At 38.6% G+C, this 243,793-nt stretch overlaps 2 protein-coding genes across 11 annotated transcripts; one reads left to right on the top strand and one right to left on the bottom strand.

The window, feature by feature from the left end:
* The first annotated feature begins 5,071 nt into the window (after positions 1-5,071).
* On the top strand, positions 5,072-161,244 carry FER (FER tyrosine kinase). Of its 4 annotated transcripts, XM_064641023.1 has the most exons (20): positions 5,072-5,158; positions 20,579-20,684; positions 23,986-24,244; positions 27,900-28,073; positions 30,363-30,462; positions 43,023-43,206; positions 44,618-44,755; positions 45,623-45,742; positions 51,357-51,479; positions 56,088-56,277; positions 78,280-78,372; positions 84,181-84,384; positions 87,275-87,397; positions 100,556-100,612; positions 103,590-103,705; positions 105,051-105,145; positions 120,856-120,979; positions 146,485-146,639; positions 149,862-149,984; positions 153,168-161,244. In XM_064641023.1, exons 3-20 carry the CDS (start codon positions 24,038-24,040, stop codon positions 153,308-153,310), a joined length of 2,469 nt encoding a protein of 822 aa, XP_064497093.1. In that variant the 5' UTR covers positions 5,072-5,158; positions 20,579-20,684; positions 23,986-24,037; the 3' UTR covers positions 153,311-161,244. The 4 variants fall into 4 exon arrangements, with proteins under 4 accessions (XP_064497093.1, XP_064497094.1, XP_064497096.1 ...); XM_064641024.1 differs by lacking the exons at positions 146,485-146,639; positions 149,862-149,984; positions 153,168-161,244 and adding an exon at positions 137,336-138,115; XM_064641026.1 differs by lacking the exons at positions 120,856-120,979; positions 146,485-146,639; positions 149,862-149,984; positions 153,168-161,244 and adding an exon at positions 117,898-117,950.
* Positions 161,245-195,073: 33,829 nt separating this feature from the next.
* Positions 195,074-234,133, bottom strand: PJA2 (praja ring finger ubiquitin ligase 2). Of its 7 annotated transcripts, XM_064642481.1 has the most exons (12): positions 233,963-234,089; positions 233,377-233,524; positions 230,045-230,111; positions 229,445-229,587; positions 223,485-223,685; positions 212,779-213,802; positions 210,739-210,918; positions 209,162-209,332; positions 207,470-207,575; positions 203,784-203,886; positions 203,369-203,484; positions 195,074-202,236 (listed from the first exon to the last, which is right to left on the bottom strand). In XM_064642481.1, the coding sequence occupies exons 5-12, from the start codon at positions 223,681-223,683 to the stop codon at positions 202,162-202,164; spliced, it is 1,974 nt and encodes a 657-aa protein (XP_064498551.1). In that variant the 5' UTR covers positions 223,684-223,685; positions 229,445-229,587; positions 230,045-230,111; positions 233,377-233,524; positions 233,963-234,089; the 3' UTR covers positions 195,074-202,161. The 7 variants fall into 7 exon arrangements, with proteins under 7 accessions (XP_064498551.1, XP_064498550.1, XP_064498555.1 ...); XM_064642480.1 differs by lacking the exon at positions 233,377-233,524 and having other exon boundaries at positions 233,963-234,069; XM_064642485.1 differs by lacking the exons at positions 229,445-229,587; positions 230,045-230,111.
* Between the last annotated feature and the right edge of the window lie 9,660 nt (positions 234,134-243,793).

The following is a 243,793-nucleotide window of genomic DNA, read 5'->3' as shown; positions in this document are numbered from 1 at the left end:
TTGACTCAATTATAGACTTGTAGTGTGCCAGAAGAGTTGCAGCAAACAGAGGAACAAATGGAAAAGGATTCTTGAAATATAGAGCTTACGTGAATAGGACAAGATTTTTACCATGTAAGAAGGAAATCCCTGATATTTCTAGGTTCATAATGGTGGGTGAATAGATTATGATAGAAAGACTGAAAATTCTCTCGTAACTGGAAAGCCAGAAGAAATTAAAGCATGAGATTACAGAAGATGGGTCATGTGAGAGGTGAAGAAAGATCCAGGATACTTAACTGATTTCTTCATGTATTTTTACTGGACAGTTGCTATTGTTTCAGCTAGTTGGGCCATGAAGTGCTCTGCCTGGTAGCTTCTGAGATGTTACACCACAGAACTTGGCACTTGTCCGGGTGCTTGCTGAGTTTCTTTGGAGGCAGTTTTGGAATAGGGTCTGAAACAATGCTTCAATGCCACCGCTGTCCAAACCAGCAGGTTTAAAGTACTGGTGTCGATCACCTTTGGCTTAGCATGAAGATATAGTATTTAGGATTTGATGTGTATGAGCTGTTCTGGGCAGAATGGCAGCTTTCAACAAGCTTTACCAGGGAAACCCATGAGGGTCAGAAAGGACACTCTTGCTTTCTTACTTCCTACTCAGAGAGAAGCTAAGGTGTGGCTGGATCCAATCCCAGCCTCAGACTTGGTCAACAGTTTATGTCTGAAGGTATAGATGTAATCAAACCTTTACACAGCTTTGTTCTGCAGAGTTAAGGATAGCAAACCAATATAGAAAAATTACATATTTAAACTGATTATAATAATGCTTAGACTAAGGAACCTTAATCAGAATTCATTACTACACACTGTAGATAGTTATAATTACTAGTATAGTGTACAATTTATTGAAGCAATATTGAAGGAACAATATCAAAGCTAGTAAAACAATTATTAAGTAGAGATGGATGTTACTCACCCATACCAACAACCATGGGCTTAGCCTTGAGGAGCAACCCTGAGGGGTGTCCCCATTCAAGAGTGGAATCTTCACACATGCTGCAAGAAAGGGTGTGTTAGAATTCCCTCTCCTTAAAAAGAGAGGTTGGGCTTTTATAGCATAAAATGCTTGACTGTCAGTCAGATGTCTCCAGGCTGGCTGTATCAGCTCAGCAGCTTTAGATAAGTTATCAAAGCATCACTTTTTAGTTCCTTTATCAGGAACTTCATCTGCCACATACCTCCCTGTGCCAGTTTCTGTCAGGAAACCTTGATCTCCACATTCTCAGCACGTTTAACTTTGGGGTTGATGATCTCAAGTTGATCTCATTCAACATCAAAAGCAGCACGAGGCCCCTTCTCCATCCACCACAGATAGCTTTTGTACATAGGGTCAAGTTCAAGCTGTTTTCCCCCTGCTTAGGCAGAGCATCCTGATACAGAAGCAAAGTGAAAAGGCTGGAAGAAAGTACATTCAGGGATTGACACATGTGCTGAAGCAAGAGCACATCCATTTCCCTGATCCTTTTCGTCTCCTCTGGGTACCTGTAGGATGTAACCTCTCTGCTTCTGGTGTTAGGGAGTGGGCCCTGGGTCAGGCCTGGTACGAAGGGGCAGAGGAAGTCATGTATTAGGCTGAGTGAAGGAATGCGTGCAGAAGACTGGGACAGGGAGGAGAGAAAAGGATGAAGATCTGCATCCTTTTAGAAACAAAGTTGCTAATTTGGATTTTAATTGCAATACTTCGATATACTTTTAAAGCTTTGTGTATCCAATTAATAATTGAATGTTTTTATATAAAGTTAACAATTTGATTTTCAGAATATTTTACATATGTCTACACTACACTGCAGTGACTACAGTATAGGCCTATCTCCTTTTCATCTTCAACAAATATATGAAAGATTTGGGAAAAAACCCCTTGCTACAAAAAAAAAAATTGCATAGAATTCTTTCTCAAAAATCAAGTAGGTTCTTCAATAAATTTTAAAAAATTCTAATCAGAAAACTACTGAGGAGAGGTTTTTCTACCCTCATACCATTGTCTACCAGTTTTCACCAAGTTGAAGGGTGTCAAGGTGTAGTGGTTTGAACCAGGTTTTCCCCCTGAAGCTAAGAAAGTGGTAACCCCCAAGGGGTGGTGACACTGGAGATTTGAACCAATCTGCGCTCCTGCGAAATATAAACATACCACAAGCAAACGGAAGAGAAGGTTAGTTGTAGTTGGGTTGTAGAAGTGGTAGCCATGTTCTGAGGCCACGAGGAGCAGAGGGCAGAAGCCCCCTGGGGGGGCTTTGGCCCCCCAGCCCCAGCGGGGGCCTGCAGGGACCTGGAACAGCATAAAGCTGGGCTAGGTGCCTGCAGCTGAGAGCTAAGAAAGTTTTCTCTGCTGTGAGTGAGCAGAGACAGAGCAGCAGCAGAAGCAGCGTCCAGAGACTGTGGCTAAGAGCCAGGACAGATAAGAACCGAACCAAACAGCAAACGGCATGCACCGCAGAGAGGACTCCTGGAAGGAGGGCCGAGAAAGAGAGACAGCAGCAGAGCTACAGAGTTTTGGGGGTAAGAACTGAACCAGACCCCCCAAAACTCCTTTGAGATCTCCGAGAAAGGAGGGACATGGACTCCTATTAAGGAGAAGAGTCTTGGAGTGCTGCAGCACCAGAGAGAGAGAGAGGAGCTGAGAAGCTCAGAGTGTCCTGGGAAGCTGGACCGGGACAGAGAGGAATGCAGAGGGGGGTGACCTTGGCCTTCCCCCCCCTCGCCACTGCTGCCAAGGTGGCAGCCTGAGACAGAGCACAGGAGCTCTGGTAGAACTCTTGAGGCAAAGGCTTTCAACTGAATGCTGCCCAAGATGTTCTGACTCAGGGGTGAACCCCCCCGAGGAAGGGACTTTCATGAAAATGCCCCTGCACTTCGTGATATGCCTGTGGTGAAGCGAGTTTTGTCCCTGCTGGCAGTCCATGGGTGAGACCTTCACTTGGAGTCGAAGGAGAGCCAAGAGGGGTGAAAGGAGACCCCCTTGTGTCTTGAAAGACCCTCGTTTGGAGACGACGGGCCAAGGGGCTTGGAGATCCCCTTGTGTGTATTGAGAAGAGATCCAGCTACAATAATCCAGCTATCAGCTGCTGCACGCATGAGATGAGGAGAACCTGCTGCCTTAGAAGATACTGCTGCTCAGAGACTGGAAAGGATCTGTCCTTCTTCCCTCCTGGACTCTTATTTGGAGGGGAGAAGAGATCTGATCCATTGTAAATACTTATGTCATGGTAGAGATAGTTGTGATCGTGTGTATAATGTATTATAATATTTATTTATTTGTACAGTCACTGTAATATATTCCCTTTCCCCATTTTGAGTCTGGTGTGTTTTGTCTGGAAAACCCATCTAACATTAGGTTGACATGTGGAAGGACCAAACTGTAGAGAAAAATCATTCAATATTTTCATAGGTATATGAGACTGACAAGATATTTGACAAATAAAATAGTTTATGTTTGAATATAGCTGAAGCAAAACCGAATCAGGCTGTTTGCACCTGCATTTGTCATAAAACCTTGTAATTGATGATTTCTTGTACTGAATTCAGTATTTGCATCTAAGATTTTTATCCCAACTCTAACATGGTTGGAAATATCCTAATGTAAATTACATCTTAAACCACCATTTTCAAATAAAGTTACATAGGTTTTTCTTCCTTCATCATGCAAACTTCTTTCTAATGGTATATAGGTCTCAATTTGCCTCAAGATGCATACAGATGAGGTACAAAGGAATGTAATTTTTTCTCATTTGATAAACAGATAAATAAAGGAAATTTTTTCTATAAGCTGTTTTGGAAGACAAAGGCATGAACATCTTAAACAGAGATGGAAAACTGCACACAGCAAAAGTTTCACCAGATCTCTTTAAACACTCTGGTCTAAAAAGAAGCCATGGATAGGAATATGATTGCTCTGTGCACATCTTGTTTTTTAAACTCCTTCCTAAATACCAATGACTGGCAAATTCTCAAGAAAGATATTTATCTGTAACTCTGATCTAACCTGTTAAGGGGCTCTTCTGTATGTATGAAATGGATTGTGTTCCCAGACTTTGTTATTACTACTTCATTACACTGCTTTTCTAAATTGGTTTGAGCATAATCTATTGCAAAAGACAGTATAAAAAAAAATTAACATTCATGGGATTTCCCTAAACCTATCAAGGTAGTGTCACAATAATAGCTTTTCTTTCTTTTCCCCGAGTTCTTTTTTCCTTTTTTTCTTCTTCTTTTTATTTTTTTTTATTTTCCCCCATTTTTTCTTTTTACCTTTTTTCCTTCCCCTCCTACTTTTTTCTTTTTTTTTTCTTTCCCCTTCTCTTACCCCTTTTCTCTTCCCCCTTCTTTTTTTCCCATTTTCCCCTTCTTTTTTGCTTCTTTCCTGCTTCTTCCCCTCCTTTTTATTTTTCTCCCTGCTTTTCTCTTTCTCTTATTTTTTTCTTCCTTTTCTTTTCCTCCTTCTTTTTTCTCTCCTTCCCTTCACCCCTTCTGTTTTTCCGCCTTTTCCTCTTCTTTTTCCTGCTTTTCTTTTTCCTGCTTTTTTTTTTCCTTCCGTCCCTTTCTTTTCCTATTCTTTCTTTTCCTTTCACCCCCTTTTCTTTTTCTACTTCTTTTTCCCCCCCTTCTTTCTTTCACCCCTTCTTTTTTCTCTCCTCTCCACCTCTTCTTTTCGTCTCTTTCTCTCCATTTCTTTTTTTGTGTGTGTGCTTCTCGCTGCCTCTCCCTGATGGGGGGGGGGGAGGGGGACTTCTTGTCCATCTGCCCGTCATGCCCGTTTCCCAGGAGTTCCTTTCTCAGCATTTGCCACTTCTCAGCCTCACGTCGGCACCTGCACCTCCCGGATCACCCACCGGTGTCCCGCGGTGGGCCCGGGGACGCGGGATCGGCGTTGCCTGGATACTTGGGGGGAGCGCGCGCGGCAGGGGCGGTGCCGCTGACGCTCGTGCCCCCTCCGCCCCTCTCCGCGAGCGCGTCACGGCGCGAGGGAGGCGGACCGGGCCGCGATTGGCCGGGCAGGAGAGGGGCCGCGCGCCGCCCGTTGGCCCGCGCGGGTCACGCAGCGCGGGCGGGGCCCGTGACGCGCGCGCGCGGCGGCGGCGGCGGCAGCGGCGGCAGCGGCAGGGGGGGCTTGGCTTGTCAGGTACGGACCGTCCGCACGGGGGGCGCCCGCCGGGTCGGGGCCGCCCCCGCGGGCACCGCGACATCTGGAACAACCCGGGACACTCGGGATACTCTGGGACACCTGGGACACTCGGCCGACTCAGCGGGGCGGGCGGGCCCTGCTCCGGCTCTACCTGCGGGCGGGGCGGGCACCGGCGTCGCTCTCGTTGTGCCCTGGCGGGGCGGCGGCGGCCGCATCCGGTGGCGGCCCCGGCGGCGTCAGGGGCGCCGCTCGGCCGGCGGCGGCTCCGCCCCGGCGAGTCCGGCACAGCCGATCCCGCCCCCCCGGCCCGGCTTATGGGGGGCGCAGGGTGGGATCGGTCCTGGTCCTGCGGTGCCTGCTTTCGTGCCTTTGGTGCGCGGTCCTGTTCTTTTCTGCCCGGTCTGCTTTCTTTGGTGCCCGCCCTGTGTGCTCCCGTCGCGTGCTCCGGTTTGTGCCGGGACTAGCGGTGGCCCGACGCTGTGATGTTGCGCCCTCGCCGCCCCCCCAGTAAATGTAACAGCCCTGCAGGTTTGGTTTGGGCTGGTTTTTTGTTCTTCTTCCTTCCTCCCCCTCCCGTGGCAGCGCTGGCTTTCTTATCTCCTACCCTGGATTTGGAGCCCGCACGGTGGGGCCTTCCCAGTCCTGCTGCCCTGGCTCTTTTCCTGCGCGTTTTAGTGCTTTGTGTGTTTGTGCTTTTGGTGTCTGCAGGGATACTACTCACATCTTCAGTGTTTGAGAATTAAGTACATAGAAAGGCATCAGACATCCCCTGTCGTGTTGTAATATGTTTCTGTTTGGTTTGACTTCGGGTAAGCATACGCCTCTGGAAGTGACACAGACATCTGGGGTTTTGTTAGACTTTTAAACGAGCCAGCTCGTTTTTTGTTCGCAAGATGGCATCTCATTGCCTTTTAAGTAGGTGACTTACTTTGAAAACAGACCTGCTTTGAAAACAGACCTGCTCAAAGTGACTTTGATGCTCTGCTGTGTTCTAATGGTGCTTCCTTTGAGAAGTTGTGATGCGTAAAAAAATCTGGGTGACATGTGAAACTTTTTGACCAAAAAAATTTACAGGGTATTATTTTAAGTTAATTTTACCTGCTAAATAAATAAAGAAATTGGTGATACAGTTTACTATGTGTAAGTGCTAGTCTTTGGAAGACTCCAAGAGATGGGACATTCACACTCACAGTCAAAGCAAATTGTAAACAATCGACGGTTATACAGTAATAATTGGTGGTGGTGACACCAATGTATGTTTTATCGTTTTATAAATTCCTTTTTAGTGTGTTGACAGAAAATGTTAGTACTGTTACAGCTTTAAAATATTCAGATGTGGAATGCTAACCCCAGAAGGGTTGGGAGATATTTCTTTGAAGGAGAATATCAGGTCCTGCATGTGCAAGGTTATTTAACTAAGCAAAAACTCAATTATCCATCACCTTTCCTGATTTTCTACAGTAACTTTATGTCACAGCTGAATGTTTCAGAGAGAGGTCCTTCATCAGTTGGTGTTTTTATTGCCAGTGTATAAAGTGATCATTTAGAAATAATTCGGTACTTGAAAGTAAAGACAGGCCGTAGAATGGGCTGGGGAACTTTAGAGAGCTGCAAAGGAAGGTAAGATGGGTTTATGTTAAGAGAGAAGTAGAGGTGACTTTTCCTTCACTGGATTAAGGAAAATAACGGGAAGCAAGATTTGGCTGTGGGGGGCGAGTCACGCTACAGTTGGATAGGATGTATTTCCATACCTAAAAATGTTCATAGTTCAGTGTCATTCTTCCTGCAGGGTAGAGCAGAGGTGCTTTGTCGACTTGAAGTAGGTTTGTGCCAGACATGATTGTGGGGCAGACGTCTAGTGGTCTGTTCTTTGTCCGTGAGGAGACCCCCTCTCCCTGCCCGGTTTGCCTGTCCTCGATGGGATATTCCCTCAGCTGGGAAGCAGCAGGGTGAAGGAAGGTATGTTGCCGTGTCAGGCTGAAGGCGGAGAAAGCTGGCGGCAAGCCCGGAGTTGCTCCATACAAGGAGATGGGCTAGGAGCATGAGGTCATCACTTCACAGGGAGGAGTTTTTTTGCACTGTGTGGGAAGTGGGTCTAGGAAAAGGAAAAGAGATTCTTTTGCTGGGGGGGGACGAAGGGGGAGAGGAGAAGAGAAGCAGCAAGAGAAGAGAGGAAAGCCTAAATTAATTCCAGCAGGAAGTATACTGCATGTATGCTCTTATCCTAAGATAAAACTTATCCTAAGAGCTATACTAAATCCACTTAGTTCTGTCCTAATCATAGTGTTGATCTGTTTGCCTTATAAAAATGGATTTCAAAAACTTGGTGGAGAGGTTTATGGTACAGTAGAGATAGTCGTAGTATTGTTGAGTATTCACCATTTTATTAGGGATTTAAAGGGTTTAAAATACTCTGCATGAAAACAGGCAGAAAGTTTCTGCCGTGTGACATTTGCGTTAGGTAACTGTAGCATTTCTTTGCAAAGGTTTATTTTGGAAACTTGTTCTTAGTAGTGAACCAATGGAATTCATAGCTTTGTGTTCAGGGTTTGAGAAAAGATAGTTACCTCTCTTTTTAAGAACCGTGTGTGTGGTCGGATGCAGTGCATAGGAAGTTTTGGTAAGAATTCTTAAGAACCAGCAAGGGTGCTTCTGAAATGGCTATTCTGTGTGTGTGTTGTTTGAGGGTTTTTTTTTTCCTCATAGGATGGTTTCATTGGATGGAGGGTTTTGATTGCTGTCATCTTGTAGCATGAAATTGTATTTGAAAGCATGACTGTAATTTTTTTTTATTTCCTCCTGCAAGTTTAAATGCAGTATTAAGTTTGGTTTAGAGTGTAGTCAGTAGTATGTGTTTCCCTGATGATGATAAAAATAAATTTTCAATAAATTAGGACTTAATGCTGTTTTTAATCTGAGTGAATTGTGCTTCATGACATCATTCTACTTTGGATCTTGGATAGCTGTTTGCTCTATCCTAACCAGCCTCCTTTGCATTGCTGCCTTCTACACTAGAGAGAAAGCCAGATAGTTTAACCACATACAATTCTAAACTTTCTTTTTCATATCTTGGTTTCTTACTAACCTGCTCACAATAGAGATGTGTCATAACAGTTTGTAGGGACAACTCTATACTTCTAACTTTGCTGCACTTCACTGACTGATTTCTTGCCAACTGTGCGGGTTTGTCAGAATTACTCAAATTTGAAATGTATTAGTTGGCCTTTTAGAACCTTGTTTATGTTGTGGACTAGCACCTTGAGCAAAAATGGTATTTTATTAGGTTTTTTGATCTGGTTGCTCTTATTTTCTGCTGAGGGGAGAGTTAGTGCTCACACCAAATCTTTCCCTTAAGTTGTTGATTGAGTGAACATGGAGTGACAGCAGTAGTTGCATCCTGTGAGACATTTCTGTGATGCAGGTCTCTATTAAGACAATCATATGAAACTTTTTCTTCATGGGAAAAAACCCCATCATGTGTGTACTATTAATCTGTCCTTTAGGTATGCTGTACAATATTGCTTGCATAATAGTGTAGTCTGTTTGCAGCCCTGTCTTATTAAGGGCTAGTAAGAAAATGCCTAATGAATAACTACTTAATAGTTTGTTATGTCTTGGGCATTTTTCTTTATGGTATTGAAGTCTTGTTCTGAAGACAGCTTGCATTTGTCACCACTTGATCTTAGGAGTCTCACAACCTCTTCATAATATGGTTTTGGAAGTGAGAAGCTGAGACACTAGGAAATTAAACTTAAGCATAAAACTTCCCATCAATAAAAATTCCCATCATTAAGACCTAATGAAAAGTTTGTGAATTGTTGCATATTATGTAAGCAGTCTTTGCCAGAAGCAGAAGTAAAATCCAGAATGGTGGTAAAATGCATTAATCACGACTTCTTTGTTCCCTGAAATTTCCTGTTTAGTAACTGGAAAACATACAGTTACAGCAAGGTGCGTGATGAGGTCGTGAAGGTCGTGACAGAATGCTGACTCATACTCAGGGCACTCCATCCTCTGTAATAAAAGAGTTGGGCATTTATGGAGAAAAGCACTGTGAAAATAATTACACAGTCACATAATGCATATTCCAAAGAGGGTAGCATTTAGGTTTTGATCCCCAATTTGTGAATCTCTTAATTTCAGTACTTGGTTTGTCAGCTTTGCTGCTGTTTGCCAGCTTCTAAACCTTTTGCTTTAGAAAATTTGGAAAAATCTTATTTCATACATTAGCAGCATATTGTAACTTACATGGTTGTATTGGGTCTGGTTGAACTGGAGTTCATTTCCCCACCCTAGCCCTCACAGTGCTGTGCTTTACATTGGCAGCTAGAAGGGTGTTGATGACACACCGGTGTTTTGGCTACTGCTGAGCACAGCACCAACGCTGTAACATTCCTTTCTGAGGTGAGGGCGAGATCCTGGGAGAGGACCCAAGTAGGCCAGCTGACCCAAACTGACCAGAAGGATGTTTCGTACCATGTGATGCAGCTGAGATATAAAAGCTAAGGCAAGGATCAGGAAGGCAGACATTCATTGTCTAATGGCTGCCTGCTGAGGAACTGTTACACGTGCTGAAGTCCTGCTTCTCGGGAGTGGCTGCTGCTGCTGGGAAGTAGAGAATAAACCCTGCTATGTTTCGCTTTGCTTTTGCATGCGCAAGCTCCCGCTTTGCTTTCACTTCAAAGAAAGTGCCTTATCCCAAACCACGAGTTGTTTTTCCACCTTACTCTCTCCCCTGTCCACCTGGGAAGGGGAGTGATAGAGCGGCTGGGTGGGCACCCGGCGTCCAGCCAAGATTAACCCACCACAGTGGTTCATCATCACATTTGTAATGTTTGCTGTTGAATTGAGTGGCAGTTATAAGTTGTATTTCTCAGTACAAAACAGAGTTGAAAAGGGCATAAATGTAATGGTTATTTGATAAGACAGGAATAATTTTATTGAATATTTGGTGCTGTAATGCAAGGGAAAATAGCATATTAATAATGGCTCAGCTGATGGAGGTTGTTAGCTGCTTGGCTAGTAAATAAAAAAAATTCACTCCTGGTGAACCGGAATAAACAGAAAAGAGTAGGATTGTAGAATAAACCGCAGTCTTTGAATAAATAAAGCTTGTTCCATCTGCTGTTAAATTGTATAAATTTGTTAAAATCTCTTCGGTGTAGTGTACTGCCACTGTATTTGTTAAAGTTCAGCTTTTTTGAATTGTGCTAAAGCTTTTTTTAATGTTTCGGGTGTCTTTCAGATAGCATCTGACTTCTTAGTTGTGCCTCCTGCTTTGAAATGTTCATGAGTGTAACATAATACCCCACAGTATTATTCTAAGTAAGTTTCAGGAATTATAGATAAGGGGTACAGTCAAGTGAAGTGGTTAAGTTGTAAAACAATGACAAGCTTAAGCACTGTAAAAATGGTATTTTTCAAACAAGGATTGCTGTCCCTTCAGAAAAATCTGAGAATTGCTTTTGTTGCCAGTGTTAAAGAAAATCATGTGACTTTGCAGCGGCTTTTTACTGATTAAAAGACAGAGAACATGGAATCAGAAAAACACGTGCTTGTTTATCGTTCATATATTTATTGTATATTGCTGCTATGAGTGGTGTGTTTCCTCCTAAGGAGAGTTATCTCTCCTGTAATTTCTATAATATGGTTTTTTACTATTTCAGCAGATGTGCTAACTGGAGCTCACCAGTTGGCCTGATTTGCCAAATACAGAAAAAAATGTTAGCAGTTGAAGTGTGTATCTGAAAAAGCAAGGAATTGCAAAGGGCCTGTAGCAAAGATAGAGGAAGGCCATTTAATACCCAATTTTGCCTTCTGAATTAGGTGAATATTGAAATTGGAGTGGAAAATCATCAGTGAATGTGTTAAATAAATCTGAAGTTACTATTTTAACAAATATAACTGGCATCTAGATTATCTGATTTATCTAAATGATTTTTTTTTTTGTAATGTGAGAAGGTAATTACATGCCATTCTTATTTCAGTTTGATTCAATCCTTGTCTTCCTCCATGGCCTCTTAGTTTTCCATGCTGCCTGCTTTCTAGCTCTGCTTCTCTGGAGCGAGCTGCTACCTCTGAAAGGAAACCTGCCCTCAGCTCATGGGATAGTTTTCTCCAGGCTCTACTTCAGCACACTGCAGCAGATTTATGTCCTTTACAGAGCAGTCTTCCAGAGCTGTCCTATTCCGGTATGCTTTGTGTCCTAAGGCTTCATGTTTCCACGAAGCTTGCGGTGCATACCCTGTGCAAAAAATCAGTAACACAGTAGTTTCTTTTGCTCTGGTATTTCATCACCAAAGTCACCCCAACCAGGCTCGAGGAGCCTAAGTGGAGATGTGGGGATTAGCAATGTGGTTGTGGATAGTCTACTTTCTGGGGGGTGGAAGCTGCCTTTTCCAAAGCAGTGATTAAGCAGATGGTTGTTAACATTTGTCTATTACAGTAGTATGGCTTGTGTCCCTCAACATAATTTTTCTCAAGTGAAGTTCAGATTTTAGCTTTAAAGATGCAGTCCATCAGATTCCCCTCAACTGTCTCTGAGTACAGTATGGCAAGAATTCTGAGGGAGCTAAATAACCCTTACCTTCAATACAAACATTACTGTCATCCCTAACCTTTTTGTTTCTGAAGAATACTCAGGAATGGTGTTATGTTATGAAGGACATTGTCCTTTTAAATGAACTGTTAGCTTCTTGGTATAATTTCTGGAAAGAATAATTTTGAGATACAGAATGAAAGACTGGGGATAAAATAGTAATCTATTTCAATAAAGATCAGGTAGGCTGACTCTTACATATGCAAATAAATTTCCATCTGAAGAGTCCAAGCATGCATTTTTTTGTACACCTGTGCACTTCACTATCACTTGTCCAGACACTTGAAAGATGAAACATCCACAACTTTTAACTGTTTGTTATAACATCTGTTAATTAAAGCTTGATCCATATATTATTTCAAATGAGAATAATATGCTTCAGAAGGAGTGTTCTCTGTAAATGGGAAGGCTGATGATACCCTAAGAAAACTGTTAGGATCTTGTTGCCTAAAAGACCGAGGAGAAAGAAAGACTCCAGGCCCAATTAGGTAGGAGATAAGAAAGCAGAAGTTTTAATGAGCCTCCAGGCTCCAGGAATACAAAACCATAATGCGCCCTTTGGCCCCGTTGCTACAATTTTATAATGATGTCCATCCAATCCCCGCTCGTCCACTCCCCGGTTCTGCCCCATTCCGCCCCTCAGCACACCCCTTCGGAAATTGAGTCTGGGGGAGTTTGGGACCCCTCTTTCATCATTTTCCTCTTCATCGCAGCATGTGCAGTCTTTGGAGTCCCTCCAAAGTTCCAAGCTTGAAGGCCGTTGTGCTAATTTTTACATATTTTGGTGGTGCAGGCGTTAAGGTGCTTTCTGCAATTCTGTGTTGAAAAGAAGACTGAACAGCTAACGGACTTTTGAGGGATTGATATGGGAAGGGGTTTGATATGTGCAACCTTTAGGCTACTGCCGTTACTTCTACTGGAAAATACTGATAGAAGATATAACATCATGAGAAACATACTATAGCTACATTTGAAATCTACGTTCACTACATAACTACTTCTAAAGTCTATAAAAATTAAAAAAATCAAAAACTCTTAAGGCAACAATCTGAAAAAGATAGGGTAGGTTTCTTCATGTGTCTTAAAAAGTCAGCATGGTATATATTGGTAGAATGTATGTATTAAAATTTGTTGCACACTTGAAGTGTTTAAGAAGGTACAAATGCATAGTTCAGTCATCTGCCTTTCTACTGACTCTGCCTTAAAGTGAGAGTAACTCTACTCCACATGACAGAGAGAGTTATCACAGTATTTTCTAGGACATGGAGTTTGGGAAGGTAAAGTTCAGGAACAGCAACAAAGGCTTGGGGCAACACCTCCCACTGAAACACACCATATGTTATATTTCCCGCAGTGTAACAGTCTGGAATATCAGCTGTTGGGAAGGAACAGGATTCTCTCATGGACCTGTGTTCCTCGTGACCAGGTTTTCTGTACAAAATGCTGTATAGTCAAACTACATTATATGTGATATAATGGTGACAAGGAAATAAATGACCTCGAGAAGACTGACTGAACAGTGAGTTAACTAAGCAGAGGGTTTAAGGAACCAGAAGGATGTAATTAGTTTAATGAAGGAGGAAAGAAGAGGAAGCATCGTGATTGCTCTTTGAATTTCTTTTCGAAGAGCAATAAATATTTGGAACTGGATTATGCTACTCCTGAGGAGACCAGTATTGTCATATATTACAGACTAATGGCAGATTTGTTATCTGATTGCTTTGTCTGAAATGAGAAATTCTGGCTGATGTTGGGCCATAAAAAGAAATTAAACTGCCTCTAGACTCTTAAAAGTATTTCACATCCTGTGGATTTATCTTTTTCTGTGGCTGTCCTTAAATCTTGAGAGCTAATACAGTGCTTCTGGAAGAAGCTCCTAATAGTATTCTTGATTGGTAGGTTGAAATGTGCAATGGCAGCAGCTAGATGAGTTTTGGGACCTGAAATCTTTCCAAGGAGGAGTTTTAGGTGTTGCTTTGTCATGATGAGAGACCGTCAGCACTGTGTGAGAATTCTTCCCTCCTCCTCTTTTCCCTGAAAAGATGCTTATGTAGGTGGCCTTGGGATTGAGGTCTGCACATGGTTTTTTTGTGTGTGTTCATTTTGGCTTGCCATGTATTTATCTCAAGACAGATAGATATCAACGTATGAAGCATTTCCTTCAGAGGTTTGGGTTTTTTTTTCAAATAAGGAAAATTGCTTCCCACTTTCAAAGTAGAGAAGTTGGCATCTAGTTGAATGAAAGAATTCAGCAAATAAATAAGTTAACTATTAGTAGTGTAACTCATTAGTCAGCATGATTACTACAAGTACTTTTTAATTTCGTTGTTGACTCTTGCCACCACTTTCCCTAGAATTTGTTTCCACCTTCACTATTAATCTAAGACAATGCAATAATGTCTTGAAAATGCAATACTTTGATTACACCAGGTAATATACACTTTAAGCAAGCTCGAGTCACTGATGTGTTATTTTATTTTCAATTTGTGTCCAACTTTTGGATATTGTAGCATTATTTGTTTCTTTGTAATTCTAGAACAGTCCTGTTCTTTAGCTGTTAGAATTTGTTAACAGCATTGCAGATACTGGTGCACAGTGTCTTCCATATGAGAATAATTTTAATCAGCCTTATTCATGTTTTTGTTAAGATCTAGTATGGACATAAATGTCGCAACCCTGAGGAATTGAGAGTTCAGTGACAATTCATTGGTCAGGAACTCTGTACTGAGGCCATGCTTTTCTTTGGCTTTCGTTGCATCCTGGAACTTAGTTTAAGGAAAGTTCAATTCTTGGAAAAATAAAGGAAGAAAAGCTCTTTTTACTTGTAAGCACATGAAAGGTAATAAGAAATTAGGTGCATTTGCCCTTTAAAAGCAAAGGGCATGTGTGTGACTTACTTTGTATGCACCACCAGCTTTTTCAGAGTTAACAAGGCAACAGCACTGAGTCTCAAGTCGTGGTGGCAAGGTCTGACTTCTGGCAGCTAGCCTGGCTCTTCTATTCCTAAACTGTGTGTCTCAGTTTAAGGAGACTGGAGTGTTTTGCTAAGGAAGATGAGTTATGAGGTAGACCAAACTCCTCTCTCTCAGCCACTGTAAATCCGAAATTAAGAGGCTCCAGTTGAAGAAGTATGGAAGAAGGAAGAAATAACAACCCTTTATTGGCAAAACCAGTAACAGAACACAGAAACAACTAAACAATAATCCTGTACCCAAAAGTCCCTTCAAAATGGAAACAGTTGGATACTTCCCTGTCCTCTGGCGCGATCCTAATCAGGGTGGGCAGGAGCGCTGCTGGATCACGGGAGGAGCAGAGCCTGCAGTGCTCAGTGTCGGTCGGCAGGGGGCGCTGTTGGGCTCTGGTGGTTGCCGTGTGGGGTCCCCGGATCACGGGAGAAGCCGAAATGGAGATCACCCCCCACTGAGGAGAGGAAGGGGAAAAGGGGAAAGAAGGGCAGCTTCTTTCCCACGAAACTCACGATGTCTGTGGCTGGCTGTGTTTGGGACTCCCCCCTTTCCTCTACGAGCACAGAACCTTCAATGAAATCTGAGCTGGTCCGTCTGGCGACAGAGCAGACCGTAGGCAAGACGAGGCCGGAGAACAGCCAGATGACCACGTCGAGAGCAAAACGGCCTCAGAACTTTTCCAGCACACACCGTGCCCCCGTTAAGGCAAAAAGTTAAGTGCCTCTTTCCAAAGAGAGGAGTGGAGAAAAACTCCTTCCCCCCACACCCCAGCCTTAGAGAAAGCTATCAGCCTGGAATGCAGGTTGGCCAGCTAGTTCTTTTGTATAGTCAATTACCCCTTCCCCCTCCCTCCTTCAACACCTTCTTTTACAGCGGGACAGGGGAAAGGAAAATTTCTGCTTGGATTTTTAGAACAAATAAACCTATGACACTGTGTCTGCCTTCATCTTCTTCTTCATCATCTTCATCTTCTATGTCTGGTGAAATTCAGTCTTGCTCCTTACCTATGTCTGTGAGGTAAAAACTTATACAAGGTGGAAGCAAAACTAGTTGAGTAACTGCACCTAAAAAAAACTTGCTGCGTGGTTCACTGCCAATTGTCAGCATTTCCCTTCACACATTTGTTTTACAAGAGGCCTGAGATGATAAAGAGCGTGCTGAGAAACTTACCAGGGGAGAAGCAAAGAGCTGCAGGTGTGGCGCAGAATGAGATTGCTATTTAGAATAATCTTGGCAAATGGGAGATGTCATGTGGAACAAAGCAGGTGTCAGTGAGCATGAAAACTCACTGTCTGTAGGCTGGACTGCATGGATATGAGATGGGGGAGGAAATAGGGAAAGGTGCAGGTCTTTGGAAAAGGACCTGGAATTTTTGTTTACTAAAGAAAGAAGGACACACTGTCATGTTATTGGGTTAAAGCACTTGGGTAAGGAGCTCAAAAGTAATTTGAAGGAATTTCTCTGCTCTTCTCAGAGTTCTACAGTATCCCACTGTTTTAGTTATGAACTCTGAGACTGGGACCAATTGAAAGATAGCAGTGGTCTAGAAAATATTAAAAGATTGAAATAATTAGAATGGCTTAGTAAAAAAATTAGCATATTCAGGTTGCAGAGAAATGGCTCTCTGCAACCTCTCTCTATACCTCAGTTATGAGGAAGGGAAGGTGAGATTTGGTCACGGAGAAAGTTTTTCCTAATGCCAACGGCAGAGGAATACTAAATCAGGTAGTCTGACAAGATATGTGGTTCTTTGGTGGAAGGTGAAAGAATTAGATGTTGTCTTTATATAAGCCTTATACAGGATTCTTAGGGACTTACTTTCATCGTGTCTATTACTACCATTTGCACATGTGGAGAGAATTCCAACAGGTAAATTAAAACTTTATGTATCCCAAAAAGGAAGCATGCCTTGTGATTCTAGTCAGAGGATCTGAGAGCTGTTTTCTGTTGGTTGGTGTTTTTTTTTTTTGGCCCTGCTGACGAGTGTAAATCCTATTCTGTAATGGAACTCACTGCTTCTTATTTGCATGTATTTTTAATAAGATCACGGCTCCCTGAGCTGCTAAGGTAAAGTGTGGTCTTCATACAGCTGCAGGGGTAAGAGAGTGAGAGGTCTTTGTTTGAGGATGTTTGTACCCAACCAAGTGAAATCCACATAGCTCAGTACTTGCTCCTGTCAGATGAGTCTATTGGCACAAATATAGAGTAGTAGTTCCTGTTCTGCTTTTGCAGTTTAGAGACATCTCGAGGTGGAACTTTTGCTGTTCTAAAAGTCTGCTTTTTTAATGAATTTTTATAATAATATTTGTACCTGTTTGTTTCATGGTCTCAGAAATGTCTTTAGGCATTGAATTATGTCATTTAATTATTCACTAGGCAAAGAAGTATCTAAGAGCAGCTTCATAAAATTTCATTTGATGTTCTTAAGTTCTTCTGGGAAACAGGGCATCTGACATACCAAGTCACTTTGTGCTATAATGATTTTTTTTCCCTATGTACTTTGATCTGACACCCATCATACTTGCCTGTTTTGTGAAATAAAAAATTCACTTTACTTTCTTTGTGTGGAAGTTGCTCCATGATCAATATTACCTATATTTTTTGGGTGCTTTATATTTTTCATGAGGTAGGAGAATTTGAAAAACCATGAATGTATCAACAGTGTAAGAATGCATTATGTACTCTCTTCCCTCCATTAAAAAAAGTCTGATATTCTGGATGGTTTCTAACCTGACCACTTCAAAGCGCTGAATGAATGTTTTTGAAGGTCTGTGTTCAGAAACTGCTAGAACTTTTTCTGGTAATGGCATTAAATAACTTGTACCAGTGTATTATGTTACATTTATTGACATGTGACTTCATTTGCTGTCTTCTGTGCTTGTTGCTTAGTGTCCTGAAGTTCTGCAAATTTTTTAATGATCTGTCAGTTTTGATTGATCATAATAATTTTGTATGAAGCACATATGCTCCTGAAATGACAGATAGGCAGGTGACCATCCTAAAGAACAGTCCAAGTCCTGGTACAGATTCTGATGAGGCTTCTGACCTCTTGCCTGTCAATCTTTGTCTCTTAAATCTTACTGTGCAAGTCTTCAGTTCTCCAGCAGCTTCCTATGTGAGACATCAGCAGAAACTTCTTAGAAGTATTTTGTTCACTACCACTTCCAACTACTTTTTCCATAGGATCCTTGATTCCTTCAAAGGACTCTTCAAGTTGTGAAGCATAATTTTCCTCTACAAAAGCTGTGTTGATTTTTTTCACCATTTATTCTAATCTGCAGATTCTTAAATATGATTCCTTGTCCAGTATCAAAATCAGACTGTCTTTGTTGTGCTTCTACCGATTGCCTTGTCAGCTCTGAAAAGATTTGATAAATTTTCCACTCTCCATTTCTCTTTACTTAGGTCACCTTAAGCCTAAGTTTTTCAGAATTGATAGTTTGGCAATTTAATAGTTGGTACTTTAACACTTTCGCTGAATAGCATCTGACTGATGAATTGTTACTATTGGTATTTTTAAATGCTCTGCTGATGCTTCGTTGTGAGAGAATGCCTTATATATCCTCAGTGTGAAGAGGATCTAGTGGGGGATTGGCTTTGACTGTCCTTGTAGTAATTTCAGAAAACAACAGCTCATCTAGATTTTCTCTTTTATCCTTATCTTCATATAATTCTGTCTTTTATGTCTTCATTATCTAGTGGATTATTGCATTGTTGTAGCAAGCTGTCTGAAACTATCAGATTCTACTATGTTCGAGATCAGAAATAGCAATGGGAATTTTGTAACATTTTATTGCTCTCTGACAGATGGCTGTGCAGTTCACTGGAAAGCTTTTATTATGCTTCCGTGTACTAGCTGGTGTATGCCTACCAATTAGACCAGTACTGGACTTGTATTACCAGTTTTAAATTCTACTGATGACCTGTATGCAGATGATAAAGATATATAGATAAAGAGTTAGTAGTAATTGGAATTCTGAAGAAAAGCTGGGTTTGCATTTTTTTTATACTGAAAAATGAAATTCTCCACTCTATCATATGTGATAGAATAGTTCTTTAAAAAAAAAAAATAAAAAAGGATTGCTCCTTGTCTGTCTGCAGAGAGCAGAGGATACAACTTGTCTCTGTTTAAATGGCTCCAGTTTGTTGTTTTATTTAATAAATGTAGTTTTCATAAGGGCTTCATTTTGCCACATGCAATTTTTTAACATCTGCTTGAAACCTGAATGTGCCCAGGTGCTGGTGGTAGTGTGTGTTCTACTTTCATGAGTCCCCTTTGAGCAAGGATTAAGACTTATGTTCCTGTCCAGTGATATTATGCTATTTCCACCTGGTTTGCATTTGTGATGGGAAGGCTGGAGCCAAATTTACTCTAATGTTTTGCTCCTGATTGTAATTTTTTGCCAGTGAAGACTTTCCCTTGGGCTTTGTAACTTTGAAAAAAGTGATTTTATATCTGTTTTTTAAAAAATGTGGTGAATTTTGTAATGCTTATAGCCTTCTGCATTTTCCCCCCTCCTTTTGTATCTGCTTGCATAGCTGCTGTTCCTCTGCAGTGACTGAATGTTAGCATCACTTAGTCTTTTCTATTTTTGGTCATGGAGAATGGAAGTTGTGTATTTATACTAGGCAGTTCTTTGTTTCTAGAATGTCACTAAGTAACCAGAAAGGAATATTAAGTAATGCCTTCTTGAATATGAGCTAAGGTTGTCCCTTCGTAAGATTTTACAAATGTCTGTGATCAGTGCTTTGTTTTAAATAATGAATACTGAAAATAGTTCTCTTTTCTTTACCCTTACACACTGTGTTTGTATTTCAGTTTTGCTTCATGTGTCTTTTCTTACAAGGGCATTTCTAAACTGTTATGGAATGTCTCATCTAAAGCTGGACATTCTAGCATGAGATTATGAGGGAATATTTAACATGGGTCCAGATGTAGATAATATGGTATACCTTGCACTTGTTAGCTGTACGCAAAGCTTGTTTCTTATTTTCATATCATGGCTGGGCTTCGCGAACGAAGATTTGGGAAGGCTCTATCCACATTTGTTACAGGCACGCTGGTGGCTTATGAGGCCAATACGTGACAGACGTATCCGATTGCAAAAGGCACAGCAGAAAGACTCCTTAGATGGTATCTTCTGCAAGACACGGTTCTTTCTGCATTGTTCTTATTTTATTTTATAATTTAAATACTTTTTTCTTAATATAAACCCATCAAAGAACTTCTTTGTCAGTTTGCTTCACCTAGATTGCAGTCCAGAGTTACAGCTTGAAATTTTAGTCCTGTTGTCATCCTTCCTGAGCGCTTACTGTTCTAGATATTGGAGTAATTAGAGCCATATATGAAATCTGTGTGTCTTGATTGGGCCCTTTCTCGTGTTGCCACTTGTTTCTTCCACTCTTGTGAAAATACCACTACTAAATTTGTCTTTCATATAACAAACTTTGACCTTCTATCCTTTCGTTTTCTTGCTAATGAGTATCTGCTTCTGTTTTATCAAGGGCGAGGTTCAGAAATAAATGAAATTATCTAGTTTTTCAGCTACAATACACTGTGTCATAAGAAATTCCAAGAACTTAAAAAAAAAAAACAAACTTCTCTTATGTGTGTAGAGACAAAATTATATCTTCACTCAAAATTGTGTGTATGAAGTGATAGCATACTACTACTTGCAGTCATTTGAGAAGTCTGCTATTCTTTTTCTTGAACTCTGTCTCTTTTTTTAAAGAAATCTGGTGTATGGTAATAATCTGAAAATGCAAAGCAACTTAATCTAAGTTTAAGTTTTGCAATGCCTTTTAAAATGCTGAAATAATAATAAAAACATTTGGTATGTTTTTCTTTCACAGAGTCCCCAGAAAAGAAAAGTATATTTCAGAAAGTGAAAATCGGAGGAATTAGCTGCTGACATAGGAAAACTATACTAAGGAACATTTTTTGAGGAAAATTTTTAAGGTATGTGAGCTTAAGTTATGCTTTGCAGAAAAGCCTTCCTGAAAATGAGCTGCCTGTTTTGTTTTGAGTGGACCAGTATTCCAAAGTCAGTTTTGAAATAAACAGGCTAACTTATGTTACCACTTTGGATGTTTATTGTTGGCAATAGCTCTGTGCAAGCAAGAATTTTGCTAGTTGATGTTGCATACGTTTTATATCAAATGCATACATAGATAATCTTCTGAATGTGTTCTTAGTGTAAACAAATGGTAGGTAGAACATGTGTTTTGTGTTTCGTGGTCTTGCACATTCCAGGAATAGATCCTACCTTAACAAGAATGTCAAATGTTTGAGAGTCTCTAATTTTTATTTAAGGTGTGGATGGAGAGCTAAGAATGATTTATTTCATTATTTTAGTGGAACATAGCTACTCTAAGCCTCACATTCAGAAATTGAGATGGACTGTCTAACAAATTCATAACCTATTATAAGTATGCTTTTGAATCAGTACACAAGCCTTGAATTTGAGAATTTGTGTCCTGAATCCAAATCCTCTTTCTTTTCTGATTTTCAAATATTCTTAATGTTTACAGATAGTGTTTGCAAAATATAAGGCATTCTATACTCTGTATGATTTGGAGGCTATGCAGATTTAGGATCAAGGGAGTTGACAGCATATCAAGAGTGAGTGTGATGCTGTTCTTGTTCCATGTTCCTCCTTATGGTGAAGCCCGGTCTCCATTGTGCATTCCTGTTCTGAATTTAAGTGGGGGCCAGGTGTGCTTTCTAGGTTTGGGGTTTGTTAGTTGCCTGCCTTGTTACTGATACTGTGAAACCACAAGTTCCAACTGATGCATGTGGATCCATCATTATTTTAAGATTAGCATCTTGGATATAGTTGATAGCAATATGTAACAGAAGGCACCAGCTGTTATAAGGGCAGGATAGCATCCTATGAAAATATTGCTTTGTATGTGTTGTGTTTTTCCCTGATTATTTGATTTCAGTGTCAGAGACACAGGACCTTTGATCTGACCCAGAGTGGCCACTCTCATGTGTCACAGACAGATTGCAATCTTTAAATTAAATGTTGATTTGCTATGAAAGCTACTTTCTTCAGAGTTGCTGCTGGATTCCAGGAAGACTATATTAGCACTGGAATATTGGCTTTGTTTGCTGAGGGGAGTGTTGCAATATTGAAAGATTATGTGAATATCATTAAAGTTTCTCACAATGTTAACATTTCTTTGTTTGGAATCTTGACTGCATGCTGTGGTGATGATTGAGACAAGTTGTAAACTATCTTCAGTAACTCTCCTTAAATTTAGAACTGTTTGAAATCTGGTTGCTCATTCACAGTATGTAATTAAATGCATATTGAATATTTGCTTCCTGTGAGTGATTAGTTCGTTTTATTGAGAGTGACTCTATAAAGAAAGTAAGTCTTTCTTGGAATTGACTGTGAGACATATTTTAACTCTTAAGCTTACCAGTTGTTTTTTGACTAATTTACATGCCCAGTAATTTTTTTAGCAATATAAATCTATATATCTCTTACATTTCAAAACAAGAAAAATGAATTCATTTGTCTTGTTTGATGCTACTGGGATTTTATTGCTTTTACAAAACATGCTAGAATTCAGTTTGAGATTTGACTGGCATGTCAGGTCACGTATGGAAAAAGAGATAACCTCAGGGGTGTCTACCAAACGTGGAAGAGGTCTCTTCCCTAGGAAGAGTAAGCAGTTCCTGAAGGTTTTTTTTCTGTATGAATTTAGCATATCATGTTTGTGGTTATGACTTCTCCATCCAGCTTCTTTAAAATGTGATGCCATCTCTGTTATTTCCTCTAAGATGAAAATATTCTCCCATGTTTTTTTGAGAAAGATTTTTTTTCCCCAGAATATATTTCACACTGTATTTTCATCTTTTTGGGATTAGAGTAGAAGGTATGTTTGTGTCTCAAACCAGTTCCACATTAAATCTTTTCTGGGTTCAGATTTTGCTGTACTATTCAATTTTGCCAGTAGTCTGGTTGCAAAATCTCTTTGGGAATCTTTGTCTTTCATGTTCAGTGTGAGCGTTTTAGTGTTGCTCAAGGTTCTGATTTGCAAAATCTCCTGAAATTTTGTGTGATAACTGAAGCCAGTAACATCTTTATTTTTTCTGAATACCTGATATACTCTGAAAATGCTAGGCACTCTGAAAAGTCTGTCTAAGCCTTGTACATACCAGTATTAGCTGCTACAGTGTTGATATTAGTTTACGTGTCTCAGTTTTTGGTGTAAAATAAGAATATTAGTCCTACTTCCTTCAATGAGCTGTTAGGAAGATAAATCTGTTAATGTATGTTAGTGCAAAACACTCTTCTAATTTAAGTAGTACTTCTCTGTTCAAAAGACCCAAGACATTGCTGGAGTGCAGGAATTAGTGAATAAGCAGTACACAGATTGTGGTTGCACTGCAGTCCAGAGGTAGAGTTGCAGTGTGGAAATTACTCATATGTCTGGTTTCAGGTCTTCCATGGTGTGGCTGCATGTTTATCAGCACCAGATGCAGGTGTTCCAGAGCCACCTCTAACAAGTGTCTTTGACCTCCTGTTATGCTACAGTATTTCATAAGGCAGTATATATTATCTGTTTATCAATTTATGTCACTTAGATACAAGAAGACTGGACTGACAGGAGAAAATTGTGTGAACTTAAGAACTCTGACCTAGGGGATCTACAATTGTGTGGGAAACCTGGTTTGGGATATTTTCTGATTTTTGGGAGGTTGAATTTGCAAGTTTAATGGTCTGCTGACACAGGGTTTAGGAGAAAAATAGCTTCTACCTAGTTATCCATTTCCCACAGATGCAATGCCCGAGAGCTGGTGTTTTATTTGGATTTTTCTGTGCTCTTAGGATAGTAAACACGGGAAAAAACTATTTCTGGTCACCAGGAGTGGAAAAGTGCAGTTGGCAGCTCTTGTCTGGAGATACTCTCAGCTATGCTTATTTGATTAAATATGTAGATTAGTCTTTAGTATCTGTCTTAGATGCTGTTGTATTTTCCCTTTTACTGTAGTTTAAATTAGGAAGGTATGTTTTTGCAGAAATGGAAACTGGAGAACAGTTCTAAGCCTGAAATCTCTTCCAGTCATAGATAGGTTGATTTGAAACAGTGCTCTGACCCTCCATTCAGCTTATATTGAGGAGGTATATGTATGTGGTTAATCTCGTGATTAAGTTATTTCAGGGTTTAGACATTAATACTTGCTCTTTGTCTCACTAGATGTTTTTCTTTTGAAAATTGTCTTATCAATCTCCTTCTCCTTTCAGATGTGGTGAAGAGCCTGTATTTTCCCCTGTGTGGTATATTGTGCCTTAAAAAATGGGGTTTGGAGGTGATCTGAAGTATTCTCATGATGCTTTATTAAAACTTCAAGACTGGGAACTGCGACTGCTGGAAACGGTGAAGAAATTTATGGTAATGCGAGTAAAAAGTGACAAGGAATATGCTTCCACTTTACAGAATCTTTGCAATCAAGTAGATAAAGAGAGCACCTGTCAATTGGATTATATCAGCAATGTGTCTAAGGTAAGTCTGAAGTATTTTGAATTTGGAAATATCCTTGGAAATAAAAGTGCTGTTTGTTTGTTTTGGTTTCATTTGGGTTCCTGTTCATTCAGGTTCTTGAGAGCTAGTGTTGCCAAACCATTTTAAATGGGCTACTTTTTGTTCCTCAGTGGAATATGCAGAAATTGAGCTCTAGTCTTGGTTCGAAAATAATAACTGAACCAGAATCAATCCTGATTTTTGAAATTCAGTATTTTACATACCTGCCTTGAGCCTGCTACTTTGTTAAGTGTTTTGAAAATCGAGTATGCTATAGTAAGCTTTTCTTTCAAGACAGTTAAATAGGAACTATTGTTTACGTTATATAGAATTTGTGACAGAAATAGAAAAATACCAGGAAACCAAGTCAAAGCCTAGCATTCCAACTGTTATGCACACTGCAGCATGTGTTGTGAAAACAAAACATTAATTCAGGATGTTTCTCATAATTGTGAAGTTATTTTGTATCCAATTTGAAATAACTGCGTTGACTTTTTATGAAAGTAAGGCTCCTCCAAGTTACTAATTTTCGGATTTAGAGTAAGTCCAGTAAACATACTGATGAAGCACACTTCCTTCCCTCCTGACAAGAGAAAAAACTATTCTGTTTTAATGGTTTACACAATTCTTGGCCCTTGTGCTGTAGCAGTGGTTACACAGTCCCTTCAGCCTGGCGGGAATCCTGATCTTTCTGCAGGAAAACACCCTTTTTGAGTCAAGTTAAATTTTAGACAAAACTGTTTTTATAGTGGGCTTATGGGGCGGCTGCTTGACTACTAGCACTGGCGTAGCATGAGGAACAGGACTGCTCCTTGTGCAGCAGGATGATTTATACTGGATTAAAGTGACAGAGTGTCAACTCAGTGAGTTGAAAGCTGTGCTGATATAGCTGGGCTGCTTCAGCTGCCCCAAAAGTAGCACTGCACAGTGTTTATCTGTAACATTCTGTTGTTGCCTCCCTCTCCCACAATACTTCTTGCCTTGTCAGTTGAAATACTGCGTTTTTTCCCTTGTCTCTGTGTTTTGGTGGTATATCTGAAATGCTTGTTACCCAATTATGTTTCTTACACAGGGTTTGTTATAGATATTGCTATTGAAGTTGTGATGATTTCAGTAAATAAATATTAAAGCATTTTCATTAGCCTAAAATTGGCAGATGTCATGTATTTCCTTCAAGCTTTCTCCTGTTAGATCTCAAAGTTTTATATAGAATTGTTGGTGATATGACTCATCTTGCTATTGCTGCCCCAGTAGAATTGCTCTTAGTGCCCTTAGTGCTGCCCAAACTGTCTTGCAATTCTTTTAGGCAATGAAACATAGCAGATGAGGGCTGGAAGAGTAAAGGAGAATTGTCATCAGAGTATTTAGCATTATAAGGTGTAAACAACCCTTAGCCTTCATGTAGCTAGCTCAGTCTAGGATGATTCATGTTAGTGACACGGACACTTCCTATGAGCAAATAACTTTAGAAAAGCTGAAGGTCTCACTTTAGCCATGTTCTTTTTGGCTTGAAAAGAGGCCTGTGCGCAACATTTTGAAACTTTGTTTTGGACATAGGCACTCAAGTTGTTCAGCATTATTTGTCTTCCTTTTTTCTTTTTTTTTTTTTTTTTGTCTCTTAGGGAGATGCCATTTTCACTTTCTACATCTCTATATAACAGCAAAATTATTCATATACTACTGACAGATCTTCTGTGTGGGCTTGCCTTAAAATTTCACTGACACCTCAAATCTTAAAGTTGTGTAGTGACACATTGTCTTACTGGCTTCGTCAGTTAAAATGTCTGAATTATTGATTAATTTACTCATCCCATTCTAATTTAATTTGTTTTACTAGTTCAGGATACTTTTTCTCTCTTCCTGACATTTTACAGAATAAAAGTATGATACAAACATGATGGGACATAAATCTAGTAGCTTATATCTCCTAAGATGTAAAATACCTGTGTATTAAAGTTTTAGTATTATGTGGCATCAAAACCAAATACCAAGCTGTCCCAACAGCTCTTTTGTGTGTGTATATGTCTAAAAAATACTGTTAAACCAAACAATGTTGTATTTTATTGCATTTGATGGATTGTGGTTATTTTTTGTGGAAGGAAATGCTTTACCTTTTCTGCTGCCCCACTGAGCTGCTTTTCTGTCCCATAAAAATCTCAATTTTTGAAGCATTTTCATTTTTACTTTTCCCAGTTTAAAATAGTAAAATATAATCATACAAAGCACAGAAATCTGGCTTAACTGATATTTTCTCCTGGAAACATTGGTTTCATCTTTTCCTGATGGAAAGAGGGATGTAAAGAACAGGAAAGTTTTTAATGGAAAGGGAAGTTTTTGCTATGTTTCTGACTTACTAAGGCTCATTTGGTGAATTGTAAGCTGAGTACTGTTAAAAAATGCTTTTGCTGTGATTTTTCAGGGTGGATTAAAACAGTACATGTCTCATCAGTAATAAATCAACCTTAAAGAAAATGGAGGACTCTGACTACATTTTCACCTCTGAGAGCACTTTTGTGATCTCTTCTATAACTACAAGGCCCAGTCCTCTCAGACAGGTGTTTAATTATGTGTTTTTCCTCTGCAGCTTTGCAGTGTGGCTCCTCTGTCATTTGGAAAGTGTTCTGTAATGGAGAGGTGAAATGGTTTTCAGCCATCGCTGGGAAGCTTTAGGCTGTGATGTTTTACAACACCACAGTCTAGAGAGCTCTGTGCCAGTCTGTGAGATATTTACAAGCTAAAGGAAATGTTAAAGATGGTTCAATATAAAAGGGAGTTAGTTGTCTTTTGTTTAGTTCTCCGGAATCCAGTTTGCATTGCAGTATTTTCGTATGGAGATGGAAATATTATGTATATATCATTTTATATGGGATGTAAGGAAACAAATTAATTTTCCAAGGTTTTGATCTAAGGTTGATTTCTGTTTCAGCAAGATAAATGCTAGTAAAACTAGTATATTAGGCTTTTGTTTGAACTGAAGTTTAATTTCATGTTTGTGTTATCTGTAGATGTGTATCTGTATTCAGTCACATACAACACATTACTCTGGCCTGAAAACTGACTGACAGAGAGTCCAGTCCAAATAAGGGTACAGAAAGATGTTGGGTCACTGTAACAGATGAGTATTTTGTCTGTTTAGCACCTTGTATGTGGCACTGGCAGCCTGACTGATGCTGTCAGCTTCAAGAAGCAGCTGACATGATGGTATCCTCTTAAACCCTGACCACTCAAACGCATATTACTGTGAGGTATTTGGACAAGGGCAGAGAAGTCAGCTTGGGCAGAGTAACTGTGGCTGAGAAACAGGAGAACAAAGAACATGGGAACATGGTTGTCAGGGGTGTCAGGAATGTATTTAAAGAAAAAGGCTGTAATGCTTTCTTTGGTGTTCAGAAGTACTAGGACTGAAGGGTAAACATACAGTATGGTATTTTTGTCCCTGCTGCTTTTTTATGATTTTATGAGTAAGTTTGAGGCATGATTTTGCAGGAGGATCTCAAATGCATTTGGATAAGTTTAAGATTTTTTTTCCAAATTGTTTTAAAAAATGATATATCTTTTCCCACAGTTCATGTTAATTGTTTGATTAATTGTAAGCTGAAATAAGTAAATGCTTTTCTGTTCTGGCTTTTTTTAATAGTCTTGGCTGCTCGTGGTACAACAAACAGAACAACTGAGCAAAATAATGAAGACGCATGCAGAGGATCTTAATTCTGGGCCTTTGCATAGGCTTACAATGATGATCAAAGATAAGCAGCAAGTTAAGAAGAGTTTCGTGGGTGTTCACCAACAAATTGAAGCAGAGATGTACAAGGTATTTTATTCAGCTGTGCTTTATAAAATGATTTATGTGTGTTTAAAAAGTGATAAATTGAGAGTGGATTTTTTTAGATTTTTTGTTTTTGTTTGTGCTATGGTAAAAGTAGTAATGTGTGATATGTAGAATGCTTGGTTTAAATTTTAATAATTTCCCTACTTTTTTTTTCTCCTGCCTGCTGACGAGGCAGAGATTTCTTCTGTATAAATTTCTGTGGACAGATAGCACTGGAAATGCTCTTGTTCCAGTAGAGAATTATTCTGCATGATGCTTCTCTATTCCATCTCTCCTCTTTTTCTCATTCCACTCTTGACATTCCTGGAACCAGGGCACTGTAAACTTTGGTTAATGAGTGCTCTTTACAGTCCAGACTGTTTTGGGTGGTGACAGGATTCTAGTCCGTATTCTAAACTATAAATCAAGTATAAGCCAAACATCGAGGCTGCTGCTGAAGCTCTTCAGGGCCTTTTCCATGGCTTGTCAGTTGTTCTGCTTATGTTGAAAGCACTGTATCTACTCAGTAAAGCTGACAGAAATCACAGTTTCATTCAGATGCTCTGGGGGAAGTTTAGCTGCAAATGTCAAAAATCAGATTGATAGTGTGAAAGGTCTGCAGAGAGAAGGAAAAGCACTGTTTCTTCTTTCTTCCCAGAGAATTTGGGCTTTGGAGTGGCATAATTAAAATGTAACATGAGTAATGCAGCACAATTGACATGGACTGATGAGTATAAGATTCTTGGGCCATTTATAAGAAATTAAATCTGTGTTTAAACTAAACATATATTAAGTTAAATATATTTTCTGTAATAAGACTACTTCCATAAAATGCTGCAATTCTGACATCTTCCCCAGGTAGTGACTGTGGGGACTACATCTCTTTTGGTGCACGGTCAGTAGGCTGCCATTATCTAATAAAGTTTCCAAGCCAAATAATCCCTTGGTGCTACTTATGGATTGGTGGATCTGAAAATAGTCAGGATGGAAGAGGAGGGAAAAACTGGTAGAACACATTAGAAATAATAGAAGTTATAGAGAATTGCAGAAATAGAAAAAGAAATATAAGAAAGAGAGGCTGAATGGAGTAAGATTGTTGGAAACTCAGGTATACTTTTAAAAAAAACTATGCAAAATGGTTTTTCTTCTGTTAATAGGTTAAATTCTAATAAAGTCTCTAAAAAAACTGTCTTTTAAGTAAGGCTTTTCCAAACAATATAGTGCATATTGAGCACTCACTAAATGTTTATTTACGAACCGTATTGACTCTATTTAATTCTAGGCTGCATAGCCATGAAAATATTTTGGATCCTGATTAATAAGCTTGTGTTGTTTTTTTGGTTTGAGTTTTTTTGGGTTTGGTTTTATTTTTCCTTCCCTGATTTTCCCAAGAAACATTTGAATAGCATTCTGGTTAGATATGATATGTTCTCCCATTGTTAGCTGACATTGTTTATTCAAAGGTTTTGTGTACCTTGAGCACTTACAGAATGATTCCCTGAAATGCAAAATACTTCACATGTTCTGTGGTACTATTTTTACTTTTGTTATGCACAGAGGTATGCCTGTTGTTTCCCAGGACAGTATCCAAACTGTGTAAACATCAGTGTCTGTGTAGTTCCTATGTTTAGGATATGCTGGCAGAAAAAAGTGGTTAGGTGAAATTCGTATGTGTGATCCTTTCTTGTTCTAGACATCTCTACAGTGAGGAATCCTTTTGGGAAAATTCTTAAGGACAGTAAAACACTTGGTTTTCCTTTTTAAGGATTTAAGTTTTACAATTGATAGAGTGGTTCATGTGTAGTTGCTGTTCCTTAGTCTTTTGGTATGAAGTGTAATATCTAAAAATTCTTCTATTTTGCTCTTTTTTTTAGGTACTAAAGGGTATCCTTCCTATGCATAGGACCTGTTAATGTACTATGATTTGTTAAGCATCTTTTTGATGTTTTATTCTCTTGTAATTGAACTGGAATACTGTTTATGATTAGCTGGGTTTCCTAAACATATTTTTAATTACTCTGATGTGGATGGGGATCTCTGTTTCAGGCCTCTTATTTAATTCCATGCATTTAGTGATTTTGATTTTTCACTGTGTAATTTGCAACATGTAACTTGCACCGTGTAATTGCACCATGTGATATCCTATTAGTATTATGTCAAGCCAATGGAAAGTGGTAGCATCCTTATTTTGGATAATGAATCTTGTTAATTCTCCTTCACTAATGTTAAGAGTAATTTTGTATGTTAAGAATAAGTATTTTTAATGCTTTTTATATTTCTGTTTTCTTAAAGGTCACAAAGACAGAACTAGAGAAACTAAAATCTAGCTATAGACAACTAATAAAAGAAGTAAATTCTGCCAAAGAAAAGTATAAAGAAGCTGTGGCTAAAGGTATGACTTGAGTTAATTTTGTCTATTTATTAGTACCTTTTTTGAACCTGCTAAAACTCGTACAATCTAACAGGGTTGTTTTTTTATTTTGAGTAACTTGATTACAGTCAGTTCTTGTGAGTATAACAGATCAGACCTTTGCCAGCCTCATGTAAAAGAGGAAAATAAGTCATTTGCACACTGAGATTTTTTTTTTAGGGAATGATGTGTCCAATCTGCATGGACTTTAGTTCCTGTTGAATTGTGCTTGAATAATTAGATAAAGGAGGGCCTTTGTTCCATTATGTATTGAAATATTATGTATCCTTCTAAGATATTTTTTTCTTTAGTGAACATTAATTAAATGGCATTATATTTCCAAGATCCATCTTTAAGTTTTTGTATGACTGCCTGAATAACAGTTAATGTCCTTGGTTTGTTGTAGTGTAATTATAGTAACTATCACTGTGGAGAGAAAGACTGTTTCTTTCCAAATTTGTCTAAAATTTGGAGTGGTAGCTGATATGTGAATGTAATGACAGAACAGCAGGGGATAAGAGAAGTTATTTTAAGCACTGTTCAACTGCCTTTTCTTTTCTTTTACTGATATTCATATTCACTTAAAGATGTAAATGCATATTCAGCTGTTCATTTCATCCAGTTCCCTGTCTTCTACATGTAACTTTAATTTTGGTGCTTGGTTTATCCCCAGGTAACTAATTAACATGGGGATATATAGTATGTAAAATGGAAAATTTAATAGAGTGCACTGATATTAGTATGTTATTTTTATCCTGTCTTATTTTGTCTTCCTATTAAAAGTCTGGTCATTCTCCATTCCTGAAGCACCAGACTTTCCCACTGAAATAAAAGAGTGTTTTGGCTATCAGCAGCTGTGATGTTTTGATGTGGTTTTGATTAACTGAATTAATGTTTCTTTAGATAGACAGCAAACATAAACTATTTTTAAGACATGTCCTGTGGTTTTCTTTGACCTTGTCTTTCAGGCTTCCATTTAGTGTTTGTCTTATTATAATCCGTACCTAATTTCACTTCCCCTAAAATCTTAAGTGTAAATCTGTTTTGGCAAACACTGACATCCTTAAATATATTGCAGGTTTTTCTCCCAAAAGTTGCAGAATTGCTTCTCTCCTGTTAAATCCCAGGCCGTGTTCCTGTTTACAAATACTTATGTAGTTGATGAGCTACTACAGTTTGTGTATCAGCTGCAGGTTAGCTGAGCTGCTGGAATTTTTTTTTTAAGTTCTGGTGTTTTCATAGCGTTTCTGAGCTCTTATGTTGTCAGACTGTTTTGTGAAGTGAAAAGTTAAGGAAGTCCTAAAATTTAATGCTTCATTATTCCAGGCTATTCTTTATTCAGTAAGGAGTGCTTATTCGAATTATGTGCTATTAAGAAATACTACTTTTGTTAATATACAAACTGGTTCAATTTTTCAGGATTTCAAGAATTACTGGAAACAATGGAAGGAAAAATGCTTACCAGAACAGTGGGAGGGCATAACCAAGTATTGAAAATAAGCTGAAAAACATTTTGTTAAACAAAAAAAAATTAAAGTCTCTGGTCACCAGCTCTTGCAAAAATTGTGTTAAAATAACCAGTCCAGGTCCATTTGTGTAAAATGCTGTTCTCAAGAGAGTATGTTCCTCTGGAAAACCAACTCTCCAAGGCAGTGACTGGCCTTGCCTCTCTGTAGCTGATGGGGACAACTACTCCTTAGGACATATAGCTTTACCTTTACCCCTGGAGTTGTGCATGCTGAATTACCTGCAAATTCGTGCAGCACCTGTACGAGCTGGTGTGCAGGAGAAGAATGGAAGTCACACGAAGTAACGACTGAGAAGTGTCTCTATTTTGCAAGTTTAGTGATTTTGAAATTTAGTGACTTTTTTCCAGTTTGTTTTGGAATAGCGAAGCCATTTTCTAGTGAGAGGATGAGTTTACTAGAGTTGCTAGTGAAAGAGGTACAAGTGGTTTTTCACCTTGTGAAGAGAATTGCTTCCCTGTTTTCTAGCTGAGTTTTTAAAAGTGATGTAGGATTCTGGGCTAAATATACATGGCAGAGGATATTAACTGAAAAGGGTAAAGACTGGCAAAGTTTATTCAGTGGAAAGTAATGTTATGATTTTCTGCAGTCAGAAAATATTCTCAGGTGAACTTGAATTTCTCTGAGTTATACTTTCTACCAGCTGTGTGAACAATCACTTTGAATTAATGTGTTGACACCCTAAAGCAGGGTTACAGGTGTTTTCACTTTTTACTGAAAGCCTTATAAGAGAACCGTTGGAAAGAATAGTAAGTATTAAGGATTGAATAATGATACTGGTTGGTTACAGGTTTTATTTGTGTTAACACAATGGGTGAGGCAGCTGGTGGGAATTTTTGGATAGTTTTTTAGTCAGGAAAAGGGAACTGCTTTCTGAAGGATGCAGGAGCTTCATTATGGAAGACTTTGTGCTCTTGAGATCTGGAGAAAGATCAAAGTGTCTGAGATTCTGGCTCAGAAGATGCTCTAGGGAACCCTCTGCTAGAGCTGCTTCTGCTTGTGCACCAAAGGAAGCAGTGGGACAGTTGTGTTGCAGAGAGTGCACCACTGAGCCTTGGCTGCACTGCACTTTAGGCTGGAATGCACTGCCTTGTTGTGGGCACCAGTGCATGCTGTCTCCATATCAGAAGTGACTGATTTATCTTGTTTATTCTAGCCCTTACCCCATTTAGTCATGCGTAGCTGCTCCTTTCTGGACCAGTGAGTACCGTGGCAATCACAAATGCAGTCTGGTTGGTTTTTCTTGGGCATGGAAACTCCAGGTGTCAGGCAGTCTGGTTGGTGTTACTCATTTGGTTGATAGTGTTTTACTTTTTTTTCCCAGTTGTTCATTCTTCTGGTTTTTTCATGTATGATAAGAGAAAACAGGCTGAGAGGGGATAAAGTCAGCAAGCTGAACTAGTCCAGTGCCTCTTTAATGAGGCATACTTCAGTTTTTGGGACTCTATGGACAAATTGATTACAGTAGCCTCTGGATTAGAAAGCTTTGTTTAAAACTCCCACAAAATATGTATGGGGAATGCACAGAGCATGTTCCTGTACAGAATTGGGGCATTAGGCCATGTTGGAGTCATAGGGCATGCAGGGGTCATTGGAGCGAAATATAAGGTAAAAACTTATATTGTTTTTCTATAATAAAATGGACAGCCTTGTGAAATCTTTTGGGTCTGTGATAATGAGGAAAAAAAATTATGTAAGCATTGTACAATGTTCAATCCAAAATAACACTCTTAGAGTGTATACAAGTCTGAGTTTACGATGCTGTGCTAATCGATGATGCTGAGTAACAAGGTAATTAGAATGTGGCATGTTGATGTTGCTGCTGCAGAAAAACACATCGAGCCAAAATTTGTGCCAAAAGGAAAAGGCATTGTTTGGCTAAAGAAGTCACAAGGCTTCTGGAATAGTTTCATAAGTAAGAATGTTAAGAATACAAAATGGAGACTGTAGGAAAACTGCTAATATCAAGTGTGATATGCCATTACAGTTTGAATCTTTGGATCAGTAACTGCTTCCAGTTAAGTTTGCTGTTTGCAATTATTTTTGTTTCTGCAGAATTGTGTGTCTCTATTAAGTATAGTTCAGTGTGTGTCTATAGGACTTTTAGATGTTTTTGTCCTTGATTTTTTTGATTAAACACTACTTACTGCTATATAAATAAGGAAATGATGATTACATGAAATAATAAACAGTAATTTACTCTTTTCCTTACATCTTTTTAAAAAATTGGGAAGCATTAATTCTTAAAACTTAGCATCTATTTTTGTAGCTGATTTTGGTGTTAGATGTTTAAATGTGAAACAGTTGCTGCTATAGCAGTTAATATTGCAAGTTGGTATAGAGCCAGGGTAGATTTGGGAAGTTCATACTGAATTTTAATACAAAATAATCTTTAGGAAAAATTACAGTTTTCATGTAGATATATTTGTTACAGGTGTTTATTGTATTCTTATTTCTAGTTAATTACTGATTGAATGTAGAAACTATGTTGCAACATTCTTATGTGGCATAATGGATCTGAAGTAAATAGTAAAAGAAAAATGTATTGATTCTAGTGTATTTAATATCATAATTTCATTTTATGCTGCTACAGCAGCATACAAAATATTATACACTATTTCCCTAGGCTTGTGTTCCCTGACAACACTGTGATTTAGAGGAGAGCAGAAATATTAACAGTATACCAAGCACATTATACAGCATTCCATCTGCTGGAAGAATATTTTTCGGTCCCTGCAACTCCTGTGATTTAATACTTCAGAATTGATGTGGCTTCTGTGGTACATACTGAAGTTGCACAACAGCATAAGCTACAGCTATTATAAATAAGGGAGCTGTTAAAAAAGCTTTCATTAAATCAAATTATTGTCCTACTATTCTTTGTAATAGCCGAGTGGCCAGAAAATACTTATTAGGTGGCTGGTGCATTCATTCTGAGATAACTATAAAATTGTTATTATACAGCTACATTTTCAGCACTTGTAGCTGTTTCTACGATGAGGGAAACTCCTTGGGGGATATTTTTGAGCTTAGTTTTGACTGAAACTCTTACATTGTTAAGACAAAATGGTTGAACTGGCTGAACTGGTCTGTCTTATTCAAAGAGGTCAGCAGACTGCATGGATTTCAAATTAATGCTCTACTGTAAATGTTTCAACTCATATGCTACTGATACTTGGAAGGGGTAGGGCGGTTTTTTTCTGTGTAAAATAAAGCTTCTAGAGCAGGAAACCCTGGGGATGCAAAGAGATCTCATGGAGTGTGAGACCAGCTTGGGCACATTGTTTCCACTTAATATAGACATGCAGCCGCAGGATGTGCTCGCCTCAGTTCTCACAGACCAGCATTCATAGTTCTGAGAGAATTTACTAGAGGTGCTTAGTAGCTCAAACATCTGACAACAATTGAAAAGATTGCACATTCATTTTTGCTATTTTTATGCTATGTTTTTTTTTTTTATCCTAACATTAAGCTGATAACTTTGCTGAACTAATTCTTAACTTGGAAGTTTAGATCTGGTATTCTGTAAATGTGAACTCTTTAAGAACACATGAACAGTTTTTTTCCCATTTGGAAAGCATTTGTTATTTGAAGTCATTAATTTGTTAAGTAAGGGAAAATCTACCTGGAGGGCAGTCCTGCAGAAGGACATCTGGGGTGCTGGTGGACAGCAGGCTCTACACCAGTCAGCAGGAGGTCAAACCCCATCCTGGGGTGCATCAACCACAGCAGAGCCAGAGAGTCAACAGAAGGGATAATCCCACTGTATTTCGTGTTGGTGGGGCCTCACCTGGAGCACCAGAGAGCAGTTCTGGGCCCCACTATTTAAGAAGGACATGAGGGTTTTTGAATGTATCCAGAGGAGGGCAACTAAGCTGATAGAGGGGCTGGAAGGCATGTCCTGTGAGGAGAGGCTGAGGCCTCTGATTTGTCTGGCTTGGAGAAAAGGAGGCTGAAGGGTGACCTCATTGCTCTTTGCAGCTTCCTGAGAAGTGGAGAGGGCAGTTCTGATCTCTTCTCCCTGGGATCCAGTGGCAGGACACATGGGAATGGCTCAAAGCTGGGCCAAGAGAAGTTCAGACTTGCCATTAGGAAACATTTCTTTATTGAGAGTATGGTTGAACCCTGGAACAGGCTTTCTGGAACTTGAACAAACTATAAGGAAATGCTTTATAAAAAAATGGAGAAATTAAAGAGTTTCCTCCAAAAGCAGGAAGCAAAATTTTTTTTTCTCAAGAACTCACTGTAAGTTGTGTAACATAATCTTCAGTATTGGAAATCAGTTAATGTGAATATAAATAGTTTTATTGGCTTGATATATTAGGGTAGTCCTTTTTCTGTCATATCGAGGTTTTAAAACTATTTACTGTAATTTAAGTGCTTAGTCCATACTAAAATTCACTTAAGAGAAGGATCATGCTGGCGTCCCACTCGTATTTGCTCTGCTTTCAGCCTGAGGGATCAGTTGAGTCAAGCTTTAGAATTTTTTAATGTAAACATATTTTATTGTTTTAAAAAAATGTGTTGTTAAAAGAAGACCTATTTGAAAGCCATGGCTATCTCATTCATAAGTATAAAGAATGTGTTCAGTAGCATAATGTAAACAAATAATGTAATGCGGTATTCTTTTCCAGGCACAATTAAATAATGCTCTGTGAAAATACGTGTCTCCAAAGTTGAAGTAAATAAGGAAGTGACTGTATCATAAGTTTGTTATTGATAAACAAATTTGTGGAGACAGCAAAATACTGAGAAATTACTTCTGTTATTGGAAGTGCTGAGAAATATGTAGATGGAAAGGTAGATGCTGTTCTGGGAAATTATTTGAAGAACTGCAATCATAAACATTGGAAAATGTGTAGATCACTATATGCATTGACAGTTTTGTAGTTTAATGCTAGTAGTTACAGAAATAAAAGATTGCAAAGCAAACAAAAAAGAAAAGTTTTTTCTGTCTGAAACATTACTATATGCTGAAGATCTGTATACTTTGTCGAGGAGGATTGTCGCTTCCTTTGAAAAAAACAAAAAACAAAGAAGAAAAAACAGGCAAAAGCCCTGATTCTCCTCTCTTTCTTTTTTTCATTTTAAAATTTTCTGAAATCAAATACTGTGGTACACTAATAAGGTTATAATACAGAAAATTAAGAGAACTCTGAAGCCAAGCTTCGTAGCTTTTCATGGAATCTTGTTGTCCTCTCTTTAATCCTAACCCATAAGATTTCTGTCGCCCCTCATCCATCCCCAGGCAGAGCTCCATTCACTCCAGCTCCTCTCTCATGTAAAGGGCAGCTCCCTCTCCTTGTCTTCCTGGCCTGTCTTTCCCCAAGAGTCCGTAAATGTCCATTGCAAAGCTCCAGTCCTGCCTCCATAATCCCAACAATATCCTGGCCCTACAACTGTATACAGATAACTGACCCACCATGTTTATTCACCACACTGTGGTAATGCACAGGCACTTGAGTATCACCCCAGAACACTGAGGAGAGGGTTTGGGGGCTTTTTCTACAGTGGTGCCATGTAGGAACCTTCTTTCCCACCTGTACCTGCTGAAGGTGGCCCCATTCAAGCCCTGTTTCATGTTCTTTGTGATCCCTTCCCATCTTACCACACAATGCCCTTTCCTTAGTAGTCTCCTCCATTGTTCCCTCAGGACTGTGGGTCACCTTCTCCCTCCCGTGTCATTCCTAGCTTAAAGCCCTCCTAACAAGGGCTGTGTTACTGGCAAAATAGTTGTACCCTGCTTAGTAAAGTGCTTCCTATCTATGAAGCAGATGGTGCTCTACAAACAGGGTTCCATGGTTTCAGAACCAAAAACCATGTTGACAACACTGGTTCAGCAGCCCTTTGTGGGCCTCTACTGTCAGTACCCTCCATGCACTCTCTCCCTTCACTGTCAGGATTGAGGAGGACACAACCTGGGCTCCCATGCTCTTCATGGCTACCCCCAGAGCTCTGTAGTCACTTTTGGTACTGTATCATTGGTGCCCACATTTATTATGTCATTGCCTCTACTATTTTTCCCTATACTTACCCATACCTGGAAATTTGTGTGGATTTGCTTTTTGCACCTCCAGAACTACAGAATGAGTTAGTGAATTCTTGTCATATGTTCTAGTCCTCAGAGTTTCTCTGGAATTGTTAGTCATAGTTTTATTTATGTATAAAGATTTTCTTCCTTCCTGTTACTCATGTGTAGGTCTTCAGCTTGTCCTTCTAATTTTTATATTGTTTGTCTGTTTCACAGTTCTAGCTTATTTAAGGTTTCTTACTGTGTTTCCTTTGGAGGGATATAGCACTCTATTGTCATGTCAGGTGTGTTTTTGGTTCCTTTTGAAAGTAAATTAAATTAATCGTCAAAAAATGGACTTGTGTAGTAAAATGATATTCTTTGTTAGATGGATGTTATTGGACAGCATTCATTGTGCACTGAAGCCAAAAGGTCATGTTTCAATGCCAGGAGCTATAAATCTAGAAATTTAGTTCATCTGTTGTGAGCTAAGCTTTTGTGATGATCTCTATTGAATGTTTTATGAACACTTGGTCATTGCTTCTGAATTGCTGAAGGTCTAACCAGAAAAAATTGTAAGGGGGTAAAAACTCTTCAGTGTAATTATTTCTTTTAAATCCAAAATATGTATGAAAACTTTCTGTATTCGCAATATTTATTTTCTGTAGGACAGTTTCTTTGAGGCATTTGCACTGTGTATTGATGCTTATTTAAAAAAAGATGAAGTGAACATTATGAACTGAAGTTTTTCTCAGTTCATCTTAGTTGGTTGTCCCATCCAGATTTTGTTCTTCCATTCTAGGTGATTATTAGGCCACAAGAATCTAATAGAAATTGAAATACTAGAGTCTAGAATGATTTAAAAAGCATACTAGCCTTTTCTTTGTAAATGTAAAGCTTTCATAACTGAATTTTGCAAGCCTCCCAGTACTGTTTATGGCATGACATATTGTATACAGTTTCTTTTAACATAAAAGAGTTTTGTCAACAGCTGATGGCAGTAGAATTATAATTAGATCTATTTATGAAATTCATTATACAGATAAAGGAAACTGGATGTTTTCCTCAGTGCTAATTGACATGTAGAACAACTGTGTACTCTGCCTCAGAGTACACATATTGTAGCATATTGCTACTTTAAAAAATAAATTACGATATGGAAGTAATACTGTAACTATGTTCCCTCTATTAAATATAGGTCCAAGGCTCTGTTTTAAAGTTGAATGAATATGATAATTTGATGTATTTTGCAATTAGTTGAGGTGTTCTGCTGAGGAATAATGTACAGCAAAGTAATTTAGACCTTGAAACAGATGGTAAAATGGGATCATTTAGCTGTTAATGAGGTTTCTGAAAGGTACACAGTATTTTTAAGTCTTTAGTTATGTACTTGTGATAACTTCAGTGTAAATTTTCAGTTTAGTTTAACTGTTGAACGTGGTTTGTTGGAGTTCATGGGTCAGAAGCCTGTACTGACGGTACATTACATAATTTCACAAGTGCCGACTTTTGGTAAGCTGAAAGCAGATATGGGATGTATTTTAAACACATGCCACATACAAGTTGCAGGTTTAAGCTCTTGAACTATAACGTATGGAGGTAATTTTGGATTATTTAACCTAGGGCATGCTTGAGCAGGAATGGCCAAACACAGAATAAACCCAAGAAATAATGCAGCACTTTTCCCTCTGCTGCCACCTTGCCCCTCTCTCCTGATTCCCCTGGACAACGTGTCTCCCAGTGGAACGGCATGCAAAACTTGATGCTTTGACGTCCAATTGCTTTTCCTTTCCTCTTTCATCCAGTCCCAATACTGTAACTGCTACATGACCTTTTCCCCTCCAAACCCTCTTCAGTCACCTTCCGTTATTTCCCCATGTTCGATGTGCCTCTCCCTCTCCAGAAAGACCTTATAGTGTGTATGTTTTACTCTGAAGATGACCAGGGTGGCACTGTAGCCTACTGTATTTAGAAACGAGTGTGTATGATACTTCTGCATGATATTCTGAAATTCATTGGGGGGTTCTGCTCAGGAATAATGTATGTAGAGGAGGAATTTAGTCCTCAAGGCGGATGCAAAAATGGGATTGTGTGCCATCCCCTCACATTGCTGTGCAGGTGCCAGACGTGCATTTGGGGATATCTGACTTCTGGGATGTTATTCTGTTTGATAGATTATTTTTTTCCCTCTTCAAATGATCTAAATTTAATGTAGAAATAAATAGTGTGATTTTTAGTTTTGTTTTGAGGAAATAAAATTAATCTCCTCATGAAACATGACTTTTGATTGTTTGCTGAAGACAAAACCTGTTATGTCTTTCTAAAGTTTTAAGAGAGACTTGAGAATGTTATCTCTCCAAAACAGTTCTGCAGAAATTTTGAAAGTGAATTGTTTCATTCATACCAAAATGAAAAATACTTCTCTGGTGACAGCTCTGGAGATGTGTTTTGTCTCTGTTGTGCAGAGTAACTTAGATAAACTGTAGTGTAAGAAAACTGTTCCTTCCACATACAAAAATTAGGTCAGCTGTCAGATTGTTTTCAATTAAATGACAGATATAATATCCTTTTAAAGTGATTTTTGTTAATCCATGTTTGAAGTGTAGCTGACAGCAGTGAGGTAGCAAGTGTCTCGAGAGCCATACAAGGGTACAAACAGACAGAAATCTGCCTCAGCTTCATGGTAATTTGTTACCTAGGGAGTTCCTGAGTCAGAAGTGCTGCTGTAGTTCTTAGTACCTTTTCAGGATTTTTCTTTTTTTTTTTTTTTTGCATACATTTGTCCATTCACTATTAAACCGCAGTAAGTTTTTTGTGCTTATGATCACTTTTACCAAGATTGCATAGGTTAGCTACATCTACATGCTAGTTGAAGAAGAATGTTTTTAGCAAACTGCATTTTATTTCCATATAATGCCATATGGTTTTTCCATGGAAAGAGGTTGTGTAGGCCTCTTAACTGTGTGTCTCCTCTCACACATTGCTTCTCAGACTCCTAGTGCTTCAGGAGTCCTCATTTTAGTCATTCTTTCTGGATTCCTTGTTTCTTGCGTTTCTTGTGCTTGATGGCCTTCTCTAAACCCTTTGCGTGTCACATATCCTTGAGATCAACAAACTGCATACTTTTAGATAGATTTAATCAGTGGTATAATGATACTCCTTTGCTAAATAACATTGTATCCAACAGCAGCTGAACACTTAGTTAACATTTCCATCACTCTTTCTGTACTCGCCCCAAGATCTCATTTCTGTGCGCATTCAGTAATCTTACAACAGATTACTAAGCTTGAATAGGTTTTTTCCCCACATGCAACTCCCTAAATATTCACACTATAATTTACCATTTCGAGTTTTAATCAGTAGCTCTCAAGGTTTCTTCTTGAGTTTTTCACATTTGGTTCCCATATTTGCTGCCTTCAGACAGCATTTTCATCATAATCTTTATCTATCAGAGCTCAACTGATATTTTCGAGGCACTCCATTGAGTGTCTGTTTCATCCTCTGAAAACTATTTGTAATATTTTGAAGTTCCAAAGCTAAGAACAATCCAGTCCTCATAGTGTCTTACTATTTCATTTATTCTCTAACCTCTCCTTTTGATGCCTCAGAACAAGGAGATTCATTGACTCTTTCATAAAGTAATGTTTCAGCCTGGAAACCTGTGAAGGTCTTCGTAGTGACCAAAGAAGAAAAAAAAAGATATTTTCGTCCTATCAACTTCTTTTACATAGTGACTGTAGTTTACTTTTTCTAACAAGCTGCTGACTCCAATGTATATGAAAGAGCATTTATTACTGTTTTACAAGTTTTTCACTCAACTTTTTTTTAGTATGCCTTCTGTGTGTGTCTGTATTTTGATTTATTGGAGTTCATAGTCCTTTGTGTATTCCTCATACACAGCTCTTCAAGGTCTGGTTTCAAACCACTGTTTGGTCACTTAGCTTCCATTTTCTTTTTTTCTAAACTGCTTTGTGATAAGAAGTAGATGTGGTTTTTATTACATAAATTATTTTAAGTTTATAAGAAATGTAGTGGTCTTAATGAGATTGGTTTAGTTAGTATATGTTTATCTGTGCAGGTAGTTGTGACTCTGCACTTGATATTTTCAGATACAGGATTCATTTAAAATTATTTTAGTTCCTGAAAAAGTAATGAGTTACTTCATAAATAATATCAAGAAGACAGCAAGAATGTCAGTAAAAGCTTATGTGTCTGTTCTGGTTACAGGTGGGATAGAGTTACTTTTGTTCGCAGTAGCTAACATGGGGCTGTGTTTTGCATTTGTACTGGAAACAGTGCTGATATTATGTCCCACATAGCTTTGCAGTTACTGTGGCAAAGAGTGGAGTAGGTGACCTCTTGAAGTATCTGCAGTTCAACACTAAACTGGTCTCATCAGCATGAACTTGATAACTGCTGATCTCTAATAGTGTAGAGCTGAGACTAGAGCCAATTTCCTGGTCAGGATATCGATGTGATAAGGAAATGTTAAAGTTGTAGGAGAAAAGCTGCTCATTGCATATGTTAGATCATACGTAGGAATAAGAATGTTTGCTCACAATAAACAATAGATTTTAAATGAATCATGAATCTGACATAGTAGGAGATCTCTTTCTTTATTAAAAATATTTATTTGCTCTGAGGCAAATAAAAGAACAGCTTGGAGATAGTCATGTGTATGAGAGTCTTTCTTTATTCTTCATAGTTTTATTATTTTTATATTTGTATCGAGAGTGGTTTTCATATACTATTATATAAAGAATTCTCACATTTCTGTTCAAGGAAAATAACTTTTTTTCTAACTTGGTTTATTAATTAGGAAATTTAGACATTTGATCTTACTAATTATCTAAAAACGGTCAGATTTTGCCTTCTTAAGAGAAGTACCTTAAAAAAATTACTGTAGAAAGAGCTGCAAGTGTGTCATAAATTTACTAGATTGATGTCATCTAAAGGTCTGTATACTTTTAAATCACCACATGTATTCTTGTTTTGTTTTCTCTTAGGAAAGGAGACTGAGAAAGCCAAAGATCGGTGTGAAAAAGCCACTATGAAGCTTCATATGTTGCATAATCAGTATGTGTTGGCACTGAAAGGAGCACAATTACATCAGCACCAGTATTATGATACTACGCTTCCTCTGTTACTTGATTCACTACAGAAGATGCAAGAAGAAATGATTAAAGCCCTGTAAGATGTATTCTTATATATTTTTAACTTGTACAATTTTATATGTGTAGTATTCTAATTAATTTGTAGGATTACTTGAAAATAAGAAGCTGTGATTGTAGTTTACCCTGGAGTAAAAACATGTGAAAAATATTTTTCTCACTACATCGACATTTACATGTACAAAAGAGTTGCTGATTTCAGGTGTAGAGCTTGGTGTGGCCTTCTGTGTGAAACATACTTGCTTAATAATCCTAATTTTGCAGGTGAATTAGTTTGTTAAACTTGAAAAAGTATAGATTAATATTGCTAATTATTTTTTCCCCTTTTTTTTATTGTCATTGTAATTCATAAAGATTCCCTTTCTCTTCAGTATGGCACCACTTTAGCTGATATTTGATTATCTTTTTATCACACTCCATGAACTATTTTCTGTAACATTTTCACACATGATGTTCACAGGCAAGGTGAGATTTAATGCCTTCCCTTGTCTGTTTTCTCCTCAAAAAAAAGTATTGTAAAAAACCTATCAGAATTTTTTTAGCAGAGAAAACATAACTTGAGATCTTGTTCAGGAAAAATGTATTGATACTTTTTTCTCTACATGTTCCTCTGGGCTAGCCAGAATTCATCAGTGTTTCTTGAGAGCTCACCATGCTCCAGATCCTGGCAAGCTATCAAATTTGTCAGAGATAAAAATGAAATAGGGAATAATTATGAAGGTACATTATGAAGGAAAGCTAAAAGGAGAATAGGAGGGTGTTTGGAGGATGCTGTTAAGACTAGTGGCACAATGTCACCTCTCTGTTTAGTACTTGGTTGTTCCCACTCTTGGAAGCAGGTAAAGACAAGATTGGTGGCTTGTACTTCCTTACAGAAACTTCTCGGTTGATTTTCTGTTTTCTTGTAAATATATATTAACTTGGGATTTATGCCTTTTTTTGTCTGAATGACAAATCATAATATAAATATATTAAGAAAAGATAGTTAAAACAATGAAGTAAAACCATTTTTTAAAGGAAGTGCACACTATTCTGTTACCCATTTTGCCTTATGGCAGAATATAGTTATTTTGTCAGTCGGAACGTGAAAATCATTACTTAGGTTATAACAAGCATGGTAAGTTCTTTGTGAAGAAGGCTGTCATCAGTGAGCTCTATATATTCCTTTTCCTTTTAATTTCTACAGTTTCTGGTTTAGCTATGCACCGAAATCAGTACAAGAAGCATGGTCTTAGAGCCAGCCTAAGCCTGTAAAGAAAAGGCCTCAGTTGATATGTTATTTCTTTGAATAATATATTGTCTTATTTTTCCCTTTTGAGCCAGTTGCAACAAGAATTTGTAGAAACAGCAAATTGAAAGTTTGAAGCATCTTTAATGCCATCTGTGCCTTCAGTGCCATGTTATACACTAGAATTTCTTTTCTTCTCCAGAAAAGGGATCTTGGATGAGTATAGCGAGATTACCAGTCTTGTAACAGAAGAGATCGTGAATGTCCATAGAGAGATCCAGACCTCGGTTGAACAGATAGACCCTAACTCTGAGTATAATGACTTCATAGATACTCACAGGTATAATTTTCATATCATGTTTCTTCCTTAGAAAATCCTGCATTAAACTTCAACTCTGCTTAAGTGGTCAGAGTTGAATTTGCTTCTGTTTGGTTCCTTTTATATTGTTACTAGTAAAACTTTATCCTAATTTGAAAATTGTTCTATTTGCGTGTATGGAAAGGTGGCTGAACCATTTATATTCCTGGTTCTAGAAAAACAAATTTCCAGTTACATGAGAAGATCCCTAACTTTGGTACTGACAGCATACTATAAATGACAGTCTAGACTCCACATGAGCTAATTTACTCATAATTGTTTATTTGCATGCATTTTGCATTCTGGGCTAAACTTGTTCTAGTATAAAGTCAGCTCTAGGTGTCTCTGTGTACTCTGCAGTTATTGCAGGTTGAGCCTGAGACCACAGAGCATGCAGATAATGCAAGGAGGTTTTTACTTTAAAACCAAAGTGTATTTCCCATTTATTGGACTATTACTCTGTATAAGTATATGCAGAATATTCCTAAGACTTCTTGCATAATCTTTTTTTGTTGTTACGTGTGAATTGATAATTGTCATGTGTGGGTTTATGACAGAAGCAGCTAAGAGTGGACCTGTTGACATTAGTAGCCCTTGAGAACCTCAATTGTGTTGTGATCTGGATTCAAATAATTTTATTACATTTTATTATCTCATAAGATTTTAGGACAATTTCCTAACATTCAAGGAAAAAGGATATGTGTCCAGTTGCTAGCTATCCTTTTATTTTGTATGCAATTTTAACTATATTCTAGTTATTAAAATATTTCAAAACCCAGCAATTTGCATTATGATCTACTCAAAGATCCATGCTAATTTTGACAAGATAACAATTATTTACTGAATTAGGTCATCAGAAGTTGCTGAACAAGAAATAGAGTTTGATACATCATTACTAGAAGAAAATGAAAACCTTCAAGCTAATGAGATCATGTGGAATAATTTAACAGCAGAAAGTTTACAAGTCATGTAAGTCTTTCTTTACAAATCTTTATCCTCTGGAAATGCTTTTATGTGTTATATGTAGGCTCACTCAGATCAATGCACAACTGCGTCCCCATTTTTAAAGTCCAGTTTCTAAAAATAGTACATTCAGGCTATGGGCTCTTTCCCATGCCAGTTTTATTGTTCCTTTGCACAAAATACTTCTCCCCAGTTCCCCCTAAAAGCATTTTTAATGTATGTTCCTCTCCTTGCCAGATAATATATACAGTGCCCCAAATCTAGCATGAGTCCTCCTTGGGAACGTCCTGGTTCATCTTCCCAAAAGTTTTTCCACATTCACTATTCTGGGAAAAATACTGAAGTATTTTGATGAAACCATTGAGTAGAGTGATGTAGTCAGTGATTGAAATTGCCATGTAGAAAATTTTCATGAATATATTTATTTCACTTGTTTTGTAAGTTTTGCTTTTGTTTTCCAAAGGAGATTCTTATTCATTTGTATAACCTTTAAAATACATTAGCATAGTAATGCAGATATAACCGTTGTATTGCATTTCACAGAGCTTTTAGCTATTTGGGGTGATGAACTACCTCTCTATATGTTTTGTTAATATATCGCCTAGTTAAATATTTTCTTTACTTTTACCAACTTCACCTTTTAATCATTTGTTATGGGGAAAAAATCTCCTGCTGAGATGATTATGTTCTTATATTACCAGCCTCAACTTTTGACATAAAATGGTCCTATGTGGTCACTTGTGAGATTGCAACTATCAATCATGCACTAAAAATGGGAAGTTATGAATTTCATTAGTTGATGATTTTTTGTTGCCTCTACTGTGTTTCAGTCCATGTTTGACTTGTTTGAAGTATTTTGTCCCTTTGGAAAGTGTAACTGATGCAAATAAGATAACAGTGATATATCGTGGGGCTTTTTATTTTTTTTTTAAATCTGATTGCTTAATCAAACTATAATCCCTATTTCTTTGAGGTTTTTCTGAAATCCAAAATCAGATTGGATCTCAATAACAGTGAGGCATTTCAAATGTGAGCATATTACTCTAATCACTGTGTTTTCTCAACATAACAGAAACTCTGTATTTTATTAATTCCTTTTCAAGGTTGGTAAACATTCTCTCTTTTTTCTGTGTAATCTGATTATTTTTCTAAATTTATTCCTTTGATAAGTATTGAAATAACTTTTTTAATATGGAGCATCTGCCTCCTTAGTCACGAAGCAGCTTCATCTTTCTTATGAAAGGATCTCTTGATAATTAAACCCCCCCAGTCCCTTTAAATACGTTTCTCTTTTTAATATATTCTGCATCATTACTAAATTGAGATTATTCCTACTTAAAGTATGTAAATGTTGTACATCTTGATGTACCTCTGCAAAGTGACAGGAAAAATATATGTACTCAATCTCCCTTTTCAATAAAATATTAAATTTTTTAAAAGATTCTGTCTTCCATAGCTCAAAAAGAGAAATAACATCTTGTTCGACTTGCCTTTTGCATCCCATTGTTTAAAAATAAGACATCAGCATATCTAAATAAAAGAGATAAAACGTTGCTTTTCTAATAAATGGTTCTGATGAAATTCATATTAGTGTTTATAAATGTATGTCTGTACATACTTTATAAATGTATGCCTGTACATACATTTGCCTACATATATATATATTCATTTTCAATATAATTTCCAGTGTGTTCTGTTGCAAATCTTATATTTATCCACATGAAATTGTCCTGTGAATTTGAGAATCAAATAGCTCTTTTAAGTGTTGCTGTCTTTAAGGCATTCACTTTCTGGTATAGGTTTAGGACTCTGAGTTTAACTGTATTAGGTCAGACCAAAGATTTACCTAACCAAACTTCTTCCTTATGTTAGCCAACAGGGAAAAGTCTTGAGCGGAGAACAGAAACAGAATGACCGTGCAATTAAATTTCCTCAACATCTCATAATTTTCATCTCAGGAATATTTTGAGACAGAAGCAGTATTTATCTTTAATGGCCACAGAGATAGTTTCTATTAGCCTTAGAGGTATTTTTCCTTTATGAACTTGCCCAGTCAGCTTCAGTATATACAAGTACCTGTTGTCCATAAAATTTCTGGTCCAGGTATTCCAGCTATTAAGTTCGTATTTTATGAACCTGCTACTTCTTAGTTTGATTTTATGGTTCTTAAGTGCTTGTTTTGGGAGAGAATAGGAACAGTCTATTCCTCTCTGTCTATGATATTGTACATTTTTGTCCAACTTCTACGCTGTGCCCTCTTTTTCACAGCCATCCTTAGCTTTATTCTGTCCTTTCACGAAACTTACTCATGCTTTATCAAGCTTGTCATCTTGATTTACATATTTTCAGGGTTACTGTATTGATTTTGAGATAAATGACCAGAATTGTGGAGGGAATCCAGATACACAGTTTAGAGGGAGGCATTCTGAAGTTCCCTATATTCTTACTCTGTTTTGTTTTTAACAGATCCTAGAGAATCATTCTGTTTGATTTTCTGACCCTAGCAGTGTATCAATAATCCTTTTGTATTCTTCACATTCAGACCCTTCCTCCTACCTCAAATAACATTATAAGATCTGCATTCTTTTTTTGCTTTTTAACTGTCCTTTTATTTGAATTATCATGAACATATTAAGCAGTGCAGATTGTTTATGAAGCTCCACTGGCCCCTGGCACTGTAAAAACTGTTTATTCTTATCCTCTTTGTCCTTCTTCTTTTAAATGCAGGCGGGAACCCTTCCTTTTCTGAAGTGCTTAGTTCTCAATAGCTGTCTTTACTCATATAACTTGTTAGCTGTGTTTTAGATATATATTTTTATAGTCTTGCCTTTAAAGCCACTGCAGCCAAAATAACCCCACAGGTATTTGCATCAACTCTGTATGACTAGAAGTTTGCAAGTAAGAGAAATGTTGATGACTTTTAAAAAATCAACTCTGTATGTGATGAAGCAATAGAAATTTGACTGTTCTTTCATATTGAGATCATGGCCTTGGATCTTCAAAATACTACCTCACTATGTTTCTGCAGATGAGAACTACCTTCAGTATCTACCAAATATAATAAGTACACATAGTGGATTTATTTCACAAACATATAAAAGATTCAAAGATATATTGATTTGTAATCAGTAATATTTGGTTTCATCTCTTGGTTTATTGGGTGTGTAATGGAAAAATGACAGCTTTGCATACTGCTTAGAGGTTTTAATACAACATATTTTAAGGAAACATGATGAGAAAACTAGCTTTTACATTTTTAGGTAAGGTTACATTTATGAATAAAATTTTGACAGAAGGAGGCAGTTGAAAGACCAGCTAACCTTTCTAAGGAATGGGAGAATTATAGTGTCTCCTGATAAATATTCATGACTGTCACTGAATAATATTGAGAAATACTGCAAAGTGTAACAGAATAAAAGTTTATGCTTTGAAGATGCATGCATTAAAAACTGAGACGAGGCAACCAGAATGAGGTAAATGTCAATCAGTGAGCATATTAATATCCAAATTAGTTTAAAAATCTTTCGAAATACAAGTTCTGTAAACTCAAACATTTATTTTTATAGATATTTGAGGCAGAATGGTGCTAATAACTAGAGAAATATGAAAGGAGGGTTTCCTGGTAGAGGGATTGTGTGGTTGTTAAAACTTAAAAGGATCATAGTGATTAACTGGTTAGTAATGGAAACCCTTTTGTAAACTGATTGTATCCAGAAGGCAAGTACAAGGCCACAAGAAAATTCCTTTGGCAAACCACAACCAAAATGATACAAGACAGATGCAGTGTTGTCTGTTCTAGCCAGTTTGAATGAAAGTTATTGTTTAAACTAAGCAATAGATGTTGAATACAAGGAGGCAATTTAGTTTAGTGTTTATATGGTTGCTTTGTTTTGTTTTCTGTACGATAAATACAAATGTCCTAAAATATCTCAGAAGTTTTGGTAAAAATTACATCAACCTTCTGTTTCAATCTGATACTCCAATATAAAATCTGATATTTTTGAAATTGTGAAAATTTAAGATGTTGTTTCTGAATGTATGTACTCATACCTTCCAGTGATGAACAGTCTTATTAATTTGGTTTTAATTTCTTGACTGTTGGTGCTTGATCATGAGATATAACATCTGCTTCTCGTAAATCAATTTTTAGGCCAATGCAATGTTGATTAAAATTTTGATTCAAAAGCTGATTAAAAACCAGGTACAGAATTGGTAATTACTTTTTTTAGCAAGGTATTAAAATCAAAAAGTTAGTTGGTATTAAGGTGGAGACCCAATGTAAGAAGACAGTAATTTCTGAGAAGTTCAGCATACGAATTTTGGTAGCTTGAAACCAATAATGTCTTTGAAAAGGGGAGCTTTGAGGATGTTACTTGGAGGGAAATGCTTTAAGTATTTATCTTATCTCAAAATAAACACATATAGAAGCTTGGTCATTTGGGAAATAAACTTTTTTTGTTCACACTATGGCTTTTTTTAGTTATTTAAGTCTTCCAAGATAAGATATGGGACTGTCTGAGTACAGACCATATGCAATCAAGATTGTATAAAATATATAGTGTGGAGAGAACTAATTCAATGTTTAGAATCAAATAGTTGAGTTTGGTATATATGGACATGAGGGAGATGGGCCTCTTAGCTATTTAGAGAGTTGACCTCCTGTTCTACTCCCTAGCCTGGAGTGGTTTTGGGCCGTAGATACGTGCAGTGGAATTACTCTATGTATTTTGCTTTTGTTCCACTCTTTACTTCAGTAATTCTATTGAAGTTGGGCTTCAAAATACAGGGGAAGCAGAGTAAGATAGTCAAAGAGGGATAGATGAATGCTGAGAAGGAAACAAGGTGTACATATTAATTTGTTCTTAAAAAATTGTTCTGACAACAGTTTCTTGAAGTCAACATATAAATATTGATATGCATTTTAGAAGTCATCATTATGTTAACTATTTACCTGCATTGTTCAGAATGCAAATATTTCTCTATATTCATTGAATTTTTTTGTTATTGAAATATTACCAGCATGATTACTAAGTGTCAGTGATGGTTTTAAAATGTAATAATCCCTTCTCTGTTAGTATGGAGTGTTCATGTACAGTTTTGTCTTTCCTTTGAATTAACCATTACCAGAGATTGTAACCTCAGAAGGGTAATTGTGGAGAAAAATATAATCACTCTTAAACCAGGAAGTGTTAATTTGTATTATTTTTTATTTCTAGAGGTAAATACAGCTCAAGTACTGATTCTATGTATTTATTTAACATGTGCTTCAGAAGTTGGAAGGCTTTCGTCTTTCATAAAGCATCTTGTAAATTAGTAATATGTTAGGAAGGCATTAATTCACAGAACCCATCATCACACATTCTGGAAAAAAGATTTCTTGATAGGAAAATTTGCAGGCAGCAGATCACTATGTAACCTTGTATATATACAGAGGAACTGTAATAATATGTATTAACAATATAAAGGTATATCCATGAAAAAACCTCAAAACTGTCAAGCACCGAGTAAGATAATCTAAAAAATAATGCTCCTTTACATCTTCAGGAAAAAAAAATACAATGTTCGCAAATGTATACAGTTTGTGTATTCACAGCATGGGTTTTTGACTTCTATCTTGCAGGTTGAAAACAGTAATAGAAGAACTGATGCAAACACAGCAAACCCTTTTGAGCAAAGAGGAACTTGTATTGGAACTAGAGAAAAAAATAGAGGAGTCTTCTAAAACTTGTGAAAAGAAGTCTGAGTAAGTTGAAATGAACTTTGAAATATAATAATTTGAGGGAAAAAATGGCTATAATGACATTCTAAGACTTAAATAAGAAATAACCACCACTAATCTTGTTCTGTTTCTGTGAGTAGCAATTACTGTGAGAAACAATAATAAGTTAATTTCTCATCTCTACAGTAACCCTTACCTACTCCAGAACTTAAATCATTGAAGAATTGAGCAGCTCCATGAGTTAATATATAATTGTCATGGTTTTGGGATGGCTCAAGAGCTGGACCTTTGGTTAGTATTGTAACTTCAACTTGACGGAAGAAGTTGGCTAAGTTCACATTGCCTCTCTGTTTGACCGAATTCCTTGTGTAGTTGTAATTTTGTGAAAGACGTTCAGAATCATGTGCAAGACTCTTTCTTATGCAGTAATGTGTTTGGAACTTTTCAGGTTAAGTTCATTCTTCATTCCATTTTCTTTTTACAAAACTGTAAATGTAAAGAATGTAATATGATACCCTGTAGTACTGCATAACAAATAGCAAACATGAGTGATTAGTGAATGTTTTATGGCACCACAAATAAAACATTATTATTAAGAACCATTCTTGGGCAACATCTTTAGCTTTTTTTCCTATCTCTGATTAGAAAAAGTATTCACATCCTCATTTAAACTGAGCTTAATACAACAGATAAAGAAATTTTGTCTGTAATTATATTTTTCTGATTCTTGTTGCAATCAGTCATAACCTTACTAACTTGCTTATAAATATTAGCTTACAGTACCAGTAGTGAATTGGAGAGCAAGTCCTTTGGGTAACCCTTCATTCACTGAAGGTCTTAAGCTCTGCCAGGGAAGGTTTAGGTTGGATATCAGGAAGAAATTTTTTACAGAGAGTAATCAGACATTGGGATGGGCTGCCCAGGGAAGTGGTGGATTCTCCGTCCCTGGAGGTTTTTAAGATGAGACTGGATGTGGCACTTAGTGCCATGGTCTAGTAACCACAGTGGTAGTGGATCAAGTGTTGGAGTTGATGATCTCAGGGGTCCCTTCCAACCCACTTGCTTCTATGATTCTATGGTTCTATGATTCTATGCAGTCTTGAAGCTTTTTGTGGAAGGAATATTGTCATACTATACTATTGTATAGTATTTAATTAATATCTAAAATTTTATGTATATGATATGAGGGTTTTAATTAGATACTTTCCTGTTCTTTCTTTGGTGAAGTTCACATGTAATCACAGTGTATTTTCCAGTTTTTGGTTCTTGACCTGCCTTCTTTGCTGCACATTACTTAAAGGGTAAACTGTATTTGACCTCATCAAGTTTGCTGGGGTATTTGGCTTTTTCCCCTCAGTATTGTTTTGTTATCAGTTATCACTCTCTGAAAATAGTTCAGACCATCCCTGTATTTCTTGCTGTGGGCAGGCTTCTCTGACTGATCCTTTAGCAGGTGTTTGCAGTGTTGAGGAGATGATTTTGGTTCAAATTGCACCAATAACTCTGTGTCTTATTAAAAGGCATGAAATCTTTCTTAGATGCCTAGTTGTAAGGTCAGAGTTTCCTCGAAATCATCCTTGTTGTGACTTGTCATTGATCATGTCTTCCTCCAAAAGAACCCATTTTCACCTTTTAAGTGCAGTGCAGAGCGATCAGGATGTTTTTATGTGTATTTACTGTCCCCAGAAGATCTCATCCAACTGTTGCATTGGGTTTCATTATGACTGCTGTCATACTATATGGCACTGTCTTGGTACTGTTATCCTGGCACTAATATCCTTTTGCATAGTCAAATGATGATATTACCTTCAACACAGAGAATGTTTTAATTATATTTTATTTATATATGTATATGTCTGGAATATCATCTGCCCTCCTGACAAGATGGCATGTTGAAAATTTAGTTTTTGATTCAGTTTATCTTTTTAACACTTTCTGATGTGTTGCTCTGACTTGCAGGGCTTCTTCACACAAGATCTCACTCTGTGAGGTTGCTAGTAGCTTTTTGCTAGCAACAAGGACTATAAAGTTTGCACTCATGCAAGCCATGGACAAATAATTTTATAGATTCCAATTCCTCTTGCATGTCTGGAGTGTGGAGCATTCAGAGCTGGATTTGGGAAAACTAATTAGATTGTAATTCATCTTGCCACCATTCAGGAAAGAGACTAGTTTGTGACTTTTCTCTTGTTACCCCTGCATCATGATATGTTGAAAGCATTTTGTGTTTGAGGATGTCAATCTACACAATGTGTGTTCACCAAGGCCTTGCTGATGATGGAAGACTATTATTTTCACAGGGTGATGTCCTTTTTCTCTCATAATGAGGCCCAGATGAAAGAACATTATCTTGAGGATAATGTCAAGATAATTGTTCATTTTCTTGTGTGCTGCTCTTTAAATGTATGTGGTTTCATGCCAAGTCTCAGTTTCAGATCCTGTAATCATCTCTTCATACATCACACTTATCCTTTTTGCATGAATGATCGTTCTGCTGATAGTGTGGAGTTTGGTTCATTAGTGACTTAGTATAATGCTCATCTATAGGAATATTATTTTTGTCTTTTCCTGCCAATGAGAATTTTTATGACGGGTTGTTCCCTTATCACTTGGAAACCTATTTGAATAGTCATTTGGCTCAGCACCACTTTGGGAAAGAAAAATCTCAATATGAATGACTTTTGCCTTTCTTTTTTTCTTCAAGGGTAGGCTTGCAAGAGGGTCTTACCTTCCAGGGATTATCCTGAAGATACAGAGTGAAAGGAAACTGTGATTTTCTTCATATTGTCCTCATTCTACATAGTTCTGGTCCCTTTACGTCGTCAATCTGTTCTTGTAGACTGTGAGAACTCTGCATGTCTTACAGACCACATGTCACTGGGTTCCAGTTGAATGCTTTTAAGGGTGTCTATATTATACCATGGACGATTCTGTCTTTTAGGCAGCTTCTGTCAAGCTTTGGTTTTGACAGTTCTTTGGGATAATAGAGTCATCTGGGTAGCTGCAGATGTTCTAAGTGCTTGTCCTTTAGTAATGATTTAATCATGTTTGTCTCGAGGATTCAGGGCTATGAGGGGTATTCAGAGGAGATCCATAAAAACAAGCAGAAGACAAAAAGTTCTTATAGAGATCAAATTATTTAGCTTCATTAGAAGACGGTTATAATGCAGTCCAGAAACACTTACAAAGTAGAGGAAACAACAGATATCTCTAACTTGATGCCAGATGAATTTATACTGGATGTGAGGTGAGTTTAGTAGTGCAAATTATCATTACAACAACTATCCAGAATGCAGTGAATTTCTCATTGCTGGAAATCATTATCTAAAATTTTATTCTCTAAAGGACAGGGAACCCTAGTGTTTTTATATTCAGTCAAAAGTGAATGAAAACAGTAGTTTCGTGTATATTTATTACAATGTGATTTTTGTGATAATGAAAAGAGAATGAGTGTTTGCTTGCATTGTGTTGTAGCTTTGAAAATTTTCTAGAATTGCTCTATGTGTTTATACCTTCGAATAAAGAATTATGTTGAGGAATTGTCATGCTTCTTTCCCCCAGCTTTTATGAAACAAAATATGTGTCTGTCATAGGTTTACTTGTTCTGAAAAAAACCAAGGGGGAATTTTTTTCTTTCCCCTGCATTGCTGTATAAGAAAGATGTTGAACGAGGAAGGGGGAAGGTGTTTGCCTAGGATGATTGATCCACAGGAAAGAAGTAACCAGCAGATCCACATTCTAAGCTGATGACCCTCTGAAGACTCTGGGGAGGGGTGATGAATTTTTTTTTTCCTCTCCTTGGAAACTGGAGGCACTTCACTTTTACCTTAACTCAGGCAAAGGTGTGCATTGGAGGGGTCCGAGGTTCACTTTGTTTTTTGGCCTGGTCATCTGGCTGTTTTCTGGCCCCGTTTACCTCCGTTTTTCCTGCGCCCTGTTCTGCCTCCAGCCCAGATCTTCTCGAATTTCATCGGAGAGGCTTAACCCATCTGCAGAGGAACCTTTTTTTGGAGGAGGTGGCCCTTTCCCTCTTCCACTCCCGTGTTTGGCAGTGGCTTGTGCCCATTGACAAATGGGGGGGGGAGATCCCAGCCACAGCCAGCCGCGGACAACATGAGTTTCGTGGGAAGAGCCCGCTTTTCCCCCCTTTCCCCTTCCCTTTCTTGGTGTGGGGGGGAAATCTTAATTTTTGGCTTCTCCTGCACTGGGGCCCCGTGCGGTGACCACCAGGGCCCAACAGCACCCCCTGCTGACTGCCACAGAGCAACTGCAGGCTCTGCTCCTCTAGCGATCCAACAGCCCCCCTGCCGATTGTGGTTAGAATTGCGCCAAATGGCAGAAAGTAGTGAACTATTTCCTTTTTGAAGGGGATTTTGGGGTACAGGATTATTGTTGGTTGATGCTGTGTTCTTTTGTTTTCTGTTAATACACATATATCCTTTAATAAAGGGCTGTTATTTTTTCTTTCTCCATACTTCCTCAGTTGGAGCCTTGTAATTTCGGATTTAGAATTGTTTAGAGGGGGGAGTTTGGTCTTTCTCATAACTCCTCCTTAGCAAAACACTTCAGTCTCATTAAACTCAGCAGTATCTTTAATCATGTATATTTTTAAATTGTTATTTTTCTTTGCAGCATTGTACTCTTGCTGAGCCAAAAGCAAGCACTTGAAGAACTTAAGCAAACAGTTCAGCAATTAAGATGCTCTGAGGCAAAATTTGCAGCCCAGAAAGAACTACTGGAACAAAAGGTTCAAGAGAATGATGGGAAAGAGCCGCCACCTGTAGTGAATTATGAAGAAGATGCAAGATCAGTGACTTCTATGGTAAGTTTTACATCTGTTTTACTGAACTGTGTAGCTTTGCTGTCCTGGGATCAGATTATCCAGATACTCACTGGGGTGACTAAAGTGAATGAACTTCACTTTGCATTTGTGGAAACTTGTTTGGACAAACGGTTCAGTTGTGTGGGTTTTCTTATTTTTTAAGTTGCAATAACTTGTAACAATCCATGTCTGTGGTCTTGGATTGGTCTTCTGTATACTTGATGCTTAGATTCTCACTAGACTATTTTATTATCGAAAGTGTTAACCCTTAAATAGATTTAGTAAATGTGACTGAGCAGCTATTGGTAGTTTCCTTGGGTGTGTTGAAGAAATATATTCACAGTTGTAGATATAAAATGAACAGTAAAAGCTCACTGCAGAATCACTGCACACATTATGTAATAGAGAAATTAATTTTATGTACTGTAGTTACTCTTTGCCTGGAGAGAAATAAACACTGGTTTCTTTGCAACTTATTTTCAAATGTTTACATGCTCTCAATAATCAAAAGGAACTTTTTGTGCTCTGAGGAGACCCCATATATGTTTTTTTCCTCTGTCAATTTGTGGAACCTAGTTTGATTCACATTCTACAGTTATCCTTAGTTGTCAGCATTCTCTTGCTTCCACTGCTTTTGAATATTTACAAGGCGCTATGGGATGGTTGTTGTTTACGCTGGTACAAAACATTATTTTTCAAAGCTTTTATGCTTGTCATGACGTAGAAGGGGTTGACAAAATGAAAAAAGATGATGAAGGAGAAAAGAAGAATAAAATAATGGTTGCAAAAGATTAGGAGATTTGGAATCTTTTTTGGGTAGGCTATTTTGTTAATAATATTTAATATATTATCCTGTAGTAGTGCTAGTGAATATTGTCTGTATGGGTTAGTTGAGGTGATGAGTCTAATCATGAAAATGGTACTCTTCTGCTTCAGTTCAAGATTGCTAAAGTCTGCTTTCTGGTGTCCAAATCTCTGTTTCAATGGGTGGGAGAAAATAATCCCATGTGCTGAGTACAGGCCTGCACATGGCCAGCAGCACAAAGGCATGGAAACTTCATCACTGGTAGCAGCACAGTGAGCTGCCAGGAGCAAGGGCTCCTCACCTGTTCGTCAACTCTGTTTTAGTCCCCTGTTCTTTACCATGGCCATCTGTGTCTGCTGTTACACTGCTAATCCATATAGTAAATCTTTTTCTTTTAGTTTTCTTTTTTCCCTTTCTTGGCTAGGCTACTGCAGAATTACTAGAGATTACCTTTTATTTGGAATTAGGAATTTCTAGAGTACTTGTCGTCATTTCCTTTTTTGTTTTCTTTTTTCCCCCAGAAAATTGATTTATATGGCAAAGAAGTTATTTGAAACTTCTCAAAAGCTGGTTGCAGCTGCCAGCATGGCACCCGCAGTGCCCTTGGCCAAAGGCTGATGTCACAGAGTGGCTGGTTCTGTGTCCAGGGCAATGTGGCCTCTGGTGGAGGGCAGGGGAACCTGACAGTGGAGTCATAGAACCATAGAATGGTTTGGATTGGAAGGGACCTTAAAGTTTGTCTATTTCCAGCCCCCCTGCCATGGGCAGTGACACCTTCCACTAAAGCAGGATGCTCAAAATCCCATCCAGCCTGGCCTTTCCTGGAAGGAAATGGTCATGGTTCACTGCAACCTGCACTGGATCCTGTACATCCTACTGCTTACACGGTTTTTTCCCTTTAGGACTTGCAGGAGCTCCTGCACTCCCGTACCAGCTTTTAGAGTGGAAGTAGGCAGGAGCTTAACCTACTTGATCATGTTGGTATTGGCCTTGCCTTCTAGGGGGGATTGAGTTGGTCATAAAATGACTCCATGCCTGTGATGTTGGAGAAGCCCTTACCTCTGGGTGCTGGACCATCTCAGTAGAAATGCTGAGAGGAGGTGTAGACTGGGGCGTTCTGCCCTTTTACAGCCTTTTTCCCAACTGGTCCCTCCACTAAGCCAGAAGTAGTCACACTCTTGTCTCTGCACACAAGGAGACCATTGCTGTTACCCTGCAGCACAGGAGGGAGTATTAAGGTGGTGTTTGGTGACCACTCTCAGTACCAGGGCTGTCTCCTCTCTCACAGCCCCTGCCAAATGTTGTATTCGCAGCAGAGCAAGACTCTGCTCAGGTGCTGAAACATCTCCTCTTTCAGTTTACTAGTGTTCTCCCTTGTCATATCACTACCTACCACTTCCAAAAATCACTCTCCATTGCTTTTAGAAGCTCCTTTTAAGTGCTGAAGGGCTGCAGTGGAATCTTCCTGAAGCCTTCTCTTTTCTAGGCTGAACAACTCCAATTCTCACAGCCTGTTGTTGTAGGAGAGGTGCTCAAGCCCTGTGATCAACTTAGTGGCTCTCCTCTAGACTTGTTGCAGCAGGTCCATGCCTTTCTTCTGCTGAGGATCTCAGGCCTGGGCACGATACTCCAGGTGGGGTCTCACGAGGGCAGAGTAGAGGGGGAGAATCACCTCCCTCGATCTGCTGCCCACACTGCTTTGGATGTAGCCCAGGATATGATTGTCCCTTTGGGCTGCAAGCCCATGCTGTTGGCTCACGTTCAGCTTTTTGTCTACCGCACCCCCAAATCCTTCTCAGCAGAGCTGCTCTCAGTGTGTTCTCAGTCTTTACTCCTGTCTAGGATTGTGCTGACCCCACTGCAGCACCCCATGCTTGGACTTGCTGAACTTCATGAGGTTCTCATGGGCCCACTTCTCAAGTTTGTCCGGGTCCCCCTGGATGGCATCCTGTCCTTCTGTTGTGTCACCTGTGCCCCTCAGCTTTGTGTCATCTGCAAACTTGCTGAGGGCACATTGGATCTCACTGTCTGTGTCATTGATGAAGATATTAAAGAGCATTGGTTCCAAGGCAGAGTCCTGAGGTGACACCACTCACCACCAGCCCCACCTGGACATAGAGCCATTGACCAGAGCTCTCTGGCTGTGTCCATTCAGCCAATTCCCTATTCCATTTGAAGAGTGGCCCACCCTTCAGATCCACATCTCTCCAACTTGGAGATAAGGATGTCACGTGGGATCATGCTGGAGGCCTTACAAAAGTCTGGGTGGATGACATGAGTTGGGACTCACTCTTGCCTTGTTTGCTGCTGCAGTCAGTCCATCATGGGAGGCCACCAGATTGGCCAGGCATGATTTGCCCTTATTATGAGTGAAGTATGGGAATATGACTGACTTAAATGCTGCGTGATTCCCCTTGAGTAAGTTTTCTTTAACTGTTGAGCTGATATTCTGTGTGAGTAAAAGTGACTAAAAAGAAAGAGATACAACTGCAGTGTAAATTAAATTTTTTTTCAAGTTGTTATGCCTTGAGAGGGCAGTCTTGACTATATCTCAAGATGAAAACGTAATACACTGATGGGCTGTTTGTATAAATAAATATCCTGGTGATTTTTATGATAGGATTTTTTTTTATTTTTACTAAAACTCTTTAAAATTATAGAGCTGCTAAATGCTTGGAAATGAAATATTCTTGCTGCTAATAGCTCATCCTCGTGTCATTCCAGAGAATCATTGTCTCTTTAGCTATAAATTTGTTTAGGTTTCTCCTCTTTATGTGCAGTTCATCTAAATGTTGCTCTGATACTATACTTGATTGTGGTTATTTATTCCTCTTCAGAAATTAATTGTAAATACTTTCTTAAGAATTACAAAATCATAATTGACTTGTGTTGTCGTCATCCATATGAAGTAAATTTGCATGTCCTCAGTCACAAGTGAGGTTTTTTTGTAATTTAAAATTAAAAATAGGATATGCAAAACAATTTTGTACAATTTCATATTTCTAAGTATTTATATGGCATCATATAAATACAGCCAATTTCATGGTGTAAGAATTCTCAAATTGTTTTGTTTTCCATATCTTACATTACATAGCTGTATAATAGAATGTCAGTCATGGCTGGGCTTCGCGAATGAAGATTTGGGAAGGCTCTGTCCACGTTTGTTACAGGCACGCTGGTGGCTTATGGGGCCAATACGAGACAGACATATCCGATTGCAAAAGGCACAGCAGAAAGACTCCTTAGATGGTGTATTCTGCAAGACACAATTCTTTCTGTGTTGTCTTTTCTTCTCAAGGGTGATCCTGCGTGCATTCTCAAAGGAGACAGCTGCGTTATAGGTGGTGTGTCTCCAGACCTCCCGATTGGAGGCCAGAGTAGACCAGTCATGTTGATCAATATGGCCAAGGCTGAGATGTTGTTTCAGGGAGTCCTTGTATCTTCTCTTCGGGGCTCCTCTGTTGCAGCAGCCAGTGGCGAGTTCACCATAAAGCAAGATCTTAGGGAGGCGGTGGTCCTTCATCCTGGAGACGTGCCCTGCCCAACGCAGCTGTGTTCTCAGCAACATGGCTTCAATACTTGTGACTGCTGCTTGTTCTAGAACAGATGTATTGGTCACATAATCTGACTAGTGGATGTTTAGGATTGTACGGAGGCAGTGTTGATGGAAGTGTTCTAGGAGTTGCAGGTGGTGGCGGTAGATGACCCATGATTCGGAGCCATATAAGAGAGTAGACAACACTATGACTCTGTAAACACTGATCTTGGTACTTTTCTTCAAGTGTTTATTTCGCCAAACTCTTCTATGAAGCTTTCTGAAAGCACTACATGCTTTTGCTAACCTTTTGTCTGTCTCTCCGTCAATCTTACCGTCCGAGGAGATGAGGCTACCTAGGTAATTAAACTGCTGGACTGATTTGAGCTCTGATTTGCCAATGGTGATATGGGGATGATGGAAGGCTTCCTGATGTGCAGGTTGATAGAGAACTTTTGTCTTCTTTAGGCTGACTGCCAGCCCAAAAAGCTCGGCAGCGTCTGCAAAGCAGGATGTTAAACGCTGCAGAGCTGCTTCTGTGTGGGCAACAAGGGCGGCGTCATCAGCATAAAGCAGCTCCCGGACAAGATGGTTTAAGGTCTTGGTGTGGGCCTTCAGTCGCCTTAGGTTGAATAGGCTTCCATCAGTATAATATCGAATGTAGATACCGTCCTGATCATTGAGGTCTGCCGTGGCCTTTTGGAAGCATCATGCTGAAAAAGACTGTGAATAGGGTTGGTGCGAGAATGCAGCCTTGTTTCACACCATTAGTTACTAGAAAGGGCTCAGAAAGTGCATTGCCATATCTGACTTGGCTGTGCTGATCCTCACGGAGTGAAATGATCATTTTAAGGAATTTAGGGAGACAACCTAAACGTTCCAAAATCTGCCACAGACCTTTTCTGCTCACAGTATTGAAAGCCTTGGTGAGGTCGACAAAGGTTACATAAAGACCTTTGTTCTGTTCCCTACACTTCTCTTGCAGTTGTCTGAGGACAAATACCATGTCTGTGGTACTCCTGTTGGCTCTGAAACCACATTGGCTTTCAGGTAGAATTCCTTCTGCTATAGCAGGTATTAGTATTCTTGCCGGGATTTTGCCAGCAATGGAGAGCAGAGTAATAGAATACTAACAATGAAATTCTGAAATGCTGTTAGATGTGTCATTATAGGCCATGTAATGTTACATGTGTGTTATAACTTAGTTTTCTTTTTCGTTTTTTGCCTCTATAGGATGTTTCACGTTCTGCTTATGTCTTCAGTATGTTTTGGTGTTGTTAATATATTTTGTTTTTTGTAGAATGTTAGCTGTGTGTTGTAGGGAAAAAGGAAATTGCTGAATGATTCTATTTTGTTCAATCATGGTATCATAGCCAGGAGTTTAAAAAAAAATCTATTTATGCTTATTCCTGAACATTATATTAAACAATTTTGTTGTTGTATGTGGAAAAATGAAAACGTAAATATGTTTCTAGCAGTTATACCTTTCTACTGAGCTATACATGAAAGACAGAGATAATTATAATGCTGAAGGTTCTAGAAGTTTAAAATCATGTCTTTGAGCCCCTTACAGTTATGCAGTTATACTACACTCTGTGTTAATGGGAGAATCATAGTTTACATTTTCTTCTGTACTTATATTAAAGTACTGGAGATAGATACTTAGAAAAAGCTGGCTATTCCTTGTAAGCAGATATATTTTGCCAAAAATTTAGTAGTATCCAAACTGTTACATATCTTTAACCAGTAACTGGAAGCTACTTGAGCTAATTTTTAAATGTTTAGATGTTCGGTCAGTGGATGTATGGCTTGTCATTTGTCCTAAGAGACATGTGGTATTTTTGTTGTCAATATGATCAACAAAGCATGGCAGTAGTCCATGGCAATTAAAGTGAAGAAAACAACAGCAACAAAATGTTGTATGTCTAATGATCAGATTTAGAAATAAAAATATAATTAATTTTTTGAATATTGCAGTGCCAGCCAAACATTTACTCAGGTAATTAAGTACAATTATGATGATTTGCATTTCATGGTAGGGCTTTAAAATTACAGCATCAGTATTGCCTTGGAAATTGTTACAGAATAGGAAATCTTCAGGGAGTGCTTAAACCAGGCAATGGATTTAGTTAATTTAAAATAGTAATTAATCTTGTTTAGCAATAATATAATGAAATCTGTGTGCTACTCTTATTCTCCTTTTTCCTTAAATGGTAAAACCAAATTTTATAAAGACACATTATTTTTAAGAATATGTATTTAAAATTATATGTGTTCTCACTATAGTAATGTTTCATACAGATTTATTTTGTGCACTGCAGCACATACTGGAACATTTGATAAAACTGAGACTTGGTATGTGAGCTCTGCAATACTTGAAAGACTTGTCAGCAGGTGGAGCTCAGTGCCAGAAGACTAGTAACTACTGAATAATCCAAATCTTGTAGCATAATTACTCGAATATAAATATTCACTTCACATCTGATGGCTTCTACTGTTTGTCATTCCTTTTTAAAAGGCTTCAGAGATCTTATTCTTAGTGATTGCTGTAAAAGTAAGATAAGCCCGCTTTTGGTGAAGATTGTGGTAATTAAAAAATTAGTTCTCAGTCGTTATAGAAGAAAAATATTAAATGCATGAAGCAGAGCTGAAGTGCTACTTTTGTTGTTTGTAAATCATTCTACCTAATGTGAACGTTTTATCTTTCCATTTCACTTTCTAGAATCCATGACTCCTAATAATGTGATCAACAAACCAATAGTCAGTCTTCCGTTGCAGGTTTGGGTTTGAGGTGAATGTTTTCAGGACTGTCACTAAAATTGTAATTGACAAATTTAATCCATTGGTATGTTTTGAATTTTTATTTCCAGGAGTTGGCCGTGTGATTGAAGATGCTTCATTACATACATTTTAGATGATGGATCATAAGGTCCTGAAACATAGTCAGCTGAGAGATTACCTACACTTTTGGGCGTCTCCTTTTCCCATGCTGTCTGAGGTTATATAGGAACTTTATTTTCAAACAGTTGCAGGAAAATGATTACCTTCTATGCCAGCCCATTGCAGCAATAGCAGAAAGCTTAACAGTAGAGATAAGTTTATCATTTTTCTTTCTGATTCAGAAGATTGGAGGCATTCTTATGCTTTGTAATGCATTGCCAAACATCTTCCTTTTCTATCCATGTAAGTAATTCTCTACTGACTTGGGGCTCATCACATTTATATAAAACTAGATTGTATTAGGGCATGGTAGGAAAGGCCTTCATGGTTATTTGAGTTATATATTTATAAACCTTGTACACTTCCACTATGCTATTCCAAGATTTTAACTGTCTTGTCAATAGGAACAGGGCCAAAGTTAGTCTGTGCAGCACTGGTATCCTTACCCTTTTTTTTATTTTAGTCTCAGCAGAGTAAAGGCTGCCAGTGCAGTCATGTTGTAGAAATTTTGCCTATTAATTCATAGAGGACTTGGAAATAAACAGTTTTATTTGTTGGATGCCTGGACAGTGATCTTTGTTTTGGGCCACTTTCCAAGCTTGCTGTCTGGGACCTGCGTTTCTGACTTGCAAATCAGAATTTGACATGGAACAAAAATGCCCCAAATGTCAGATGCTTTTGGGAAGTGTGAAGGATGAATTCTATTCTCCTTTCTCTCGTAGTGAGTATGTTCTAGCTTCTATTTCTTCTTTTTGTAAATCTCACTTGCCAGATGGACATACGTCAGAGGATGAATAATACAAAAGGAGACACTAATGTAGCAGACAGATAAAACCGGTCATACCTTGTCCCCTGTGGGTATTACTGGCTGGTCCAGATTTTACAAGATGAGAAGTCAGTGGGGCTGTCAAGCCTCTTTCCAGTGAGCATGCCTAGAAACTTCTGAAAGAAAATATTAGACTAAGGTCACACACCAAGGCTCAGAAATTAAGTATTTCTTAAGGTTAGCAAAAAGTGTTGAACCTAGTCTCAGGGAAAGGCAAAATTAGAAGCGTGAACAAACTTTGTGAGGAATTCACGGAAACAAAACTCTTAGAATATTTGAAGTGCAGAATTAGTTTACCCTCTCAGTATGAAGACGAGTAATAAGTGCTTAAGATAAGTACATATACCTCTTTTGAACTGCCAAAAGTATTGCAAGAGCTTTCATTTTTATCTTGAGGAAGAAAGTTTCACCGTAGTAGTGTTGCAGCGCTGCATGCCCACTGGGGATTTGTTATTTCAGTGAAAATCTTCCCTGTGGATTAGGAAAGCTTCACTCAGAAGTTTCCCTTTGAGCAGAAATCACATACTGGTGTCCAGTGTATGTTTCAGTATGTGTGGGAATGTTTCTCTGTATGCTGGCAGGAAAGTAGTAACTCTCTTCCAGAATTATCACTATTGGCTTCTTGCATCTTTTTCATAGTGATGGGACTGAATTAGTGGAATTATTAACTTCTCATAGCCTCTAGGCAACACACAGGAAGTAATGTGATAGAATTTGGCTGCTTTAAATCACCTCTCTGCTTTTCTCTCTTTCTTTTTAAGTGGCTGATTAAAAATACCATTGTTCTTAACGACAGTTATTATGCTTCTAAAAGTCCTAAAATCTACTATAAAATAATTCTTGGAATTACGATTTATGGTTTTAATCTACTGCCACTGGTAGTTTATTGCTGGATTTGAAGTATATGATTTTATGGTTTGCTGTGTGGCTTCTGCTTCTTTTCAGCTATGTAGGGAAGTTCTTGTCAGCTGCAATCCAAGAAACCAGAATGCTTAATTAGTACTATGAACTTTGAGAAGAGACTGCTTGTTGGACAGATCTTTTTGATAAGTAATGACTGAAACATATGAAAGACTCCATCTGTTGACTGAGCATAATAACTCAAAGTCTTTTTGTATTTCTGCAGAAGTGTTGCCTAATTATTTTGGCTCATTGTGCTAGATAAAATTTATGAACTTCAACTTGTGTAGGATTGAAATCTCTTACTCATTGGTCACTGAGTCTTTCCTCCTTGGTGTCTGTATTTTCAGAATAGTCTTATTTGTGTTTATGATTTATAGCTGTGATCTGTACATGAATTCAGTGGACCACAGGCTTTACTCAGAGTAGAATTTTAACACTGCTTATTTCTAGGATTTGCATTTTTATTGTTCTGTTGTTTAAATTATAGGCCATTCACTTAAAAGTTGGACTCAGTGATCCCTGTGGGTCCCTTCCAACTCAGAATATTCTGTGAAATCTGTGAAACTGGCAAATATTTGTGGTTTTGGCACCTTACAAAGATTACCCATTAAGCCTACCTCAGATAAGCTGCTCGGGTTGTGTGTTGCAGCTGTCACAAAGTTGCTCTATCATTTTATCTATTAACATGTAAGGTGATTCTGTGGATAAATAGGTATCTGTGAAAACCAAAAGCAAACATTGTTTGCAAACGTGACTGGGCTAGCTGTCAAGCAGAAATACCTGATCAAATTTGAATCTTGGTGTACTACAAACTCCTTCTGGTTGAGTTTTATTCTTTAATACATATAACATAAATGTGGATCTGGCTAAGAACCAGTTCTGTCCTATCAGACTGAAGCTATTTGGTATTAACTCCATGAAACTTTGTTTTATTGTGACAAAACAAATGCATCCACTCAAAATCTAATTTTCCAAACAGGATACAATTGCCAGTCCGTACTTAATAACACTGTTTATTGAGAGAAGAACTATCCTGCCAGATCACACAACATGAGATGTTATTTCTTCTCGCTTGATATAGCATTTGCCAGGTGGCTTTAGTAAAGCCAGTCAGTGAGTCAACTGGAGCCAGTCAATGAATTATTAGAGGGATCCTCATTGGTAAGTGCCAGTGTGTAGAGAGCAGAATCCAAGAAACATTACCTTAAACCAGTCAGAACAGTATAATAACAAATTTAAAGACAATACACCTCTGGTGTGATCATGTGATGATTGGCTGGAGAGAGGATTCTTCCCAGGCCTCTAAGAATTTCCTTTGACATCAGGGGAAAACTTAGGGGTTTCCCAACCCCATCCCCCAAGAGTATACTGTTTTCTGTAGGTTGGCATGGACCTCTGCTGAAGCTGGGTTGCAAGTCCCTGCCTACGGCCTGGGAGTAGACAGCTCTCAAATGTTTCGTTCTTGGCGTCTTGTGAACCATAGAAGGATTTATGGTTTCTTGTCGATTTCAAGGTCATGCAATATGCATGGCGCTGTTCTTGGTCTCCGTTTCTCCCTTACCTGTTGCCTTTTGTCTACTGTTTCCTTAACCCTGGCACTTCAGGATATAGCTGCTTCAATTCCTCTAATCCCTTCCAGACTTCCTTGGACTTAAATGCCTAAGATCTGAACTCCATCACCAGATTTGTCAGGCACTTATCTTTAGCAGGCATTACTATCTGTATCTGTGACTAAAAAGCAACCAAATCCAACAGCTTTTGAATATATTTAATGAGATCTGGAAAAACTATGTCATTCTACTTGTTACTGAGTTGTGCATTCTAATTGAAGTAATTGACCTGTATAGTAAATGCTATCTCTAACAGATGCTATATTCAGTTGATGTTATGTTTATAAATACTGCATTTAGGTACTTTTTGGGCTACATAACCTCTAGTTAGCACAGTGCTGTGCTGCACTGGCTGATGCACAGAGTATTTTCTCCTGTAGCTTTAGTTTTTGCTTTATGCAGCTGATACATCATCCAGTTACTTGCTTTGGTTGTCTTTCCATCTCTTCTTCTTTGGATACAAAAAATGCTGAACTCTAAAGAGAGGCAGTCCTCCTTAGAAAATCTTGTTTTGGATGGAAGCTTTGCTTAAATTGAGGTCAGGCAAAATTTTGTTTTTAGCATCTCTAGGAAGAAAACCCCAAACTATCCTTCTCACTGACCCCTTACCTTAACTCTGTATTCCCTGTACTTCCTTGGAACGTCTTTCGACTAACAGCTGTGGCAGCAATAACTCACCTGCTTGTAGCTCATATCTGTAATTTTACTCTTTGTTGCCTTCTAATCTCCCACCTACAAACTCACATACAGATTTGCTTTATGAGGTCATATTTTGTCAAGGTACTTATGCCACTGTACTCAGTGGGACCAGAGGAGCTTTGCCTGTGCAGATCAGGTTTAAAGGATTGAAAAGTTTTTTGGTTTGTGCTTTGCTGAAGTGTGGCTTGGCTTCCTGTCTGGGAGTTTTGGAGGTTTAAAATAACCAGCACAGATTTTTCTAGTGATGAGAAAAGGATAATGGCTTGTGTTTCTCAGTCTGCAGGGTGTGTAAGTATACATGAATTTCTTGCAAGCCTATTACTGTTATTTTAAGATCGTGGTTAGTAAAGTTAATTTTCAGTTCCATATGTTGTTTGACGTGTACACTGCTCTTCAGGAATTCACCAACATGCTTGTGGTAGCTGTGGGTGGTCTTCATAACTTCCTTATTTCATCTACTGACTGTTGCAGAGAACATTAGAAATTGACGTCTTTTGGCCATTTTTTGCAAAACTTTTACATTCGCCAGTCTGGATCCTCATGTAAAAGTGTCCTGGAAGTTGTGTTTGTATTTGTTTAATCTGCTGAATTCATTGTGTGGAGTACTGTATGTGTAGCTTGGTTCTTTAGACATCTGCACTGGAAAATTGTTCATGCTTCATATGAAATGTAGCTTAGAGGTTCTGCATCTGTGGTTTTGTATTAGGCCAGTGGTTGTAATGAAGTTCCGTAAATCCTTAAGTAATATTTATGTGTTTGAAAAGTTTGCTGTAAACTTCTAAAAGTTAAGCTAACTACTGGCCACCTAAAACTTCACCAATCAATTGAGGAAGTGCCACTACCAGTTACTATCATTTGTTAACAAGTGCCAAAACCACTCTATGGTTATACTTTTTTTTTTTTTTTGTGGAAAAGGAAGTGTATGAAAACTTCAGGACATATAGTTTATTTTATACACCGATGTCCATCATTAGTGAAGGAAAACGTGTTTTCAGTTGATTTTTTTTCACAATCTGGCCAATAGAGATATAGTTTTTTTAATATGAGTAGCGCAGCATAACGTGTGTATGTAGAAAAAATCCATTTCTTCCATTGCCTTATCGAGAACTTTCTTTCTAGCTCAGGTTTTGGATTTTTTCTTTTTCCTTTTTTTCTTGAAAGGGGGATGACAAGATTAGTCTGTATGTGTATGCATGTATATAACCAATTTTAAAACATATTTCACATTAATGACTTCATCACTTCAAGTGGCAGCTGTAGTGTTGATCCTGATTACAGCTCCAGGGCAGCAGTTCTAGTGTTACTGCATTTTTCTGTTTTTCTGAGAATTTGGATCATACACACCCGAAACTGTTTCTACTGGATGAATACACTATTAAAGTACACAATAAAACTATACAGTATGAAAGTACACAATAAATCTAGCCTCTTTGACTCCAGAATGCTCCTAAGAATTGTTAAATTGAAATGATTCGTGAATGCACGTTATATCTAGATAATAAAACATGTTTTTTTGTAGCCACCTGACAAACTGTAAAGTTTAGAAAGGTGGAAGTATATAATTTCCTTATAGGTGGTTTGCTTTGCATGTTTTATGATCTCTTAACCTTTTTTTCTCTAGCATATTTTGAGCTTTATATTGTTTTTAAATCTATGGTTATATTCTCGAAATTTCAGGTCACATTCATGAAATCTCACTGATTCAGAGATTGCTTATTCTGATGTTGTTAGTATGTGTAACTGCCAAACCATAAATGCTGATTTTTGGGCTAAGAACTATATCTGGCTTAGGAAGATGAAAAAGTTTGGAAACAGGAAAGTATTTGAAGAAATGTTATACATTCCCATTCAATTTGTACACTCTTACTTGACATCTGTTTTTGAGTTTGGTTCAGGTTCTTTGATTGCTTCTTGCCTGCATCAGAGGCAATATAGTTCGTTCCCTGCTTTTTGACTTCTTGTGATTCTTGGTTTTCTTGAGCAGCAGCACAGCCTACATGTTCAACAAGATGTCCTGGCAGATGCGGACCTTGACCAGCAATTAATTCACCCTTGCATTGTTTTTTAATGGTGAGCTGCCAGACGATGTGAGATGAAGACTCTCTTGCTTTTGTGAACATTACGTACTCAGTACCACTGGGAGCACTCAGTGTTATCTGTTTTATGTTCTCCTGTTGCACCTTCGTGAGCTTACATAGAATTATAGCAAGAGAGAACTTGTGTTTGTATATCTGTTATTGTCATGTGGCAGTGGCAACCAAAGAGAAGGATCATGCCATGGAAAGGTACTTCCCCTTCATATATAGCAAGTGCTGTACAGACTGAAATTTGTTCATTTTTTATTACTTGACACTAGTAAAGTGATATTGTAAGAATTAATAAAAGTTTTTTACACTCAGTTAATAATGGCATTATTGATTAATAACAGTGCTTTTGAAATCAGTGAAACAATTAATATCTAAGCATGTACATACCAGCCTGAGGTTTTTGTAGGACAGAAATCTTCATTTTCCCTGTCACATATTTCCACAGTTACATAAGGTAATGGCATTTAAACTTAATTTTTCAAAAGTATATATTCTTTCTAAATTTGTCTTTGAGCTTTCAGAAGTCTGACTTGGTTTGTTAAATTGCCTTTATTGAAATCAAATGTCTTTTTGTTTGGCATCATTATGTGATCAGTGAATGGAAGTGCCCTAGGATTTAGTGGTGTAGAGATACGTTTATTGAGCAAAGAGATACATTTATTAGCAAAGAATTTACTGAGTTTCAGGGGCCTATCTGCATTGGAAAAGCCTTTGTCCGGCTACTTTTTCATTCCACAAAAACAGCTGTTGTACAAGATCTCAGTGCCTCAGCGTAGGGGCTGTACATTTAGTCATGTTTTTCTCTAGAGAACTGTTGACATTCTTGATGATAATTCAGTTAAATCAGAATATTATATTTTTAAAAATAAAAAAGCTGTTAGGTATATAGGAATTAAAATGTACCCTCTTTCAGGAAACATTTTTGCTAGCCCCTATAAAGAGGTGCTCTACTTCCTTGAAGACCTTTAATATGTGTTTTTGTGTTTGCAATATTTACTAGTTATTTCAAAGATAAAGGTGACATTTCCCTGACATTTCATATGTAGCTTGGAAAATTAGTCCTCTGAAACTAATTGAAACAGAAAACCTAGAGCAGACAACTTAACTGTATTTTCTGTTACGATAGATAGTGTTTCAAAAAAGAAATCAAAGGGTCAATCATATTATGGTATTCATAATTCTTTTTTGAAAATTAAGTTATTTACACAGAGTATTTGCTGACATCTGAGCCTTTCCTAAGTAAAATCTATCAAAGGCTTTTGGTTTTTGTCTGCAAATAGTTCACCAATCACTTGTTTAATACTTTTTCTTATTCCTGTTTTCCTGACAAAAACCCAACATAAAACAAACAAAAAACCAAAAAAAATCCCAAACCAAAAGAAATCAAAACAAAACAGCTTTGTATCCTGTGTCGCGACTACAAGATTCTGGTATGTAAGAAATCATAGGCATATGAGTAATCATAAGAGCAGAAAATTTTATGTGGAAAGCAAGCAAATATTTTTTGATAGTAAGTTGGGTAAATTTCTTGACTTGTTAAAAATTACATGTATTATTTTTAACAGCCTTTTAAAAATTTTAATATTAGCATCATATTTTGTAATTACGTTCCTGCTGACCAGACTGTAGTAACAGTGCTTGATTTCACATATACCTGTAATGATTTCTCAGGTACCACTCCAAATAAGGTCTAAATGTTCCAGAAGGTATCAGGTCACTATTTACTTAGTGATCACAACCAAAAAAATGTGCTAGAAATTTTCAGGAAAGGAAGAGAGAAGAGAGCAGAAAACATTACATTACTGTATAAATTAATATGCACCTGCTTCCCAAATGCTAATTTAAATAATTTAAACTGGAAGAGATCTCGGGGGGTCCATCTGGTCCCACTTCTTACTCAGAGCAGGGCCGTCTTTCATGTTATATCAGACTGCAAAGTGCCTGGTTTCAGTTGAGGCTCTAGTAGCTCCAGTGATGGAAGTCCCTCTGGGAAAGTTATTTCAGTATTTGATCACTGTCCTCACTGTGATTTTTTTTTTTTTTTTCAGTATCTAGCTGGAATTTTTCTCAATGCAAATTGTCCTTTCACTGTGTACCACCTAGAAGAATTTGGCTTAATGTAACTAACGTTTTCGGCTCCCTAAATTGGAAAATTGACATAGGAGAATTCAGAAAGGCAAGAAAATACTCAAATCTACCCAAGTAGATTGGGCTTTACAGACTTGAAAAAGCAAACTGAAGGGGAATGTAATAAGGATGCGTTCTTTGTGTAAGGTGTGGGGTTACAAGTGAGTAGGGAATAATGACGGTTCACTGCATCTGCCGAAGCAAGGAGTAGGGACCATCAAATAAGCACAGTAGGCAGATGATTCAAAGCAAGCACACAGAAATGTTCTTCAAAAACATGTAATTAGGTTGTGCAACTGGTTGCTACAGTAGTGGGTTTTAACAGTTTATATAGAGTCAGAAAACAGCTGAAAAATATGGAAGGAGAATCCTCCCATGACTGTTACATGTAGAAACCTCACATCTGACACTAGTAAGGCAGATCTTATACCACGGATCGTCAGAGGACAAAGACATGCTCTGAAGAATTTGTCATTCTCTTCTTGTTGCAGGTTATTAGGCCACTGGCATGGTCTGGCCTTTGGTCTGAGAAAATATACTGTTCTTAAATTTCACAGAAGTAAGTCTTGTTTTTCAGGCTACCCTCTGCAACTCAGAATGTGGAACATTAATTTGCATCCAATGCAGTGTTTTACAATATGTGTGCATCAATTATGCATAATTTCTGCTGCTTTGGAAAGTATTACTTGTGTTAAAACCAGAAAATGTTGCGTTATCAAAAAGTGATTTTTGAATAGGTTTGTTGTTTAATTGGCTTCTCTGTGTATTTGAGATATTTTTAATTAGCTTTGAATGCTTTAATTTTTAATAACTCTGTTATGTCTACATAGCTCTGCACAGTGCTGCTCCCTATTCTAGGTATCTACAACAGCAAACTAAGAAAATGCATATTATAATTACTGGAAAGGTGCTTCAAAGATATAGATGATCTGCTCAACTAAAATAATCAGCTAGTATTCAGCCAGAAAGTCATTCCATGTGTGAGTGCCATGTTTAAAATATCCTGGAGTTTTTTTGGTAAACACAATAGATTCTTTATCTGGTTTTCTACATATGATCTTTCTGAGATGCTCAGTTCTGTCATGGATGGAAAACCAAAAAAAAACTACTCAGCAACAACAACACAAAAAGCCATTTGAGGCGCGAGATGAATCTTATTTATGAAATCAAAATCATACAGGGACATTGGCCACACTGTACAGTTTGCTCACATTTTAGTGTGTCAGCATTTACATCTCTTTTAGAATGTGCTAATATCTATAGAACACAGAGATTTTGTAGTTACTATATCCACTCATCGATAGCCTGGCCAGAGTTAATGTCATAGTCTTAAGTTTATTGCGTGCTTTTAGGGCCTTCCCTAAGTAACTTTTAATCTCCATGACTGAAGTTACTAATGCAGAGGATCATTTTCAGAAAATTATTTTCTCTGTTTTGAAGAATTCTTACTTGTAAATCACAAAACTTAATTCTCACATCTTACATCTATAGCTCCCTAAAACCCAAAAATGTTCCTTCTTCTCCCCATTGTCTAAATTTGAAGCCTTAAGGTGTATGTTATTCAGGCTCCTTTTTCATCAGGGAAAGTGTATCTTCAAACACAAAGCTAGCATTCACTTTATGAAAACTATCTTAATTGCACTGGCACATACTGTCTGATATGCCTTTTTTATCTGCATGTTCATTGAACTTATCGTTTGCAGTAGCTACTGGAATTCCCCACTTCTGTTTTTATCTTAGAGCCCTTGTACTGTGCTGAAATCGTTCTCATCAGAATCTCTGAGGACCAGTTCCCCAGCCACATCACAGAAACAGTACTAGCACACTCGTCTTTTAGATATCATTGATTATGTTCTTCTAATTGAAATCTTTTCTTCTGAGAGCATTTTCTCTTTCAGTTGGAGAGTCCTCATCTTATTTCCTCTAAATTTCCTGTGAAGGTTCTCCAATTTAGTTTGCAAGCCCACATTCAACTTCTGTATCCGTGCAGATGGTTTGCATCTGACTCATGATGCATTTTTTTATTTTAATGGAATAATATTAAAGTATAAGCTTAGTTATATCACTATACTACGTCTGACTAGTGTTTTAAGAATATTCAATATATGCTGCATTGTCCTTTGTCCCTCTTACTGATAGTCTTCCACCTTCTGATCAATAAAGATAGTGTTACTATTTGCCTGTCCCTCAGAAGCATTAATTCTGTTTTAGATTTATCTTAGATCTCTCTCCAGTCTCTTACTTAATTGCTTTTCTAAAAAGAGTATATACTATTTTTCTTGTATAATAATATCTAGGATATAGAATTATTTCTGGATTTATACAGCTAAAAAGCTCTTCTGGGTTTTTACATTATACAGTTCAGTTTAAGCAAAGTCTTTTGCCCTGTTGCTTTGTCTTCCTCATGTTCATTCAAGATATTGTTCTGAATATGACTCGTATGGCTTGTCACTTTCATTGTGTCACACTCTGGGTATATTATTTTATTTCTTGTGCAGTTTAAGATTTGCGGTGATTTTACACAGTGACAGAACTGTATGCTTGGCAAATGAGGGATGGTTGTCCAGAAGACGGTAACAGTTGTAGCACATCACCATAGAGCATAAATTGTAGTGAAAAATCCATTGAAATGCACAGGACCTCACGGTGCACAAGATCCCCCAAACTGAATGTAGAAAACACAGAAGCCGAGCTTCTGCATGTCATGTATAAAAATGCGGTTGAGGAAATCCTCAAGGAAATCCTTGAGCAAGTGCTTCAGCTGCGTTTTTCAGTGCAGAATCCTGTGCTTCTTTTTGGGTCTTTGTGCTTTATTTTTCCTCTCTGCCTCTTGTCAGAAGAGAAAAATGGACAGTAAAATTAAGAGTGCCAGAGGGGTTGTCTTTTGCTGTGACATCGCCTGAAAAGAGCTGAAGTGATTGTTTCCCCTCTTAAGAAGGAAAAAGGGAACTGGAACAAAAAGGCTGGATGAGGTGTATACAACTGGGAAGAGGGTTTGAGCATCCCTTGTTTTGTGTCAGAAAACTTAAAGTACTGCTGTGTCCAAAACTGGTTGCTTGTAAAATGTGTCAGAGAACACTTCTAATCTGATTGTTACAAGTTATCCTTGGAGAGACCAAATTCTGCTCTCCTGAAGTCCATGGCTTTCTTCTTTCCTTCCTTGTTGCCCCAAGCATAGAGGCATTTGACTGGGCCCCCAGGAGAGCTGACTTTCTGTCTGGAGTGGTTGGAATTCCTTGGTGTTCTTTCAGGTGTTCCATGTTTACCATTATTACTATGTTTTACTTTATTTTTGATTATTAAACTGTTCTTATCTCAACATACAAGTTTTACTTTGATTCTCCTCCCTGTTCCATGTCGTGGTGGGAAGAGGAGGGTTTGAGTAAGTAGTTGAGTGGTGCTTAGTTTCCATCTAGGCTTAAAATCATGGCACCTAGCTTCTTAATGGTAAAGTACAATTTATTCTGTAGTAATTCGGTCATTGCATAAAACATTATGGCCCACAGATTAGTTTGCTTTTATAATGAAATTGATGTAGTGTAAAATAAAGGAAGCGAGAAATCATGCTACAATTGTGTTAATATCTCTGGAAGTAATTAATTTAAGCCAAAGTGAAACTGAATCAGCTAATACATTTTAGTAGCTGCATTGTATATGCTACCAAGCTTACTGCTCCATAATGTTCTCTCCAGCATCCTGATGCAGAACTCATAATTCCTTTCCAATGTCTATCTCAAATTTGTTAGGCTGATAGTAACACATCTTGTGATTTTGAAGCTTGTGTCGTGACTACACAACCATCATGGTTGTGCTGGTTGGTGACATCTTATGTCTGCTGGAATGAGCACTGTGTGAAATTATAATGAACTTTCTTCCTGAGGACACAGAAAGTCTCTGCTCTCTGTTAGATTCCTTTAGAAATTTTAAATAACCTAATACCCTGAGATAATTCTTTCATCTACTAAATCCTTTGCTAAAGTGGAAGGCCTTGACTGAGAGGTTCAGAATTTAATGTAGCTAGGTTGGAGATCATTGAAAGACAGCTCTGATGTGTATTTGCTTTTATTTTGTTCATCGGACTTAATATAACACCCTGATTTAACTAGTAAGGTTGTACACACACAACATATATATATATATATATATATATATATATATATATATATATGAAAAGAGGTAGATGGGGTATTCTGAGTTGTAGTCTTATACTTGTTTAGGAAAAAAAATTATACCTAATGTGCATTAAAAAAAAATCTCTTCATACTGGTGAATATACAGTTCTGAGAGAAAACTGGTTTCCTGCACGATTTAATGGGTCCTTCAGAGGGAACCTCCATCTGGGCAAAAAAAATTCAGTGGAAGACCACTGTTGCTGCTCTTCAGTTTTGTCCTGGTTGCCCTAAAAATTCTAAAATAGAGTAAATAAACTCAGTACAGGCTACAGTTGTGTTTGTCGTGTCTTTGATAATGCCTGCTGTGCAGACAAATTCTAAGTCTTCACTGTTTTTAAAATACGGAGTAGTTTCAGTATGTCAGAGGGGAAGTGCTAGGAAATACTAAATAGCATTTATAAATGTATTGCAGTTTGAACAGGACATTTGCTACATTTTGAACAAAACCCAAGTGTATCCCCTAAATCCTCATTTCAACACTCATGCTATTTAATGCAACTGTTTGCCTCCGTATATTGTTCAATGGTACTTATCGAAGTCCTCAGTTGGCCCAGTCCATGAGTCTGGGACTTTGAGTCAAAAAACCTCCCTCTTGTTAAAATTACTTTTTGTTAAGGAGAAACTGATGAAAATTGTAGTTTGGTGTTGTCATTAGATAAGCAAACTGTTAGTGTCCAATAGAAAGAAAACTCCTGAGTTTGGTAAGGGAAGTGTAGTAGAATTCATGCATCTTTTGGTAACTTATTTTCTGCTGTCATATAAGGATACATTTGATTGCTGCTAAATTTCTTGGCTCACTTCTGAAGAGATGTGTGAAACTTAATGGATCATTCCGTAACCAGCATGCAAGCAAAAATAGACTCTGTCTTTGATTGTTAATGGGATTTTTTCTTTTCTTTTGGTGAAGCCAGTTTAATTCCAGCAGTATTATAAGAATAAAAATCAGGATTCAGCACAAAGTTGTTTTATTAATATAAGATTAGTTGTCATATCATACTTGAGTCTGATAGAAGTAATAAAAATTTTACAGATGGGTAAGTGGGCACATGGTTAATGAGTATTTCCGTAACTGAGACGCTCCCTATTACTGTTTTGACAATTTGACTGGTTTTTGCACTCTTTTTTTTAACAGCATTAAAGCAAACTGCAGAATTTTGCTACAACAATGTTTAACCTATGTCCTGTTGAACTATGACACCTGTAAACTAAATTGTATTAGGGAATCATTTGCAAACATTGGTAGTGTACAGAATGAATAGATTTTGTTAGTTATGTGGAAGTCCTGGAATAAGCTGAAGCTGCATTTATTACATTATCGTATTTTCATTTTTTTCTGTCAAAGGTGTACATCTGAAACTTGGAAGGATGCAAATTTTCTTTTTAACACCAGCAAACAGTTGTAGTCTGTCTCTATGATCAGTTTCTTACAGTTTAGGTAACCTATAGCTAATTAGAATGAGGTTGATAATGTGTGGTTTCTCTACTTCCGGCTTATTTACTTTGCAATTCATTAAAATATCTTTGCTGTTTCTGGGGGGAATTTACAAGCAATAAAGTCAGTTTGTCAGTGTTAAAAGTACATTCTTTTTCTTAAGAGTGTTATTAATTTTGAGAACTGATAGTAAGAGATTAAGAAATATACAATCTTTGGACTAAGTCAAGTTATGAGACCTTGGAATTTACATTGACTTATGCTGAACTAGAGGTCCTTGAAGGCTGTTTCGCAGAGCCCTCTGTTTTCAAAGCCCTGTTCTTTCAGAGTTTTAAATCCAGACAGAGGCTGCTCTTACGGTTTGCGGCAGTGCCAGAAAAGAAATGTATCCTAGAGCCTGCACTGATGGGTACTGATATTTACAAGTAGTCTATTGTTAGAGAAGAACATGTTAATAAAAGCAAAAAAAACCCTAAACATATATTAATATACATATGCAGGGTTTTTTACTATGTGGGAGGTTTTTATTTTATGTTTTCAAATCACTGTCCTTTTAAAATGACAGGTATTTCAGGAGAACTGAGAATTATGTCCCATGCATTTCAGGTGTAAAAGAATTTTGGTTTTCTTTATACTTAAAATAATTGCACAAAATATTTAAGGAAATAGAGAATTTCTCAGCAGAGAAGTCAATCTGAGTTAACTTAATCCAGTTGATGTTGACACTTACAGGTTTGTATCAGTAGAGGCTTAGCCCTTGTCTTTTATTTAAATTAAATTCAGAAGTCTACATGGCACATTCTCCAATAAATCAATTATCATACAGGTTTGCTTGTTTTCACTGGAGATTCTTCTTTTTCTCCTAGGATAAGAAGGACAAAGTCTCAAGATTTGACACCATACGTCATTCCATAGCAGGAATTATAAGGTCTCCAAAATCCATGTTGGGCTCATCATCGGTAAGTAGTATGAATAATATAGTGTTGGGATATAATCTTATTTTTACATCTTAAGTAGAATTTTTTTTGTAAACATGCATTTCTATCCAAATGGACAAAAATTACATTAAAATAATGTTATAAAAACACTGTTCTGATTGATCAGCATACATGATAACATCATGGCATGATGATGTGTCAGAACAACTTGCTGCACTTCAGGTAAAAAGTATGCTCTTGGCAGCTCTCAGACTAGTGTTATAATTTTAAGGGTACTCTTCCCACTGAGGCTGATTTTCTTGAAATGCACTGTCTTATGATAGATGGTCATGCATATTTTACAAATGGTTGCATTAATTATATTCCCCATATTTGTTATTATTGCTACTGCTACTACTACTACTGGTGCTATTTAAGTAACTAAGTATTACACAGATCTTGCTTCAATCCCCACAAAAAATAATTTTTGAATATGTCTTAGTTATAGTTGGCTTTTGTTCAGATTCTGTAATGATTGGAGAAACTTCCTGGGTGTTTTTGCTTCTGTGTTTCCACTGTTTGTTTCATATGGAGAATGCAAGACTAGTGAGAATATTTGAGCACCTACTTAGGGACGTGTCAGATTTTACTTGAAAACCTTCTTCTTCTTCTTTCTCCAAGTGGAACATGTGATCATTCCAATCCTCCTAACATAAAAACCAAAACTAAAAAAAAAAAACCAAAAACCAAACAAAAGAAAAAAAAAAAACTCAACAAAAAAGTTGGGCAGAGTTTTAAAAACTGTTTAAAACTGCCTTTTAATTGTGATCTTGTCACCTGAAATATTAGCTCAAAATAGCATTCTTGAGAAAACTTTATAAACAATGGATCTTCTATTTTATGCTCAGGATTGCAGCCAAGGACCCATGAGAAGATGCAGTAAACTGTGTTTAAGCTAAACAATATTCAGAATGTGTGGAAGAGATTACAATTGCATATCTACATACATATAAATATACATGTGTACAGAACAAAATAGTACGTAGGAATGAAGGAATGGAAAAATAAATCTGATGGGATAAAATTAGGACAGGAAGGCTTTTCCTATGAAACATGTGAAAGCTGCTTGACATATTTGAAAAGTAACAGGAAAAAACTTGCTAAAATATTGAAATCCTTGGAGTTAAACAAAATCTCCACATTATCAAGATCTTAATTTTATAAAACTTCTAACTGATATAAAGTTTCAGCATTTCATAATAAAAACCTACTAAAATGTGTATTCCTGTGACCTCGTTCTTTATGTAGGTGAGACACAGCATTCAACTTTGGCTATTTCTGTGTGTTATAAAACTTAAAATTTAAAAAAAAAAAGCCAAAACTCCCACAAACCACGAAACAAAAGCAATTCCTCTGACTAAAACTGCTTCAGAGAAAAATTGGAAGACAAAAATTGTCAAAAGGAGGATCAAAATAAAACATTTTTATTAAATCAGGAGAAGTCAATGTCAAAATTTCAATTGACCTAAAGTGTCATTTTAAATAAGCTATGTGCCAACATTTTGGTTTTCATTCTAATCTATATCTCTGCTAATTCCATGGAACTTAGTGTAAACCTGGCTGTAGATAGATGGTAGGTAGCGTTGGTGAAACCTTGGAATACATTTGGGAGAAGTAAGATGAGCTTTGAGTCATTTGAGTCAGAAAGTAAAATCTGAGTAACAACTGTAATCTTGATTATCTTTTGGTTAAATGACACCTACATGACTTCAGAGTCAGAATATATAAACCACGCAATTTTCAGTTTTGCTTTGTGTTTAGATTTAGCTATTTCTTGTGTGTTAGAAAAGCTAACCATGCATATATAGCTCAAATTTGCTTTACAAATCAGTACTTAGCTATTAATGTTTCAGCTGCTCATCTGTTTCCCGCTGACAATTACATAACCATGCTTAATTACTAAATATATAAACTGGTACTTAAAGCTTATTATCCATCAACAAAGTATGCAAAGTAATTATTGAAGGTGTATTATGAAGTAATATTAACATACATGAAAGAATTTGTTATTTTTTATATAAATTTTTAAAAATATTTTTACTTAAGAATAATAAAAAAGGGATCTCAAAGCAGATTTGGGCTGGTGCTGATCCTCTGATAGAGCATAGTCTAAAATGTGATGTTAACTGCCTGTTGTCAAATCATGTGTTTTAAGTATATCGAAACTTTAGAAGTGGAGCTATATCTAATTTAAATGTAATGGTATTCTAAAAGTAACATCTCGTATTTAATTGGTAGGATATGTTGAATTTTGTCTGTTTGAATTAAGGAAAACTAGTTTTTTGTGTGTTATCTGAAAAAAGTCATAGAGAAACTGTGTAATTCCAAAAGCAGAGAGGAGTTTAACTATTACTTACGTGTTGGCACTGAAATGATTTACATGTTCTCAGAATGAGAAGATATGGGGTAATACAGGAAAAAAGTATAGTTTGAAGAGAAAACAAGAAAGCTAGGGATGCAGGGGTTTTCTCTTGGACAAAATGCAAGCTGGTTTTCTATAATAGCAGGATATGTAAGTTTAATCAAATGAGGAGAGAAAACACAGCTTACTTGTACTGAAAATGAAGTGCTACACATAAACTGAAAGAGGAGTCAGTGTCTGCCCTTCTGCATATTTTTTTTTGGTACTGAGGTGTTTGAGCTTGACACAAACATCTGTTACTTTTTATAGGATAATTTTTTTATTGTTTATAGGATAATACGTGGAATTAATGTTTGTTTCATGTGGTATATTGGCATGTGGGAATGAGCCAGGTACATGGAATCTGAAGGCAGGATGTTACACAGGGAATTGTCTCAAATTATCAACCTAAATTTACTGCTTTGCCTTCTCATTTTTATCTCTCCCACTCTTTTACGCTGTGAGAAAAAATGTCTTGACAAAATATTTTGTTTGCTTAAAGATGTAAAGTAACAAAGTATGGAAGATTTGCATTCAGAATATATGTAAAAATACAATACTGAGCATGCTATTAGTTTAATAACATCTCATCCCCATTATAGTTTTTATTTCATTGGCAGTATAAGAACAGGAATAATATGTAAATTTTTTTGAGTTAGAAATAATACACTGCATTTTGCTCAATTTTTCTCTTGAAATAAGGGCAGCAGCTGGGGACTGCTTCATTTCACTGTTGGAGAAAAACTGCTGTTTCAATGATTTGTTAAATAGGGAAAGAGAAATGGGCTCAGTGTAAGTAAAGAGGACAGTACTAGATACATAAGAAACATGATGAAGTGTATGAGGCCATTTTACTCCTCTTAGAAGAAAAAGTGTGAATATGTATATAAGGAACACACCCACCAGCCCCAGTAACCTGGGAGTGAAATCTGGAAATAAATGGAAATCTCGAAAGAAAAAAAAGGAAAAAAAAAAAGAGAGATTGGGAGGGAGAGTAGAAATTTGACAGTCTGAGTTCTTTTCCTTCTGTATGATTTTGTTAATTTTTTATCTTTAGCTTTCTTACAAATTAACAACAAAAATCCTAGAAAAAAATTTCTTCATTTAGGCTGTTAGTGCACAAAGTGCTTCCGTAAGTGTACATACAAATGTGCAAGAGATCCCATCCCCCAAATGAAATTGTAAAATATTGTTTTTTCAGGTGTCTAATTAGTGATATTAAGTTGCTTGATGATATTTAAAATCATTAGAGTTTAAAGAAGAGAGGTGGGAATTTAATTTTGTGCAGACAGCTTTTTTCCCCCGTACTTTCCTTAAAAATTAACCTTTCCTTTAATGCTAACTATAAAATGCAATAGAAATATTGCCACTTATAGTGATATAAACTGAGTTGAAATCAATATTAAAAGGTTATGTATCTTGCATTTGTACTGTTCTTTCTGAGCTTTCAGCCATATTTGATTCCATAGCCAGTCGGGGTGAATATTGTATCATGTAGAAAATACGTTAGAGTCAGAAGACTTGTTCATAAAAGTAATGCAATTTTAATAACACTGCAAACACAAATAATTACTGCTTACATCGTCAGAAAAACCACCTTGATTTTGATTGTCCCATAGTTTATGACAAGAAGCAAAGGTAATATAAGGTAGAGAACAATCAACAAAGGAAACTGTGGAATTTTCTTTTTCTTCTAAAGTAATAAAATATTAATTTAATCAAATTTCAAAGAGGGGGAAGATTGATGATAGTGGCATAGACAACATGATAGTTAACAATGTCTTCCGTAAGGTCTTTCTCTGTTACAAAGGCTTTTAAGATGTTTTATTCTGGAGTGTGACCCTGATTGTCTGAACAATGCCTCAGCCTGCACCCAGTTTGTACATAAGTAGGTGTTCCTATCTGGTGGCTTCCTTTTTAGGAAGCAATAAATGAATTGCATGTCAGATTTATTTTTTGTTTTAGCCTTACTTTAGGAAGACATGAAGTAGTTTAGTGACCCTGAACTATCCTTTTATCCTTAAAAACATTTCCTCTCTAGTAGAAATATGTTTCTGTGGTAAAGGGTTTGCTGCTCTGAACCCCTGAACGTAACAGAGGTCTGGGTTTTCTTTTAAGTCAGACTGGGTGTCTTTGAACAATAAATGTTCAAGTAAATACTGTTCTCTAACATTTTGAAAGCTTATTTTTTTCTTTTAGCAATTTCTGAAAGAAAATGTTAATGGTGGCAGACAGCTCTCATGTGAGATGCATTTAACTGTTTATGGCATTGAAATATCTGACTACCTTCTTGGCCAATCAATATCTCCGCTTTTAGCAGTTCACTGTGCTTATGAACACAGAGCCTGGGAGTACAGCTTTTGCTCATAAAAGCTCTGACTGTGCACTCTATGTTCAAGCTGTTGTGATTTCTTACATAGTCCTTGCTATATGTTGATTGTCCTTCACTAAGATGTGGATCTTCATGCTGTTACCTAGATGTGAGTTAGGAGGCGTGCCTGGGACACATGCAACATACCTGTTCAACTCATAGCACAATTACATTGTTCAGAGCTTTACCACCCTGGCTGTGAGAATTTCTATGAGCTCTGGCAATGGTCTTGAATGACATATAGGTTAAGCAAGGGCTTGTCTTCCTACCCATAACAAATAAATCTGAAGTAGTCATTTACAAAATACAAAGTTTTCCTCTGTGTTTTCTTAAGCGATGTAAGCATGTTAAAATTAATGTGTGAAATCATAGTTTAAAACTCACTAACTTCCACATATAACCATTAGCTTCAACTTATAGCCATTTCCATATAGTGAAAATAATTTCTTAAAATTTTTGTCTTCAGAAACTCTATATCATAGTGTTCATAAGGACAGTACATCCAGGTGTATATTCTGCACTAGAGTGTACCTGCTAGGAAAAATGTCTCATACTTATTAATTGATTTGGGATAGAAGTGATAAATTCTGTGAAAACACTTTATTCATTTCACATGATTTGTATAAATAAGTTTATTATGATTTTCTGTTTGATAAGTTTCTGTCTGAATAAAGAAATTATTCATTTTCAATTGTTATTAATGGCATGTCAGAATGAGTGAGAAAGAGTTGGTCATCATGGCTTATGAGAAACAGCAGGCCAAGTGAAAAATATTACATGGTTTTATGGTTGTTTCCATGAACTTCTGCTTTTGATGCATTAATTTTTCAGGTAATTGAAAAGAAAGTGATCAGTATGACTGTTTTATAAATTTAAGAGCCTTGATTGTGTTTGTTAATAGAAATACATAATTTAGGTACAGAAATAGAATTTATTGTTGTTTATGATACTTTTCATATAAAAGAAAACTCTGAAAATTTACTAATATAGTAACATTTTTCTTCCATTTTTTCCCAAGTTCTTTGATGTAATCTCAACCACAGAGAAACCACTGTCTGAGCAAGACTGGTATCATGGTGCAATTCCAAGAATAGAAGCCCAGGAGCTATTAAAACAGCAAGGAGACTTCTTGGTGCGAGAGAGCCACGGGAAACCTGGTGAATATGTCCTTTCTGTGTTTTCAGATGGACAACGGAGACACTTTATCATACAATATGCTGATGTACGTCTCTGATATAGTACTGAATATTCAATTTAGGACCTACGTAGTTTACTATAACAAATGGATTTAGCCTTTATATGAAAATATGAAAGCTGTGGGAAATATTTCCATCAGTGCTGAAATCAGGGGAAAAGGTCATTTTGAGAAACAAAGGAAAAATATGAGGTATCAGGTTATTCAATTTCCTTTATCCTATTGATTTATTTATTATTGAAAAGCCAAGATATTTCTGTATATGTTTTGAAATCTAGAACTTGTTATTATTAATTTATGCATGTACCTTTATGTATTTTTAAACCCATTTACATAGTCGGTGCCAATTAGACTACTTTTAATTCGAACAATAAAGGTTCAGCTGAATCTTCCTGAAGAATGGAAACAGTCATGGAGAAGAAAGTAATCAGTGTTGGTTTTATACAGTTGGGAATTGAAGTCCCTGCTGCACTAGAGGTGCTTATGTTCTTTTTAACGCTATGGTTACTGTTTTTTTCAGTATAACACAAACGCTTATGGATGTTGCACAGTGTATATGCTTCTAAGGACCAAAATTGACCCCCCTTATTGCTCTAACTTAAGAAGAATTGGTGACTGAATTAGCAGTATGTTATATTGTTATATGCCTTTATCCAGTGTACTTCTTTTTATTCTTAATGCATTACTTGTTTTTTTAACCTTTCAGAATTTTAAACTTACTAAAAATGTGACATTTCACATAACATTACTAGAAATTTTTCTTGAAGTGTGACATTGCAGCAAATTATTCTCAGTTATGATTCAGTAATGCTGTCTCTACAGTGTCTTGTAATAAAAGTCTCCCACATACAGAAAAATACATTCAATCACATAATGATATTTACACTGAAGGAATTTCCTTGTCTAAATCCCCAGCAGATGCAGCATGCCTGGGGAACTCAATTTTGTGTACCTGCTTTATTTCCTTTTAATGAGAGGCAGTAATATTTTTCAAACTTCAGAGAGGTTGGAAGGCTTCTGTAGGATCAATGATTATGGACACTTGTCATGGCTGGAGTGTTCATTAGTTCTGACCTACTGTTTTCTTTGTGGAAGTGAACATTTGCACATAGTGTTTATTTTATTTTGATTTTATGACCTTAAAGTATTTTGATGTGTCAGACTGCTGAATGAGAAAATAAGGGATAAAATTACCTCTACATAGATATACAGAATCTTACAAGATGCTTGGTGCTCTCTGATCTGACCCAGCAGAAATAAATGCACATTGTATTCTTGATGTGACTGAAGTAATTTTGTGTAAATCATTTTGGTGGGGATGTTGGAGGAGAGTGTAGTGCAAGGGATTTGTTCGTTTGCACAGATATGAAAAATGTGGAATCGAGTCTCTGTGACTGGTGAAACCACACTCTTGGATCACTGACAGACCTCCATATTTTCTTTTGAATCAAGCACTGAAGATCAGAGTGGGACATTTGTTTTAACAGTGATCCTTTAATTGCATAAGTGTTCTTTCTCTAGTTTTACCATTATTTTAAAGTCTAACCTTAATATAACTATGTTTGATAAATCAGTTTATCATTCAGCTTTTAAGCTGAATTAATTCACTGCTGTCCATTCAAGGCAACTGTTGTCTTCGCTTCCGCTTACTTGAGGCTGTGGCACTGTAAAATTGTTGTTTGTTAGTGATTTTAATAATGGTCAGGATGTAGTGTAAACACACAGAATCAAAGGCCACTGTCTGCCCTGAGGGTTTTACATAAATGACAGCAGATGGGCGTATGGCTGGGTCTGAGATGAGGAAGTAACGGGCAGTAGTGGCTGTTGTGCTAAGGAGACTCTTAGGACATCAGGTTTTTTGGATCATCAGCACAGAAGTATGAAGGAACTTATTTGAAAGGAATGGGAACTAGTGTTAGTGGTCAATCGAAGTATAGTCATTATTTAATAAACAACAAAATACCAACACAAAGTATTCAGTCCGTGGAAACATTTTATGATGGAGATCTGTGAATGTTAAAAGCAGGTGATGTGACCAAGCTGTCTTTACTAAAAGCAACAACATGTTTCAGAAAGTTTATGTTTTAACCCTCAAGAAACACAATAAACTTAAAATGCACTGTGAAAGGAATTTAACCCTGGGGGTTAGAAAGAAAACTGTCTGCATGCCAGTGGTAGAGGTTTTCATTGCCCAGTTGTGTAAATGAACTTGAATCACCATCTGTGCTTTTGAGTTTTTTTAATTGCAGTACTTGTTCATTGTCAGGCTGGCTTATGGCAGCTACTTGTGGGAAGAACTCTCTAACTGTAGATGCTGAGTCTTGTGAAAGCACAAGGCTTTCTTATATTTCACCATACTTCTCTTTGAATCACATGCCTGACTTGCCTTTAGCTGCTTTAGACTCTTCTGGTTTATACTCCTTATTAAAGACCAATCATGTACTGTGTACTCTGTGCCAGGGATTTATTAAATCAAATATTATAAATGCAGTAAGATCAGATTAAGACAGTATTACCTATCTCCTGTTTATTTTATTGTCAGATTTTTAGTTTGCTGTCATAGTTCTTAGAACTTGAAGTAATTCGGAAGTTGGTGTTTTTTCTGGTTTAGAATATTTTTATTTCAATGTCATAGTTTTAACTGTCCTATCTGTTTAAATTAAGAGTTTAAATAGTCATTTTATCATGCTGCCTTACAAGAGTGATGCAGTAATTTTGCATTTATTAATTTGTCATCTTCCTGTCATTCCATTTAAGTCAGTCGAAATACTATTTAAAGATCAGAAAATGAATTCAATTCTGTAAAAGTGAGCATTGCTTTCTTACAAGTGGGGAAAATTTGATGATGCACTTTTGTAGTTTCTTTCTAGAAATATTGCTTGTAGAGAAATAATTATTCCCTTTTATGTCTTTACAGAATCAATATCGTTTTGAAGGAACTGGTTTTCCAACTATTCCTCAGCTCATAGAACATCATTACACAACAAAACAAGTCATTACAAAGAAATCAGGTGTTGTTCTGCTGAATCCTGTTGTTAAGGTAATGCATACATTCCAAGAACTTTATTTAACTGAAAATAATTTGGGGGTGTTTCTGTTGTTATTTCAAATATGGTCCTGTGCAACTTCTCAGAAGATTTTTCATTTTTGCTCATTTTGTGACTCCGTTTCTGAGCTTTTTGAACCTTTTCTGCTCTGTGCAATATATTAATTTAAAAGTACTCTCCATTCTGATCCTTGTAATAAATTTTTGCTATCTTGAAAGAATGGCATTCAACATCTTAAAAAAATTTTTTTTTGTTTCCCATTTGGATTTCAATACTAAGTAATTCAAAGTAGTAGTTCATTTCCCTTCCCTCCATAAAGGAAGAAATTTCTTTTATATAGTGCTGTTCTGTAAGTGGCGACAGTCTCATGAAATTTGGAAGACTTATGACAACTCCATTTTGTCTCTGTTTTATATCTCAAAAATAAGTTATATGGACACAGAAAAAGGTACTGACACTCCAGCATAATTGAAAATTAAAATAAAAATTCCCTTTTTAATCAGGAAACTACTGCAGAAAGTCTTTCAAGAGGAAAATGAAAAGGGATAAGTATTAAACTATATCAGTGTTTTAAGAGCCTCCTTGACTTCTTCCAGTATTTTTGCAATTAGTATCTACTTAGTTGATATTTCATTCATATGCCAACTCCACTTATATCTTTGGATCTTAACTATAGGTAAGCCTTCTTGATTTATTGTTTTTTCAAGATTGGTCGCAAGCCTGTCTTCAACAAAATTTTGATATTGCCTACATGATTTGAATTTCTTTAGAGCAGCTGTTCTCAAAAATATTTAAATTGTTTTGGTTTGTAATGGCTTTTGCTCTGAGCTATGATTTTATGGTGATTTTAGTTCTCCCATCTGACAAAAACTAGATGTTGTATTCTGAAGAAGTATTTCAGAATGAAGAAAAAGAGTGTTATGAGCTTTCCTTTCTAATTTTCTTGGAGCTCTGACTTTCATACAGGAAAGTAAAGACATTTTAAGTTGTTTTCAAAAATAGCATATGCACTCTGACACCTAGTGTTGGGGGTAATTTATGCATCATGTACTATTGCCAAAATGTCTTTGATCATTTCCTTAAAATTCATTTGACATCTGCAATGACTGGTTTTTCTTTGTTCGATTTATAACTGCAGAGCAGTCTTTGTCATTTCGTGCAATCTTTAATCTTTTTATGCAAATTGCTGTCCCTGTAATAACCTATTTAGGAATTGAAAGTTAAATATGGCTGAGAACTTCACAGAAAAAAAAGTTATGCTTTTTAGTTTGTTTTTCTTTCCTTCCTTCCCACAGTCATTCATCCTCCTTTACCATATTAGTAAAATTAGTGTTCACCTTCTGAGACATTGCCCTTGAAAGAACAGTCTTAATTGTGTCACAAAAGGCCTGTCCCATGTCCCATTTCATGTAGACCAAATCTACCTGCTTGGAATTTTAATGATACTGTTATAATAGAATTTAAATTAGAAAAACTGAGGGCATAAAAAAAGATATCTGCTAGTGACTTCTTTAATGGAAAAATCTCTCATATTTATTTATAATCTTTTAGAAAAAATGTGCATAATGTTCTTCAGTTTGTTATTGATGAATTGACTGGTATGTAAAGCCCCTGGGTAACCTCAGTGCATACCCAAAGTCTTTATTAGCAGAAATGCTATTTTAACTGTATTAGGTGTATTTTAACTTTTTAACATCTTTGACCTCATGTTGTGGAGGTTTTTAATTTTTTTGAAATAATTTTTTTTATCCTGAAGAAATCTGTGTGAAGTTGTAAATATACTTCAGTTTGACTACTAAAAAAGAAAATAATCAAGAAAATAAGACATGCCATTTTTATTTAGGTGTATCTGCATTAATGTTTTCATTTGGATCAGAAATACGTCTTTGAAGCAGGTCTGCCCAGTGCCATTAGGATGCTGTGCCTCCACCACTGAGCAGTCTCTGAGGATCCACTTTACTCCTTTCAGCTGAAACGAAATGGGAACATGCACAGCTCTTATGGGAGGGCTCTCAGTTTTCAGAACCATTATTTCTAGCCTGAAATAATGCTTTCCCCCCAGGTATATTCTTCAGATCCTGAGCACCAACTGATTCACTCTGGAGATAAACCACTATTTCACTAGTGCTAATATAGTCCTAGTATTTGGATCCTCTGTGATGTGGCTTTATACATTTCGTGTACATGGGAGGAATGATGGACCATAAATGTTGAGATGAATGAAAAGTGTTAAAAGAAAAAAAATAGATATTTCTTAGTCGTGCTTCTAATGTAGATAAATAAGTTTGCAAATGATGTGATAAATTTAGGGAGATCTGATGCTGACTTGCAAGATATGTGTATGTTAATGAGTTAGACATGGAAAGAAATGGTGAAGAATTACAAATTTAAGTTAGAGAGGTTCTTTTCATGAAAATGCACTCAGAAAAATCTGATGTGACCCTAATTTTTCAGTCACTGAACCAATTTGAAGATGGGAAACATAAACAATCTATATGCTTCATGTTTCAGCTTCTTAGTAGTATCACAGAACTGACAATGACTCCCTTAATAATTAGTTAACATACACTTATCCATGCGAAGGTAACCGAAAGTTGTTTTCTTGGCTTTTGGCTCCCCTTAGTGTTGGTTGATTTTTCTGGTGTTTCGTTTGGCTTTGCTTTATTTTGCCAAAGCAAGCTGAAGTTCACTTTTGCAACTCTACCCTGGCTAGATTTGTAGCTTCAAAGAGGATATCTGAGTTACCTGCATGATACTCAAAGGCTTTGGCCACGTATTCTGTAGGAATGCTGACAAGCACCTGGCGGTCATGGTCTCTGTGTGTTGATTTTTGGCCCAAAGCTACAATTCTTGTGATTTTAATTAAAGTCTAATTACATGCATTTTGAAATGATGAAATAAATCTGTATTTTCTTTAAGAAAATTGAACTCACAGTTTGGAAGTGAGTGTTTATAATATGTAAAAGATGTACTTACACAAAATGGATTTATTTATTGTATATGAAATAAATGATTCAATAGCCTGCAGCTATTGGCATTTGTACAGAATTTCATATCTTAATACTAGCAGTGCATTTCAGAATTTAGAGAAACATTACAGAATTTGCTTTTCAGGTTTTGTAGCAGAAATGATTACAATATTTCTGTCATGTAACAAAATGAATGCATTGTTCTTAATGGAGGCCTATTCTTGTCAAGGCATGTCATCCTGTTGAGAAGAGGGAAAAAGGAGAATAATTTGCTCTTTGTGTAGCAAAGTCCTAAATCAAATTCATGTATAATTTCAGGTATATTGACTACTTTCAAAATGAAAAGGATTTATTTTCTCAAAAATTCTCATTAAAATGCATTGTAATAATGGAGGCTCAAAGAGTAACAAAGATTGTTTGATAGTCTTGATAGTGATCAAAGTGTTTTGTAGCTTTTTTTTCTGAAGACCATGGCTTTAAACATCTGGTCTAATCAGTGTTTCTGGTTCAGTCTTGTCTTTCTGGTATTTCTTTCCGTGATCAGGTTTAGATTAAAATTGGAAGATAAGACTCTTAAAGGGGGTAAACATTATGCTCAAAACTAGAAAAAAAAATGTTTTATCAAGTAGATGAATTCCATTTTAGCAAACACAATGTATTTTTTGACCAATCTCTTAAAGAAAAGTCTCTGTTCTAGAAATATTAAATGGGCACCTTGGCTACACGTGAATTCCTGGTTTCTGTACTGCTTTCTTATAAAAAAATTATAGAATGCCATAGTGCTATGTGGGGTGCAAATTGAACAAAAGGAGTTATCTCAAACGCAACTGGAACAGTAGGAAACAAGAAAAATAACTAAAATTTAAGCCATTCATTCTTACTAAAAAAGAAAAGTAGGTATGTTGTTAGGAAGAGGAAAAAATTATTAAATTAAAGATTTCAGAGGAGTCTGGTAACTAGGAGAATAAACTCATTTGATTAAAGCATACTTCGTCAAAGATTATTTAGATTTACTAGATTTTATTGCTGACATTTTGTATATACACTTGAAAATCAAAGGATTGTCTATATTGTGTAACATTCTGGCTGTAAGTCCTTGTGGAACACTTGTAAAAACTGGGGCTTTGCACTGTGGCTTTTCAGTGTTTTTGTCAGAAACTTTATAACCAGATGTTAATATAGCACAATAATAAAATTGTATTAGAATTGTGTATGATTGCAACACCTTTTCTGCTGAAGTAACATCCTGGGTTTTTTTGGATTCTGGCTGCTTCCTCAGATTTGGAATTAAAATATTCTATAATAATTATTTTTTGTAAAATTGTTAGTTATAAACTTCTTGTAGGTCTCTAATGATATTCTTCTTCCTGTTTCTACTTGTGCAGTCAGTTTGCAATATTTTCATAGGATGTGGCTGCAAGTATGTAACCTACATTGAACATAAGCTCTCACAGGTCAAAAAACACAGTGTAGATTAAGAGCAAAAATGAGTGTCTGAGCTCTTAAATTCCCTTGTAGAATTATAGTTATGCGCAGTCGGGTACTGTGAAGTAGCTTATGATTGCTTCAAAGTATTTTAGTGTCTATCAGTTTAAGTGGAACAAGATGTTAAAAAGGAGTGAAATGACATTTCAGCTGTGCAGTAGCAAAGGTTACACACAAAAGCAGCTACAGGCTAAGAAGGGTATGGCTTTCTTGAATCAGGTGCATACATCAAATGTGTGTAATTGTGTCTGAATTCTCAAGAAGATCTGTTTGTGAGAGCATGAATAGTAGATTTGTTTGCTTAATTGTGGGCCAGTTTATTCAGAAAGAGTTGTGACACACTGAGGAGGATGCTGTGTAGTTAATTCTCAGATTTTTGAGTTTTAAGAAAGGATACAAAAGATACAGAAAAGGTGCAACTGTTGTGGTTTAACCCCAGCTGGCAACTGAACACAGAGGATCATTCACTTCCCCCACAGTGGGATTGTGGAGACAATCATAAGGGTAAAAGTGAGAAAACTCATGGGTTGAGGAAAAGACAGTTGAATAGGAAAAGCATAAGCCTCACATGTAAGCAAAGCAAAACAAGGAATTCATTCACTGCTTCCCATGAGCAGGCAGGTGTTCAGCTATCTCCAGGAAAGCAGGGCTCCATAACGTGTAACCATGACTTGGGAAGAAAAATGCCGTCACTCTGCGTGTCTTCTTCCTTCTTTTTTCCCAGCTTTATATGCTGAGCATGATGCCATATGTTACAGGGTGTTGACACATCCCTTTGGTCCATTGGGGTCAGCTGTCCTGGCTGTGTCCCCTCCTAATGTCTTGTACAGCCTGCTAGAATTCCTGGGAAAAGCTTAAAAAAATTCACCTTCACTGGAATCTTTTAATTCTAGAGGAGATTGTGTACGCATGCATGCCATAAAGATCGCTTCATGTGTTAATCATCTTTGTCAAGGGACTAATTTAACATGTAAACCCAAAATATAACCCCATACTAGCTGCTGTGAACAAAATTACCCCAGCCAAAACGACTGCAGCAGCAAAGAGTTGATTGCCATAGACCACAGAGGAAAATTTTGTCTAGCTAAAGTCGTTAATACAGAAGAAAAAAAAATATGCTGAATACAGCATTCAGAAGATTACAGAAATAGTAATAGAATCTGCTAATATTTAGCAGAGCCATTTCTGTACCACTTCCCTTTGTGTGTTCTTCATTGAATGGCTTTTTTTTTGCCACCAAGAGATTTTTCCAGCGATTTTGCTGTTCTGAATAATGAGTTAGTGGTATGTGAGAAGCTAACAATATCTCGTTGAAGAACTATGTGCATCTGATATAAAATCTTAATGCAGCATGCTTCTTTTGAACTGTTGACATCTATGTAATGTTGTATGATTTCTGACTCAATGCCATCATCTGTCTTGCTTGGAGTGGAGGCAGAGCTTACTGGAACTCACACTGAAATCTCATCAATTAAGGCTACAGATTTCTTTCTGTGTGGCTTTGCCTTTTCCCTGCTCTTTCCCAATCAAAAATTAGCTAATATAGAAGTTTATTTGAAATTTTGACAGATTACTTCCATTCCAGTGGTTTTAACATGTTTTCTGAAGATTATGAAACCTAGTGCAAGATGAGCAGGTGTGGCTAGGAAAGGATAGGACAAAGGATCTTTGGGTTTTGTTTTGCACAAATAATAATTTGGTGGAAGCTCTAAAGTGGAACTGCAGCAGTTTGGAAGGTATTGTATGCCTACCACTCTAACTTAGAAATTATTTTTGAAGGACTGTTGGGTATATCAAGGAACAGTCTGGCAGAGAGTTTACCTTAGTGTGTGGATGTTGCCAAAAGGATGAGTTAAATATTTTTCCTCCCGGGGAAAAGAAACCATCTAACTGGAAACAATGGATGTTTTAAAGTTAAGTCAGGATGGAACTAAGTATGTGGCTAAGTATCTTACATAGCTCAAGGAGACTGTCTTGGACATTTTTGCATACATCTGTAGTCTCCCTACCCCATCTGACATACCTCTTCATATGTGGGTGGAAGTAAAAATGTGTTTGTGCCTGTGTGAAAATATTTTAGCCTATTTTAATCATTTGAGTGTATTTTTTTTTGTGTACACATGATATGACTCTGCTTTTCCATTCTTGTCTATTTTAATCACAAGAAATGTTTAAATGAAAAACTATGTTATCACACAGCTTTGTTTTCCTTTGAGTGTACAGAAGATTGTCACTAGTTTTGGAAGGCATATCTGATCCAGGGCAGATAATTTTTCTGTTTGCGTATATTTGGTTTGCGGAGTACTTAGGTTTTGGAGCTGACTTTATAGTCCAGAGGAATTCTGTGTGTTTTAAAATGTTTGAAATATCATGGTTTTGACATAAACTTGACTTTCTCTTTCCCGTGCTCTAAGATTTCACATTCTATGTCATGTTCTTCCTCAGGTTTCTTCTTTCTTCTCTATTTTTCTCTATTTCCTTTATTTTTCGTCAAATATCCTCAGCATCTTTCTAGCCCTTTCTTGAATAAGAGAAATACTGCACATCATTCCAAAAAAAAGTGAGGAAAACTGGTACTGTATATTGACTTCTACAGTCATTTTGTCTACTGATCTTTAAGTAAGATTGCTCGAAGAACAGCTGTGCAGTTAATCTGAGGTCACTTCTGCAGTTTACACCTTGCATAATAGCTTTTTTGAATCTCAGTTCTACCCTCTTGGTTTATAGCCATTTACAATTTGATTTAGCAGAAAGGTTGAACTTCACAGTGTTTTTTTTTACCTAACAGTAAGAAGTCAGATAAAATAGTACTTTTTCCAAGGAGCTAAACCTGTCTGCACTATTATTCTGTTTTACAGCTCACATTGAGTTTCATCAGTGTGGCTTAATATGCAAAGCAACTTCTATAACAATTTTTACAGCTCATGAATCTTTATTCTGAAACAGTTTTAAAGAAGTTGCCAGTGAGGTTTTTCAAAACCCCTCTTGTAAAACTTACTTGTTCTTTTGAAAAATCTTTTCTACCAGCTACCTTTATTTCCGTACTTAATCTGAAGGACTTGAAACACATAGTTTATGACTCATGAAATTGATATGAACATTAGGTCTACTGGCACAGGTGATGTCAAAAATATTACTTCTCTAAAAAGATCATTTCTCATTCCCCCATTGATAGGCCTATCTACATGTACACAGCTATTATTCACTTCTTTTTTTCCTCTGGTTCATCAAGTTCTGATAAGTGATATTTGAATACCTATGTGATAAAAATTGTCTGTGACTCTGGTTTTCATAGCCGTAAAAAGAATTTTACTGTAATTCTCCTTAATACCGAAAATGAAAGATTAGCTTTCCATTTTAGTTGTTGTGGGAAAATAGTTCTTAGCTGCAGTAATTCATACTACTGATATTTTCTATTTAACTTGGAAGAAGGAGAGCAAATGCAACTTCCCAAAGTAGTTTTCTGATGCATTTTTTTCTGCTTACAAGAAGAAACATCATGCCTGTTTATGCACTAGATTCATGAGATGTTGATAAAATCCCTCTATTTTTGGGGTTATTTTAGGGAAATGTTAAGGGTTAATGTCCTCTCCTCAGAGAAAGGGTAGGGATGTTTAGCTTTTTGGTTAATGCCCCATGCTGTGTCCAAGTAGATTCTGAGGCTGCAAAGTCTTATGTTTTCATTTCTCTTAAAGCAACATGTTTGGTTTTCATCAATTCATTTTGGGGCTCCCTAAACCAACTGAGGGGTTTTTTTAGCCTTTTTTGCTTTTGTTACATCTACTATTAAGATGAAAAACAGTGACAGAATTTGCTAGAGATACTGCCTTCTGAACTAGGAAGAGTAAATAATGTGACAGAGCATGAGATAAGTAAATAACAGTGATGATAACATAGAAATCGTATTTATTCATACTGTCTTGGAACCTCATTGAGATTTTCTCCCTCTTCCTCTTTTACAAATCTTGCTTTGGAGTTTGGGTAAGAATCTTGGTTTTGTTTGGTGGTTCTCTGAAACTGAATACAGCACAGGTGGCATTTTTCTTTTTATCCTCTTTTCTCTCTTCCGTTAGAAATGGTGAGATTTTTAGAACAAAGTGTTTAAGCTGAGGCTCTTAAATTCATATCTAATTCCCAAAATGTCTGTTTTAAAAAGTTCAGTATTTAATTGCATTACTGCTCATTGTTAATTTGAAAAAGTACAATTTTAGAATTCTTAATGATTGAAGTTGTTACTGAAAATTATAGAAAAATAATGCTGAGGGAATTTGAACACTTGGTTATGTTTTCCACTTTATTGAAAGCTGTTATAATTTAGCTGCAACTAATTTATAAGCTGCCTTCTTAGTTTAATAATTTGTGATTTCTTTGATGTGGTTTCTCCTAATGAAGGGAGATAGGCAGGAGAAAAACTGCACTAAGGACTTGAGCTTGTATTTTGAAGACATTTACGGTAATAGTGATAACATTTCAGTCTCATAGCTCAGAAAAAAAAAATGCGGTTGCATCTTCTACAGCAACCATCTGCTGTTCATACTGGTACTCAGTGGCTTGCACACAACACAACTGGACCTGCATTCTCATTGAAGACAATATTGATGAACAATTGATTCCCTGCTGATTGCTCAGGGTTTGAAACTTACCATGGTCCGGGGAACCATGAAACTTAATACCATTCTAAGATTAATAGTACATATCCAGAAAAAGAATATTACATGTCCAGAATACTTTATTGTGCAAATAAAAGGCAAAATTTCAGATTAAGTATTCTTTTTGACAGTAAAGGTTTTTATGGCTTATTAATATGATATAATAAGACACGACCCAGCGGTTAGGATGTCCAACAGCCAAATCCTTTATTAAAAGGAAAAACCCCCTTTATATACCCTCAGGGGGCATGTGATTCGCCTGGACCCAATCACTGTAGGGTACACACTGCCCATGTGTGTCAGTGTTTTACCTGGAGACTCAGAATACATCACCCTGCATCCCTGGGATATGCCTCCTACAGGTTTTATTTCTTTAATTACTGTTTTGTCTTTTTGTGAGTTACAGTTAACTTTTGAAATAACTCTCCTCTTTGAAAATTTATATCTTTGTTGAAATCAAACAGGTTATACCGGATAGTCTGAGAAAGTCTGGAAAGGTAGTCAATAGCAAACTGTTTGCTTAAATAAACCTTCAGTATGATGACTGTTGGGGAAAGGGCTGGTGTCCTGGCTGGTATCCTGCTGACCAGGGAGTCCCCTGTGGCTGCTCAAGCCCAGGGAGCAGCCAGCCCTAACTACACACTTGCCCTGCTACTTAGTAGTTAATGAGGAATAATAATCAGGGAACTGTAACACCATTGAACAAAGTAGGTGGGAGGATATGGCTTCAGAAGGCAGTAATGCCTTTCCCAGCCAGGGAAGAAGGAACTCCTTTGCCTGCAGTGGAAACAACTATGTACTAATAAGAGCGGTCTCAGTAAGGTTCTTGCTCATCTTTCTTTTCCCACCCAAGAATTGTCTGCCTTGAATAAATTCCTTTCTATCCTTTAGGTATCTTATCATTTCCCAGGTGTTATTCCATAGAGAAGCTCAAAGCCATGCTTTTGCCAGTAGTTCCTCATGTCTGATAAAGGGTTATCTACCAAGCTGCGCTGAAGCTTAGTCAGAGCTGAGCCAAGTCAGTTCCTGTGCTATGGCATTCCTGTAATTCAGTTTCTCCTGGGGGAAGCCACAGGACAGAAATAAAGTAGAATGTGGTAAAGTTTGTGGATTTCTTAAGTAATTCCATTTGGAAATAAGGTATATCATTAAGATTACAATCAAGTATGCTCAAGTGCTAATTTTTTTAAGTGAATTTGTTTAAAGTGCTTTTATATTCTGTGGTCCAAAATTAACAGTAGAAAAATCTGAACAGTCACAAAGTAAAGAGAGATTTATAGTAGTGTCACAAGAAGAGAGCTGCATCATAAACAGGCTCCTTCTGGGTGGAATTGTAATGGGCATCAATAGTCTCAGGAGTTCTGTCTGCTGTCATTCAGATTGGTTTGATTAGGTATGAAAATGTGGCGGATTTGCTCTATTTGATTTAGAAGCAACTCTTTTGAAATGAAAATATCTGTGACTTGTACTGATGTGTGTTAAAGTGTTTGTTGATCTATACCTACATTCAAGAATATTATGTCCCATTTTACTGTCACATTTCTTCTGTAATTTTCAGTGTCTTTCACACACGTGATTAATCTGTAGATGAATTAAGCACTTACAGGAGATCAAGAACTTTATGATCAGACATGACATTAACTTTTTTATGATATGCTAATATGTATCCATTTCTTTGTGTGCCTTATTGATTTATTATTAAGTATTGACAGCTATCTAAAATTATTGAATGATTCCATATTCAACTCAGTGCAATTCAAATAGATTTAGTGAGACAACATACTTGAAGTAGAAAGTCTTATCCTTGTTACTGTCCACCTTACTGTGCTGTTCATATTATAGTTTATTAATGAAAGGCAATTATCTGAACCACTTACATTTTTTTGAACTAGTATTTAAATGAATATCTAACACATTGCAAATTAGAAAATTTTGTTTCTTTTTTGTTTCTTTTTTAATGCCAGAATTGTACACTGGTATGATCTAGATGACAGTGTCTCTTCTCTTAGATTTTTTTCTTACTATCTGCTGAAGAAACTGATTGGGTGCAGTTTAACAGGGGTTATATCAAACACAGCTGATCAAACTTTGAATAATTCTTTGATTGTGAAAAATCTGGCAGAACTATGATAATGTAATGCATGGGTTAAAATGGTAAAATGAATGGCTGAAGGTTTTCCTAAAAACTACAGATAGTGATTAATGTACTGATACACTGATAACAAATCCTTCAACAGATCATTTGATTCCAGTTTATGGTGCCATTTTCATTGATTAGTCCTCTGAAGGATCATCATTGGATTTTTTTCTTCATAAACAAGCTTTTGAAATGCCACATTGTCAATATATTCAAAAAATTGTTCACAGAACTACTGAATCCTTGAAAGTTAAACAGTAAAAAAATCCATCAAATTTTAATTCTATAACTTTTTGCCTTTTAATGTACTTATTTCAATGCTAAAAGACATTATGTTAATACCTCCAAGTAGTAATTTTTGTGATTTGGGGGTTTTTTACAGCTTTCTTTGCAAATTGTTTTCTTCAGTTTGAGTTTCATTGTTAAAGGAAAATGTGCAGTTTGATGGCACTTCCTATCTGTTTGTAGGATAACAGCTTCTGAATGAGACATCCAGTCAGCAAAAAATATCTATTACAAGGAGGAGATGAAGAAAATATGTTTCATATGATGTTTGATCAGTGAGGCAGTAGTTTTAATTGATAATCTTGTTTATAGGAGAAAAATAAATTGGTGGATATTGAGAAATTCCTCTCAAGTATTCCCACACAAGGATAAGGAATGGTAAAGGTTGGATCCCATCATACAGCATGGTGAAGTGGTACAGGAATTCACGTGATGAGGCTAAGAGGTTTTCTGTGCTGGAAGTTTGGGTGAATAGAGGCATTTAGGGAGTTGCTAGAATGTAGACTGTGAACAGCGTACAAGAGCAATGGTCTGTGTGATTTTGTGACATTGTGCTTAAGAAAAAAAGCATTGAAATTGCAATAGCGATGATCCTCACCCATCTTTTAATTTGCTGAATTCATGTTCATCAAAAAATGTGGAGTACTGTAATTCCCTACAAGGTGCACTGTGCAGCATAATTCTTCTATGCTCCTTTCCTTTTTTTAGTTACCCAGAAAATCTCTGAGTTACTTGCTGAATGTTTTATTTGATGGAAAAAGAGTGAGACATAAATTAATACAAGCCTCCACCTTCCTGAGGAGTTGACAGCAGACTTCACTGGTTGTGTAGACCAGAGGAAGTAATGCTGATTCACAGTGCTGCCCTTGAGGAGTGTTTGTTAAAAGGTACCAATCCCCTCTCAAAGGGAGGTAGAATTTTCACAGTTAAAAAAAAGAAAACAAACAAAACACCTTCCTTTAAGGTGATCTCAAGCTTTATGTTATAGAATCACAGAATCAACTCAAGGAGACCTTCAAAATCATCTTAGATCCAACCATGAACCCAGCACCACCATTATCACTAAACCATATCCCCAAGGGCCACATCCAGACAATACTTTAACTGGCATTTGTTGTCTTTTCAAGTAGTTGCCTGTAATGTTTCAAACCAGCAGCAAAGATACAAGAGATGCAAATATATGTCTTGCTTATAAGTGGAAAAATTACTTCATTTTCATATACACTGAGGAGGGAAATGCGGGAATTATTTTGATTTAATATTGTTTCGTATACCAAAATGAAGTTTTCTTATCTTATTTTCACTTGGGGAGTTGTTAAAAACTGGATACTAGATGCCAATTTCCAGAGCTAGTGTGAAAATTTGCTGAGTGCTTATCTGCATACATACTGTCATGTTATAGGCTTAATTTCTAATAAAAATTTGCTATATGGTATAGCTCACTATTTTATAGCAAGTTTTCTGAACTCTTGAATTATAAAGGCTTAGCTTTAAAACTTCTTGGCATGCTTGTGATTGAGCGGTCTGAATATAATAACTTCTTCAACTCCATTTCTGAGAGAAGTAGAAGAAAATGTATCTTACATATTTGCACGGATTAAAAATTCTTTCCTCTTCTTTTCATAGGATAAGAAATGGGTTCTCAATCATGAAGATGTCACACTGGGGGAATTACTGGGCAAAGTAAGTAATAAAGTGAGCTAAATAACATTTGAATAAGTGTACAGTAATCATTAGGCTATTCCTGTATACCTTATCTTTTAAATTACTGTAGTATGTGATTTTTATATCAATTCTTTACCTTAATACACAAGACAGCCTTGTGATTTAAACAAATGTAAATCACACTTCCTAGTAAATGTTACAATGTGTGTGCGGAAAGTATTTAACTACCATACATATTTTTCCTTTCTGGAAGGGTTTTAAGCTAACTAGATTTCTGTAAAGCATGATGTGGCTGTTTTACTTTCTATAGTCTTACAAAAATGTTATTGCAAAATATAAATAAAACCATTTTAAGAAACAGGTAAATGTGTATTTATGTATAAGATTTCATACAATGAGATGGCTAAATCATTATTTCTTAAAACAAATGGTTGTTTCTTATGTATGATTGCTTTCATTCCTTCACTGATGAATGTTAGGTAACTTCACAATCTTATTGAAATTAATTCTTATATAGTGTAGTTTATAAATTTGTACTTTAGAAATTCTGCTTAGGAGCTCTAAGTCTTTAAAATTAGTTAAGGTCTTCACCTACATTTTTGGCACCTTTGCATCTGTGAAGACCATTGTGAGTGCCACTCTGGACACAATGTTCCAAAAGATTTCCCAAAGACTGAAAACTAAGATTAAATGAGAAGGAGACAAATAAAAGCCGTAGTTCCCTTCTTACTGTGATGCACACTAAGAGAATTGATGAGAAGTTCAAGAAATGGGGGAATTAAATACTCTCATAAAATTCTGTTATCCAGGATAGAATCTCTGGCAGAGTAAGATGACAAAAAGTATTATCTACTGAAAGAGAGAGCTGTGTCTGCATAAAATGCAGGTACTTTGACAGCTTCACATTCTTAAACAGAATAGTATCAGGGGAGAAAAATAAAGATGTTTCAGGTATAAAAAAAGCTTTTACTTGCTACAAAAATAAATTTGAATTAGCGTAGATGAGTAAAGACAATTATTTTACTAAATGAATTTACATATATATATTGCATGTTTTTGGCACAAAGCATTTTTAACATTCAATAAAGACAACTCAATACTTGGAAGTGATTATGGAAGGATATGTTCTTTAAAAACTTTCTTGGAACATGGTATAAATCTGTTATGCATCCATCTCTAAAAAGATGTAGTCAAACTGAAAAAGATAAGAGTGACAGGATCATCAGCATCCATATGACAAAATGTTAAGTAAACTACAGCCATTCACCATGGCAGTGGTGAGTGGAGTCTATAAAATCTTGAGTGGTCTGGAAAAGATGAGGAAGAAATCATGAAAGTTTAGTGTGTAAGAGATATGAACTTTAGAAAAGACAAAGATTTTCCTTTACCTCATGAGTGAATGGCCAGTTTATTTACTCAGTAATTTTTCTACAATACCTCACAAAATGAAAGTTGCATAACAGGAACATGAAAATCATATCTATATATAAAATAAGAATTTGATATATTAAATAAAGAAATGAGTATTTTCAAGACTTACGTAGTGCTTTGGGTGGATTCAGAAGGACCAGAAGGATAGAGGAAAAGTGTGTTGGGAGCGACTCAGCTTCTTACCTTTGGGGACCTCATGCCATTTCAGATGTGAGGTAGTGTACTGGCCTTTGGCAATGCTGTTTTAGAAGGGCTGTCATACATCCCATGCCTTGCTTGCCAGCTACATCCTCTTTGTTCTAGGGTATAGAAAGTAATACTGGAAATGTGTTTAGCCCTACGTTTCTTCCTTTGTTACTAGAACCACATTACTGTTTTCCATCTGAGTTTGTTTTTCCCTTTTCTGTCATCTTTGACAATGCTGTATTCAGCTGCGTGATGTACGAAATCTTCATCACTCAGGAAAGAAAGGAAAACAATTCTAGCAGTTTTGCTTTTTTTTTTAAAGTGACATGCAGCCCCAGATACTAGGACACTGATGTGTAATTCATGCGGAAATTAATCAGACATAGGTTGTGCTTATTCTTTGGGAAATGTAAAACTTAACTAGAAGTATGAGATCTTCAGTTTTCTTTTTGTTTTTTTCACTTGGTTTTTTTCATCCATACTATTGATTTGTTTTATACCCCACAATTTCCCTCTTCCTTCAATTTGTGTTGTAACTAATTTTCCTTTTATTTTTATTTAAGTAAAAAATACATCTGATGGAGTTCATGGTCTTTATTATTTCAGTTTTCTTCTGTGAGAGCTAAAAAAATAAACGACATGCCCTGGGGGTATGTTGTTGACTACATAAAAAGCCTGATTATAAGAGGAGCTGCTTTCTGAAGTCTTGTCCAAATAGTATGTAAGGAGTATGTAAGCCTTACATACATGCCTTTATAGAGCAGTGCTGACCTTAGGTTTAAAGAAATTGTGGATCACCAAACTTTTTGGAGGAAGAAAAGACAATACATTTTGCAGTGGGCTTAATTTATGGTCAAGATTGACCATAAATTCAGTGTTTTCATTCTTCTTATTTTGTGGGGTTTTTTTCTTATGTATGTGAGAATGTTAATGTTATTTTCATGTGTTTTGTCCTAGTGTTCTGGATAATTTTCGGTCTTGTACAGACTGCAAGTTAAAAACTATTCACAAAATACAATAGTGAGAAAACAAAGGTGTGCAGGAGTAAGAATAAGATAAAAAAGTACAACTATCACTGTCAGTAGAGTTTAAAAGTTACTAAGATATTTTATGAAAAAAATTGTAATTACTTAATGGGTTTTTTTCCCCTCTTTCGAGCAAAGTCAAACTACAACTCATACGCTGTGTCCGTATAACAGATGTACTATATCATGTGAACTGCTGTTGTTAGGGGCAGATACTGGAAGAAAACTTGATTTGACTCCATAAGCACTTTTCAAAGTTCTATACTAGTTACATTATATGTCTGCATTATTTTTTTCTAGAGATTTTTGAAGATTTTGTTTACTTAGAATGATTTTTCCCCTCTTGATTTCAGGGTAATTTTGGTGAAGTGTATAAAGGAACATTAAAGGATAAAACTCCTGTTGCTGTGAAAACTTGCAAAGAAGATCTTCCTCAGGAACTGAAAATAAAATTTCTGTCAGAAGCCAGGTAAATTCTCTAAATTTACTTAAAATATGTACTTGTGATGGGTTTTTTTTCAAGATTTATTACTAAATGGACTTACAAAATGTGACTGTCAAGAAAATTCAAAGCAGTAGTCAAACTTTTTTCTTCATTTCTCTCCCTCAGTACATTCCACAACTGTCACCCTGGTAACTAAACATAGGCATTTTTATTGTGTAAATGCTGTAGCATCTGCATGTGCTGAACCCGTATCTTTGGCAAAGCAAGCTGTGCCTATAAAGCACAATTTTGCTGTTGTAAGTGCTTTCATTTAGAATGTGCCATGAGGATTGGGATAAGACTGGAAGATGCTGTTAATCATCATCAAGGTAGAGGGGTGTCTTGAGATAATTTCATCATTTTTAAATTAGCTTTCTTCCTCTTGCTATGAAGCTTCAAATGTTTTAATTTTTACTCACAGGCTAGTATGATCAATATGGGAAAGTAAAAGACACTAACTACATTTATAAAATTAAGATCAGCCACCCTATCTGTTGAATCATTTTAAAAAGCTTGTAACTTGGCAACTGCAGAGACGTTTCATTTGTTAAGCAGCTTGATGCTACTGGAAAAAATGGTCTGAAAGGAAAAAAAGGTGTTATTTTTCACTAAATATGTATGTACCAGGTATGTTAGTATTTTACTCTTGATCCTAGTGAAAAAGGGAAAAAGAGTAGATGCTTTGAGTCAGCAAATATCAGAAGGAACATTTATGTTACAAGATCTCTGTAGAATTCTTTCTTGCTCTTCATTTCACTTATAAATCATAGCATGCTGTTTTAGGCTGCAAATGTTCTTATTAAAACATTGTCTAAGAAGATGTACACGTTTTCATTTAGTTCTCAAAATTAAAATTACAGACTTTATAGTCTTTTAAAACTTACTGTATTAATTAATCTCCCAAAGTAAAATTGGAATGAGTGTGCTTTTGAAAAGTGCAGCAGGGAAGTATAGAGACATGCTGTGCATATCTTTTTGATGTAGCTCTACGCCTGCTCCACCACAGAAATGCTATTTAATTACAAGGATTCTTGAGAAGCTGTATACCTGTCAGGTTGTTTTTCAGTTATATAGATAAACATTATGTAGACAAATGTAAAATTACAATAAGAATAATATAGTGCTCAGTTTTGATGTATTAGTGAATCAGTATGCCCTCCATTTCAAACAGTGATGATTAATCTATTACATTGATTTTTTTCCTTTATGATAACAATAATGACATATTCCATTAAAATAACATTAAGGGTTTAAAATATTTTCCCGTAATATTTAATTAGTTTGTACGATAAAGTTTATTAATATAATTAACTTACTCTATGTTTTGCAGAATACTCAAACAATATGATCATCCTAATATTGTAAAACTTATAGGAGTTTGCACACAACGACAACCTATTTATATCGTTATGGAGCTTGTTCCAGGTAATTTTTTTCTCCTTTTTTTGCAGCATATTTTCATAAGTATTGTTTCTATAATGCAAAATGTATTTTTTTCTGTCTTTTTTCTGCATTCTTGTGACTGACCTTGAAAGTCGCCTGTGTTGCAAAATCTTTGGAAACACTGGGTTCTATTAGATTGGAGAGGAGTGAGCTCCACAAATCTATTGTTTTACTGTAGCCTTTCAAGACAACAGAAGCTTCATTTTTCCTGTGACAAGATATTAAATGCTATTTCCTTTAACAGTATAATTAGGTAGTGAAAGTTAAGATGTGTTTAAAGAAACTTCATGTCTGTCTTGAGTGTATCAGGTTTGTTTTTTTTTTCTTTACCAGAATGTACTGTTTAGTTTATGAGTTCCTCTTGATTTATTTTTGGCATCTGGAGTTCATTTTATTTGTCAATGACTGGAGAGAATTTTAGATTGTTGGGATGATAACAGATTTCAGGCAATTGTACCTCTTTGTTGATTTTCTTAGCAGCTGGAAAATGTGTTTGTTTGCTAGCCGCTAGTACTGCTTAATATGCAACACTGTATTTGCTTTATATATCATTGGATTTGTCTTCAAAACTATACAGTAAGAAGGCTTTAAGAACCATTTTATTCATAATGCTTAAATTGTTTATAATTCTTGAATGCTGACCTTAGTACAAGAGCACTGATGAAATATTTGACCTCGTGGAGTTTTCTGCCTTTATTCAATTAGATTATATTAGATTATTATATTTGTATGAGTGAATAACTTTATTAAAATGAAGACTAAAAGCAGTGTCCTCAGTTTTGAGGAGTACTTTGGTAATCAGCTTCTCGAAATATCTCTGAAGGTAAAAGTAAATCCTGATCTTTTAATACCTTTATCATTCTGGTTCAGGTTTCTCAGAACAAGGAGTTGAAACAATGCAATTGAGGAGGAATTAGTGAGAACTTCTCTCTGAGTCTTATGCCTGTTTTGCAGTCCAAGTCTGTCCAAACATTCTTGAGTTGTCTGACTCTGAATTAGCGAGAAAATTCTTGCAAAGAAGATTTTTGCCTTGTTTTGAAGGTCTGTTAATCCTCTGTCTTCTCTGCCTGTATGCCCCCATAAAGACTGTACAACATCCAAGCCATCACACTTTCCCATGGGCTCTTGGGAGCACACTGTGAGAGGGACCAAATCAGCAGGAATCCATAGGGATGCCAACCCTAAAGAAATTGATAGAGGAAAGACAAATTACTTAGATCAGTTCAGAGAAGCAGTGATTCTGATGTTACTGTTTTTCTGTTTTCTAATGGCAGGTTTGGATGAGATTACAAAAAATGACAGTTTATAGTGCCCTGACTTGGTATTTAAATCTGCCCCTTAAAGAACAGAATAGTGGTAAACTTGCCTTGCACTCAACACTTACCTTTCTCAGTATCTTCATTGTCTATGTTTAAATTTGTTTATGCTTGAAGGTGTTTAGGCAGTTTAACTCTACATTCTGTTTAATAACTGAAAATGTCATGTTTTAGCTTAGAATTGTATTCTGTGAGTGTATGGCTCAGAAGGCAGGTAATTAATAAATGTCTAACAGTTTTTTCCCTGAGGAAAAAATTAGAAGCATCTCCATAAAACTAGGGATTTCTCCTGGTTTTTTTCTGAGTTCTGTTTAATGTTTTCAAATTTTTTGCTGTTTTTATATCCCAAATAAATGTAGGCTGTATACTTGCTGTGTCTTTTGAGACTGCAGTGATGTGGTTCCATAGCAGCTAATTCTGCTTTACATTCCAGATTCTGATTTCAATTCAGAATCTTAATTTATTCAGATATTAAAAATATTTTTGAAACTTACACTGTGTGTAGAGAGGTGCTACTTTGTTAGTGATTCTGCCATAAACTGTCTCTGCAGAGAAGTCGTTTTTCTTTGTTGCAAGTGTAAATGGGATTAAAAACTACACACGTGGATAAAGTCATTCAATGAAAACAAGAGAGAAAAGTTGGAGATGCATTTTAAGCATGTATCCGTCCATTGAGATGTGCAAAAATAGTCCAGACGTTGCCAACAAATAACACAGAAATAAAGAAAGTTGACAAAGACAGTGACAAAGACAATTATCCTTTGGAGGTAGACCCCTTTTCTTGTGCGGGGAGGGGAGATGGGTGTTAACATACGTGATGTGTGTCCTAGAGTAAGAATCACATTGATAAAGAAATGTCAAGATGGGTGATGTAGCAAGGTTTAACTGAAATAATAAATAATGTAGCAGAGCATATTGTGGAATCATAGCCAAAGTGAAAGCATAGCTGAAAAATTATATATGTTAGTGAAAAAGAACCATCATTTACTTCCTATTCACTTACTGTTAGTCATGTTGATCTCACTATCTGTGTCCACCCAGTGTCAATCCACCATAGATTACTCCAGTACAGAAAGACAGACTTGGTTATCCTTTTCACAGTCCACAACCTGCCAAGAAATGAGAAAAATATCTTAATATACTATATGTATTTGAGAAATTCTCTTTCAAGGGATGACATGTAGAAAAATACATCCCATCTCCCTGGCATTGGCTAGGTTGTTGGGGACCAGGTCTCTTCTCTCTTTGGTCTTGTCCTACACGTCTTTCTGCAGGTTCCTCTACAAGTGGGAAGGAACGTCCTGTAAGCAGAATGTGGCATCTTTTTCTAGGGTTGGACAACTCTAGGCCTCCTCATTTCTCAGTCAACATCTATTAAAAAAAGCCGATCCTTCAAACTGAGAAAGGAGAAGCCCTGAAAAGACAGAACTTGGGCATTTTTTGTATTTGTAACCATATTTTTATGATGGTACCATTGATGATGACATGAACTTAGGATGCTTTTTCCACTAGATTGAAAACACAGGAATAAGAGAAGCTGCAGAAGTCTTATATCAAGTTAAGAGAGTCCAGTAAACTGGTAAAAGACAATTTGTTCTGAGGACTCAAAGTTCATAACAACTGTTTAAACAAAGATGTATTTTACAGTTGTCTAATAAAATATGTCCCATGAGCATCACAAGATAGGACTCTTTCTTACATTTTAAAGAATGTGTATTGGGAAACGTGCATTTTGATATGGGAAAAAGCTATTGGAATATTTTTTAAAGGGCTGAGTTCTCCTGTTTCTGGGTTAAGCAGTTGGTACTGTTGCCCAAGTAAAGATGTGTAATAAATAGTTTTTTGAATACAGAAAAGCATTTTCTGTCAACTGTTTTTTATTCTTTGTGACACACATACCACAAATAATAATCTCAGTAAGTTGTGATGACTACCTACTAATAAGTAACCCTCAATCAGTATTCCAAAGAGCATTTTTTGGAAGGTATGTGCTTCTGTTTCGTGTAGTGCCCAGTTTAATTATTATACAATTTAGATTTATTATTGCTTTCTAAAAGCTATTCTTCTAATTGATTAAAAAAATAAACTAAAATATTAATTGTCATATATGAACAGAAGCTAAAATGCACGTAGGATCAATTTCCTTCATGTGTGTGGGGAAAGTTACATATATACAAGAAATGTGAGGTTAAAACAGCAATCCAGGAATTTGCAATGAGAATTACTGAAAAATAATTTTTTAAAAATCCTAAACAAATTGTCTTCCCTTTCCTCCCCTTTCCTTCCCAAAATGGCCAAGATAGTAATTGAGATCGAGTCAACAAACCCTTACTATTTTTCTTATAAAAGTGTTATATATTTTTAAATTGATATCTATACAAATCTGATTTGCAGGCTTAAGCTATGATAGCTACCTGCTGTGAAAAAGCAATTTAGCCAAGCAGATGGTTTTAAAATGTTGATTTGTGATTGTGTAATGGATAAATTTGCAATAACCTTTAAAACACTCTTGTAAATAATAAATTTTATTCTTTTTACCCTAATGACATTGAAATATTAACTAAAATTAACTAAATATTAACTGCCCAGATCCTTAAAAGAGCCTCTCACCTACCATGTAACAAAAAATAACCTGAATTTTACAGTGCTGTAATTTTTTCCCCCATTAAATTTTTAGTGGAATAAGAACAGAGAAAACAATTCTGAAATTATCTTTGTATTAAAGCATTTTGTTAAGAGAGAACTTTAACATATTAGAGTTTTCCTCTTCTTGTATGTTACTTACTTTCTCTATGAACTTTGACGTGCGTCTTTCCCGTGGACTGCAATTCTTGACAGACTGCTCCAGCATGGATCTGTTCCACAAGGTGCAGTCCTTCAGGGACTGATTGTCCCAGTGTGGGTCCCCCATGGGGCCAAAGGTCCTGTCAGGAGCCTGCTCCAGTGCAGGCTTCCCACAGGGCCACACAACGTCCTTTAGACATCCAGCTGCTTCACCGTGGGCTGCTCCACAGGCTGCAGGGGAATCTCTGCTCTGGCTTTTGGAGCACCTCCTCCTTCTCCTCTGACCTTTGTTTCTGCAGGGCTGTTCATCTCACATATTCTCACTCATCTCTTCTCTGGCTGTGTCATGATTTGAGAAAATTTTCCCTTCTGGAGCTGGAAGATGGGTAGCTGCAGGGGTGGTGTTTTTGGTGCTGAGCCAATTATAGCTTGGTATGCCCCTGTGGAAATGACATATTCACATACACACCAGAAAAGAAGCAGTTGGAATTAGGGAAGCCATGAGGTGAGAGAGATAGCAGAGGGGCCATTGGGCCTCCTCGTGGGGGCCAGACCCCTCTTCCCCCCCAGGCCAGGCTGCAGGGGGCCCAGTGTGGTGTTAAAACTGGACTGGGTGCTGTGGCCAAGGGCTGGGGGGTTTTCACCCCCCACTGCCAGCAAGAGGCAGCAGCGTGGGGCTTGAGTGGCCAGCCAGTGGCTGGAACCAGGCCCCCGGCGGGCAGGCACAGCACTGGAGCCAAGCCAGCGCAGGCCAAGGGGTGGCCTGCAGTGGGTCAGGCCGATAGCCATGACCCTGGAGAAGCGGCGGCAACACACAGCCATGGAGTAGCCCGGGATGGGCTAGGGCACACAGCCATGATGCTGAAGTGACGGCAGCACGCAAAATGCAGAGCGGACCTGGAATGGCCCAGACGGTACCAGCGTCCAGCTGAGACACAGCAGACGGAGAGAGGTCTGCTGGAGCGTTCTTGAGGTAGGGACTTGAGCCAAAACCCCCAGAACCCTTTGACCCGGGAAAGGTGGGGTGGCCTCAGACTTAGAGGACCTCCTGAAACTCCTGTGGAAGGAAATCTTCATGGAGCAGGAGATAAAGACTTTGAGCTTTAACTCTCTGTACTTCGTGGTGAAGACCATGGTGATAATGAGCTGTTTCCCTCAAAGCCCATGGGTGAGCCCTTGATAGCATAACTGAGTAGCCAGAAGTGGGGGCAGATCCCCACACCCTACAGAGGAGAGAAGAAGAGTTTTCCAACTACTATGAATTAGAGCTGTGGCCCTGAAAGTGAAAGGACTACTTTTTCTCCTCCTGGACTTTATGAGGGGAGGGAGGGGTAGTCTGTGTAAATACATTGTTTTATCATAGGAAGATTAGTTAAGATTGTTGTATATATATTACTATACAGTTTTTATTCTGTTAACAATAAATGCTGATGTAATTCCCCCATGCTGAGTTTGTGCCTGTGTGAAACTTCCCTCACATTTGGGTGAATTTGTGGGGAGTTTGAAAACTGGCTTTTGGGTCAAACCACCTCAGGCTGCAATTGCTTCTGCACAATAACTTTTTTCCTTCTTAAGTACGTTCTCACAGAGGAGTTACTACTGTTGCTGATGGGCTTGGCCTTGGCCAGCGGTGGGTCCACCCTGGAGCTACCTGGCATCTGCTCTGTCAGATGTCTGGCAGCTTTGCATAGAAGCCACCCATGTAGTGCCCCCAACACCAAAACCTTACCATGCAAACCCAATACAGATTCTCAAATTTTTGTATCTCACCCAAGATTTTCATAACTTTTGAAACTTCTGCTTAGAAAAATTAGTCTGTTGTAACGTTTTAGTATTATGAAGAACTCTAATAATCATATAGGTTGCTGTAAGTTATTTTCTTTGTAATACTCTTGCTTTCTTTTTACTACTTCATAATGGAATGTCACCCAAGATGGTTTCATAAGGTTTGTTGCAAAGATGATATCAGATGGAGGTTTTTTTCTGATATCTTTGGATATAAAAGTATGGATAGTGCATTATTTCATAACTTAGTACAGTAACTTTTCAATAATCTTTTGTAATACACTTTAAGTATGCAGTTTATCCCAAGAAAGACAGCAGAAGTTAAAATGAGAATTGCTAATGAATTTTGGGAAGAGAAATCCCAAGATTTGCAAAATGCTTGGTCTTAGTATGGCACCATGAGTTTGTATTGTCTTACGGACTTGACTAATCTGACTGAAAAGTAATGTGGTATTCCAGTCTTAAGGTTGTTCAGTGAATTGCTGCCACTGGAATTTACTAGTGTAGATAAGCCTTTGTAAGAGATGGCTTCCAAAATGAGGAACAGCAGAACTTTGTGTAAGGTATGGTTTATAGTATTGTGTGAGAAACCAGGTAACTTTTCTGTAATGCCAACTCAGTCTGAAAAACTGAGCATTTTACTCATATTTTCTGTGTTAATTCATTAACTTTTCTTTGTTCTGTGTCTGTTTTCCCAGGGGGGTTTTTGTACTTTATCTTGCATTGTTGACCTTAAAACTGAAGAAAGAGAAATAATGATGAGGAGCTGCTTTGGTATTCAGAACAGCAAAAGAACTATTTGCCATTGTCTCTTAAGGCCATGCAGGGCATAAGGAGATTTCATAACAGCTCATTTTTAGCAAATTTAGTTGGTGATCAGAAAGACTGCCTGGAATACTGCCAGAGTCCAGACTGACAACCTGAGACAAATGGATGCTGAATTTTTTGGGGGAGGTGTGAAGGTTACCAGGAAAATGCTGAAGGGCTTGACATAGCCTGCTTCCTGTTCTTTTTAAAGTGAACTCAGCATCTTTTCATGGAAAAAGACAGAAAAAGAAAAAACCTTTCTCCTTTACCTGTTCTCACTATTATCTTCGTGGTCCCAGCTTCTCTCTTAGTGATCATGGATCACAAACTGGGTTTTAATTCACTGAGGTACTCATGGTCACTTAAATGCATTTTCACTTGCTCATAATTTATCCTGCAGTCTCCCATGTAATCAAAAAGAAACTACAGGAATCCCTTTAAAATTTTGAATGGTTTTTTATCTTCCTTTGGGGGAAAGTCAAAAAAGTCAAAATCAAATGTAATCTGTAAAATGCAAAAAACAATCCTAAGCCACAAAATTCTTTCGTCTCCTTCTTTATATTCATTTAAATATACTTGAATTTTAACTTGTCCTGAGAGGATAATTTAATTTAGAGGTAGGAGCTTGGCATGTTCCTGAAATGCGTGCTCTGGAATAGGGCATTTTGAAGATAGATGTGGAATACTGTGTGTGCTGGTTTAAAAGTTAACCAGCAGGGGAAATGAACTCAACTCAAAAGAGAGATTATAAGTCAGAATAACAATTTAATAAAATAAAGTAAGTACGATTATACAGACAAACAATTGGTCTTAACCCACAAAAACCCAAATGTATAACCCAGCAACCTGGGGCATGAACAAAGTGGTGTTGAGTCCAAAGTAAAGGGAGAGGGGAAAAAAACCTGCTGGTGGGAGAGCTGTTGCAGTCTGGTCAAAAGTGGTGATTGCAGTCCAGCTGAGGGTGGTGGTCTCAGTCTGGTTGAGAGCAGTGAGCTGCAGTCTTCCTCTGGATCCCACGAGTGGTAAAAAGGTTCCAAAACTCCAAGTTTATATATTCTCCAGTTCAGGCAGGAATGCTCAGTCCTTCCCTCAGAGCAGGGAATTCCATAGAAGGGTGTGAGGACAGGAACATCTTCCTATCTCACAGGCCTCTTAACGCCTAGTTTATAGCCTGAGGAGTCAAGCTGCTCTGGGCAGAGGGTGTAAATGCTCTACTGATAACAGTTTCTGGGAAATGGCATGGAAGGCTATAGAATACACAGTTTTGGGTTACACCCATCCAGTGATGAATCTGTCCCAGCTGTTCTAACTAGGACACTGTGGTGCAGTTACTACTTCATGCAACTGTTTCAACAGTTTATCTTGTAGAATCTTCCTTGATGCCTCTGTCCCTCTAGCAAAGAGTCTGCACGGGCAGTCAAGATAAGCACCATCGTTATGCCTGCACCAACTCTCTTTGGAAGGATTTATTTAATTGAGAGTCAATGCAAACATCTTTATATATACCATTGCTTGATTCAAGGTAGTAGAAGGAAGCTTGAAGTCACACATTTTGTGACTTGCTCCTTTTAGCTGTTGGCCTGTTTAATCATAAGTTGATAGCCTATTTTCTGTTTCAGGTTTCTATATATACAAACATTTATTAACCATTAATAGTTAAAATTATAACCCCAGAAATATTTTGAATGCATTTTTGTTTTGTTATGTAAGGCATTCTAAAATTAAGCAATTCAAGAATCCGTATTGTCTGTTGAGTTTTAATTTAGCTTCGTCTAGCATATACATTATGCTAATATAATATGTTGTGAGTCTGTTATGTATTTTTATATTATGAAAACTAGATCTTATTTCTGTACCAGGTCCTTACCTCACTCATACAGTTCTAAGCAGTTTTCCAGGAGTTGTTTCTTGTCTCCCAATCCATTCTGGGCCTGTAGACTGTATTTAGTCTGTTCTGTCAGTGAAATGCTCTGGGTGTGATTCCCTGCCCTCAGTGGGCAGTTATGGAAATTTTTCATTCTAATACTAAATGCATTGTAGATGTTTTCCTGGAGTACTAATGTGCATTCCTGATGCCACCACAGAATTCCTACTTGATGGTTGCAAAAAAGGCAGCTCTCTATTTAACTGGGCAGTTAATATGTGTTCCTTTTATTTAGACTCATGCTGACATGCATAGATGTTTTGAACTCTGGCAGCTGGAGACAGGTAAAGCTGTGCTTGTACATATAAACAGCTGTGGAAATATCCAGTAGTCTAATACTACATGAGGGTTGCTGGAATTAGATTTCAACTATATTCAGCTTATATGTAGACATATGTATCTGGCTTCCAAGGTGGAGTTCAGCAAGGTCATAACTTCCTACTTTGCTTCCATATAAGGTAACCTGTTCAGATTTGTTCTGAATCATTTGGGATGCAAATTGCCTGTGCTGTTGATGCAGAAACAAATCAGAGGTGACAGGTTTTATTAGCTCAGGTGCAGCACTGCTTGATGTCAACTGCACTGACTCACAGGCACGTTCAGAAAGAGCATAGCCATTTCTGTAGTGCCTGTAACCATTTTTGTGGAGTCACCATCCCTGGAAGTGTTCATAAAATGAGTAAACCTGTCACTTTGCAATGTGGCTTAGTGGGTGTGGTGGTATTCAGTCAAAGGTCTTTCCCAACCATAGGAATGATGTATGATTCTTAACCAAGCTCTGGGGTTACTTCTCTAGCCTGTTCATGCTGTCCTACCTGCAGCTGACTTGGATCTGGCCTGGGTTACTCACTCTGTGTCTTCTGAAAAGTGACTCCATTGCTACTTTCTGTATGGTACAGCAGTTTTTACTTCCACAGGGCATGCTAGGTCAGAAGCATTTGCAAGTAAAGCCCGGTGTTCTGCCTGACCTATCAGGCTCTCCTTTTGGCCTTCGCTGGAAAAGAGGGCTACATGGCGTAAATTGTAGAAATACCTACAGATCCATTGTAGCTGGCGCTGAGGTAGAGCTGGTACAACTTACTAAATCTTAACTGCTTTTTATAGAATTGCTATTTTCTGTATGTAGTGATACTTTAGAATATAGCACCAAGTCACAGCTGACTTTTTGTATTTCTTCTGTGATATGCACTGAAGCCAGCAAGGCCACTTAGAAATGAAGTCTCAGTTGAGACTGAAATATGTAGAATTTATTTATTGATATGATTTACTATATGCATATTATCTGAGCTTTTCTGCTAAATGAATTATCATCTTGAGTAAAGAAGAGCAGATGCCAGGAGCAGCTGAAATACATGTATATTGGCTTACCTGAACCTAAGATTAACCCTCCTGACTCGGAAGTGTTGCTGATTTCATACACAGGCTTGGAATGCTGATTGATGCTGAAAAAAATCTGAACTTACAGTTTCACATTGTGTGATTCAGCTGCTGCATTTTCTACTTTGGTGTGGTTTTTTTCTATTTCCTCTGTTTCTGGAGGCAGTGAGATCTGATAGAGATAATGCAGGTTTTTTTTCCTGATTGTTTCTTTTTTGCCCTTAAAATTTTACTGAAGTTTTGCATAGCTATATCATGCATCCTTAGTAGCTGTCTTTTCTCAGCAGATTTCAGATCACTGTCCTATCTTGTAGTCAGATCCTGAATCTTTATTGCATGCTGCCAAAAATCAATATAGAAAAAAAAATTCAGTCAAAATCTGGTCAAATTCCGCTTAGAGATAACATGTGGTGATCGCAACTGTCTGGCTTTGTTTTCCATTCATTTCTTCTTTTTTCCTCTGGTCAAATAAGTTATTTTCTCATTATTGCCTGTTGGTAAAGCCACCTTCTGTCTACTGTACAGTTTCTCTTCACACACACTCCTGTCTGCTTCTCTAGTTTTTTTCTCTCTCTTACTTTATCCTCTTGAACTCAGCTAAGCATCCAGCTTCCATTTTTCTGTGTGTCTCTGCAAGTTGCTGTGCTTCTGCCTCCCTCTACCACCTTCTCTCTTGTTGGGCACATCAGGAACCAAACATCCTCGTATGGCTTCTCTCCATGTGTCCAACCTCACCCTCTTCTCACTGGCCCTCTTGCAGTACACGCACATATGAATACATACAGACCCCATTTCTTCCTCCTTTCCCTTGTTCTTAGTCCCGTATATTCACATGGTTCTCTGCCTCCCTATTCACTGCATGGATTCCAGCTGCAAGAATATTAAGAGGAGGAACAGTCAGATTCCTTTATTGGGGTGTAGGTGGTGGTAATTAAAAGTTCCTTTCAGCTCAGAGCTTCTCTGATGAAACAAAACCAAAGGTCTGCTCTACAGTCTTCTTTTATTGTAACATTTCAGTCTAGAGTTTGATTTTTATATCTTCAAATGTTTCAGGCATTGATATTATTATTTTCTATCAATATTGTACCAAAAAAATCAGCAAGTGGATGAAACTTAACAACCAAACAAAAAATTAGTGAAGTGTTTCAGTAGCTGCAAAAACCTCTATGTGCATCTTATTTCTTTTTATTTGTTGGTATTCACATTATTATTTAAGTAATTGTAGCTATTTAGTGTCTTAGAATTTAAAAAAATGCTCATTGTTTTTCTTTACATTAAAAAACCTCTGTTCTTTACATCTATTCTTTTTCACATCAGCTATCGTGACTCTCTAATCTGGAATCCTTTTCAAGGCTTTTGATTATTGATTTTTAAGCATAGTACAGTTATAGGAATTAATTGTTGAAGAATTGGAAGACCATCTGGGGAAAGATGATTTTCCTTTTAGTTAGTTTCTGAAGTAGGTTTCATGTACCCACTCATAGTCCTGTATCCTTAGAGGCACAGAAGAGTTCAGGTAGTCTGGGTAGCATTATTTTGGCAGCACAGAAGATAAGGCATGCAAGTTATTGATGTCTCGCTATGATTTCTGGCTTCTTTTTGAGACGTGATGAGAGACTCAGTTTTGGACAATTATTTATGGCACTTGGGACATTGGCTTCACTCTACAGCTTTTTTTGATCCACCTGAAATCTAAAGCAATACTGCTGACAATTGTCAATATTTTCCTTCTTTTGATTATAGGTCTATAGCCTGTCATCCTGTAAAAAGGAAGTGAAATAGCACATATAACGTGTTGTAACCTTCTTTTCATCTTCATTTTATTATAGTGCAGTTATTTTGTGCTAGAGTCCTCTCCACTGTGGTCTCATCACAGATTGTCTGCTAAAAAGTCATCCACAACAGTTCTGGTGCAAGCTGCATTTTCTCTGCATGTGCTTGTTGTTGCTGCTGCTCATGTCCTTGTATCTCAATGCACACCATTCTTTTAACTCTTTTTTTTTTCTTACTTCATCTTTTGTTTTCACATACATGCATTTCAACTCAGACTTGATTACTACCATTGTTAATATTACAATGGCACAGTTTACATTATTGTAACATCTTTTTTTTGCTTTGCTTAACAGGAAAAATGAAGTTTTAAATGATTTCATAACAGTACTCTGTAGGCAGTTGAAAAACCTTGGGTTTATTTATAGTTTCTGCTATTACATATGTAAAATAAACGAATTAAAAAAAAAAAAAAAGTGGAAGAATTGCATTGCTCACAAATGATCCATTAACTGAAAAGGGAAGGCACGGTATTTTAAAGAAAATGAGTGCTTCAGCATTTCTAAACCCTTGCAATTATTTGTCAAATAGCTGCTTACTTTCTTAAAAAACTGTCTTCTAGAATTTGTTTGTTTACATGCATGTTTACTATTTTAAATTTTTAGTTTTAAGTAGCTATGTACAACATGAAGTTTATGCTGTAAAATACAGCCATCGCTAGGAGTTGGTGATATGTGTTATTTTCACACACTCAGAATTTCTGTGTATGTTGGGAAATAGTCCCCATTCACAGCAAAATGCATGAAGGTCTCTTTTCAGAAATCCATTTATAACAGGCTGCTCTTACGGAGTTCATGCTTATGAACTACATTTTGTCATCTCCTTAGTAAAATAATTCTGCTGTATTAGAACAGGCAGTCAGTTTCTGCTTGGTGATAATATTTAGAATGGTCTAACTTTTTTTTTTGTAGTTTGTAGAGTTGTTGGAGCACACCTCATTTCCTGGTAGTCTTGTGGGCCATTAACTGGATTAACAGGTAGCTGTGCAGAATGCAATGGAAATTCCACATACAGAAGAAAACATTGCATACTCTTTTTGTATCATTTCTTTCATAGTCTAATTGGTCTATTTATTTCATTGTTATCAATAGCTGTTATACTGGAAATAATGCTCTGATACTATGTGCTGCAAATAGTGAATTAGGGCTTTTTATATTTAAACTTATTTTAAGAAGCACATAAAGATATTACGTAGCCACAGTTCTACACTGAAGAGTTTGTAGTGATATCCTCTTAATTCAGCTTTGATAGTATTCATGTGTATGCTTTGCTGTGAAGATGAATAGCTGGAACATTGACCACAGTAAAATTCAGAATTTACTTAACAGTAATTCTGTTATGTAAAGAACAGATGCTTGAGGATAATCAGATTTAGCCTAACATGATGTATCTCGTACAGAATGAGATGAATATCACTTGACTCTTTTATTTTGTTTGCAACTAACAGCACTTTCGAATTAATATTGAACAGAATATTTAAAAGAAATTTTTCTAATCTCTATGCAAGGACAGATACAAGAAAATAAAACAGCTACTGAAAACTCTGATACAGATTAAAATACTTTTATTAAAACTAGTTTTTGGTGATAGGCATCAAGTACACTGTATACAGCTCAAAGTATACTCTGCACGTTTTGCGTAAAACTCTAGAATTTGATGCAGTGCATTGCCACACAGGAAAATTAGTAAGTCTAAATGACTTCCTGATTGTATTGGATTGCTTTGGAAAGGTACAGGCTTGAGCTCTGTGAGTTTGACATATTCTGATGTAAGGATCTGAGAAGCTTTTAATCCTCCTCAGAAGTGAATTGATGACAATTAGGATCTTAATCTGATTGCCTGAGCATATTGGAAACAAATTTATATATTATTCTGAAATTTTTTAATGGATATGGTTAGATTTTCTTTTGATACCTTGTTGTCTTTAGTAGCTTGTAACTTGAGAACAGATTGCTTTACTGTTGGTTGAGGAGAGAAATAACTTATTTGTACAAAAGATTTGTACAAATTGTGAGGAATATGAATTTAGACTTAACACTGTTGTTGTTATAGCAGTTGAGAAGGGTTTGTTGTTAGTTTGGTTTTGGTTTTTTTCCCAGACTGTCAAACTGATCTAATCTGTCTTCTCAGTTCTTCCTGCAGTAAATTGTTAGAAACTCTCAGTCTTCAATAAGGAAACATTAGTTGATTTAGAGTAGGGTTTTTTTAAGATGGTCTTATATTTTTTTTTAAGCTTCCTTGATTTACTGCTCTCATGCAAGTAACACCACAGTTTTTCAAGGTTGGAAGACTTCACATTCGTAAAGACATATAGTCATACTTACTAATTAGAAGATGATTCCTATGTACAGAAGAGTGAATTCTCAGTCTATAAATAAATTTTCATCAGCTTGTTGTATGTGTTGAAGGGGGGAATTGCTTAAAAATGATTTTTAATTGACTGCTGTAACCAGAATAATTCTGTTCACATATGTTAGAAATGACATGTATTTAATTAGTGTTTATCTTACTTCTCTCTGGCAATACCTACATTTTGCCAGTTATCAGACTATTTCAGTAACCTCTCAGATTAAAGAAAAGGTGATTATTACCCAGTCCAGTTTGCAGTAGTGATTTGTAATTTCAAGATTTCATTAGAGTTTAAAAGTCAGTATCCCAAGATTAACTCTAGCCAGACTTTGGAAGACAAGACTACCAGGAAATCAGGTGTGCTCCAACAACTCTACAAACTACAAAAAAAAAAAAAATTAGACCATTCTAAATGTGTGTAACCATATTTTGCAAAACAGAGGGTATTTCAAATTGGCTTTAGGGTCAAGGATTTCCTGTCTGTGTGTTACCCAGTCTGGGAGTAAAGAGCAGCTCCAACTCCATGTTTGAAGGGCATTACAATTACTCTTCATAACATCAGAGTTTTTTCTTCAATATTCTCTTATTTTATTTCTTACAATATGAAATACAAATAGAAATGGCCTCCTAAAAAGAAAAACCCATATGAAACTTCTAATATATATTGTCATTTCACATTGCAAAGAAAGGCAGTACATAAAATTGTGTAACAGTGCATGATTGCAAGATATAATCACTGTAGTCAATTCAGTCCTCAGTGAAAAGAAACAAATACTGGACCAATAACTGGCTACACACTGGAATAATGAAATATATTTTATTTTCTGGATCAATAAAATATATTTTAGAAAAATCTTTAATACAGTTATGTCAATCCAAACATGTCTTTGCAGTGTTTGTTTAATATCTCGCCAGCTTATTTGCTAATACAGTTTTCTTTTGGAAATCCTCAGTGCTGACCCCTCTTATTCTTTAGACAAGAGGACAACAACTTTTGTTCCTCCAAGGCAGAAGACTGTGAAGTTACAGTAATAGCTGTTCACCTTCCATTGCCCATGTCAAATGTTCAGTTAACATTGCACAATTCTACATCAGTGTAGAATTTGAGAAACATCACTGGAAATGATCAATTAAAAATTAATTACTCTCATGTAACTAATAGGACCTCTTTAATAGGATCTCTTTATTCACAGTTGTTATAAACAACAGTCATTCTATGATTAGTGAATAAGATGTATCACAAATTATCAATTGTTTTTGTCAACAATTTTTATGTGAGTCTGTATTTACTGTACACTGGTGAAGACTTTGGGTATTCTGTGCAGTTTTTGCTTTTAAGCATCTAATGTTTAAGGGAAAATGCATTTTGAAAGGTGGGTTCCTTCCTTTTTCTTGGGTCAACCTCAAATGGATGGAATGAGGAGAACAGCTAATGACTACAGTTTGTTTGGTGTTGAGAGAGAGAGAAATGTGGGTATCCCATCAGTTGTATCTCACTGTCCATCTTTCTGTTTTTCTAGGAGGTGATTTCCTGTCATTTTTAAGAAAAAAGAAGGATGAGCTAAAAACCAAACAGTTGGTGAAATTTTCATTAGATGCTGCCTCTGGTATGGCTTATCTCGAATCTAAGAATTGTATACATAGGTAAGGAAGATTTTTTTTTTCTCACTATTGTACCTTTGCTCATTGGAAGTGCAAGCTGTTTAACTGTGTGTGGTGCTTATTATCACAGGAGTGAGCCCTACAATTTGAAAAAAAACCCACTTTTTCTGAAAGTAGATCATTACTTACTGCTTGTCTAATTCAAAACTATTTTGTTCATTTGGGTAAAAATAAGTACTACATTATTTTATCTCTATAGTTTGTTGCTATTGATATAAGTTCAAAATTATTTTTCACCATAATGATTTGCATTATAAGGAGCATAATTCATAGAGTGACAGTGCATTATGGCAAGAAACAATCTGTGAGGTTTATGTCCTGTCTGAAATCTGCAGATACTTGCCTGACCAACAAACAAGTTGTTACATTTGAAGTATGTTTCAGAAAAATCCACTGGTTTCTTAGATAATAGAGAACAACTGAAGTTCTGTTTATTAAAAAATTAATTGCCTGAACTGCTTTCTCTGCAATACAGATGAATATCAGGCATTATGCTCTTGGAGTATATTATTTTTGTTCCTACCATTCCTTTTTCTTGTTTCTTCTCCAGTTTGACTCTGTCATTACTCTACTTATACTCTGCTTGTATCAAAGGGAATGTGGTTAGTTTCCACCTATTTTTCCTCTCAGAACAGCACAGTATATACCCTGCTTAATTCTGTGGCTGAAATATGAGATGTAAACATGATGATAATCCACTTTACAGAAAAATTAAGAAGAACAAATTTTCACCTGTAATATTTAAGAGTTCCACTTTGTAGAACATTTTTAGGTGAACTGTGTGCCACCTCACTTACATAATCAGTCCATTTCATAATTAGCACCCTTCCGGGGACAGCTGTTATTGGAGATCTGAGCGGCATTTCTCATGGATTTTTGTCAACAGTGAATTGGTCAGTTGCATTTATGCAAGCCAAGTTAATTGAAACAGCTCATGGTGTAAAATTGAAACAAGATCATGCTATGTAAGAGATACTGAGAGAACAGAACTAACTCATAATCTAAAACTATGGAATACTCCCTTAGGGAAATTCCAGAAAAGTGTTGTAAGCATTCTGTCATGGTAGAATGTCTTCAGCCTGGCTCTGTTTGTCAAGAAAACAATGACATAAAAATCAGAGCAAGTAACAGCATTAGTGATTTACACTAGTCTCATAAATGCTCCAGTGCTTAATAATTTCTGTAACTGTCAGATCAGTCTGAAGTACCTGTTTAGAGCTCCTGTTTTCTTAGAAAAGGAAAGCAAAGGTAAAAATAGTAGCTGGATAACTACAGTTTGTCACTGCAGTTACTGGGGGAAAAAAATCGGTATTTATTCATTAAATGATAGTGTGCTGCCTGCAAAATATTAATAGATTTAGAACAAATTAGTTGGCTTTATTTTTTTAGCTCTGGAAAAAGGGTATCCTTGCCACATCTATGTGGAATAGTACTGTTCTAATTGTTGTAGATGTCTGTGGCTTCAGTGTATCTCTGAAATATCCACTGTCAGTTGGTGAGCATTGAATAGGAACAGCTAGTTCTTTCCCCCTGCTTACTTTTGAGCTTTCAAAATATTCACTTAATTTGTTTATTATCACAAATTGTAACAGGAGATTCTCAGAGAGAGCTAGCACTTTTCCTTAAAGGTAGAACCAAAATTTTTAGTAAACCTATCCTGAATAAAACTAGGAGTTTTAAAGTGCAACCAAGCAAATAGTATGTTCAAGAAAACTGCTTACTTTGGTAAAACACACAGTTTAGTAAATCAAAATATACATTTTCAGAGTTTGTTTGCCAGTCTTATTTTCTGCAATATTCAAGATTCTTTTTGGGTTTATGTTGTTAGGCATGGCATGTGCTTATTTTATTTATAAGCTAATTCTTCTGAATTTGATAGAGAGCAAACGGGCTAAGCAGTAGTTAAAAAACCCTAAGTTCTTTTGTTTGTTTGAAGGTCCATAGGCTTTGATTACTATTCCGTAAAGATCAGTAATGTATAATTAGAAATAGTTTCTGTTATGTAAATTGCAGTAAAATGAAATTTTTTTGCTTCACGCTGTTGTCTTTCTGGAGTATTCAATTTGTTGATTTAAGGATTTGTTCAGAATGCCCCCATATATTTTTAGTAGTTTAGTTGACTATAATTTAATACCATGCACATTTGACTATCTGCTAATGTGAAACTAAAGACTACTTATCAGTTTATTACATTTATTTTTAGTGCCACTTTTTAATTGTAACTGCGCTAGCTATACTTAGATTTTATATTTTAAAATTCTACCCAAATTTGTACTGGATTTCTGAAGTTGCTGTTTGAGTTATACTTTGACTTAGCCTTTCAGTAGTTGGGAGAGTGCAACAACTAATGTGATGTTTGTTTTTTCTATTTTTTTGTTTGTTGTGCTGTTTCTGTAGCTGCAAATACAAAGTTAAAATCTGTCAGACTTAAGATGCTTAATGCATCTAAGTGATTATTAAGTGATTATTTGATCTACATTTTCATCTCCTCCAGTGTCCAGATACCACTTTTTCTTTGCTCTCTCTGTTTCTGTTTAAAGAACAGAAATGACTTGGCTTAAAAGAAAAAAAAAAGCTGCATGAAAAGATGTTATTAAAAAAATAAAAAGAGTGGTTGAACATGCAGAGAAGAATGTAGTCATTTCACCTCCATTTAATTAACATGAGGTTGAAGAATTGTTTTTTGTTTTTCATTTTTACCATATGCTATTGTTTAGGTAGTTCCATTTTTCTGTTAATTAGAAACAGAAGATAAGGATGGAGATGTGATAATTTCAGTTGGTTTAATAAGCATTTGTGAGTAGCCTTCTTTTCCAGTTTTTGATTTGCATGTGACAAATTAATTTGTCCATAATTTGTTTATTTTTCAAACCAATCTCATGGGAGTACAGGAGAGAAGCTGCAACTATCCTGACTCAGGAGTATGTGCAGGGTCATCTTTCACAAGATGAGAGTGACTTATTTGTAGTATATGCACTATGTGTGTGCGAAGACAGGGACTAACTGCATTCAAGGTCAAGTTTTCCTTCAGTCAATGAATTTATGTTCTGGAAATCTCCCCTATTCTGAATTAAAGATGTGTTAGTTGGTAGAATGATGATATTCTGTGATTCAATCCTTCTTTTTTTAGTCATATTACTACTGCTTCTTCTTTTTCCCTTTCTTTTGTAACTGTTAAAAACCCTGCACTGGATTAAAAGTGGCTGGTTTACCTTCATGTTATGAAATCCTGACTCTGTAGATATTAGTTCAGGATTTCTACAGTTTTCATTAGCTATGTATAATTTCATTTAATTACGTATGAATTGCTAGGAAAAGGCTTCCTTCCCTGTTACTAATCTAGTTTACCTGATCTGTTGTACTTCTGGATCATTTTTTCCTCTCAAGCCTGGTAACTGCTAATGTATAGAATTTTGGAAAAAAGTATCATGACTCTTTCATACCATGAACTTAAGAACTCTTAAACTGAGCAGGTCTCCTTCCTAAGAAGAGGGAACAACCTTTCTGCTTGATTTCTCTACCTAAATCCAGTGGCAGACAGTAGCTAAATACTTCTTTGTGCCTGCTTCTGGCTGCCTCTAAGCAGTCCAGTGCTCAGGGGAATGGCTGCTTTGGTTCAGTTCTGAAGTAGATGAGTCTCTGTGGGCACAAGATGTTTTTCTGAATACTGCATTTCCTTCTGGCCAATTGCAATACCTCAGACCTTTATTGTAGTTTCTGTAGTTTTCTCTGGTAGTGATGACTTATGGAGAAAGACTACATTTTGGTGGAATGGATTTGCCTTTCTGTAAACTACATGAGGGCAGCCATCTGCTCTCGGCTGAAGAGCCGGCAAAATCTCGTCCTCCGGTCGACTGGTTCTCCCAGCAAAGGTAGAAAGTGGGAAGATCTTCAAGGTTTAGTGCAAGGATTAATTTGCCATTATTAATTATCTTTTTAGGATTCATTCAGAACTGCATGTATAAAGAGATTCCATTTCTATAGCTTTCTTTCATAGAAAATATTTATTACTGAATCAAAAAATCTGTACTAATATCTGTTGATTGTACTTCAATTAATAAGTCTTTCAGAGAATTATGGTCAGTAGCACAGTTGAAATGCCCCATAAATGTAATGAATAATAATAGTTTCAATCCTTATTTATAAGATGATCTCTACTTTGTATAAAATGATGTTTCAAAGATTTTTTTTTTCAATATGAATATTAGAAATATTTACATTCCGTTTAAAGTTAAAACCCCAAATGGGAGCTTTGATGAAGAACTGTTGCTTTCCATAGGCCACTTTATGTTGATATGTAGTTAGTGTTAAGGAAAAAGCCACCAAAATTTACTCTGCCATATCTAGGAAATAATTTTTAGTCAGACTTGGAATTTGATTGGCACATTACAGTACCATGTGCTGAGCTTTTATTAACTAATACAGTGCACTTCAACTGCTGTCATCTAGGAGAGGTGGGTGAACACTGCTACATTTCAGTCAGCTTACCATATGGATTAGAGTGTTATATACCAGGTTTCAGCTTTTAAGAATAGATTTTCAAGGGATTTACCTCTCCTTTCTTTTTCCTGCTGTCACATTGGTAAATGTGGTTTGATGCTAGAGAAATGCATTTACAGTTAAAGCTGAATCAGTTCTGAATCAGTACTTTTGGTTGTCAGAAATCTTATTTGAGCAAAGTGATTATTTTTTTTCTTTAGTGAGCTCATATGATTCTGATTTGAAAGTATTAAGAAAAAAAAAGTGAAACGTAAGTATCCAAACCCATGAAATTAAATGTGATGAATATTGTATACTTTAAGCTTATTATAATACATTAGAGCAATTATTGAATTCTAAGTATGCTATAATGTGTGTGGAGGTGAACGTTGGTGAAGGGTTGCTTCTGAATAAAAATTGAGCTTCCTTCTTATCTATTATCTGTTGCCCTAAGTTAATTGAATTCTGATGTGGCTGATAACAAAAGAGTATAACAGGAAGAGAAATACAGTTTTTTCATTGTGAACTCTGTTCATCTGTTGTACTGGTTGATACTGCTTCCCCTTGTGTGCTTTATTTGAAATTCACCCCAAGCACTATTGAAAGAAAATTAGCCATCACAAATTTAGCTTTGCCACAGCTGCAGAAGGCTGGTAATTAGAGTAACAGATGCATGGATTTGGATGGTCTGAGTGTGGTATAAGAAAGGTCTGAATACATTTTTGTTCACTGTAACTCTCAGCATGTCATGCTATCTCAATACAACCATGCTATCTTTCATATATTCCTGAATTATGCTTGAGGCAGTCCTGTTACCAGAGGAGTGAGTGGTCACAGTGTGTAGGAAATACATATTGGAATTGTGGCTTTTTCGTGTTATTGTATTAGATAAACAAGCAGTGGACTATGCAAATTATTATATTAACCTAATGATTGGTATATTAATGATAGAACTGGAAGTTCTGGTGCCTTTTTTTTTTTCTTTAGGAATAACAAGGTGCTTTATTTATCTGCTGTTAGGACAGATTTTGTTTGCCACTGGGAATTTCCAGCACCAATTATCTGTACCACTTACTACTCTTCTTTTAAAATATTAAATTATAAGGCATCTATTCATGCAAGCAGAAAAGAAAGTTGTTGTTTAACTGTGATCCTTTCGAGGTTAATATTAATAATTAATGTTCCCAGAGGCCGTTTTAGTATAGGATATTAGAGTATGCTGTTCCTCGGTTTAGAATGCCAAATTGAAGTTTCATTGTATAAAATAAATAAAGGGAAATTATCTTTTTCTTTCCATGTTTTTATTTTCTTTAGAAAAAGCAGTTATAACATTTCATCTTTATTTTTGCCTAATTGACATTTCCTTTAGGTTCCATTTTATGTCTAAACAGTACACAGCCCATATATCGGCTGAATGGCATCAGGGTAATCCAGTATGATCAGCCAAAGGTAGTTCTTTATATTAACATTTTGAAGTAGCTGTTAAAAGCTTCAATAAGGTTGATATTATGTTAAACTTTCCCTAGTACTTCCTATTCAGCATGTGCTTAAATATCATCTTCTATGTGTTCCTCATAAAATGGGGAAAATATCCAATTTCAGATCTCTGAGATTCCAGTATGTCAGTTTTAGCATGGTGATTTAAAATGTCGTGTAGAGTTAAACTAAAGATAATAATATTTAAATTGTTTGTCATGCTGCTGCTGAAATATTTTGTAGACCTAGGTATTTTTTTAAAAATGCAAAGTCAATATTATCAATAAACTATTTTAATAAAAATAAATGTGGTAATAGAGTTCACCAATAACTGCTAATATGAGAGAAGCTGAAAATCTGGCTTTTTTTGACAATAGTTAGAAAGTTATAGCAGGTTCCATTTTTGCTTTCTGTTTTGGTACATCTAATCTTTCAGTTAGCAATTAGAGGTTGGATTTACCATTAGAAGGTAACTTCTTCATTCTGATCAGCTGACTCTTTGTACTGTATTTTTAGGGAACCTCAAGTGTTGTGTTTATGTATAACTTATATGTGACCTGAGATCTTAATTTAACTCTTGCAGATTTTGTGCTTCTGAAGTAAACTAATACAGCAGCACTTGTGAATGAAATCCTTGGACTGGGGATGAGAACAGAACAAGGTTTTCATTCAGATTGTCCCTGCTAGCCCACCCCAACTGATGTCTTATCCTATCCTGACAAAAATTTCCTTAGATTTCAGGGCTGCTGTGTCCACTAACGTTACTTGGCCTCTTTACTCTGTCTTTTCATTAAAGAAAGCCTAATACATTGTTTGCCATGGGGAAAGTGAGAGTGATGCTCACTGGATTCATACTGGATGGAAGTTTCGCAATATTTTTGTAGTAGTAAAGGAACTTTGAAGTATTGCACTGATATAATCCACATCGTTGTTCTAAGGAAATGGTCAGCTTTCATCATTCAAGGACCACAATGCCTGAATGATAACGACTGAAAATTACTGAGATATAAGCTCTATAATCAGCGTACTGGGGGCAGTGAGCTCAAGGAGTAGTTTACAGATGGGAAGTGATGATAATTCTACAGGCATTTGCCCAGTCATTTATGAGAAGGAGTGAGGCTGAGCATGGAACTGGGTTCCTCTACACAGCAGACTGGGTAGATGATTTGGCATCATGAAGAAAGGACATGAAAAATCCTGCTAAGGAGCATAAGTTGTATACAAATATAAAGGAAATTTGCCATTCTAAGGATAATATTTTACAAGAAAATGACCCTAAACCCACTTTTTAAAGTTGCTTTACTTTCTGATAGTCTGGGCCTTCTCATTATATAATTTCATACCCTTCCTTTGCATTGTCCTTACCCTTCTAGATTTTTACTGTATAACTGGCTAAGATGTGAATGAGGAAAAAACTATGCAAAAGGAAAATTTGTTAGGAAGGATATATTTTGGTTTTTGTTACTGCCTAGGTAAAGCACAGCTGTTTTACTAGCTAGCTGGTATTTCAGCTCTTACACATGTACATGAATAACAGTGAATCTGTTCCCTGAAATTTCAAATAATGCTCTGGTCTTTCTGCCATGCTGAAGTCATGTTTGGATTCCAGGGATCATCAGAGTCTAAAGGGACACCACAACATTTTTTTTTGCCTTTGTGGAGTTGAATTAGTCTGTCTTTTTCTCATGATGTATCCCTGCTACAGAAAATTCACTCCTAAAAAATGAGTAAGCTTTGCTAGGAATAAAGCAAATGGGACTGAAAGAACTGTATACAAATTTTCTTAGACTCCTCATTCTATTTAACATACCTGTAGCATTTTAAGTGTTATGTTATTGTGTTACATTTGTTTGTATTTACTGCAATACCACTTTCTTGCTGATAAATATTAGGAATTTAAAAGTATTATTCAGTAAAATAATTTGAATAATATGTTTTTAGAATAATAAATCTACTCACTTCATGAGTGACAGGCTCTCTCTAATTAAGAAACAAAAAGTAAAAAATGAGAGTACAGCATATTGAAACAAAGAAAAAAATAGCATGCAGTTAAGTGTTTGTGAAAGCTGTTGTGCTGACCATAAAGTCATATAACTCTTCCAGATAGTATAAATAATATTCTCTTTACTCTCACAGTCCTGTTACAGTGGAGAATAGTGGGTGAAATGTAATTATTTTCTAAGAAGGGTAGACTGCAGGATTTCATTTTTGCAGTTGGTAAAGGAGGTATTATGGTAGATGATGAACAATGAATTAGATGATAGGATAAGAAAAAAGCAGAAGAAGAAGGACTGGGGAGGAGCATGAGAATGCAGTCAACTATACCAGTTGCTTCAGAAGTGAGGTATAGGGTGGTTCTTTGGGCACAGATTGTTGACGGGAGGGTAAGCACCTGTGTCAATGTTGTTTAGTAAAGCTAAAATATTCTTTCATGTACACTGTTTTCTTTTCTTTAGGTTGTAGAACTGTTCCTGTTTTATGTCTTACAGCAGAAAATTCTAACCAGTGTTCCTGAAAATATTGGACTGATATAATAAGTTGGTTCAATATTTTATTGGCTTCCTTATACTAGTTCTTCATTCCAATGAGGAATGTACCACAATTATCTCAGACAGGAAACTACTTTCATCTTAATAAAAAAGTCTTAGCCTGTTTGTGATAATGAATAATAAATTCCCATATTTCTTTCCTGAGGAAAATACCCTATTTCCCTTTTTTAAGTTTTATAAACACACACACACACACACACACACACACACAACCCCATACAGCGCTACAGGCTGGGCACAGAGTGGCTGGAGAGCAGCCAGACAGAAAGGGACCTGGGAGTTTGGATTGATAGGAAACTGAACATGAGCCAGCAGTGTGCCCAGATGGCCAAGAAGGCCAAGGGCATCCTGGCCTGGATCAGGAACAGTGTGGCCAACAGCTCCAAGGAAGTGATTCTTCCCCTGTACTCAGCGCTGGTGAGGCCACACCTGGAGTGCTGTGTCCAGTTCTGGGCCCCTCAGTTCAGGAAGGATATTGAGGTGCTGGAGCAGGTCCAGAGAAGAGCAACAAGGCTGGTGAAGGGACTCAAGCACAAGTCCTATGAGGAAAGGCTGATGGAGCTGGAGCTGTTCAACCTGGAGAAGAGGAGGCTCAGGGGAGACCTCCTCACTCTCCACAACTCCCTGAAAGGAGGTTGTAGCCAGGTGGAGGTTGGTCTCTTTTCCCAGGCAACTATCAGCAAGACAAGAGGGCATGGTCTTAAGCTGTGCCAGGGGAGGTTTAGGTTGGATATTAGAAAGAATTTCTTTACAGAGAGGGTGATCAGGCTTGGAATGGGCTGCCCAGGGAAGTGGTGGATTGTCCGTCCCTGGAGGTTTTTAAGATGAGACTGGATGTGGCACTTAGTGCCATGGTCTAGCAGCCACAGCGGTAGTGGATCAAGGGTTGGACTTGATGATCTCTGAGGTCCCTTCCAACCCAGCTGATTCTATGATCCTATGATTCTATATATATGCATACTACGTTACACCTGTTTTGTGGATTTGACAAAATGTTTATCAACTATTTTTTCAGATAGAACTAGTAATGGTATACCTTACTCTAATGTAATTTTTACCAATGCCTCAGGAGGTTTTTCAGAAGTGCCTCTGAGCTTTACATTAGTTTTATCATTGATATGTCATATTCAGCATTGGTATGTCGCTGTGGGCATAGTGAAAAACAGATGAGAGAAGGATGTGTAATGGGTTTTAGTGTGCATTCATGAAATAAGTTAGTTTTAAACTTTATGCAACTGAAAAGAGTATTTTACTTCTTTGTGATCATAGGTGGCATATAGTTCTACATATCAAGTAGTAAAGGAAAAGCCATTTTCCAGCTCATTGGTCTTTTTTGAAAATCAGAACGTTTTTCTCATAAAGCTAAGAGAAACTTATGAGAAGTTACGGATGTTCCATTCAGTTTGAAGGTAAATTCAGTTCCAATAGGTACTGCTCACAAAAAATATTCGGATCAAATTTAATCTCTCTTAAAGGAATCACAGTTGAGTAAAATAAAACGCACAGAAAGCTGAGTGCATGTTATGTTCTCTTTTTGTCATTGCTCTGTTGTTCTCAGCCTCTTTCTACTTAATTCAGCTGAATTATAGCGCATGGATATGCTTTTATGAAACATTTTCATATCACTGTGAGTATTGATTGAAATAAGGACTTACTCTTTGTCAAATGCTATTTCAAAATCTCTGATGCAAGGCAGTAAACAGCAAAGAGGGCTGTATTGACATGTTAACTGGTTTGCAAGACAGATGGAGATCATCAAGGTACATGGAGCTGTAAGAACTGTTGAATCAATGTTACAATATTTTGTTGTTCACAGATTTAAGCTGAGTCATTCAAGCCTGACAGAAAAAGCTCCTGGCAATGCTGGATGTCAGATACTTGGTCAAGTGTCATGGCTTCTGGGAAATAAAAATAGATGGGTGAAATAGGGGCCAAGCCCCAATTTAAAAAAAACCTATATATAGGAGTTAGGATAACAGAATAAGTAAAAATACTTGATCTGAAAGGCTTCTGCTTTGGAAGCAATTTGGATTTTGGAGACCAGTATGTATGATCAATAAGCATACAAAAAAGGTTTTAAACTTTCCTGTTAGGAGTATTGCTTCTTAGTAGTTACCTGGTTATCAAAATCTCCATTCCTATTCGCTAACAGTTGACTGTCCTTCCTGATTGGTATCATAGACCTTACTGACTTCTTATTCACTTCCAGAAAGCCACTCTTTCTTCCCTTTGTTGCTTGTGCAGACCAACCTCTCTTGCAGAAGGATTGTCTGGACTAGTTTCTTAACCTCCTTGCAGGGTCATGCATGGAATCATGAAGTCCCACTCCCTCCTCATTTTCTTTTACTTAGACCACCCTTGCCTCCCTTTCATATTTCAAATAGCCTTTATGGAAGCTAATGTAACTGCTTTGATAAAAACTAGTCATACATCTGTGTTTGATATTTCTCTAACTTGATAATGGCCAGGGATTGTCATGTTCCTGAATGAAAATTCCGAGTATGATAAACAGATAGCAAAATTGAGATGACAGAATATTTCATACTGCTATTCTCTTTTTTTAGCAAAACTGAGGTGTAAAATAATATTGTTACAGTTGTTTAACTTCTATATATATCATTAATCTTCTATAACACAGCTGGACTTCAGCTGTAAATTGAAACTAGTTGTTTATATCATGGCTAGGCTTCGCAAATGAAGATTTGGGAAGGCTCTATCCACATTTGTTACAGGCACGCTGGTGGCTAATGAGGCTGATATGAGATAGACATATCCAGTTACAAAAAGGCACAGCAGAAAGACTCCTTAGATGGTATATTCTGCAAGACATGATTCTTTCTGCGTTGTCTTTTCTCCTCGAGTGTGATCCTGCGTGCTTTCCCAAAGGAAACAGCTGCGTTATAGATGGTGTGTCTCCAGGCCTCCCGATTGGAGGCCAGAGTAGACCAGTTATATTGATCAATATGGCCAAGGCTGAGATGTTGTTTCAGGGGGTCCTTGTATCTTTTCTTCAGGGCTCCTCTCTTGCGGCAGCCAGTGGCAAGTTCACCATAAAGCAGGATCTTAGGGAGTCGGTGGTCCTTCATCCTGGAGACGTGCCCTGCCCATCGCAGCTGTGTTCTCAGCGACGTGGCCTCAATACTTGTGACTGCTGCTTGTTCTAGAACAGATGTATTGGTCACATAATCTGACCAGTGGATGTTTAGGATTGTACGGAGACAGCGTTGATGGAAGCATTCTAAGAGACACAGGTGGTGGTGGTAGATGACCCATGATTGGGATCCATATAAGAGAGTAGACAGCACTATGGCTCTGTAAACACTGATCTTTGTACTTTTCTTCAAGTGTTTATTACGCCAAACTCTTTTATGAAGCTTTCCGAAAGCACTGTATGCCTTTGCTAACCTTTTGTCTGTCTCTCCGTCAATCTTACCGTCCGAGGAGATGAGGCTACCTAGGTAATTAAACTGATGGACTGATTTGAGCTCTGATTTGCCAATGGTGATATGGGAATGATGGAAGACTTCCTGATGTGCAGGGTGATAGAGAACTTCTGTCTTCTTTAAGCTGACTTCCAGCCCAAAGAGCTCAGCAGCGTCTGCAAAGCAGGATGTTAAACGCTGCAGAGCTGCTTCTGTGTGGGCAACAAGGGCGGCGTCATCAGCATAAAGCAGCTCCCAGACAAGATGGTTTAAGGTCTTAGTGTGGGCCTTCAGATACCTTAGATTGAATAGGCTTCCATCAGTATAATATCGAATGTAGATACCGTCCTGATCATTGAGGTCTGCCGTGGCCTTTTGGAAGCATCATGCTGAAAAAGACTGTGAATAGGGTTGGTGCGAGAACACAGCCTTGTTTCACACCATTAGTTATTAGAAAGGGCTCAGAAAGTGCATTGCCATATCTGACTTGGCTGTGCTGATCCTCATGGAGTGAGATGATCATTTTAAGGAACTTGGGAGGACATCCTAAATGTTCCAAAATCTGCCATAGACCTTTTCTGCTCACAGTATCGAAAGCCTTGGTGAGGTCGACAAAGGTTACATAAAGACCTCTGTTCTGTTCCCTACACTTCTCTTGCAGTTGTCTGGGAACAAACACCATGTCCGTGGTACTCCTGTTGGCTCTGAAACCACATTGGCTTTCAGGTAGAATTCCTTCTGCTATATTGGGTATTAGTCTGTTCAAGAGTATTCTTGCCAGGATTTTGCCAGCAATGGAGAGCAGAGTAATGCCACAGTAATTTGAGCAGTCTGATTTATCTCCTTTCTTCTTATACAAAGTGATGATGACTGCATCACAAAGGTCTGATGGTAGTTTGTCAAGTTCCCAACAGCGCACCACAAACTCATGAAATTTAGCATGGAGTGCAAGGCCCCCATGTTTCCAGACTTCACATGGAATTCCATCAACCCCAGCTGCCTTGCTGATTTTCACCTGCTGTATGGCCTTGAGGGTTTCTCCTAAAGTGGGGGCAGTATCCAATTCATACTTTACTGGTTGTTGTGTGATGGACTGAATTGCTGAGTCTTGGACTACACGGTTGGTACTGAAAAGGGTCTGAGAGTGTTCAGACCAACAATTCAGAATGGAGGTTTTATCTGTGAGAAACGTTTGACCATCAGTGCTGAGCAGAGGGCTTTGTACCCGGTATGTAGGCCCGTATGCTGTTTTCAAGGCCTCATAGAAACCTTTGTGATCACCCATATCTGCGCATAATTGAGTTTTTATAGCTAGATCAATCCACCACTTATTCTGGATGTCACGGAGTTTCTGTTGGAGCTTGCTGCATGCAAGACAAAAGGCTGTTTTTCTTGCGTGACAGGATGGCAGTGCAAGGTGTGCTTGGTGGGCAGTTCTCTTCTTCCTCAACAATTCCTGGATCTCTTGATTGTTTTCATCAAACCAATCCTTGTTCTTCTTGAAGGAGAACCCTAAGGATTCTTCAGAGGACTGCAGGATGCTGTTTCTAATATGGTGCCAAATTGTTTCAGGAGAGGAATCTGCAGAATCTGTGGAATGGTTTTCGAGCCTAGTTTGAAGGTTTGCCTGGAATTTGTTTCTCACTGTGGCTGATTGGAGATTGTTAACTTGGAGTCTCCTCCTTGGGATACTGCCCCTCTTAGGTTTGAATTTAAGATTGAAGTTGAGTTTACAGCGCACAAGCCGATGGTCTGTTTGGCATTCTGCACTGGCCATCACGTGGGTATGGTGGACATCGCAGACATCTCTCTGTCACACCAAGACATAATCGTGAGGTGCCAATGCTTAGATCTGGGGTGCATCCTGGTTGTCTTCAGATTATCTTTCTGCTGAAAGATAGTATTAGTGATGGTGAGCTGTTGCTCCACACAGAATTCTAGCAGAAGGCGACCATTATCATTGCAGTTTCCAACACCATGCTTGCCTAATATTCCCTTCCAGGCTTCAAAATTCTTACCTACTCTGGCGTTGAAATCACCAAGGATAATGATCTTATCATCTGCAGGCACCTTTTGGGTAAGGCAGCGCAGGTCGGTGTAAAATTTATCTTTTTCAGCAGGGTCAGCTTGGAGAGTTGGGGAGATAATTCGGTCAGAGTGACCTGTGAGCAGATTTTCGAGTTTAGGAACAATGGAGTTTTTGATCATGAGGCCAACTCCTGAGAGATGCTTTTCTGTTCTGGGCTTACCTGACCAAAAGAGTGTGTAACCAGCACCATGTTCTCTGAGGCTGCCTTCTTTGTGAAGGCGAACTTCACTGAGAGCAGCAAGGTCTGGGGACCCTGACAGCCCCCACGCCGCAAGCAATGGAGTTGTTTATAAGTTTGTAAGTAAATAACTCTCTCTCAAACCACAAGAGAGCATTATAACCTACAGAGAGAGTCAAGCAGACAAAACTCTTAGAAGACTGTAGAAGTTATGGAAGACCTTTTCTATGTCAAATATAAAGACATATTTTTTCCTTGAGCAGGCAGTGTTTTCTTCTTTTAACTATCAAGGAGCTACTTGAAGTGTTTCAATTCCTTTTTGAGAAGTATTTTATAGCAACTTGCACAGTGCTTGGTAATCTTTTAGACTTGACAGCAAGCCAATGTTTCTCTCTGGTGGTTTTAACCTGTTCTTTAAAACTGCACAGTTCACCTCTACTGATGTTCTGAGCCCCTTGAGGTACATGTTTTGTAAACCTGGAGCTGGACTCTGATGTGCCACTGATGTGCTGCTGACATGAGCATGGGGTAGGAACGAGGACAAAATGGTGCTCTCTAAGGAAGCCTGCAGCTGAGAAAGCCAAAATTTGTATGATAGTTTTGCTGCAGACAGTGTGGGACCATGTTTGACATGTGAAACCAGCCTACATCTAAGCACAAGTAAATCTCTGTAACTTGCATGTAATGGAAATCTGAGGAGACTCAGTACCAGCTATTTCAGTCTGACATTGTGGGAGCCAACCTTCACCCAGATGGCAACATCTGCAGCACTTTTCTATGCTGAAATGAGCAGTTTGTGTCATGAATTGCATTTGAAATTTTGTTGTTTCCCTAATTTTTAAATATTTTTAAGAATATTTTTTAAATTATGCTCTTCAGTTATAACTTAATTAGCAGCTAGTCAGTAGTTACCTGATTTATTTTATTGCATGAAATAAAAATGTCATCCCTAATTTGCCTATATCTAATTCTATGCATTCTACTTAAAACTGAAATACATGTACAGCAAAAACAAATTTGTAAAGCTATTTTGCTTTAAGCTACTTGGAATTCATGTTATAAGTGGAAAGAAAAGTACATATTGCAAACTTTTTTTAAGAGATAGAGTTTGCATGTATGTGACTGGTTGAAAAAGTCATCTTTTCATATATGATAAAATGAACAAATGCACTAATTTCCTACTTTGACCACTACCTTTTTGTTCTTGTACTATATGCCTGATAGTATCCAAGGCATCTGACAATTCTAATGTTTATTTTAAGTAAATAAAAAATTGCATTAGCTTACTTAATCCATCTCTTTGAAGCAGACATTGGTCTGTACATCTCTTTGACTGGTAACTTCATTAATAAAATATAATTTCTTAATTTTCCTAGACAGCTTTCTTACAGTCTCTAGTAGATAATGAGCTTTTATTTTCCTATGCTCAATTTAATTCCATTACTTGTGTTTAATACCTGCTTTGGTTCTTATTTTTTTCTACATGATTGCCTGGTAGTATTTGTATTTTACTGAATGTCTGTATGTAGGCTTAATTCTTCAAAATATCGTAATTCCTGTTTTACAGGTTAAGTCTAACCTTGTGTTTTCCAACAGACATTTCTCCTCCCTCCCTCTCACTCTTTCTCCTTCTCTTTTCTCCTCTGTCCCCCCCTTCCTCTCCTTCCTTCTCTTTTCCTGTCTTCCTCCTTCTCTCCTTTTCTCCTTCTCTCCTCTCCTTCTTTCTTTCTATTTATTTGCCCTTGCAGCTGCTCCTAATTCGCTATGATCTGGAAATCTAATTAAATTCTTGTTTGACTTTTCCTTCAGATCATTAACAAAGCTGCTAAATGAAAACAGGAAACTTCGGTTTGTTGCCATGTATTATAACACCTCCTCTTTTAAAACTGTTTACCCATAATCTCTTTAAATAGGAAGATTTAGAAGTTTAGCAGATGACTAGCTGAACTTTGGTTATTTTATGACCTTTGCCCACAGCAAATGCTAAAGTGAATGTAATACGTTAAAAGGCAAAGAGGATCCTGTGTATCCACAGTGTAATGGCAGAATGGTTTTGTGTGTGGAAATATTTCAGAATAATAGCCAGGTAGTAAATCCATGGCTTTGCAATAGTTTTCTAGTAGTTCATTCTATTCCTGTCTTTAGATTAAGCACAGAAAAGTGTTTCCTTCACCTCCAACAAACTTCGAATCCCTGTAGGAAGTGGAGCCCTCCAGATCCAATGGCAATCAACACTGTTGTTTGCGTGAGTGAACATGATTCAACAGACAGCAACTGGAGACAGAGTGGCTACTGCTAAATATAGAAGTCTGGATTTTATATTGTAACAGATGACTTCATGAGATGACATGAAATTTTAGTAGAACAAAAAGGATAGAGTTCAGTAGGTGCTGCACTCTGAGCCCCTGGACTTATTAATATCTATGCCTTGACTCGTCCCAGCTGTGAAATCTTACCATGAAAAATGTGCACATACACGTGAGTTCATCCAGTTTCCAGAAGCTATGGCAGTCCTGTCCCATCTCCTGTTATCAATGTGAGACGTAATCATGATCCTTAATCAGCACACTGTCAGCTTTTGTTTCTTCCACATTTTCTACTTTGGGTACTCACTAAAATTGCATCAACATTCCATCACTTTCTTCTTTCTCTTTTGAAGAAAAAAATGCCATGTTTTTTTCTTCCACATTTATGTTCTATTTTTAGGTAAGAAATGCATTGTGGATTTTAAATAATAGCAACAAAAAGCAAGACAGTGGTTCAATTTATTTCCTAGCTTGTTAATTTACAGAAAATTAATGTAATTTTATTCCTTCCAGTTTCTGTAGGTAATTCTCTACAATGTGTTAGCCACATGAAATTTCTTACATATTTCTGCAAATCTTACACAGCTGTGTAGGAAAATTAGTAAATTATTATTCAGCTTCATTTTCATCCATCTTTGTGTTAGGTTATGACAGTTACAAAACTGACTATTTTAAAATACTAAAATATCTTAATGTGCCATTAAACATTTGTTGGTAATCTTTGATTATAAGTAGAAAAGATATTGTAAGGTGCAAATTACATTTTTTCTCTGATTAGAAAATTATAAATTAGTGAACTATTACTGTAAATCTTTGTCAATGGTGTCCATTGCTAAGAATGCTTAGCTGGCATATACTACCTGTGCTATCCATTTAAATTTTTGCCTCTAAGTAAGAAACATTTTAGTGGAATAATTGCTTTAAACTGTGGTTGATTGATCTCTCTTCAATATTGCTTTCCATATGACTGTCTCTTAAAAAAATCAAGAAGTTTATTTTTTTTCATATTCTAGCCCCAAATTTCATGACTGCACCATAAAATAACCTTTTGTGTAGCACTACTTGGTTCTGCTGCTTCTCTGCTCTGTTTTTTCCTTTTGAGTTGTAATCGGACCTAATTTATATGCTTTCTTTCTTATTCCTTGTGTATTATTTTCATAAATATGTAGTCTGTTATACCTGAATTATGCTCGATATCTCATTTCTTTGTGGCCTGATTATTGGCTTTACACATTTTACCTTCATCAATAAAGTGTCTTGGGGTCTAGTCCATATAAAATACTTTTATCTACTAAAAAATCATGAACTTTAGTCCTTGCTTATCTATTACTTTTGAAATATTAATCTATGCCTGTGCTGGTAGGAGCAGAAGTAAATATAAGTGATAGAAATGTGTGTAGAGATAACTTAAATTATTCCAGAATAAAACATTGCTGGTCCTAGCTCTTGAAACAGCAGTAGTGGGTAAAGTTGCTGCCTGCATGAACTTTGATATATACCAGTGGTGTAAAACTAACCTGAGAAGACAGACTTTAAAATACTTCCTTTTTCACTAGGACCTGCAAAACCCTGCAATATTATTATGTCAGCTTATTTTATTCTAGTGAAAAACTAACCCGTTTTCTAATTATGCTTTTGAATTTCTTGGTTTCTTGGACACTTGCCGAGTTTTTCAATTCTTCGTGCTCAGCTTTACATTATTAGTCTTCAACTGTTTTTTAAACTTACTACCTTATAATATTAACATTAGAAAATCACTTTGTTTAATAGAATGACAAATTTATTTTCTAAAAAACATAATCATCAGAAAGTTAGCAATAGAAGCTACTCCAGACATTTTCTTTAAATCCAGCCTGCAAGCTTTCCTGTTACTGATGTATAATGGACAAGTGAATATGATCTCCGACCATATCTAGTCTACCTCTTCAGATGTTGCCAAGCTTTGTAAACAAGGTAAACAGATATGTAATACCACTGAACAGAGAAATCAGTGATATTTTGACATTATACTATAGAATAGAATAAGAAACAGATTAATTCAGAACTAAATTCAGAATTAGGAACTAAATTGAGTCATTCTCCTTGTATAAAAGGACAAGGAGAATCGTAACGAGTTTTGTGTTATCGCACAGTTTGAATAAACCCATGATAATATCACAAAAAATACACGTTTTATCACAATTATGTACTCTACTGTTGCTTCTGTGATTGATAAAGTGGAAAGTTTTGCTTGAAAATGGTATTTGTCTTACTATGAGTAGTACATTCAAGTTGTATGACTGATTATGGAAATGGACAACATTGTGATTGTGATGTAAATCCACTGTAAATTTCTCAAGCACAAAGTGTAAACTTATGTTCTGGTACATCTTTGTTCATTATCCATTTTGTATAAATACTTTTTGGACACTTTATTTCCCCTATAATTCAATTAATATTAAATAGATTTTTAAGGACTATTAGAAATCTTATGTGTTTCATAAATGTATCCGTATTTGTCCTTACTATGTTCTGTAACAATTCTATCAAAAACCAAGAGCATAGGAGTGGTTGCATGGAACCCAGCAGTGGTGTTATTCCTCTGACTGTCCTATCATAAGGATTTCCAGAAGGTGGTTTTCATTTTCCAGTGTTCCTAATACTGTAGGATTTCCATAAAGTTACCAGTTTTCCAGTCTGATGACTATCCAGACCATTAGTTTTCATTAAGACCATCGCTAGGATTGCTTTTTGTAAATTTTTTTTTGCTAAAGGTCACTCTTGTGGTCTAAACCTTTATTTTATGAGGAGGCAGGATAGGTTACTGAGCAGTTGTACAAACTTCACTTGTGAAGGGCCTTCTCATGGCTATATTATGTATGTATGTAAGTCTTTGATTCCTGTAACTTTAGAGAGGAAATAGACACCTACATACAGAATGTTGAATAATAATACTATAAAATCACAGGGAGTAATAATGTCTTCTGTTAAGTTATTCACGTTGGACAAACATAAGGTAAGTTTTCCTGCCAAACAAAAGAAATAAATAACCACACAAAAAAAATTTAATTGCAAACTTTTATTTCAAGATATAGCACAAGGGGCGGAAAATTAGCCATTTTGTTCAGCACATTACATGTAATCAACAGTGCACAGGAAAAATCGGTTATAAAAATCTACAGGGATATCAATGCAAAGACTAGTATAGGCTGAAATGAGTATGATGCTGTTTTCATCAGAATAATTGTTCTGAAGAATACAGGCAATAACTGTTTGGTTCTAAAACAGCTGAGAAACAATGCAGATAAAAAACATTTAGATGCTGCTGATAGGAATGTTTCTGTTCCAGGAAGACAACCTCAGAAATAGGAAAAAGAGAGGAGGAATAGATGATGTAGCAATTTATTGCTTCATTTCCATCTTCACAGTCTATTGCTTTGATTCTCCTCAGAAACTTCTCATTGTGTACTATGCCCATCTTTATCACTTTTAAAATAGCGGGTACAGAAACCTTACCCTACTAGGAAAATGGAGGACACATAGTAGCTTACCAGAATAAAACTTAAAAGTTTTCTAATGTGTCAGTAGATTTGCATAGTCCCTTGAGCCATTTGTGGGTGGCAGACAATAAGTTTACAATTGAGTTCAGCTCCTGAATACAGTTTTGAGAGGGTTGTTTTGTTACTTTTTTTTCTTTTGAGTCCTTTTTGCAAGATTTTTCAAGTCCTTCATCTGAAAACTGCCAAGTGCTTTAGAAGTAGTAATTGCATGTCACTAATGCTGTGAGGTGGGAAAAGTTACTCATTTTATGTTTGAGAAGAACTGAGCGATATCCAAAACTCTGAATAGCAAGCAGAGCACCTGACATTATTGAGAAATCACTACTGCATCTAACTGGGACTTTCTCTGTTTTCCTAGCACTGTTCATCTATGAAGATAAAAATGGACTTGAATTATATGAGGAACTGAGAGAAATTATTAACATTGTAGTTAATATTGCTCCATTGGTATTCATAATGTGATAGCTAAAATAATGTGAAGAAATAATTAAAACAGAGTATAAAGGGGGAAGACAATATAGGATGCTTGGAAGGATGTGCTTCTGAAGCTCTAATATTTTCCCAGCCTGTTACTAGGCACTTGCTATTTGCTATGCTCTCAACATATAGCAAAAGTAGCAGCATGTACATATTAAGGAAGTTCTGAAATAGGTGTGTTTTGACTTAGACACCAGTGGAAATTACCTCAGGTGTTAGAAGGTGAGGTAGTGTCTTACAGTCCACAAAAAACCCAGTGAGTTCACTTCTAGTTTCATTTCCCTCCCCCTTTTTTGTTGTTTAGGTAATAGACATTTTCATTGAATTTAATGTGCAGAGGAGATAAACTGATCCTGTTTACTAATTACTTGCTTTTATCACCTAGGAGTATTTTAGTGGCATGATCCACGAATGGGATATAAAATAGCTAATTAGTTTAGTGAGGCAGTCTGTGCTGCTGGTTTAGTAATGAGGAGTTTACTCTCTTGTTTTGATTTTCTTTAACTGATGGAATTCCATTGAAATACTGCATACTACTTGCTCTGTAGTTCTTTTGGGGTGGTGGAAGGAGAATGGGGAAAGGGTATAAATGTGTTCTTAAAGTTTAGTAGGTTTACATCTTTACTGACAGACATAAATCCAGGTGGCAACAACTCCCAGCATAGAGAAATTTCCTCTAATTCCTCTTTAAGTGACTATTGAATTTTTAGCAAAAATTCAATAGCAAATAGCAGAGTTCTATGAGCTACCTCTTGCAGTTTGAGCATATTCAACCCATATTAATGATTCTAGTAGATGTTCTGTTTGTGTTGACAGGGACTGCACTGCAGTGCTTAAAAAGAGAATTTCCAAATTACACACTAATTTTTATTTGTTAGTAGTTGAGAGGAAGGCACTTATTTTCTAATAGCACTAGGAACTTACATAATCTTAGTATTAAATAGTGAGAGTCAGCTTTTCTTTTACTAAGGAACTTATTCTACAGAACCTCGGTGTAATTTGTGCCCAATTTGTAGAGCTTTAACATTGTAAATAGAGAATATTTGCCTGCGTTCTGTGTTAAAGAGAAATACTGATGTTTTGGAATTACTGCAGTAAGTAGCAAATGCTGTACAAGAAAAAAAAATGCTCCAGAGACACCTAATTTCATGCAATTATATCTGTACTTCAGGATGTTGACCTTAGGGAGAAGGAAGACACTTATTTTTCAGGGGAAAGAATACAAATAGAACATAGTTGATTTTGGTGGGGGTTTTTATTGTTTTGGTTTGGTTTTTAATGTCCATGTAGAAAGAGTCCTAATTTACTATAAGTATTTAATATTGATGTTATCTTTAATATTGATTTAATATTGGTTTTGGTCATCAGCCCTGTTATTTACATTTTCTTGTTTTCCCTCATTCCTGTTGCTTATCACACATATGGAATGAAACTCTTGTTGTGTGTATTTCATATGAAAGGTTAAGAAGTAAAGGGTTTTTATATGCCCCTTAACAATATTATACTAGAACTACTTCCTTTTATTTGTAGCCAATAGAAATTAATTAGAATCATGGAAACTGGAAGAAAATTAAAGCTGTAATTTATTATTTTAAATCAATGGATGTCATAATTGCTGATACAATTTTTTTTTCATATTCTGACTATAAATTCTGTAATAATGACTAAAAGCATCTTTTATATTTTTCTCTTGTTTCTAGACTGAAAAATATGAACATCCTTTTAAAGGAAGCTGTCAAACAAGATGAGAAACAGTCAAGAATTTGATTGAAAAATACCAAAATCTTAACCAAACCTTCAGAATAATACTAAAAAAAGCCCCAAAACTTGATGTAGCTGTAGTTCTCAGTGTAATAATGCTTTTAAAAATGCTTTTAAGCATGCAAATAGATATATATCTATAAAATTTAGCAACAAATCCTGAGGATGTCAAACAGATGTAAAATGACAGCAGAAATGCTAACAAGACACTCTTTCAGGACATTTGTATACCTGAGGAATGAAAGTGTAACATCTAAAGTATTTTCTAAATAAGTGACAGAAAGAGCCTACTGTACTCACGAAGATGGGAAAAAGGCAAATTTGCTTATGTCAGAAGTGAACATATTAAGGGCTTAAAAGACTTTATTTACAAATGATGTATTAAAAGTAATACATAGTATTATAGCTTCAAAAATGTAACAGTTTTAGCTAAAAGCAGAAAAAGTTATTAATACTGTGAGACTCATAATGAGCACTACTACATTTCATTTGCTATTTGTAGCTTTATTACTAAGTTAAGTTTAGTAATGTATCCTTTTTTATCTTATTTTTAATAGCTTGGAACTCACTATTTTGTAAGATTTTGCTTATATTCAAGGAAGGTGGCAATGAAAATGCTTCTCTATCTGATACGATTCATGATGGAGGTGATAGTTATGTCCATCAGCACAAGTTGTGGACCATTAGCTGACCACTGGCTCATGATTCCTCCCTTGGCACTTGTGTGCAGCGTGGCAGCTTGAATAGTATAATTGTGCAACCCACTGCCAGCTAATAGACAACTTGAAAAACACTGTTTCATGAAGCAAAAACTTAATGTGTCCGTGGTCTTTTGAAAGATCTAGTGTTAATTTATGTACATCCTGAATGTAGTGTCACGTACTTTACTAACTCCCACAGACACCAGTTGATATTCATGCAAGTGTTTTTGTAAATTTTCAGTAAGGATGAAAAACTTTTTCTCTAGATGATTCTGAATATAAAAGAAAACTCACATACGAAACAGATGAAAATTATGCAAACTGAGCATAATCTTTATTTAGAAGCATCATACTGTGCACTATTTATGATACATTTCCCTAATAATCAGACTTATGCATGAGGCATAAACCTAAGGCAGCTCTGTATATAGATTTTCCTTAATCTGACTCAGAACATGTTTAAATACTAGGTCAGACTCCAGGTAGGAAGATGTAGTAGTGGTTTCAATTAACTGTAAATTTTCTCTAAGATACGACCTCATTACTTTTTCCATTGCTTATGTGCATCAGTTGCAAAATCTAGACTATATTGAGTAAAACGATAAAAAAACTAATTACTGAACTATGATTGGAACCTAAACCATAAATTCTTGAAGTTTCATGGTGATACTTTTTACACACTTGAGTATAAGCAATAACAATTTGAGTTTGTTTTGCAGCTCTCTTACTTTAATCAATATAGCTATATATAACAATACCACATGCTAACTCTGTAGCATACCATATATCAAACTATGTAACATTGTGCATATTTATGCACTATGGTTTTGAGTGGTCCATATTCTCAAACTGCAAGAATAACTTCATTTATATCACTGTAACATCAAGCTCAAGTGCCATAAATGTCCTTAGTGGCAGAAAAGCTGTGTGAGTCAAATATGCTAAAATTCTTAAATCAAGTTATAGTATTAGGCTCATACACAGGCTCTGTCTTCCTATCTCTTAATGTAGTCCAGTATGGATGAGCTGATCAAAAGAGATGTATGAAGTTTAGCATCCTTACATATGGCTCAAGGCTATTACTTTAGACTAAAGATAGTTCAGTCCTTTGTCGTTAATGTCCCCACTGTGGATAGTGTTTGAAGCTGTCTGTCATTGGTTCAGACCTTTCCTTCTGCATTAGCTATAGAAGCAAATTCTGTACACATAATGGCCAGAATTCTAAGTTAGTTTCTTCCAAGAACAATCAAGTTTGCATGCACCAAAGTCATTCTTCAAAAACCAGGGGATGTGCATTAACTGCTCAGGGGATTCACTTCAAAACTCTGCTACAGCTACAGTCCAAAACATTAAACTTAATGTAGTTTTTCTGGAATATTCACATAAGATAAGCCATTTGTGAGCATATTAGCTATTTAAGCTGAAAACAAACACAGAAAATTTAGTTTAAAAATATTTTGCATTTCGTATGTTTATAATGCATATGGAAAAGCCACAGTAGGTCTTTTATCAGGTATTATGACATTCTGTCTCTTAAACTAAAAAACCAAGTTTGAGACGAACAGACAGAAAGGAAGGCTTTTGATTTTCAAAGCTTCTCATGCATCACTGAACCAAAATTCCTTTTCCTATGCTGAGTAGCTTTTTATTTTTGATGGAAACTCTAATGCTAAGATAAGATGGGCAGAGAGAAGATGGAGCCATTTCCTTGTTTTCTCACTGTCTTTTGTAAGTATTGGAACACATTTAAGGATGCTTCTTCAACTCTTGTTTCATTTTGCATAAGATCTGATTTGTTAATCAGCGAGTTTATTTCTGTGACCACAGAGAGCAGTTATGGTGAGTTGACTTTGACTGGCTTCCAGACACACATCCAGCTGTTTTCTCACTCCCCCTCCTCAACAGGATAGTGGAGTAAATAAGACAAAAAAGCTCTAGGTCAAGATAAAGACAGGGAAATCACCTACTAATTACCATCACAGCAAAACAGACTGAATTTGGGTAACATAAATTTAATATATTACAAATTGTGATAGAGTTGGATAGTGAGAAATAAAGACAAAACCTGAAATACTTCCCCACACCCTTCTGTTCTTCTGAGGCACTCCTTCATTCTGGAATCCTCCACCTCCTCCCCTGAGGGGTGGATGGGGAATGGAGATTATGGTCAGTCCATAAGTGCACTTCTATCCTTCTTCCCACTCACACTCTTCCCCTGCTCCATTCTGGGTCCTCTCTATGGACTGCAGAGGAATCTCTGCTGAGGCACCAGGAGTGTCTGCCCCCACTTCTTCAGTGACCTTGGTGTTCACAGATTATTTCTCACTTTTTTCCCTCTCCATCACTCCTCAGCAGTTTTCCACAACTACTGTGAAGTGGTTTTTACCCCGTTGTAAATGAGTTTTTGGAGAAGTGCCACCATCCTGGCTGAGGGGCTCAGCCATTTTAAATTACTTCAAGTACTTTCAAACATGTAAAAATGTGGGTGTTTATTTCTTTTTCTAACTCAGAGACCTGGCTGCAAGGAACTGCTTGGTAGGTGAAAGCAACATCTTGAAAATAAGTGATTTTGGAATGTCCCGGCAGGAGGATGATGGTGTGTACTCATCATCAGGCCTAAAGCAGATTCCTATCAAGTGGACTGCTCCAGAAGCTCTGAACTATGGTAAGGATATACCTGTATCTTCTCGCAAAAGAAAAATAAAATCCAATGTAGAGTAAGGAGCACCAGGACCACACCATGGGCAATATTTTGAGTATATATGTATATATTCCTAGTCCCCAGTTCAAAATTAATGATGTTTAAAATAATTTTAATTTTTCAGTCTTATTTATGTAAGAAACAGTGGTTTGCCTTCAAGAAAAATAAGGCAACAACATCGGAATTGCTGTTATGCAGCAATAGCATAGTGCTTTGGTTATGTTGCTGACTCATTCTATAGACAGACTCATCAGTCATCTAAATCATGATCATTAGCAAAACGAATGGGAAGTTCTGCATATTTATGGCGGTGAGTGTTCTAGCACCTCACTGAAAATGGTAGAAAGTGTTAATGTACTAAAACACTGTGTTAGATAATTCATTGCATTGGTGAAAAGGACAGTCACTGATTTATATTTTTTTTTAACTGCAGCTTTTCTTTACCTGCATTTTTGTGTATTGCTGGGCTGTTATCTTGAGTGTAAAAATCCATTATTTCTTACTAAGTGAAATGTCCATACTACATGGGTAATAGTTCCCAAACAGAAAGAGAAACTACTGTATTTAGCTTTTTATCTTGCATGAATCTAGAAGAACAAGTTCTTGTAGGTAAAGTGGGCTGTGAAGAAGCAACACATTAAAATAAATGATGGCATGTTCTGAATGTACTTCTCTCAACCAATTCTTTAGTTGAGTACTTAGAAAAAAATATTTTTAAATTTTTCATTTGAAGTGTCTATAAATATTTCTGCCATCTCTTAAAGCCCTTTTTCAGAAATCATGTGTTGGAAATAAATTTGTGAATTATGATTGATAGCAAAATGCTTCCTCTCATTAACACTTTTGCAGGAGTTAATGACATAACACAATAAAGCAGATCATCCCTTTGAAAGGCTAATAATAAACTTAGTTACAGTATAATAATAAACTTAGTTACAGTAATTGATCCTATATTACCAATTATTCTGAGAGGTCTTAGTGTCGCTAACATTCACTGGTGAAACACTTTTTTGGATGTTTGATCAACTATGAAAGGTGATTTGGATTTTTATTTTTGTTGTTTCAGAAATGCATACAGTATATTTCACATGTTATGGAAACCTATCTTTCATACTTATTTCATGTTTCCTAAAAGGCATACATATTCAAGCAGCTATAAGTAATTTTCTCTAGTGTTTGAAAAATAAACCTTCTCAAACATCTGTTATTGTGTTCAGTAGTGTAATATTCAACTTTCAAAATGTCATAAAAGGTTTCTGGGAAAGATGTGAATAAAACTAATGGAATTGTGTTTTACTGTTTTCCAGCCTAATAATATGGTTGTAAGAATTGCATTGATTTGTGTAGGTAAGATTGAAAGTATTTAAGATATCAGAATAAAACTGAATCTGCAGTATTTCAAAACCAGTTGGCAACCACTGGACATGTCTGTCCTTAATGTCAGGATTTAAGAGGTGGAAGAAAATAAGGAATAGGGCCATATAACCATTACTCGAATGCTAAAGTGCTCAAGACTGCAAAAAAGTTATTTTTTTTTTAAGTCACTGATGAATTCAATGTATATTACAAATTAAAAGCAGTCACTAAAAGGTTTTAAATTAAGAAAAAACACAAGTTGTGAAGTCTAGAAACCAGATTAGGGCAAATGGAGTGGTTAGGGCATTGTGTCAGATGTCATAAGCAAAGTTCCAATGCTGTTGGAGTTTTTGAGAGATGGAACCTTTGGTTCAGTGGGTGCTGTTCAGTGCCATTCCATACCATTATTTTTGCTTGGAGCTATATTATTTCCATTACTTGCAGCTGTTGTGATGTTAATATTAATGTGTGATGGGTTTGTTTGTTTGTTTTTTCTGAACAGGCCTTTCTTTTTTTTTCCCAGATAATGTAATAGTGGAAACTGTAATTAACTGTGCAGAACTTGTATGTTCTTTTAAAAAACACCCTAATCACCTATCTTGTATCTGCTGAATGCTATCAATGAAAATTGTTAGATTACTGAATGCCAAACTGTGGGGAGTTGATACATAGACAAGAAAACTAATCTTAGTACAAAGAGCATAGTGAATGTCTATAATTGGCATCTATTAGGCACACAGGCCAACGTGGCACAGCTGGAAGTGATATTTAGTCTTAATAGTAAACTGAATTTTCTGACTCAGAACAGTTATCACTGTCATCAACAGTCACTGTAATTTACATGTATTTTCCCTTTTTTTTTAGTCAGAAGTAGTTTAGTTGGATTGTTGGACGATTAGAGATAAACAAACAATACACTCACAAGCAGGTATTTTTAAAGAATAAAGGCACATATATACAAAGTAATAGTATGGAACAAAGAATAGTCATGAAAAGTGTTGAAAGTAATGTTGAAAATGGATTTTTAAGGTAACATTTTCCCTGATCCTGCTGCAAAAGGCTAGGAGCCTTAACTTTCTGATGTGAATCCATCCTTCTTAATGTGAATCCATCAGGGACAACAGAAAGATCTGCTTTCAAGATCTCTCCTTTTGCTGTCATTCCATAAGGAGGCTTGGAATTCAGTTATCTATCAATTATCTGTTTTGTTATCTCAGAGGCATAGTTGAAGGTAATGGAACCAGCAGGCCACTTTTTTTTTCCCTTTAAGTGATTGGGTGCATCAGTTCTTCAGGATCCAGCCATATTTTCATTTTCAGAGATCAGTTTCTCAGAGCATGAGAACCAGGCCTTCCTTGTGCTTACAAACTGTGTTGGTGGTAGCTCCTCTGAGAATACTCATTGCTATGTGAAATTAAAGAACTGGGAAAGATAATTTTTTTAAATCATTTTTTTAATTAAAAGTGATCATAAACAAGGGGAGAAAACCTAACATTTTTCTATCCTTTTGTATTAAAAGAAATTTTTGTAGATTAAGGAGGAAACAAACTCTTAACTTGCATGAAAATAACTGACATGCTAAGGTCTATTAAATAGTAAAACTTTAAGTTAGCTTATATTATTCCTAGGTATTGTCTTTAAGATAATTTGTTTGATAATGTGATACTGAAGACTGTGTTGTCTGCAGAATGTATATTACTAGTTACAGCTTTGTTATGCTCAAAGCTTGCCAATGTAACACTTTACCTCTACAGAAAATTTTGGGCCATAATTATCTGAAATGTTAATTTCTCTGTATGTTAAGCTGAGAGTTTGCTTTCCTTTTCTTAGGGAGATACACATCTGAGAGTGATGTATGGAGCTTTGGAATCCTTTTGTGGGAGACATTCAGTTTAGGAGTATGTCCATACCCTGGAATGACCAATCAACAAGCACGAGAACAAGTTGAGAAAGGTAAATATTCATAGGGAGTGAAAGAAATGCTGTATAGATCCATAAGGATTTAGTGCATACAGTATAAAACAGCAAAGAAATAACATACAAGTTGTGTAACAACTTCATAAAAAATAATATGAGGGTTTCTAAATTGCTGAATGTAGCTCTTTGGGAGGAGTCGAGTGCTATATTGGCCTTTTGATAAAAGGAATATACTGACCAGTAACTTAAAGGATGGCAGACTTACAGCATGCTGACTTTCATTGTTGCACAACCAACAGGTAAGATGGAGAAGAAGGATTTACTGCTGTGCAAAGCAGAGGCTTGACCAGAATGAATTAAGATTATGCTCATGCATGTATAAATATTCTAAACTGCCAGAAAAAAACTGTATCATTCCATCTTCTGTATTAAAGCAGTTCATAGAAAGATTGAGCAATTATGGTGGAGAATGGTAAGCTATTTGAGTGTTGGAAGCCACATTTGTCTTTTATAAAATAGTCAAAAGGCTTTACTTAAAACAGCAAATAACTATAAGCAGGATTTCAGAACTTCGATTTATTTTCATCATCTTTATTGACATTTCAGAACTCTTCCTGCTCTACATAGTACTACTGTGTAATTTTTAAATAGGCTCTAAGCTACTAACACTGTTAAATGATTTAAAACAAAGAGTTAAAAACCGTGTCCAGATGGCTTCTGCATATCTCCAGGGATGGAGATGCTGCCACCTCCCTGAGCAACCTGTGCCAGTGGTCAATCACCCTCACAAAAGTGTTTCCTGATGTTCAGGAGGAATTCCCTGTGTTTCAGTGTGTGTCTATCACCTCTGGTCCCATTACAGGAAAGAGCATGGCTCTGTCCTCTTTGCACTCTCTCTGCAGGTGTTTATATACATTGGTGAGATCTCCCTGAGCCTGCTCTTCTCCAGGATGAACAGTTTGAGTTCACTCAGCATTTCCTCATAGGAAAGATGCTCCAGTGTCTCCATCATCTTGTTGACCCTTCAGGGGACTCTCCCCAGTATGTCCATGTCTGTCCTGTTCTGGGAAGCCCAGCCCCGGACCAGCACTCCAGGTGTGGCCCCACCAGTGCTGAACAGAGGGGACAGATGATCTCCCTCAGCCTGCTGCCACATTCCTTCTAATGTAGCCCGGTATGCCATTGGCATTCTTTGCTGGAGGAGCACATTGCTGGTGCATGTTCATCCCTTGATGTCCACCAGGGTCTGCAGGTCCCTTTCTGTCAGGTTTCTTTCCAGCTGGACAGCCCCCAGCATTTATTGGTGCTAGGATTTCTTCTTCTCCAGGTGCAAGGCTTTGCACTTCCCGTTGTTGAACTTCCTGTCAGCCCCTTTCTCCAGCCTGTCCAGGTCCCTCTGAATGGCAGAACAACCCTCTGATGTATCAGCCCCACCTCCCAGTTTGGTGGGTACAAACCTGCCTCATCATTCAGATCATTAATGAAGATGTGACACAGGATTGGACCCAGTCCTGACTCTGGGGGTACACCTCTAGTTACTGGCCTCCAACCAGTCTTTATACCACTCATCACCTGCTTTCAGGACTCACTGTTCAGCCAGTTTTCACTCCACCTCCTGGTCATCCAGCCCATAATTCAACAGTGTCTTGGTGAGGATTTTATGGGAGACAGTTTTGAAAGCCTTAGTGAATTCCCTTCATATACCAGGCCACTTATTTCATTGTAGAAGTTTTTCAAACTGATCAAGTATGACTTGCTCTTGGTGAATCGAACCTGACTACTCCGATGACTTTCTTGTCCTTCAGATTCCTGGCAATTGTTTCAAGCATTTAGCTACTCCATCACCTTCCCAGGGAACAAGGTGATGCTGACAAGCCTGCAGTTCCCAAGGTTCTCCTTCTTGAAGATAGGAGTGACATTTGCTTTATTCCCCTCTTCAGGTACTTCTCCCAGTAGTCACCATGATGGATGAAAGATTATTGGGAGTGGCCTTGCAGTGACATCAGCCAGCTACCTCAGCACTCATGGGTGCATCCCATCAGGGCCAGTTTATGTAACTATTCCCTGACCAAGTCCTCTTCCACCACATCTTCCTTACTCCAGCCTTTAACCCTGGTCTCTGGGGCTTGAGATTCCTGAAGGCAGGTCTTGCTAGCAAGGACTGAGGTGAGGAAAGCATTCAGTGTCTCAGCCTTCTCCATGTCCTGTGTTGCTGAATGCTGTACCTCATTCAGCAGTAGGCACACATTTTTTTCTAGCCTTCCTTTTGTCACCTACATACTTACAGAAACCCTGCTTGTTGTCTTTGATACCCCTGGCCAGATTCAATGCCATGTGGGCTTTGTCCTTCTTAGCTTCATCCTTGGGTCCTAAGACAGTGTTTCTCTGTTCCTCCCATTACCTGATTTTGTATTTGAATTTGTCCAGGAACTCCTTGTTCATCCATGCAGTCCTCCTGGCATTTTTTCCCAACTTCCTACTCATTGGGAAGTTGTCTTCCTTGCTGTGAGTACACCTCTTTGGTCCAGGGGATTGATGATATGCTTAAATGACCACTTGCCTGTGACTTTTCAATGATTAGCTGCTGATTTGCTTAAGTGATTGTCCATTTTCCTGCTCATCACCAAGTCAGAGAATTCCCTCAGCTGATGGCAGCAGAGAGGTGTGGAAGGCCACTATCTATCTAAGCAAATGAGAAGAGAAAGTGTCTTAAATGCTGGGAAGATAAAAAAGTGAAGAAAACAGGAGAAAGGAAACAAACGACAAGAGTGCAAATGGGGAGGGAACTTCTTAGAAAAGGGAAGAGGCATGAGAATAAAAGTTTATCCATTTTCAAATAGAGCTAAGAAATTTACTCCCATCAATAATAAACACTTTATTATTGATTTCCTCACTAAGAGGAGAAAAAGGGAACCAGAGGGAAGCTACTTCCTAAGGTACAGGAAACAAATCTGTGCAGGTTGCTGACTAAGGGATGAGAAGTACACTGACAACTTACTATGAACAACCGAAATGTCCTTGGTACCTGAGCTTTAATTAGTTTCATAATTATCTATCACATATAGGTTATATATTGAAGACTTTCCTCATATTGCCCTGATGATTTTTTTTAAGGCAATGATCTTGAACTTTGCTTCTTTCTTATTAGATTTGTCAATATGCAAAAACGCAATATCGCTTTTCAGTGCTTAATATTTTCCCCATTTTCTTGTGTACTAGGCTACCGAATGTCTGCACCACAAAAATGTCCTGAAGAAATATACAAAATAATGCAGAGGTGCTGGGACTACAAACCAGAAAACCGGCCAAAATTCAGTGAGATTCAGAAAGAGCTATCTTCAATCAAAAAGAAAGTGACATAGTGACAAACAAGTGCCAAACTCAATGTGTGGGACTTTATTTTCCAGTGAAGTAATTTTTCCCTTCAAACACTATGCATTTATCCAACATTATTTGCAATATTCTTCTAAGATTACTTTGAAATTAACTGGTTTTTTTATATACATGTGTACCATCTTGAGTGATGCGTTAAAGATACATACTGCAAAATGCTATATATCCAGTTACAGTAATACTGTAATTTAGGTTACATGTACATAGGAAAGCAGATACTATAAATTTAAGGGACTGTGGCTTCTATCTGTTTTACAGCAAGTAACTGCTAGTGACATTTTTTAGAGTTTTTCTACCTTACAGTGTGTTCTCACTCTGCTGTCCCTGTCCTGTATGTCATCACTCTAATATAGTGACTGCCATACATGTTGGCCTTACAACTGAAGACAGTTTTGACAAGTGTTTCAACCAGAAACTTTTATATTTTTTAAAACTCTTTCTGCAGCTGATATTTTGAAGTGATACTTGGTTTTAAGGATGAAGGTCAGTCAGATTCTGGATGCAGATGTGCTTACTGAACAGTAAAATCCAGAATTTTCTCTGTACAGATTGAATTACTTGTGCATTTATCACCATACTGTAGAAATACTTCTAACTTTTAATGTGATTTACTTAAGCCATGCCTTTTTTTTTCTTCCTACGATGCCATCAGAATTCATTAATATGTCTCTTACACAGTGAGACATATTTGTTTCCTTAAGAAACAAAAGACCAATATTAAGTCTTAATTACATATGTTAAGAAATACTGCAAATCATCTGCCTTCCAAAGAATATGTAAAGCAGTAGGCCAAGAAAAAGAGGTTTACCAATGATAACAGCAGATAAAAAGTGTCATTGATCTTAGAGTTAAAGAATTTTCCTAGATTTCCTTTTCAATCCTGATTTTTTCCCTTAAATTGGTAAAAATTCTCAGAATGCAGCTGGAGCCTGCAAAAGATTATGTTAAACAAAAGTACATTCCATCACAGTGTCCAAAGCAAAATACTACTTCTGTATGGCATGAGGAAGTTGTTCAAGCAACCAAAAGTAAAGAAGCGTGTTTAAAGCCTCTGATAGGCTGGGAACAGCAGAGTAGAAATACTAACTTTCTATTTTTCTTACATAATTGCAATCATATTTCAAAAGATTGGGGATAAACAAGGTTTAAATTCACCAGGAATTAAAACCTTGTGTTTTTGTGTGTGTGTGTATATATATATATATATATATATATATGTATTAAAAAAAAAAGGCCAGAAAGAATAAAAGCTTACTAGAAAGGGGAGGGAGGAAATGCACAGTTTGTTACTCTGACTCTGGGTCCTCTTTACAGCTGGAGTTATTTTCTAGGGCTCTACATAGAGATAGAAACAGGTTTACAGACACTATCCTGGTCTGAATTCCAGCATTAAGGTGCTTGAAATTTTTCTAAGAATTTACTAAATTTTTTTCAGATTAAGGGATATCAATTGTTGCTACTGCAAGTAGAAACAGGGATTATGGGTAACATAGCATCTGGAATGTTAATTAGCCCTATGTTTTAGGGCAGTGTTACAGTGGGATTGAGGTGGAGTGAAGTCAGTGGCTACATTACATTTTTATTTCTGCTAAGGTGGCTTTTCTGTTGTCCAAATCATTTTTGCTCTCTAAGGTGTATTTACAGTAGTACTGAGTGGTGGTTTAGGACTATGTGTGACCAAAATATGTGTAGTCTAGAAGAGTTTGTCTGTTACATAGGAGTTAGTGTCTAAATACAACAGTGAATGGTTGTGTGGGAGCACATCACCTGTATTTGAGGTGATACTGTCAGGAATGGTGAGTGCTTCTTGCATTTCTTAAGTGATTTTTTTCTTGGAGCTAAGGAAACATATATATAGATACACCCATGAAGGTAGTGCTTGGAAAATATGGTGGCATAAATTAAAACTTCGTTATAAGTGTACTGGATATATTTACTTAGTTCTGTACTTCAAGTAGCCCAGAGATACTTTCAAGAGCAATAGGAAACATTCTTGTTAGTTTGTATGCTTCTAAGTAATACACAGAGTTTGTGCCTTAATTTGCTAGTGTGCTAATGCAAGTGCAAGTGTACTAAGGTTTAAGGAATGTTTCACAATCATTTGGAAAAATCCAAGATTCACCCTACTGCGTGTCCTTATGTATGCATCACTAAAGTCTGCAAGTAAGAATAACAGTGTCTTCTCTATCAGCATTCATAGCTTTTCTGGAAAGTTAATGTTCTTCTTCTGTTAAAGAGAGGGACTGTTGCTCTGCCGTATGACCTCTTGGCAGCACAGAAATAGTGCTTTATTTTTATAAAATTAAATACTCTTTTCTTTATCTTAAATTAACCAGTCACTATCCTGACTCTCACAGAAGGATAAAAATTGGACTAATATTTTATTCTGAAGTAGTTTAACCTCTGTAGTTTGTATCGCACTTCTGTTTAAATTTAAAGCCTTTTTGAAGCCTGGGATTTCTATAGCATTAAGAAAATTTATTACTGTTCCTCAAGTAGGCATCAGTTCAGTTCAAAACTACTAACACTGGGACATTACCAGAATGAGTTTATGGGTATAGAATAAATTTCAGCACAGGTACTTGTCTCTTCAATTATTGAAACTGTTTTCGTATCATTAATTTGGCAGTTTGTGGCAGAGCTTTTTCATCACATTTCACTTGTAAATGTTGAAACTACACAATTTAGGAAGTGAAATCCATACCTATGTGTCATACTGGTTTTATGTTTTTGTGGACTTCCCACAGGCAAATTCACAAGCAAGCCTGCCATGCCTTGAAATTTAAAAGAAAGACTTGGTATTCAAGGAGCAAAGCTGCCATATCTGCTATCCATGATCTTCTGATGACTTAGTCTTGCATTAGGTAGCCAGATGCTGGTCACTTGGCTCATGAACTGTGTTTATTATAGAGAACTTACAAAGAAGTTCAGATACAGTCTCTTTTGCAAGTATGCATTTCAGGATAAGTTCTTATACTGGCACTATCCCAACCAGGGGGACCCTGAGGGAATTGTGAACTTTTGTACATTGTTAAACTGGAGAAACTGAATACTGTTAACCCCAGCTTGTTACATGAGAGGGGATTCAACAGGTTATATTTTGATTTCATGTTTTTCCTAGGAGTTGTATTCATCTGTTTAAGAACATTTCTTGAAGGGCAAAAAGCGCATCCTTAGTTTGTTTTCACTAGAAAATAAGCACATACTCACTTTGAAGTCCAGTCATCAGTGAAATCATAAGGATTCCTAAGTCTTTTATTTTATGGAAAGTAAATTAGTGAAAAGTGTCTTGCTGAAAACAAACCTTGTTTCAGCAAAGGGTGATCTTGTAGATTTAGCATCCTACCAAGGCATTATCTTAGAAATGTACATTTCCATTAGTTTTTATGAAAACCAATCAGTGAACTTTTTCATTTATCAACTACAGTTATATTGCATTTCTTCTTAACAAAAATATACCTTTTTGCAAAGTTGCCTAAAATTTTTTTGGAAGTTGTTATTGGGACGGGCATCACCACGAGGCTGTTCAGTAAGAACTGCAGTTTGCAAAGCCTGTTCTTACTGATGAGAAACAGAAAACTGGTTAAGGAAATGTTAGGTTATTCATACTTTTTTCATCCATGTCTTTGACCACCTGTTATGCTTACTTAAATCCTATAAGCACATCATTAAAACCGAATATGAAGTTACCTATTTGTTATCTCTTATAACTATTTTGTTATCCCTTTTGAATCCATTGTAGAGGAAAAAAGGAGAAAACCACCATAGTTTTCTGAGGTTACAGAGTAACAAACTGTCAGAAGCATTTAAAAAAGGCCCCCTACCTCCCAAATTTCCCCAGATATGCTGCTGCACAAATATTAACAGTAGTAATTAAATACTAACCCTATTTCCAGTATTCTTGCTGTCATATCCTGTAAATGTCAGTGCTACTGACAGACTTGAGAGAGTGCAATATTTGAAGACCTAAGTTAGTGTGTAAATAGTGTCATCAAACATGATATTCAAGAGCAGCAGTTCTGAAAATGGCTGATTGTCACAAGTGATAACTCATAAAGATGAAATAAAAAGAAAGAGGCTAACTGAGATAATCCACTTTCTGTAACAACTATCCTGTTTGAAGTTAGTAGAAATGTTTGTTATGCCAGTGCACTTGTATTCGTAACATTTTTATGGCCAAGCATAGAATAGTTTGCTATTAAAAGAACAGGGGTTTTTTCCCTAAAGCACAAAAGGACTTGGGATAATGTTGAAACCATTCTTGCTAGGCAAGTGAGGAAAGAATACCCCTGCTACCCACCAAGTTACATGTTTTTTTCCTCTTAAAATCATTTTCATACAATCCTTCACTTTCAGTTATACACGACTTCAGTTAGTAATTAGATAGCACAGGACAAATCCAGTGTTGCTGAAGGTCCAAACAACCATCAGTTTTTAAGAGAGATGTAGTAAATTTGAAACATCAGCCCTATTAAAAATGTTATCTTCCAGTTTCCTTCTGCAGATTTACTGAAAAAAAACCAAAAAAACCCCCAAAAACAAAACTGCAAAAAAACAGTCTTTAAAAAATCATCAGTAAGAACGTACTAGGAAAATGCATCAACCTCAGAAATCTATCAAGTTTATGAGTAGCTATCCCCTGAGATAGTTTCCCATCCTAATTAAATAAATAAGGTTCAAAAGTGGAAAGCTCCAGCTTGAAACAGAAGAATCCTTTCACTAGTCACATTATGAACAGTCTTTCAAGTATTGCTACCATTTCTTTCCTCAAAGTGATAATTTACCTGTGATCTCCAGCTCTTACACACTTTTCAGAATTGCATATTAGTGCATTTTTAATACCCAGCTTTACTTTTAGACCAAAGAAGGGAAGACTGTCCTTGAAAATCCAGCGAGATCTGCTTGGTAGCTCCATGTTTTTGGTAGTGTCCATGTTCAGTTATCAGAGTAATTGTGTTCATTATAATAAGCACCACATAGAACAAGAGCTAGAAGCCAGATGTTGTCTTTAAATCAGCAGCTAATACCCCTGAATTTCACAGCTTTGACTCCAAAGTCCAATTTAATTTGGATTCTCTGTCAGATACGCAAAAGCAATCCCTGTGTCTCAGCCTTACTACTGATCTATAAAACAGAAAGGTTCAGAGATGTATTTACTGTTCTCTCCAAGGAAATACTATCTTCACCACCAACCCTAAGTTACGATTATGTCCCTGTTATGTCCCTCTGTCTCTTTGATATAAAATTTCAACTGGAATATATGTCCAGGTGTGGAACTTGGGTGTTAACTCTGAGTTGTTTAATTTTCAGGCAGTTCTATGTTACTGCCTGGTTTAGAACACCATTTTCTCAGGCATCATCTAGGCAAGACTTAAATTAGAATTTTCAGATGTTTTGGTTGGGGGTTTTTTGTGAGGTAAAAGACTAATTAGGTCACCAGCTACAAGCATTGTTATTTTGCAGCTGTTTCAGATCATAGCTATGAAAGAGTAGTTCTTTTATAGATCTTGGATATGTGTGCCTTCTCTAAATCAAAAACTGTTAGCCGTACTTACAAAAAATGGATAAATAAAGCCCTCAAATATAGTTGACTGGGGTCATAAATTGAAAACATAGAAGAGCCGTGAACTACAATCTTTCTTCACAGGATGGAATGCTCTGTAAATAAAACTTGTGATAGCTGGTTTGTGTTTATATAGATAAGTATGGCCTGTGAGCCAGTATGCTAGCCTAGGATTCACACTGAGCAAAGAAGGCTTGGAAAAAATCCTAAATTTCTGCTATTTGGAAGCATCATCTGGTTTTAGAAATACAAGTATTTATAGATAAGTACATAACTTAAGCTCTGTGAGTACAGTAAGTGAGCCAGGCATTGAAACTCTTCATCAATGTAAAGGAATTAGGCTTTTTAAAAGAAAAGTCAGATAGATCAGTGATTCCTTCTAGATTACAGATGTTGGAAGTATAAGACAGAAGTTTCCATTGCTAAAACAAAAAGATCCACAGTCCTGTCTTTATATGTAGTTAGGTCAGTTTTTCTCAATATATGAAGAATTCCATAATTGTTAAATGCAGTAGTAATACAAAATTCTTGGATTACTGATATGTAAACTGCTTCACTCTGAGATATTGTTTCAATTCTTAAAGAATCTTTCTATACTTGAAATTGAGAGGGCTGCAGTAATCCTACACTTCTAGCTGAGCTCTGCTGTAATAATCTGTACTGTTGCATCTCCCAAACATTTCCTAATTCTGATGGCTCCATGTACCACAGATGGCACCCTTTCACTTACCAAGAAAGTTATGCTTGTGACAGAAAAGTCCAAATATAGTCCTGCTTTTGACTCAGAAATAATCTGGGGATGTTACACATTGATCCCTATGGCAATGTGTTTGTATGAAAATTGAAGTAAGCTTGAAACCAGGTGAAACTTATTGTTCAAATCATGTTTTTAATCAAGTTGCAAACCCTAACTATATTGTAAATTGTCCACATCATAAAAGACATCAGTAGATTCTTGACTGCCTAGTTTACAATACAGAACATCCTGCTCCACCAAGGGAACAATATAAAGCTAAATATGCTCCTTGAGACAGGAATCATTTTGCTGTCAGACCAGGTCTGAACAGTACCTTTAAAGTTAACAGCAGTGACTTAATTCCATCTAAGCTTTGTTGGGAACTTCCTTCTTCTTAACAGACCTTTCCAGATAGTGTTAATTTTCATTATTGTCATCCATTTTGCTTTCAGAAATTTGAAATATTTACTTATACTGGTGATTATACACAACCACCCCCCACACACACTATGAAGTGCTGAGACCTGCAACTGAAGGACATAAAGCATTATTGTTATGTCAGTACAGGGAACTGATCTTTCAGTAGGTCTCAACCGACATGGCTTGACATGTCTGTGTTTGTTTCAACTGTTAATTGTACCATTACCTGTAAGTGACAAGTTAACTTGCTTTTCCACCAAGCTTCCCATCTAATTTTCACTAAAGTGCTAAAAACATGTAATAGGGAAAAAATTAATGGTATAGGCTCATCACTCAGGACACAAAAGGCAGGCAGACTTCTACAGAGAAATTCTGAGGAGTGAAAGCCAACAGTAAACACCTGCCTTGTCCCTTCTTTAAAGGACTGTGTAGTTGCATGCGTGTTCAGATGACTTCCAGAGAAAAAACTTGGACTAGGATTGGTAGGACTGCTGTTTTTGAAGTTGCATGTGTTACTTTTCCTTTGTGTAGCTGGAGGCACCTGAAGACAGAGGAGGGGTGTTGGGGAAGGAGAAAAATTTGGTTCACTGACCTGCCATCACAAGCAAAACTTTTGACACCAGTAGCCTTTAGTGGGCACAGATACATGTGCAAATGTGTTCAGATATCTGTTGAATTTTGTGCCAAAGTATGCACCAGCAAGTTTAATGTCAGGTAAAGCACCTTTTATGCTCTTTGTTGTTTAAAAATAATATATTTGTGAAACAGAACGATAATACATAACACTGGAAATGGGTGCTTCTTCCCTAAAGTACACATGTTAAAAAAAGGGAGAAAAAAAAAAGGAAACAACATTTGTGAGTTTATCTGGCTTTTAATCAAGTCTGAAAATGATAACTGTGTAATACTTATGTTGCCAGTTGTCTGTCCTTTATAATTTTAAATAGATCTGCATTTTAATTTTATTTATTTGCCAATTTTTTATATACTTTAAAGTTACATTTAGAACTCAAGCCAACTTTTCATTTTCCTAGGCTGTTATATAACAGATTTTCAGTATTCTTGTAAACTGCAGACCTTTTTTGAATGGTCCTTTGTCTTCTCCTTTGGACCAGTTACCACTAATGAGTCTGCAGTTCCCTTTTTACTGTACTCTTCCAATAAATGTAAAATATTTGTATCAAGCTGTCTCATTTTATTTGATATTTATAGGTTGTGTCTATTTATTTGCTTCTGTAGTCAAGTGGAAGGTCTAGTAACATTGCTTTTGGGAATAGCTACAGTTCAAAATAGTCTATTTCACACAGGGGAAAACTCAATTTTATTTGATTTTTTGGGCAATTTCTAGATTTAATATCTGTGTGAACCTCACAGTTTGGCATTAATCTTTTTTTACCTTATGCATATCAGAAGGTATTGAAAGAAGTAGTAGCCTAGTGGACAGAAGGGAAAGGACACGTTGAAACAGGCTGAGAACTTTGGGGCTGGAGCTCTGCAGTTTTGAGGATGGTGCACCATGCATTTCTCTTTGAACCAGAATCGTGTTAAGAAGCTACGTGCTGAATAGCAAAATTGTATTCTACACCCCAACAGCAGAGCAAAATGTGCAAGTGTTTCCAGGAAAAAGCAGTGCAGCAATCGAAAGGCTTTATACTGGATTTTTTACATGATCTAGTCCTCTGTTCTCTTTATATTAAAAAAAAATAAATTACATTCAAAAAACAAGTTGCATTTTGAAGCAGATTGCTTTAAAGCTGCTTTGTGTTTTACTTGGAATGAAAGCAGTCTCTGTAATAATTTCTACTGTCACTATACTTCAGTGCAATTTGATTTTCGTAATCCCTTTTTAATATAAAGACTGTGATACCAAAATTATGACTGAGGTAAAAGAATCAGAATTACTATGCCTTAAAAAATTAATCTTTTGAGATCTTGTGGCTAACACAAAGTACGAACACTCCATTGAAAGAACTTCTTCCACTACCTGATTCTCCCTGTGGATGCACCTTATTTGAATACCCAAAACCAGGTAGAAGGACAGGTTTTTGTGTACTTGCACCCTTACACAGTGTTACTAAGCACACTGCATGCTGGAACTGCACTGTGATTTACAAGAAAGAGTTGACAAAGAAGCAAATTTACAGCACTGGTTCATAAGTGGGACTAAGGTACCTGGAGTTGGGTTTTAATAGAATACTACTGTTCCCTCTTACAAACTCTTTGAGGTAGTTTCTCCCAGTAATCATGAATGGATGAGGTGTAAGTCCAGAGGTCATCCCCTGAATTTACTGGTGCGTGTTGATACAGAAGACAGCACAGCATGTGATTGCACATAGGTCTGGTACAGTTCTGCTGAGAGACTAATTTATTAGCAGGATAATTTTGGAAAAGGTTACTGCGACTAAATCTGTTCTGCTCAGTGATGCCTGGCCTCCAAATAATAGAAACATGTTTGAAAACCTGCTACTGCCAAACACTGAGCAGCACAGGGTCATCAAATTTCCTCATTTGAAGTGTCACAGCAGTTAATTAGGAGTGAGGCTAAAGAAAGGAGCCTTGAAGGAGATCAGGGCCTTTGTACAGTCCTCCATTTTTTTACAGTTTAGAAGTACATTTAAAAGACTTGCAGTTGAAAAGATTTAGTTGATTAAGACTTCTCAGAAGATCCCAAAGGACATTAAGCACCTAAGGACCACTTCAAATGGCAGATCACAGCATTTTCATATTCTTGAAATGTCCAATTTAACCATGCAGGCACATCTCCCCCTAACAAACCTAACAGCCTGTAGTAACAAAATGCTCCCAGGTAAGAGAACATATGCCCCAATTCCAAGATGACCATAACACCTAATTTCTTATTTCAGCTCAAATTCACTTGGGACTTTTCATGCCTAGCTGAGTTGTGAGCCCTAACCTTGCAGATACTGTACAACTGGCAAAACTCCACACAGAAGACATTTGGGCACAGAAGTGTTGATCCTGGATAGCAGTGCTTGCATCCATACAGGGTTTTTTTAGACACCCAACATTTACATGTCAAAGCCAGATCAGTTCTTTTTCTCTGGAAGTGGCAGGCATACCTCCCTCCCTTTGAGATCCAAATACTATGCATGCAAAGATGTTTTGATACTTGGGTACAAATCCTGCCTTGATGATTGACAGAAATGCTAAATGAGGGAGAAACATTAATCTTGCTTAGAGACACAGAAGAGGCTCACAGCCCAGGACTCCAAGCAGAAGTATGTGCCTGTCTTCAGCCTTATGTAAGTAAGGGATCTGGGAAATTAGTGGAAGAGCAGGGAGGGGCAGTGTTGTTCTGGGGAGTGGGTCTTTTCCTTTCCAGCGTACTCAATATAGTGGCACACTGGGTCTCCTGAGTCCTGGGATGTTCTCCTGGGTACCTACATCTCCACCATCTCCACACTCTGCAAGCTTAACTTGGGCCAAGGACTATAGAGGGTTCCAAGGAAATCTGCTATAAAGTGTACTTGCTCAGTGTGGACTAAAAGGACCATTATAGATCACCGAGTAGGTATTTTCACCAGTGCCAGAATTTTCTCATAAGAAGTTTCTCATGTGAAAATGGTTGGAAGGACTGTGTGATCTTCATCACACTCTGCAGCTAGAACCTAGTCCTCCTTAAGGTCATGTTCAAGTAATAGTAAATGCTAAAATACAATAACATGACTGATACAGTCTGAATTATAGCAGTACACTTGTCACCTCAAAAGACATGACACAGACAACCACAGAAGACATGCAAGTCAATGACACATGAACACACTACCAACACTGCGACACACAGAGATCTCCTTTGATGCAGTTTCGTCAATATTCATCTCCTCCATCCCCCTCAGTTCCTTGCAGATCTGCTACACTAAAAGCACTGCTGCTAAACAGTCTGCAGAAATGCATCAGGACTAAAGAAATAGCTCTGTGTTGAGAATATAAAATAATGAGAGATAGTGCTCTATTTTTCTAATAACTAAGCTCCTGTAGCTTTCAATGAACTAATATGCTGCAAACAGAAGTCAAGGAAGAGTAAAATCAAACTACTAGCTATCTTAGAATCTTCAAAAGAATCCTCAAAGGAACAGACTGGCATTTGACCATGCTGTAAGGGAAAGAAGCATGCATCTTCAATGGAATTTTTTTGACTCATGATGGATTAGTTCTCTGACAGCTGAAATAAAATGAGATTGCATTAGCAACACCTGGAGTATACTGAGATATTTTTCCACTTCCTGTCCTAAGAGCTTGCACTGCCAAGTGCAAGTCACTGAAGAGAAAGCACAGAGAAGGGTTAGTAGGATAATCCAATTGCTAAAATTTAATCTCTGCAATCAGCAACTATGAAACCCCAACCTGGTAATACTAAGATATAGAAGTCACAGCCACTTTAGGGCCCACCCAAGGGTCCTAAAGACCCTGGCTCAACTAGACCTATAGTCCTGCGTGTTCAAAAAATCCTTTCCACTACTCTATTAACCTGAGCCTGAATTGAAAAAATGCAGTAGCCTAGATCTAGCTAGATATAATTAGCTTCAAATATGATGGAGCTAGACAGCTCATTTCCATTTCACTCACAGTTACAGATCCAGAGGGTCAGGTCTCTAGTGTCTGGGCCTGAACAGGCTAATGTTTTTGCTATGCATCTGATGTAGAAATTTGTACCTTGATTTTCAGTCTTTCCCCAGACTTCAGATGAACCTGTTTCAAGGGGTGTTTGTCAGTCTCTGTCAAGCTTAGGATGCTTTTTTTTTTTCCTAAATATCAACAACATTTAAGCAAGAAAACTAACTGCTATTATAAACAATTATCCGGTTTCCCTTCCCAACATCTTGTCCATCTCCAGCCCACTCAGTGATGGGGTAGGGTAAGAAGCAGAAAAGGCCTTGGCTCTGTGCAAGCCCTGCTCATCAAGAGCTAAAACATCCCTGTGTTATCAACACTGTTTTCAGCACAAATCAAAACACAGCCCCATGCCAGATACTGTGAAGAAAATTAACTCCATCCCAGTCAAAACCAGCACAACAGAGCACACAGAGAAACTTTAGGTATGAGGCAGTGGACATGCAATTCCTTAGGGTGCACATCAGCAGTCACAATTCCCCACTCTGACCCCATGAGTCTGAAATTGTTGTGAAAGACCTTCCAGATGTGTTGGTTGAAAGAAGCAGATGCTCAGAGTTGTTCCTTGTGTGGGAGTGGAGGGATAAAGTAAGCAGTGTAAGCATCCCAGAGGTGTTCATATCAGACTGTCACTAGAGTAAAACACACAAATGCTAAACATTCTTGGGACACTCACCAGTTCCCAGTGTTAACCAGCCCTCTCACAAACACCAACATTCTTCTTTGGAGACCCAGATACAAGAACTTCCCCCCTGTGGCCCCCTGAAGCTTATATTTTCACAACAGCAAGAAGTCGTGAGAAAAGTTTTTGCCCAGCAGCTGTGACCTTGGCGTTCTTGGCCTCCAGGGCTGCAGGGGAAGCTTTACCAAGGCCTTATAGACAAAGTAAGTTGCCACTCCCTGCAGATCCAATTCCAAATGTGGCTACTGAACTGTGAAAAGACCCATTTTGAAATTTCCAGATGCGGTTTATCCAGAAATGTGTGGGAAACACTTGGCTAGCATGGATGTAGCACTACTTCTTCCCATAGAAGGGCTCAACCTGCCCCTTCAAAAACATGTCTACAGCCATCAGCAGCCTATACTCTGCTGTTTGGGACCTTGGCAGGTCCTGTCCAGCATCCTGCATCCTTCCACAGGCCTGTCCTGCTCTCCTCTGAGCTGAAAACACCACCTGAAATCAGTTCCTGAAAGCAAGAAACTATAGATAACTTGACAGGCATAAACAACAGTCTGTCACTCAGGGATTATTAGGTTTATTGCTATAAGTCCTCTAATACAAGTTCACTGTGAAATACAAGATTTAAATGAATTTAAAGCTAGGAAATGGGAAAACCATGCAGCCTTTTAATTTTTCTGCAGTTTCCTCATGATCCACTTGTAAGCACTATCTGCTTTACATTCTGATGTTCACCTACACTGGTATGCAGTAGCTTTTATCGAGGGGAGGGTGAGCAGTTCATTAAGGATAAATTTCAGGAAATAAAATTGTGCCAGACAATTGCAGAAAAGTTGAAGTTCAGGCAGTTTTATTCCCAGATATTTGTATATAGAGTGAACACCAGACTGCTAGGCCTTTCATACAGTGTTATCACCACCAATTAATGAGGCATTTAAAGCACTTATGGTTATCCTCTCTTAAAGCCCAACTTCAACATACAGTCCTAATGTTGACTGGAAGTGGGTTTGGGAGCCTGGTCTAACTCAGAGGTCCTCACAGCACTGTCCAGTGGGCAGAAGTCCTCTCCTTCCATCTTGCTTCATCAGAGAAAAACAGTGTACACACCCAGCTCAAAAGCTGCAGTCACAGCTGGGTAGGGGAGGATGTCCCTGTGCCCAGTACATGCCCCTGGTACCCTGAAACAGGCAGCTCAGTACTTCCAGCTCAGCTCAGGGTTTGTGCTGCCTTGCCTGCAACATCTGCCCCCCCATCCAGGACTTCACACCTAAAAGGAAGTGCCTTCCACAGGCAAGGTGAGTATTCCTTCCTCTCTGTCTTCCTTTTACTCTTCAGGGAGCTGATGGCGAAGTCAGACTGACACAACAGAATCGAAGAGTCAAGATATTACTTGAACCAACCACCTGATTATTATGGGGAAAAGAATTTAAAGCAGCATAATTTGTACCCTCTTTTACCACAAAAGTAGCCTTCACTCTCCAAGACACTTTGGGGTGCACCTGCTGTGAGGTTAAGGAGAGTCTATGTGCCAGATACACATTTTCCTGAAACTTTCTGAGGCAGGCAAAATTTGACAAACATCAAAAATCAGAATATAGCCTGTCTTCCTTTTATTCTTGGTTATTATTAATATTCTTCAGTCATAGGGATATCAAAGACTTTGGCAGCAATGAATGCAATTTAGCTGCTCCCTAGAGATGGCTTTAGAGAATGCATAATCAATTTTATAAATGAGCAGCTGGCCTGCACAGCAAGGTGCACTCTGCATTTCACCAAAATGAATAATGAATTGCATATACTCTGCATTAAGATTAAGATTGGCTTTTTTCTTAGAAACTGATGTGACTGTCTGATTTCTTTCCCATGTTGAAAGACAAACTAATCCTGGTTGTTGCTCAGTGTACCCAACTTTTACATGCAGTACCCATGGCCAAGGACCTTCAGAGACTGCACGCCTGGAAGGAGACTCCCAGGTATGGGCCATGGTCAGACACTCAAGTCAGAGGCAGATTATGAATGTCAGTCTGCCCCAGACACTGTGGATCCTTCAGTGGAGACAGCCATGAGTAAATCTGAGGCTCCAGCCTTGGAGATTGTCTTCTGCTGGCCCAACAATTTGATAATCTTAGCAAAATGGCAAGTATTTATTTTTATATTGAACAAAAACATTTCATTGCAGAAGCAGAAAAACAATTTCCAATACCACATCTATTTCTCTCAAACTTCATAATCTCTCTGATCCAGGACAAAAGTTTGTTCAGGCCCAAGGGCATTTTGTTGACTTTCCACTGGCCTTTAAGTCTATAATGTGATTTCTCAGGTCTCTGTGTGGAAATGATTTGTGACTCTCATATTCCCATTGAGAATAACCCATCCATTATATAGCCTCCAGCAAAAGCTGCACCGTGACAGGTCTTTTGAGGTCAGATAGGCAACTGCAATGCTTCAAATGGGCAGGCATGTCATGCCTGCACTGCTTGCTGTTCTTCACGAAGCAGAGAAAGCGAGCAGAAAGTAATGGATTAAAATTTGGAAACTGTGAGACTCAGCACCCACCATCTTTACAGGGGCACATTCACACTTAGATATACATTTTCATGTGACAACACAGTCTTTGAATAAATCTGATTTCAGCTGCTCCATCCCCCAGGAAACGTTATCCTTTTGCCAACAAATGCCAGGAAGCCTTTCCTGAGATTCCTTGGTGTGCCTGATGAGATTGCACTGGCATTTACATTTTGATGTCTTGTTACCAGACGTGCTTGTAAGACAGCAAGAAGGGAACAAGGCTTTCATTATTGCTAAGAGCTGGCTCAAAGATGTCTGTGGGTTGTCTTTTTTTCTGATGGGGGGGGGGGGGTACAAGAAAGTTGAGCAAGAGTGATGGAGTCTGTGTAGACTATATTCAGCAATAACATAAGCTAGGAGAGGAAGTACACCTGTGAGAGCTTATAGAAATAGTGCTAGGCTTCATGCTCCATGTGGGAATTGCACAATACCAGAGAAAATGCCTTGTGACATTGCTGTAGGCCTACTGTGTCCCTGCACTTTCTAGTGAGTTCAGCAAAATACCAATAATATCTATGCACAGGTTTTAACACACAACCACTTTTTTGGGCACTTCAAGCTTCTGATGCTAGAGAGATGCAAAATTAAATGCAGCACCCAACGGTCCTATTATATCAATATTCATATTGTGACTTCCCTCCTTTCACTACAGAGGGTACAATAAACTCAGTGAAAATCTGAAGCACCACATCTGTATATAAACCAAAGAAGACCATGCAGAGATCTTGGCAGCTAAGCTCTGTTTACAACACTAAGACCATAGATGTAAACACTGCATGGAATAACACACCACTGTGTGGTCTCCCCAGCACTTGGGCAACCATTCAGTATTGTAGTTAAGGTTCCCAGCTGGTGCCAAAAGCTGGCAAGACTCCGCTGGGAAACAGAGCTTTATGATACTGACATACTTATGTCTTGGTGTGACAGAGAGATGTTCACAATGTTCATCATACCCGTGTGATGCCTAGTGCAGAATGCCAAACAGACCATCGACTTGTGTGTTGTAAACTTACTTCTACCTTTAGTTCAACCTAAAAGGGGCGGTATTGCAAGGAGGAGACTCCAAGTTAACAATCTTCAAACAGCTACAATGAGAAACAGTTTCCAGGCAAATCTTCAAACTAGGCTCAAAGATCATTCCTTAGATCCCTCTCCTGAAACAGTTTGGCAACATATTAAAAATAGCGTCCTGCAGTCCTCTGAAGAATCCTTAGGGTTCTCCTTCAAGAAGAACAAGGACTGGTTTGATGAAAACAATCAAAAGATCCAGGAATTGTTGAGGAAAAGAGAACTGCTCACCAAGCACACCTTGCACTGCCATCTTGTCATGTAAGAAAAGCAGCCTTTTGTCTTGCATGCAGCAAGCTCCAACAGAAACTCCGTGACATCCAGAATAAGTGGTGGATCAATCTAACTGAAAAGATTCAATTATGCGCACACACAGGTGATCACAGAGGATTCTATGAGGTCTTGAAAACAGTGTATGGAGCTACACACCAGGTCCAAAGCCCTCTACTCGATGCAGATGGTCAAACGTTTCTCACAGATAAAACCTCCATTCTGAATTGTCAGTCTGAACACTTCTGGACTCTTTTCAGTACCAACTGTGTAGTTCAAGACTCAGCAATTCAGTCCATCACACAACAACCGGTGAAGTATGAATGGGATATTGCCCCTACTATGGGAGAAACCCTCAAGGCCATACAGCAGGTGAAAACTGGCAAGGCAGCTGGGGTTGATGGAATTCCATCTGAAGTCTGGAAACATGGGGGCCAAGCATTCCATGCTAAATTTCACGAGTTTGTGGTGCGCTGTTGGGAACTTGACAAACTACCATCAGACCTTCGAGATGCAGTCATCATCACCTTGTATAAGAAGAAAGGAGATAAATCAGACTGTTCAAATTACCGTGGCATTACTCTGCTCTCCATTGCTGGCAAAATCCTGGCAAGAATACTTTTGAACAGATTAATACCTGCTATAGCAGAAGAACTTCTTCCTGAAAGCCAATGTGGTTTCAGAGCCAACAGGAGCACCACAGACATGGTGTTTGTTCCCAGACAACTGCAAGAGAAGCGTAGGGAACAGAACAAAGGTCTCTATGTAACCTTTGTTGATCTCACCAAGGCTTTCGATACTGTGAGCAGAAAAGGTCTACGGCAGATTTTGGAACGTTTAGGTTGTCCTCCCAAGTTCCTTAAAATGATCATCTCACTCCATGAGGATCAGCACAGCCAAGTCAGATATGGCAATGCACTTTCTGAGCCCTTTCTAATAAAGAATGGTGTGAAACAAGGCTGTGTTCTCGCACCAACCCTATTCACAGTCTTTTTCAGCATGATGCTCCAAAGGGCCACGGCAGACCTCGAGGATCAGGACGGTATCTACATTCGATACTGTACTGATGGAAGTCTATTCAACCTAAGGCGACTGAAGGCCCACACCAAGACCTTAAACCATCTTGTCCGGGAGCTGCTTTATGATGATGATGATGCCCTCATCACCCACACAGTAGTTCTGCAGTGTTTAACATCCTGCTTTGCAGAGGCTGCTGAGCTTTTTGGGCTGGAAGTCAGCTTGAGAAGACAGAAGTTTTCTATCAGCTTGCACCTCAGGAGGTCTTCCATCATCCCCATATCACCACTGGCGAATTATCTCCTCGGACGGTAAGATTGACGGAGAGATAGACAACAGGTTAGCAAAGGCATATAGAGCTTTTGGAAAACTCCATAAAAGAGTTTGGTGAAATACACTTTTGAAGAAAAGTACAAAGATCAGTGTTTACAAAGCCATTGTGCTGTCTACGCTTTTATATGGGTCCGAATCATGGGTCATCTACCGCCACCACCTGCATCTCCTAGAACACTTCCATCAGCGCTGTCTCCATACAATCCTAAACATCCACTGGTCAGATTATGTGACTAATGCGTCTGTTCTTGAACAGGCAGTGGTTACGAGCATTGAGGCCATGTTGCTGAGAACACAGCTGTGATGGGCAGGGCACGTCTCAAGGATGAAGGACCACCACCTCCCTAAGATCTTGCTTTATGGTGAACTTGCCACTGGTTGCCGCATGAGAGGAGCCCTGAAGAGGAGATACAAGGACTCCCTGAAACAACATCTCAGCCTTGGCCATATTGATCACCATAACTGGTCTACTCTGGCCTCCAATCAGGAGGTCTGGAGACACACCATCTATAACGCTGCTGCTTCTTTTGAGAATGCACGCAGGATCAATCTCGAGGAGAAAAGACAACGTAGAAAGAACTGTGTCCTGTTGATACCACCTAAGGAGTCTTTCTGCTGTGCCTTTTGCAACCTGACTTATCTCACACTGGCCTTTTTAGCCACCAGCGCACTTGTAACAAGTGTGGGTAGAGTCCTTCCCAAATCTCTGTTCGCAAAGCCTAGCCGTGATTATGACTTACAGCTGCAATCCCAAGCAAGTAATGATTGGCCAAACTTGCAATTCTCCCAACACTGCCCTCTGTTTGGCTGCCATCCCAGGTGGTAAGACCAAACAGGGGTAAAAAGGCCTGGTTTTTACCTCTGAGAACCCCCTCTCTTCCTTTGCTGCTCTAGGTATGAAGACAGGGACCATGGAATTCAAACATGGGGTTTGGCGGTTGCTCCTCTCAGAGCACCAGTTCTCCACATCCAAGGCAATGCTTGGATCTCATTTGCCTTGTTGCACCGAGAGCAACACAGGTGCTCATCGCACTGGGTATCCCCTTCACTTCTGCATTCTGCTTTTTGATTACTCAGCTGTGCTTATCTTCTGTTCTCAGATCACCTACCGATTTTTTAACATCAAGAATTCACAAAAATGTCACTAAGTACTTTCTTTCTACATTTCTAAACAAGCTCATTCCATGTTTTAAAATATATTTATATTTATACATATATACACACATATATAATGGAATATATATATTCCATTAGTCTTAAAATATATTTTTAAAGGGAACTGAAGACAAGAAAGAATCTGTTGCTAAAGCTTAAAAATTTTTCTTCATGTGGAAAGCTTGCTTTCCCTCAGAAGTACTACCACAGCCTCATTAGCAATAAGCCTGTTCTTTCTGTGTGTTCTTCTGAGCCTCTGAAGAAATGCTCCATAATCTAGGGTTGAGGAGGTCATTATGGTACTTATGTGGCACTGATGTTCTAGATGCAGCAAGCAGACAGTTATCAGCATTCTCTCCTTTGACAGCAAGGTTGTTTTCCCAAGGGAGACCAATTTGTATGTTGGAAAACACATTTCCAAGTCTTCTTCTTTGTTTCTGAGAATAAACATTACACTGCAGCATACCAAGTGGAAAAATGACAGGAGACTGACATGCTGTGCCACTCGGATCAGGTCATGTCACAGCCACTTGGCTGTGGCAGCACTGCCAGAGGGAATGACTCTCCCACAAAGCCAGGGCCTCACTGAGCTGGAGAGAGGAGATCAAGTCCTGAGAAGAAAGGATAGAATTATTAAACACCCAGGAACAAGTGCCTGGCTAGTCCTTCTGAATAATACTCTTTCTTGCATGGTTTTTACTCCTCTCACTAACAAGAAGTCTGGATAGCTGGCACTAGTCCTTAATACTTATTTAAGGGAGCAAACTAGTGCAAGCTAGTAAGAAACAGTACCAGAAAAGTAACACCAGTTTTACCTTCCCAGTAAAATCTTAAAAAGCTGCTCTTTTTATCATTCTCCCTGACAGCAGTTGGTGTCATGAACAAAAGAGCTCGTAGCCACCCATATTCTTCTCCAACTGTGTAAATGCAATTACTCACATAGCAAAAAAAAGCTAAGATGTTAAATTTTCAGACATTTGAGATCTCTAGGGCTTTTGTTTGTGTTGAGCAAGAGCTCATTACATGCCTATGGCTGTTTATTTGCCCATCTATGCAAATTCTGCAGATCAAAAAGAGTCACCAGCTTTCAAACTTTTGGATAGTTTTAAAATACAGTTTTATTTTTATAAGTAAATGAAACTATCTATAGACAGGCAGCTCAGGCAACAATATAGCTTTAAAGAAAAAGGAGCAGCAAAATGAAAGTGAAACCCTGTATTGAGTTGTAGTCTTCACTAGCAGGTTTTCTTTTACTTTTCCTAATAAAAATGTAAATATTTCTCAATGAGAAATAGGACCAACTCTCAAGTAAGTCAGCATGTATTACTTATGCATTAGCTAAGATTATATCCTCACAGTCAGGCTTCAACTGGAGGGTGAATAGAAGGCAATGTAAGTTTTTGCTGGATGAAAAACACATCAGCAGAGCTCTTGTTAGAACCACAATCACAGGAGACGCACTTGACAAACTGCATCCTAACTGTGTTGCCCAGGGGATTTACAATTGTTTTCTGTGCAAACATTATTCAATCAGGCATTTTTCTTCTGCGGGCATCCTGTAGGCAAGCACAACCACGGGGATAGGAGGCCAGGGGTGTTACAGCTGTTACCTTTCCTTCCCTTCCCATAACTATTACTTTGCCCCTTGTCACTGCATGTACATTGAATTTTCTTGCTATTGATTACACGGTAGGCAATATATCAAAGGCATTTCATTGTGATGTGTGAGCCCTGTGACTACTGCAGCAGAAAACGAAGGGAATTAAATTTCATGAGGGTAGATGGGGGTTGGGTTATCAGCACCAGAGCACTGTCCCCTGAAGATCATCCCCCCTCAAAGTCTGCAACGAACAAGCCTGGAAGCACCCATGCAACATTGCAGTGATGTCCTACCTGCTTCAATAAATCCTCCCCATCTCAACTGCCTCCTTGCTTGTCATAGTGTCACAAAAATACATGAAAGTTCACAGAAAAGATTATCAGACCTCCAAGTGCAAAAATTTCTGTCTATTTTTCTGTACCAAAACACAGGCTCTGTTCATCTCAGAAAGATTTCATTTCAATCTCTGCATTTGTTTATTTTATATGCATTTTCCTCCTGAAACTGCTCTTTCAGACTCTGCTACAGTGCTTGAGCCATGTGACAGCTGATTATTTCTGTTTAAAAGAAATCCATTCGCATAAAGCTTTGTCATGACTGTCATCTTACTACATATCCAGTTAAAAAAAAAAAAAGGCATAGAGCAAATTACTAATAGAGGTGAACAAAAGAGGAGACAGAGCTTCCCTAACACTGTTAGTAGGCAGTGTCAAAGCAAATGGTGATGCTACTGGACAAGCAGCATATTCCAAATCAAGGCAGCTGATGGCAGAGTCTTTATCTGGGATAGTCGTGGTGAGGGGTCTCACCTTTCACTAGCCAGACCCCTGTCTGGGGGCTACCCAGTGCCCTTGGAGGAGAGACCAGCCCTCACGGCAGGTGGGCACAGTGGGCAGGCAGCTTTTGCCCATCAAGGCCATCCTGGCTCAGAGCAGTGAGGTGGCAGCCTGCTCTCCAGATGGTCTCATGGCTTCATCCATCACTCTTCATCACATACCCCTCACTCAGGCGTAAATCTGCAAGGACAGATTTTACAGAAATCTAACTTCAGCAGCAGTAAAATGGTGCTTCAAAGAATAGCAGAAAACTTGCAGGACAGCAGACATAACTAGGAAGAAGTTTAATAGTGTCTTGTCTTTTTTTAATTTCTTGTTCATAAAGATCAAAGTTTTATCTGAGGGAAGCACTTCATTTTTGTTTCTTAGTAAACTTCGCTTCAGAAAAGCATTAAAAAAAGAGTTGGGGGGAGGGAAGGGAAGGTGTGATTCTGTTATTGCTTCTGTGATACCATTAAATCCACATCAACTAGTTCAAATAGGGACTACTTCCCTCCCTCCCCAAAACAACATCCATTATCTGATGCTGCAAGCTAAAGACACCACTCTTCCACTAAAGAGGCTCTTATCATTCAATTGCTTCTGAATTTAGGAGACAGTAAATTCTGCAACACCTTCAGATATGGTACTAAGGAGGTTTTAAGTGGGTCCCCCAAGGATGCTGTCACCCAGCTGGTTCAGGTGGAAGCTCCCCTAGCCGGGAGTCCCAGCCAGGCTGCCCCAGTCAGTCTCTCACTGCTGCTGGTGCCAATGAAGCACCTGAGGTCTGGAGGATTCTGGAAGGCTCATTTACACTGGAAATCTGCTTTGTATCAGACAGAGCTTTCAAACACACTGTATCTGGTAACAGAGTGGTCTTCCTTCTCCAGGTTCCTTTGACTATCCTTTGCTGCAACTGGAATTGGCCTGGCTGTTGATGGCAAGTTATTTCAAGGCTTCTGTAGCCTTCAGGCTCAGGTTTCAAGACTGTCAGGTACATTATGGGTTCTTCTTAGAGCTCAGTCAAGCCAGGGCTTTGATTTGGCAAAGGACACTTCAAGGTAGTTGATTTGTCACTATCCTTGTATCTCCCCACAGGACACATCAATATGTCCTTTGGTCTACCAGTGGTACCAGAAACCATTTTCCTTGCAAACCCCTTCCTTCCCATATCTGTGCTCACTTAGATAGGTGGTCAAAAGACACAGAAGTTTTAATTATTTTTTTAATGGATATTAGCACCATCAGCAAGCACCAACTTTTACAACTGTCCCTTGTTTCAGCACTATTCAAGAGTTCTCAGATCCCATACAACCAAATCAATAAAGCAGATTTACTCTTCTCAGACTAGATGGTCTACTGAGAAAACTGTGTTAAAATGAAAAACAGCACCCCACTGTAAGTATGTCCTCTCTTTCATCCCTTCTCTTATGACACTGCTGCCATGGATAAGGTACTAAAATTCTTTTTGAGTATTTGTTTAAAAACTTCTTGTAGTGTTTTGTGTATTTATTATGAAAATTGTCATGTCCTTATGTTCACGGTTTTGTGTCCTCCACAATTAGGACACATGCATCACCATTGTAAAACATACACCTGCACTATCATCAAGTCCAATATAAACTGTAACAATCACCTCCAACAAAATACTATGTGCACAGTTCAGAAATTTTAAAAGGACACCTTAGTCTTAAAACCTTTGCACTAAAAGCACAAAGATGGAAAAAAAATCAGGGCCCTTCTGACTCTAACTTTCTGCTCTCACATACATGAAACATCAGTTTGGGTCATAAACTGATCAAGATGTGTCTTAAAAAAATAAATGCTCTAAAACACCTCACTATCCATCTTGGAAACTTGTTTCTGAACCTGCTGCGCTGATCAGAAGGTGCTTTCTAGTCTCCAATTCATCCTCTCATTTTTTGTGCTGGTATTGTCTGCCATCTCATAAAGTTCCTCTCCTCCCACCCTGGCCAGTTTCCCTCATCAGGGATTGATCCAGCATCATTAAACCACCAATCAAGAGCAGTAGAGAGCAGCAGCTAAATCTCCCATGTAGGTAATACATGTCTGCAATATACACATTGTGCAGGCTGTGGGAATAAATGGCTTCAGACACCTTGAACATCTGCTTCCTGAAAGCTCTGCCAAGTCTGTGGAGCTACAGTGGTGGGCAGGATAGAGGGCAGGCCCTTCTCTGCTGCCCTTCACAGGGAGCCCAAGGTGTCTCCTCCCTGGAGCCCAGATGAGCAGCCATCCAACCACTCCCCCTTCTACAGGTTAAATGGACACAGAAGAGCAAGCTGGTGTGCCAGCAGTCTTGCTTAATTCTTCTGTGTTTCGTAAACTAGCCTATTTCCTTTTCCTTTACATATTTTTTTGAAAACAGTATTACTGCAGCCACCTCATGTAACAACAAATTAACACAGATCTTATACATGAAAAGCCTTTTCAGACACTTTGAAATGGAATTCTTGAAGGACCCTTTATTTTCAAGGGTAAATATTGCCCAGTGAGAAGACTGGAGCAACAAAGAGAGAAAAACGGGTTTTCTCTGTCATGTTTCTTCCTTAGTGACTAGTCTTTTTCCTCCTCATTACACACAACTTACAGCAAGATGGAATGGTATTTTAGGGTGCTGCAATATGCACACTTGGTAACATCTACTGTCCAGTTTTTGAAAGAGCATCTAGGTTTTGAAAGAAGAAAATAACAAAATATGCAAAAGCCTTGAGAAGGTTTGTTATCATTGTATGCCACAGTTCAAAAGTCTGCACAATCATCTTTCCCTAGGTCCTAGGGACCTAAAGGTCCTTGTGCAACACTGTCTGTAACAGCAACATCTACAGACCTGTCTAGCTAACAAATGTGGAGCAGTGGTTTTACCATGATTTTTGCTGTAGCATGCAAGGGGCAATACAGCAGTCAAAAAAAAGCAAGAAAGAGAGGGGAAAGAACACGGAAAATACAAATAGTCCAGAATGTATTAAATTATTTTGTTCACCCAACTTCTGCTCAGTCTATGGCCACAACTGAGAAGCGATTTAGAAAAACCAAAAAAGTATTCAAATGTTCTATATAAAATACCACTTTCACGGTGCAAAGTATCATAAGTCACTGTTCTGAAAGGTCAGTATTCAAAATTGCAGAAGTACATGTACTTTAGAATGGCTGTCAGCTTCTCCAAAACTCAAAGCAGGATTGTTTTTTTCCTATGAAAATCATATAATCCCAATTTCTGCCAGGTTAGTTTTGTTCCCTGTAGAAACTCACTGTAAGTCAAGAGAATAGTTAGATTCACATTTTTTGATTGCTTTTTCCTCATTGGGATTAAAAAGGCTAGAATTTCTGCATTTCTGTCAGGAGAAAAAAAAAGCAGAAACCAAATAAAAGCCTACCCTAAGAGATCTGTCAGTTCCCTCTCCAGACCATACCACATTCCTGCTCTTACAGTCTTTTCTGGGCACAGTGAAGAAAGTGTTTCCATCTGAATTGGGAGTTGCAGGAGACAGATCCCCATATCAGTCACCATGCCCACACAGTGGTGGGGAGAGGAGCTGCCACGGCTCTCGATTTGCTCACCCCTGTTGGGAAGAGGAGAATGCTCTATGTGCAGCACCAGGCAGTGGATGCAAACCAATGTATGACCTCTTTCCTACAGTACCAAATCCTCTTGCCTTGTTTCCCAGGGAAGAAAAGCGAACCTTATAATAGAGATTAGATCTAATCAAAGAGAAAGCAAGGATAAAGTCAAAGGCAGGGCAAGTAAAACAGGGAGAACACAAGAAAAAGGAAAGGTCAAAGAGTGAGGAAAAGAAAAGGAGGAGGAAACAACCAGACAAATTCAGGTGAAAAAAAGGGACAAAAACTTCACTGTAGGCACTGTTATGCAGGTGTATTGCAGGTAAAATTTGCTGTCCAGCTACAGTAGCTCAGCGCAAATTTAGCCAATTCTGAACTAAACATCCCCAAAAGTCAAAGGTATTCAGTGCTTGGCACAGAGGCTCAAAGACTCCATCAGAAACCATGGAATTAGACTGCTTTATTGCTACAGATTTCCAGGAAAGACTGGGAGACACTTTTAGGCAGGGAGAGAGCAAAGAACATTTCAAGCCAATAGGTCTTTGAGAAAGGTTTGACCAACCACGTTGAGGGACCAACAAACCCTGCAGCTTAGCAAATGAAATTCAAAAGGAAAAAAATCAAAACAACACACTTGAACTGTTAAAGTTTATTTTTAAATATCAAATAAGATGGCTCTCAGATGTTTTCTGCCCCTTGTTAATATCAATGAAGCACTTAAAAATGAATGGTAGGGTTGTCCTTGTTACAGAAAACACATTGCATGGAATAAAAAGTTGTCAGATTCGTAACATAAGTAGGCTGAAATAAATTTCATGGCATCTTGGTTAGTTCTTTGGGGTGATCCTTGTAAGAACATAAGACGATATTTCAGGGAAGTAAAAGCTGGAAATCGATGTTAAAAAGTACAGTCTAACTGACCTACAAAATGTCTGTTTTATGTGAAGTAGGAATAAAGCAGCTGATTTTTTTATTTCTGTATTTGAAAAAAAGGAAAAACACCCTTTTTGTTGACTCATTCTCAGCTGCTTTCCATATCCCACTGCAAGGTTTTCAAAGCATGCTTCACCTCTCCCTGCTCCTGCAGCACCCTTAGGACAGGGCAACTCTCCTAACCCAGAACATTTCAGTTCTCATCTCCTCACCTTTGCAAATTAGCAATAATAATACTTTTTTTGCAGCAAGTTATTTGCATGCTAGTTGACAAAGCTATTTGCCAGTTATCCTCAACTTTCTCTTTTCTGCCCATGTATTTCCAAATTTCCACCTTCCACCAGGGACAGAATAGATCAGTAAAGAAAAAAGTATCTCTTAAGTAGAATGCTGCTTGCTTGAAAACAGAACAAAACCAAACAAAACAACCAAAATTGCAATCCCTGGTAACCAACACAGTGCTCCAAAAACAACCTTCATCCCTTCCTGAAATCCACAGCATCCCTCAATCTGGACATAGATGCTCTACACTGGAGACAAATGTAGCAGTTCTTCCTCAGAAATATACAGAAGCACCCTGGGCAAACCCATGTCTGCCTTACAAAATTAATCAAGGAGCACTTGTCCTCCCAAATGCAGCACAGGTTCTGACTAAAATCAAATTTCTCTGCTGATTGTTTTTTACGTGAGAAGAAGCATTCCAACTATACTTACAGTCAACTTAAATTTTAGCTCTGCAGAAAAATGAGCAATCCTATGGAGGATTAAGGAACAAGATTTTAAAGTGCAAGATAAGAAGGAAGACCAAAAAGCATAGTATACCACTAGCTTACCTGGAAAAAGAAGTTCCTGTTTTGAGTATGGCAAAGCAGTAAACCAAGAGGACACAAGGGGAGTTAGCAGGCTTGAAAAGGTAAAGTGCATGTCCAGAAGCACAGCCTCTTAAATTTATCAAATAATAAATATTATCTGTGTTTAATACAGTGACCAACCTTTTACATCATCCAACCTTTTACATCATCCAACCTTTTCAATGTCCACAGTACCTCTCTGAAACAGAGCAAGGTACAATCTTGCAAGGACATGTAGCACTGGCTGTCTCTATGAACCTTTTTAGTCCTATGTCTTTGCTGTCCCTTGCTCCAGCCACATCAGCACTACTACTGTTACAGCAGGGTAAAAGGATTAAGGAAAGGCAGCATGTTTTACCCACTGCTGGAGGTCAATATCCTGTTTTAAAAGGCATAGTTGCATATTTAGGAGGCATGGTTAAGATAGGAGATATATAAGTAACCATTTTCCTGAGCATAAGATCAAGTTAGTGAATACGGATGTTCTTCTGTGTTGTCTCTTTATAAAATTTTTTGATCCAGATATGGAACAAATGTGCTGCATAGGGTGTTTACAAGAGTATTAATGCACAATTTTTCCACCTCCACAGAAGGTAGTATTGATTTCTCTGACTGTGATGGATGTCCTCTGTTTTTGTTTTCCATTGATCCTAGACTGTAAAGGAATAGTAAAACAGCCTCTTTGCTGCATTTACATCACTCAATAACACATCTGAAGTGTTGAATTAGGACTTCAAGTACTATTTGTAGCCTAGGTTTTACTATATCAGTTGCTCATTTTTTCGGCTCCTAAAAATTGCTTTTGTTGACTTATCCTGAAATGAAGGCTAATCCACCAATAGTCAGAGCAAACAGGTGGCCTGCTGGAGATCACTGCCCAGGGAGTCTGTACAGAAGGATTTCTGTGCTAAACATCACCCCTAGGGAGTCTGCAATGCTTGAGCATCACAGCTGCCAGGGTGTAGCTTAACTTCAATAAATGAACTTTTTGATAAAATTTTGATGCTGAGTGGAAAGCTGGGTAAAATAAAAATTCTGCTGTATGAAGAGATAAGTGCTGCTTTGCTACTTAAAACAACTTCTGTATGCATACTCCAGGACTTAAAGCCATGTAGTGAGAGGGCCAGTGAGCAGATGAAAAGAAAAGCTTCTGAGGGTGTGGTCATCTGTACAGAGTAGAGGACTGTATTTTTTGTCACCAAGGCCTAGGTTTGGGTCATGTTGCTGAAAGCTTTGTTTTGATTTGGGGTGGAGAGGAATAAATTAGACAAAGACAGCAGAATTGTTCATTGCATGGTAGGATTCAATCATGCTTGTTATATATGCAAGGACCACCTTCTGTTTCTATTCCTCATACAAAACGAAATAATTAAGAAAACCCACAAATTCCCTTGTTCAGTACCAGCACCGATCTCATCATGACTACCCAAAACAAAAAGGGATGTTGTTACTGGGGCAGATGGCTTATGCCACAGGTTGTTCGACATAGGGATATTAATGTGCTTAGAAAAGAAGATCCATATCCTCAAAAAAAGGTCAAATCCACTTTACAAAACAAAGGGCAAGACAAATTCACTGTTTCACTTCTCATAAAATAAGCCCTTCTTCCTGAAATGAGTATGTTGTTCTTAGGCTGAAGGAGAGCACTAGACAGAAACTCAGACACGTAACACTTCTATACACTATATCTCATCCCAAAACTATATCTAGCCAGTTGCCCAACAGCTCATCTGAAAATTACCATTTAGAGCCATCATTTAGTTTAGAGATTATACGAAGTCTCACTAGTCAAGTCTGGCTACTTTTTCCAAAGCAACAATCAATAACCCGAATTTCAAATCACTAGTTTTATATCTAGAAAACATACAGACACATTTCACTGATTTGGCTGAACCTGTGAGAAACCATATGTTTAGTTAGTTTTAGGTCACATTATTATCCACTTTTGACCAAAATGTGTACTAGCAAGCACTATGAGGTATAGCTTCAGCACTCAGCACTCACTGCCATCCCACTAGAGTCATTTAGAGCGAGGAGTGATTTTAGACAAGAACATTAGTGGAACAAGACATACAGAGGCTGTTCAGTCACACGCACGTTCTGAACACAAGACACATTGCATTAGCTCTCAATATTTCAACAATTTCACTGCTCTGAATTTAAAAGTCCTTAGGTAATGTGCTTCTGAGACAGCAGTTTTATTCTGTGCCACCTAGGACTGCCATTACCAGAAAACTTTTAGGGAGAGTGTGGTGTATATTATCAGTGTAAAAGGCAGCTTTTTGCCTTACAAGCTTTTCAATACCTGGTCAAGAGATCCAAACTACCTTTTAAATGCTATCACTGGCTTTTTGCTTTTTAAAAATAATTTAAAAGAAAAAAAAAACAAAACAAAGCAGTCAAAAAACATTTGACTAAGAGCACATCCAGCTCGTATAAGAAAATGTAGAAAAAAATCGTAACATCATAGAATATCCTAACTTGGAGGGGACCCACAAGGATCACTGAAGTCTAAATTCTGGCCCTGCAGAGGATAGACCCAGGAATCATACCATGTGAGTGAGAGTATTGTCCAAACACTTCTTGAAGCCAGACAGGCTTGGTGCTGTGACCACTGCCCTAGCAAAGCCTGTTCCAGTGTCCAACCACCCTCTGAGGGAAGAACCTTTTTCTAATATCCAGACTAAACCTCCCCCAACTCAGCTTCATGCCATTCCCTCAAGTTCTGTCACTGGTCAACACAGAAAAGAGATCAGTACCTGCCTCTCCTCTTCCCCTCATGAGGAAGTTGTAGACTGTGATGAGGTCTCCCCTCAGTCTCCTCCAGGCTGAACAGACCAAGTGCCCTCAGCCGCTCCTCACATGATTTCCCCTCAAGGCCCTTCACCATCTTCGCTGCCCTCCTTTGGACACTCTCTAGTAGCTTAATATCTTACATTGTGGTGACCAACACTGCCCCCATATTTGAGGTGAGGCCGCATCAGTGCAGAGCTGAGCGGGACAATCCCCTCCCCCGTCTGGCTGGCGATGCTTTGCCTGATGCCCCCCAGGACATGGTTGGCCGTTCTGGCTGCCAGGGCACTGCTGACTCATATTCAACTTGCCTTCAACCAGGACCCCCAGGTCCCTTTCCACGGAATTGCTGTCAAGCCTCTCGTTCCCCTGTCTGTCCATACATCCAGGGTTGCCCCATTCAAGGTGCAGAATCCAACACTTGCCCTTGTTGAACTTCATATGGTTGGTGATTGCCCAACCCTCTGATTTGTCAAGGTCCCTGTGCAGGGCCTCCCTGCCTTTGAGGGAGTCAACAGCTCCTCCCAGTTTTGTGTCATCTGAAAACTTACTTAGTAAGGAAAAACTCTGTGCTATGTGTACAACAGGTCCAGCACAGCATGGGAAATATTACATTTCATACTCTGAACTTGAAAACTACAGACAATAACATACTTACTTACCAATTGCCAACTCTGATAGAAAAGTAAGGTGCTTCTATGTGCACGAACCCCGTTCCTTACTCCATCGAGTGCAAGAGCAGAATTAAACTTTATTAGAAAAGGCAGAAGTTTAAGTACAGCGCTCAAAACGTGTCACATGATCTCTCAACCAATGACATTAAAGTATTTTATTGAGCATGCGTGAGAGCCCAGAAAACTACAAATCCCAAGATCCTTTGCTAGATTCTTCCAGAAACATGAGCCACTACAGAAAAGCTCACATGCTTTTGTTTTATCAGTGGTTGACACGTGAAAAGGCTGGTGGGATACAGTGACCCGTTAGCTGAGTGCACTTCTGAGAAACTGAATCACACAATCACAGAACTCAGTCATCAGTCAGTCATGGCTGGGCTTCGCGAACGAAGATTTGGGAAGTCTCTATCCACATTTGTTACAGGCACGTTGGTGACTTAAGAGGCCAATACAAGACAGACATATCCGATTGCAAAAGGCACAGCAGAAAGACTCCTTAGATGGTATATTCTGCAGAACACGGTTCTTTCTGCGTTGCCTTTTCTCCTCAAGAGTGATCCTGCGTCTGTTCTCAAAGGAGACAGCTGCGTTATAGATGGTGTGTCTCCAGGCCTCCCGATTGGAGGCCAGAGTAGACCAGTTATGGTGATCAATATGGCCAAGGCTGAGATGTTGTTTCAGGGAGTCCTTGTATCTTCTCTTCGGGGCTCCTCTCTTGCAGCAGCCAGTGGCAAGTTCACCATAGAGCAAGATCTTAGGGAGGCGGTGGTCCTTCATCCTTGAGACGTGCCCTGCCCAACACAGCTGTGTTCTTATCAACATGGCCTCAATACTTGTGACTGCTGCGTGTTCTAGAACAGATGTATTGGTCACATAATCTGACCAGTGGATGTTTAGGATTGTACGGAGACAGCGTTGATGGAAGTGTTCTAGGAGACACAGGTGGTGGCAGTAGATGACCCATGATTCGGAACCATACAAGAGAGCAGACAGCACTATGGCTCTGTAAACACTGATCTTTGTACTTTTCTTCAAGTGTTTATTACACCATACTCTTTTGTGGAGTTTTCCAAAAGCACTATATGCCTTTGCTAACCTGTTGTCTATCTCCCCGTCAATCTTACCGTCCGAGGAGATGAGGCTGCCTAGTTAATTAAACTGATGGACTGATTTGAGCTCTGATTGGCCAATGGTGATGTGGGGATGATGGGGGACTTCCTGAGGTGCAGGTTGATGGAGAACCTCTGTCTTCTTTAAGCTGACTTCCAGCCCAAAGAGCTCAGCAGCGTCTGTAAAGCAGGATGTTAAACGCTGCAGAGCTGCTTCTGTGTGGGCAACAAGGGCAATCACAGAATTAGCCAGGTAGAAAAAGCCCTCTGAGATCATCGAGTCCAGCCTCTGACTGAACATGACCTTGTCAACTAGACCATGGCACTAAGTGCCATATCCAGTCTTTTCTTAAACACCTCCAGGGATGATGACTCTACCACCTACCTGGGCAGCCCATTCCAATGCCTGATCGCCCTTTCTGAATAAATTCTTCCTAATGTCTAACCTAAACCTCCCCTGGCACAGCTTAAGACTGTGCCCTCTTGTCCTATGGTTGGTTGCCTGGGAGAAGAGACCAACCCCCACCTGGCTACAACCTCCTTTCAGGGAGCTGTTGAGAGCGATGAGGTCTCCCCTGAACCTCGTCTTGCCCAGGCTAAACAGCCCCAGCTCCCTCAGCCTCTCCTCATAGGACTTGTGCTCCAGACTCTTCACCAGCTTCATTGCCCTTCTCTGGACTCAATCCAGCACCACAACATCCTGCACAAATTAAGAGGCCCAGAACTGAACATAGTGCTTAAAGTGCAGCCTCACCTGTGCCAAGCACAGGGGAAGAATCACTTCCCTGGTCCTGCTGGCCACACTGTTCCTGATACAGGAATGTCCTGGAAGGCCAGGATGCCCTTAGCCTTCTTGGCCACCTGGGCATTGCTGGCTCATGTTCAGCCACTGTCAATTAGTACCCCCACATCCCTCTCTGCCTGGCTGCTCTCCAGCCACCCTGTGCCCAGCCTGTAAAGCTCCACAGGGTTGTTGTAGCCAAAGTGCAGGACCCAGCATTTGGCTTTGTTGAACCTCATACTGTTGGATTCAGCCCAACTCTCCAGCCTGTCCAGGTCCCTCTGCAGAGCCCTCCTACCCTCCAGCAGATTGACACTCCCTCCCAACTTGGTGTCATCTGCAAATTTGATCCTCCCATCCAGATCATCAGTAAAGACATTAAATAGAACTGGGCCCAACACTGATCCCTGGGGGACACCACTAGTGACCGGCCGCCAACTGGATGCAGCACCGTTCACCACCACTCTCCGGGCCCAGCCATCAGCCAGTTCTTAACCCAGGAGAGAGTGCCCATGGGCTGCAGCTTTTCCAGGAGAATGCTGTGGGACATGGTGTCAAAGGCTTTGCTGAAGTCCAGGTAGACACATCCACAGCCTTCCTCTCATCCACCAGGCGGGTCACCTGGTCATAAAAGGAGATCAGGTTGGTCAGTCAGGACCTGTCCCTCCTAAATCCATACTGTCATTCCAGTTTCAAACAGAGGAGAACTGAGTCCTGGGAGAAATCATTTTCCCAAACCCATAAACTGAATTGTGACAGAATCAGAACATCCTGCTTTTCATCTTCTCAGGTGTTGCTGCTGCCTTTCATCTGTGTCTTTCCTACTTTCTGTGCTGTTGCAGATTTTCTTGACTTTGTGTTTCTTTAACCCAAAAGTGCAAAACTGTGCTTCATCCCTTCACTTATTATCTCTTCTTCCATGTCCCTCATCTCCCATCTTCAACTAATTGACTCATTCTGGTCCGCTCTCCAGTGCAAGAGGAGAAGGCTGCACCGGCAGCCAGGCAGGACCGAGCTCATGTGGTCTGATAGAAGAGTGTGGTTCTGAGCTTCACAGCCCAAACACTTTGCAGGGGGCTCTTTGCTCCCCGTGGTAGGTCCCTGCCAAGCCTGACAGGCCCTCCGCCAAGCCTGGCAGGCTCACCACCAACTCACCAAGCCTGACAGATTCCACACCAAGCCTGGCAGGCTCACCACCCCCAATTTGGGGGCTCCCTAATTTGCAGACCGTTTCCCTTTCTTCCGGCCCTCCTTTCATAGCACTCCTTTCTACATTAATGCAATATCTCTATTCCCCCCTGTTACGACCCATCCCACAAGGCAGAAGTAACTTAAATCCCTTGGGGGGAATTTACTAAACTTGAGGGGATATACTAGACTAGTATAGAGTAGATGTTTATATTATAGTACAGATACTAGAGCAGTATAGATAGAACAGATGTTTATATTATAGTACATACACTAGGCTAGTATAGATACCCTAAATGTTTAGGTTATACTAGATAGAATACAAGCTTCTCAAGCCCCCCCACCCAGCAGCCCCCTGTCAGGTGCTCAGAGGGGAGCTATGCTTGGTCGATCAGTGCTCTAATGACCAAGACACAAATAAATAAGTAAATAAAGAGCCCTGGTGATAAATAAAGCTGTCTGGATTTTTATCTTAGACATTTCCCTGCATTTTTTTTCCCTGAAGTGTTTGTGTGGTTTTTTTTTCTTTTCTCTCCTTGATTTCCTCCATTTCAGAGCCAAGAGATTTCAGAGCCTGACTGGCAGACACCCACACACCCAACAGCTGGATGCTGCTCTCTGGGAGGCAGCGGGGCTTTTGTTTTCCACCCAGTGGGAAACCCAGCATCCTAGAGGGTAGTGCGAAAAACAAGGACCCACCGAGAAGCTGATTAATGGCAGGCATAAGCTGGGCCACATGCTGCAGCTCATGCATCCACAAGGTCCTCTGGCAAGGATTAAGATGCTGCTTGCGGCATAAAGAACTTCATACTTTTATTAGCTTTGAAGGTGAGTTTTTGTTGGCGTCACTCAGTCCTCGCTGGCTCTTTGGGCTGCGGGAGGCAGGGAGTTGCTTGTCACCACACCTGGCCATTGCTCCTGCAGCCCCACAGAAGCCCTTTTCCAAGCCAAAGGGGTCTGGTTTCCACACCCACATCCAGGCTGGGAGTTTTCCAGGGTGATATGGTTTGAAGCTGGCTCCCTGCCAAGTCTCCAAACCTTACCACCAGAAGTTCCCCCCCCCCTCCCAAACCTCAGGGAGAAGAGGGAGAAAAAACTAAGAAAACCCAAAACGAGAGAGAGACAACCAAAGTGAGATATATAAATATATTTACACTTATATACAATTAAAATATACAATTTCAAAAGGGAAAGGGAAGGGGAAGGAAAAGGGAACAAAACTAAAATAGTATATATATATATATATATATGTATCCTGATTAGTGACACGATATCTAACAACTAAAAGAGTTAGCAAAGAAATATCTCACTACTCTCCTTGGGACAACCGAGAGTCGCTCCGGAACGATCGCCGGCAACCTCCGTCTCCCAAGGCCGACAAGGCCTTACCAGGCCTCGCTCCCCAACACGACAGACTCAACAGCAGGGAACCTGCACCTCCAAGCCGCTGGAAGGAAAGAGAGCGAAGGCCTCTCCTCCTTTCTTCTTATAGCCTGGCTTACGTAAAAATCGTAGGGAATACTGGGTACATCTGGGCCCTTCCTTGGTTACAAACTGGTCACCAAGGAAGGCCTAGCCCAAACCACCACACAGGGAAGCACTATCTTAACAGTGTTTTCTCCTAAAAACACTGCTGACAAAAATGCATCTACCACTCAGTGGATTGAGCCATTTGATTTGACATTTAAATGGAGAAATCTCTTACTGCAAAGTAATTAAACATTAAACACCACTGTTTCAACATTATTTTACGAGTCAGAAAAATTTAAAGAGTCACCTGTCCAACCAACCCATTCCCAGAAACTTAACAAGCTCTGCAAGCATCTCTTTTTGGGTAAAAACCCTGGAGCTGCTGCTGGTAACATTGCCTGTGCTTCTCTCTTCTGCTTCACATCAGCCTGGGAGCAGGCAGGAGTAGAGGTGAGGGGAACAGATGGGCAGGGGGGGCTGCAAGCACACCCTGGGCAGCTGCACTCAACCCCTTGCTCTCTCCCTTCCCCCAGGAACCAGCTAAAGGGGCAGCTCTTTTGAGAGCCAGTAGGAGAGAAATGTGTCGACATGGGAAAAGCAGCTGTTTGGGAAGGAAAAAAGGTATTGGAAGAGATAGAGAGGAGGTAAATAGTGGAGATAGAGAAAAGGAAAAGTTGAGAAAACATGAAGCCCAGGAAAATCTCATGACTGGACCCAACACAGGAATAACAGAGGGAGAAATCAGTTCTTGATTGGAGAAAAATCCAAAATAATAAACAGTGCAATAGATGGAAAAAATTCAAAATAATAGTGCCAAACCAACAGATTGAAGCAATGAATTCTTCTCTGCCTTTACGGTAGCACTGGATCAATGGCTGCTCATTTATCCAACAACTGAGGATAATATAAGGATTAATTAGAAGATTATATTTTGCTCCTCCTTAGTATTTCTGAAAATAACATACTATATCTATCCAAAGCTGATACCACCTACTTTTCAAATCCAGAATGCATTTTTGGGGACCTTTTCAGAAAATCCAATATTGACAATTGATGTGCTGTACAGTGTAGGTTGGAGGACATTGAAAGACAAATAATATACCTTTGTTCTCACTCTCTTACGTATTTAATTTTTCCCACTCTCAAAAAAGAAAGACTTTCACCGCATACATGTCTGAGTGCTCAGAAACATGATACTAACCAAAGGCTTATTAGAAAGCATATAACTTGCTGCCACTTTTTCAAGAGATGTAATAGGTATGTGCTGTCTATTTTTCATTTTCATTGCTTGCAGTAAAACCAGCACAATGACTTCCTTTTCCTGATGATGCTTAACCACAGGACTGTTTCTGATAAGGGCAGTATGATCTCTCTCCTACACCTCCAGCGACCTACTTGTCTAGTGGATAAAAACACAGCACATTGCCTGGACTTAATATGCCAAAAAAACCTATGAAAAAGCAAACTGAAATAAATATAGTTAATGGATGCATGGATGTGGTTCAGTTTTTTTTTAAAAATTTCATTAATAATACAAGAAAACTCTATCTGAATTTGTTTTGAGACCAATCAGACCAATGGCAACAACAAAGTTCCAGTAAAAAAAGAGTAAAAAATTTTATGTTCACTTGTATTGTATTTAAAAAAAATTATTTCATTTTATGTGGGAAAGTGCTTCCAAATATGCAGCAAAAATGGGGATAGGTGCTATGAACAGATCATCACAGTCACATACGAAATAATAATACATACCAATGCATATGATACATTTGTATACAATCATATTTTTAGTTCCATGAACTATTTCTAAATTGCCTCATGCTAAGGAGAAAGTGTATTGCAGTTTATTATGAGATTTCTTTTTCCCCTAACACTTCTTGGTATTTCCTTCTAGCAATCACTGTCACAGCATTTTACTTTTCCCTGGGATGTTAGGAGAACGTGAATGGTGGTTGTAAAAACCCATGGATACAGAAAGGACAACCAACTTTTAAGCAAACTATTGAATTTTGGCATTGAATAATAAATAAAAGGACATCATCATGATCCTGAGCTGAAGATACCTGTAACTATGTTAGCTCTGGTCAAGGTTGCATCACCACTTTTAACCTCAAATTTTGTTTTCTGAAAATAAAATGTGTGAATACAGACTTACAGTAAAAGAAGGCCCAAAGAGAAAAATATTTTGGTTCTAAGCTAATACTTTGGTTCTAAAGTTAGAAAAATATTTTGTTCTAACTGATGTTACATTACCTCCATATAATGCTAACAGGCACCAGCAATACCACATATCAGAACACCTTCTCAAAGGCAAACAAAGTAGAGACTGCCCAAAATGTGCACACTCCTGGCAGACCTGAGAGATGCGGAGCTGGAGGACAGCACTTTCCCTATCTCACCAAAAAGTATATATTTAAGTGAATGGATCATCTCCTTCCACTCTCTCATCTTAATGCCAACAGTTTACTGTTCTCTCTTGTGCACACACATGCACGGATGCACATGGGAGATCAGGAATAGTGCAAGGAAAGGCTATGACTTGCTCGTACTTGTAAAAAAGTACTAGATTGCATTTAGTTGTTCTGAAATTACATTGTCCACACAGCCACCACAGATTTGTACTCATTTTTAAATACGTGATCTAAACACAAATCCATCTATTTAACAATTTTCAAAACAATATGGTTTTTGCATCCTTCCAGCTATTACAACATAGCACTGAGACAAGAGCTACTTTTTTTGACTTCTAATACTCTTGGAAGGGCACAGATTTTCTTGACTGGAAGTTCCACAACTGTTTGTTGGCTCAAATTCCTTTCTAAGCATCAGGGAGCAAAGCCTTGCCCTTCCTTCTATCCATTTGGGAATAATGCAAAGCCCTATTGCTCCACAGGAGCCACCTCCAACTGAACCTGCACAGACAGCACTTGGCAGAGTGATAGCACAGACAGAAGGGCTGCAAAGGCCTTGGTGAATGTCCTGTTCGTGGATCATGATCCTATGGCCACACCATGAGCATACAGTCTCCCACGCTGTGCTCTATAAATACTTCCTTGTTTCCACCAAGAAATGTTAGTTCAGTGATTCTCAAACACACTCAGGGCATGGTTTGGACAGTATAGAAGCAGCATGTTGTGATTACCTGTATTATCCCATAATGGTGCACGCTAAGTTCCCGTGGCTATATGCAGCAATATGCTATATGCACCTTTGAGGACAACCTGGCACAAGCCATCTGCTTCCAGATACCAAAGAAAAGAGGTAAGCTACGAGGATTGAGCTAGGAGTCACAACTCAGGCAGCTCGCCTTAAAAATGTATGCCTTTAATCAGGCTAAAAATAGAACCACAGAATCATAGAACACGCTCAATTGGAAGGGACACATCAGGATCATCAAGTCCAACTCCTGGCCCTGCACAGGACACCACAAGAATCACACCATGTGCCTTAAGACTGTCGTCCAAACGCTTCTTGAACTCGCTGACTTGGGGCCATGACTACTGCCCTAAGGAGCCTGTTCCAGTGCCCAACCACGCTCTGGGTGAAAAACCTTTTCCTGATATCCAGCCTAAACCTTCCTTGATTCATCTTCATGTCATACCCTTAGGTCCTGTCACTGGTCACCAGAGAGTAGAGATCAGTGCCTGCCCCTCCACTTCACCTCATAAGGATTTTGAAGACCAAAATGAAGTTTTCCCTCAGTCTCCTCTTCTCCAGGCTGAACAGACCAAGTGCCCACAGCTGCTCCTCACACAGCTTCCCCTCAAGGCCCTTCACCATCTTTGTTGCCCTCCTTTGGACACTCTCTAATAGCCTTTCTTAGATTGTAGTGCCCAAAATTTCCCCAGTATTTGAGGTGAGGTTGCCCCAGTTCAGAGCAGAGTGGGACAATCACCTGCCTCGACCGGCTGGCAATGCTTTGCCTGATGCCCCCCAGGACATGGTTGGCCCTCCTGGCTGCCAGGGCACTGCTGACTCATATTCAACTTGGCATCGGCCAGGGTCCCCAGGTCCTTTTCCCATCAGTGCTTTACAGTCTCTCATTCCCCAGTCTGTACACTCAAACAGAGTTGCTTCCTCCCAGATGCAGAATCTGGCACTTGCTCCTGTTGAACTTCATACAGTTGGTGATTCTCCATCTCTCTAATTTGTCAAGGTCTCTCTCAGTACTTAACACACTTAAGAACACAGTTTAGACTACAGTATGACTTCTGAAATCCAGTGTTTTGTCAGACAAAATGCAGCAGCAAATACATGTACAGTGCCAGAGAGACTCCTGTCCCCAGAACCAAGATGCCTTCTTGTATAACAGTGTCACTGCAATGTTAGCTGTCAAACTCCATAAAGCCTCTGCCTCATCCTCCTTCACAACCCTCATGAAAGCTCTACCACTCTATGATCTGATCATGCTGAGACAATTGGCAAGCAAAGGCTGCCCATTTTTGCATAAAACAGGTTTATTTTGCAGACATTTTAGTCTCCCATAGACCATCCACTCCTGCTGCACAGTTCTTACCTAATGCCTTGTGTAATCCTACACTAGTTTATACAATCATTTAGGAGATGTAATGTTTTTATTTTCCTTCTTTTCTTTCGTTCATTGCTTACAACGATTCCCTAATGCTTTATCAAGTGCACTAGAATGTATCATGTCAACATTGTAAAATCCACAAACTAAAATTTTGTGAATAGCTAAAGAAAACAAATGGTATATGCCTTGAGGTAGTAGCAAATAAATGCTTTTAGAAGAACTGGTACGATTCTGCATTACATAATACAGTTGTGAAGAAAAATTTAAAGATACTTAATATTACTTTAGTTCACTGATTTCAGCGGCGATATTGCTTGAAAAAGACCCCCAAAACTGGTGGTGAAGCTCTTATTAAAATTTCTGGAAAACAACCAAGCTTTTCATTTTTCCTTGCACACTGTAGTCTGTATTTAGTTACTGAGGGACAGCCTTCAACCATCTCCTTCCCCACTTTGAACTATAAATCACTGCCCAGTTACATTACATAGATTCTCAAAAAAAAGCTAATAACAGTAGTGGTCATGCTTAAGAAAACATAATTAGCTCATGATGAAGACATTTAAAGGCTGAAGGGGTAACACTTGAGAATCCAGTACTATCCATCCTCCATTAGTTTTTTAAGTAGCGGAGAAGGGAATGCAAATGCTTGCAGGCATGTAAGCATCTTTGCAATGAATATGCATTTTAGAATTTCAAACTGAAATTTCACAACATCTTTCAGCAAATTTTGCCATTCTGAGTCATACTCTGATGTTTTGCAAAATTAGTTATGCCCTTATATGTCAATTTGTCATACACACAGATGACAGGAGACTCACTGATTTAAGGAAACAGACAAAGGCTCAAATACTTTTTGCTCCCTCACTGCTTTCATTTTTTCCCTCAGAAAAAAAAGTAATTTGCCTCTGAATGAGGTTGTGTGTCATATAACAGCAATGGCATTTTGCATTTGGGAACTGCAAATGTATTTGAATTTTATGCAAGGAAAGAGCAGCAAGAATTTTGAAGAATTAAACCTCCATCAAAGCTTAAATTATGTGATACAGGAAGACATAAATAGAATTTTTTAATAAGAATGATAGCTAAAAGCTTAATGAGATCAGTTCTAACTGTAGTCAATATAAATACATACATTTATTTTTAGAGTGGGGGTATTTTTATTAACATGATGTAATAACAGATCACAATGTTTCAAAAAGATCATCAATATTTTATGTATTTTCTACTTGGATAATGAAAAGCCTGAAAGGATTTCTAACTCATCTCCTGAGTTTTAAAGTGAACTAGAAAATCCACTGTATGTTGTACATCTCAGTTTTGAAGGCAGGTAATTATGTAAAAAAAACCCAAATATTTTATTCAGATACTGTACTTCAGTCTAGCCCTGTGGTATCATCTCTTAGTATTCAGATGATTAGATAGTCAGTGTCAAAATTATGCAGAAAAAACTGTGGAAACCTGGAAATGATCAGCACTGACACACTCCCATTTTTTTTTTTTTAGGAAATAATGTCTAAAGTCTTTCTGACAAGCTGCTACCCTGCATTGCAGTACATTTCCTGAGTGCATCTGTTCTTCTGGTCCTCTTGAGGAGTTGGGACTACCTCACACTCTCCACTGTGCTCCAAGCCACAGCATAACAAGGCAACCAGAATGTTAATGCAAGTTAACTCATTAACACTGCTATGCTGATGTCTTCAAAATGCAGCAGGTGGATGGGAAAGAATACAGTCATCTGCCTCAGATGCATGATATCATACTTAATGAAGGATAGAAGATGAACACTTGCTAAAGATACTAGCATCCCAAGTACAAACCCTACAAGGTAGGCAAAATTATCTATTTGTTCAGAAATTTGAGTTACAATTTAAATATTCATTCTGAAAATGAAACATTCAGAGGTTGCTCTTGATGCTCTGTGCTTGAATTACACACACACATACAGAGACATATTTCCTCTGTAATGTATGGAAGGAGAAAATGTTACCTTCAGATGCTTTCCCACACACACACTGACTACACAAGCAATAATATGCCTCTCTTTACTGTCATTCATCAAACCACTTTCAGTAACAGAGAAGAAATTAATTTTTCAACAAATTAAATTATGCTTCTTTCAATTAAATATGATAACTGATTCACAGTAGAAGAGTATACAGTGAAACAGTCTGAGTGACCTGTGATAATTTAAGACAGAGACCCATCTGCAGGTCACATGTGCCTCATGAACACAACTTTAATAACCCCCAGGGCACACAGGCATCATTTCTGTGTCCCTGACACCAAATAAATGCAAATTACGCCTCCAAATCAGAAAGAAACTGTCTCATAGGTGATGTAAGATTTAGACCAAGAGATTTTGCACGTGTTGCAGTGATCGGGCTTCACATTGCCTGATGAGCTAGGGGAGTGCAGTGGGCAAGACAGCAGTGCCTGGGGAGCTTCCATGCTTTGTGCTGTGGCACAGGGCTGCCAAAAGCATGACTGTGCCACACATGCCTTTTTTGGCTTCTTTCTCCCTCCTCACAACTGGATTTGATCTTGGTTGATGCAGTATGTTGCTTAGATTCACTGGAAAGGCCACACTTTCTCTGCTCCCATGTCTTCTCTTCCTGTTGGCCACTTCAAAAAGAAACTGCATGAACTGAAAGGACCCGAACGGCATTTTTTCACCAAAACTTAAAAAAACCAGTGAATTTGAAATTTGCTTAAAAAGCTCCAAGAAATATACTTGCTGTCTCACAGGGAGAAAGAGACCAGGAGGACAGTGGCCATCTGCTGCTCACAAACACCGCTGAAGCTCACCCGCTCTCTTGTGTTGCTTCTGTTTAAATGATGATATGGATTCATGTCCCAAAAGCTCACTGTTCACTCATGCTCTGCTATTTTTGTTTGTGATTTTATAGTTGCATTGCATTGGCCCATTTTGTTACCTTTCATACTGTCAGAAAAAAAGTCTTATGGTCTCATGGAACAACATAACTTTAATGTACAGAATGAGGACTAAACCCCCTTCTTAATCTTTAAAGCAAAATATTCTTCTTTCTTACATGACTTTTGATTCAGGTATGTAAAACAATAGAGAAGATAAAGGCATATATATGTACAGAACAGGTTCTATACAGGCTCCAATTAATTTCACTAAAATAGCTTAAGAGGAACTTATTTACAGTATTGCTGACAAGAACATCTTCCTTGAATACCAAATAGAAATTTACCACCTTAAAATATGATTCAGCTACTACCAAACTGTCTGGAATACACAAAAAACGTTTTTACGTCTGTATGAGTGTTTCTGCAGCTGACACATCCCTATTGCAGCATTGAAGCAGTGCTAGAAAAGCATTTTTCATAGTTCTGTTTTTAGTAAAAGGAGGTAATTCCACTCATAGGCAGGAAACTCTTCTACCCATTGACAGAGATGATCTTCCAAATTAGCAGGTCATGGTCCTCAATACAGAGTAAAGAAAAACTTTGACAAATAGTTTTTTCAGCAGGTTTTCCTAACAGAGAGTTACGAAAGAACCATCAGGTCCTAACTATTACTAATCAGTACAGCTTACAACATTAAAATTGTAGCCCTTGCTTCTTCTTGATTAGAAAATCTGACATAAAATACCTAACCTGTCTTGGAAAATATAACTCTTACCATCATATTCACTTTCACTGACTTCCCTGACATATTTTCAAAGGCTGCTGTCTGGTAAGCTGAAGACAATTCTGCTTCACAGCTGAAAAAAGGACTTGTTTTTACTGTGATTTAAAGGTAGTTAGAGAAACATTGGACTATAATCCTGCTTCCTATTTCTTACCTTATTCTCCTTTATGTCTTCTTGAAAGCCTTTTCTTTTGCCTCAGGAGGGCAAATTGACTGTGGTATAAATGAAAATCATGCCCTTTACATTTTGGCCCCAAGACATCATTAAGTCCTCATACTTATTCATTAATAACCATCATTAGATGTTTTGTCTATAATTATTTATGATATATGACTCAAAGCAAGGTAATTGTCTATCTACAGAGAGGCTTAAGACTGAAAAAAAATTACAATTATAATGGAATTTTAAAACAATAAAGATCTGTATACATACATGTTTTGCTTATTAGCCTAGCTAAAGGCTTACTCTCCACATAGTGATATTCCTTTTCTTGTCTAAATAATTATGCATCTTATCTGTGTGTGTGTACCACACTGATCAAAGAACTGCACATAACTAACATATTTTCATGTTTTCCATTGTGAATATCCTAAAGCATTCAGCAATGCAAAAAACAGGGGAAAGAGGACAGATTCCAAAAACATGCAAACAAAATGAAAACCAAATTACCGAGACAGGGTTGTTTTTCCTTTCCAGTCTTTGGCATTTTTCAGAACAGGATACCTATAGCATTCACGGTATCAGTTCAGATGTGCTCACACGTTACTCCATCACTATGGAGAGACTGTTCTGTTAAAGGGAGAATGTGGAACAGGATTGCTACAGCTACACATATTTGTTTTATGAAATAAACAACTCTGATGCTGCTGCTTTAAAATGTGTCCGTTATGGCAATAGTCTTAAATTTACTAAAACACAATGGGCCTTTTCAGGAATGATGCTATTGCAAGTTCAAAGCAAAAGATAATGCATCTGGAAACATGTTTTGGGAGTGCACACTGAAATTACATCCATGCCAAACATATCATATTCTCAGCAAAATATCCTCCACTTTCTCCACGTAAAATAATCTGACAGATTTTGCTTCAAACTCAGGGAACTCTTATTTTAAATTATTTTATTACACTGTATGTGAGGAATGTGACATCAGTGTACAATGAAGTCTTGAATGGCCTTGGCTCTGTCTAGTACCAGAGTTTGTTTTGGTTAGTTTGCATTGGATTTCAGTGACGAGGTTGCAAGAGTCTGTGGCTCTGAATGCTGGTTTACACCTTTGATATCAGGTCTGTACAAAGGCTACACAGAGATGATTGCCAGCCCATTTGTCTCCTTATAACACAAGATGAGGAGCCTTATCCACTAGTACTTGCCAGCTGTTCAACAATTCACTGATTGAACCCCACTCCATAATCAACCAAGCCTCAGTGTAAAGAGGACGCTCTTTGTATACCCTTAGTGTTTCACAAAACCTCATTACATCTGCCTCAAAAAAAAGGAGCTGGGAAAAAAATAACACATTTTCAAGGTAAAAGAGCAGATGGGCTATCAAAGAGGAAACTTGATTTTCTTTCTTTTAGTCTTTACCTTGGCTTTCTGAGCAAGAACAAGTCTTCCAACAATAGCAGTATATTTTACTCACTGGTGATAATCTTATTGGTTACAGTATAAATAAATTTTCTTGATCTTTAACAACTAAAAACCTACAAAAACCATCCATCAGTTGCTGAACTGTTGACTGTGCCTAATATGAATTGAATGTAATATTTGAATTCTCTTTTTACTTAAATGGTGATATACTTATTTCCACAAAATCTAATGAATTTTCTATTAGCAAGCAAGCCATTAGTTGTTATACAACACTGAAAATCTGAAATGTAGTCTTTCTTAGAACTGGTTTTGTGATTACCCTGCTACCTCACATATAGGTAAAAAGAGGCAGCTCACCTGCCCTGCTTATTTTGATGTCAGACAGAGTAATGTTGGAACAACCTCCCCACCATCCCTCTATGGAAGAGCATGGCTGGAGAAGGTATGAAGGCAAACCACCCTTCTGAAAGCCCTTGCTGTTCCCACCTCCAACAACACAGGAAAAGTCTGGAGTTCTTCCCTGGCCATTCACCTCCACCTGCCTCCCAGATTTATAACTAAAGCCCACAGCCTTTGCCTCTCTTCTTCCAGTTTCTAGGAGCTGACTATCAAAAGGAAGGAAAGCAGTCAGTGCTGAGGGAAATGAATGGAAAAGACTGTGCCCCCTGCAATGCCATTGTAACAGCAAAGGAAAGGCCTCACGCTGGTCTCAGAGCAAAACTGGAAGCTGGTGAAAGAGGTTTGTAGAAGGGGGTAGGAGGACACCTGTAAAAGACACCTCTCCAAGAAAAAAGGGAAGTGATGGTGGACAGACAAGTTAGGGGCTGTATTTCAGAGGTAAACTGCAGAAAACCTGTATAGATTTTAAAAAGAAAGGGGTGGTTTTCAACTGGATTCTTGAAAGCCTGATGAGTTACTTCAAGGTGATCTGTTTCTATCCTTAGTCTAAGCAGTGAGACGGGTTGCAGGGTTCTGCAGGTCAGATTACAGAGTTACAAGGACAACAAAAGGGAATTAAAGGGAATGTAAAGACAAAGAGGCCAGAAGACTTCAACTCTGTTGGACAGTGCACTCAAACAGAAATGTGCTGGCAGTGGGAATAGAAGCATCCAGAGGGACCTTGACAGGCCTGAGAAGGGGACTCTGTGAACCTTATGAATTTCAACAAGTGCAAGGTCTTGCACCTGGGTTGGGGCAATCCCAAGCACAAATACAGGTTGGGAGGTGAATGGATTGAGAGCAGCCCTGAGAAGGACTTTTGGGTGTGTGATAGACTGAAGTGTTGGTAATGTCTTAAACATGGTCAACATCACAGAAAGACTTTTTGTCAAACTACAAGTAAGCAACTGCCTGCTGCAACCACCAAAGCACCACCCTCCCCCAATGCCTCCTGGTTGGAATTTGGACTGTGACTGGGGGCTTGAGATAAGACTGTTGTCTAACCATCTCAAGTCCGAGGAGAAGTAAAACAAGGCTCAGGACAGAAGAATGTATCTGTGTTAAGAATCAGCCCTAGCTGGGCTCAGGGGTTGGTAGAGGAGAACGGTTTTGGGTGTGTCATGGTGACTCTCCAAACCAAGAGTAAACCTCCTTGCTCTGGGAATACCATGTACAGACGTTGTGTGAGATTTGTGTGAGAGGCAGGTGAGAAGGGTCATAAAACGTCAAAGACTCCCACAGTGCCCCCCCCCCCAGCTCACTCCTGAGGTCTTCTACCACCAAAGGATTGCACACGATACAAGTGAGGCAAGAAATTCAGAGCCTGTTGCAAGAGACTGAAAAGCTTCACCCCCCACCTGCAGGGGAGGTGCCTGGCATCTCCTAAACATATATTATCCACTGGACTCCGTGTTTTGTGGGACCCTCCTCACCAAGAAAACCAGAAGAACTGGATCAATGGGATGCTGCCGCATTACACAGTGTGGTGACACATTTCCTATTGTAATCTCTGTCTCTTTCTTTCTTCCCTCGCTCCTTTTCCTATATCTTTCTCTCTCTCTTTCGCTGCCTCACATTTACCATTAAATAAAACCCATACTACTGACTTTGGCATCTGGTCTCATTTGCACCTGTATTTGGGCAGAGGCATTTCTAATAATTTTAATAACCGGATCATAACCGGGTGTTGGATGATGAAAAGCTTGATGTGACCCAGCAATGTGTGGGGATTCTGCCTCTGTGCTCCACTCTGATGGTGCACTCCCACCCCACCTGGAGTGCTGTGCACAGCTCTGGAGCCCTCAGCATAACAAAGTCATGGACATGCTCAAGCAGGCCCTGAGGAGGGCCACAAAATGATCAGGGGGGTTGAAGAACCTTCCCTACAAGGACAGGCTGAGAGAGCTGGGGTTGTTCAGCCTGGAGAAGGCTCCAGGTAGCTCTTAGAGCAGCTTTCCAATATCTAATGAGTGGCTACAGGATGGATGAGGAGAAACTTTTTAGGGGGGACTTGAGTGATAACGGGAGGCATAATGGTTTCAAACCAAGAGTAGGTTTAGATTAGATATTAGGAAGACATACTTTACTGTGAGGGTGATGAGGCACGAACAAGCTGTCCAGAGATGCTGCAGCTGCCTTAAGTGTTCAAGGCCAGGCTGGATGGGGCTTTGAAGAACATGGGCTCAAGGAAAGTGATCTCCAGGTGATTTATAAGGTCCCTTTAAACCCAAACACTCCAACTCACACTCTTTTCACAGTTTATATAAACAGCTTATATGGTTTGTAGAGAATTATTGCTTTAGAGATAAAGAATAATTGCATTTTGCAGCTTTACACTATTAAAAAAGAAAGTTTCTTTTTCTCAGGTGTTCAATTAAGCACTGAATAAGGAAGCAAGGAGGAAAACCAGAAGTTTTCTGCATTGTATAACAAGGATGGTGTCTGCAAAGCTGTAGAGGGACTGTGATGAGACAGCTTATCCAAAACCCTTTGACTCGTAGAGGAGGGAGTCCTTTTCACACTACATCAACTGCTTTTGCTATTGCTATTTAGGAAAAAACCGTTACCTCTCTGTCTAATAGCCAAAACAAGTAATTTATCCTTTCAAAACCTGCAGGAATTTGAATGCTTCCAATGTACTAGTGCATGTATAGACAACAAAAACCTTGTACAGAAACAAGCTTATTTTTCACATTTGCTTATTCCTTCATTCAGTGATCAATGGCTCAATGTTCCGATGGAGACAGGTGTCAAGAGGTGTCCCTAAGGGATCCATACCAGGACAAGTGGCATTTCATATCTTCATTAATGACACAGATGAAGGGATCAAGTACCCCCTCAGCAAATTTACAGATGACACCAAGCTGAGTGGTACAGTGGGGCCTGCCAGAGGGACCTGGGCAAGATCAGGAAATGAGCCTCTGGAAATCTCCTGAGGTTTAACATGACCACATGCAAGGTGCTGCACCTGGGTCTAGGCAACCCCCAGTATCAACACAGGCTGGGTGATGAACAGACCAAGAGCAGCCCTGCTGAGAAGGACTCGGCGGAGCTGGTGAGTGAGAGGCTGGACACGAGCCATCAATGTGTACTCACAGCCCAGAAGGCCAAACATATCCTGGGCTGCATCCAAAGCAGTGTGGGTAGCAGGTGAGGGAGGGTTTCTGCCCCTCTGTTCTGCTCTGGTGAGACCCACCTGCAGTGCTGCATCCAGCTCTGGGGTCCCAGCACAGGACAGATGGGGACCTGTTGGAGCAAGTGCTGAGTAGGACCATGAAGATGATTAGACAGATGAAGCACCTCTCTTCTGAGGAAAGGCTGAGAGAATTGGGATTGTTCAGCCTGGAGAAGAAAAGGCTGAACATTTGGGGTGACTCGATTTGGCCTTCCAGTACCTGAAGGGAGCCCACAAGAAAGATGGAGAGAGACTATTTACAACAGCACGTAGTGACAGGACAGAAACTGAAAGAGATCAGGTTTAGGTTAGATGTTAGGAGGAAGTTCTTTGCTGTGAGGGTGGTGAGGCACTGGAAGAGTAACGGATCTTGACTGTGGACTCTCCGCTAGAGGTTTCCTGGAGAAGAACTCAGTCGCGCAGCCCCCCTTCGGCAGGAGGAGAGAGCAACCAAGTTTCCACTCGGTGGCCCAAGGCGAAAAGACCTTTATTTCCAAACTCCCACGGTTTATATGGGTTCGGGGGGAGGGCAAGAAGAAGGGATGTGATTGGGTCAAGGTCCAGGGGGAAGGGAGTGACTTGAGGGCTCTACTGACCAATAGGGGATATGGGAGGATCATGTTCCAGTAACAGAACCAGGGACTTGGGAGAGGCAGGTGAGACAGCCTATCCTGTTTGTGCAGAGGTGGAGTCTGCGATCGGGGAGGGGAGCAAACATGGTTCCGAATGGGGGGGGCCGCGTGGTCGGGGAAATTACACAGCTCAGGGAGAACCCGTACAATAGAAAACGCAAGTAGTTGTTGTTTTTCTGCTTTGCTCGACCATGGGAAGCTGCCGCTGTAATGGACCCGTTTCTGAAGCTGTTCTTTCCAGGCTTCGTAATCCTGGTGTTCGCCTACAGAAGAGGTTGCCCACAGAAGCTGTGGACACCCCATCCCTGAATGCCAAACTGAATGGAGCTCAGAGCAACCTGGTCAAGTGAAAGGTGTCCCTGTCCATGGCAAGGGGGTTGGAACAGGATGATCTTTGAGGTGCCTTCCTACTCAAGCTGTTCTATGATTCTATGTTAATATTTTATACAGAATTGTTTTCACATTGTAATTAAACAGGCAAAATTTGCACTTGGTGTCAGATTTTATTTCAGACCCTAGATTGAAAGTCCTGTGAGCAGAAGATACTGAATCATCAATCAGTTAACGATAAGTGTCATCCGCTGCTTCAGGAAGCACAGGAGCAAGCACATGACGACAAACTGGGCATGTTCCCGACTATAAAAAGAGAAAAAAATACCAGGTCATTTGCACAGTTTACATTCAAATTCACTGAAAAGCTAAAGTTATTATTTATAAAGTATTTACTGTCTTAAACTCAAATTTGACTGGATAGCTACCTGAGCCAAGAGAGAGAAACTCAGAAGAAAGACTTGTTTTGCTTTTACACCAGTTACACAGAAAATGCATTGGAATTTCTCCAAGTTCTCCTGCAAGGCATTGATTTTACATGTGGTATTTTTTTCTTCTGAGGCAAGGACTAAAAATAAGTCTTAGTTTTCAGGAAGAGCAGTTTACTATGACAGCAGAAAAAAGGCAAGACATGTAAAACAAGCAAAATCAAGGTGGTAATCAAACCAACATTATCAAGAAAAAAAAATATAAACACACCAACTAAACCTACCAACCCTCCACACTAGAGGTGTTTTGATAGGACCTCCCTAGTGCAATCAATTAACCTTTCTCTTATGCTCTTGAGAAACTGATGTGGTATGCTGTAGACTGAGAACTAGCAAGTCCAGACTCATGCTGCACATAAAGGAGAGTGCAAGTCCAAGGAATAAAACATACCAATTCATTAATTACAGTTCTAGCTTCAATATGACACAAGCCTTTTTAAAACATTTGGAAGGAAACTGATCACAGGTTATGAAAATGAAATGATACAACATGGAATTACTAAACATAATTTTAAAAAATTAATCTATAAGCATTTCAAGTATTTCTCCTGTCAGCCCTACATCATAAACGGGCCTGACATTGTGGCAAAACAGAGAATTGCTCTTCTCAGAGAATACCAAACCATCATCTTTACTTCGAGGTAGGAATACAGTAAAGAAAGGTTTTCTTGTACCAAAACAACTCAACCACGTCTTTCATTCTTACTAAAAGCAAAACATTTTTCTCACAAAAATATCCCCTCTATTCAAGAAATTGCCCTTCAGGTAAGTACAGATATAAATTTCTCTCCTCACTTGCACTAGAATTTGCTTCCATAATGCATAAATGTAACATTGGTATTGGTATTTCATCCCAATCCCACCATCCTTTTTGAAAAGTTAAAAGTTGCTCCTCCCCAGAAGAAAACACAAAACCCCTACAACCCCCCCACCAATCCTTTAGTACTTACTCTCTGCAACCAAGGAGTTACACAAGATTTGTGAAACAAATGATGACAGGGTAGCTCTGCCACGTATTCACCTCTCACATATTCACTGCAACAGATCGTACAACTCTCATCTTGACCTAAACCCATGATGAAGAAAAAGCATTATTATCTTGTTTTGTATCTAAGATGAGCTCAGATTAAAATTCATTTATTATCAACAGTATCACTAATGGGTACAAAATAAAGTCATACTATCACTAGTAAAGATTAGTTTTCCATCTGCTTAAAATTATACTCAGTTTGATTCAAGGTTCAAAAGCTTTTAAAACAGCATTGGCAGTAAGCATATTTAAGTATTGTGATAGTACAGAAAGTTGTTCTTACAAACTTTGTGGAAACTACTTTTTCCATGATTTTTCCAAACCATTGTAGTCACCTGTGATGAGAACCACTGGCAGACAATCTATAGTTTCCTTAGTAGCTGGTGGACGAGTCTGTTCAACATCAAAGGCAAGAGACTCCAACTGTGCCAGAGCAGCCTGAAAGGAGTGAGCAGAGACCAAGTTCTTTTACTCACAAATGTAACATTTCATATAAAACCAAACAAGCAGGAAAAGGAATCCAATTCTAATAGTATTACTTTCTTAAATGGAAGTTATGTCTGTCAAACTAGCCACTATATCATTTCTATTTTTGTAAAGAATGAGATGAAACTGAAGGTCAAAACAGTAATGCCTCGTTTTTAAGCCCTTTTAGAGTATGAGGACATTCACAACCTTATCTCTAATAAACATTTGTTAATTTTATAAAGTTACAGAAACAGCAGTAAGTCGAAAATGTAATACATTTTGCCAACATAAAACTGCCAGTGCATTTTGCTTTCTGAAAATAAATGCCTCATTAATGTGTTTCCTGGTTTTAACTGTTGAATTACTCAGGCACAAACAAAAATATTAAGTACTTTGGCTACACTACCAATTTAAGCTTCCAGAAATGAAAACCCAGCATCCATATAGATGTTTCTCATCCTAAGACAGACAATGCTCTGAAGTAACTTTGGTTTGAATTTAAGTTTTTCACCATACAAAATCTTTAAGACTCCAAGGCAAGTATATTTGATGTTTACATCATACATTCAACCCTGTAAGACACTGAAAGGATATCCAGTAGGAAAAAAAAGATAAAACCAGAGAACTCAGAACATTTGGTTTTATTTTCTGAGAAATGTACTAGATATACCTGTCTGAAGAGCAAACATACTGAAACTGAAGAGCCAAGAACACAGAAGTACTGGGTTCCTATGCTGAATGAAGTAGTCATACCCCTCAGGTACAACTACTTACTGCTCTAATCAGCCTGAAAATTATTCATTCTAATGGCCACAAAACTCTCTTAGTAAGAAGTATAAGATCTAGAAATCTGACAATATAAAGGAAATCCTGGGACAGTTATCCCTACTGCAGTATGCAAGTCCCTCTGCAGAACAGGTACACTGCTCCAATATAACAGCTTAAAAACATTCAATTCTGCTACAGCAGACAACACTATGTTAGTAACGTTAAGATGATTTTAGTTTTTGTAATTTTTTTTGCTATAACTGCAATTATCTGAGAATAAGCTGTAGGTAAAAATACTATGCTTAGTTAGATTAACCAACACAGGTGGAAAAATTAGATAGGATCCCAGGCAGACAGAGAGATGCATTATTACTGATGTGTCAAACCTCTCTGTATACATCCAGTATTAGTATTCTCTGACAGAAAACACTGTATTGCTTGCTTTTGAAACCTATACAAAAGAAACATCATAGACACAAAGCCTCACTATGACTCTGATGCTTAAAACCACATCTTCAAAAACAAAGCACAGCAAAGCAGGTTTTTTTACAACTTTTATAAGATAACTTTGTACCTTCAAAACACATTTATGTCCTTCCTCTTATTGTTTGTGTGACCACTTACTTCTCCATGTACCATTAACAAAATACTGGACATTGTTCTGTTAAAAACAAAGAGTGCTACAGTGTACAGGGGTTTGAGCTTCTCAAATCTGTGAACTGGCACAGGAAATACTCATAAAGTCACTGATGCTGCAGAGACAACCAATCTGTTCTATACTGCTAATGAAGTAAATCAGACACTCCCAGCTACACAATTTCTTTAAAAGAAATGGAATAAAATACCCCACACATATTTTATTAAATTTTAGGAACCTAAAGTCTTACAGAAGAAATATCTAATGTGTTCATTACTTCTCCTCTCCAAATGTCACAACTAATTGAGGCAGATCTGCCCCGCTCTTTCCCCTCCAGTGAGGATACACTTAAATTTTGGATGCTTTGTGTCATATCCCTTTCAAGTGTTTCATAGCTACAGTAAATTACATTGCTCATGTTTTCTGAACAATTTTTAGTAACCATCTTCATACTGCTCTATATTCTGCTTGAGATTTGAAGGGAATAGTCAGGATTCTTACTCAAAATCTGTGTTGTCCATTTGGTCACAATCAATACAGCTGTTCCTTTTACTACTCAGTTACCACTTCTTTTTGCTAATTCCAAATATGCCAGACTTCTATGCCCACCATAAAGTTTTAGACCCTTAAATGCTAATTTCAAGCACAAATCATCATCTTTCCCCTCTTGTCCAATAATCACAGTGACCTGTACCACAGGTACCACAAAATAACTATCTTTGTAGTCATATGTCAGTGTTCAGTGACAACCTGTTCCCAGTGACACAAGCAAAATGACAGCAGGTTCTCAGCCAGCCATGCACAGACTTACCGGTCAGTCTGACAAGACTGCACAGTTTTATTCTGACAGAGTAATGAGGGTGATGTTACACAAGAATGAGAAAAAAAACCTCAGTCACAATAAACTCAGTCTCCTCTTCAAGTGTTAACATATAGATTAAAAAAATTAAGAAAGATGGGATTAGGTTTCCCCTGTCTACACAGAATGTCTTGCTTTGGTGCAAAGGAGATCAACTGTTTCTGTAGTTCTGGGGTTTTTTGATGTAGTGAGAACTAGCAGCTATGAAGGAGACAAGAATTTTCTCTGTACAACTTCAAATAAGGATATCAACATACCTTCTCCCCATTAACAAGCTGTTCTGAAGTGTCCCCAGGTGAGTAATGCTAACAAGATCCTGCACAGCTGGAGAAGAACCTATGGTGCTGGATCATAAATGATGATGACCTCCCATACACCCTGGGGGGGTGCACAATACCTGGAAACTGCATGCCAGCCAGCTTCAGGGAACAGCCCTTCCACCCCCATGGAAAGTACCATGAAGTTTATTCACAAAATAGCTGATTTTGAACATATCCATGGAAAAAGCAAAAAACCATTACTTGTGATTTTTCCACTGTCTGCCAGCTTCAGAAAGCATTTCAAAGTGCCCTTGGTATTTTGTCTGCAGGCACACACTGACATACAGCCTGCCCTGTTCAAACCTTTACAATAGGTGCTAGTAGTCAAACTGCCCCTTGCTGCCCTAAACTTATCTCAACCACAAAACATTCAATTCACCACTTAACTCTTATTTTGACAAATACCCTGCAGGGGAGATTTCTGGCAGTTGCACTGCACCAAACTGGATTTCAGGTAGCTCTATATTCACTCTCACATTGACCAACATCAGGTAACACAGAAAAGACAAAGATCATAACTATGCTGGCTCTTGATAATAAATGCTCTAGTCTGTCCAAAATTAGACAGATCAAATGGAATTAAAACAAGGTAAAAGGCTTTTTTTTTTTTTGGGGGTGGTTTGTTTTTCTGATTGGGGTTTTTTGTTTGTTTGTTACTGTGGGGTTTTCTTTATTTAAAACACATGGAGTCAAGATGGTCAAACACAGAAAAGTCTTTTACTGATATATATATAATATATATATTCTAAAAGGAGTGGGCACTGATCAATGACTTCTTGTAGTACATAATTTAAAAGAACTTCCAACATTTATTTGCAGATTTGTAGACCTGAAAGCTCAAGCTAACAGAGGAAAGCAATTGTTTCCCCCTGATTCTTCTGGATTTCAGATTATGTAGAAACAGGATTCAATAATAAACATTTATAACACAACATCACTAGTATAAAACCATAGAAAATATTTTAATACCTCCACAGCTTCTAAGCGTCCCTCTAGTGCCACAAATGTGAGAAGTTGAGGGTCCATGTAAGGAATGTTTAGAGCAAGTCCCAGGACTTCAAACTCATCAAGGGTTCTGAAAAACATGGGTTAGGAAACATGGTCTTAATTTCAAAGTAAACAGTAGCAACATGAGGGCCAGGTACATCAATTTACTGCACATAACCTGTTAATTACCTGCCAGATACCCAGTCAGCTGATCTCTCACTCCCCTACCTCAACTGGACATGCATGTAAATAAGATTAAAAGCTCATGGGTCAAGATAAACACAGGCTGATCAGTCATAAAACACCACCACAAGCAAAACAGACTTATCTTAGGAAAAACCTTAATTTAATTGAAAGGTTGAACCAGATGATCTTTTTATGTTCATTTCAACTTAGGCCACTCTACAATTCTATGAATTTATTGCCAAAAGAAATGGACTTTGATGGTGAGAAGCAAAGACAAAAACTAGAACACCTTCCCCTTAGCACTCTTTTTATTTCCAAGCTCAACTTGGCTCCTTCATTCTTGATTCCTCTATGTTCCCCTACCCTGAAGCAGGGCAGAGAGACAGGGAACGGGGGTCAGTGCATGGTGGTTGCTCTCTCTAATTACTTCCCCCTCACACTGTTTTCCCTGCTCCAGTGTTGGGTGTGTGGCAGCTCCTTTGAGTTCTGTTTTCAACAATCAGAAATCAAACCTTGAAACAAGCAAAATCACGTGCAGATCTGCATATGTTCAACCAAAAAACCTTAACAGACCATTAACATCTTCCTTCCTATTTTTAGTAATTAGGAAGCTTACCAAGGCTAACCTCCAACATTTAAAAGTCAGTTTCTCCCCCTATCATAGTATTCCTTTGCTGGCTTACTGCCTGACATTGCAAGAACATATGCCTTACTTCTAATTTGGACTCTCATGCATTAGTTAGTCCCCACTGTGCCTTTCCACAATGTAACTTCTCAAGGAGAAAATACCAGTGTTTTTGGTATGTCTGGACTGTAGTTTATATTTTAATAAGCAGAAGAGAGCAAGTGTTAATTTTCTTACTGGAAAGCACTCTGTCTAGCTCACTCTTACTTTAAAACAAACACTTTCTAGGATGAGACTGTGAACGTGCCTCAAATCACTTTACTCCCGGTATTTGCAGCATTTTGTAATAAATATTCAGCAATATTCTTCAGCAATCTAATGACAAAATTGATTGAAGCATTCAGAATTATGATAATATTAGGTAATTGCATGGCATTTCAAAGAAATAAAATAGGCTTATAATGTCTAACCTACATCAGTTTCAAAGGAGGAAAAGACCAATTATAAAACAGGGCTGATTGAATGCTGATTACATTTATGTTGCTCTACTTTTGTTATACTTCCACTTGAAAATTAATTATACTTACTATCTTGAAAATTAATTGAAAAGGTACAACCATCCCCTGAATATTTAGGGCACCAGAATTTTCTCAAATCACAGACTGACTTAGCAAATCTACATCCTTTTTCTCTCATTAGAAGACACCTAGCACTTGAAGTACTTTAAACCTTAAAACTGAGATTATAAGCCTTTGAAGCAACTGCATACTGATAGCCATGAGTACTTTTGACATCTTACATAAAAAGCCAAATAGCAAGTACAAAACCTCTGAAATTATGGCAGACAACTATCAAATGCATACCTCCACTCCACATCCAGGTCTTCACTCACACTGGAGTCATCTTCAAAGCTGTTATTTCCATTGAATGGGAAGAATGCAGGATGCATGAAATCATTAACTGGATCATTTTCCTCATCACTGCTACTTTCTACTTCTTCTCGGTACGGTAACCAAAGAATCTCACCTTCCTCCCTTCAAATAAATAAATGAAAAAGTAAAACTAAAAAGCTAAGAGAATTTACAAACATATGTGAACAACAATAGCTAAACATACTACAAAGACTAAAGAGTCTGTTTCCCAGACAGCAGAGTCCCAGATTAAAATTCACGGTTTGCCATAAAAATTCAAGAAACTCCCAGTGGTATCAGCTCCAGAGTCAGAATCTAGTAACACCCATGGTTCTACAGCAAAGCTATTTGTCTAATGCTCAAGACCAGCAGTACAGCCCTGCCAGGGCTAGTAAATTTGGTACTAAATATTTTCTTATTTATCAAAGACTGTCTTGACACCTTGGAACAGTCTTCATGGCAAAGCTTGGCCTGAATACAATGCAAAGAGGTACTACTTGCAAGAGAAATAGTACCTGCATAAGGTACTACATAAGGTATTTCCTATCTGCATAAGGAGAAAGTATCATCTCATTCCTTGATATTCTAGAGGAGCACTAGTCACCTGGATGTTTATTTACAGCCACAGGGCTGTGAGTCCCATTTTCCTAGTAAATGGGCAAATAAACAGGAATCACATTAAAACTGTGTACATTTCCAGGCTGTTCACATCAAAGAAAGCTAAAGATTACACAGCTGCATTGTTGTTATTCTGAAAGAGATGGTATCTGTAAAGTTTTCATAAAGTCACACTAATTCTCCAAACCTCAAGGGATACCAATACTAAAAAAGAATTAACAGCAAAGTGAACTGCTTGGCAACAGGTGCTGTCAAGAGTGGAAGAAGCTGAAACATCACTTAGGTGTGGTCTTTTTGCTTTGTAAAGACACAAGCTAAAGTCAATATTAGATGCTTAAGTTAAAAAAACAAAACCAAACACTTTCCTTGGCTCCATATAGCTACAAATTTTGACTTGCAGCTACAATTTATAAAGCACTGAATGACCGGAAAACATAAATAAGTTGTATGAACTACAGCAAGCAAGCAATTCAAGTTTGCTTGAATCATTGATAGAGCTGCAGAAAACAGGGAGCAGCAGTGGAATAGGAGACGTAATAAAGCAAAGAGTTAAACAAGTGCTTTTCAAGGAGTACTAAGCAGTGTCAGAAGATTTTTATGTAACATTTAACAATTAATTTTCCTAATCTGGCTTTCTAAAGTCACTACATCAAATTTATGAAAACATATAGACACTACATGCCAATGCCCTCATTATTTCTCTATCTTTCATTAAACAGAATTGTTTCCATGAAATGCCATTTTTCCCCTAATTTGAAATACACACAACTACTCCAATTGTTATAATGATTGCTGCTAGTACAGTAACTGCTTTTAGAATAGATGTCACTTGGTGTAGTGTCATGGGGATGACCCTGATGGTGCTGAACTTAGAAGCTACAGGAAGTCAGCTATATGAAATAAAGCCATACCCTTCTTGTAAACCGCAGTTTGTGTTCTCTTCTTTTACATCACAGCTGATGCTCTGCACTTCACATTCCTCCCTGTCTGGGAGAGTATCCCAGCTCTCTTCACTTGAGGACTGCTCTTGTTCCGCAGCAGTCAAACAGCTAGGCACAGCCGTAGCCCATTCTCCATCGCTGCATTCTGAGCTGCCATTTAAACAAGGCAACAGGGCATGAATTTAAACACTGCTTTAGGGGAAACAAAATGAATGTTCTGCGATTTTCTACCTTTCTGTCAACATTGCATTCAATATAGATGATTTTTTTTCTAGGAGAAATGAATTTTGTGCTATTTATAGATGTATTAAAAGTCGGGTATACATAAAGAATGGATTAAATAAACAACTAGTCTGTAAGGAAAAAAAAATAAAAATCAAGAATTCTGCTGATCCTACTTTGCAAAAATGTTTTGTTCTTCCCTCTCCACATTTGCAGAGTACATGATACAAGAACAGAAACCCAGACCCACTATACAAATCTTTCTCCCAGAACACAGAAACAGCAGCAGTGACACTGAGAACACCAGTGCTTGATTAACAAATGATAAGCAAAGTCAACCTTGCCTCTTAGCCAAACTTAAAGTAAAAGCTCTCACAACATATAAGCCATATAGAATGATCCTTTCCTTTCAACCATAAAAAGATACAACAGATGACTCTCTAGAAATGATATAATTCACTAGCCCAAACAGATGAACGGCAGGGAGTTTTTTCCAAGACAATTTGCTCAGCCACCACATGGAAAAGGGTAGTAAATAACAAGTTGTGGGCAGCTAAAATCATAATGGTAGCAGAACCTCCAGAAAGATGGAACTACTGCTACCATTGGTAATACATACCACTTAGAAGGTTCACTCAATACAGTGACAGTTGACACCTGCTGAAATTCAAAATATAGTCAACTAACCACGCCACTTCAAAAAGTTAGAGAAAAATACGTGAATAGCAAACATGCTTAACAGAGCACATTTTATACGGCAATCCACAATATCCACAGCTCAGTTTTCAATCTGCTAAACCCAGCATGTTTAGGTGTATTAATGTTACTTCACAAACTCACTTTAAATTAACCCTCCTTATATCTCATATTACAAATACATGCCAATAAAAGTTCTATCTAAGAACTTCCATAGTATCTAAGTACTTCCAAAAAACTGCACATTATGCTCTGTAAGTATTACAAGAATAAAGAAGTTCCACAGATTATATTTAAGAATTTTAATTTGAGGCAGGAATATGTTTTTCTATTACAATTTTGATGACTAAGAAAAGTGATGGAAATAAGAATATTCATTAACTTTGGGCTACTTTAATGGATTACTTTACAACAGAAATCACATCTATTAAGAAATTCTGATAGGTAGTCTAATGCATCTGAAATTGCACCAACTAAAGCTGAATACTAACATCTTAGAACCATTTGTTTATTTGGTTCTTTGTCTGGTTTTGGGTTGAAAGTTTTATTGTTTGTTTTGGATTTATTTTGTTTGGTCAAGTTTTTTAATATATATTTAAAAAGATTATCTAAGCATACTGTAAGACCAAGCGAATTTCTGTACTTTGGAAACTCCTATTAGTCTGAAGAATTTCCATTAAAAAGGGGATATAAGCAACCCCATCAAGTTATTCTTCAGATATTACAAGGAAGAACAATTTCTTTCAAAGGGCTGGAGACAAGAACATATATAGGCTGCCATGCAGAATACTGAGATTACATGGCAAAAAAAACCAAATTCTGAAAAGACTAACTCTTGAAGAGAACTTTCAAAGACCCATAAACAAGTAATATTCCTTAGTGGTAAGATGGTCTAATGCTAGATATAAGGAAAGGCTTTTTACATGACCAGAAGAGTAAAGAAGAACTGAAAGGAAATGATGGCATCTTGTTATCTGATCATATTCTGAAATGTCTCAAGTTTTCAGGTCCCATTTGGTAACATATTATTCAGTTTTGCACATGATTTACACAAAAGATTCAACACTAAAACAGATAAAATTGAAATTCTACCTGTCTTCATCTTCATGGGACATTAAGAAGTATCTGTTGCAGTTTTCAAATTCATCCCAAAAACTGCTATCATCTGGAACATTTTGGTTTTGAGCTGCTGCATTTTTTCCTGTGTTCTTTTGATCACTGTACACTCTTGAGAGAAAGAACACACCAGAACTTATCTCTTCGCTGTCTCTCAAGGGACACTCAGGATGGCATTGCTGGCAATCAGCAACTCCAATTCTCTTCCAGGAAGAGGAAAGTGGTTTTTCCTCTTCATCATTAGGGAGTTGCTTTTCTCTCTCAAGCTGGTTTGCAGTATTTCGTGTTCTAATTTTAGGTCTCACTACTGGCTCAGATGACTTTTCTTGGTCAGCCTTTCCATCACTGACATTTAGTACATCAGCAACAGGGGTTCCGATTCCAACATCCAGTATATGATTTATCTGCTGTGCTTCACAACTGGTACCACTCAGATTACTTTTTGGTATAGCTTGATCTTCAGTGGATATAAGTGTCCTATTGTTTGGACATGCCAAAGGCATTGGTCCTGCTCCTTCACAATTTTCTCTAGAAACACCGTGGTTGAAAGAAGACAGTTGTGACTGTAAGTCCATAAGACGCTCCACGTCTTTTTCGCACTGAGAAAGTATGTTATCTAATTGTCCCTGAATGAGACATGCTGCTTCTTTTACCAAAGAACATTTGTCTTGAGCATCATCTTCCTCTCCGTCACTGCTATCTGGCTCATAAGAGTCAATGTTTACAAAAGCAATTCCATTCTTACCATTCAAATCATTATGTCTTCCAGATGTGTTTTCTGCAAAGTCCTCAGAATTTTCATCAGGATTCATAAAGTTCTGTGAGATTTGATTGCCTTCTGGACCAGTACAGACTACAGAAAATAGTGGTGTGTTCGCTTCAGAAGTTTGGCTTGATACATTTTGGCAAATGAGTTCTCTAGTTCCACCATTTTCTGACAAAGGCTTATCTAATAGAGCAGGAGGAACTTGAACCAGTGGTCTGGAACCTTCAGAGAAAGCTGTAAGAAAAAAATGCATTGGAATAATCAAAACCAACAGAAATATTCTCATCTACAACAACTGCTCAATAAAAAGAAGGGAAAATTTACTAGGACCGCAGCGCAAAATGATAGACAGAAACATTTATCAGAGATGCAGTCATTCTTCACTAATATACATTTCCTTTCTCTTTTATACAAACTAAGTCTACAGAAATAGACCTAAATTATACAGTACCAGCTCAGGATGTGATAGGAAAAAATAGTATTAAAGGAACATGTTCATAAGCAGAATTTTTGCACTGTTTATAAAGAAGGGAATTATAAGATAACAGGAAAACTCAAAAAAACATTGATCTCCATATTAGACTATTAATTCATTAACTGGTGTTATGGTTTGAGATCCCCAAAATTCTAATTCCCTAGTCCTAGCCCCCTGTCACATCTCAATCCAATGTGAGATGGGTTTTCCAGACAAACACACAAGACTCAAAATAGGGGGAAAGGGAATATATTACAATGACTATACAAATAAATATTATAATACACTATACACACAATCTCAACTATTTCTACCATGACATAAGTATTTACAATGGATCAGATCTCTTCTCCCCCCAAATAAAAGTCCAGGAGGGAAGAAGGACAGATCCCTTCTTCAGTCTCAAAGCAGCAGTATCTTCTAAGGCAGCAGCAATCTGTCTTCTTCACACGCAGCAGCTGATAGCTGGATTTCTGACAGCACTCACAAGGGGGGTATCCCCCTCAGCCCCGTCGTCTCCAAGCGAGGGGTCTTCCGTGGGCTACGTTCACCCCAGACAAAGGTCGTTCCACCACGGTCATATCACGAGCACAGTGGGTGTCTTTGTGACAGTCTGGTATCTTCAGGAGACTCAAGCCCCTTGCAGAGCGTCTGTGCTCTGCCTCAAGATGGCTGCGAGCTTCTTTGTAGCTTGCAGCAAGGGAGGGCTCCAAGGTCAACCTCCTACACACTGTCCTGGCTGAGCTCTCAGGACAACCGAGCTTCTTAGCTCCTTTACTCCATTTAGGACCTCTAATCACTAAGAGTCCACCCCCTCCATTTTGGAGGGATCTCAAAGAAAGTTTAGGGGAGTTTTGCAGTTCTTACCCCCAAACTTCCTCTCTGTAGAACTCAGTTCTCTCTTTTGGCTGCTGCTAGCTTCTTTTTTGGACAACACTGTGTCTCTCCTGCTTGGCTGTAATGCCTCTGCCGCTTCTTATCTTCTTGGCTCTCTGCCATCGCTTCTGGACGCTGCTTCTGCCGCTGCTGTCTCTGCTCACTCACGGTGGAGAAAACTTTCTTAGCTCTCAACTGCAGGCACCTAGCCCAGCTTTATGCTGTTCCAGGTCCCCACAGGCCCTGCTGGGGGCTGGGGGCCAAAGCCCCCCCCAGGGGCTCTTGCCCTCTGCTCCTCGTGGCCTCAGAACATGGCTACCACTTCTACAACCCAACTACAACTAACCTTCTCTTCCGTTTGCTTGTGGTATGTTTACATTTCGCAGAAGTGCCCATTGGACAAAACTTCCAGGGGTCACCACCCCCTGGGGTTTTACCATTTTCTTAGCTTCAGGGGGAAAACCTGGTTCAAACCACTACACTGGCTAAACTGTGCCTTCTACCACACTCAGATAAAGTCACTTATTGGTACTATAAATTACATACTAAGAGGACTGTATTTTGCATGTGCAGTTTTGAGTGTAACTCCACATAAGAAAATAATAGCAGGGTTGAATGTTGTATTGCAGCTAGTAGTTGCCTCATCACAAATGCAGTTTAGTTATATGACACTGCAACATCTCTTGCATAAAGGGACAATAAACATCAAATTTAGCAGCAAGAGTTAAAACATGTATACTGCTGCTACTACAAAATCAATCCTCTGTTCAAGTAATTTGTAAACTCCTATCCAAGGCAATTGCCCAATCTATTTTTGAACACAAAATGGTTTGCATAACTTGAAAGTACTTTAAGTCAATATTTAGGGGTTTAGAAACATAACTACAAGACCTTAAAAAAATTAGGAAAAAAAAAAGTCTCATCTCTCATCTAAATAGTTATCCATGACTAGGTTGGTGAATTTGTGGCACTGGAATCTTATGAGAGCTATGCCTCTCAGCACTAGGAGTCTGGCTTCCAGGAAGTAATACTGTATCATTACATTTTATCTAATTAAAATCTTGAAGCTCCTTTACTAAACCACTAACAGCCAAGGCCCCTCTGGAGATCATCCAGTCCACTCCGCTTGCTCAGATTCACATACAGTAGGTTACCAAGGACCAAATCCAGTCATATTTTTAATATTTCCAAGGATATCTCCTTCTACCTATCTTCCAGTTTCCTAGATTCTTTAAACACCTGGATGATAAGTTCATGGTACAGGGCTGACTAGGACTGACTGGGCTGACTAGGAAAGGTGCCCTCCTTGAGCTGCTGCTTGTTAACAGAGAGGGTCTCATGCGTGGGAACTGGCAGCCGTCTTGGCCACAGCAAACACAACGTGATCCAATGTAAAATCTCAGGTGACAGAAAGAAAAGTGCCAGCAAAACTTCAACCCTGGACAGGAGGGAAGTAGACTCCAGGCTGCTCAGAAAAAAGTTAGTGAGGTCCCGCAGGAAAATGCCTCTGAAGGTGCTAGAGTCCAGCAGTGCCGGTCACTCTTTAAGCACCACCTCCTAAGGGTACAGAAACAGGCAATTCCAAGATGTCTGAAGTCAAGCAGGGAAAGCAGAAGGCCGGTTTGGCTGAGCAAGGATCTTCTTCTGAAGCTAAAGCAAAAAAAAAAAAAAAAAAAAGGTGTATGCCCCGTGGAAGAAAGGTGGGGTAACGTGGAAGGAATACAGAGAGGCTGCTCATCACTGTAGGGAGAAAATTCAAGTGGCCAGAGCTCAGCTGGAGTTGAAGCTGGGAAGAAATGCAAGGGACAATAAAAACAGCTCTTTTAAATACAGCAGGAGCAAAACGCAGTGCAGAAATAACACTGGCATGTTGCAGGATGAGGATGGTCACCTCACAGACAGGGACATAAACAAGGCAGAGGTGTTTAAATCTCTCTTTGCCTCTATCTTCAATAGAGATGATGGGCTAAGGGGGTCCAGTGCCCCAAGCTGGAGGACCATGACTGTGAGAGCAATAAACTCCCGGTTGACACTGAACCTGTGTGGGATCTGCTGCTTGCTCCAGCTGGATCTCTGTAAATCTGTGGGGGGCTGATAGGATTCATCCAACAATAATCAAAGAGCTGGCTGATGTCATCACAAGGCCTCTCTCAACAATTTTTTAATGGTTTTGGGAATCACAGGGATATTCCAGTCAACTGGAAACTGGCAAACAATTTCCCAATTTTCAAGAAGGGCAGGAAGGATGACCCTGGAAACTACAGGCCTGTCAGTCTCACTCTGACTGGTAAAATTATGGAGAATATGATTCCAGGATGTACTGATAAACATTTGAAGGACAATGCAGCCATTGGTTACAGCCAGCACGGCTTCATGAGGGGAATGTCCTGCTGGACAAACCTACTTTCCTTTTGTCACAAGACAACCCACCTACTGGATCAAGAGAAGCCAGTTGATGCAGTTGTTTGATTGCAAGCAATAAAGCTTTCAATACTGTCTCTCAGAGGATTCTTCTGGACAAAATTCCCAGCTCACAGCTAGACATACACATTGTGTGGTGGGTAAGCAACTGGCTGATGGGTGAGGCACAAAGGGTTATAGTGAATGGGGTGACATCAGACTGGTGACCTGTCACTAGTGGGGCTCCATTCCAGGGTCAGTGCTCTTCCACATCTTCATAAACAACTTGGAATCACAACTCAAAGGTACATCAAGTAAGTTTGCGGATGATACTAAAAGCGAGATTTAATGAGATGCTGGAAAGCAGCCCAATGGAAAGGGACTTAGAGGTCCTGGTCAATGGCAGGTTGAATATGAGTCAGCAGTGCCCTGGCAGCCAGGAGGGCCAACTGTATCCTGGGGGGCATCAGGCAAAGCATCACCAGCCAGGCGAGGGAGGGGACTGTCCTGCTCTGCTCTGACATGGGGCAGCCTCACCTGGAATATTGTGGCAGTTTTGGGCACTACAATAAAGAGTGTCCAAAGGAGGGCCATAAAGATGGTGGGTGTCTAGAGGTACCATCATATGAGGAGCAGCTGAGGGCACTTGGTCTGTTCAGCCTGAAGAAGAGGAGACTGAAGGAAGACCTCACTGCAGTCTGCACCTTCCTCCCAAGGTGAAGAGGAGGGGCAGGCACTGATCTCTTCTCTGTGGTGACCAGTGACAGGACTCGAGGGAACAGCCTGACGTTGTGTCAGGGGAGCTTTAGGCTGGATATTAGGAAACGTTGCTTTACCCAGAGGGTGGCTGGGCACTGGAACAGGCTCCCTGGGGAAGTGGTCACAGCACCAAGCCTTACAGTTCAAGAAGCATTTGGACAATACTCTATTATGTGATTTTTGGAATGACCTGTGAAGGGCCAGGAGTTGAACTCTGATGATCCTTGTGGGTCCCCTTCCAACTCAGGATATTCAACGATACTACAATTCTATATAAAATGTCATGCCAATTAGGAAGGAAATATGCAGCATTTTAGGTAATACCTACCCATACAAAAATAAGTTATCAACTGGAGAAAAATGTAACCCAGTTCAGGTAAAGAAAGTAAATCAATCCAAAATGTTTCTCAAAGATAAATCTGAAGAGTTGTAACACACACAAGGAAATTTGGCATTTTGTAGTTAGTCTAGTTTACATATAGAGCAACTATATTAAGAATAAGGAGATAATACACCCTTAAACTGCATATTTCTAGTGGCCCCTAAAATAACTGTATGCTCGGGTCTGTGTAGCTGAAACAAGAAATGTGGTAGCATTATACAGAGACAGAAGGAAGGTTCCATAAATGTCAACACTTCCTTACAGGAGATAAACCTTTAACTCAATGAAAGTGTAGAAAATGTAAGGAGCATAGACAACAGTAAAAATATACAAATTACAAAAAATTAAAACCACCCCAAGACAATCTACATCACACAAGACTACAAGAACAGGAGTATATGACAAAGCTAAACTAGCGCTATGCTATTATAAAAAAAAATTAGAACAGTTCAAAATAGTCTTATAAAGGAAGGAGGAAAAAATGCTACTCTGTAGAATCCCAAAATTAGTCAGGTTGGAAAAGACCTCTAAGATCATTGAGTCCAACCATAAATCTACCACTGCCAAGTCCACCACCAGACTGTGTTCCTAAGCACCATGTATGCACACCTTTTAAATACCTCCAGCATTCCTCACCAGGAATTGCTGACTCCATCACTTTTCTGGGCAGCCTGTTCCAATTCTTTACAAACTCTCTGGTGATGAAATTTTCCCTAATATTCGACCTATACTTTCCCTGGTACAACCTGAGGCCACTTCATCTTGTCCTATTCCTTGTTATTTGGCAGAAGAGACCCACACCCACCTTACTACAACCTCCTCTGAAGCAGTTGTAGACAGTGAGACGGTCGCTCCTGACTCTCCTTTTCTCCAGACTAAACACCCTCAGCTCCCTCAGCTGCTCCTCAGACTTGTGCTCCAGACCCTACCCAGCTCTGCTGCCCTTCTCTGGACATGCTCCAGCACCTCAGTGTCCTTTTTATAGTGAGGGGCCTATATCTGGACACAGCACTCAAGGTGCCTCACCAGTGTCCAGCACAGGGGAGCAGTCACTTCCCTGTTCCTGCTCCCACACTATTACTGATGCAGGTCAGGATTCCATGGCCACATGGGCCTTGCTGGCTCATGTTTAGCTGGTGTCAACCAGCACTCCCAAGTCCTTTTTCCCCAGGCACTTTGGAAGATCTGAGGTTATATCAAATGTGGGGGGTTTTTTTGCTGAAAACTCCAGCCAGAGAAATGGGACTGTATTTCTAATCCAAGAAGCCATTCTGTATTCCTCTATTAAGTTATTATTCAGAAGATATTTTGAAGTCAAAGAAGATATTTTTGGAAATAGAATCATAGAATCATAGAATAGGTTGGGTTGGAAAAGACCTCCAAGATCATCAAGTCCAACCCCTGATCCAACTCCCATTACTATATCATGGCACTAAGGGCCACGTCCAATCTCTTTTTAAAAACCTCCAGGGATGGTGAATCCACCACCTCTCTGGGTAGGCCATTCCAATGTCTGATAACCCTCTCTGTAAAGAATTTCTTCCTAACATCTAACCTAAACCTCCCCTGGCAGAGCTTGAGCCCATGTCCCCTTGTCCTATTGTTGGTTGCCTGGGAGAAGAGACCAACCCCTGCCTGGCTATAACCTCCCTTCAGGTAGTTGAAGAGAGTGATGAGGTCGCCTCTAAGCCTTCTCTTCTCCAGACTAAACAACCCCAGCTCCCTCAGCCTCTCCTCATAGGACTTGTGCTCAAGTCCCTTCACCAGCCTCGTTGCTCTTCTCTGGACCTGCTCCAGTACCTCAATATCCTTCCTGAACTGAGGGGCCCAGAGCTGAACACAATACTCAAGGTGTGGCCTCACCAATGTAGAGTACAGGGAAAGGATCACTTCCCTGCTCCTGCTGGCCACACTGTTCCTGATGCAGGCCAGGATGCCATTGGCCTTCTTGGCCACCTGGGCACACTGTTGGCTCATGTTGAGCTTCCTGTCAATTAGTACCCCCAGGTCCCTTTCCGCCTGGCTGCTCTCCAGCCACTCTGTCCCCAGCCTGTAGCGCTGCAGGGGGTTGTTGTGGCCAAAGTGCAGGACCCAGCACTTGGCCTTGTTGAACTTCATCCCATTGGAGTCAGCCCATCTCTCCAGTCTATCCAGATCCCTCTGCAGAGCCCTCCTGCCTTCCGGCAGGTCGACACTCCCTCCCAACTTGGTGTCATCTGCAAATTTGCTGATGATGGACTCAATGCCCTCATCTAAATCATCGATAAAGATGTTAAAAAGGACTGGGCCCAGCACTGACCCCTGGGGAACACCACTGGTGACCGGTCGCCAACTGGATGCAGCTCCGTTCACCAGCACTCTCTGGGCCTGGCCCTCGAGCCAGTTCCTGACACAGCACAGAGTGCCCCTGTCCAAGCCGTGGGCTGCAGCTTTTTCAGTGCTATGGGAGATGGTGTCAAAGGCTTTGCTGAAGTCCAGATAGACCACATCCACAGCCTTCCCCTCATCCACCAGGTGGGTCACCTGATCGTAAAAGGAGATCAGGTTGGTCAAACAGGATCTGCCCCTTCTAAACCCATGTTGGCTGGGTCTGATCCCTTGTCCATCCTGTAGCTGCTGTGTGATTTCACACAGGATAATCTGCTCCATAACTCTGCCAGGCACCGAGGTCAGGCTGACAGGCCTCTAGTTACCCGGGTCAGCCTTGCAGCCTTTTTTATGGATTGGGGTGATATTTGCCAACTTCCAGTCATATGGGACCTCCCCAGTGAGCCAGGATTGTTGGAAGATGATGGAGAGCGGTTTGGCAAGCTCTTCTGCCAGCTCCCTCATTACCCTAGAATGGATCCCGTCTGGTCCCATAGACTTGTGAGGATCCAGATGACTCAGTAAGTCACTATTTCCTCCTGGAATACAAGGGGACTATTTGGTTTCCTATCTCTGTCTACCAGCTCCAGAGGCCAGTTGCCTTGAGGGCCACCTGTCCTACTGGTAAAAACTGAGGCAAAGTAGGTGTTAAGTACCTCAGCCTTCTCCTCATCTCTATTAACTATGTTTCCCTCCAAGTCCCTCAAAGAATGGAGGTTTTCTTTGCCCCTGCTTTTGTTATTAATGTATTTATAGAAGGACTTTTTGTTATCCCTAACAGAAGTGGCTAATTTAACTTCAAATTGCGCTTTTGTAACCCTGATTTTTTTTCTGCATGATCTAGCTGTCTTCCTGAGTTCTTCGTAAGTAGCCAGCCCTTTCTTCCACAGTCTGTAAACTCTCTTTTTATCCCTGATTTCCTGCAGAATCTCCCTGTTTAACCAAGCTGGTTGTCTTCCCTGCTGGCTTGCCTTTCGGCACACCGGTACGGCCTGTTCCTGTGCACTCAAAACTTCCTGCTTGAAGCACATCCATCCCTCCTGGACCCCCTTGTTTTCAAGGGTTGTTTCCCAGGGTATGCTCTGGACTAGACTTCTGAATAGGTCAAAATCTGCCCTCCGGAAGTCCAGCGTAGAGGTTTTATTGTTGTTTCTCCTTGAATCTCTGAGTATTGAAAATTCTATTATTTCATGGTCACTATTTCCCAGGCGGCCTTCAACCACTACATCTCCCATCAGCCCTTCTCTGTTTGTAAACAGCAGGTCTAGCGGGGCCTTACCCCGGTAGGTTCATTTACCAGTTGATGAAGGAAATTATCCTCTATACACTCCAGGAAATTCCTAGACTGCCTCTTCTCTGCAGTATTGAGCTCCCAGCAGATATCCGGCAGGTTAAAGTCACCCACGAGGACAAGGGCTGATGATTTCGAGACATCCGCCAGCTGCTTGTAGAATATTTCATCCCCTTCATCATCCTGGTTGGGCGGTCTGTAACAGACACCTATGATGATGTCGGCCTTGTTAGTCTTCCCCCTGATTCTGGTCCACAGGCACTCAACCTTATCGTTGCTGATCTCAAGTTCAACAGAGTCAAGAGACTCTCTAACATATAAAGCCACTCCTCCACCTCTCCTACCCTGCCTGCCCTTTCTGAAGAGCTTGTAGCCCCCCATGGCAACACTCCAGTCATGCGAGTCATCCCACCACGTTTCTGTGATGGCGACTACATCATAGCCTTCCTGCTGCACAATGGCTTCCAGCTCCTCTTGCTTGTTGCCCATACTGCATGCATTAGTGTACATGCACTTCAGGTGGGCTGTTGATTTAATTCTTAACTCAGGCTTTCCATCCTTAGGCTGATCACTGGAGAGCCTGGTTCCAACCCCTTCCCCCTTCAAACCTAGTTTAAAGCCCTCCTGATCAACCTCGCTAACTTACGGGCTACAGTCCTCTTCTTCTTCCTAGAAAGATGAATCCCATCTGATTTTAAGAAACTAAGTACCATGGAGTCTGCCCCATGGTCAAAGAAACCAAAATTTTGATGGTGGCACCAATCCTTTAGCCATCTATTGAGGAGTTGGGCTTTTCAACTCCACTCTTTATTTAACTCCTCATCTATCCCAGATAGTACAGGAACTGAGGCAAATATCACCTGTGCTATTAGCATCCAATATTCATTAAACAAGAAAGACAAGTGGTGTAACTGGTACAAACAAACAAAAAACAACTTTTAAAGATTTTTTTATAGGCTTAAACTAATTCCCAATGTATTTACAGTAGGTCTGACAAAGACAGAACAACCTGGTCTATGACACAGCAAATATTTTGTAGCCTAGTTCCAAAAAGGTTAGAATAGGCATTCTCTTCCAAATGTGATTTTTAATTTGATATGAAGACAAAATAATTTGAATTATACACTATTATCTAGTTTGTTAGAATGCATTAACTCATTCAGGCAAAATCACACAGCCTAGATTAGACTACACTTTGTAAAATGAAATTCAGTATGAAGACAAAATAAAGACATATGCAATGTACTTTACACATTATTTAAGTGGCTGTTCTCTTCCCCCCACATTTCTCTATGTGCCTTCCTCCTCCACCCACAAGCATCCCAGTTTGCAACTAAAAAGCACATACACAAAGATAGGTACATACATAAAGAACTCTCTTCCTGAACATCCTCCAAGTCTAATTGCTTGCAGTCTTCATTGGGTTTATGTGCATCTCCATCTTGACTATTTGAAAGTGGTGTAAAGCCAACACAGGCATGTCTTCTTCCACATCTTCTACCCGTAATAGCCTGATATATTCCTGCAGGTTTTGGGCCTGCAGGTTTGGCAGCTGCCTGGCCCATTGCTACGTGAGATTATAAAGGAAAGGAAAAGACAGGTACTCATTAGACAACAATATGGCTTTGTAATTTTCCTCTTCTCTAAAACTCTGCTGTACTTTTTTAGGAAGGAATTTTCCATTTCTCTAAAGTCTTGAGCTTTACCAACAATACAATTATTAAGAAGTGCTCTGGGCCTGCATGTTATACAAGAATGTAACAGTCTTCATTGACAGGAAATAATATTGGCAAATACTGATCTTACCTCTACCTTAACATATTTGTAGTAAATACCAGACACTTTACAAAAAAAATTTAAAGATCAAGTCCAGATGTCAAACTTTTTTTTTTTTGCACTTCTACACATAAATCTGACACAAAATGTATCAGCTTTCAGAAAAGATTTGCAAGCACTTTAATGGAAAATCCTTCAGATTATTCAGAACAATTCAGGCAGCCCTAGATAGCTTAACTTTGTGACCAGAAAAGTAGAATTAATCACATCACACCTCCTAAAGCAAAAGGCCCAACTCCCAGGGAGAAAGCTTTATTCTTAATACTAGGTAGCGTGTTCAGGAATAGCCACAGAAAGCATTGCCATATAACAGCTTCTTCTTACAGCAGCTTTTTATATTATTGGAACTTACTCCTTTTACCAAGAAAATATGGGTTAAGTAGCACAAAGGAACAGGAAAAACAGTGGAGAAAAGCTGCCAACATTGTAATAAAGACAGATTTTCATACAGCAGTAGTATCAGCTGTTAATAATCTAACAAAAGGGTTCACATCCAAAGGCTATTGCTTGTACAAATGCAATTAGAAGTTCGGTATTTCAAATGTACAGTGGCTTTTTTGTGTCCCCTTAAGTCACTTTTAATCTTTACTATATATGGAATTAACAAAGTAGTAAGTTTCTGTTCTTGAAACTCACCAAATTAAAAAGTTGACATTAAAGACTAGGAAGATAAATTTTGCCACCATTAATATAGAGTATTACAAACTTCACAAAAATATGAAAGCTTTTTTATTTCCTGGCTGTGAAATTAATCTCTTCATTGCCCTTAAAAAGAGAATATCTATTAGCAGGTATCTTAGTCTTTTTTCCTCATTTATCTATGAAGCTTTATGTAGTCTGATTACATATAATCTTCCCTGAAAATATTTTCAGGTATTTGTCCAAACGTGCCCATCCCATATTAAACTACAGAAGCTAAAATGGCAATTTTGCTTTTAACTATAGCACTCCTTAGAAAGGTGAAAACCCAATCAATCTTCACAAAAAACAAACAAACAAACAAAAAACCCCACTTTGCAACTAATGCAGGAAAAATAGCACTGGCAATTTTTTTAACAAGTCAGCCAGTAGTTAATATCTCTTCTAAGTCAACCAGCAAGGTAATTTTATTCAAGCAAGCTCTAACAATTCTTAAATTTCAACTGATTACAATGTGGCTGGTCAGCAGACTGCCAGAGGGAGCTGACAAAAAGCAGCAACGTCCAAACTTGAAGAGCAGAACACAGCAGTTAGATTAGTAAATCACAACAGCAATGCAGAAATCTGTCCTCAAGTGGTTGAAAGAAACAAGGTAAAAATACAACACAATTGTCTAATTCTTAATTTTGTTCTCTAAAACACCAGTATTGTTCAAAAGCACATGTCCGCTCAAGAGAGTCAAAATCTCTGAATGTAAATGTTTTATTTTTAAAAAATTGATGCTCACAGCATGCAAAACCTGTGCAATGCACTACATTTTTTTGTTCCAAATAACACATTCAGAGTATCTCATCTTGTATTCAGCTGTTCTTAAAAGATACAGCATGCAGTTATTATTCCTCTGCCCTGGGGAAGATTTATTGGATCAACACAGTGAAAGCTTTCATCACTGGATGTCACATGAAAGTATGGATGTCACATTTGGTTTTCATAAGAGGTTAACTTTTACCTAGATATAAAATATCTCAAATTAAGAGAAGGATGTATGCATTTAGTTATTTGCCTGCCTGCTTAAAATGAGCTACAATTATGCATCTGAATCCAGACACCAAATTTACCAGAAACCCTTCAGGCAACCAAGCTCGTGAGACACAATATCCTCTCTCAGGTACTTCCAGGCTAGCTCAGCCTTAAAAGTGGGTTTTGCTCTATCCTCCTTCAGAAGCTTAGTTTAGTGGTCCTGTTCAAAAACACTCAATATCCGCTGACAATATGCAGTTCTGCAAAACTGACCATCTTAGAGATGCAATGCACTTGTGATTAAATAACTAAGGTAGGGCACACAACCCAGTAACTCACTTCTACACACACCTCCAATTACCTGAACTCCTCAGAGGGATCATTAGCAGGAAAGTATTTTAGATTACCAGAGCTGGATTAAAAAGAACAAAAACAGGAGAGACCATCTCCTAAGATGCACAGTATGCAAACAGGTAGGTCCGGCCTTTCCCAGGCACTGCCTTAATAATAGATGCAGAGTAGAATGCTTCTTCTTCTACAAATACTGCACTAAGAACACCACTCCCTAGAAACAGCAAATTACAGGCTGTAGCACAGGAAGCCTCAGAACCTAGACCCAATCCATATGACTTGTCTAACCAACTTGTCCTCTTTCAAAGGAAAAAAAAACCCAAACTGTTTTTCCAGAAGTAAGACAATGTTCAAGATTAGAGCAGATGCATGCATACAGGTGTTCACAACTTAGTACTGTAATTTGCACATTCAGAAATGATCCACTTTCTTGACCACAATCCTACATACAAATCTCAAACCATTCCACTTTACAGAGTCAGATGTAGGACAATCGGAGTTTCCTGCTCGCTCACATGGTGACAGGATCCAATTCTCACCCATCGAAACCCAATCACCTCCCTTTACTTTCCTCTCCATTACTTTTTGTTCTTACCCATCTTCTCAACTACCTCACATCCTGCACACTACAGATAAAAAGAAGCAGCTTTCTTGGGACAAAGGTATATGACTGGGATCTTACAAAACTGCTCAAAGAAATCACCAACCCAAAGCATTCTCTGATTCTGTGACTTGTGGCATGAACCTTATTCCTGAACAGGGTGATGCTGAGTGCCAAAGAAGCAGGCAGACTGGTCTTATTTGTGACTCCCAGAGCTGCTGTGATCTACCTGGATGGCACAACTTTGTTGCAGCAGTCTAGTTCATAAAAGCAATGGTAAAAAAATCATATAAATTAGAATCAGTTTATCCAAAGCAGTTCTGAACATCTGAACAAAATCCTACCTTTCTTCCAAGAGTTGATATAATGGACACCCTTACACACCCCAGCAATTTTTGTAGTTAAAGGAACACACAACTGCATTTTGTAACTTCCGCTGAAACCTCCCAAGGTTTCATCAAATTTATGTGGATCTTATTTTCACCCTATTATGTAGAATTTTATTTCGTTAGTATCATTCCTTCACACAGAGTTATCTCCTAGGCCTATTATACATCTCACAGGAGAAAAAAAAACTTGGGAGAATGTGGCATGGGAAGCAGGAATGCGAGTAGGGCAAGAGTTGGGGGGGTGGGGGAAGCAGTCTCAGGTGATTTTCTGCTGCAGAAGGTATTTAACTAGGTTGTTGGTTTTTTTTAAGAAATGTGAAGTTAGCCCCAAATATTTAAGAATTTCTTTTTTCAATCTTCTAATAACTCATATCTTTTTATGTTCTTCCTCAGACTTTTCCTAGCATTCTTAAAAAACTTATATGCCTATTCTGGTCCCAATCTCAACAACACTTGACATGGAAGGAAAAATAAATCCTTTATCCTACTCAGTTGCTCTTTTTTCTTTCACCTCTATGAATTACAGAAAACATTTTCTTCTACAAGGCAACAACAGGATCTTGCACTCAAGGTTTGAAAAGAGAAAGCATGTAATATTGACACAATTACTGTTTTCTAGGTTACCATCTTAAAAAAAAATAAATCTGCATTTGTTCCCAGAAGTATGACTTCATTTGGTTGTCAAATGGGCAAAACTTAAAACCAGCTCACATTCTTGGCACCTTTTCCCTTACCTGAGTAATTCTAAATCATAATGAAAGCACCTCCCTGATCAACTTAAAGTTGCAAGTAAAAATATTCATATTGTCTTTTCAACTGTATCATCCAACATTCCTTACCTTTAACCAATATTCTAAATCTCTTTCTTTCCTGTAGGTATTGAAAGCTTCCAAGAGCAGATGAATTAAAAGGAAATTTGAATTAGAATGGAGAATTTTCAGTTTTCTAAGCACCACTGCTCAGGACTGAGAAGAAATTGCTTCTTTTCAGTTAACAGAGGAAAGGCATGTAATAATTCCCAAAAGGGAGAGGAGTATATCCAATTTAAATTATTGAAACAACATATTACTATCACAATTTACCTCTCACCACTATGGGTAAATTAACACAAAATTCTTTAATTTTTTTTTTTTTTAATTATGCTCAAGAGCTTCAAACTACATACAGTATCAATTTACTATTCCAAACAATGAATATTTAGTTAGAATTTAGTTTTACTGTCCAGGATTTATCTGAACCTCAGAAAACCATATGTCATGGTCTAAATCTGGTAGGCAGCTAAGCACGACATCGGTGCTCTCCCACTCTCTCACCCAGTAGGAAAGATGAGACTCAGAAGGGTAAACCCATGGGCAGTGATAAAGACAGATTAATTTCTTTTCAAAAGAAAAAAAATAAGGAGGCAAAGAAATAAAAACAAGTGAGGAGAATGATGCAAAAAAACACCCTAATTGCTCACCAGCACCCCACTGATGCCCAGTCCCTAAATAACAGCAGCCTGGCCAACCTCCTTTGCCCCACATCAGCTTCACATGCTGAGCATGACACAATATGGTCTGAGGTATTCCTGTGGTCAGATGGAATCAGCTGTCCTGGCTATGCCCCCTCCCAGCTCCTTGTGCACCCCCAGCCTGCTCACAGGTGGGGTGAGAGGCAGAAAAGGCCTTGGCTCAATGAGAGCCTTGCTCAGCAATTACAGAAACATCCCTGTTGTGTTATCAACAGCTCCCAGCAGAAAATATAGAACATAGTCCCACACAGACTCCTAGGAAGAAATTTAGCTGTAAGTCAGACTGCATGAACCTACTCAGCTCTACTAAATCTCCTTCTCTGAGGATCTAAATCTGTCTTCACTCTTAAAAAGCTCAGCAGTTACATTAGCACAACTGGAGTGAGGGAACTGAGCCATTCCATGATCCAGCTGCTGCAACACTACACAACTTTGCATTATTTCCAGTTTATTTGTATTGACTTGCTCTGACTTTAGCCCTGTTCTCTTTACTGTCTTACACAAAACTGTAAATAGTTAAAATGCAACATTTTCACCTTCCTTGACTTTGTCTCAATCCTGTGTTTGATCTGATCAATTGACAGCTCTGCTCTACTATTGTTAAAATCTATCAGCTTTTCAGTTTTCTTTTTCAGTTTTTATCCTGACTAATAGCTTCAGCAGAAACTACACATTAAACCTCAACTTGACAGGGAAGATTAAGTAACTGAAGTATTAAAAGCTTTTAAAGATGAGGACAGTGTTATGCACTAACCAAGTAAGAGCAAGTCCATCCTCCCTTAGAAAGCATTATAACTTAGGGAATAAAAAGCTTTACTTTGCCACTAGTCCCTGTAGCAATCTTTTCTGTTAATACAGAATACTATCATGGGCTGCTAATCATCAGGGAAGCTTTCTATCTCTCTCCTTCCTCAATATCACAAGTTTTTGTATACTAAACAGGTGTACTAAACTAAAGGCAGGGAAGTAGCAATTCTTACCTACAGATTGTCAGAAGATTTCCAAAAATTCAGTCACTACCTCCCCCCCGGATAATATCCTCTCTTTTTATGACTTCCACATTTTGCATTTCTGTTTCAGTTCCAATTACAAACTTTCCAGAGGATGAAGCATCTCTCTAGAGCTGAAAGACAAACACTCAATACTCAAATGCCAAAACTTTTCTATTCTTTAAGCAGACAAGGTGCACTTCTACTTTTGCCAGTGCAGATGACCCCAACTTATGCTAGAAATTAGAACAATCGCTTCCTTTCTGTCTGATAAACACAGAAAATAAGAAATGACCAAAGAATCCCAAGGTGGAAGTTCAGGTCCTGGAAACTCTTACATGATGAAGAGGTACAATTTATCAGACTAATAACTGCCTTTGTTAAAGCAAAGTTAACCCAAAACATGTAACAAAACATTATTCACAACCAGAAATGGCGAGAGTAATTTTTTTGAAAGGTGTTTTTACCCCTGAAGAATAGTGAAATCTCACCACTTAAAATCCATTCTTTTCCTTTCATAAACATAATTCTGTACCTTGGATACAAGAGTAACAAAAGCCTCTGAACCAACAGACAGACAGGATAGCTCACCTGAAGTCAGATGGGCCTTCAATATGTACAAATTTCAGCAACAGAATCTGAAGCAATTCTAATATATCTGTGAAGAAGCAAGATCATCCTCAAAAAGAGAAGCATGGGCTATTATTGTCAGGTAGGAATAAACAACTGAGCAAATTACTAATGGGGAAATAATTAGCAATGTCCACCTAAGTAGAAGAGCAGTAGAGGATTACAGACGACAAGTTTACACACAAGTCAACACTTCCCTCTGTTTTGGCAAATAGCAACATACAGAGCTGCACTGGAGTGAAGGCCATAAGACAGGATATTTATTCTGCTCCCAGGGCTGGAATCACAGTCACACATCTATGTTTGAGGTGAGGGGAAAATCTGTGTGGGGTATTTTCTCCACACTGGTGTGCAGAATAAGATACAACCTGTAGCATTACTCCTTTTCACTATTTCCTCATTCTCACATAAATCACAATTTATCTACTGATCAACTTCTTTATTACTTTTACACACATTTTTATTTTTTAAATTTCTGAAAGATCACACAATCAAAAAGCTGTCTGAAATTGCACTCATTTTACTGGGTGGGTACAAATACTTGATTTCCTTTTTTTTGTCATCTCCTTTTAAAAACTATTACTTTTCCCTTAAAGCAACTTATTACAATCATGGAAACATATTACAGATCCATTACCTAGGAGACAATTTTTAGGCCTCAAAAATACTGTTGCAGATTCCTGACAGAACTGCTCAAAATCTTACTCCACAATTTTTTTTAACCTATCACCAAACTGCAAATGTCTGGTTCACCAAACACTTAATGAACAGACACTTATCTAATATATACAGTTGACTACAGAGCCACTAGAACAGAAGGCAGATCTTGCTATTGTTTAAACTCATCTGGGTTATGGAAACTTCTCTTGAATGCTTTGGAACATTCTGACACTAAGATGACGTGATAGGACATTTCGGTATAACAGATTATCCTAATCTCCTGAGCAATCATCCACAATCCACCCTCAGGATCAGAACTGTTTCTCTGCATTATACTTTTCTATAGTATCAACTAGTGGCATCATTTAAATCTCAAATCTGTTATCACCTTGGATTTCCCTCCCCCCCACTTAGCATCTAATAGAGAGATATTGAGATGCCACAGCAATTCAGAAAAACCACAGGGGATTTTGGAATCTGAACCACCACAACCTTTTCAAATTATGTTTTAATAAGCATTACAGACACACACATATGTGCGTGTCAGCTGGAATTCTCTCTGCTTCCACAGTCACATTTTTAGCTACCTGAAATGCTGTGTAAGGGTTTAGTATAAAAACATCAGACTTGAAATAATCAAATTTGAAAAGCTGTTTTAAAACTACTCAGAATGATTAATGCCATTGGCAGCAGAATTGCTAAATATTTTTCCCCACGACACATGAGCATTTAGCAATTTACATGGCCATCCACTCTGTCATCCTTGCAGAGTATTCCACTCATTACTAAGAGCTCATCAATAATTACCCCAATTTCCCATGTAAATAAGTTATAGCCGTGCTCCACACAGAGAGCCAGGTGTGGCCTGCATGACAACCAAGGTTCTTGTAAGACCTACTATATTTTGCACTTTGACAACCCAAACAACTGTCCCTGCGTTATGTATGTACAACACTACTAAAAGTGCTTTAGGATACTCCCGTTAAACTGCATGGTGTGTTTTGTTTGAGTTCAGGCTATCAAAAGCACAGAAGCTGAAGTTCCAGACACTGATGGAAAGTACTGTGCGCAGTTCAGGTTAGTGTCTCCTTTAGGGACAGTCAGAGCACCCCCTGCTCATGGATGTTCTGAACAGAACAACTCTTCCAGAGGTTCAAGTTTACCTCGGCTTATTCCACATTCAAAGTTGTTTCTGTAGCTCCAGCATTGTTTCAAGGTATTAACTGAAGTTTTTAAATACATTTCCCAAATGAAAAATAAATGCAAAGCAGCCCTTAGGGACCTGTTGAAACACATGACTAAACATACAGACAAAAGATTGCTGAAGCACCATTACAACTGAGGTGAACTTTATCAAACTACCCACTAAAACAGAGGGGAGGGTCACTACTGTATCAGTGAATAAATGAATTATAACACATTTATTCCCCACACTTTGTTCAACATATTATGCAGAAATACTAGGATAAATCTTGAAGGAACTATAAATTTTATGGTGACAGTTTCAATGACACCCACACCCCCGATTACCTCAGATGCCAAACGAATGTAACTCATACTGTAAACACACAAGTACCAAAAATGTCCCCAGTACAACAGGATTCTAGCCTCTACTGCTGTACAGTACAATAATACTTCTGGTTTCATTCAAGCCTTCCTAAGAGGCCAAGAATCAAAATGAACACACTTCTACAAGTTACTCTGGACCACCAGGGAGCTGTAAAAACAGTAGCAACACCAGCTTAACTTTTTGCAACATATACCATAATATTTTTTGTTGAATTAATCCAGTATGTCATATCGGTATTTTTCATTTGCTATGCCAAAGTGCTTTTGCAAAAGTAAACATCTTTGTGGAAACAGTTAGTTTAACAAAGTGATAATTCACAAGTATGTCTTATTTTGATGAGCCTTTGATCTGTCACAAACTCTTGCACATTACCTACACCACACTGCAATTCACTGCATTGCAAAGAAAATTAAAAAAACCAGTCCTATTTCACAGAATTTTCCTGATCCTGCATTTTAATGCAACTTCAAAATAAGATTTTCATGAATAACTTTTTTCCCCAGACTTTTTCCTTGCTTTGATGGGTAAGAAAGATGAGGAAATCAATTCTGTGCAAGTCTGACTCAGCTGCAAACAAACTTATTTTATTACATAAATTTGCTTACACAACCATAAAAAAGCATACTTTTCCTAAATGAAATTTCAATCTATAAAGTAGGTGTTCTTCATTTTTGCATTAAAAGAGAACACTTAACACTCTGACAGCACTGTCCATTGCTACAATAATGATTTTTTCTAGACTAAATTTGTGCAACTCTATCAAAAATCATTTTTCGCAGCTGTGCACAGTTGCGCAGACAAGTACAAATCAAAAACTATACTGAAAAAATGAAGTGCTGAACATGTCAGAGCATGGGAAAATGACCTAAATGCAGTCTCCAAGCTTTCAAACACATCCTATAAAGTACTCAGCCTTCAAGTTATAATAAACTTTAAAAAAACTTTTTACATCTTTGTGCATCATGGAGACACACACTATGTAGCCAAAATATATGTTTCAAAGTGTTAATTCACCAGCAGTATCCAGCCACAAATATCAGCAGTGCAGAGTATCTTGACAGACCTCAGTTCCACCGCAGCCAGCACAGCTGAGGACAAGCAGCTCAAGTGAACTTTTAAATGTGCAATAGGAGGTGCAACTTTCCTCCAGGTGCAAAACCCACCCTGCTGTGTGTTAACCTGTTACCGCAGGTTAATTCAATTTCGCTCGTCTGGAAAAAAAAAAGTGCCATCAGCTAAAAGCACCCATTAACAAACATCCTTTGAATTCTGGGCCCAAGGCACGTTCTTGCTGACCCTCATTTTGGGGGTGGCTCAGCCCATCTCTCCTCCAGTGAAGTGTGGGTGCTTCACCAGGCGATGTCAAGCAGCACCTCAGTAGCGAGCCCGGGGTCACCTGGGCAGCGACAGGGCCCCCCTTCCTCGCGGGGGCAGTGAGGCACTGCCACGGTGTTGTGAGGGGCAAGATCAAACACACCAAAACAAGACAACCAACCAAACAAGAAACTCACCCTCCAAAAAAGAAAGGGAATAAATTCAAACCCCTCTGCCATACAGTCCCGCCCGTGCCCACCGTGTCCCTGCGTACCCCGCCGGCCCCCCCCCGTATCCCGCAACGGCCTCACGGGCGCAGCGTCCACTCGACCCACCGGCTGCTCCCACAGAACCACACAGGCCGCTTCCGCAGCTTTCTTCCCCGAAGAAAGTGAGAGAGAAGAGGAACTCGGCACCCAGGACAGCCCGAGGGCCTGCGGGCGCCCCTTTATGGCGGCCCAGCGCGCCGGGCTGGGCCCGCTCCGCGCTCGTCCCGCCGCCGCCGCCGTCGCTCGGCCAATCGCGCTGCGCGCGGCGCCCGCGTCGGCCAATGGCGGCCCGGGAGGGAGAGAGGCTGCCAATCGCGGCTGGGGGGCGGGACCCTGCCGAGCACTGAGGGGACCAGGGCGCGGGCGGCCCCTAAGCGTGGCTGGGGCAGTGGAAGCGTAGCGCGCTTCACCTGCTCTTAAACACTGTTTTTATGAGCTTTTGTGGTAGTTTAACAAAGACAAGAGGACACAGTCTTAAGCTGCGCCAGGGGAGGTTTAGGTTAGACATTAAAATGTAGTTCTTCCACGGTAAGGATGATGGGGCATTGGCACGGGCTGCCCAGGGAGGTGATGGAGTCACTGTCCTTGGAGGTGTTTAAGAAGAGACCGAATGTGGCTTAATGCCATGGTCTAGTTGACAAGGTCATGTTCAGTCAGAGATTGGACTCGATGATCTCGGAGGTCTTTTCCAACCCAGTTGGTTCTGTGATTCTGTGATTAACCCCAGCCAGCACGGAGGCAGCAGGCAGCTGCTTGCTTGCTCACTCCATCAACAGTAGAGTCAGGGAGAGAATCAGAAGGGTACAAGCTGGAAAACTCATGGGTTTAGATTAAAATGGTTTAATAAGGAAAGCAAAAGCTGCACACACAAGCAAAGTAAAAAAAGGAATTAATTCACTGTGCCCCGTGGGCAGGCAGGTGTTCAGCCATGTCCAGGAGAGCAGGGCCCAATCGCATGTAGTGGTTACTTGGGAAGACAAACACCATCACTCCAAACGTCCCCCCTTCCTCCTTCTTCCCCCCATATGATGCCATATAGTCTGGGCCCCCTTTGGTCAACTGGGGGCACCTGTCCTGGCTGTGTTTTCCCCCAGTGCACCCCCATTCTCCTCGACAGGTGGCCTTGTGAAAAACAGAAAAACCCTTGGCTCTGTGTAAGCCCTGCTCACCAATAACAAAAACATCCCTGTATTATCAACCCTGTGTTCAGCACAAATCCAAAACACAGCTCTCATAACAGCCACTGGTAAGAAAACTAACTTAACACCAGCCAAAACAAGATGAGGTTTGCATATTGTTTTTTGTTTATATGACTAGTCGTTCCTCAGAGAAATCTCTTGCTATCAACTTCGTGTGGAATATGTCAACAAGCAAAAGGGAAGGCTACAGTCCTCTTGTCAGCATAAGGATTCTTACAGTCTGTCCCAATAATAAACATAGTCACTTCTTGGAAAAGCAAACCAAAACAAACCAACCAACCAACCAAAAACAAAACACAAAACAACAACTTATTAGATGATGGTACCCTAACCTGCTTCCATCTACAGCAAAAGTTTTTTAGTTGTTCAGTATTACCATGTTGGGTACACTCTAAACATAACAGTTAGGAAATAATCATTTATGAACACCAATATCTACATTGGTAGATGTTGAATCATGACAACCATGAAAGAGAATAAACTTCATCCCCAAAGAAGAAAATAAGTGAATACAGGACCTAATGAAATGTGATTTCTATGAATGTATCCCATATTCCTGATATCCTTCAGCAACAAGAATCCCCAGTCATCCATTTACTTAGATCTCTGAGTAACAGGGATGAAGAAAAAGCAGAGGCAATTTTTTGGGTTTTTTTTGCTTCAATCTTTCATAAACTCACAGACCTTGGGCTGTCCCATCCCTGGAGTCAGAGCACCACCAGTGTGGGAACAGTGGTGTTCCATTCCTGGACACTAAAACTAAGAGCCAGCTGTATCATGTGAATGTTCACAAGTCTGTGGGAGCCTGGTGGGATTCATCCCAGGGTACTGATGGAGCTGGCAGATGATATGGCAGGACCCCTCTTGGTGATCTAAAAAGTATTGGGAGTCCAGGGAGATCCCTGCTGACTGGAAGTTTACCAGAGTTATTCCAATTTACAAAAAAAGGGTGTGAGGGAGGACCCAGGAAATAACAAACCTGGAGTCTAACCTCAGTACCTGGGCAAATTATGGAGAAGATTGTACTGGATACTGTTGAAAGACATTCAAAGAAAATGTGATCATCAGGCACAGTCAACACGGGTTCACAAACGGAAAGTCCTGTTTAACTGATTTGCTCTCCTATTATGAGGTCACCTGCCCAGGGAATGAAGGGAAGGCTTCATCCAATATGCACGTTGGTTTTCTGGATTTTAGCAAGGCTTTTTAATCTGTCCCTCACAGCATCCTTCTGGACAAGTTCTGCAGCTGTGGGATGAGCAGGTACAAGGTGTGCTGGGTGAAGAACTGGCTAAGGACAGAGCTCAAAGGGTTGTAGTGAATAGGGCTATGTCTGGCTTGCTGCTGGTGCCCTTCCTCAGGTCTCACTTCTAGAAGCAGTTCTGTTCCATATATTTATCAATTATTTGGATGCAGGAATTGGCGGATTTTCTGATGATACTAAACGGAAATGCTGAGATTTAGGGACAAAGCTAAACTGGGAGATGATTAGCTGGAGAGCAGCCTTGCAGAAAAGGATCTGGCACGCTGATCAACAGCAAACTCCACATCACTCATCAGTGTGCCTGGGCAGCCAGGGGGGCAAACCCCATCCTGGTGTGCATTAAATACAGCATAGCGCATCAAACACAGTCAAGAGAGGGGATTGTCCTGCTATACTCAGTGTTGGTGAGACCTAGTCAGTTCCATTCCATTCCGTTCCATTCCATTATATTCTAGAGTTCCTTTCTTCTAAGACTTTTTCCTAAAACCATTTTGGGGTTCAAATCCATTAGGAAAGAGCACCTATAGGCAGGTAGGCAGAGAAGCCAAATGGAAAGACAAGCCAAATTCAGATACTTAGAGGAAATGAGGCTAGTTATTCAGAAATATCAAGAGAAGCTAGTGTTTATAGACTACCTCTGCAATCAGTAGAGCCTAAATCCCTCAACAACAGAGGATACAGCTTTTCAAGTTAGGCTTACACTTGGGGTCTGCCCTCTGCCTGCCAGGTTTTGGCCCCCTGGAAGACTGGACTTGCTTTCCATTCAGAAAGGGAAAGTGCCGGATTCCGCACCTGAGATGGGGCAACCCCAGATGTATGGATACACTGGGGAATGAGAGGCTGGAAAGCAGTGCCACAGAAAGGGACCTGGGGATGCTGGTCGATGCCAAGTTGAATCTGAGTCAGCAGTGCCCTAGCAGCCAGGAGGGCCAACCATCCTGGGGGGCATCAGGCAAAGCAGCCAATTGAGTAGGGGGATTGTCCCACTCAGCACTGGTGCGGCCTCACCTTGAATATTGTGTGCAGTTTTGGGCACCACAATATAAGAAAGATATTAAGCTCTTAGAGAAAAGGTTCTGCACCCAGAGTGTGGTTGGGCACTGGAACATGTTCCCCAGGGAAGTGGTCACAGCACCAAGCCTGACAGAGTTCAAGAAACATTTGGATGATACTCTCAGGCACATGGTGTGACTCCTAGGGATGGTCCTGTGCAGGGCCAGGAGTTGGTCTCAATGATCCTTGTGGTTCCCTTCCAACTCAGCATATTCTGTGATTCTGTGATTCTGTGATTCTGTGAAGACCATTCTCTTAAGGAATCAAACTCCCACACCCACGGATTGGCAGAAAAGGGAACAGGAGAAATTAGGCACCAGAGGTTAAAATTACCCTCTGTGAATACTCTTCATGGTGCATTAACCCATCATCAAACCAGTCCTTGTTCTTCTTGAAGGAGAACCCTAAGGATTCTTCAGAGGACTGCAGAATGCTGTTTTTAATATGGTGCCAGAGTGTTACAGGAGAGGTATCTGTAGAATCTGTGGAATGGTTATCAAGCCTAGTTTGAAGATTAGCCTGGAATTTGTTTCTCACTGTGGCTGATTGGAGATTATTAACTTGGAGTCTCCTCCTTGGGATGCTGCCTCTTTTAGGTTTGAATTTAAGAATGAGGTTAAGTTTACAGCGCACCAGTTGATGGTCTGTTTGGCATTCTGCGCTGGGCTTTACATGGGTGTGGTGGGCATCATGGACATCTCTCCATTGCACCAAGACATAATCAGTGAGGCGCCAATGTTTGGATCTGGGATGCATCCATGTTGTCTTCAGACTATTTTTCTGCTGAAAGATAGTATTATTGATGGTGAGCTGTTGCTCCACACAGAATTCTAGCAGAAGGCGACCATTATCATTGCAGCTGCCAACACCATGCTTGCCTAATATTCCCTTCCAGGCTTCAAAATTCTTACCTACTCTGGTGTTGAAATCACCAAGGATAATGATCTTATCCTCTGCAGGAATCTTCAGGGTAAGGCGGTGCAGGTCATCATAAAATTTATCTTTTTCAGCAGGGTCAGCTTGGAGAGTTGGGGCATATATACTAGAGAGAACAATGTGTTGCTTGTTGTGGAGTGGAAGGTGTAGGGAGATAATTTGGTCAGAATGACCTGTCGGCAGATTTTTGAGTTTAGGAACAATAGAGTTTTTGATCATGAAGCCAACTCCTGAGAGATGCTTTTTGGTTCTGGGCTTACCTGACCAAAAGAGTGTGTAACCGGCACCATGTTCTCTGAGGCTGCCTTCTTCATGAAGGCGAACCTCACTGAGAGCGGCAATGTTGATGTTGAGACGTGACAGTTCATGGGCAAACAGGGCAGACCAGTGCTCAGGACGTCCACTATCTGCAGAATCGAGCATGGTTCTGATGTTCCAGCATCCTTGAGTTAATTTGGCTGCACCTTTGGAGGCAGGTGCATGCCTTTGTCTTTTGATCTTTGTGTGACTGCATTTGTAGAAGATGTCGATACAGGGCTTTGCAAATGTGGGTAAAGCCTTCAAGCCTGTGCAATGGATTTTTTAGGTGAGACACAGTATGCGCTGAACTGAACCCACCCTTTAATCCTAAGGTTCATCTGCCAGGGCCGAGCGAGCTTGGATGGTGACAGCGAGGTCCTCAGGACGTACGTTTAATTAGAGTGACCTTCTCTTAGATGGATGGCCTTACAGGGCTGATCAAGCTCCATCTGCCCGGGTTTGGAGTTGTCCTTCTCTTCTGTATGTTCCGGGCTCCCCCTCTCATCTCCCACAATGGCACAGTCTGCACCGGTGAAGCTCCCCCTCTCTCGCTCCTTTCCACACCCGGAGCCGGGCTCAAGCGCCCGGGGCTGGGCTGCACCGAGCGCGGCCAGGAATTGTTGAGGAAGAAGAGAACCACTGTCATGGTTTGAGATAGCCCCAAAAATCCAATTCCCTAGCTCCATCCCCCCTCCCACATCTCAGCCTAATGTGAGATGGGTTTTTCCAGACAAAACACGCCAGACTCAAAGTGGGGGAAAGGGAATATATTACAATGACTGTACAAATAAATACCATATCACATTACACACACGATCACAACTATCTCTACCATGACATATAGTATTTACAATGGATCAGGTCTCCTCTCCCCTCCAAATAAAAGTCCAGGAGGGAAAGAAGGATAGATCCCTTCCAGTCTTTAAGCAGCAGCATCTTCTGAGGCAGCAGTCTGTCTGTCTTCTCCACATGCAGCAGCTGATAGCTGGCTTTCTGCCAGCACTCAGGAGGGAGGTATCCAAACTCTCCCTCGGCCCCCTTGACACAGGCAAAGGGGTCTTCCGTGGGCTTCGTAACCCCAGACAAGGTCGTATCACCACGTCATATCACGAAGACACAGGGGGGTCTTCGTGACTGTCTGGTATCTCTTGCAGGACCTTTGTGCCCTGTCTCTCAGGCTGCCACCGTGGCAGCAGTGCAAGGGGGGGGAGCCAAGGTCAACTCCCCCCGCATTCCATCTGGCCGTCCCGGTCCAGCTCCGGGACTCTCTGAGCTTCTCAGCTCCTCTCTGTCCTCGGTGCTGCATGTCTAAAACTCTTCTCCTAAATAGGAGTCCATGTCCCTCTTCTCCAAGAGGGGTCTCAAGGGAGTTTTGGGGGATCTGGTACAGTCTTACCCCAAACTCTGTCTCTCTGCTGGCTCTCTTTTTCCTGGCTCTCCTTCCAGGAGTGCTTTCTCTGGTGCTGCATGTTGTTTCTGCTGCTTCTTCAGTTCAGGTCTTATCTCTGGCTCTCTGCCACCGTTTCTCTGGTCAGCGTCGGCTGCTGCTCTGCGCCCATGGAGAAAACATCTCCCGGCATAACTACAGGCACCTAGCCCAGCTTTATGCTGTTCCAGGTCCCTGCAGCCCCCCAGCCGGGGGCTGGGAGGGGGCCAGAGGCCCCAAGGGGCTTAGAGCCCGTTCCTCGTGGCCCTACAACATGGCCACCTGTCCTCAACAACCCAAAACTACAACTCATCTCTTCCGGTCTGGTTGTGATATGTTTACATTCTTGCAGGAGCGCCCATTGGGCAGAACTTCAAAACTTCCAGAGGTTTCCACCCCTTGGGGTCTACCACTTCTCTTAGCCTCTGGGGGAAAACAAGGTTCAAACCATGACAACCACCTACCAAGCACACCTTGCACTGCCATCCTGTCACATAAGAAAAACAGCTTTTCGCATCACATGCAGCAAACTCCAACAGAAACTCCGTGACATCCAGAACAAGTGGTGGATCAGTCTAGCTGAAAAAACACAATTATGCATAGACATGGGTGGTCAGAGAGGGTTCTATGAAGCCCTGAAAACAGCATATGGACCTACATGCCAAGCTCAAAGTCCTCTTCTCAGCGCTGATGGTCAAACAGTTCTGACAGATAAAACCTCCATTCTGAATCAATGGTCTGAACACTTTCAGACTCTTTTCAGTACCAACCGTGCAGTCCAAGACTCAGCAATTCAGTCCATCACACAACAACTGGTGAAGTATGAATTGGATACTGCCCCCACTTTAGGAGAGATCCTCAAGGCCATACAGCAGGTGAAAATTGGCAAGGCAGCTGGGATTGATGGAATTCCATCTGAAGTCTGGAAACATGGGGGCCTTGCACTCCTGCTAAATTTCACGAGTTCTTACTACGCTGTTGGGAACTCGGCGAACTACCATCAGACCTTCGTGATGCAGTCATCATCACTTTGTATAAGAAGAAAGGAGATAAATCAGACTGTTCAAATTACCGTGGTATTACTCTGCTCTCCATTTCTGGCAAAATCCTGGCAAGAATACTCTTAAACAGACTAATACCTGCTATAGCAGAAGGAATTCTACCTGAAACCAATGTGGTTTCAGAGCAGGAGTACCACAGACATGGTATTTGTTCTCAGACAACTGCAAAACAAGTGTAGGGAACGGAACAAAGGTCTTTATGTAACCTTTGTTGATCTCACCAAGGCTTTCGATACTGTGAGCAGGAAAGGTCTGTGGCAGATTTTGGAACGTTTAGGTTGTCCCCCCAAGTTCCTTAAAATGATCATCTCACTCCATGAGGATCAGCACAGCCAAGTCAGATATGGCAATGCACTTTCTGAGCCCTTTCTAATAACTAATGGTGTGAAACAAGGCTGCGTTCTCGCACCAACCCTATTCACAACCTTTTTCAGCATGATGCTCCAAAGGGCCACGGCAGACCTCGAGGATCAGGACGGTATCTACATTCGATACCGTACTGATGGAAGCCTATTCAACCTAAGGTGACTGAAGGCCCACACCAAGACCTTAAACCATCTTGTCCGGGAGCTGCTTTATGCTGATGACGCCGCCCTTGTCACTCACACAGAAGCAGCTCTGCAGCGTTTAACATCCTGCTTTGCAGACGCTGCTGAGCTCTTTGGGCTGGAAGTCAGTTTAAAGAAAACAGAAGTTCTCTATCAACCTGCACCTCAGGAAGTCTTCCTTCATCCCCATATCACCATTGGCCAATCAGAGCTTAAATCAGTCGAGCAGTTTAATTACCTAGGTAGCCTCATCTCCTCGGACGGTAAGATTGACGGGGAGATAGACAACAGGTTAGCAAAGGCATACAGTGCTTTTGGAAAACTCTATAAAAGGGTTTGGCGTAATAAACACTTGAAGAAAAGTACCAAGATCAGTGTTTACAGAGCCATAGTGCTGTCTACTCTCTTATACGGATCTGAATCATGGGTCATCTACCACCACCACCTGTGTCTCCTAGAACACTTCCATCAACGCTGTCTCCGTACAATCCTAAACATCCACTGGTCAGATTATGTGACTAATACATCTGTTCTAGAACAAGCAGCAGTCACAAGTATAGAGGCCATGTTACTGAGAACACAGCTGCGCTGGGCAGGGCACGTCTCAAGGATGAAGGACCACCGCCTCCCTAAGATCTTGCTTTATGGTGAATTTGCCACTGGCTGCTGCAAGAGAGGAGTCCCAAAGAGGAGATACAAGGACTCCCTGAAACAACATCTTAGCCTTGGCCATATTGATCACCATAACTGGTCTACTCTGGCCTCCAATCAGGAGGTCTGGAGACACAGCATCTATAACGCTGCTGATGCCTTTGAGAAAGCACGCAGGATCACCCTTGAGGAGAAAAGGCAACGCAGAAAGAATCGTGCCTTGCAGAATTTACCACCTAAGGAGTCCTTCTACTGTGCCTTTTGCAATCAGACATGCCCGTCTCATATTGGCCTTTTTAGCCACCAGCGCGCTTGTGACAAACGTGGGTAGAGACCTTTCCCAAATCTTCATTCGCGAAGCCCAGCCATGATGATCTGCATTAACCCATCACTCCATGGAAATACAAACAGGTTTGGCTGAAAATGTCAGTCTAAATAGAAGATTTCTACTCCTGTGCAAACATCTTGCATTTGTATCTTCAGCTGAGGAGAAAGGGGGAATTCTTCCTGAAGACTTGCTTTGATGATTATACTCCAGGAAAAACAAAATACAACAATTCATGAAATCTAACACTGATACATCCATAGTGTTATTCATATTATAATCAAAGACTAAACAAACACATAAATAGAAATGCATGTAAGCATTTAATATTTCATAACTTTTAAAATCCTCGTAGTATTCAGACCAAGCCTTTTTTTCCTCAGGAAGCCAAACTGTAGCTCCACATAGTAATGCTGCACCCAGAAAGAGTATACAGAATACCACTGTGTCAAGGAGTGCCCCTTCTTTTTTCAACACTAAATTATTAGGCTTTATAACAAGAGAAGAATTTTTTGATGATCAAGTTCATCCCCCCTCAGAAAAGATTTCAAAGAAAACAATGGCAGTGTACTGAAAGGCAGACATGAAAATGTGATGACTTCTGTAGCAAAAATCTGTTGTAAAGCATAAACTGTCGTGCCTGTGTGCTTTCTCAGACAAATCCCATTTTCTGTCCAGAAATTATGTGCAGTAGTTTTTGAGAATTTTCTCTTTTTTCAGATTGTTACCAAACAAGTTATATTTCTTTATGAAGGAGTCTATGCAGCAGTGTGGGAAGATGTTGGAATATTCTTTTAACTTTAGCACAATAGCGTATGGTCCCTATATTTGTGGTTAATGCTTAGTTTTGTACCATGTAGTGCTTAGTACAAATCCCAGAGATTAGTGTGGCCTTGTGTTAGCTCCCCACATCTGTGACTAATAAGTCTTGTGCCAGCTAAAGCTTTGTTATTTACTTATATTAGTGATTAATATGTACTTGTAGATATCTTAGTTTTGAGAACATAGTGAGAGTGTCAGAGTAAAGAATGATTAGAGGAGTGCGTCTGGAGCGGACCACATATTTGAGATACTTTCAAGGAAAGAAGGGTCATCAGAAGATTTGGGACCATAAAAGCGAATTTTGAGGAATAG

The sequence above is a fragment of the Pseudopipra pipra genome, chromosome Z (genome assembly GCF_036250125.1).
Source record: "Pseudopipra pipra isolate bDixPip1 chromosome Z, bDixPip1.hap1, whole genome shotgun sequence".
In the NCBI taxonomy this organism is placed as follows: Eukaryota; Metazoa; Chordata; class Aves; order Passeriformes; family Pipridae; genus Pseudopipra; species Pseudopipra pipra.
The sequence above is the reverse complement of the archived record's forward strand: the minus strand, read 5'-3'. Positions and strand labels throughout refer to the sequence as shown.

Coding starts and splice junctions, on each gene's coding strand:
- FER (XM_064641023.1), top strand. CDS start 24,038: ATGGGGTTTGGAGGTGATCTGAAGTATTCTCATGATGCTTTATTAAAA. Junction 24,245..27,899: donor ATATCAGCAATGTGTCTAAG/GTAAGTCTGAAG, acceptor TTTTTTTAATAG/TCTTGGCTGCTCGTGGTACA. Junction 120,980..146,484: donor TCTAAGAATTGTATACATAG/GTAAGGAAGATT, acceptor TTTCTAACTCAG/AGACCTGGCTGCAAGGAACT.
- PJA2 (XM_064642487.1), bottom strand. CDS start 223,683: ATGGGCCAGGCAGCTGCCAAACCTGCAGGCCCAAAACCTGCAGGAATA. Junction 213,803..223,484: donor TCAGGAAGAGAGTTCTTTAT/GTATGTACCTAT, acceptor TTTTTCTTACAG/CTTTCTCTGAAGGTTCCAGA. Junction 209,333..210,738: donor AACTGCGGTTTACAAGAAGG/GTATGGCTTTAT, acceptor ATTTATTTGAAG/GGAGGAAGGTGAGATTCTTT.